Genomic DNA, 271368 nt, shown 5'->3' on the forward strand with positions numbered 1-271368 from the left:
CACTGAACTTAAAAGCTAGTGCCATCTACCTCTGGGCCCGGTGATTGGCTGCCAATTAGTGTTATGATGACACAGATCTCCCACAGCGGCAGGACAGGAAGAGTTATCATAGGGATGCAGTCAACATAAGTTTCTTAATCGAAAAGTTTAGTAGTTTGTTGTTTTTTTAAAATCATGTTTAAATATGCAAAAGCAGGGAGGGGAAAAAAATATTTCTTTGGAAGCAAAAAAAATTACGGTAAATTATTTTTCAAATTCCAATCTTTTGACAAACTTTTTTTTTTCAATGTTAGGAAGAGAGAATTAAAAATCTGTCTAGAGCGCAGATTTACTGTCAAATATTAGTCTTCCTGCAGGTCTTAATGAAATTGATTTTTCTGCTACTGGGCTAGTAAATCTATATATAAAGACTGCATATATATTATATTTATAACTAAATTGTTTCGTATCAAAGTGAGTTTTTTTGGAGGATTTAACAAGAGTAGCTAAATGTTTTCAGCGACTAGAAACTTCACCAACAGCTCAAAGCCGATGAAAAAACTCATTGAAATAATTTTTAAGAATTTCAGACTGCAATCAACAAAAGTTTTTCATGATACATAATATATAAATCAGTTATTATTATTATTATTATTTTTGTGCATTTTTTCTCCTCTTCTAATAATGTGGATAGAATCAAAGGTGTTGCCCACTTTCAGGAACAATTACTTAAACGCCTGAATTTTTATTTTATTGTTTTATTTAAACGCCTGAATTTTTATTTTTTTATTTTTTATTTAAACGCCTGAATTTTTTTTCTTTAATGCCAGCATTTTTTATTTATTTCATTGTTTGTTTTACTTACACTCCTGAGTTTTTATATATATATATATATATATATATATATATATATATATATATATATATATATATATTTTGTAATGAAACCGAATTGCGAAAATGATTTTTTTTGCCCTAATACATGGATTTAAGTAAAAAAAAATAGCCTCAGAGGTGGAGAACCACTTTAAGCTCCACCCAAGTGAGCAAAAATAAATTACACCTTCTTCCAACAAAAGGAATAACTCTTCTGTGAGACTGTGCCCCATATCATTGGAGTATATGAGGATGAAAAATCCCATGGACTTTGGGAGGTATAAATAAAAAAAATGCTATTATTGGTCTGCATATTCTAATTTTCAAAAAAAAAAATTTGTTACTTTTCAATTCATAGAAAGTAAAATATATAAGAAAATTAATATAAATGCTACAAAATCATTATTACATGCTATATTAATATATTATGAGATGGAGGATTTTTTTTTCTTATCGTTCATATTGCTGTATTTAGTCATCTAAAAATATTGTATTATTATCATTTGGGGAAGAATTATTTTATGTTCAATGTGTAGGTTCAATTTTTATTATTAAAAAAAAAATATTGCACCTTCTTAGAATATAAAAAAGTTACAATTCTAATTTGCCCAAATTAAGCCCCCGATTTATATAGAGATATATTTAATCATTATGATATATACGTACGGTCCTGATTTTACAATAAACAATGTCCGTTTGCCAAAAAAAAGAAGAAAACTGATTAAAAAAAATAGGATTTTTTTTTTTCCGGAAAGAAAAAGATCATTTCAAATCAAATCATCGGTCTAATTTTTTTTTCTGTTTAATAGGAAGCTGCATCATTAGTACACAGAGAAGCGTAGTTGTCTACACAGAGCCGACGTTCTATTTTGTGACCATAAGAATAAAGGCTCTTTCACACGAACACATTTCAGGTCCTTGTTTCCATCCATTATTTTTTTTCAGAATTTTTTTATTTTTTTTAAACTCTTTTTTTGTTTCCTATCTTTCTCCATTCACAGAGAAAACAAAACATAAATCTATATCAGGAAATTCAGACCTAAAACGCGTTGGTGTGAACAAGGCTAAATCTGTGCCTGATGAATGTCAGAACGGCCTCAAACGTTTTTACCTTGACGTACCTCATGGATGCGACGATTTATTCGAGAGTTCGGGCTGAATCCTCGTCAACATTGATTGGTTTGGTAAAAAAAAAAAATAACAAAACTTCTCTGATTTGCGCCTCTGAAAACGTCACTGTAATGCGCATTTTTTGGAATGAGAGGATTTCATTTTTATGCATTTTTTTTTTCTTGGACTATCCGTTCTAATGGAAGGAAAAACAAACAAACAAACAAACAAACAAAAGCACAATCTTGTTACTTACCTTCTGCTTCAATCTGCCTGGTGCAGGATGTTTGATTTCTCAAAGTTGGTGTGTCTTACCTCCAAAGGAGGTGCTAGCATACGAGAATGGACTCACATACACACCGCTCAGCATCGCGCACACACATTGAAGCAAATCTATTTCTGTGAATAATAGACAAACAGGGTGATCTGTAATGGTACTGTACATAGTTTATGTTACTGGTTAAGATCTTGTTATATTATAATAAATATATTTATAGATCTAGACTGACGTCCCATTGTTTCCTTCATTTCCAGGCTGATCCTGGTCTGAGTGCCGTGTTTGCTGTTGCATTTTTTTTTTCCTCCTGAAACAGTGCCCTCCTTGTCTACAGGTTGTGTTTGGTATTGCAGCTCAGCTTCATTCCTCCTTCCTTCTTATTGGCCCTTAGAGGAGTAATCCCACCAATAAATGTATGATGAGTAGGGATCCAACCTCCAATAATCATGAGAACAATGGTAAATTACCGGCAGCCTGTGAATGCATTGAAGGGGCGATGACAGAGTGAAGTACGGATTCTCCACCATTTGTATAACCAATAAGATGCCGCTATAGCTATTGACTGCAGCATTTGTGGGAGTTAATTAGTTGGGATTGTTGATAAAATACACAGCTTGGCTTCATTTTTATACTAGCCATGTTCAAGAAGCAGTAGGGTGCATGCATGAGCTCCTCTCCATTCAATGACTGGGGGAGTAGTAGGGCGCATGCGTGACTGCCACTCCATTCAATGACCAGGAGAGCAGTAGGGTGCATGCATGAGCTCCTCTCCATTCAATGACCGGGGGAGTAGTAGGGCGCATGCATGACCGCCACTCCAATCAATGACCAGGAGAGCAGTAGGGCACATGCATGACCGCCACTCCATTCAATGACCAGGAGAGCAGTAGGGCACATGCATGACCGCCACTCCATTCAATGACCAGGAGAGCAGTAGGGCACATGCATGACCGCCACTCCATTCAATGACCGGGGGAGTAGTAGGGCGCATGCATGGCCGCCACTCCATTCAATGACTGGGGGAGTAGTAGGGCGCATGCATGACCGCCACTCCATTCAATGACCGGGGGAGTAGTAAGGCGCATGCATGACCGCCACTCCATTCAATGACCAGGAGAGCAGTAGGGCGCATGCATGACCGCCACTCCATTCAATGACCAGGAGAGCAGTAGGGTGCATGCATGACCGCCACTCCATTCAATGGGGAGTAGTAGTGCGCATGCATGACCGCCACTCCATTCAATGACCTGGGGAGAAGTAGTGCGCATGCGTGACTGCCACTCCATTGAATAATCGGGGGAGTAGTAGGGCGCATGCATGACCGCCACTCCATTCAATGACAGGAGTAGTAGGATGCATGCATGAGCTCCTCTCCATTCAATGACCAGGAGAGCAGTAGGGTGCATGCATGACCGCCACTCCATTCAATGAGCAGGGGAGTAGTAGGGCGCATGCATGACCGCGACTCCATTCAATGACCGGGAGAGTAGTAGGATGCATGCATGAACTCCTCTCCATTCAATGACCAGGAGAGCAGTAGGGTGCATGCATGACCGCCACTCCATTCAATGACCAGGGGAGTAGTAGGGCACATGCATGACCGCCACTCTATTCAATGACCGGGGGAGTAGTAGGGCGCATGCGTGACTGCCACTCCATTCAATGGCTGGGGGAGTAGTAGGGCGCATGCGTGACCGCCACTACATTCAATGACCGGGGGAGTAGTAGGACGCATGCATGACCGCCACTATATTCAATGACCGGGGGAGTAGTAGGGCGCATGCATGACTGCCACTCCATTCAATGACACGGGGAGAAGTAGGGCTCATGCATGACCGCCACTCCATTCAATGACCAGGAGAACAGTAGGGCGCATGCATTTCCGCCACTCCATTCAATTATCAGGGGGACAGAACAGTAGGATGCATGCATGATTGCCACTATTCAATGACCAGGGGAACAGTAGGACGCATGCATGACCATCACTCCTATAGATAATGAATGGCGTGGTGGTCTCCATCAATATGGGGGACATCATCACAGGGTGCTGGTGGGTTGTCATTGCTGAATTGACTGGTGAAATTCTTGGTTGTCTACTGAAGTCCAGACACAGGTAGGGCTTAATAGAAGATCATCATTTTCATTATACACCGTCATGCTGTAATATAGCAATATATAAAACAAACGATCTAAGGTTCAAGACCCCAAATAATAATAATAATCTTTTATTTTTATATAGCGCTAACATATTCCGCAGCGCTTTACAGTTTTGCACACATTATCATCACTGTCCCCGATGGGGCTCACAATCTAAATTCCCTATCAGTATGTCTTTTTGAATTCAAGTTAAAAAAATTTACACTGCTCAACGTTGAAATTGCAACAGCAAGGAGGAAAACAAAACCAAAGAAATGAGCCGGAACAAATGTTGGTATAAGTGCAACGTGTTAGGTGCAAATTCACACTGTGGCCATTTAACAAGCAGAAACTGAAATAAAACCAAAATGGGCAAATACCCTGCAGTAAGTAAATGGTCATAGATATTAATAACCTAGAGTAATGAGTTGACTCTAATTTGATCAAAAGGAGCATAGAAGCCCTCACACCGCGACAAGGTGTACCCGTCGGGACAGTCCCTAAATCTTTGGCTTTGTTTAAGGTTGAGTGGAGAACAGAAAGAATTGAAGGGAAACTTCTGATTATAAAACGGAATAGGATTATAGACCTGACATATGTGAGAGGTTCTTCCTGGAGATTCTCAAGCTTCAATATTTCATCCATAACCATCCAATAATACAGAATATTTGACTAATAATAGAATTAGGCCCAAATGCCTCCCGATTTACTGGATGTTAATGTTTATCTATGCACGACAATTACAATGAATACTCTACGAGCCGATTCGGGGCTCCTTTCCTCTCATTGGAGGCCCAACAGAGACTTATCTTGTTCAGGCATCAACCGGCATCATCATTTTTTAAATTGTGATATTTTTGGGGCCATCTCCTATATTTTGTTATCAACACTACAGGGTAAGAATCCTGATAAAGTAATTTACAAACATGGCATAAAAATTCACAGTACAATAAAAGTGATGGTGAGTGTTCACCTCCCCGCCTTTCTGAGACCTCATAATAATAATAATAATAATTTTATTTATATATCGCCAACATATTCCACAGCGCTTTACAAATTATAGAGGGGACTTGTACAGACAATAGACATTACAGCATAACAGAAATCACAGTTCAAAACAGATACCAGGAGGAGTGAGGGCCCTGCTCACAAGCTTACAAACTATGAGGAAAAGGGGAGACACGAGAGGTGGATGGTAACAATTGCTTTAGTTATTCGGACCGGCCATAGTGTAAGGCTCAGGTGTTCATGTAAAGCTGCATGAACCAGTTAACTGCCTAAGTATGTAGCAGTACAGACACAGATGGCTATTAACTGCATGAAGTGTAGGAGAACATGATGCAAGGAACCTGATTTTTTTTTTTTTTTAATGGGCCACACAGGGATAGTTAGGTTAATGCGTTGAGGCGGTAGGCCAATGACAATAACCTCATGACACTACATGTAATAATTTGGTTTTCCTGCAGCCACCACTAGGGGGAGCTCAGTGCAGTAGAATGTATACAGAACCCATTAAGCTCAATGACATTTAATACATTCTCTATTGGGTGAAGCTCCTCTTGTAGCCATTGTGGAGGAATAAATGTGTCACCAGATAATGTCCAATTACTTAAATCAGGCTTTATGTTATATTTATGTAAAAAAAAAAGTCGAAAAAGTTTTTTCCACACATGGATGGTCTCAGGAGGCTTTTTTCTTGGCAGAAACAGGACTTGTGGCAGTGCTCACCATTTCTTTTCTGGACAATCATTCTTCTAGATGTCCCAAAATAGTGTAAAGGGGGCTTCATCAGAGAAAATAACATTCAGGAAGTGCAGAGATTGGACTGCGGAGGACGGGGTAAAGTTACTGTCTCTGATGAAGCCTCCTTCAGACTGTTTGGGACATCTAGAAGAATCATTTTACGGAGAAGAAAAGTTGAGGGCTACCATGAGTCCTGTGTCTGCCAACAGTAAACCATCCTGTGACCACTCATTTGTGGGGACTTCTCATTCATGGAGGAGACTCACTCATAATTTTGCCTAAGAACATGGCCATGAATAAAGATTGGGATCTAAACATCCTCCAAGAGCAACTTCTCCCATCATCCAGGAGCAATTTGGAGATTATGCTTTTTCCAGCATGACGGCAACAGTGTCACAAGGCAGAGGTGATAACTATGTGGCTCAGGAAACTAAAGCTAGAAACTTTGGGTCCACGTCCAGGAAACTCCCCAGATCACAATGAAAAAAAGGAAAAGCCAGCTCACCAATCTTCAGAAGGTGCACGAAACTCCGTCCTGATGAGACGTAACCACTAGAAAAATGAAAAACAAATGTTTCAGCTCCTCTTGATAAAAAAAACTTGATTTTTATTCCATAATGATTAAAATGCAAATACAGACAGCTCCTGGGACTACACTGGATCGCACACGAGGACATGGTTTCTGTAGAACATTACAGCACACATTTTGGTACAGCACATGATGTCTGTGTGGATACAGTCGCTCTCGGCCTTTCCTGCCCCTATTGTGATGTGATCGGTATTTGTCAGCCTCATTACCTGGTGATGTGACCCCCTATCACCTTACAGTCATGTCCTTTGCATACTATGAGATGGAGAAAGGGGATTCTCCCAGGAGGAGTTTGAGGAGATGATGGCAACACAAGACACTGGATGGTGGCAAACTCCAAATGGCAATAGATTACAGAGAGGAATGGACTGCGGTAAATGAGATCATGTGTGCAAACATGGAGACAAGTCACTCGCTAGACAACCCTGATAAGCCTATTGTTTCACTTTCAACTATGTATCTGACATTGGCTGCTAGGAGCTCTGTGAGAGGTAGGATTACGGTGGCTAATGCTCTTGGATTTGACAAGAGTAGGTATTTGACAATGCTCTCGGATTTGAGACAGTTTTAGTAGGAGGGGGTTGTAAAAGAATATTTATATGTTATAGTACTATCTCCTGGTGCCAACCATTCCTCAAGGTGCTGCCCTAGGCACTAGACTTTCATCCTGGGTCCACCCTCCAGAATTTTAATTACATAGGAAAGATCACCAATAAAATCTAGTAGGTTGTTAGTGAATCATGTTTAAGAAGTAAACCCAAGTGTTAAGTGATGACTTCCAACATCAGTGCAGTCTCAGCTCTACTAAAATCATCATGACAGTGTTGGAACCTACCTGTCTTGACTCCAGCTGCTGAGGGTACTACTTACGAGTTAGCGCTTGTGTGTTTCACATTTATACATCATCTCCAAATAGGTTTTCTTCTGCTGAGTCTTTAGGGTATGATGTTGTCTTGGATCTCTGCGTCTATCAGAAAGTGCCGTTGTACATTAGTGCTCCAGCAAGGTCAACCCTTGGTTGCAGATCTCTTTGATGTGTGGTCCCTAGAAATGATCTGGGATTGCACCAACATAATATATTTTCTTCTTTTGACTTTGAGGTTCCAGGCGACAATTATTGGGAGACATTGAAGTTTAACATTTTTTTCCACCGCAGACAAAGATAAAAGTTTACTGGTTCATATGTGAAGACTGAATTTAAGATGAAAGCGACAGCAGAAAAATACCTGAGTGGCTCAGACATCACATCGGGAGACAAGTTCAAGTCTTTAAACTTTGATCAGCACCAGCGTAGTTATAGAGTTCATCCCGCAATGACCGGGACTTTTATCACACGGCTGGTACATTGTCTACTGCATCATTTCAGCCCGGTTTCAGCTCTTTGAGTAAATTACACGACATCAAGGACAGTGAAATTCAGTTGACCAGAGCTGATCTCAAGTTTTTACTTTAGTTCCATCTAAGAGATAAAGTCATTAAAGAAATAAAAAAAATGTGATGTCCCTGAAAACTATATGTCGTGTTTATCTATGACTACTGAGGGAACTTGGAAAAGTTCTTAAAAGGAATGTTTGAGATTTAACTTTTAGTTACGGTAACTTAAAAAGAATTTTTTTAAATATTTTTAAATGGTAATATTTTTTGCTTTCTTAGAGCAGCCATAAGGGAGGCTCTCACTTTGTCTCGGTAAAGACAAAAGAGCGGGGCATGGGCAGAGACATAGCCCATAAGAAGGGGTTGCATCTAGACCATGAAGCCAGGTGAGCGCACAAGTCCCTCACCATACTGCTTATTTTTTGGAATAACTGGAGGATTAATCTGAAGGACATTATTTTTGAAGTACAATATTTTGGGACTCTGGTCGTGTGGTAGATATTGCAAGCAGCTAGATTGGAAATTTGTGTAAAGATGGAGGAGATGTACTCGAAAAGAGCAAAGCCAAAGGTATCTTGTGGTAAGAAGTGAGCATGATGGTTTGGGCAGGATGGAGAAGAAAAGTGAATAGGAAAACTCCAATCAGAGATGTCACTAAACTTCATTGTGGTAATATTCAGCTCGATGACATATACAGCTCTGGCAAAAATGAAGAGACCACTGCAAAAAAAAAAGTATATACCACAGCCACGTAGTATATAGCACAGCCCACGCAGTATATAAGATTGCCCACATAGTATATAACACAGCCCACGCAGTATATAAGACAGCCCACGCAGTAATAACACAGCCCACGTAGTATAAAGCACAGCCCACGTAGTATATAGCACCGCCAATGTAGTATATAACACAGCCCACGTAGTATATAGAACAGCCACGTGGTATATTGCACAGCCACGTAGTATATTGCACAGCCACGTAGTATATAGCACAGCCACATAGTATATAGCACAGCCCACATAGTATATTGCACAGTGACATAGTATATAGCACAGCCACGTAGTATATAGCACAGCCCACATAATATATTGCACAGCCACGTAGAATATTGCACAGCCACATAGTATATAGCACAGCCACGTAGTATATTGCACAGCCACGTAGTATATAGCACAGCCCCCGTACTATATAGCACAGCGACGTAGTATATAACACAACCCACGTAGTATATAGCACAGCGATGTAGTATATAACACAGCCCATGCAGTATATAACACAGCCCATGCAGTATATAGCAATGTGGGCACCATATCCCTGTTAAAAAAAAAACAAAATAAAAAAGTTATATACTCACCTTCCTGTTATGATCTGGTGGCCTAGGAGCAGCATGAGACGGACTCTGGAGAAGGTGGTCCCTGTACTGACGGCAAACCCTGAACCTAGCAGCGCAACTAGAAGTAGCCGTGGGGGTTACCTAACACTCCCTAGACCCCTCGGCACAGCCTAAGATCTAACTACCCCTAAAGACAGAAACAGGAAACCTATCTTGCCTCAGAGAAAATCCCCAAAGGATAGACAGCCCCCCACAAATATTGACTGTGAGAGGAGAGGGAAATAACATACGCAGATATGAAATCAGATTTTAGCATAGGAGGCCATACTAGCTAAAAAGAAAGAATAGAACAGAGTAGGTCAGTATAAAAACACTAGAAAATATCCACCGCAGAAAATACGGATCACCACATCTGACTAAAGACATGGGGGGTATTCTGCATCTCCAGAGAAATAGCTAGGCTGCAAAAAATCCTTCACAGACTAAGCTGGACAAGACAAAAACATGAAAAAGCACAGAACTATAAGGTCCACTGCAGGTGGACAGCAAAAACAAAGCCAGGACTTATCATTGTAGAAAAGCACAGCAAACTGGAGAGACCAGCAGGGAAGTGAATCCTTCCAGAACAATGGACAACTGGCACTGACTAAAGGATCATGCAAAGCTATATACCCCAGTCAGTTTTGCAATTAGTAGATACACCTGTCCACTCCTGCAGTCCAGGCACAACTGCATTACCCTCTACAACCACCGGAGGGAGCCCAAAAGCTGAATTCACAACAGTACCCCCCCCCCTTGAGGAGGGGTCACCGAACCCTCACCAGAGCCCCCAGGCCGATCAGGATGAGCTCGATGAAAGGCACGAACCAAATCAACGGCATGGACATCAGAGGCAGAAACCCAAGAATTATCCTCCTGGCCATAACCCTTCCACTTGACAAGGTACTGAAGCTTCCGCCTCGAAAAACGGGAATCCAAAATCTTCTCAACAACATATTCCAACTCCCCATCGACCAATACAGGGGCGGAGGATCAACAGAGGAAACAACGGGCTCCACATATTTCCGCAAGATCTATGGAAGACATTATGAATAGCAAAAGAGGCCGGAAGCGCCAGGCGAAAGGACACCGGATTAATAATCTCAGAAATCCTATAAGGACCAATAAATCGAGGCTTAAACTTAGGGGAAGAAACCTTCATAGGAACATGACGGGAAGATAACCAAACCAGATCCCCAACCCAAAGCCGGGAACCAACACACCGACGACGGTTAGCAAAACGTTGAGCCTCCTCCTGAGACAGCACCAAATTGTCCACCACATAAGCCCAAATCTGCTGCAACCTGTCGACCACAGAATCCACACCAGGAAGGTCAGAAGGCTCAACCTGCCCAGAAGAAAAACGAGGATGAAAACCAAAATTACAAAAAAAAAGGCGAAACCAAAGTAGCCGAACTAGCCTGATTATTAAGGGCAAACTCGGCCAATGGCAAAAAAGCCACCCAATCATCCTGATCAGCAGACACAAAGCATCTCAAATAGGTCTCCAAGGTCTGATTAGTTCGCTCAGTCTGGCCATTTGTCTGAGGATGAAATGCAGAGGAAAAAGACAAATCAATGCCCAGCTTGGCACAAAAGGCCTGCCAAAACCTAGAAACAAACTTGGAACCTCTGTCGGACACAATATTCTCCGGAATACCATGCAAACGCACCACATGTTGGAAAAACAACGGAACCAAATCAGAAGAAGGCAATTTAGGCAAAGGCACCAAATGAACCATCTTAGAAAATCGGTCACAGACAACCCAGATAACCGACATTCTTTGTGAAACAGGAAGATCGGAAATAAAATCCATAGAAATATGCGTCCAAAGTCTCTCAGGGACCGGCAATGGCAAAAGCAACCCACTAGCGCGGGAACAGTAAGGCTTAGCCCGCGCACAAATCCCACAGGACTGCACAAAAGAACGCACATCCCGTGACAAAGAAGGCCACTAAAAGGACCTACTAACCAAATCTCTGGTACCAAAAATCCCAGGATGGCCAGCCAACACAGAAAAATGAACCTCAGAAATCACTTTACTAGTCCATCTATCAGGAACAATCAGTTTCCCCACAGGACAGCGGTCAGGCTTATCAGCCTGAAATTCCTGAAGAACCCGTCGCAAATCAGGGGAGATGGCAGAAAGAATCACCCCTTCCTTCAAAATGCCGACCGGCTCAAGAACCCCAGGGGAATCAGGAAAAAAACTCCTAGAGAGGGCATCAGCCTTAACATTCTTAGTACCAGGAATGTACGAGACCACAAAATCAAAAAGGGGAGAAAAACAGGGACCATCGAGCCTGTCTAGGATTCAGCCGTTTGGCAGACTCGAGGTAAATCAGATTCTTATGATCGGTCAGGACCACAATATGGTGCTTGGCCCCCTCAAGCCAATGTCGCCACTCCTCAAATGCCCACTTCATAGCCAACAAATCCCGATTGCCGACAACATAATTGCATTCCGCAAGCAAAAACTTCTGAGAAAAGAAGGCACACGGATTCATCAAGGAACCATCAGAATTCCTCTGAGACAAAAAGGCCCCTGCCCCAATCTCAGACGCGTCAACCTCAACCTGAAATGGAAGAGAAACATCTGGCTGATGCAACACAGGGGCAGAAGTAAATCGGCGTTTAAGCTCCTGAAAGGCAGAAACAGCCGCGGAGGACCAATTCGTCACATCAGCGCCTTTCTTGGTCAAATCGGTTAGAGGTTTAACCACACTGGAGAAGTTGGCAATGAAACGACGATAAAAATTAGCAAAGCCCAAGAATTTCTGAAGGCTCTTCACAGATGTGGGCTGAATACAATCATGAATGGCCTGAACCTTAACCGGATCCATTTCTATAGATGAGGGAGAAAAAATTAAACCCCAAAAAGAGACCTTCTGCACTCCAAAGAGGCACTTTGACCCCTTCACAAATAAAGCATTATTATGGAGGATCTGAAATACCATCCTGACCTGTTTCACATGAGACTCCCAATCATTGGAAAAAATCAAAATATCATCCAAATATACAACCATGAATTTATCAAGATAACTCCGAAAGATATCATGCATGAAGGATTGGAACACAGATGGGGCATTAGAGAGTCCGAATGGCATCACAAGGTATTCAAAATGGCCTTCGGGCGTATTAAATGCAGTTTTCCATTCGTCACCCTGCTTGATACGAATAAGATTATAAGCCCCTCGAAGGTCAATCTTAGTAAACCAGCTAGACCCCTTAATCCTAGCAAACAAATCAGTAAGCAAAGGCAAAGGGTATTTAACCGTGATCTTATTCAAGAGGCGATAATCAATACAGGGTCTCAAGGAGCCATCCTTCTTGGCAACAAAAAAAACCCCGCTCCCAATGGTGAAGAAGATGGCCGAATATGCCCTTTCTCCAAAGACTCCTTAATATAGCTCCTGATGGCGGTATGTTCAGGCACAGACAGGTTGAAAAGTCGGCCGTTAGGGAACTTACAACCTGGAATCAAGTCAATAGCACAATCACAGTCCGGTGGAAGGGAACTGGATTTGGGCTCATCGAATACATCCTGAAAGTCAGACAAAAACTCAGGAACTTCAGAAGAGGGGGAAGAGGAAATTGACATCTAAGGAACCTGATCATGAACCCCCTGACAACCCCAACTAGTCACAGACATGGATTTCCAATCTAACACCGGATTATGTAGCTGCTATAAGGCTATAAAATGGTAAATATGCCAGCGCCAATGGCGCTCCACACAATTGGGGTCATTTTATAGCCTTATAGCTCTTTTTATGTACTCTGGCAATGTAGCCCTGTTGCACTAGCACTAGACACTTTATTATTTCTTTTTACCCATAGTATTGTGTCTCTATGTACTTACATCAGTATTATATTTACTAGAATTATTTATTATCTATTTTGATCTTGTATCCTTGGGTCACCTTTTTTGATTGCTTTTGAGTTTTTTACTCTGCTATATTTGGATACGAGCCCTTGGATACTGCACCTAAAGATATAAAAAAAACACTTTTTTCATATATGTGGTTATTTATTATTTTTTTCTGTACCCCTTGGCACATTATTTATACCGGATTGGCCGTTTGTTATCTGTGCATTGTGCCCCCACATTTTTTCCCTTCTTTACCTTTTTTGTATATTATTTGTGAATTTTACATTTTAAACTGATCATAATAAAATATCTAGTATTTTATGGCAATAGCTTTGTTCTCGTTTTTTGATGTACTAATTGTTTAAAGCTGCCTTGCCTAGGCATGTTATACATTTTTGAAGTCTATTATGGTAAACGGCATCACGCTCTCTCCCTCACCTGAAATCCGCTGCTCGGAGTAACTCTCGATTGTGCCCTGTCCTTCATACCACACTTCCAAAACTCTTGCCACCTCCTGTCGCCTCCAACTCAAAGATATTTCCAGAATCCGTCCCTTCCTCAGCCCTCAATCTACTAAAACTCTTGTGCATGCCCTTATCATCTCCCGCCTTGATTACTGCAACACCCTCCTCTGTGGCCTCCACGTTAACTCTCTTGCACCACTCCAGTCTGTCCTCAACTCTGCTGTCAGTCTAGTCCACCTCTCTCCTTGCTACTCCCCTGTTTCTCCCCTCTGCAAATCCCTCCGCTGGCTCCCAATTCCCCAATGAATTCAGTTAAAACTACTAACTTTGATCTACAAAGCCATCCACAACCTGTCCCCTCCCTATATCTCTGAACTAATCTCCCAATATCTTTCCTCACGCAACTTTCGATCCTCACGAGACCTCCCACTCTCATACACACTTATTCGTTCCTCACACATTCGCCTCCAAGATTTCTCCCGAATATCCCCCATCCCCTGGAATTCCACGCCTCAACACGTCCGATTAACCACCACCCTCGGATCCTTTAGACGGAACCTGAAAACCCATCTCTTCAGGAAAGCTTAAAGCCTGCAATAACCATTCTGCCGCTTCATCACCACCCGAGCTGTCGCCTCACCACCACCCGAGCTGCCACCTCACCACCACCAGTGCTGCTACACCCCCGACCTTCTGTCTCTTCCCCATTATCCCGTAGAATGTAAGTCCACAAGGACAGGGTCCTCTCCCCTCTGTACCAGTCTATCATCTAACTAAACCACAAAAAGAAACAGTGCAATAGTCCAAATATAAAGAAAACATGAAAAAAGTTTATTAAATATAAATATTTAGACAAAGAACATGGACATAGTAATGGGTTAAAGGTAACGAGAAAGAGCATTGAAAAATAGGAGCAGGACAACGATCCCCATCGATCCCCATAGTATCAAGCAAGTGCATTGTACTAAATAGCTCAAGTAAATCTAATCCATGGAACGTTCCACATCAGTGGCAGTGTGAAGGTTTAGCATATCAAGCCAGGAACACATGGCAGAATTACCCAAACATAAAAACATGAAAGCCTCAGTGGACAACATACCAATGATGTAACAGGGGAAAGCGTACAATAAAGATTTTAAAACACCATGTGTATTTATTTCAGTAAAAAACTTTTTTCATAATGTGTTTGTGTATTTTTAACCCTTTACTACTATTGGATTAATAATGGATAGGTGTCTTATTGACATCTCTCCATTATTAATCTGGCTTAATGTCACATTACAATAGCAAGGTGACATTAACCCTTCATTACCCCATATCCCACCACTACTTGGGAGTGGGAAGAGAGAGGCCAAGTGCCAGAATAGGCGCATCTTCCAGATGTGCCTTTTCTGGGGTGGCTGGGGGCAGATGTTTTTAGCAGGGGGGGGGGGGCTATAATCATGGACCCTCTCCAGGCTATTAATATCTGCCCTCAGTCACTGGCTTTCCCACTCTGGCGGAGAAAATTGCGCGGGAGCCCACGCCTGTTTTTTCCATGATTTAACCCTTTATTTTAACACCTAGAGCCCCCAAATTTTGCACACAGACAATTCTAACATTAGTAGTGTGGAATATGTAAAAAAATAAGGGATATGACATGGTTTCCTGTATGTAAACCATGTCTCATGTCCTGTCGGGTTTGATAAGGAGATAGCAAAAGCCGGCAATTCAATTGCCGGCTTTTCTGCTATCTAGCTCTGCATTATATATATATATATATATATATATATATATATATATATATGTGTGTGTGTGTCTGACTGACATATTTATATATGTGTATATACAGACTGTATATATGTTTTCACGAATAGTTGGGCCCATGGATCCATTCTATGTCCATTTTGCAAGCCGATGAGAAAATCTTGCCGTACGGATGCCATACAGATGCCACATGGATAATTTTTACAGAAAAAATTGCATCCTCGCGTTGAATATGGATCACCGTTCAGGAACTTTTCTACATGTTATGCCTGTAAATAACGGACCGAATTTCCCTACGCTAAGTGTGACGCCGGCCTAATAGTTTGCAAGATCCCAGAGGAGCACAAGGTAACTTCTAAAGGCCTATCTTACCATGTTAATGTTCATGAATCCACTAAGTATATAGTATAAGTGAGTGAACAATCGTAGTTTCCAGTTCCCTAACGGAATAGAAATTACAGTAAAAAGAAAAAAATGTTATAAAAATTTGAAATCACTAACTTTTGTTTTTGCCCAATAAAAATAAAGTAAAAAGTTAAGATTTATTTGTATCATCCTATCCAAAAAAAAAGTACAATCTTTAAAAATCTAAAACTATACGATAAATGCCTAAAAAAAGAATCACAAAAAGTTAAAATTTCTGCGCTTCGGATTCTGCACAAAAAAATGCAAAAAGCAATGCTTTTTCAGGACGAGTTGTAGTTTTGAACGACACCATTGATTTTACCATATCGTGTACTGGAAAGTGGGCAAAAAATCTAAGTGTGGTGAAAATGCAAAAAAAAGTGCAATTCCACGATTGTTTATTATTATTTTTTTTACCATGTTCACTGAATGCTAAAACTGACCTGGCATTACGATTCTCTGGGTCATTATGAGTTCACAGATAGCAAACATGTCTAGGTTGTTTTTTATGTAAATGGTTGGTGAAAAAAATTTAGTTTGAAAAAAAAAAAAAGAGCCTTTTCCGAGACACAGAATTTTAATTTTTCAGGATCTGGGGCTGGGTGAGGGCTTATTTTTAGCACACCAAGCTGATGTTTTTATTGATACCATTTTGGGGTAGATATGATCTTTTGATCTCCCGTTATTGCATTTTATTGCAATGTTATGGCAACAAAAAAATGTGATTCTGGCGTTTTGATTTTTCTTCTCATGATGTCGTTTACTGATCAGAGAAATTATTTTTATATTTTGATAGATCGGACGATTACGAACACGTCGATACCAAATGTGTATTTTTGTTTGCTTTATTTTGAATGGGACAAAAAGGAGTTGATTTGAACTTGTATACACTGCTCAAAAAACATGAAGGCATTGAAGCTATGGACCGGCTCGCCTGTTCCCCAGACCTGAATCCGATTGAGCACATCTGGGACATCATGTATCGCACCATTCACCAAAGTCACGTTGCACAACAGACTGTCCAGGAGTTGGCGGATGCTTTAGTCCATGTCTGGGAGGAGATCCCTCAGGAGACCATCTGCCGCCTCATCAGGAGCATGCCCAGGCATTGTAGGGAGATCACACAGGCAGGTGGAGGCCACACACAATACTGAGCATCCTTTCCTTGTCATGAGGCATTTCCACTGAAGTTGGATCAGCCTGTAATTTGATTTTCCACTTTGATTTTGAGTATCATTCCAAATCCAGACCTCCGGGGGATATTCATTTTGATTTACATTGATAATTGTTATATTTTATTGTTCTGAACACATTCTACTATGCAATGAATAAAAAATTGCAACTGGAATATTTAATTCAGAGATATCTAGGATGTGGGATTTTAGTGTTTCCTTTATTGTTTTTGAACAGTGTATTTTAAAAAACTTTTTTTTCTACTTTTTACCCGCTTCAATTGTCCCCTTAGGAAACTTCAAGCTGCGATCTTCTGATGGCTGGTGCAGTACATAGCAGAGCTATGAGCAGCAGAAATGATCATCTGCTATGAACACTGGCCACGGGCCAGCGTTCATAGAATATCTGCAATGACAGTCACGGGAATCTTCTGCAGACCCCTAATTATCACGCCAACCCATCAGCGTCCCACAATCTTGTGACAAGGGCGCCGATGGATGGGGTTTGTGAAACACATCCAGTGAAATGCTGCTGTTAGAGATTGACAGCAACATTTAACATGTTAACAGCTGCGGGTGGATCGTGATTTCACCCACGGCTGTTAGTGGCGCATGCCGGTTGATAAAATTAATTGTCATGTGAGGAGAAAGATGTGAGCTCAGCGCCGGAGGGAGGGACACAGCCTATGACGTACCTATACGTCATAAGTCATGAAGAGGTTAAATGCAATTCATTTCTAAAAGGTTTGCAATCTGTAATCCTTTTAAAAAGAAATGTCCCTTTAAAGTACATGTGGTGCTTGGTAACTGCAGCTCTTCAATCTTGCATGCCACAATGTAGCACTTGAGAGACAGTCCAGTCACAGCAATAATCGAGCATTGTAGAAGCAGAAGGCAGACAGCTTTTGCTGAGGGCGATGGACGAGTCAGGGGAAAAGTGACATCTAATATTTGTCCTGCAGTGATTTACAATCTTCACTTTTATTCTATTAGCATAAAACCTCGGAGGATATTGGCTCTTCTGCTGTGTTGGGTAGAAATTAGTTGGAGTGTGAATAGATTGAATTGCTCCGTACAGGTGCTATAAATCGCCTCTCCTGACTAGTTAGGCTGCCGTCACACTAGCAGTATTTGGTCAGTATTTTACATCAGTATTTGTAGCCAAAACCAGGAGTGGAACTATTAGAGGAAAAGTATAATAGAAACATATGCACCACTTCTGCATTTATCACCCACTCCTGGTTTTGGCTTACAAATACTGACGTAAAATACTGACCAAATACTGATAGTGGACGGCAGCCTTATACAATGATTATAATCTGCACAGGGAAAATAATGAAATATCGGGAAAAGGAATCCTTAAGTCAAAAGGCACACAAAAATTAAAATGTTTTGAGAAATGTAAGAAGTGTACGTACAGTACAGACCAAAAGTTTGGACACACCATCTCATTTAAAGAGTTTTCTGTATTTTCATGACTATGATAATTGTAAATTCACACTGAAAGCATCAAAACAATGAATTAACACATGTGGAATTATATACTAATTATATATTTACTAACAAAAAAGTGTGAAAGAACTGAAATTATGTCTTATATTCTAGGTTCTTCAAAGTAGCCACCTTTTGCTTTGACGACTGCTTTGCACACTCTTGGCATTCTCTTGATGAGCTTCAAGAGGTAGTCACCGGGAATGGTCTTCCAAAAATCTTGAAGGAGTTCCCAGAGATGCTTAGCACTTGTTGGCCTTTTTCCCTTCACTCTGCGGTCCAGCTCACCCCAAACCATCTCGATTGGGTTCAGGCTTGGTGACTGTGGAGGCCAGGTCATCTGGCATAGCACCCCATCACTCTCCTTCTTGGTCAAATAGCCCTTACACAGCCTGGAGGTATGTTTGGGGTCATTGTCCTGTTGAAAAATAAATGATGGTCCAACTAAACGCAAACCAGATGGAATAGCATGCCGCTACAAGATGCTGTGGTAGCCATGCTGGTATGCCTTCAATTTTGAATAAATCCCCAACAGTGTCACCAGCAAAGCACCCCCACACCATCACACCTCCTCCTCCATGCTTCACGGTGGGAACCAGGCATGTAGAGTCCATCCGTTCACCTTTTCTGCGTCGCACAAAGACACGGTGGTTGGAACCAAAGATCTTAAATTTGGACTCATCAGACCAAAGCACAGATTTCCACTGGTCTAATGTCCATTCCTTGTGTTCTTTAGCCCAAACAAGTCTCTTCTGGTTGTTGCCTGTCCTTAGCAGTGGTTTCCTAGCAGCTATTTTACCATGAAGGCCTGCGGCACAAAGTCTCCTCTTAACAGTTGTTGTAGAGATGTGTCTGCTGCTAGAGCTTTGTGTGGCATTGACCTGGTCTCTAATCTGAGCTGATGTTAACCTGCGATTTCTGAGGTGACTCAGATAAACTTATCCTCAGAAGCAGAGGTGACTCTTGGTCTTCCTTTCCTGGGGCAGTCCTCATGTGAGACAGTTTCTTTGTAGTGGTTGATGGTTTTTGCAACTGCACTTGGGGACACTTTCAAAGTTTGCCCAATTTTTTGGACTGACATTCATTTCTAAAAGTAATGATGGCCACTCGTTTTTCTTTACTTAGCTTTTTCCTTACCATCATACAAATTCTAACAGTCTATTCAGTAGGACTGTTATGATCTGGTGGTTAGGACAAATAGTGGACTTGGTAGTTAGAGCACCAGAAAAGACCTGATAGCACATTAATACAGGACAAGCTCTGAGAAGTGGAACCTCTGCTGACCGCAATCCCTAATCCTATCACGCACACTAGAAATAGCCGTGGAGCGCTCCTATCATGACCTAGGCGCCTCGTCACAGCCTCAGAACTAGCTAGCCCTAGAGATAGGAAAAATAAGCCTATCTTGCCTCAGAGAAAATTCCCCAAAGGAAAAGGCAGCCCCCCACATATATTGACTGTGAGTAAGATGAAATCACAAACACAGAGATGAAATAGATTTAGCAAAGAGAGGCCCGACTTACTAAACAGACAGAAGATAGGAAAGGTCACTTTGCAGTCAGCAAAAAACCCTACAAAAGCCACACAGAGAGTGCAGGGAAAAATACCTTCCGCACCGACTAACGGAGCGGAGGCGCCCCTCTGCGTACCCAGAGCTTCCAGCAAGCAAGGCAAAATTCACATAAGCATGCTGGACAGAAAAAATAGCAAACAAGAAAGCAAAGCAAAACTTAGCTTCTGCTGGAGGAAACAGGTAACCAGGAAGATCCAGGAGCGAACTAGACCAATGCTACAACATTGACAGCTGGCATCGGACAAGGATCCAAGTGGAGTTAAATAGAGCAGCCCACTAACGAATTAGCCTCGTAACGTGTAGAAGGAAACTCAGAAACACCCACAGGCATCAGAGAAATTCCATAGACAGAACCAGCCGAAGTACCATTCACGACCACAGGAGGGAGCCCGAAAACAGAACTCACAACAGTACCCCCTACTTGAGGAGGTGTCACCGAACCCTCACGAGAGCCCCCAGGCCGACCAGGATGAGCCAAATGAAAGGCACGAACCAGATCGGCCGCATGAACATCAGAGGCAAAAACCCAGGAATTATCCTCCTGAGCATAACCCTTCCACTTGACCAAGTACTGGAGTTTCCGTCTCGAAATACGAGAATCCAAAATCTTCTCCACCACATACTCCAACTCCCCCTCAACCAACACCGGAGCAGGAGGGTCAACGGATGGTACCACAGGCGCCACATATCTCCGCAACAACGACCTATGGAACACATTATGGATGGCAAAAGAATCTGGAAGGGCCAAACGAAATGACACAGGATTGATAACCTCAGAAATTTTATACGGACCAATGAAACGAGGCTTAAACTTAGGAGAGGAAACCTTCATAGGAACATAACGAGACGACAACCAAACTAAATCCCCAACACGAAGTCGGGGACCCACACAGCGCCGGCAGTTAGCGAAACGTTGAGCCTTCTCCTGGGACAATGTCAAATTGTCCACTACATGAGTCCAAATCTGCTGCAACCTATTCACCACAGTATCTACACCAGGACAGTCAGAAGAGTCAACCTGCCCTGAAGAGAAACGAGGATGGAAACCAGAATTGCAGAAAAACGGCGAAACCAAAGTAGCCGAGCTGGCCCGATTATTAAGGGCAAACTCAGCCAACGGCAAAAAGGACACCCAATCATCCTGATCAGCAGAAACAAAGCATCTCAGATATGTTTCCAACGTCTGATTAGTTCGTTCGGTTTGGCCATTTGTCTGAGGATGGAAAGCCGAGGAAAAAGACAGATCAATGCCCATCCTAGCACAAAAGGATCGCCAAAACCTTGAAACAAACTGAGGACCTCTGTCTGAAACGATGTTCTCCGGAATGCCATGTAAACGAACCACATGCTGGAAAAACAATGGCACCAAATCAGAGGATGAAGGCAATTTAGAAAAGGGTACCAAATGGACCATCTTAGAAAAGCGATCACAAACCACCCAAATGACCGACATCTTTTGAGAGACGGGGAGATCCGAAATAAAATCCATAGAAATATGCGTCCAGGGCCTCTTCGGGACCGGCAAGGGCAAAAGCAACCCACTAGAACGAGAACAGCAGGGCTTAGCCCGAGCACAAGTCCCACAGGACTGCACAAAAGAACGCACATCCCGTGACAAAGAAGGCCACCAAAAGGATCTAGCCACCAAATCTCTGGTACCAAAGATTCCAGGATGCCTGTTATGGCTGGCAATCAGGCAACACAGCGTGCAGTAATCAGCGCACATACAGAGATCTGGCAATAACCAAAAACAATAGGACGAGCTCTGAGACGTGGAATCTCTGTAGACTGCAGTACCTGATCTATCCTCACACAACTATAAGCAGCAGTGGATTGCGCCTATCACTACCTATGCAACTCGGCACTGCCTGAGGAGCTGACTAGCCTGAAGATAGAAATACAAGCCTGACTTACCTCAGAGAAATACCCCAAAGGAATAGGCAGCCCCCCACATATAATGACTGTTAGCAAGATGAAAAGACAAACGTAGGAATGAAATAGATTCAGCAAAGTGAGGCCCGATATTCTAGACAGAGCGAGGATAGCAAAGAGAACTATGCAGTCTACAAAAAACCCTAAAACGAAAACCACGCAAAGGGGCAAAAAGACCCACCGTGCCGAACTAACAGCACGGCGGTGCACCCCTTTGCTTCTCAGAGCTTCCAGCAAAAGTTAATAGCAAGCTGGACAGAAAAAACAGAAAACAAACTAGAAGCACTTATCTAGCAGAGCAGCAGGCCCAAGGAAAGATGCAGTAGCTCAGATCCAACACTGGAACATTGACAAGGAGCAAGGAAGACAGACTCAGGTGGAGCTAAATAGCAAGGCAGCCAACGAGCTCACCAAAACACCTGAGGGAGGAAACCCAGAGACTGCAATACCACTTGTGACCACAGAAGTGAACTCAGCCACAGAATTCACAACAGATGCCCAGCCAACACCGAACAATGAAGCTCAGAGATAACTCTGCTAGTCCATTTATCAGGGACAAACAGTTTCTCTGCAGGGCAACGGTCAGGTCTATCAGCCTGAAATTTTTGCAGCACCCGCCGCAAATCAGGGGAGATGGCAGACAAAATTATCCCCTCTCTGAGAATACCTGCCAGCTCAGAAACACCCGGAGAGTCAGGCACAAAACTCCTTGACAGGGCATCAGCCTTCACATTCTTAGAGCCCGGAAGGTACGAAACCACAAAATCAAAACGGGAGAAAAATAACGCCCATCGAGCCTGTCTCGGATTCAACCGTTTGGCAGACTCAAGATAAGTCAAATTTTTGTGATCTGTCAAGACCACCACGCGATGCTTGGCTCCTTCCAGCCAATGACGCCACTCCTCGAATGCCCACTTCATGGCCAACAATTCACGATTACCAACATCATAATTGCGCTCAGCAGGCGAAAACTTTCTAGAAAAGAAAGCACATGGCTTCATTCCCGAGCCATCAGAACTTCTTTGCGACAAAACAGCCCCTGCTCCAATCTCAGAGGCATCAACCTCAACCTGAAACGGGAGCGAAACATCTGGCTGGCACAACACAGGGTCAGAAGAAAAACGACGCTTCAATTCCTGAAAAGCATCCACGGCCGCAGAAGACCAATTGACCACATCAGCACCCTTCTTGGTCAAATCAGTCAATGGTTTAGCAACACTAGAAAAATTAGTGATGAAGCGACGATAAACATTAGCAAAGCCCAGGAACTTTTGCAGGCTCTTCACAGATGTTGGATGAGTCCAATCATGAATGGCCTGGACTTTAACAGGGTCCATCTCGACAGTGGAAGGGGAAAAAATGAACCCCAAAAATGAAACCTTCTGAACTCCAAAGAGACACTTTCACCCCTTCACAAACAAGGAATTAGCACGAAGGACCTGGAACACCATTCTGACCTGCTTCACATGAGACTCCCAATCATCCGAAAAGACCACAAGATCATCCAAATACACAATCAGGAATTTATCCAGGTACTCTCGGAAGATGTCATGCATAAAGGACTGAAATACTGATGGAGCATTGGAAAGCCCGAATGCCATTACCAGGTACTCAAAATGGCCCTCGGGCGTATTAAATGCTGTTTTCCATTCATCGCCCCGTTTAATACGCACAAGATTATACGCCCCTCGAAGGTCTATCTTGGTAAACCAACTAGCCCCTTTAATACGAGCAAACAAGTCAGACAGCAACGGCAAAGGATACTGAAATTTGACAGTAATTTTATTAAGAAGGCAGTAATCAATACAAGGTCTCAAAGAACCATCCTTCTTGGCCACAAAAAAGAACCCTGCTCCCAACGGTGATGACGATGGGCGAATATGGCCTTTCTCCAATTATGGCTTTGGGCTCATCAAATACATCCTGATAATCCGACAAAAACTCCGGAACCTCAGAAGGAGTAGAAGACGAAATTGACAAAAATGGAACATCACCATGTACCCCCTGGCAACCCCAGCTGGACACAGACATAGATTTCCAGTCCAATACTGGATTATGGACCTGTAGCCATGGTAACCCTAAAACGACCACATCATGCAGATTATGTAACACCAAAAAACGGATATCCTCCTGATGTGCAGGAGAATTGCACATGGTCAATTGGGTCCAGTACTGAGGCTTATTGTTGGCCAAAGGCGTAGCATCAATACCTCTCAATGGAATAGGATGCTGCAAGGGCTCCAAGAAAAAACCACAGCGCCTAGCATACTCCAAGTCCATCAAATTCAGGGCAGCGCCTGAATCCACAAATGCCATAACAGAGTAGGAAGACAAAGAACAAATCAGAGTAACGGACAATAGAAATTTTGACTGTACCGTACCAATGGTGGCAGACCTAGCGAACCGCTTAGTGCGCTTAGGACAATCGGAGATAGCATGAGTGGAATCACCACAGTAAAAACACAGCCCATTCCGACGTCTGTGTTCCTGCCGTTCAGCTCTGGTCAAAGTCCTATCACACTGCATAGGCTCAGGCCCATGCTCAGATAGTACCGCCAAATGGTGCAGTTTTACGCTCACGCAAGCGTCGATCGATCTGAATGGCCAAAGACAGACTCATTCAGACCAGCAGGCATAGGAAATCCCACCATGACATCTTTAAGGGCTTCAGAGAGACCCTTTCTGAAGATTGCTGCCAGGGCACATTCATTCCACTGAGTGAGCACAGACCACTTTCTAAACTTCTGACAATATATCTCTGCTTCATCCTGACCCTGACACAGAGCCAGCAAGATTTTCTCTGCCTGATCCACTGAATTAGGTTAGTCATAAAGCAATCTGAGCGCCAGGAAAAACGCATCCACATCACGCAATGCCGGATCTCCTGGCGCAAGGGAAAATGCCCAGTCTTGAGGGTCACTACGTGACAAAGAAATAATGATCCTTACTTGTTGAGCAGGATCACCTGAGGAGCGAGGTTTCAAAGCTAGAAACAATTTACAATTATTTTTGAAATTCAAAAACTTAGATCTATCACCAAAAAACAAATCAGGAATTGGAATCTTAGGCTCTGACATCGGATTCTGAACCACAAAATCTTGGATGTTTTGTACCCTTGTAGTGAGATTATCCATCCAAGAGGACAGACCTTGAATGTCCATGTCCACACCTGTGTTCTGAACCACCCAGAGGTAAAGGGGAAAAATGAGACAGAACACGCTGCAAAGAAAAAAAAATGGTCTCAGAGGTTCACTTATCTCTCTATTGAGATGCATCAATACTTTTGGCCAGCTGTACTGTTATGATCTGGTGGTTAGGACAAATAGTGGACTTGGTAGTTAGAGCACCAGAAAAGACCTGATAGCACATTAATACAGGACAAGCTCTGGGAAGTGGAACCTCTGCTGACCGCAATCCCTAATCCTATCACGCACACTAGAAATAGCCGTGGAGCGCTCCTATCATGACCTAGGCGCCTCGTCACAGCCTCAGAACTAGCTAGCCCTAGAGATAGGAAAAATAAGCCTATCTTGCCTCAGAGAAAATTCCCCAAAGGAAAAGGCAGCCCCCCACATATATTGACTGTGAGTAAGATGAAATCACAAACACAGAGATGAAATAGATTTAGCAAAGAGAGGCCCGACTTACTAAACAGACAGAAGATAGGAAAGGTCACTTTGCAGTCAGCAAAAAACCCTACAAAAGCCACACAGAGAGTGCAGGGAAAAATACCTTCCGCACCGACTAACGGAGCGGAGGCGCCCCTCTGCGTACCCAGAGCTTCCAGCAAGCAAGGCAAAATTCACATAAGCATGCTGGACAGAAAAAATAGCAAACAAGAAAGCAAAGCAAAACTTAGCTTCTGCTGGAGGAAACAGGTAACCAGGAAGATCCAGGAGCGAACTAGACCAATGCTACAACATTGACAGCTGGCATCGGACAAGGATCCAAGTGGAGTTAAATAGTTAAATAGAGCAGCCCACTAACGAATTAGCCTCGTGACCTGTAGAAGGAAACTCAGAAACACCCACAGGCATCAGAGAAAGTCCATAGACAGAACCAGCCGAAGTACCATTCACGACCACAGGAGGGAGCCCGAAAACAGAGCTCACAACATAGGACTATCAGCTGTGTATCCACCAGACTTCTGCTCAACACACCTGATGGTCCCAACTCCATTTTTAAGGCAAGAAATCCCACTTATTAAACCTGACAGGGCACACCTGTGAAGTGAAAATCATTCCTGGTGACTACTTCTTGAAGCTCATCAAGAGAATGCCAAGAGTGTGGAAAGCAGTCATCAAAGCGAAAGGTGGCTACTTTGAAGAACCTACAATATAAGGCATAATTTCAGTTGTTTCACACTTTTTTGTTAAGTATATAATTCCACATGTGTTAATTCATAGTTTTGATACCTTCAGTGTGAATTTACAATAATCATAGTTATGAAAATACAGAAAAATCTTTAAAAGAGAAGGTGTGTCCAAACTTTTGGTCTGTACTGTATATGTCCGGATCCAACCTGTAAAGTATGCTTGATTTGGGATAGTTCAGATCTTTAAGCTCCAAATCGAAAAAGCTGGTAGGATACATAATTAAATAAGAAGCAATGCAAGATGGATTCCTGTGTACAATAAGGGTATGTGCACACGCTGCGGATTTTGCTGCGAATCCGCAGCGGTTTCCCATGAGTTTACAGTACCATGTTAACCTATGGGAAACTAAATCCGCAGTGCACATGTTGCGGAAAAAAACGTGCAGAAACGCAGCGGTTTACATTCCGCAGCATGTCAATTCTTTGTGCGGATTCCGCTGCGGTTTTACACCTGCTCCAATAGAAAACTGCAGGTGTAAAGCCGCAGCGGAATCTGCAGTAGAAACATCCACAGTCCTCCAGAATACCTGTGCACATACCCTAAAGCAGTGCAGCAGGAAAAAGGTAGAATCTGCAACAATAGTAAACAAGGATAGTGTCCTTTTAGTTCTGCTACTATCTGTGTGTGTATGTAACAAAAGATTAACCTTTCACAAGCAGTGGTTTCTTTCTCTTGTAGATTAATCCTTTAGAAGCAGCTTTGTCCTCCTCCTCCTGCAGACTAACCCTTTAGAACCAGTCTTGTCCTTAATGCACCATACTTATACAGGTGCTTCGAACAAAATTAGAATATCCTCAAAAAGATAATCATCAACATTAACAGAAATAAACACTTGAAGTGGATCACTCTGTTTGTGCAGACTCTGTGAGTTTCACTTTTTGTATTGAAGAAATAACATTACAGTAACTTTTTCATGATATTCTAATTTAGTGAGAAGCACCTGTACTTGCTAAATTGATTCTTATAGCTGTTCACCCTGAATCCTGACCAGATTGGAGCACATACACCATGCAGACTTTTAAAAAATGCTATGAAAAGCAAAAATCTTTTAAAATGTTATGGTTTTGAACATTTTTATTTAACAACTAGCTGAAGAGCCCGGCGTTGCCTGGGCATTGTAAATATCTGTGGTTAGTTATAGCACCTCACTTCTCTTATTTTCCCCCTCACTCCTCATTCCCCCCTAACACTTGTCATTTCAACCTCACATCTGTCATTTTCTGATCACTCCACTATTTTCCCTCTCCTCTCCTTTTGCACTCACACCTTTTCATTTTCACCTCACACCTCTGATTTTCTCCTCAGTATATACATATTTGTCATCTCCCTTATATATAGTAGACACCTGTATGTCATCTCCTGTATATAGTGTATACCTGTATGTCATCTCCCATGTATAGTATACACCTGTATGTCATCTCCCCTGTAAATAGTATATACCTGCTGTATGTCATCTCCTCCTGTATATTGTATATACCTGTGTCATCTCCTGTGTATAGTATGTACCTGTATGTCATCTCCTCCTATAGTATATACCTGTATGTCATCTCTTCTGTATATAGTATATACCTTAGAGAATAGGAGTATAGAAAAATGTAATATTTTATTAAATCACATATAATTTCATATAATTTACATATAAGTTTAGAGAAACAGGTTGTGGATCCCATCCGGTGTGCCCCGTCTTAGTGCCTCGCAGTGACCCTCCTTTGGTAAGAGCCCCTTCTATTTACCTGTCACCTTACGCCACTCTTGGCATTACACATGGAAAGTGTGACAGGCAGTCGTCAGCAGTAGGTCTCTTTCACCCTTTTGTATGCATGTTGGCTCTTATGACGGTGTACACCGGGGGATGCCCACTCACGTTTTTACCATCCTTTAGCTTTGTATTCTATTATATGTTTTGTATATTACCTGTTTATCTAAACTTATATGTAAATTATATGAAATTATATGTGATTTAATAAAATATTACATTTTTCTAATTACCTATATGCTCCTAGTGTACTCCTATTCTCTATGGTTTGTATGGAGTTGGGTTTCCTTTCGGGTGAGGGGTAGTGTGGCACTATTTAGTGCTCTATCCTCTCCGTGGTATTTAGTATGCTGCCTGGTTTTAGTATTATAGTATATACCTGTATGTCATCTCCCCTGTATATAGTATATACAGTTAGGGCCAGAAATATTTGGACAGTGACACAATTTTCGCGAGTTGGGCTCTGCATGCCACCACATTGGATTTGAAATGAAACCTCTACAACAGAATTCAAGTGCAGATTGTAACGTTTAATTTGAAGGGTTGAACAAAAATATCTGATAGAAAATGTAGGAATTGTACACATTTCTTTACAAACACTCCACATTTTAGGAGGTCAAAAGTAATTGGACAAATAAACATAACCCAAACAAAATATTTTTATTTTCAATATTTTGTTGCAAATCCTTTGGAGGCAATCACTGCCTTAAGTCTGGAACCCATGGACATCACCAAACGCTGGGTTTCCTCCTTCTTAATGCTTTGCCAGGCCTTTACAGCCGCAGCCTTCAGGTCTTGCTTGTTTGTGGGTCTTTCCGTCTTAAGTCTGGATTTGAGCAAGTGAAATGCATGCTCAATTGGGTTTAGATCTGGAGATTGACTTGGCCATTGCAGAATGTTCCACTTTTTGGCACTCATGAACTCCTGGGTAGCTTTGGCTGTATGCTTGGGGTCATTGTCCATCTGTACTATGAAGCGCCGTCCAATCAACTTTGCAGCATTTGGCTGAATCTGGGCTGAAAGTATATCCCGGTACACTTCAGAATTCATCCGGCTACTCTTGTCTGCTCTTATGTCATCAATAAACACAAGTGACCCAGTGCCATTGAAAGCCATGCATGCCCATGCCATCACGTTGCCTCCACCATGTTTTACAGAGGATGTGGTGTGCCTTGGATCATGTGCCGTTCCCTTTCTTCTCCAAACTTTTTTCTTCCCATCATTCTGGTACAGGTTGATCTTTGTCTCATCTGTCCATAGAATACTTTTCCAGAACTGAGCTGGCTTCTTGAGGTGTTTTTCTGCAAATTTAACTCTGGCCTGTCTATTTTTGGTATTGATGAATGGTTTGCATCTAGATGTGAACCCTTTGTATTTACTGTCATGGAGTCTTCTCTTTACTGTTGACTTAGAGACAGATACACCTACTTCACTGAGAGTGGTCTGGACTTCAGTTGATGTTGTGAACGGGTTCTTCTTCACCAAATTAAGTATGCGGCGATCATCCACCACTGTTGTCATCCGTGGACGCCCAGGCCTTTTTGAGTTCCCAAGCTCACCAGTCAATTCCTTTTTTCTCAGAATGTACCCAACTGTTGATTTTGCTACTCCAAGCATGTCTGCTATCTCTCTGATGGATTTTTTCTTTTTTTTCAGCCTCAGGATGTTCTGCTTCACCTCAATTGAGAGTTCCTTTGACCGCATGTTGTCTGCTCACAGCAACAGCTTCCAAATGCAAAACCACACATCTGGAATCCACCCCTGACCTTTTAACTACTTCATTGATTACAGGTTAACGAGGGAGACGCCTTCAGAGTTAATTGCAGCCCTTAGAGTCCATTGTCCAATTACTTTTGGTCCCTTGAAAAAGAGGACGCTATGCATTACAGAGCTATGATTCCTAAACCCTTTCTCCGATTTGGATGTGGAAACTATCATATTGCAGCTGGGAGGGTGCACTTTCAGCCCATATTATATACAGTGGGGCAAAAAAGTATTTAGTCAGTCAGCAATTGTGCAAGTTCCACCACTTAAAAAGATGAGAGGTGTCTGTAATTTACATCATAGGTAGACCTCAACTATGGGAGACAAACTGAGAAAAAAAATCCAGAAAATCACATTGTCTGTTTTTTTAACAATTTATTTGCATATTATGGTGGAAAATAAGTATTTGGTCAGAAACAAACAATCAAGATTTCTGGCTCTCACAGACCTGTAACTTCTTCTTTAAGAGTCTTCTCTTTCCTCCACTCATTACCTGTAGTAATGGCACCTGTTTAAACTTGTTATAAGTATAAAAAGACACCTGTGCACACCCTCAAACAGTCTGACTCCAAATTCCACTATGGTGAAGACCAAAGAGCTGTCAAAGGACACCAGAAACAAAATTGTAGCCCTGCACCAGGCTGGAAAGACTGAATCTGCAATGGCCAACCAGCTTGGAGTGAAGAAATCAACAGTGGGAGCAATAATTAGAAAATGGAAGACATACAAGACCACTGATAATCTCCCTCGATCTGGGGCTCCACGCAAAATCCCACCCCGTGGGGTCAGAATGATCACAAGAACGGTGAGCAAAAATCCCAGAACCACGCGGGGGGACCTAGTGAATGAACTGCAGAGAGCTGGGACCAATGTAACAAGGCCTACCATAAGTAACACACTACGCCACCATGGACTCAGATCCTGCAGTGCCAGACGTGTCCCACTGCTTAAGCCAGTACATGTCCGGGCCCGTCTGAAGTTTGCTAGAGAGCATTTGGATGATCCAGAGGAGTTTTGGGAGAATGTCCTATGGTCTGATGAAACCAAACTGGAACTGTTTGGTAGAAACACAACTTGTCATGTTTGGAGGAAAAAGAATACTGAGTTGCATCCATCAAACACCATACCCACTGTAAAGCATGGTGGTGGAAACATCATGCTTTGGGGCTGTTTCTCTGCAAAGGGGCCAGGACGACTGATCCGGGTACATGAAAGAATGAATGGGGCCATGTATCGTGAGATTTTGAGTTCAAACCTCCTTCCATCAGCAAGGGCATTGAAGATGAAACGTGGCTGGGTCTTTCAACATGACAATGATCCAAAGCACACCGCCAGGGCAACGAAGGAGTGGCTTCGTAAGAAGCATTTCAAGGTCCTGGAGTGGCCTAGCCAGTCTCCAGATCTCAACCCTATAGAAAACCTTTGGAGGGAGTTGAAAGTCCGTGTTGCCAAGCGAAAAGCCAAAAACATCACTGCTCTAGAGGAGATCTGCATGGAGGAATGGGCCATCATACCAACAACAGTGTGTGGCAACCTTGTGAAGACTTACAGAAAACGTTTGACCTCTGTCATTGCCAACAAAGGATATATTACAAAGTATTGAGATGAAATTTTGTTTCTGACCAAATACTTATTTTCCACCATAATATGCAAATAAAATGTTAAAAAAACAGACAATGTGATTTTCTGGATTTTTTTTTCTCAGTTTGTCTCCCATAGTTGAGGTCTACCTATGATGTAAATTACAGACGCCTCTCATCTTTTTAAGTGGTGGAACTTGCACTATTGCTGACTGACTAAATACTTTTTTGCCCCACTGTATATAATTGTATTTCTGAACATGTTTTTGTAAACAGCTAAAATAACAAAACATGTGTCACTGTCCAAATATTTCTGGCCCTAACTGTACCTGCTGTATGTCATCTCCTCTTTTATATAGTATATACCTGTGTGTCATCTCCTCCTGTATATAGTATATACCTGCTGTATGTCAGATCTTTTAAATAGTATATACCTGTATGTCATCTCCTCCTGTATATAGTATGTACCTGTGTCATCTCCTCCTGTATATAGTATATACCTGTATCATCTCTCCTGTATATAGTATATATCTGTGTGTCCTCTCCCCTGTATATAGTATATATCGGTATGTCATCTCCTCCTGTATTAGACTGCGTTCGCACAGTATTTTTACCTCAGTATTTGTAAGCTAAATTGGCAGCCTGATAAATCTCCAGCCAACAGGAAGCCCTCCCACCTGGCAGTATATATTAGCTCACACATACACATAATAGGTCATGTGACTGACAGCTGCCGTATTTCCTATATGGTACATTTGTTGCTCTTGTAGTTTGTCTGCTTATTAATCAGATTTTTATTTTTGAAAGATACCAGACTTGTGTTTTAGGGCGAGTTGCGTGTGGCGACATGCGTGTAGCAACTTTTTGTGTGTCGAGTTGCATGTGACAGGTTAGTGTAGCAAGTTGTGTGCGAGTTTTGCACGTGGCGAGTTTTATGTGTGGTGCGTTTTGAGTATGTGCAAGTTTTGTGTGAGGCAACTTTTGCATGTGTTGCAACTTTTGTGCATGTGCAATTTTTCTGCGTGTGCAAGTTTTGCGTGTGGCGAATTTTCCATGAGGTGAGTATTGCACGTGTGGCGAGTTTTGCGTGAGCCTAGTTTTGCATGTGGTGAGTTTTGCGTGGCGAGGTTGATGTATGTGTGGTGAAATGTGTGCTGAGAGTGGTATGTGTTCAAGCACGTGGTAGTGTGTGGCGCATTTTGTGTGTATGTTCATAATCCCCGTGTGTGGTGAGTATCCCATGTCGGGGCCCCACCTTAGCAACTGTGCTGTATATACTCTTTGGTGCCATCGCTCTCACTCTTTAAGTCCCCCTTGTTCACATCTGGCAGCTGTCAATTTGCCTCCCTCAAACACTTTTCCTTTCATTTTTTCCCCATTATGTAGATAGGGGCAAAATTGTTTGAATTGGAACACGCGGGGTTAAAATTTTGCCTCACAACATAGCTTGTGACGCTTTCGGGGTCCAGATGTGACTGTGCAAAATTTTGTGGCTGTAGCTGCGATGGTGCAGATGACAATCCCGGACATACATACATACATACACACACTCAGCTTTATATACTGTATTAGATTGATGAATTCAGTGGTGCAGTGTGTGCTGCCCAAGGGTCAAAAGGTATGATCACACACAAAGGTGAAGCATGAATGCATTTTATCTCAACGCGCTTCAAGGTTTTCAAACCTCTTTATTAGAACCAAACCACAATGATAAGATACAATTCAAAGTGCGGGAATATATACACAAGATATAAACACTGCTCAAAAAAAAAATGAAGGGAACACAAATTCCACATCCTAGATATCATTGATTGAAATATTCCAGTTGTAAATCTTTATTCATTACCGTACATAGTGGAATGCGTTGAGAGCAGTAAAACTTAAAAATTATCAACGTAAATCACAACTAATATCCCACGGAGATCTGGAGTTGGAACGATGCTCAAAATCAAAGCGGAAAATGAAGTTACAGGCTGATCCAACTTCAGTGAAAATGCCTCAAGACAAGGAAATGATGTTCAGTAGTGTGTGTGGCCTCCACGTGACTGTATGATCTCCCTACAAAGCCTGGGCATGCTCCTGATGAGGTGGCGGATGGTCTCCTGAGGGATCTCCTCCCAGACCTGGACTAAAGCATCCGCCAACTCCTGGACAGTCTGTGGTGCAATGTGATGTTGGTGGATGGTGCAAGACATGAGGTCCCAGATGTGTTCAATCGGATCGGATTCAGGTCTGGGGAACGGGCGGGCCAGTCCATAGCTTCAATGCCTTCATCTTGCAGGAACTGCTTACACACTCCAGCCACACAAGGTCTGGCATTGTCCTGCATTAGGAGGAACCCAGGGCCAACCACACCAGAATATGGTCTCACAAGGAGTCTGAGGATCTCATCTCGGTACCTAATGGCAGTCAGGCTACCTCTGGCAAGCACATGGAGGGCTGTGCGGCCCTCCAAAGAAATGCCACCCCACACCATTACTGACCCACTGCTAAACCGGTCATGCTGAAGGATGTTGCAGGCAGCACATCGCTCTCCACGGCGCCTCCAGACTGTCAGATGTTCTGAGTGTGAACCTACATTTATCTGTGAAGAGCACAAGGCGACAGTGGTGAATTTGCCAATCCTGGTGTTCTGTGGCAAATGCCAAGCGTCTTGCACGGTGTTGGGCTGTGAGCACAACCCCCATCTGTGGACCTCGGGCACTCAGACCATCCTCAAGGAGTCTGTTTCTCACCGTTTGTGCAGACACATGCACATTTGTGGCCTGCTGGAGGTCATTTTGCAGGGCTCTGGCAGTGCTCCTCCTGTTCCTCCTTGCACAAAGGATGAAGTAGCGGTCCTGCTGCTCGGTTGTTGCCCTCCTACGGCCCCCTCCACGTCTCCTGGTAGCACCTCCAGCCTCTGGACACTACACTGACAATGAAAACCTTCTTGCCACAGCTCACATTGATGTGCCATCCTGGATGAGCTGCACTACCTGAGCCACTTGTGTGGGTTGTAGAGTCCATCTCATGCTACCACGATGGTGAAAGCACAACCAACATTCAAAAGTGACCAAAACATCAGCAAGAAAGCATTGGTACTGAGATGTGGTCTGTGGTCCCCGCCTGCAGAACCACTCCTTTTATTTATGGTGTCTTGATAATTGCCAATAATTTCCATGTGTTGTCTATTCCATTTGCACAACAGCATGTGAAATTGATTGTCAGTGTTGCTTCCTAAGTGGACAGTTTGATTTCACAGAAGTTTGATTCACTTGGGAGTTATATTCTATTTAAGTGTTCCCTTTATTTTTGTGATCAGTGTATATAAAAAAAAAAAAAAAAAAAAGCACACAGTAATAAACCTTGGTGGTCATATACCACGTCATTTTAGCAGATACAAGGACTGAAAACGGAATGAAATAATAAATCATTTAATCGTATCTCATTGGTGGTCCTGCAGCAACCTGTACATGCTCTATGTGATTTGTCCGAAGGCAGAATGAAGCCAGGGCTGATTGTGATGTACGCAATTCCTACAGCCAATTTCACGTGATCTTTGGGAGATCCAGTGCCGATACTCCTGGAACGGCACCGGAGGTGAATATAGGGGTTATTTTACAACATAGCGATTGAGAAGGGGTTGATATACATGAGCGAAAGTGCTCGAATAAGGCGTAATCTGTTGTGAATTCTGTGGCTGAATTCACTCCTGTGGTCACAAGTGGTACTGCAGCTTCTGAGCTTCCTCCCTCAGGTGTTCTGGTGAGCTCGTTAACTGCTTCATTACTTAACTCCGCCTGATGCTGCTATCCTTGCTCCTTGTCAATGTTTCAGTGTTGGATCTGAGCTTCTCCTGATTGTTCCTGTGACCTGCTTCTCTATATAGCTAAGTGCCTTTTGCTTTTTTGTTGCTTTTTTTCTGTCCAGCTTGTCTTTTGTTTTGCTGGAAGCTCCGAGACGCAAAGGGTGTACCGCCGTGCCGTTAGTTTGGCACGGTGGTTTTTTTTTGCCCCCTTTGCGTGGTTTTGCTTTAGGGTTTTTTGTAGACTGCAAAGTTCGCTTTACTGTCCTCGCTCTGTCCTAGAATATCGGGCCCCACTTTGCTGAATCTATTTCATCCCTACGTTTTGTCTTTTCATCTTACTCACAGTCATTATATGTGGGGGGCTGCCTTTTCCTTTGGGGAATTTCTCTGGGGCAAGTCAGGCCTATTTTTCTATCTTCAGGCTAGCTAGTTTCTTAGGCTGTGCCGAGTTGCCTAGGTAGTTGTTAGGCGCAATCCACAGCCGCTTTTAGTTGTGTTTAGGATAGGATCAGGTGTGCAGTCTACAGAGTTTCCACGTCTCAGAGCTCGTTCTTGTATTTTTGGGTATTTGTCAGATCACTGTGTGCGCTCTGATCGCTTAGCACACTGTGTTTCTGGATTGCCTTCATAACACCTGTCATTAGCAAACATAACAGTACAAGGAGCCTGAACTAATTATTCTCAATAGAGGGAAAGAAAAAGTTCTGACATCATTTTTTTCTTTTTTTTTCTGCTCTGTGTTCACTTTTTTTTTTTTTCCCCTAGACATTTGGGTGATTCTGGACACAGGTGTGGACATGGATATTCAGGGTCTGTGCTCTTCAATGGATAATCTCGTTATAAATGTACAAAAAATTCAAGATACTATTGATCAGAAATCTATGTTAGAACCAAGAATTCCTATTCCTGATTTGTTTTTTGGAGATAGAACTAAGTTTCTAAGTTTCAAAAATAATTGTAAGCTATTTCTGGCCTTGAAACCTCATTCTTCTGGTAATCCTATTCAACAGGTTTTGATTATTATTTCTTTTTTGCGCGGCGACCCTCAAGACTGGGCATTTTCTCTTGCGCCAGGAGACCCTGCATTGAGTAGTGTCGATGCGTTTTTCCTGGCGCTCGGATTGCTGTACGATGAGCCTAATTCAGTGGATCAGGCTGAGAAAAATTTGCTGGCTTTGTGCCAGGGTCAGGATGATATAGAAGTATATTGTCAGAAATTTAGGAAATGGTCAGTACTCACTCAGTGGAATGAATCTGCGCTGGCAGCTTTGTTCAGAAGGGGTCTCTCCGAGGCTCTTAAGGATGTCTGTTATGCTGTGCTATCAGGCAACACAGTGTGCAGTAATCAGCGCACATACAGTGATATGGCAATAACCCAAAAACAATAGAGCAAGCTCTGAGACGTGGAATCTCTGTAGACTGCAATACCTGAACCTATCCTCACACAACTAAAAGCAGCAGTGGATTGCGCCTAACACTACCTATGCAACTCGGCACTGCCTGAGGAGCTGACTAGCCTGAAGATAGAAATACAAGCCTGACTTGCCTCAGAGAAATACCCCAAAGGAATAGGCAGCCCCCCACATATAATGACTGTTAGCAAGATAAAAAGACAAAACGTAGGAATGAAATAGATTCAGCAAAGTGAGGCCCGATATTCTAGACAGAGCGAGGATAGCAAAGAGAACTATGCAGTCTACAAAAACCCTAAAGCAAAACCACGCAAAGGGAGGCAAAAAGACCCACCGTGCCGAACTAACGGCACGGCGGTGCACCCTTTGCGTCTCAGAGCTTCCAGCAAAAGAGAATAGCACAGCTGGACAGAAAAAACGGAAACAAAAACAAAGTAACACTTATCTAGCAGAGCAGCAGGCCACAGGAAAGATGCAGTAGCTCAGATCCAACACTGGAACATTGACAAGGAGCAAGGAAGACAGACTCAAGTGGAGTTAAATAGCAAGGCAGCCAACGAGCTCACCAAAACACCTGAGGGAGGAAGCCCAGAGGCTGCAATACCACTTGTGACCACAGGAGTGAATTCAGCCACAGAATTCACAACAGTACCCCCCCCCTTGAGGAGGGGTCACCGAACCCTCACCAGAACCCCCAGGCCGACCAGGATGAGCCACATGAAAGGCACGAACAAGATCTGGGGCATGGACATCAGAGGCAAAAACCCAGGAATTATCCTCCTGAGCATAACCCTTCCATTTGACCAGATACTGGAGTTTCCGTCTAGAGACACGAGAATCCAAAATTTTCTCCACAATATACTCCAATTCCCCCTCCACCAAAACAGGGGCAGGAGGCTCCACAGATGGAACCATAGGTGCCACGTATCTCCTCAACAACGACCTATGGAATACATTATGTATGGAAAAGGAGTCTGGGAGGGTCAGACGAAAAGACACCGGATTGAGAATCTCAGAAATCCTATACGGACCAATAAAACGAGGTTTAAATTTAGGAGAGGAAACCTTCATAGGAATATGACGAGAAGACAACCAAACCAGATCCCCAACACGAAGTCGGGGACCCACACGGCGTCTACGATTAGCGAAAAGCTGAGCCTTCTCCTGGGACAAGGTCAAATTGTCCACTACCTGAGTCCAGATCTGCTGCAACCTGTCCACCACAGAATCCACACCAGGACAGTCCGAAGACTCAACCTGTCCTGAAGAGAAACGAGGATGGAACCCAGAATTGCAGAAAAATGGAGAGACCAAGGTAGCCGAGCTGGCCCGATTATTAAGGGCGAACTCAGCCAACGGCAAAAATGACACCCAATCATCCTGGTCAGCAGAAACAAAACATCTCAGATATGTTTCCAAGGTCTGATTGGTTCGTTCGGTCTGGCCATTAGTCTGAGGATGGAAGGCCGAGGAAAAAGATAGGTCAATGCCCATCCTACCACAAAAGGCTCGCCAGAACCTCGAGACAAACTGGGAACCTCTGTCAGAAACAATATTCTCAGGAATGCCATGCAAACGAACCACATGCTGGAAGAACAAATGCACCAAATCAGAGGAGGAAGGCAATTTAACCAAGGGCACCAGATGGACCATTTTAGAAAAGCGATCACAGATCACCCAAATGACCGACATCTTTTGAGAAACGGGAAGGTCAGAAATGAAATCCATCGAAATATGTGTCCAAGGCCTCTTCGGGACCGGCAAGGGCAAAAGCAACCCACTGGCACGTGAACAGCAGGGCTTAGCCCTAGCACAAATCCCACAGGACTGCACAAAAGCACGCACATCCCGTGACAGAGATGGCCACCAGAAGGATCTAGCCACTAACTCTCTGGTACCAAAGATTCCTGGATGACCAGCCAGCACCGAACAATGAAGTTCAGAGATAACTTTACTAGTCCACCTATCAGGGACGAACAGTTTCTCGGCCGGACAACGATCAGGTTTATTAGCCTGAAATTTCTGCAACACTCTCCGCAAATCAGGAGAGATGGCAGACACAATGACTCCTTCCTTGAGGATACTCGCCGGCTCAGATAACCCCGGAGAGTCGGGCACAAAACTCCTAGACAGAGCATCCGCCTTCACATTTTTAGAGCCCGGAAGGTACGAAATCACAAAATCAAAACGAGCAAAAAATAACGACCAACGGGCCTGTCTAGGATTCAAGCGCTTGGCAGACTCGAGATAAGTAAGATTCTTATGATCAGTCAATACCACCACGCGATGCTTAGCTCCCTCAAGCCAATGACGCCACTCCTCGAATGCCCACTTCATGGCCAGCAACTCTCGGTTGCCCACATCATAATTACGCTCAGCAGCAGAAAATTTCCTGGAAAAGAAAGCACATGGTTTCAACACTGAGCAACCAGAACCTCTCTGTGACAAAACCGCCCCTGCTCCAATCTCAGAAGCATCAACCTCGACCTGGAACGGAAGAGAAACATCTGGTTGACAACACAGGGGCACAGCAAAAACGACGCTTCAACTCCTGAAAAGCTTCCACGGCAGCAGAAGACCAATTAACCAAATCAGCACCCTTCTTGGTCAAATCGGTCAATGGTCTGGCAATGCTAGAAAAATTACAGATGAAGCGACGATAAAAATTAGCAAAGCCCAGGAATTTCTGCAGACTTTTCAGAGATGTCGGCTGAGTCCAATCCTGGATGGCCTGGACCTTAACTGGATCCATCTCGATAGTAGAAGGGGAAAAGATGAACCCCAAAAATGAAACTTTCTGCACACCGAAGAGACACTTTGATCCCTTCACGAACAAGGAATTAGCACGCAGTACCTGGAAAACCATTCTGACTTGCTTCACATGAGACTCCCAATCATCAGAGAAGATCAAAATGTCATCCAAGTAAACAATCAGGAATTTATCCAGATACTCACGGAAAATGTCATGCATAAAAGACTGAAAAACAGATGGAGCATTGGCAAGTCCGAACGGCATCACCAGATACTCAAAATGACCCTCGGGCGTATTAAATGCCGTTTTCCATTCATCTCCCTGCCTGATTCTCACCAGATTATACGCACCACAAAGATCAATCTTAGTAAACCAACTAGCCCCCTTAATCCGAGCAAACAAGTCAGATATCAATGGCAAGGGATACTGAAACTTAACAGTGATCTTATTAAGAAGGCGGTAATCAATACACGGTCTTAGCGAACCATCCTTTTTGGCCACAAAAAAGAACCCTGCTCCCAATGGTGATGACGATGGGCGAATATGTCCCTTCTCCAGGGATTCTTTCACATAACTGCGCATAGCGGTGTGTTCAGGCACGGACAAATTAAATAAACGACCCTTAGGGAATTTACTACCAGGAATCAAATTGATAGCACAATCACAATTCCTATGCGGAGGTAGGGCATCAGACTTGGGCTCTTCAAATACATCCTGAAAGTCAGACAAGAACTCTGGGATGTCAGAAGGAATGGATGACGAAATAGACAAAAATGGAACATCACCATGTACTCCCTGACAACCCCAGCTGGTTACCGACATAGAGTTCCAATCTAATACTGGATTATGGGTTTGTAGCCATGGCAACCCCAACACGACCACATCATGCAGATTATGCAGTACCAGAAAGCGAATAACTTCCTGATGTGCAGGAGCCATGCACATGGTCAGCTGGGCCCAGTACTGAGGCTTATTCTTGGCCAAAGGTGTAGCATCAATTCCTCTCAACGGAATAGGACACCGCAAAGGCTCCAAGAAAAATCCACAACGTTTAGCATAATCCAAATCCATCAGATTCAGGGCAGCGCCTGAATCCACAAACGCCATGACAGAATACGATGACAAAGAGCATATCAAGGTAATGGACAGAAGGAATTTGGACTGTACAGTACCAATGACGGCAGAGCTATCGAACCGCCTAGTGCGCTTAGGACAATTAGAAATAGCATGAGTGGAATCACCACAGTAGAAACACAGCCTGTTCAGACGTCTGTGTTCTTGCCGTTCAACTTTAGTCATAGTCCTGTCGCACTGCATAGGCTCAGGTTTACTCTCAGACAATACCGCCAGATGGTGCACAGATTTACGCTCGCGCAAGCGACGACCGATCTGAATGGCCAAGGACATAGACTCATTCAAACCAGCAGGCATAGGAAATCCCACCATTACATCCTTAAGAGCTTCAGAGAGACCCTTTCTGAACCAAGCCGCCAGTGCAGATTCATTCCACAGAGTGAGTACTGACCACTTCCTAAATTTCTGACAATATACTTCTACATCATCCTGACCCTGGCATAAAGCCAGCAAATTTTTCTCAGCCTGATCCACTGAATTAGGCTCATCGTAAAGCAATCCAAGCGCCTGGAAAAACGCATCAACATTACTCAATGCAGGGTCTCCTGGCGCAAGAGAAAACGCCCAGTCCTGTGGGTCGCCGCGCAAAAAAGAAATAATAACCAAAACCTGTTGAATAGGATTACCAGAAGAATGAGGTTTCAAGGCCAGAAATAGCTTACAATTATTTTTGAAGCTCAGGAACTTAGTTCTGTCACCAAAAAACAAATCAGGAATAGGAATTCTTGGTTCTAGCATAGATTTCTGATCAATTGTATCTTGAATCTTTTGTACATTTATAACGAGATTATCCATTGAAGAGCACAGACCCTGAATATCCATGTCCACACCTGTGTCCTGAAGCACTCTAATGTCTAGGGGAAAAAAAACAACTGAAGACAGAGCTGAGGAAAAAAAAAAAAAAATGATGTCAGGACTTCTTTTTTCCCTCTATTGAGAATCATTGGTATGGCTCCTTGTACTGTTATGCTGTGCTATCAGGCAACACAGTGTGCAGTAATCAGCGCACATACAGTGATATGGCAATAACCCAAAAACAATAGAACAAGCTCTGAGACGTGGAATCTCTGTAGACTGCAATACCTGAACCTATCCTCACACAACTAAAAGCAGCAGTGGATTGCGCCTAACACTACCTATGCAACTCGGCACTGCCTGAGGAGCTGACTAGCCTGAAGATAGAAATACAAGCCTGACTTGCCTCAGAGAAATACCCCAAAGGAATAGGCAGCCCCCCACATATAATGACTGTTAGCAAGATGAAAAGACAAAACGTAGGAATGAAATAGATTCAGCAAAGTGAGGCCCGATATTCTAGACAGAGCGAGGATAGCAAAGAGAACTATGCAGTCTACAAAAACCCTAAAGCAAAACCACGCAAAGGGAGGCAAAAAGACCCACCGTGCCGAACTAACGGCACGGCGGTGCACCCTTTGCGTCTCAGAGCTTCCAGCAAAAGAGAATAGCACAGCTGGACAGAAAAAACGGAAACAAAAACAAAGTAACACTTATCTAGCAGAGCAGCAGGCCACAGGAAAGATGCAGTAGCTCAGATCCAACACTGGAACATTGACAAGGAGCAAGGAAGACAGACTCAGGTGGAGTTAAATAGCAAGGCAGCCAACGAGCTCACCAAAACACCTGAGGGAGGAAGCCCAGAGGCTGCAATACCACTTGTGACCACAGGAGTGAATTCAGCCACAGAATTCACAACAGATGTCATGGTGGGATTTCCTATGCCTGCTGGTTTGAATGAGTCTTTGTCTTTGGCCATTCAGATCGGTCGACGCTTGCGCGAGCGAAAATCTGTGCACCATTTGGCGGTACTGCCTGGGGTTAAACCTGAGCCTATGCAGTGCGATAGGACTATAACTAGAGTTGAACGGCAGGAATACAGACGTCTGAATGGTCTGTGTTTCTACTGTGGTGATTCCACTCATGCTATTTCTGATTGTCCTAAGCGCACTAAGCGGTCCGCTAGGTCTGCCGTCATTGGTACTGTACAGTCCAAATTCCTTCTGTCCATTACCTTGATATGCTCTTTGTCGTTGTTTTCTGTCATGGCGTTTGTGGATTCGGGCGCTGCCCTGAATCTGATGGATTTGGATTATGCTAAACGTTGTGGGTTTTTCTTGGAGCCTTTGCGGTGTCCTATTCCATTGAGAGGAATTGATGCTACACCTTTGGCCAAGAATAAACCTCAATACTGGGCCCAGCTGACCATGTGCATGGCTCCTGCACATCAGGAAGTTATTCGCTTTCTGGTGTTGCATAATCTGCATGATGTGGTCGTGTTGGGGTTGCCATGGCTACAAACCCATAATCCAGTATTGGATTGGAATTCCATGTCGGTATCCAGCTGGGGTTGTCAGGGGGTACATGGTGATGTTCCATTTTTGTCGATTTCGTCATCCACCCCTTCTGAGGTCCCAGAGTTCTTGTCTGATTATCAGGATGTATTTGAAGAGCCCAAGTCCGATGCTCTACCTCCGCATAGGGATTGTGATTGTGCTATCAATTTGATTCCTGGTAGTAAATTCCCTAAAGGTCGATTATTTAATTTATCCATGCCCGAACACGCCGCTATGCGCAATTATGTGAAGGAATCCCTGGAGAAGGGACATATTCGCCCATCGTCATCACCACTGGGAGCAGGGTTCTTCTTTGTAGCCAAGAAGGATGGTTCGCTGAGACCGTGTATTGATTACCGCCTTCTTAATAAGATCACTGTTAAATTTCAGTATCCCTTGCCATTGTTATCTGACTTGTTTGCTCGGATTAAGGGGGCTAGTTGGTACACTAAGATAGATCTTCGTGGTGCGTATAATCTGGTGAGAATCAGGCAAGGAGATGAATGGAAAACTGCATTCAATACGCCCGAGGGTCATTTTGAGTATCTAGTGATGCCGTTCGGACTTGCCAATGCTCCATCTGTGTTTCAGTCTTTTATGCATGACATCTTCCGTGAGTATCTGGATAAATTCCTGATTGTTTACTTGGATGACATTTTGATCTTCTCAGATGATTGGGAGTCTCATGTGAAGCAGGTCAGAATGGTTTTTCAGGTCCTGCGTGCTAACTCTTTGTTTGTGAAGGGATCAAAGTGTCTCTTCGGTGTGCAGAAAGTTTCATTTTTAGGGTTCATCTTTACCCTTTCTACTATCGAGATGGATCCAGTTAAGGTCCAAGCCATCCAGGATTGGATTCAGCCGACATCTCTGAAAAGTCTGCAAAAGTTCCTGGGCTTTGCTAATTTTTATCGTCGCTTCATCTGTAATTTTTCTAGCATTGCCAAACCATTGACCGATTTGACCAAGAAGGGTGCTGATTTGGTTAATTGGTCTTCTGCTGCTGTGGAAGCTTTTCAGGAGTTGAAGCGTCGTTTTTGTTCTGCCCCTGTGTTGCGTCAGCCAGATGTTTCTCTTCCGTTCCAGGTCGAGGTTGATGCTTCTGAGATTGGAGCAGGGGCGGTTTTGTCACAGAGAGGTTCTGATTGCTCAGTGATGAAACCATGTGCTTTCTTTTCCAGGAAGTTTTCGCCCGCTGAGCGTAATTATGATGTGGGCAATCGAGAGTTGCTGGCCATGAAGTGGGCATTCGAGGAGTGGCGTCATTGGCTTGAAGGAGCTAAGCATCGCGTGGTGGTATTGACTGATCATAAGAACTTAACTTATCTCGAGTCTGCCAAGCGCTTGAATCCTAGACAGGCCCGTTGGTCGTTATTTTTTGCCCGCTTCGACTTTGTGATTTCGTACCTTCCGGGCTCTAAAAATGTGAAGGCGGATGCTCTGTCTAGGAGTTTTGTGCCCGACTCTCCGGGTTTATCTGAGCCAGCGGGTATCCTCAAGGAAGGAGTCATTGTGTCTGCCATCTCCCCTGATTTGCGGCGGGTGCTGCAAAAATTTCAGGCGAATAAACCTGATCGTTGTCCAGCAGAGAAACTGTTCGTCCCTGATAGGTGGACTAATAAACTTATCTCTGAACTTCATTGTTCGGTGTTGGCTGGTCATCCTGGAATCTTTGGTACCAGAGAGTTAGTGGCTAGATCCTTCTGGTGGCCATCTCTGTCACGGGATGTACGTACTTTTGTGCAGTCCTGTGGGATTTGTGCTAGGGCTAGCCCTGCTGTTCTCGTGCCAGTGGGTTGCTTTTGCCCTTGCCAGTCCCAAAGAGGCCTTGGACACATATTTCGATGGATTTCATTTCTGACCTTCCCGTTTCTCAAAAGATGTCAGTCATTTGGGTGGTCTGTGATCGCTTTTCTAAAATGGTCCATCTGGTGCCCTTGGCTAAATTGCCTTCCTCCTCTGATTTGGTACCTTTGTTCTTTCAGCATGTGGTTCGGTTGCATGGCATTCCTGAGAATATTGTTTCTGACAGAGGTTCCCAGTTTGTTTCAAGGTTTTGGCGAGCCTTTTGTGGTAGGATGGGCATTGACCTATCCTTTTCCTCGGCTTTCCATCCTCAGACTAATGGCCAGACCGAACGAACCAATCAGACCTTGGAAACATATCTGAGATGTTTTGTTTCTGCAGACCAGGATGATTGGGTGTCCTTTTTGCCGTTGGCTGAGTTCGCCCTTAATAATCGGGCCAGCTCGGCTACCTTGGTTTCTCCATTTTTTTGTAATTCTGGGTTCCATCCTCGTTTCTCTTCAGGACAGGTTGAGTCTTCGGACTGTCCTGGTGTGGATTCTGTGGTGGATAGGTTGCAGCAGATCTGGACTCAGGTAGTGGACAATTTGATCTTGTCCCAGGAGAAAGCTCAACTTTTCGCTAATCGCAGACGCCGTGTGGGTCCCCGACTTCGTGTTGGGGATCTGGTTTGGTTATCTTCTCGTCATATTCCTATGAAGGTTTCCTCTCCTAAATTTAAACCTCGTTTTATTGGTCCGTATAGGATTTCTGAGGTTCTCAATCCTGTGTCTTTTCGTTTGACCCTCCCAGACTCCTTTTCCATACATAATGTATTCCATAGGTCGTTGTTGCGGAGATACGTGGCACCTATGGTTCCATCTGTTGAGCCTCCTGCCCCGGTTTTGGTGGAGGGGGAATTGGAGTATATTGTGGAGATTTTGGATTCTCGTGTTTCTAGACGGAAACTCCAGTATCTGGTTAAATGGAAGGGTTATGCTCAGGAAGATAATTCCTGGGTTTTTGCCTCTGATGTTCATGCTTCCGATCTTGTTCGTGCCTTTCATGCGGCTCATCCTGGTCGGCCTGGGGGCTCTGGTGAGGGTTCGGTGACCCCTCCTCAAGGGGGGGTACTGTTGTGAATTCTGTGGCTGAATTCACTCCTGTGGTCACAAGTGGTACTGCAGCTTCTGAGCTTCCTCCCTCAGGTGTTCTGGTGAGCTCGTTAACTGCTTCATTACTTAACTCCGCCTGATGCTGCTATCCTTGCTCCTTGTCAATGTTTCAGTGTTGGATCTGAGCTTCTCCTGATTGTTCCTGTGACCTGCTGCTCTGTATAGCTAAGTGCCTTTTGCTTTTTTGTTGCTTTTTTTCTGTCCAGCTTGTCTTTTGTTTTGCTGGAAGCTCTGAGACGCAAAGGGTGTACCGCCGTGCCGTTAGTTCGGCACGGTGGTTTTTTTTTTGCCCCCTTTGCGTGGTTTTGCTTTAGGGTTTTTTGTAGACTGCAAAGTTCGCTTTACTGTCCTCGCTCTGTCCTAGAATATCGGGCCCCACTTTGCTGAATCTATTTCATCCCTACGTTTTGTCTTTTCATCTTACTCACAGTCATCATATGTGGGGGGCTGCCTTTTCCTTTGGGGAATTTCTCTGGGGCAAGTCAGGCCTATTTTTCTATCTTCAGGCTAGCTAGTTTCTTAGGCTGTGCCGAGTTGCCTAGGTAGTTGTTAGGCGCAATCCACAGCCGCTTTTAGTTGTGTTTAGGATAGGATCAGGTGTGCAGTCTACAGAGTTTCCACGTCTCAGAGCTCGTTCTTGTATTTTTGGGTATTTGTCAGATCACTGTGTGCGCTCTGATCGCTTAGCACACTGTGTTTCTGGATTGCCTTCATAACACCTGTCATTAGCAAACATAACAGTAATCTGAGCATGCCCGTGTGCAGAGTGACTTCGAAGTGCTCAAAAAATATGTTTGAGTCCCCTCAGCTGCACATCTCGCAGCTGTTTGACAACCGTAACACATGGAGGGATTGACTAACAGCCGCGAGGCATGCAGCTGTGGGGACTCAAACATATTTTTCAAGAACGCCGAAAACATTCGATTAGCACCTGAGCATGTTCGCTCATAACTAGCAGTAACATAGTTAGTAAGGCCGAAAAAAGACATTTGTCCATCCAGTTCAGCCTATATTCCATCATAATAAATCCCCAGATCTACGTCCTTCTACAGAACCTAATTGTATGATACAATATTGTTCTGCTCCAGGAAGACATCCAGGCCTCTCTTGAACCCCTCGACTGAGTTCGCCATCACCACCTCCTCAGGCAAGCAATTCCAGATTCTCACTGCCCTAACAGTAAAGAATCCTCTTCTATGTTGGTGGAAAAACCTTCTCTCCTCCAGACGCAAAGAATGCCCCCTTGTGCCCGTCACCTTCCTTGGTATAAACAGATCCTCAGCGAGATATTTGTATTGTCCCCTTATATACTTATACATGGTTATTAGATCGCCCCTCAGTCGTCAACCCCTATTTCAGGAATATCTTATTAGGAGCTTGGTTATCTTGCAGAGATGAGAAAAATAATTGAATGACTCTGGTCCATGGTGTACACTTTGGTCAACTGGGGAAAGTGGATCAGTACAATGCAAAATTCCTAAACCGGCATCCTGGACTGCCACTTCCCATGACGCTATGTGAAGCCTAGGCACTACTAGACCTAACCAGGGCTGTGGAGTTGATTAGCCAAACCTCCGACTCCGCAATTTCCATCACACCGACTCCACCAACATGGGCTACAACTTCACAGCCCTGGACCTAATGTCGTTATGTATAACAGGGTCTTGAAATTGGAAAAGGAACTTTATTTGTTATGTGTTTTGTCCTTGGTCGAAACAAGTCATAAAATTGTAGAAGATTCATCTTATACATTTGGTTTATGATGAAAGCTACAAAAGCAGTAAAATAACACCAAGTTCCCCATCTCATCTTTATTCAAGTATGTCACAGCACTTATATTACAAATTACAGTAATTTCTTCCCAAAAAATCCAAGTTCAAAAAATTTTTATTTTATTTTTTTAAATAACTTACTTCAAAAACTAAATAGAAAATAAAAGGAAAAACAAAAAAATAAGTCAGCAAATGAAAATACAAAATTTTTTTTTTTTATAAAAACCCTACAGAATCCAGAAAATATGGGTTAATGGGAACTATATGCACATAACAGAATTAAAGATAACAAAAAAACAACAATGCAAGAAAAAAAAAATGTACAGGGAAATCCCCAACAAATTCAAGCTTATGTTGTGATCACAATAAAAAATTGAATGTTCAGCTCCTGAGCCAAGCTTCCAAGATTCCAACAGACAAGCTATTGCAAACATAGTACAAAAAAAAACAAAATACAAAGACAGAAAAGTAACACAATAGTAACCTAGAAAACACATTGGCAATAAAAGGGGAAAAAAATTAATATCAAGTAACCAGAGGGTTTTAAGTTGGTGTTCAAGCATGAAAGGACACAACCATATATACATCGTGGTATGTTGTAAGTAGACAGCAAAGTCATCTAAAAATGACACTGGGTAATATAGTAAAAAAAAAAAAAAGTTGTAGACAGAAGAAAAAGAAAAGTAATGCAACCATCACACAGCGCCATCCCATTCCCAATTCTCGTAAGACTTTGACCAGTGACCATTTCTCCATCCATTTTTGTGAATGGTTAGAGATCCGTGTGTAGGTCGGTTCCCATTATCCATAGTCAAGGGGGATTGGACAATCCTAAGCTGGACTCCATAGCAGCCGCCTTTGAGGTTACTTCTGTGATATATATGGCCCTTGATGTAGTAGGTTTCTTGAGGCTCAAGACAGCTGTGCACCATAAATCTTGGGCTAAACAGACAGTTTTGTTTACACAGTAAAATACAATTAGTAGGGTCTTGGGTATGTGATAGCACCAAGTAAGAGAAAGTGATAACCGTGACATTTGGATCTCACCATAGGGTCAAGCGAATTACAAAATTGTATATTGTATGGCATAAATCCACTTGACATCAAAGAATAGACAGACTTGACCATTTTGGAACAATTTACGGAAACTTGGCCAAAACAGATACCACTTGTTATGCATAGTGTAGGGCTTATGGGGGACAGAGGCTGGGGATGGTTTGGACCCCTCATCTGCTGACAGTGTATTAATTTTCCCCAAAGTGCTCCTTTACCAAGAACAGGATCCCTGAGCACCAACGTTCAGTCAACGAGAAGCTCCACTATTCGTGATGAGTGAACATGCTTGGATAAGGTGTTATCGGAGCACGCTTGGGTGCTAACCGAGGTTCTTCAGCGTGCTTGAAAAGCATGCGGCTGTTCAACAGCGGCAACAGATGCAGCGATCGCCCGTTTTTTATGCAATCCCTGCATGTGTTGGGGCTGTTTAACATGCGCGAGGACTCGAACATATTTTTCAAGCACGCCGAAGAACCTCGGTTAGCACCCGAGCATGTTCTGGTAACAACTTATCCCAGTACATTTGCTCATCATGAGGGCGATGTAGACTCGTATGGTCAAACCTTTGGCATAACCAATAATTTCATGCACCAAGCGAGTGCTGCTTTTGTATCACAAACATGCAGGACTATGCCAAGACGTAATAGGAAATCACAGGTGCTTCCGTTCAGTTTTATAGCCTGCGGTCCTGCTTTATTATACAGTAAAATACCCTAGGCAGCGCTGCAGAGATAATGGTCCTCTCTCGTGAGATCCCATTCTACTGAGAGCTGAAATGAAAGCTGGCAGACAGTCCAATATTGATGTTGGCCACCTGCTTTGTCAACGCTGAGCTCCTCTTCTGAAAATCATTTTTTTCTTTTTTAACTGTATAAATCTACATATAATATTCAATAAGTTTGCAAGTACTTTGCTTTACTTCTAAAAAGTGCTCTTACCCAGTCACGGTCAAAAAGACATTCGATATCCTGCAGGTTGCCACTTGGCGGTCTGGCAGCAGAGAGCACTCATGTGCCAAAATGAATTCTGCAAGATCCTGTGTTTACTTAAAGGGAGATAGTTTACAAAAAATATAAATTTGCTAGATCAGTATGGGTAAGACCGCAGAGACCAATTGCCAGAATGAGGAACTTGCTTCCGGTTTCAACCTGATTAAAAGACCGTAGTCGGGAGGAGATGAATGAATCGGATGGTTGATCATGAACCCCACAACTCCATTCATTTTCCTAGGAGTGATGACGAAAGTTGACCACATCGCTTGGCTAGCTTAGTCATTGTCAAAGACTTGGAACAAACTGGCTGTTCATTCACCTCTCCTGACCATTGTGTTGTGACCAGGGTGGAAGGAACACAAGTCACCCAATATGATCACTGGTGACCCAAGAGGTGGGTAAGCAGGGCTAACAATTACTGTCCAGTGGTGAAGTGGTATAGACTGTACACTGCAATACTCCTTTACAGAACAGGCGCACCCTTGTAATGCATAACTCTACAACCGCATGGCAAACACTGTGCACACACAGCAGGAGATGCTAGGAAATGGAGGCGAAAGTAACAATACAAGGGGATGCCAAGTACGTGCAACACAATACAAGGAGATGCCAAGTATGTGCAACAATACAAGGAGATGCCAAGTACGTGCAACACAATACAAGGGGATGCCAAGTACGTGCAACACAATACAAGGGGATGCCAAGTACGTGCAACACAATACCAGGAGATGCCAAGTACGTGCAACACAATACAAGGAGATGCCAAGTACGTGCAACACAATACAAGGAGATGCCAAGTACGTGCAACACAATACAAGGAGATGCCAAGTACGTGCAACACAATACAAGGGGATGCCAAGTACGTGCAACACAATACAAGGGGATGCCAAGTACGTGCAACACAATACAAGGAGATGCCAAGTATGTGCAACAATACAAGGAGATGCCAAGTACGTGCAACACAATACAAGGAGATGCCAAGTACGTGCAACACAATACAAGGGGATGCCAAGTAAATGCAACACAATATAAGGAGATGCCAAGTACGTGCAACACAATACAAGGAGATGCCAAGTATGTGCAACACAACTGGTTTAACAGTGAACCACGTATGACAACATAATATAACATACTGCAAAAATAAAAGGAGCAGGTAAAGCAAAGTATTTGTAAAATTACAACCCATAGTATAGACTAATCACTGCCATATAGTAATGTAAACATTTTTTAACATGTGAAAAATTCACTTTCACACTACATAAAACAAACAAGAAGTTCAGTATGCTAAAAGGTTGAAAAAAAAATTTATTTTCATTCAGAACATTTCTACTGGCTTTTCAGAAATAAGTTGGGAAAAAAAACAAAAATCTGGTCTGACTACCATCTTACTCTCAATTCCCATGGTGCTTTGTAAGGGATGAGGTCATTGATTCAATAATCTTGCCAGTTGCACAGAGTGGCGGTGCTCCCGCAGTAGGGGGTGACAGAGCGCTTGTAAAATAACTAATCGCTATGGATTTTAGTCTCTTGGAAAAGTTACGGTTGACTGAGCGCTTCTGCTGAGAACGAGATGCTTGGAGCCGTTCATTTCTTTCCAGCATTGGGAACCTACTAGCCCTGCTACCTAGGATGGCGAATTTCTGAGAAAAACACAGTATGAATCATTTCACAGCCAACTTTCTTATATAAGTAAGTAAACGCTACTTTCTTGTAAATTCTAACTTTTCTGGCGCCTCGAAAATAACACAAAGAAAGGAAGAGAAAACACAATAAAAAGGAAACTACGATACAAAATAAACCTCTTATATACATAGAAATTTGCTCACTGTGACCTGTGTACAAATAGAAAGGAAAAGTGAAAAGCCTTAATACCCTACAGGTCAACAAGAAAAAAAATCCCACAAAAATATCACACCGATCTGCAGCTATAAAAATTATGTACAATATAGGGAGGTTAGTACACGGATGTATATTATGATATATAAACCCATTTTGGAGTTAATTATGTCTTCGTGACCGGTGACAAACATTGTACAAATGTGCCATTTATTTTTTTCAAAAAATTGGGGGGAGTAATGTAACCAAACCTACCCAATAATACAAATAGCAGCAAACCAATTTTTTTTGTTTTTCATTTTTTATTATTTTAATTAAGCCAACTTGGTTTTAATGAAAAGGTTGATGAGTCAGCTTGAATAAAAAAAAATGGTATTAATACACAAAAGTTTGTACCTGTTCATCTGAGATACTTTCGCAAGTCTACAACAATTTAAAGAAAAAACAAAAATCCTACAAACTACATGTTAAAAATGAAAACCATAATACCATATGAGGCAAACTAATTATGGCAGAAGAGTTCTTTTTATTTTTTGCTTGGTACAAAAATTGGTCACATTTAATAGTTAAATTTGTTTTGGAAAAAAAATAAAAATGGGTGAACATTAACAACAGGGTGTCACCAACTGAGACTGTGTCCTCATACTGTCCAATCTCTGCTGACCGTGGCAATTTACATACAGATACAATTCTTTCAAAATCAGAATGTAAACTCCCCGTTGTCACAATTTATTAAAAGAAAATATTCGGGAGTAATAACAGGGACAGCGCAAGATACAAAAGTGACAAAAGATTTTTTTGTGTGTCCCTTTAACTAACTGCAGATAGGTGGGGTCCGGGCCCTGAGACGGGAGCGCATACACTGAGCAGGGTCTATGCTTTCTATTGAATTCATACTCCGCTCAGACAGGAGCTTTGTGCTCCTGTCTGATGCGTGCAAGTCTCAAGGGTTTTTTGAGCGTTTGGTGGGGAGTCCCATGGCCCGGACTCACATTGATCTGCAAGTAAATGAAAGACAAAAAAAAAAAAAGATTAAAAGTAGAAATGTTTTTGCAAATGTTTGAGAGCGAAAAGATGCTCCAAAATTGTTATTTCATGGGGAATACATAGCGATCCTAAATCATTAGGAGTGTTTATAAAAAGAAAAAAAAAAAGTTAATGACATTTCAATTTCATGAATTTACAAACAATAGTATGTTGAAAATTTTAATATAAAAGGTTAAAAAACTTTTTTTTTTTTAAATATCAAATTAAGGAAATTAACTTGGTGGCCTCAAAGCTCTTCTTCAGGTATGAAATGACGTGCAATAAGACAAAGTCAAGGCTCTCTGTCCAAACCGGACATTATAAAATCTGATTACGGTAATATGACTATTAGTCAAGCCTCCACTGTCCATAGTCCACCCTCGGCTTAGCACCAGCTTGGCCACGAGTTGCGCCATCCTGAAGATCCAGATGGCAGCGGGGTATAGCTGACAAATAGCCCCCTTCTAAAATTAATCTCTATTCACAAATTTTGTGTGCAATTTCTGAACATATTTTACTGCAATTAGAAAACAAAGATGTTAAGTGATATGGAGAAATACAGAAGACAGACCAATCCTCTGTACCCGGAGATAATCTGATCCATAGCCCACTTGTTTGGTGCACTATACCAAACGTTTGAAATGATAAAAAGTGTCAGGGCATTTAAAGGACCTAAATGTACAAAGTTGAATTAAGTTATTTAGCCGGTTTCACATTTCGAGTATGGACTGGCCATGGGTCTGCCGAACAGCCTGTTTGCCTATGGTGAGACCTGTGGTTTTTGGAACATCGCGGTCATGAATATGTGAAACTGGCCCTAGTCTGAAAAAAAGATCTTGAGCTTATGTCTCCAGATAACAGATCTTATATTTGCTAAGGATTTATAGACAAAAGTTGATCTGAGTTCTTCAAAAAAAAAAAAAAAAAAAAAAGTTTTTTTTTCTGTAAACCAGGATCTCATTTCTAACTTTGACAAAAAAAAAAAAAAAGATTTTAAGCACAATTTCAATGGTGACGCAGGTAGGGACAGCTACCAAGTTGGTAAAAGTGAAGGAGTAAAATGATAAATTGCATTCACAGGTCCTGTTTAGAATGTAACACTGCTACAAGCAAACACAACAAGAACAAAGTAAAGAAACAAAAAAAAGAAAACTATGGTAACTTTTCACCAATTTAATACTGAACTGAAAATATATATATGTATATGTAGAAAAAAAATGAACAGTCCAGGAAAAATGGTATCCATAGTCATGGGTCTAGAGGAGTGGTATATTAAAGTCATGTAACACCCCTTTATGGGACTGCATTAAACACTGCACTTTAGGTTTTCCTGAAGTGTCCCTTTAAGTAATGGCTAGGACAATCATTAAAGGACTCAAATTTAGCTCAAAATTGTGAAGAAAATCAGACAAATTCTAGTGCCATTCAACCATCTGTGGGGAAAAGCCAACGGGCGAGTCTGACAAATAAGCAGACACCTGTCTGTCAAGATATTTACAAGACGCGATCTAAACAACTGGCAATCGAAGGAGTAGCACCATGCGTTGGCTTGACATTTCTTCGGGTTTGGCCATACTGAAAAAAAAAAAAAGTTCCGCCTTGAGGCAAAAATAAACCCAAGTTATCACACCCAACACTAAAGTGCCAAATAGCGCTGACCATCTCGAAAGTCGAAAAGCTCACAACTAACAAACAAGACAACAAACCAGAGATGGTAGATGAAGGATATTTTTGGGCAATAGTTACGATGTCCGGTGCCCACCCATGCTCTATAAAACAAGTCTACGGAAATGCCAATTAACTCCAGCACCAGGTATCGTGGAGGGAAAACCGGACAGAGGAATTAAAACATGTCCGGGCCTAAACATTTTGTTTACCCTTGGCAGAAACCACTGAGGAAAGGTGTCGCATCTTCGTAGACATTGATTGCCCCAAAGACATCGAGTCTGATCGCTCGATCTGATGCAGATGGCCAACATGGCACGGAGAAGGGTATTCACATTAAGAAACTGATTGACAAATGTAATAATGCATAGAAGCTCGGACGACATACTTGTGTTTGTAACATTTATCCCAACCGTAAAACAAAAAACCTCCAACCAGAAAAAGTATTGGTAATTATGGAGAGGTATCCAAGAGCATTGACGTTGGGGATGGGTGCGAGTGAGGCTTTAATACTTTGCAGTATTTATAAAAAAAACACGTCTTGCAGCTCATAAAAATCTTAATAATCACAATGTGGAGGCAGAATATTTCCGTTACTTGAAAAGTGAATGAACAAACCTAACGGGTTTTGTTTTCTTCCAATCATTATAAGAAATGCACCAAATTAATTAGAATACCCCAAATATAGTGTTAAAACAAGGCACAGAGAGGGGCAAGCTTCGTGTTTACCAATGAGCTGCCGCTAACCGGGTTCCCACACTGCTTCCGAGAATCACGAGAGACTGGAGAAAAGACAACGTCATCGACGGTTTTTAGAGAAAAGTGAGAACACAAAAACACAAGACGAAAAAGAGAAGAATAAATAAATACAAGTTCCTGGCTTCTGTATGATCCAGTTTTCGGTTTACTTTTTTTTTTTTTTTTTTTTAGTCCAAGCGAATGGATTTGATTCCCCTCCATCTTCTAAGACGAAAGGAAGGTAGTTGGTGCAAATGGCTTTCTAGCATCAGAAAGAGTGTAGACAAAAGGTGGACTTGTCATCCATCTGCCATTAGCACCTCAAATCTTCAAGCTGTGGTGTATTTTTTTTTTTTCTTTTGTTTTATTTTTTTTTATTTATCTACTTTCTTTTTTTCTATTAGTCCACTTGCGACGAAGTTCTGTTTGGTTCTAGTAGGCTGGTTGGCATCAGGTACCTGAGACAATAGCACCAATCTCATTGAACAGCAGATGGTAAGAGGTTGAATACTAGAGAGCGAGGCTCAGAGCAGAACTTGGTGCCACTAGGAATAAATAAAATCGCTCGGAGGACTGCGCTCTCTCGGGAGGAGTCACAGAATTGATGTTGCCGTTTTTGGCAACAACTTTCACAGGAATGTGTAAAACCTATCAACTGTCCTTTCCATTGCCTGCAAGAAGAAGAAAATAATGGATTATTAAAAAACAAAGAAAACCTCAAGTCAGACTAATAAACATTTAGGAAGAAAATCAGAGCTGGAGTCTGCTATCAAAATCACCAAATCCCACCAAAATGTCCAATATTTATCTTTCGCAGTGCACTCACCAAGAGATCAAATCAACCAAGTTGCAAAACCCAAAATGATCCTTTTCTGTCCTAATTGTTGTGATAGTATTTGAAGAAAAACAGAACTGAAAGGTCCATATTACATTGTCTGCACTCGGTCAGCAAAACCCGGCCCGACCACAGGACTACTGACCTACAGTAACAGCCTGATAAAGCCCGTGCTCGGGTCGGGAGTTGTGGCCTGAGCATAAACTTCAGACTACAGTCACCCACTCATGTAAGTTTTACCATACAAAACAAACAGACCAATTTTTTTCTCATGTGTCTACCTAGTTGCATCCATTTTTTTCCTCATCACTAAAGCAGGTAGGCTGTCTGAACTTTTTTTATCCATTGACTCTTAAGTAAAATGTCCATTAAAAATGTAAGAAACATGGATAGAAAGTTGAAGTTTAACGCTGTCTTTCGTGTTTCATCCGTTTTATATGGGTCCCCATAGACTCCGCAAAACTGATGAGTAGGGTTGAGCGAAACGGGTCGTTCATTTTCAAAAGTCGCCGACTTTTGGCAAAGTCGGGTTTCATGAAACCCGATCCGACCCCTATGCGGGGTCGGCCATGCGGTACGCGACTTTCGCGCCAAAGTCGCGTTTCAATGACGCGAAAAGCGCCATTTCTCAGCCAATGAAGGTAAACGCAGAGTGTGGGCAGCGTGATGACATAGGTCCTGGTCCCCACCATCTTAGAGAAGGGCATTGCAGTGATTGGCTTGCTGTCTGCGGCGTCACAGGGGCTATAAAGGGGAGTTCCCGCCGACCGCCATGTTACTGCTGCTGATCTGAGCTTAGGGAGAGGTTGCTGCCGCTTCGTCAGAAGCCGGGATAGCGTTAGGCAGGGTCCATTAACCACCAAACCGCTTGTGCTGTAGCGATTTCCACTGCCCAACACCACCTTCGGTGTGCAGGGACAGTGGAAGCTACATTTTTTTTTTTTTTTCCCCCCCTCAGCGCTGTAGCTCATTGGGCTGCCCTAGAAGGCTCCCTGATAGCTGCATTGCTGTGTGTACGCCGCTGTGCAAACCAACTGCTTTTTTCAAAGCACAAATCCTCTTGTTCCTTCCTTTCTGCACAGCTATCTTTTTGGTTTGTACACACTTTATTTAATTTGTGCATCAGTCCACTCCTTATTGCTGCCTGCCATACCTGGCTGAGATTACTGCAGGGAGATAGTAATTGAAGGACACTCCCTGTTTTGTTTTGTTTTTTTGTGGGAGATTAAGATTGACATTTCTGCTAGAGTGGCATCCCTGTCTGTGTCATCTCTCACTCAGTGGGCCATAGAAAGCCTATTTATTTTTTTGCTTGATTTGGGTTATAAAATCTACCTGAAAAAATCACTACATCAATCAGTGGGAGAAAAATATTGGCCTCAGGGCTTGTGTGCCACTCTTGACTCCTGTGTGCATCATCACTCACTCAGTGGGCCATAGAAAGCCTATTTATTTTTTTGCTTGATTTTGGTTCAAAAATCTACCTGAAAAAATCACTACATCAATCAGTGGGAGAAAAATATTGGCCTCAGGGCTTGTGTGCCACTCCTGACTCCTGTGTGCATCATCACTCACTCAGTGGGCCATAGAAAGCCCTTTTTTTTTTTGCTTTATTTGGGTTCTAAACTCTACCTGAAAAAATCAATAAATCAATCAGTGGGAGATTAATATTGGCCTTTGGGCTTGTGTGCCAGTCCTAAGCGTGCCATCTCTCTCTCTCAGATAGTGGGCCATAGAAAGCCTATTTATTTTTTTTTTATTGGGTTTATAAATTTTCCCTGGAAAAAAAAAAAAAAAAAGTGGGAGATTAATATTGGCCTCTGGGCTTGTGTGCCAGTCCTGAGCGTGCCATCTCTCTCACAAATAGTGGGCCATAGAAAGCCTATTTATTTTTTTTTTTTTGGTTTTATAAATTCTCCCTTAAAAAAAAAAGGGAGATTAATATTGGCCTTTGGGCTTGTGTGCCAGTCCTAAGCGTGCCATCTCTCTCTGTCTCTCAGATAGTGGGCCATAGAAAGCCTATTTATTATTTTTTTATTGGGTTTATAAATTTTCCCTGGAACAAAAAAAAAAAAGTGGGAGATAAATATTGGCCTCTGGGCTTGTGTGCCACTCCTGACTCCTGTGTGCGTCATCTCTCACTCAGTGGGCCATAGAAAGCCTTTTTTTGTTTTATTTGTTTTCTAAATTCTCCCTGAAAAAATCATTTTATTTTATTTGGTTTCTAAATTCTTCCTGAAAAAATCATTTTATTCTATTTTTTTTTTCCTAAAGTCTCCCTGAAAAAAAAAAAAAAAAAAAACAAATCAGTGGGAGATTAATATTGCCCTTTCTGCTTGTGTGCCAGTCTTGACTCCTGGGTGTGCCATCTCTCTCTCTCTCTCTCTCTCTCCAATTGTGGGCCATAGAAAGCCTATTATTTTTTTTAGCTTGATTTGGGTTCCAAAATCTACCTGAAAAAATCACTACATCAATCAGTGGGAGATAAATATTGGCCTCTGGGCTTGTGTGCCACTCCTGACTCCTGTGTGCGTCATCTCTCACTCAGTGGGCCATAGAAAGCCTTTTTTTGTTTTATTTGTTTTCTAAATTCTCCCTGAAAAAATCATTTTATGTTCTTTGGTTTCTAAATTCTTCCTGAAAAAATCATTTTATTCTATTTTTTTTTTTTCCTAAAGTCTCCCTGAAAAAAAAAAAAAAAATCAAATCAGTGGGAGATTAATATTTACATTTGTGCTTCAGTGACAGTCCTGCGTGTGTGGCATCTCTCTCATTTGTTGCCACCAACAACAGAGTGTGTAACATTGTGCCTGATTTTCGTTGTGGTCTCACTCACCTGTAAAGGGGTAGCTAAATCATACTGAAGTTATAGCTCACCGTGTAATTTGTGTGACAGCAACAAATACCGTTAGTTTGTTTACGTTTTTAAAACAATGAGGAAGTATGGTGGAAGAGGTCGTGGCCGGGGGCGTTCATTGTCAGCTGGTAATGAGGGTAGTGGTAGTGGTGGAGCATCAGCTGGTCGTGGGAAAAAAAATATTGCACCTAAGTCTGGAGCTGTGGAGCCAGGTTCGTCGTCTGGCTACACAAGGCCTCGAACGCTCCCTTTTCTGGGAGTAGGAAAACCGCTTTTAAAGCCGGAGCAGCAAGAGCAAGTTTTGGCTTACCTTGCTGACTCAGCCTCTAGCTCTTTTGCCTCCTCTCGTGAAACTGGTAAATGTCAAAGCAGCGCGTCGTTAGTGGATGTTCACGGTCAGGGACAAGTCGCTTCCTTGTCCTCTTCAGCAAAAACAACAACAGAGAAGAATGCAGCAGGCGACACAACGGGTTACTCCATGGAGCTCTTTACACATACCGTCCCTGGCTTAGAAAGTGAAGCAGTTAACAGTCCATGCCCATTACAAGTTGAATCTGACATGGAGTGCACTGATGCACAGCCACAGCCAGACTACTATGCTGGTCCTTTGACTCAGACCACAACATTGCCCTCGCAGGGTGCTGATCAAGAATCAGACCCTGATGAGACTATGTTGCCCCATCACGAACGCTATACCACCGACCGACACGGTGACACAGACGAAGTTGCACACGAGCTACAAGAAGAGGTAATAGATGACCCAGTTCTTGACCCCGATTGGCAGCCATTGGGGGAACAGGGTGCAGGCGGCAGCAGTTCTGAAGCGGAGGAGGAGGGGCCGCAGCAGGCATCAACATCGCAACAGGTTCCATCTGCCGGGCCCGTATCTTGCCCAAAACGCGTGGCAAAGCTAAAACCTGTTGGAGGACAGCGTGGCCATCCGGTTAAAGCTCAGTCTGCAATGCCTGAAAAGGTATCCGATGCTAGAAAGAGTGCAGTCTGGCATTTTTTTAAACAACATCCAATTGATCAGCGCAAAGTCATCTGTCAAAAATGTTCAACTACCTTAAGCAGAGGACAGAATCTGAAAAGTCTCAATACAAGTTGCATGCATAGACATTTAACCACCATGCATTTGCAAGCCTGGACTAACTACCAAACGTCCCTTAAGGTTGTAGCACCCTCGGCCAATGAAGCTAGTCAGCAACGCAACATCCCTTCCGGCAGTGTAGGGCCACCATTTTCCGCACCACCTGCAGTATCTGTGCAGGTTTCTTTGCCAGGCCAAAGCCGTCAGGGTCAGGGAATCACCAGTTTCGTAGTAGGAAACACTGCATCTAGGGCACCGGTGGCAACAATACCATCTCCCACCGTCTCTCAGTCTGCCATGTCCACCGGCACCCCCGCTAGTTCCACGATCTCCAGCTCTCCAGTCCAGCTCACCCTACATGAGACTATGGTTAGAAAAAGGAAGTACTTAGCCTCGCATCCGCGTACACAGGGTTTGAACGCACACATAGCTAGACTAATCTCGTTAGAGATGATGCCCTACCGGTTAGTTGAAAGCGAAGCTTTCAAAGCCCTGATGGACTACGCTGTACCACGCTACAAGCTACCCAGTCGACACTTTTTTTCCAGAAAAGCCATCCCAGCCCTCCACCAGCATGTTAAAGAGCGCATCGTCCATGCACTCAGGCAATCTGTGAGCACAAAGGTGCACCTGACAACAGATGCATGGACCAGTAGGCATGGCCAGGGACGTTACGTGTCCATCACGGCACACTGGGTAAATGTGGTGGATGCAGGGTCCACAGGGGACAGCAAGTTTGGGACAGTTCTGCCTAGCCCACGGTCTAGGAAACAATTGGCTGTAGCCGTTCGCACCCCCTCCTCCTCCTCTTCGTCCTCCTGCAGAAGCGAGAGCTCGTCCACAGACCGCAGTCGCACAACCACTCCATCCGCAGCTGCCACTGTTGCACACCAGGTCTCCCATTATGGGGCAGCTACTGGCAAACGTCAGCAGGCTGTATTGGCTATGAAGTGTTTGGGCGACAACAGACACACCGCGGAAGTTCTGTCCGAGTTCTTGCAGAAAGAAACGCAGTCGTGGCTGGGCACTGTAGATCTTGAGGCAGGCAAGGTAGTGAGTGATAACGGAAGGAATTTCATGGCTGCCATCTCCCTTTCCCAACTGAAACACATAACTTGCCTGGCTCACACCTTAAACCTGGTGGTGCAGTGCTTCCTGAAAAGTTATCCGGGGTTATCCGACCTGCTCCTCAAAGTGCGTGGACTTTGCTCACATATCCGCCGTTCGCCCGTACACTCCAGCCGTATGCAGACCTATCAGCGTTCTTTGAACCTTCCCCAGCATCGCCTAATCAGACGTTGCAACAAGGTGGAACTCAACATTGCACATGCTTCAGAGACTGTGCCAACAGAGGCGGGCTGTTATGTTTTTGTGGGAGGATACACATACACGGGCAGGCAGTAGGATGGCAGACATGGAGTTGTCAGGTGTGCAGTGGTCGAAGATTCAAGACATGTGTCAAGTCCTTCAGTGTTTTGAGAAATGCACACGGCTGGTTAGTGCAGACAACGCCATAATAAGCATGAGCATCCCCCTAATGCGTCTGCTGATGCAAAGTTTGACGCACATAAAGGATCAGGCGTCTGCAGCTGAGGAAGAGGAAAGCCTTGATGACAGTCAGCCATTGTCTGGCCAGGGCAGTGTACAGGACGAGGTAGCGGGCGAAGAGAAGGAGGAGGACGAGGAGGATGATGGGGATGATTATATTTTTAATGAGGAAGCTTTTCCGGGGCCACTGGAAATTGTTGGCGCGGCAAGGCCGGGTTCTGGTTTTTTGAGGGACACAAGTGACGTGGATTTGCCTGAAACTGCCCCTCAACCAAGCACAACCGCAGATTTGAGAACTGGAACTTTGGCCCACATGGCGGATTATGCCTTACGTATCCTCAAAAGGGACACACGCATAACTAAAATGATGAATGATGACGATTACTGGTTGGCCTGCCTCCTTGATCCTCGCTATAAAGGCAAATTGCAAAATATAATGCCACATGAGAACTTGGAACTAATATTAGCAACCAAACAATCAACTCTTGTTGACCGTTTGCTTCTGGCATTCCCTGCACACAGCGCCCGTGATCGTTCTCACACGAGCTGCAGGGGCCAGCAGACCAGAGGAGTTAGAGGGGCAGAAATCAGAAGTGGCGTTGGCCAGAGGGGTTTTCTGACCAGGTTGTGGAGTGATTTTGCTATGACCGCAGACAGGACAGGTACTGCAGCATCAATTCAAAGTGACAGGAGACAACATTTGTCCAGTATGGTTACAAACTATTTTTCATCCCTTATCGATGTTCTCCCTCAACCGTCATTCCCATTTGATTACTGGGCATCAAAATTAGACACCTGGCCAGAATTGGCAGAATATGCATTGCAGGAGCTTGCTTGCCCGGCAGCTAGTGTCCTATCAGAAAGAGTATTCAGTGCTGCAGGTTCAATACTAACAGAAAAAAGGACTCGTCTGGCTACCCAAAATGTAGATGATCTAACCTTCATTAAAATGAACCACAACTGGATTTCGAAATCTTTTGCCCCACCTTGCCCGGCTGACACCTAGCTTTCCTATAAAAAGGTCTTGCCTGTGGACTATTCTGAATGCCTTTTCCAATCTTGTAATTTTCTGCACCTGATTGTCCAGCATACGACATGTTTACACCTCACTAAATGGCCAAACTCCCCACACGGGGCCGTGGTATCGACACTTGGCGACAGCACCCGTGAGAGTGCAGTTTGTCTGAAGAGGTGGGTGAGCCCGCTTTTGGTCGACGGCACTGCCACTGGGTCCCTCCTAGTACAATAAAGTGTCTCTGGCGGTGGTGGTGCGCACCCAACGTCAGACACACCGTTGTAATATGAGGGGCCCTGGGCCTGTACCGCCGGCCACAAGACAGTTTCCCCCCACCCCAGCTCAAACAGTGCTCTACCACTTGCAAAATTATCTCACAGCTCCACCAATGTTTAGTCTATGCGCTGACATCCTTCAATGCCTGCCACTGACAATACCATTGTATTGACATTTTTGTTATTTTAGGCCTTCGATGCCTGTCTGCGGTGACTCCTTCCACTAGGCCTCCACTGACCACACCACTGCTGCCCGTGTACCCCTGGAACCAATTTAAAATTGCCTACAGCCATGTGTTATTATTTTAGGCCTTCGATGCCTGTCTGCGGTGACTCCTTCCACTAGGCCTCCACTGACCACACCACTGCTGCCCGTGTACCCCTGTAACCAATTTAAAATTGCCTACAGCCATGTGTTATTATTTTAGGCCTTCGATGCCTGTCTGCGGTCACTCCTTCCAGTAGGCCTCCACTGACCACACCACTGCTGCCCGTGTACCCCTGTAACCAATTTAAAATTGCCTACAGCCATGTGTTATTATTTTAGGCCTTCGATGCCTGTCTGCGGTGACTCCTTCCACTAGGCCTCCACTGACCACACCACTGCTGCCCGTGTACCCCTGGAACCAATTTAAAATTGCCTACAGCCATGTGTTATTATTTTAGGCCTTCGATGCCTGTCTGCGGTCACTCATTCCACTAGGCCTCCACTGACCACACCACTGCTGCCCGTGTACCCCTGGAACCAATTTAAAATTGCCTACAGCCATGTGTTATTATTTTAGGCCTTCGATGCCTGTCTACGGTCACTCCTTCCACTAGGCCTCCACTGACCACACCACTGCTGCCCGTGTACCCCTGGAACCAATTTAAAATTGCCTACAGCCATGTGTTATTATTTTAGGCCTTCGATGCCTGTCTGCGGTGACTCCTTCCACTAGGCCTCCACTGACCACACCACTGCTGCCCGTGTACCCCTGGAACCAATTTAAAATTGCCTACAGCCATGTGTTATTATTTTAGGCCTTCGATGCCTGTCTGCGGTCACTCCTTCCACTAGGCCTCCACTGACCACACCACTGCTGCCCGTGTACCCCTGGAACCAATTTAAAATTGCCTACAGCCATGTGTTATTATTTTAGGCCTTCGATGCCTGTCTGCGGTCACTCCTTCCACTAGGCCTCCACTGACCACACCACTGCTGCCCGTGTACCCCTGGAACCAACATCAGAAAATATAAAAATAAGTATTTTGCTTATAAAAAAGAAAATACTGGAGAGATATCAAATGCAGACATTTTAACATTAAAAACAAACACATACAACAAAAATCTGGTACAGTACTAAAAATGGCCACCAGCTACAATAACTTTCTCCTGCAAGTAGTTAACTGAAAGGTTTTTTCAATTTTAAACACAGATATGGCATCCACCGAGTGTTGTCCTGTCGCGTCTTCTTTATATTATTGCCAAGAAGATGCAAAACAATGAAAATAATAAAATCATTATTTACCAAAAAAATAGAGTAAGTCAAAACCACATTGCAAATAAACATTCATTACAAATAAAGAAGCAGGGCGCGTCCGAGGGTGAGTATATACCTAATAAGAATATAATCACCCTCGGACGCGCCCTGCTTCTTTCCGACAGCCTTCCTTCCTAAGAATCAGCCCTTCCGTGGTGTAGAGAGAGGGTTTGTTACACTCCAAGGTGTTCCCCAGGTTGCCTTTCCTGAGCTTCGATCTTCCGGCTCTCGTTTAGTAGTTGTTGGAAACTACGCTGCATTGGGCCTACAAATTGGGTATGGGGTGTAGAGAGATGGTGTGTTACACTCCAAGGTGTTCCCCAGGTTTCCTCTCCATTGCTTCGATATTCCGGCTCTCGTTTAGTAGTTGTTGGAAACTACGCTGCATTGGGCCTACAAATTGGGTATGGGGTGTAGAGAGATGGTGTGTTCCACTCCAAGGTGTTCTCCAGGTTGCCTTTCCTGAGCTTCGATCTTCCGGCTCTCGTTTAGTAGTTGTTGGAAACTACGCTGCATTAGGCCTACAAATTGGGTATGGGGTGTAGAGAGATGGTGTGTTACACTCCAAGGTGTTCCCCAGGTTTCCTCTCCATTGCTTCGATCTTCCGGCTCTCGTTTAGTAGTTGTTGGAAACTACGCTGCATTAGGCCTACAAATTGGGTATGGGGTGTAGAGAGATGGTGTGTTCCACTGTAGAGAGATGGTGTGTTCCACTCCAAGGTGTTCCCCAGGTTTCCTCGCCAATGCTTCGATCATCATGCTCTCGTTTAGTAGTTGTTGGAAACTACGCTGCATTAGGCCTACAAATTGGGTATGGGGTGTAGAGAGATGGTGTGTTCCACTCCAAGGTGTTCTCCAGGTTGCCTTTCCTGAACTTCTATCTTCAGGCTCTCATTAAATTGTGGTTAAACGGAACAACTGCATTTGGCGTACTAGTTGGTGTGGGGCCTACTATCGGTGTCTGCCGCTCCTTGCTGTTCTCCTGGTTTCCTGTCCTGAAATTCCGTTTTCAGGCGCTCGTTAAGTAGTTGTTAATGTTAGACTGCATTTGGCCTACTAGTTGGGTTGGGGCCTACTATCGGTGTCTGCCACTCCTTGCTGTTCTCCTCCACTGAACAAAGCTGTGCCGCCTGTTTACTACTGTTGCCAATTTTGAACTGCATTTCGACTACTTACTGATTTGGGCCTACTATCTGTGTCAGCCTCTCATTCCAGTTGTCCTCCACTGCAATGCCCCCTGATTAGTCCTGTGTTACCAATTTTGAACTGCATTTAGCCCACTTTATTCTTTGGGCCTATATCTGTGTTTCCTCCTCATCCTGCCCATTGCCCAGCCAGTGATAGATGAGTCTGCTGGTACATTGACCCATAACGCAACATTCCCCGTGCACACTACACTGCAAGATTGTGACCCTGCTGAAAGTCAGGTCCCCCTTCCCGCATACCATACCACCTTACACGGGGACAAACAGGAAGGTGCAGATGAAAGTGCAGGTTCCTTCATCAGGTGGGGGGAGGAATACTAGTTGGCGACGTCACTGGCACAGGGCCTCTCATGGTACGCAAAAGTGTTGCTGCCGGTGGGAGGCGCCCCCGCCGTGCAAACACACCGCTGTACTTTGAGGGGCCCTGTGCCAGTGCCAATGCCAACGAGTGGGCCCCCCCTGCTTGCTCAGGTTCACAGCACTTGCAAAGTTGAAATACTTACCTCTCCCTGCTCCACTGCCGTGACGTGGTCCAGATTTCCTGGGCCCACTAATTACTTGAACCAGCCCTACCCACCACAACTTTAGCCAAATGACCCCCAATTTCAAATGCCTTCCAATTATAAGGTAAATTACGCTTGACAAGCTTCATTAAGAAGAATGGATGGTTTTGACATTAAAATGGGCACTCTAGGTGTTTTCCTGGCCCCCACTCACTGCCGACTATGCTGCCCCATTGACTTGCATTGGGTTTCGTGTTTCGGTCGATCCCGACTTTACGTCATAATCGAGCGATTTCACTCGACCCGACTTTTGAGATAGTCGGGTTTCGCGAAACCCGGCTCGACTCTAAAAAGGTCAAGGTCGCTCAACTCTACTGATGAGAATAGGAAACGCGCCAAGTCTCCTGGACTAAACATACAGATCAGTTTTTAAAGCGGATGTATGTATGGGTCAATTAAACTCTACAGTCAAGTGTGCTATCTGACAAAAAAATGGGCAGCACTAGGAAGTGTGAATGTAGCCTTCGACTCGACTCGTGGATAGCTAGACTTGGTTTGTCTACACTAAGAGCTAGTAAACGTGGAAAATAGATGTAAAAGTCTACACACCCCTGTTAAAATGCCAAATTTTTGGTCACTAAGAAAAATAAAATCATGCCAAGAATCATTTCAGAACCTATTTCCACCTTTAATGTCACCCATAATCTGTACAGATTCATTGAGAAACAAATACATAATTTTGAAAGGGAAAATAATTTCAAAATTAAAATAAGATGTCTGCATAAGTGTAAACACCTTTTTATAATTGAGGATGTGGTAGTTTTCAGAATTAGGCAATTGCATTTACCCTCATGTAACATAGTATTCAGTACAAAACTGCCGTCATTTACGGCGATTTTTATTTACCCCATGTAAAGTTTAGCTGTTCTAAAAGGATTTTTTTAGTTACATTTTACTTCAAAAGTCATGGTCCATAAACAGCTTACAACACAGCAAATGGATCTCATTGTTATCAGTCAGGAGATAGATAGAAAAAAAAAATTCAAGTAATTAGATATACCATGGGACACTGTGAAGAAATGGCTTAACAACAGTGATATTACCTAGAACTTTAAGTTCCTCAAACACTAAAGACAAGAAGATTGGTCCAGGAGGCTGCCAAGTGGCCTACAGAAACATTAAAGGAGTTGCAGGATTTGTGACAAGTATTGGTTGTGTATTGCATGTGACAACAATGTCACGTATTCTTCGTATGTCTAACCTATAGGGCAAGGTGGCAAGACAAAGGCCTTATCAAACAAAAACATGTTTTTCCCACGTTTTTGGCATAAAGACCAAGGTTGAACTTTCTGACAATAGTTCCAAAAGGTATGTTTGGCACAAAGTCAAAACCAGAAGAACAGCATACCCAAAGTGAAGCATGGTGGAGACAGTTGGAACTGGGACTTTAGTCAAAATGAATGGAATTATGAACATTTCCAAATATTTGTCAATTTTGTACCAAAACCTTCAGACCTTTGCTAAAAAGGTAAAGACAAAAGGAATTTTACCTTTCAGCACAATAATCCTAAACGAATTCCAAATCTACAGAAGAACAACATGGAGGAAGGAGCTGTCAACCAAGCTACTTGGGTGGAGAATCAGCAGCAAGGAGGAACACCGAAGAGCTGTCAATCTAGCTAGGTGGGTGGAGATTCAGCTGCAGCAGCGAGGAGGAACGCTGAGGAGCTGTCAACCAAGCTAGGTGGGTAGCGATTCGGCTTCAGCAATGAAGGATAAGGAAGAGCTAGCAATCAAGGTAGGTGGACGGGGATGACGTTTAAACTCTGAAAATGTGTATATACCCATTCTGACATTGGATTTTCACAGTAAGTACACCAGTCTCAGATCAATTTTAAACCCAAATGAAAGGCATTATGGACGGCTCCCTCACGTACCTCCATTAGACTTGTTTTATCATAGTCCGTCCGGTGTATGTAGATGCACTGGCTCAGAACAGAGTACCACCGTTCTAGTTCGTCTACCGTTAAATTGTTGCTCTTTTTGACCACATTGTCAAGAAATCTCTACAAAAAAGGAAAAAAACAAACAAAAAAAACCCAGTATGAGTTATCAAAGAAAAAGCCCTGCGATTTATGCAAAACTAAACTATTATACAGTATCCAAGTTATGGACGACGCATTTCTGCCTTCCTCAAACCGTAATAAACCCAAGATCTATGCCGTCATATAGTGCCAGCTCGGTAGCAGCTGGTTAATGGACCGTACATGTTCATTACGTCATAGCATGTCAAAGCACTCTGCCCGTCATAAACGGAGATGTAGAACAGATGCCGAGCGGAGAAGACGTGTACTTACCTCGAGTCTCTTGTGATCAACAAGTAGTGGTGGCTCCGGGTCCAGCACTTCCTCCAGAGGCTGATCATTCAGTGGTATTGTGTCCTCTGCGTCTGCTGTAATAGTGCCTAACAGAGTTTAAAAAAAAAAAGGAAAGGAGATGACTTGAAAGTTTCCCTTATTTACCTGCAACACTTCTTCACAAGCTTGGGTTCACATCTGCTCCAAGATGGCAGTGATGAAGGGGGGACCTTCAGCGAAACACCGAAAAACTTGGCAACTTATTGGATCATGTTGGGAGGGGGCCAGTGGTCTCCTGAACAGGAGCAGCGATATTTAAGTGGATAAACAGCAGTGATCGGAGTCAGCTCTGATCACTGGCTTTAGAGACAGGAGCCGGCTGTCGAGACACCTGCCCGTTAACGGTGGGTTCAAAGCCTTAATCCACGCCGTACTCACACCATGATGTAAGATATCTTGAGGAGGGAAGGTGATAAGATTCATTAATGGCGTGATTGACCAGAAAACTCTTTGCCCCAGTGATTATTCCAATATGGTCAGAGACCACTACACGCGACAGACGTTATCGGCTCGTCTCTCTTGTGGACTACAGACTTAGTGCTCCTTGAGAAGACACAGACTATCGCATATTTCTTGGAGCAGAGAACTCCTGGTCCAGAGGCCCCATCTATACAAACACATGCAGTCTCACGCTCTTCCCACGCAGCAGCATGTGCCATCTATAAATATGAACTCCTTTCCATACGACAACAATAATTATGGTGTCGCCCGGCAGCCGGCTCCTGATATTTGATATTTTAAGATGATGTTTGACTAAGGATCCAGAAGTGGGTGCGCTTTTGATTAAGCAGCTGCTCAACATTTAGAAACCGGCCGGATTCCTCGGGCGTAACCTTTCCAGGCGGCACCGAGCTTCCTCAGTCTTTCAGGATGTTTGATCAGCTATTTCCGATGAGACCGGCTTCTAAAGCTTTCCTCAATTGGGGGCATCCTAAAAGCGGAGCTTCGCGCATTTACTAAACAGACGCTTTGTGCTCGGGAGAGGTTTACTGGCTGAATCCCAACACATCACAGACTGGAAGAATATTACCACCATAATGGGGGAAATAAAATATATAAATAAAAAGAAAGGAAGGGAGGCATGCAGACATAATAGAAAAGAAAAATAAACACAAATAAAAGTAATTTTGTTTTTTTTTAGATATTAAAACTTACCCGTCATAACTTTTCGGAATTACCAATCCTATATGTGTACATAAGTAGGAACACCATCTCTGACTGCTGTGCGACTTGTTTCCTACACTGTTCCCCTCTATCAGTTCTCTCTGCTGGTGGGGGAAGGCTCGGTCAGACACCGCACACAGACATGAGGGATTCCTGCTGCCCAGAAGCAGCAGCATGCAGGACACTACACTCCATGTTATGTAAATAAAAGCTTATAACCTGACGTTAAATTCCACCATTGGTTGTATAAATTATTCTTTTGAAAGCTGAAACCCCCCGAAATGAGGTTTAATAATAATCAATAATTTATACAACCAATGGATGAATTTAACGTCAGGTTATAAGCTTTTATTTACAAAACAAGGATAAGCGACATAACTTCTGTCAGGGAGTGTATACAGCAGGACTGAGCAGCGCAACTGTGAATCCAGCATGTGGGTGGGATATAACACTTGCTAGAATGCTATAGTTGTGAATCCAGCACTGGGGTGAAAATCATTTACTAGCAAACTGCAGCATGATCTAAATGTGTCTCCTTCTGCCTTTTTTTTTTTTTTTTTTTACTTCTCTCACTCTGCTCTTCCCTTCTCCTCAGACTTTACTGTTCCGCTGTAATGTGATACCTCAGTGAGATTCCAGCACACCAACACAATCTGTTTGGTTAAATTTTAAGTTTTTCTAGAGTGAATGATAAAGTTGAGGGGATGGGGTGTGAAATGGCTCATAAGTGGAGAAAAATAAATAAAAAAAAGCAGATTTCTCCAAATAGAAAGTTTCGTCTATTTCACTTGTATTATTGATTTATGCAAAGTCACAGGGACCATTAACACCCCGATTCTTGTGATCTGTAAGGGTCCTCAGCAATCCTATATTACTTATTTTAACTAACGTACAGACTGGGCTTTATAATGTGTATGTCTCTCCTCTTTCAGGCACCTGAATCTTGTACACCATTCTCTTCCTTGAAATTATAAAGACGTTCTGACACGTCAGCTGAAAGCGAGCTGAACCTGTCGATTTTGGTGCGAACGGCCAAACATCTGTGGTGTATTGTGGTCCCTCAAAAGTGTTCCCAAACAATTGAAATTTCAACGTCTCTGATCTTTTGTTATTAGAGGAGATAAGCCTCCTTTCTCCCATATGAAAGCGCTTGGACACTCAGCCGAGAAGAGCACGCATATGTATATGTGGAAGAAGGCAGATCCAGCTGTCTGCCGACAGAGAACTCATGTGTAAGGCAAGCTCAAAGACCCATTCAGACATCGTTTTACATATTCAATGCTTTTAACACTCACGTTAATGCTTATGGGCAAGTTCATAGGGTTTTTTTTTTGTTTTATTTTTGGGGTGAACCGATTTTGCTGGCAAAATAAAAAAAAAAAATGGAAGTCTGTTTTTTTTTCCTAACCGATTTGCGGATCAAACTCGCCCATTCAAATGAAAGAGTCCATAACAAGAAAAAATAGCCCTCAGATGCCATTACTGATATATGACCGAGTGTTCTCTTTTTCTCACTTTAATGGCTAAGAGAAACTTTTTTTTTTTTTTTATAATATGAGAAGGAAAAAAACAAAAACCCCTGAACGTGTATGCAGACAGCAAAAAATAAAAAAGTCTGTGTTTCTAATGCAGAAACTCCTATAAAGTAGCAGAAAGGCTAGAAGTTAAAAACAGACAAAAAAAGAAAATAAAACCCTTCAACTCACAACATTAAAAGGGTTTAGACCGCACTCACCTTCTTGTACATCCAATACTTCCACACTGTCAGTGTCTTTGTGCAGATTGTCGGCCTCTGCCGTTTGCTGCGACGCGGCATCATCTCCTGCACTACAGCAATACACTAGTTTGTTGTGAGGGGCTCTAGATTCAGAGTCTTTGTCTGTGGTTTCGAGGTTATCGGATTTCACATTTCCGTTCTGGATATCTGATATTGGTGTGCTTTCTATACTGTCCATTGAAGCACAGCCATTTACATAGCCGGCGGTAAGCGGAGGATCCTTGCAAAGGACCGTTCTCTCCGTCGGCGCTACGTTATTATTGACCAACATGGATTCGTTGGAGCTGTCCTCCTCCGTGGACACAAAGCTGCTGCCCTTCTCGAGGGTCCCATTCTGGTGCTCCACCTCTCCGTCCATGATATCGCAGGAGGACTCGTCGTTGGTCACAGAGTGGTCTCCGGTCTCATCCCCGTTCTCGTCAAGGCAATCTCCGTTTTCCAAGGCCTCCTCATTCTCGTCGTCATCGTCTTGGAACTTGGATTCGTCGTCGTCCTTTTTTAAGTAGGTAGGCTTTTTCTTCCTAATTATCCCTCTGCCCCACTGCGAGCTTCGGCGGTGCCTTTTCCTAATGGGAACTGTTATTAAAAAAGCAAACGAAAACAAACGTCAATTATCAGATTTATGTGGAATGATCAAAACAAACAAAAATGATGTGATAGACGCCAACAGATGAGGCGCCTTCATTTCCCCGCAGCTGGGACAGGAGCCCAGGCGTAGTCCTCAAGAGCTGACAGACAAGCTGAGCTTTAGGCAGACGGGCGCCCTTAATAATCCCAGGGACGATGCATATGGCGGAAATTAGCTGCAGGCTTTTTTTTTTAAGCCCATCAGTAGATTGTGCAGAAGCAGCAGACATTGCACCGGAGAGCTGCAGACTCTTCGAGAAATTACAGGATTGTCCCTGAAAGAGGAGACATTTTATATGTAATCATATCGGCAGGAAGCGGTGTAATGTCCCATTATCTATAGGACCATCAGACATGGGTCACTTTGCTCGGCCGCGGTCCCACAGACCAGGAATGGAGCGATGCAGCTCACACGCAGTCATCGCTCCATCCGACGGAGCAGGTGGGAGCCCCGTTTTGGGTTCGGTGAGAATCTCAGCCACTTGCAAACCAATTCCACTAACCCCCCCCCCCCCAACAATAAAAGATGGTGGTCCGCCATGATACAGTCGGCGCGTGGTGGGTTACGGTTTCTACAAGCCTGCAATACATGTGCCACTCCGATCCTCACACTGCAGACACTGCATTACTGCTTATTATAAGCGCGCAGATGCTGCTGTGAGCGCAGGATCTCATAAATTACATCAATTGATTGATTATTATCATTGATCAATTCGCAGATAATCGGACAAAACAGCTTCTTTATTTCTGCCTTCACATAAAACGTATTCTCCAATCACATCCAGAGCTGCAGTCACTATTCTGCCATTAGATCATATTTATACTCCAGTCACATCCAGAGCTTCAGTCATCATGTCTTATTCTCTAGTCCAAAGGTGAGCAATTCATTTTGCTGAGAGAGGCTACAAGAGAAACTTGTGGAGGACGAGTCAATAAGTTGAAATTAATTCTGTTCAATATTAACATTATAATTATTTTATATTAATTGCATCACTTAATATTGAGCAGATTTAAAAATGCCGACATCCCACTATATATCGTATGAGCACACACAGGCCCCCTACATACAGCATGAGCCCCACATAGCCTCCTATATACAGTGTGAGCCCCCTCTAAACGGTGTGAGTCCCATATACAGTATGGGCCCCCACAACCTCCTTTATACAGCATGAGCCCCCATATATACAGGATGAATCCCCACATAGCCTCCTATATACAGTGTGAACCCCTATAAACGGTGTGAGTCCCATATACAACATGGGCCCCCCCACAACCTCCTTTATACAGCATGAGCCCCTTTATAGCCTCATATATACAGGATGAGTCCCCACATAGCGTCCTATATACAGTATGAGCCCCCACACAGCCCCATATACAGTAGGATCCCCAAATTGCTTCCTATATACAGTATAAGCCCCACAGCCTCCCATAAACATAAGCCTCACATAGCTTTTTATAAACAGCTTGAGCCTCCTATATATACACAGTATGAGCCCCCACATAGCCTCCTATACATAGCATGAGCCCCACATAGCCTCATATATACAGTATGAGCCCCCACATAGCCTCCTATACATAGCATGAGCCCCACATAGCCTCATATATACAGTATGAGCCCCCACATAGCCTCCTATACATAGCATGAGCCCCACATAACCTCCTATATACAGTATGAGCCCCCACATAGCCTCCTATATATAGCATGAGCCCCACACAGCCTCCTCTATACAGTATGAACCCCACATAGCCTCCTATACATAGCATGAGCCCCACATAGCCTCATATATACAGTATGAACTCCCACATAGCCTCCTATACATAGCATGAACCCCACATAGCCTCCTATAAACAGTATGATCCCCCACATAGCCTCCTATATACAGTGTGAGCCCCCATAGCCTCCTATACATAGCATGAGCCCCACACAGCCTCCTATATACAGTATGAGCCCCCATATAGCATCCTATACATAGCATGAGCCCCACATAGCCTTCTATATACAATAAGAGCCCCACATAGCCTCCTATAGACAGTATGAGCCCCCGCATAGCCTCCTATAAACAGTATGAGCCCCCACATAGCCTCCTACACATAGCATGAGCCCCACACAGCCTCCTAGATACAGTATGAGCCCCCATATAGCATCCTATACATAGCATGAGCCCCACATAGCCTCCTATATACAGTATGATCCCCCACATAGCCTCCTATATACAGTATGAGCCCCCACATAGCCTCCTACACATAGCATGAGCCCCACACAGCCTCCTATATACAGTATGAGCCCCCACATAGCCTCCTATATACAGTATGATCCCCCACATAGCCTCCTAGATACAGTATGATCCCCCACATAGCCTCCTATACATAGCATGAGCCCCACATAGCCTCCTATATACAGTATGAGCCCCCACATAGCCTCCTATATACAGTATGATCCCCCACATAGCCTCCTAGATACAGTATGATCCCCCACATAGCCTCCTATACATAGCATGAGCCCCACATAGCCTCCTATATACAGTATGAGCCCCCACATAGCCTCCTATATACAGTATGAGCCCCCACATAGCCTCCTATATACAGTATGATCCCCCACATAGCCTCCTATATACAGTATGAGCCCCCACATAGCCTCCTACACATAGCATGAGCCCCACATAGCCTCCAATATACAGTATAAAAACCCACAAAGCCTCCTATATACATACAAACCCCCTCATACAAATGAAAACAACACGTACTCCCATTTCCCTGGCGCTCTGCCCATTTCTGCCTCTGTCTCCGATGCACTGACTCTGCAGTGCACAGCTGAAGAGCTGAAATGACGCCATCACAACTGCTTTCTCACACGCTAATTGGTGGAAAATGGAGCCGGCGGCCCTGTCCTTTACCAATGTATTCATCTCTGTCTGCAGTGAAGAGCGATGATGGCGGGTGGTGGCAGACAGATGGCGGGCAAGGGCATGGTGCAGCCCGTGGGCTACTTTTTCAACCCTTTGGTTTTCTCGGTCCGTGGGATGGACTGAAAACAGCCAGAGGGCTGGATGTGGCCTGTGGGATGCAGTTTTGCCCAGCTCTGCACAAGTCACTTCCTGAGCTGCAATCGCTATTCATGTCTCATCCTCTAGTCACATCCAGAGCTGCAGAGATGTCTATACAACTTAGCAGTACACCACTAACCTTTTAACTCTATTTGTTGTGCTACTCTTGAGCATCATTTGCTGACAAAAATGTAATGATGTCAGTGATCCCCCCCCCCCAAAAAAAAAAGTGTTAAAAGTCATCTGGCAATGCTGCTTCCGATAAATAGAATAAATGGATGCCAGAGCGGAGTACGTTTATTTGCATCTCTATCCAAACTTCTCTCCATGATTCTCCAAATAAGTGGTGCCCCCAACCAGCACCGGGCTCCGCTCTGCAGGGGCCCGTCATGTTGTTATACCCATTGTTGTACATGAATCCATATTTACTAGATTAGAGGCGACACTTATAAAGCCAAAACCATGGTCTTCCTGCATCATATCGGTCCTAATACGTTACAGGGCAGCGCTAATAATGTTATTGCGCGTCAGGGCAGGCTGACACTCTCCAGTGTGCTGTACAAAGAGGACAACAAAGACTTCATCGATCCAAGAAAACGTGATCAGCTGATATCACACTGACATGACCGTGTCCATTTACTGCCCGCCCGCCGGCTCCGCTAACAAGCTCGATTGCTGGGTTAATGCGCAATTCTCTCCTTCTGAGCCGTCATCATTAGTACATGGTGCTAACATTTATTTATTTTTTTATTTACGGACTGCAGAGAGTAAACAATTTATCAGGAGATATCTACAAGATGATACAGCTTCAATAATTACTTCTTCGTCTGCGCCCCGACAAGGGGTTCATTCACGGAGCCGCAGCTGATTAGAAAGGGAAAAAATAAATAAAGTACGAGCGACACAGAAGTAAATGAGCGGGAGTTCAGGAAAATGGGCAAATCGGAATATCGTGGGCACCACCTGCTGTACACGGGGGGAAACGCAAGAACATAAAGTTATCTTGGATCATACGAATCGGCTCCATCTGTGCACTTTTTATTTTTACCATGACTGACACTTACTAAAATGAGTTAAAGCTATTCTGTTAAAAGTTAAAAATCTGGGATGAGTTTGTCACGGATCCCTACTCCGTGGTGTAACTAATTTGTCACGTGCCTGCTCTCAGCACGTGACTTGGGTTGTGCCTGCAAGGTTAAATCTATCTCCCCACTCTCCAGCATTCAACCTCTGTCCTATGCTATAATGGGAGCATAAATCACACACCGACCCAGGCCACACACCCGCTCATACACGCTGCCACCTCTCACCGAATACACGGGCGATGAGTCCCGGAAATATTAATACTAATAATGCCTACCACTCATAAGGCTCACACACCTTAGGCTATAGATTTGTTACAACACTCAAGGTTCAACTTGTTAAAGTTTTATACTTTAATACAGGGATCCAAGAAGTATTGTTTCTCCTTGCGGAGAGTGACATGATAAGCATGTCGAAGTGAGGAGACTTATTGCCGCAATGCTCCTCTGAGAAATATGCAAATTGTCTCTTCAGAGAGGAAGAGGACTAGAACTCTAGTGCCACCTATTGGAAGTAGCAATCCTAACAGTAAATGTCGACTCTTTAACGAGCCTCGTCACATGACTTAGGATAATAGCCAAACCAAAATCTCAATTTGCAGACACTGTTTCGGGGTACTGCCCCTCGTCAGTGCAAAGTGGAGATCTGGTTTGGCTGATTGAGAGGTGTCTGACCGGGATCCAAGAAGTATAGTTTCTCCTTGTGGAGAGTGACATGATAAGCATGTCGAGGTGAGGAGACTTAAAGCCGCAATGCTCCTCTGGGAAATATGCAAACCAGATCGCCACTTTGCACTGACGAGGGGCAGTACCCCGAAACACAGTGTCTGCAAATTGAGATTTTGGTTTGGCTATTAGCCTAAGTCATGTGACAAGGCTCGTTAAAGAGTCGACACTGACTGTTAGGATTGCTACTTCCAATAGGGGGCACTAGAGTTCTAGTCCTCTTCCTCTCTGAAAAGACAATTTGCATACTTTAATACAAAAAGTTCAATGCTTACAGTAAGAAAAAGGTATAAAAATATGATAAAAAGACATACATCTTGTGCAAAACAGTATAAAACAACAGGAGAAAACTTACAGAAATCGTCTAACTGGTATTTGCTTTCTGCTCCCTGAGGAGGAGGGGGGTGAATGGAATTGGTGGAACACATCGTCTCAGGCTGCCCTCACATCTGAACACGTGTCTCTGTATACAGGTCTAATTTATAGCTTTAGCCTGGAGGTCAGGTTTCCAGAACAGCCCCTCAGGTTAATATCAGAACTGCTTGTTTTTTTAATTGGACCACAGCCACGCCCCCCAATGAATATATTATTTTTCTCTTGAGATCCTTTGTGTAAACATTCCTACAGAGATACTATCAGGTCATAATTAACATCTCTCTTCCAAGAGCTAGGAGGTGTCAAATGTTAAGGTACCGTCACACTAGACGATATCGCTAGCGATCCGTGACGTTGCAGCGTCCTCGCTAGCGATATCGTCCAGTGTGACAGGCAGCAGCGATCAGGCCCCTGCTGTGCTGTCGCTGGTCGGGGAAGAAAGTCCAGAACATTGTTTCGTCGCTGGACTCCCCGCAGACATCGCTGAATCGGCGTGTGTGACACCGATTCAGCGATGTCTTCGCTGGTAACCAGGCTAAACATCGGGTAACTAAGCGCAGGGCCGCGCTTAGTAACCCGATGTTCACCCTGGTTACCGGCATCGTTGGTCGCTGGAGAGTGGTCTGTGTGACAGCTCTCCAGCGACCAAACAGCGACGCTGCAGCGATCCGGATCGTTGTCGGTATCGCTGCAGCGTCGCTAAGTGTGACGGTACCTTTACCTTTCTTCTTGGCTTCCCCCAGGACTCCCTGGTGAGATTGTGGACAGAGTCTACTTGTCCCAGGAAAATACATATTAACACCTGGGTGCAACATGCAGCTTTTCTATTGATTCCACCATTTAGGAACACATATAATGCATAGCAAGGTTTATATTCTTTAACACATGTTTTTTATGGATTTCTTTGGATATTCTTGAACGTTATATTTAAAGGGGTATTCTCAAGTTTAGAAGTTATGCCCTATCTATGGGATAAAGGATATAAAGTCCAGATCGTTGGGGACCCAACCGATCTCGAGAACCCTGGCTCTGAAGAACCCTGAATGAAAGGCGTTGTTGTCGATCACGCTCACTACTACCCGACTGATTCTTATCGGAGAGCCACCGAACACTGCACTCAGCCCCATAAAAATGAATCCACCGCTGCTCCACATGGGGTTTTCAGTGGGGGTCCCAGCAGTCAGGATGTTCTCAGCTATCCCAATGGATGGGGCGTACAAACTTTAACTGGACGGCAATGAAATACAAAAGTGTAAGATCCTCCAAAGTCTCAGTTTGGATGATAGAGGGAGGATCGCAAAGACGATCCTAATCTTTGCTGAATCTACCGCAATGTAGGTAGATCAGGGAAGCATAAAAGGAGGATTTACAACAAAAGACAGCAATAAATCTGAGCGCATTTCTTCACCCCAGATCTTATCCGAATGGTTAAGGCTACGTTCACATTAGCGTTTTGCGTGTTTGCGTCGGGCGACGCATGCGTCATGCGCCCCTATATTTAACATGGGGGACGCATGGACATGCGTCGTGCTGCGTTGTGCGACGCAAGCGTTTTTTTTGCCGCAAGCGTCGGGCGCAGAAAATGCAACAAGTTGCATTTTTCTTGTGTCCAAATTTCGGCAAAAAAGGACGCATGCATTGCAAAACGAAGCGTTTTTGCGTGCGTTTTTATTTGCGTTGTGTCGCCGACGCAGCGGCGCACAACGCAAGTGTGAACGTAGCCTAAAATGTCCACTTTTCCCTTGCACTAGTTTTGATATATTTCCACAATTTTTATTTTTTTTATTTTTTCCAGCAGATGTATCCACGAGACCAAGATGTTGGACAATACAGTAGGAAAGCAGAACCGCCTGTGGGATCTCTCTTCTCCTGTGTGGCATGAGTTGGTGTGACGCAGAGATTCATCGCAGCTCTGTGCTAGCTATGCACGGCCACTCGGATCCATTTTCACCAGGTCGATGCACAGGACTTATAGCAAGATTTAGAAGTCCTATCTGACAGACCGAACATTCACTGTCTCCCTCCCCCACACCACCTCCTCACTTCGCCCCCTGTCTGTCGCCTGTTCCCCAAGGCTCAGTTCTAGGACCCCTACTCTTCTCCATCTACACCTTCGGCTTGGGACAGCTCAAAGAATCCCACGGTATGCAGTACCATCTCTATACCGATGACACGCAGATCTACCTATCCGAACCTGACCTCACCTCCTTACTTACCAAAATCCCGCACTGTCTGCTATCTCAGCCTTCTTTTCTGCTCGCTTTCTAAAACTGAACATGGACAAAACCGAATTCTTCATCTTTCCCCCATCTCACTCTGTCCCTCCACCAGACCTATCCATCAATGTCAAGGGCTGCTCACTTTACCAAATCCCACACGCCCGCTGCCTCGGGGTGATCCTCGACTCTGCCCTCTCTTTCAAGCCACATATCCAAGCCCTTTCCCTCCTCCTGCTGTCTCAAACTCAAATTTTTTTCCCGGATCCGCGCATTCCTTGACCATGAAACCACAAAAACACTAGTGCATGCCCTCATCATCTCCCACCTTGACTACTGCAACCTCCTACTCTCTGGTCTCCCCTCTAGCACCACTCCAAACCTTCCTACACTCTGCTGCCCGACTAATCCACCTGTTTACCCGCTATTCCCCAGCCTCTCCCCTATGCAAAGCCCTTCACTGGCTTCCTATCGCCCAGAGACTCCAGTACAAAAAACCCTTACCACGATATAAAAAGCCATCCACAACCTGTCTCCTCCATACATCTGTGACATGGTCTCCTGGTACTTACCCACACGCAACCTTCGATCGTCTCATGATCTCCTTCTCTACTCCCCTCTCATCTCTACTCCCCACAACCGCATCCAAAACTTGTCCCGTGCTTCCCCTATACTCTGGAACTCTCTACCCCAACACATCGGACTCTCGCCTACCATAGAAACCTTCAAAAAGAACCTAAAGACCCACCTATTCTGACAAGCCTACAGCCTGCAGTAATCCTCAGTCTACCAAACCGCCGCACAACCTGCCCTACCCTCTCCTAGTGTATCCTCACCCATCCCCTGCAGACTGTGAGCCCTCGTGGGCAGGGTCCTCCCTCCTTATGTACCTGTGTGCCTTGTTTTTTGCTCATGTTTATTGTATTTGTCTTTATTTGCCCCCTTTTCACATGTAAAGCACCATGGAATAAATGGCTCTATAAAAATGTATAATAATGAGACTTCACGTGGTGTGTGCGGTGTCACTTTACACATTCTGCAGGTCTGTGGTCATATAGACGCCCTGGTAAGTAATGCTGGAGGCACCGGCTGTCAGAATGAGACTGATCCACTGCGCCCGACACGCGATTGCAACCTACCATGAGGTCTCAATGGTGATCATTGACTAATTACATATATCTGGCCGGGTACAGGCGCGTCACTTACCTTGGAAAAAAAGATGGCATCGGGACGGACTAAGGGAAGAAGAGAAGCTGGTGGAGAGTATGACAGGGCAATGCCTGCTGGATACCTTGGCTCCTGGCATCATGTGGGTGTGACAGGTACCACCTATCTAACGTTGTACTGACCAAGTGCCCCCTATTATGGCAGCGTTATCCCCACTTTCAGTAGGATAACAACCACCCAACAAAATATGTAGAGTAACATGAAGATCAATGGGATGGTTTGTCTCAATTCAATCAGCTGTAAATTCTGCTGGGGTTAAAAAAAAAACAAACAAAAAAAACATCCATGGAGGTGGCACCGAGCAAAACACAGGGAACCCACTACTATGTATTCCATAAACCAACTACACCCAACACCTTCCAATCGTCTTAATCATAATTCCTGCAACCCCTACATAAAAGCAGAGATGCCCTGAGGACACAGAAAAATGCCCTTAAGGCTATGTTCACACGTTCCTGATTTCCCTCCTTATTTTTCAGGACTAAAAACCGCAGCTCTTGGCAGAAAACGCAGGTCCTTTTTTTGGTGCTTTTTTGGTGCGTTTTTTGATGCAGTTTTCTATGCAGAGTCTGTGTGTTTTCTAGGAAGTTTTTTAGGGTTAAAATGGCTGAAAATACCCTAACCCTACCCCTACCCTAACCTTAGTGGGAAAAAAAAAAAAAGATTCTTAATTTTTTTATTGTCCCTACCTATGGGGGTGACAAAGGGGGGGGGGGGGGGTCATTTACTATTTTTTTTATTTTGATCACTGCGATATAACCTCTCTCAGTGATCAAAATGCAGTTTGTAATGAATCTGCCGGCCGGCAGATTCGGCGGGCACACTGCGCATGCGCCCGCCATTTTGCAAGATGGCGGCGCCCAGGGAGAAGACGGCCGGACGGACACCAGGAGGCCGGGTAAGTATAAGGGGGGGAGATGGGGAGATGAGGGCACGGGGGGGTGGCATCGGAGCATGGGGGGGTGGGATTGGGGCACGGGGGAGGAGCCACACTGCAGCGGTTCTGCACCACAAACCGCAGAAAACCCGCAGATATTTTTTTCATCTGCGGGTTTTACTGCGGGTTTGACCTCACAATGGAGGTCTATGGGTGCAGAACCGCTGCAGTTCCGCAAAAAGAAGTGACATGGTACTTCTTTTTTACCGCGGCTATTCAGTGCGGCTTTTTTCGCGATTTTCCGCAATGTGGGCACAGCAGTTCCTGTTTTCCATAGGGTACATTGTAATGTACCCTGCATGGAAAACAGCTGCGGACCCGCAGCGGGAAAATCGCGGCGATTCCGCATGAAAAAAATGATGGTGTGAACATGGCCTTAAACTTGTCCTAAAATAGTTAGCTGCCCGATTGGCGTCTCCTCTGTCCCCAATCGCCACCTCCTGTGGTAACCCGGTGAGAGGTTCCCAGCTAACGCTTTCAGGTCAGATCGCACAGGACACCATTGTTTTGGCAATAATATGCAATATTACACAGGTAGTACGGCTACTTGATGTATGTAGGCGATATATATCTCATACTTTTGGCTGCAGCAGTGACATCACGTCCACAGCGAGCATCACCGCTGCAGCTAATCACTGAGCCAATGAAGAGGTGAGGGGAGCAGGAGAATCCCATTAATGACCGACGTAAAATGCTTCAATATACAGAATACCGGGAACCATGTTTCCCCTAAATTACAAGAAACAGACTTCACAGTGTAGCTGGTCCACATTTTATACAACCAAGGACGGCAAATCTGACCGGTCATGGCGTAACTGGATATAAACGACAATGAAGAAAGCTGAAGATTTGCCACCTTGGTCTTAACCCATCTTTCCCAAACTGAAATTACCGAGATAAATTAAATGGATGGGTTAAAATCTTTGTTTTGTTTTTTTTAGACATTGTTGCGCAAAAGATTTCTTTATTAAAGGAGTTGGTAGTTTTGGTTAGCATCATTCATTTTCCCAAATAGTGGAAATCAGAAAAAAAGTTCCATGTGTGGCAAAATGGCAAAAATAAAAAGGGACCTGCGATCATCTGCTTGCTTCATTTACAGTAATACATTATGTAACTAAAATACATGGTCGCCCGAAACGGCGTGCACCTGGAACCGCACCTTACGTCACTTTCACATGGAGGGGGTTCAGGGGTTAAGAGCACTTATCAAAACTGACCCCAGCTCGCTGCACAGCTGTGATGCGGGCTGAAGTCCTGAGCCGGCTCCATACACCTTCACCCGCTGCATGACGTAATGGTACAACGTACAGTGTGAAGACGTTACGGACTTATTACAGGTGATCGGCTTCCTACCTGTAAGAAAATACCTACATCTACATTTGATTGCAGAATGATTCCCCATGGCCAGTGCGATCCTGTGCTTATTCCGGCACACGTCCTCCGCTCCGGACTCTGCTTTCCGTGCCAATGAACTCTGAGGATTTATTTGCTCTGTGGTCACCGACAAACCTGCACATACAAGATAACGGGGAAATTTTAATTTAATCCTGGACGACACCAGAAAATATTTTTGGCTGTATTTTCAACTCATCCCTGAGCTTTCCTTCAGGTAAGCAGAAATTTTGCAGGTTGAAATCAATTAAGATATCCCAGATCTGACCACTCAGTCCAACGTTGCCTCATAGCACGGCACAGGGATTTATTTTTATTATAAATTCACTAATATACAACCAGAGGAAACAGCCTATATTAACTGTGTACATCCCGGAAATCTGTGTGGTGTAATATATAGAGGATCTGTCCTGTGGGGTGTATCATATAGAGGATGTGTCAGCTCTCCTGTGTGGTGTAGTATATAGAGGATCTGTCAGTTCTCCTGTGTGGTGTAGTATATAGAGGATGTGTCAGCTCTCCTGTGTGGTGTAGTATATAGAGGATCTGTCAGTTCTCCTGTGTGGTGTAGTATATAGAGGATCTGTCGGCTCTCCTGTGTGGTGTAGTATATAGAGGATGTGTCAGCTCTCCTGTGTGGTGTAGTATATAGAGGATCTGTCAGTTCTCCTGTGTGGTGTAGTATATAGAGGATCTGTCAGTTCTCCTGTGTGGTGTAGTATATAGAGGATCTGTCAGCTCTCCTGTGTGGTGTATTATATAGAGGATCTGTCAGCTCTCCCGTGTGGTGTAGTATATAGAGGATCTGTCAGCTCTCCTGTGAGGTGTAGTATATAGAGGATCTGTCAGTTCTCCTGTGTGGTGTAGTATATAGAGGATCTGTCAGCTCTCCTGTGTGGTGTATTATATAGAGCAGGGGTCCCCAACTCCAGTCCTCAAGGCCCACCAACAGGTCATGTTTTCAGGATTTCCTTTGCATTGCACAGGTGATGCAATTATTACCTGGGCAAGACTAAGGAAATCCTGAAAACATGACATGTTGGTGGGCCTTGAGGACTGGAGTTGGGGACCCCTGATATAGAGCATCTGTCAGCTCTCCTGTGTGGTGTATTATATAGAGCATCTGTCAGCTCTCCTGTGAGTTGTAGTATATAGAGGATCTGTCAGCTCTCCTGTGTGGTGTAGTATATAGAGGATCTGTCAGCTCTCCTGTGTGGTGTAGTATATAGAGGATGTGTCAGCTCTCCTGTGTGGTGTAGTATATAGAGGATCTGTCAGTTCTCCTGTGTGGTGTAGTATATAGAGGATGTGTCAGCTCTCCTGTGTGGTGTAGTATATAGAGGATCTGTCAGTTCTCCTGTGTGGTGTAGTATATAGAGGATCTGTCGGCTCTCCTGTGTGGTGTAGTATATAGAGGATGTGTCAGCTCTCCTGTGTGGTGTAGTATATAGAGGATCTGTCAGTTCTCCTGTGTGGTGTAGTATATAGAGGATCTGTCAGTTCTCCTGTGTGGTGTAGTATATAGAGGATCTGTCAGCTCTCCCGTGTGGTGTAGTATATAGAGGATCTGTCAGCTCTCCTGTGAGGTGTAGTATATAGAGGATCTGTCAGTTCTCCTGTGTGGTGTAGTATATAGAGGATCTGTCAGCTCTCCTGTGTGGTGTATTATATAGAGCAGGGGTCCCCAACTCCAGTCCTCAAGGCCCACCAACAGGTCATGTTTTCAGGATTTCCTTTGCATTGCACAGGTGATGCAATTATTACCTGGGCAAGACTAAGGAAATCCTGAAAACATGACATGTTGGTGGGCCTTGAGGACTGGAGTTGGGGACCCCTGATATAGAGCATCTGTCAGCTCTCCTGTGTGGTGTATTATATAGAGCATCTGTCAGCTCTCCTGTGAGTTGTAGTATATAGAGGATCTGTCAGCTCTCCTGTGTGGTGTAGTATATAGAGGATCTGTCAGCTCTCCTGTGTGGTGTAGTATATAGAGGATCTGTCAGCTCTCCTGTGTGGTGCAGTATATAGAGGATCTGTCAGCTCTCCTGTGTGGTGTAGTATATAGAGGATCTGTCAGCTCTCCTGTGTGGTGTATTATATAGAGCATCTGTCAGCTCTCCTGTGTGGTGTAGGATATAGAGGATCTGTCAGCTCTCCTGTGTGGTGTAGGATATAGAGGATCTGTCAGCTCTCCTGTGTGGTGTAGTATATAGAGGATCTGTCAGCTCTCCTGTGTGGTGTAATATATAGAGGATCTGTCAGCTCTCCTGTGTGGTGTAGTATATAGAGGATCTGTCAGCTCTCCTGTGTGGTGTAGTATATAGAGGATCTGTAAGCTCTGTGTGGTGTAGTATATAGAGGATCTGTCAGCTCTCCTTTGTGGTGTAGTATATAGAGAGGATCTGTCAGCTCTCCTGTGTGGTGTAGTATATAGAGGATCTGTCAGCTCTCCTGTGTGGTGTAGTATATAGAGGATCTGTCAGCTCTGCTGTGTGGTGTAGTATATAGAGGATCTGTCAGCTCTCCTGTGTGGTGTAGTATATAGAGGATCTGTCCTGTGTGGTGTAGTATATAGAGGATCTGTCAGCTCTCCTGTGTGGTGTAGTATATAGAGGATCTGTCCTGTGTGGTGTAGTATATAGAGGATCTGTCAGCTCTCCTGTGTGGTGTAGTATATAGAGGATCTGTCAGCTCTCCTGTGTGGTGTAGTATATAGAGGATCTGTCAGCTCTCCTGTGTGGTGTAGTATATAGAGGATCTGTCAGCTCTCCTGTGTGGTGTAGTATATAGAGGATCTGTCAGCTCTCCTGTGTGGTGTAGTATATGGAGGATCTGTCAGCTCTCCTGTGTGGTGTAGTATATAGAGGATCCGTCAGCTCTCCTGTGTGGTGTAGTATATAGAGGATCTGTCAGTTCTCCTGTGTGGTGTAGTACATAGAGGATCTGTCCTGTGTGGTGTAGTATATAGAGGATCCGTCAGCTCTCCTGTGTGGTGTAGTATATAGAGGATCTGTCCTGTGTGGTGTAGTATATAGAGGATCCGTCAGCTCTCCTGTGTGGTGTAGTATATAGAGGATCCGTCAGCTCTCCTGTGTGGTGTAGTATATAGAGGATCTGTCAGTTCTCCTGTGTGGTGTAGTACATAGAGGATCTGTCCTGTGTGGTGTAGTATATAGAGGATCCGTCAGCTCTCCTGTGTGGTGTAGTATATAGAGGATCTGTCCTGTGTGGTGTAGTATATAGAGGATCCGTCAGCTCTCCTGTGTGGTGTAGTATATAGAGGATCTGTCCGGTGTGGTGTAGTATATAGAGGATCTGTCCGGTGTGGTGTAGTATATAGAGGATCTGTCCGGTGTGGTGTAGTATATAGAGAGGATCTGTCAGCTCTTCTGTGTGTGCTCGCTCACCGCCCTTAGTGAATGGAGGTTAGGAGAGTGGATTACAACGTACCTCGCTTGGTTCGTGCTTCTTTAATCTCCTCGCACAATTTGTTGAACTCCGGATCCAGTTCGGCGGCGATGATGGCGTGCGCAGTGTCTTTCAGAGTGCAGGCGCGGTGTCTGATAATTTTATCTGTACGGGAGACAGCGGCAGAAGGACATTTCTCTGTGAGTCACATGGGGTCGAACCAAAAGCCTCTCGTGCATCGTACGTCTGAAGGACGGAAGACTCAGCGCCATTTCTATTACCTAAGGCCCCATGCACATTATACGAATATCGGCCAAAGGCGCAGATATCGCCAGTCTAATGTGTATGGCGGGATAGCTGATCATCGGGGAGAGATATTGATTGGACATGTTTGATTTTGGAACTGCCCGATCACTTTGTTCTCACGGAGATAAACCACTGACGAAGATGTTTGATGCTTTCTCTGAGAAAATGAACATGTGTGAGCTTGGGGCAAGTGAGTGCTGCAGTGTATAGGAGAGGTAACTGCATGCTGAAAGATTGGGGGGCAAGCGATTGCCGCAGAGTATGGCAGTGATGGGTGCGGGCCGAACAATTGGGGGAAAGTGAGTGCTGGGGTGTATAAGAGAGATAACCGCAGGCTGAAAGATTGGGGGCAAATGAGTGCTGCAGTGTGTAGGAGAGATAACCGCAGGCGAAAGATTGGGGGCAAGTGAATACTGCGGTGTATGGGAAAGATGGGCACGAGCCAAACAATCCGGGCAAATGAGTGCTGCAGTGTATAGGAGAGAACCAAGGGCTGAAAGATTGGGAGCAAGTGAGTGCGGCGGCGTATTGGAGAGATAACTGCAGGGGAAAGATGGGGAAGCAGGCGAGTGCTGCTGTGTTTAGGAGAGATAACCGGGGGCTGAACGATCGTCCGACAGCCATTTAATGTGAATAGGGGGTCTTTACACCATGGATTCATTAAAACACGGTGCACATTGGTAGAAGAGATGCTGATGCTGCAATTTCCCGTTTCATAGGACGTCATAAATCTGCATTTTGGACGTTTCATTGTAACATAGCTGGCAAGTATTTTGGACTCTGTGATAAAGGAGGCCGCACACTTCACAAGTAGCAGGCACCAAGTAAAATAACGAGGGGCCGAACTACAGGGAAATGCATTAAATACGTCCTGTACCAGGGCACAAAGGATTTGTGCCGCTCTTCTCAATTACGCTGCACATCGCAGTTCAGAAAACAGCGGAGGAGAACATAAGTTTATGGATCCCAAGGCAGCATTTTATCTCACACACGCGGCATCTCAGAATCAATAACATATAAAAAAAATATTAAAAAATATTACTGAGTCAATAGCATAAAAAAGGCAGTCTTTTTTTATCTAACTATTTTTCTCCAATGGCAAACATGGCACCCATCCTCTCTCTCTATTTTCCCGGTGACGGGCAGCGAAAGGAGTGATTATGAGCTGCTATTCGACACATCGCCCCTCTGGCAGAAAGAGGCTTAAAATCAATATAGCCTGGAGAGGGAGAAAAATAATAATTGCGAGAGCACTTTTCTGCCTGAGCGTCATTACCTCCCGGCTCTTTATCAGGATTGTACTCCAAGGCGTTGCTGCAGATCAGGTCCACGTCCGTCAGGAAGTCCCGCACGGTCATGTAGCGGTGCTTGTCGATTTTGGTCATTATGGTGGAGAGGTCCATGGGTTCTCTAATGACTTCAAGGTAATCGGAAACCTGCAAAATAACAAAAGCGGCGGCTGTCAGACAAATCTCTAAATGCTGGCGGTGGGGTGGGGGGCATTAAACCTTTCCAAAAGTCGCCATGCAAAAGAAAAACCTCATGGACACAAGATTACGAGCAGATAATATGAGAGCGTCATAAAACAGCATGCTGCAAGGATTAAACGGAAATTATGACAAGCGGATGAACTAATGGATATCCAAAGAGCAGATATTTTATTTATTTCTTTTTTTAAACACAGGCATCAAGACAACACAAACCGTGCACAGGACCCTCAGACTGACTCCAAGGTATTGAAAGCCTTCAAAGATCACGGGGGACTGCAGAGAAGTCAGGACTGTAGATGGAGGCAGATTACGTCTATGGACATAGTATGGATAACAAAAACACAGGACCCTGGGGGGCTTCCACAATCGGTAAAAAGCCCCAGATAAATAAAGTAACCCTGCAAAAGGAAAACAACTGCACTGTAGAAATGTTATGGGGGCTACAGATTTGGATGTGATAGTTAAGCTACACCCCCACTGGCTGCAGCATAGAGCGTCTGTTCTTCTAGAGGACCACACAGGTCAATGGGAGCAATGCAATGCTCTGTAGAAGGGATAAACATTGCCCTGGTGATCGCACATGATCGTGGGGGGCTGCCTAAACGTCCGACAATATCCCCCCCCCACCCAGCCATATAAGACGAAACGTCTCATAATTAGGCATGAACTGTTTCGCAGGTCAGTGATTCGTCGCCGTCGTACGGGAGCCGCATCCTCGCAACTCACAACAGTCACATATAGTAACTATGCCATTACATTCCGATCACTGGGGTCCTGCTGGGACCTCTCGAGAATAAAGGGGGCTATTGCACTGATTTAGGACCGTAGCCTCTTCGCTGTAGATAGACAGGTGTCTCTGGGCAATTAGCTGCATTAAAGGGAACCTGTCACCCCGTTTTTTCAAGAAGAGCTAAAAATAGCGTTAAATAGGGGCAGAGCGGGCTTTACATTAGTGTATTTTGGAGCCTTTATTCCCCACCTATGCTGCCGAAATACCTTTGTAAAGTCGCCGTTTTGGGCTGTCACTCACGCTGGTCAGGTCATATGGGTGTGGTGACAGCGCTGTTTCTCCCCCAGATCTCCGTTGGTGGTGTAGTGGTGTGCGCATGTCCAAGTGGCGAATCCACTGCGCAGCTTCAAGGAAAATAGCGCGATCTGCGCTATTCAGCCGTTTATCGGTGGGCTTGGCCATCTTTGTGAGGTCACGCGTGCGCAGATGGTTCTTCTCGGCTTCCCGGGGCTTCAGGAAAATGGCCGCGGGATGCCGCGCATGCGCAGATGGCGATCGCGGCGGCAATTTTCCTGCAGCCAATATGCAAACTCGGCTTCAGGAAAATGGCCGTCGAGATCGCCATATGCGCACGCGCGGCATCCCGCGGCCATTTTCCTGAAGCCCCGGGAAGCCGAGAAAAACCATCTGCGCACGCGCGGCCTCACAAAGATGGCCGCGCCCACCGATAAACGGCTGAATAGCGCAGATTGCGCTATTTTCCTTGAAGCTGCGCAGTGGATTCGCCACTTGGACATGCGCACACCACTACGCCACCAACGGAGATCTGGGGGAGAAACAGCGCTGTCACCACGCCCATATGACCTAACCAGGGTGAGTGACAGCCCAAAACAGCAACTTTACAAAGGTATTTCGGCAGCATAGGTGGGGAATAAAGGCTCCAAAATACACTAATGTAAAGCCCAGCTCTGCCCCTATTTAACGCTATTTTTAGCTCTTCTTGAAAAAAACGGGGTGACAGGTTCCCTTCAAGTGAAAGCGACCGTTCTGCAGTTTCGAGAACAGTTGGGCAGTAGAGAGCGCCGCTGTTCAGGCAAAACCAAGGTAATGTTCACACAGAGGTTTTTGGAGAAGACTAAATCCAACTTTTTTTTTTTTTTTTTTTTAAACTAGCCTTAGGACACTATGCAGCCCCTTCATTCGGGGGGAGCCCAAACATGCCCATGTCAATCAAGTATATTTAGGTATTAAGTAGCAAAAAGAGGTCGTGAAGGGGAGACCGGTGGCACCGGAGATTGAGCAGAGGACAGAGCGTCTCGTCTTGTTATGCATACTCGTGCTGCCTAATGACCTCCCCCGCCCCCCCGGGTAATGTCCAATGCAAAAACAGATGATTAACACATTACACCCCAATGTGTTGGTGACAAGATACCTATAATGGTCATTCACCGTACAGAAAAGTGGCTGACAATACCTTCCCCTTGCCGGCCTAGGAGTCAGCCGGGGATCCCAGGTTGCACGGACATGCACAGAAGCGGACTTTTATAGTCGATAAATATTTTCTTCTCCAATTTCACTGCTTTGATCGTATGAAAACTGTCAATTTTGTCTAAAAATAATTTGGAATTTTGCTGAGAAACTGTTTTACACGTGTAAAGCCTTAACTCACTTGTCTCATCTCTGGTCGTATGTAATAAAAACACAAAAGTGGCAGCGCCCTTTACTTAAAATGCTGCAGACATAATCCACCTCTGGTTCACTCTCAGCCATCAAATGTATATTGGAAAGTTGCCTTTGATAACGCTACATTCCTACCTGCGTCACATGATGGAAATGTAGCTTTATCCTGCCGCCATTGGGGTTTCCAGGGGGACAGCAGAGTCAGGCCGGATTTAGAGGTCCCAATGCAGACCCTTCTGGAGCCCAGGTTAGGAAACATGCGGCCGGTGTGGACTTTAAGAGGTCCGTGAATGTCAGAGATGTGAAACCAGACCCTATTTCCCCTGCAGGATCTCAGTGTGTGGATTATGACTTTTTTTTTTTTTTTTTTTTATCTAAAATTTGTGTTTTCATTATTGCAAGAAAAACAAAACCCAAAAACCAGAGAATTTGACCAAATACGTAACAAAGCTCAGATTAATAGGAGATTGTCCGGTCACTTTCTCTCGACTGTGACCGCATCCAACGAGTTAAGACTAATGATACAATCCGCTTCATTGTTTGTGCATTACTGAAACAAGACCTCTTCAATATCCACCGGTTTGCTGAAGATGTTAAACCGCTTATCGGTGGCCAGTCGCTTGGTGACGTCCCTGAGGAAGAGTCTTAATTCCCTCAAAGTATTTTCCTCATTGTCTTCCATCTTTTGCTTCTCCACCTCGGAAAGCTGGCGTGGCGGCGGTGATGGAGCGCGGGGTAAAACCTCCAAAGACTGAATTACTGGGGAAAAAAAGGAAGCCATGTTGGACATTAATGCTGGATTGAAATGTAGCATGGATTGGTAGCACCTGTCAGTATATTAGGCAGTGCCCCAAGGTGCAGAGTAAAGGTCCGTGTTCTTATTGGTGCATTTAAGGGATCATAATCTCAATGCTACTGTTCAAAATGATATCTACTTCCTGCAGAAGCGATGAGATCCCAAGCCGCTAGGCCTGAGCCAGGCATGGTTTGGGTGAGATACGTGAGGCCTGAGCCACCCATGGTTTGGGAGAGACACGTTAAGTTTGAGGTTGCGTAGCACACAAAGCTTGAGACTGGGAGAATGGGACAAGCATGCCAAGTTTGAGCTGGGGAGGGTGTAAAAAAAAAAATCACGCTAAGCTTGAGCATAGGGTCACAGAGCAGGGTAAGATTGAGCCAAGAAGTATGGGAAAACAGGATTTTTTGGTTGCTTACCGTAAAATCTGTTTCTTGGAGCCTCCATTGGGGGACACAGGAACCATGGGTGTATGCTGTTGCCACTAGGAGGCTGCCACTATACACACAAAAAAGTTAGCTCCTCCTCTGCGGTGTACACCCCACCGACTGGCATCATGAACTTCAGTAAGTGAGAAAGCAGGAGGAGAAAAACAATAAGGTTGAAACCTAACCATAAACATGAGAACTGTAAACGTGAGAACAGTCATAGAACAACAGAATATGAATAACATGGGAGGGTGCTGTGTCCTCCAATGAAGGCTCCGAGAAACAGATTTTACGGTAAGCAACCAAAAAATCCTGTTTTCTCTATCGCCTCATTGGGGGACACAGGAACCATGGGACGTCCCAAAGCAGTCCCTGGGGTGGGAAAACAGACTTCCATCAGGACAGAGGACTCACCACTGCCGCCTGCAAGATACTTCTGCCTAGGCTGGCATCAGCCGAAGCGTAGCTATGGACCTTGTAAAATTTGGCGAATGTGTGGTTGGAAAACCAGGTTGCCGCTTTGCAAAGCTGTAGGGCGGAAGCCCTGTGGTGCACTGCCCAGGAGGCCCCAACTGCCCGGTTAGAGTGAGCCTTAATCTCGGGAAGGGACACTCTGTTCTTGACCTGGTAAGCCTCCAAAATTGCCGTTCTGGTCCAGCGAGCAATAGTCACCTTGGAAGCCGGCAGGCCTCTACGCGTGCCATCAGGAATGACGAAAAGAGAATCAGTCTTTTAGAAAGAGGCCGTTCTAGCCAGGTAGAACCTCACCGCCCTGACGAGGTCCAGCTTGTTCAACGATTGTTCTAGAGGATGAGTCGGAGCTGGACAAAAGGAAGGCAGAACAATGTCCTCGTTGAGGTGAAAGATGGAAACCACCTTAGGACGGAAGGAAGGTGGAGCCCTCAGGACCACCTTGTCCTGGTGAATAACCAGGAAAGGAGGTCGGCAAGAAAAGGCCGCCAACTCGGAAACGCGCCGGATAGAGGTGATGGCCACAAGAAAAGCCACCTTCCAAGATAGAACGGACAGGGAGACCTCCCTGAGAGGCCCCAAGGGGGAACCCCTCAGAACCTCCAGCACAAGATTAAGATCCCATGAAGCCACAGGAGCCTTGTACGGAGAAACAGCATGGGCTACTCCCTGAAGGAAGGTCTTGACCTGTGGCCGAGAAGATAACGTCTTCTGAAAGAGGATAGATAGCGCAAAAACCTGGCCCTTTAGGGAACTAAGGGCAAGGCACGCATCCAGGCCTGCCTGAAGGAAGGCCAAAATGGAAGGAAGGGAAAAGGACATAGGTGAAACGTGGCTGGACTTGCACCAACAGAAGTAAGCCTTCCAGGTACGATAGTAGATTTTGGAAGACGAATGCTTCCTAGCATGGATCATAGTGTGAATCACCCGATCCGAAAGGCCGGACGCTCTTAGAACTGCGGTTTCAACAGCCACGCCGTTAAACTTAGCGACTGAGAATTAGGGTGGCAGATCAGACCCTGAGATCGGGTCTGTCTGGAAGCCGCCAGGGGCGTCCGCGAGAAGATTGACCATCTCTACGAACCAAGATCTCCGGGGCGATCAGAATGACCGGCACCCCTTCCGCCTTGATCTTTTTCAACAGCTTGGGAAGCAGGGTAAGGGGTGGAAATAGATAGGGGAGCACGAATTGCGACCAAGGAATGGCCAGAGCATCGACGCCCACTGCGAGAGGATCGCGGGACCTGGAGACGAACCAAGGGACCTTCCTGTTGATTCGGGACGCCGTGAGGTTCACATCCGGAGTCCCCCATTGAAGACAAATCTGATGGAAGACCTGATGCAAGGACCATTCCCCTGCCGCGAGGCCCTCACGGCTGAGGAAGTCGGCGGCCCAATTGTCCACGCCGGGGATATGCACCACGGATATCACCGGGACCGTTGCCTCTGCCCAAATGAGGATCTTGGATACCACGGCCGAGGCCAGAGAGCTCCGAGTCCCCCCCTGGTCGTTGACATATGCCACTGCTGTGGCATTGTACGTCTGGATTCGAATTGGCAGACCCTTGAGAATCCTTTCCCAGTGAAGAAGAGACAGAAAGATGGCCCGAATCTCGAGGACACTGATCGGCAGAGATGACTCCTGCGCCGACCAGCGACCCTGAACAGTCAGGTGACGAAAAAATACACCCCAGCCGAGCAGGCTGGCGTCAGTCGTCACCACCTGCCAGTGAACTGGAAGGAAGGACCTGCCCTGGGAGATGAAAGGTGACGTCAGCCACCAGTTGAGGGACAGTTTGACCCGGGGAGAAAGCTGAATCGGATGATCCAGGGAGAAGACAGACATGTCCCACTGTGATAGAATAGCCTGCTGAAGAGGTCTTGAGTGAAATTGGGCGAAGGGAATCGCTTCCAATGGTCGATCGGAAGGAGGGAAGCCAAGGACCCTGGAGCAAGCGAACCTCCCGAAGAAGGATGGATCTCTTGTCTGCGGGAAGGAAGACTCTGGTCAGAAAGAAGAAATCGAGCGGGCACCACTACAAATACATGACCTACATTAAAGGGAGGGTGCAACTAATGCGCCGAAAAACATGCAAGAAGGAGAAAAAGAAGCGCAAATAAAGTGCGCACACAACCCATATAGAGTGAACAAAGCTTTTATGGAGACCAAAAAAGTGCTAACAAGACATAAAAACATTTAAAAACGCATGTAAAAAACATACCCACACAACAATAACATCCCCTGTATATGAGGATGTATATCAAGCAGACTCAAGGAAATAATCCCAAAGAAGATGTCAAATGAGTAGTGAAAGTACATCAATAAGAATAAATAAAGGTAAAATACACACTCACCATATGCTCAATTGAAGAAACCCCCACAAACCTGATGGATAACAATATTATAGTTGGCAATGTCGCCACAAAGTGGCTATAGAAAAATTGATATGCTTATAAAAAACAATGTTCTGTATGAAAAACTGTGGTAATAAACCACTAATAAATACGTAAATAAGTAATAATGCATAATCCATAATGTGAAAAAGGGTACATCGCATTGAGCACATGGTAGAACATGCAGAATACATTAACAAATAGTCATACTCACTGCTCACTAGAGGGAGCCTGCTTGCTCCCAACGCGTATCGCTACTCCAGGTAGCTTCGTCAGGGGAAGTGAGGAGGTGTTAGTAACGTCAGATATATAGTTGTAAGTGCACTTACTGATAGGCTAATGATTGTCAGCACATGTGCCCAGCAACCATTAAGCAGTGGAGCAGCTCCAGTTTGTAAGGGTCATAGTGTCGGTAGAGAGGGGTGGACAATAAAGATTTGACAAAGTCCACCCCTCTCTACCGACACTATGACCCTGACAGACTGGAGCTGCTCCACTGCTTAATGGTTGCCGGGCACTTGTGCTGACAATCATTAGCCTATCAGTAAGTGCACTTACAACTATATATCTGACGTTACTAACACCTCCTCACTTCCCCTGACGAAGCTACCTGGAGTAGCGATACGCGTTGGGAGCAAGCAGGCTCCCTCTAGTGAGCAGTGAGTATGACTATTTGTTTATTTATGTATTCTGCATGTTCTACCATGTGCTCAATGCGATGTACCCTTTTTCACGTTACGGATAATGTATTATTACTTATTTACGTATTTATTAGTGGTTTATTACCACAGTTTTTCATACAGAACATTGTTTTTTATAGGCATATCAATTTTTCTATAGCCACTTTGTGGCGACATTGCCAACTATAATATTGTTATCCATCAGGTTTGTGGGGGTTTCTTCAATTGAGCATATGGTGGGTGTGTATTTTACCTTTATTTATTCTTATTGATATACTTTCACTACTCATTTGACATCTTCTTTGGGATTATTATTTCCTTGAGTCTGCTTGATATACATCCTCATATACAGGGAATGTTATTGTTGTGTGGGTATGTTTTTTACATGCGTTTTTAAATGTTTTTATGTCTTGTTAGCAATTTTTTGGTCTCAATAAAAGCTGTGTTCACTCTATATGGGTTGTGTGTGCACTTTATTTGCGCTTTTTTTTCTCCTTTCTTAAAGGAAGACTCTGGTCAGACGAGTGTCAAAGAGCATGCCCAGAAAAACAAGGTGCTGAGAAGGAACAAGATAGGATTTCTTCCTGTTGACAAGCCACTCGAAAAGGGCTATAGTGTCGAGGACGATGGACAGACTATTGCAAGCCTGAGAAAAGCACGGGGCCTTGATGAGGATGTCGTTGAGGTACGGAAAAAAAACCAAGCCCCTGACCCTCAAGATGGCCATCAGCGCTGCCATGATCTTCGTGAAAACCCTGGGAGCAGTTGCGAGACCGAACAGCAGGGCGACGAACTGAAAATGCTCCTGAAGTACTGCAAAACGCAGGAATCGGTGATGTCCCGGGAATATCGGTACATGGAGGTAGGCGTCCTGGATGTCTATGGAGCACAGAAATTCCTGAGCCTCCATGGAAGCAATTACCGAACGAAGGGATTCCATCCTGAAATGTCTCAGACGAACCCTCTTGTTCAGCAATTTCAGTTCCAGAATGGGATGAACTTTGCTGTGTTTTATCGTTACCACAAAAAGATTTGAATAGAAATCTGTGAACCGTTCTTTTTCTGAGATGGGAACGATTACCACGGATTTGAGGAGAGAAGCGATGGCTGCGAAGAAACCCGGAACTAGAGCAGGATCTCTTGGAGGTCGGGACTCAAAGAAACAATCCCGGGGCCGTGAAACAAACCCTATTTTGTATCCTGAGGATACAACTTCCCTGACCCAAGCGTCCTCTACTGAGGAGATCCAGACGTCTCTGAAGAAGAGAAGACGGCCGCCCCCAGCCTGGGAAGTGGGCTGGGGTCTTGCCGTGAGTCATGCCGAGGTGGATCGTCCAGTGCTAGACCTCGAGGATCTACCTTGGGGGTAGCCAGAATGCCCCAATGGAGTTGATTGGCCCATTTGGATACAGACTTCGAAATCCAGGTGGAAGCAAAGGCCAGGCATAGGGAAGACGCGTCCGCTTCGAAAGTCAACTTCGCAAAGGATAATCCTGTTGTTGGAATCTTTTAGAGATGCCCCTCCGGACAGCGGAAGGACTGTGTTGGTGGAAAGTCTAGAGACTGGAGGATCTACATAGGGCGAAGAAGATCAGTTGGTGAAGACGTTCAGTTGGCGATGAGATCCAGAGGAAAGGGATATAAGACGCCAAGGCACTTTCCTCTTTGAAAACGTCTGTCGGATTCTCCCCTTCTCTGGCCAGAAGCTCATCAAATTCAGGATGAGGAGCAAAAACCTTGGGAGGTTGTTTGGACCGTCTAAACGAAACCGCCTGATCCGTGGGTTCCGTAGAGGAATCTTTGATGCCACAGGTCTGATTGATGGCTCCAATGAGACTCTGAACTGTATCCCTCATGCTAGCGATCAGGTTCGAGTCCAGCTCCAAATTATCCTCCGAAGGAGCATCAGAGAACGCCTCGCCAGACTCAGGGGAGGAGGACCGGGGAGAAGCCGATCGCAGAGAAGGACCGTGAGGCAAGATGGAACGGGAAGAGGACTCAGACCGGCGTTCCTGTCTGGATCTTTTGTGGCCTATAGTGGAAGGCTCAGACGGGGCTTCCTGCGACCTGCTGGCTACTGCGGGAGCCTGTAGGGGTAACCTATCAAGCAAGGACACAAGGGCCTGTGACACCCGTGTTAGGTCCGCTACCGATTGTGACAGAGAAGAAGCCCAAACTGGAGTGGGGGCTTCACTCAAGAAGAGCAGCCGGGGTATCCTGGACGGTGGGCATAGTGGGGTTGCTGCAGGCCTGACAGAGGGGAGAAGACTGACCCGAGGGAAGTTTGCAGTTACAAGACGAACAGACAAAGTGTTTGACTAAGGCAGAGGAAGTAGTGGAAGAAGTAGGAGGGAGTGAGTTCCCTTAGAATTAGACATGACGAACGGGTTCCTGACGAATGCCAGAAGGTTAGGGGACAGGAGGGCAGAGGAGAGGGTGAGTCTGCAGTGCAGAGCTACTCACGGCAGACGATTTGGTGTCCACTGCACGGCTGGAAGATGTTCCTCAAGGAAATCAGTCAGAGAAGGCTTCAGGGTCTGGTGCTTGGTGCGGGCAACAGCAGGGAGATGGCGACCGCAAAGGAGATGAGGACGCCAGGAATCGCGCTCTTGGAGGGCGCCGAAATGCTTCCTACAGAGGCACAGGAATGGTGGGCGGAGCTAAACCACCTGTACAGGAGTACCAAGATGGTGCCGGTGGGCGGGCTATGACAGTCGGGCAGGAGAAAAGCCCGCCCGAGAGAAAAGGAAGTAAGCGGAGTTGCGGCGCTGGAAGTAGGCCCGGGCAGAAGACAGTCTAAATTAGAGGCTGGCGGCCGCCGGAGAATGCCGCGGCGCCAGAACAGTGCGGACGCCGGGAACAGAAGACCGTGCAGCTGCTGTGAAAAGGAGCAGCAGCAGCCAGCCGCACTGATCAGAAGGCAGTGCAGCCGCCGGGAAAAGTGGGAGACACGGCTGCCTGCAAAGGACGCCGCGCGGATGAGAGGAACTGTGCCTGCAAAGGCTGCCTGCAGCGAAGATCCCTGCCCCCTGCCACCGCCGATGGCCACAAGAAGCGACAACCAGGCCAAGGTAGCCTAGGAAAAACCCTGCACTTTTTAGTAAAATAAAAAAAACCTGGGGGACCCCTTATTAACGTCTGGCCCCCTTTGCATAATCTGGGACTGGCGGGGGAAATACTCACCTAAAACATCCCATGTCGTCTGTTGCTGACCTTAATCCGAGGAAGGTATGAGACGTCCTCGTCTCCGCAACCGACAGGCTCTGGTGGGAAAGTGGGTGGGGGACGGAGCTCGGACCGGTTTTCTGAGCACGCTGGTGTGCTAGGGGTCTTGGTCCTGCTGTCGGATCTATGAAGATACGAAGTGGCAGTACACGCCGTACTCATAGTCCGTAATTTGGGATTACAGTTGTGACTGTTCACACTGTATCCCTCCAGAAACCTGAAAAAAAGACGCACATTGAGGTAGATAAGGATTGGAGTCCACCTCCTACTGACACTAAGCTAAACAGAAGTTCATGATGCCAGTCAGTGGGGTGTACACTGCAGAGGAGGAGCTAACTTTTTTTGTGCCTCCTAATGGCAGCAGCATACACCCATGGTTCCCGTTTCCCCCAATGAGGCGATAGAGAAAAGCAAGCTAAGCTTGATCCAGAGTGGTGAGCATGCTAAGCAGGAGCCGGAGGGCAGGGTGAACGCCAAGCAGGAGCCGGAGGGCAGGGTAAACGCCAAGCAGGAGCCGGAGGGCAGGGTAAACGCCAAGCAGGAGCCGGAGGGCAGGGTAAACACCAAGCAGGAGTCGGAGGGCAGGGTAAACGCCAAGCAGGAGTCGGAGGGCAGGGTAAACACCAAGCAGGAGACGGAGGGCAGGGTAAACACCAAGCAGGAGTCGGAGGGCAGGGTAAACGCCAAGCAGGAGCCGGAGGGGGCACGCTAAGCAGGAGCCGGAGGGGGGCACGCTAAGCAGGAGCCGGAGGGGGGCACGCTAAGCAGGAGCCGGAGGGGGGCACGCTAAGCAGGAGCCGGAGGGGGGGCACGCTAAGCAGGAGCCGGAGGGGGGGCACGCTAAGCAGGAGCCGGAGGGGGGGCACGCTAAGCAGGAGCCGGAGCGGGGCACGCTAAGCAGGAGCGGGGCACGCTAAGCAGGAGCCTGTAGGGAAGGTAGGCAACAAGTTAAGCAGGTTGCAATGGTGTGTGGGGTGTGGTAGGGAGTAGGAGCCGGGAAGAATGGGAGAGGTTAAACACACTAAACTCATACTGGGAAGGATGGAGGGTGGTAGAGAATCACGTTAAGGTTGAGACGGGTAGTGATGGGTACATACTAAGCTTGAGCTGGGGAAGAGCATGCTAGATTTGATCTAGTAAGGAGCGCCATAAAGTTTGAGCCAGAGGAATAAGTCTGCTTGTCTTGAGCCAAGTAAGGCCAGGTTTAGGTGACCATGTAAGTATTTTTCGTTAGGGATAGGCAAGGTATCTAGACTAGGGAACGGTGTTTCAGCATGCCCAATCCTTCCATTCCCTGACACCATCTATCAGGGAAGAGTCAGAAGCCGTCCTTCACACTACAGCAGCTAGGGAAGTTGGCTAGTACCGCCCAAATTATTGACTGGTTTGTCCATCCCCCAACACACTGGAAGACTTCAGGGCCATATTATGTTAGACTCCTGACTAAGAAACATGGGACTAGTGTCGGATATACTGCAGTAAAAAATTTGGAAAAACCTTTCCTTTGACACTTACCAGTCTTTTTCCTTTTTGGAGGGGGCATAGCAGCCTGATTAAGAATTAAATCTTGGAAAAATTTCCACCGATCGTCTTCACTTGGTCTGGAAATGTTAAAAACCTCTTCATACTGAGCCCTGAATATACACTTCACCTGCAGGAAAAGAAAAAAAAATAATGGCAAAAAGAACCACGCTGACACAAGATTAATTTTACTGACAGTTCTGGACTTGTGTTACTTTGTGGAGTAGAGACAATAAAGTCACGGAGTCGGGAGGAATATTGTGTATGATGGTGAGAAACCATAAACATCGGTAAACGAGGAGAACGACGGAACAACTTGATTCACTTAAGTGCTTTACCGGGGCACAAAAGATAAATAAAAAGTAATTATGAGCTCATTGTGCTTGGCTTCAGAACTACATTTTAGCAGCAAAAACAAAATCAAAAGATCAGAAAACACAACTTGTTCCAAAGTAGCGGAGAATGTGCGCCACGATCCTGGAAGAACAAACTGCTGGCTTTAAATGAAAAATGATTGTATTAAAAAAAAAAAAAAAAAAAAAAATTAACAAAAAATGCAAAACACTAATTCTAAAGAGTGTTGTACGTGGCTGCGATACAATAATTACCGAGTGTACAGTGAGCCCTACGTAAATAATCCCTTAATGGATAAAGATGTGTGATTTGGCTTTATAAGGCTGTAGCCTAGGATTGCGTTATGCAGCCGCTGCATTGCAGTATCATGTAAGTGGGGCTGTATCGTGACTCAAAATTACCACGACTGCAACAAGCAAGAAAGGGGAAATAAATATATATATATATATATATATATATATATATATATATATATATATATATATATATATATATATAACATAGTGCTGCAAGAGTTTATAGGGTGTGTCAAGGGGGTAGGGTTTACGAGTAGTCAGAGAGATGGGTGGGATTGGTTGCTCAGATATATGAGGTGTGGTACGGCAGCTATAAGGAAGTCCAGCTGGATTGTTGTGGCTCTGTGTGCATACCTCCAGTGTGGTCAGTCTCCTGCCAGCTACATAGAGCTGGACACATTATTCTGTTCGGGTGAGTACGGCCTGTCATGTAGGTGCCTATTTGCACAGACTATTTTGTCTTCCTTATGCCAAGAGGCTGCTTAACCCCTTAGTGACGGAGCCAAATTTTTGAAATCTGACCATTGCCACTTTATGTGGTAATAACTCTGCAATGCTTCAACATATCCCAGTGATTTTGAGATTGTTTTTTCGTGACACATTATACTTTATGATAATGGTAAATTTAGGTCAATATGTTTTGTGTTTATTTATAGAAAATATCAAAAATTTGAGAAAGATGTTAAAAAATTAGCAATTTTCAAAGTTTGAATGATTATTCCTTTAATACAGATGGTCAGACCACAGCAAACCATTAATAAATAATATTTCCCACATGTCTGCTTTACATCAGCACCATTTGTAAAATGTTCTTTTATTTTCTTAGCATTTTAAGAGGTTTAATAATGTAGCAGTAATTTTTCATTTTTTCAAGGAAATTTACAACATTTATTTTTTTAGGGAACTATCCATGTTTGAATTGACTTTAGGGGTCTCATATATTGGGAAACCCCCAAACGTGATACCATTTTAAAAACAGCACCCCCTGACATATTGAAAACTGCAGTCAGGTAGTTTATTAACCCTTCAGGTGCTCTACAGGAATTAATGCAAAGTGGTATGACAAATGAAAATGTGCATTTTTACCACCTAAATGCCGGTAACTTCTGAACAGGTTACAACAGCCGACAGACTCTAAGGCCGCTATTTGGTCATGAATTGCCATGGCAAACATCAGGACCACACAATCATGATCTGAGGGCACCAATTGGGATAAAGAGGAAGAAGCCCCCACACTCTGTTAACCATTTATAATGATGTAGTCACTATTGACAGCAGCATGTAAGTGGTTAAACAGATATGTACAGTGCAAACACTGATCGTGGCTGATGCAGCAAGTTGTCAGCTATAGTGTACAGCCGACAGCTGCTGGATTGTCTCCTGTATGGGGAGGCTATTCTCTTATATCTCAGGTCAGTTAAAAGACGTATTGGCGGTCATTAAGGGGTTAATAAACCTTCCTGCAGAATAAGAACTTGCTACTGGTGGATACATGAAGTGATCTGAGTGGAATCTTAACCCCTCTGTGACCTTGGACGTACTATCCCGTCGAGGTGCCCTGGGCCTATCTGACCCTTGACGGGATAGTACGTCCTGCCCTTTAATGCGATACCGCGACTTAAGTCGCGGTGATCGCATTAAAATTCCGACGCCATCTCACCTGGGGGGAGATAGCCTCGGCATCCAGGGCATTGTCGCCGCCCACCCGCCCTCTCGATCGCTGTGATTGGCTGTTCAATTCCGAACAGCCAATCACAGCCATTCTCATTGTTTCAGCCAATCGGAGCGGCTGAAACAATGAGGTCACAGGCTAGGATCGAGTACCGATGTACTCGATCCTAGGTCCGGTGCCTGGCATCGATCGCGCCAATCGCAGGGCACCGCGCGGTATTACCGCGCTGTGCCCTGCCGGAACCTGCGTGGATCGGTGCTCTAATAGCACCGATCCTAGGATAGGACACAGTGCAGGCCCAACAGGGCCTGCAGGAGCCGATTGGCGCGATCGATGTCATCGTCGATCGCGCCAATCACAGGGCGCAGCGGCGATCACGCTGTGACCGCTCTGTGCCCTGCAGGTGACCTGGCTGTGACCTGCCTAGGATGGCGCGAACAGATCCGATCCTAGGCAGGTCACAGCCAGGTCACCAGGAAAGCTCTGATTGGTGGGATCGATGTTATGGTCGATCCCACCAATGACAGGTCACAGCAGCAGCATGACCGCTCTGTGACCTGTCTGTCACCTGCCTGACCTGTGTATGACCGCTCTGCAGGGTCCTCATTCTAGCTGAGGATTCCTACAGAGCGGTCATACTGCTGGATCTCCCTGCTGGATTTTGTGCCTGGATCTCCCTGCCGTGCTGGGTATTGTGGTGCCACAGCAGCCTGTAGCACCACAATCCCTGCTAAAGAAAGAAGACAACTAAACGTAAGTTTTATCCCTGATCCCTGCCCAATCCCCGTTCATCCACCCCAATCCCCGTTCATCCACCCCAATCCCCGTTCATCCACCCCAATCCCTGTTCATCCACCCCAATCCCCCCTTCCCCCTCTTTTTACCCCCTCCACCCCCATTTGTGCCGCCTCCGTGCGCACATTTAGTAGCCGCCGAGCGTTGATTGGTGACGCAGTTCACCGATCAACGCTCGCGCTCGCTTTTTTTCCCTCGCCCCCATTGCGCCAACTCAGTACACACATTCCGCAGCCGCCAAAGTTTGATAAGTGACGCAGTTCACCGATCAACGCTCGCGCTCGCTTTTTTTCCCTCACCCCCGTTGCGCCAACTCCGTACAGACATTCCGCAGCCGCCAAAGTTTGATAAGTGACGCAGTTCACTTATCAGAGTTTGTGCCTGCCGTTTTCCTTTTTTTTTTTTTTTTTCACCCCCCTTTTGCGCCACCTGACTACAACCGTACGTTTTGATCACTGATCCCTGCCCAATCCCCACTTCCACCCCCATCTCCCTTCCCCCTCTTTTTACCCCCCTTTGCACCTCCTTCCGTGCGCCCATTTAACAGCCGCCGAACGTTGATTGGTGACGCAGTTCACCGATCAACGCTCGCTTTTTTTCCCTCACCCCCGTTGCGCCAACTCCGTACACACATTCCGCAGCCGCCAAAGTTTGATAAGTGACGCAGTTCACTTATCAGAGTTTGTGCCTGCCGTTTTCCTTTTTTTTTTTTTTTTTTTCACCCCCCTTTTGCGCCACCTGACTACAACCGTACGTTTTGATCACTGATCCCTGCCCAATCCCCACTTCCACCCCCATCTCCCTTCCCCCTCTTTTTACCCCCCTTTGCACCTCCTTCCGTGCGCCCATTTAACAGCCGCCGAACGTTGATTGGTGACGCAGCTCACCGATCAACGCTCGCTTTTTTTCCCTCACCCCCGTTGCGCCAACTCCGTACACACATTCCGCAGCCGCCAAAGTTTGATAAGTGACGCAGTTCACCGATCAACTCTCGCGCTCGCTTTTTTCCCTTCAGCCTTTTCGCGCAACCTCCGTACACACATCCCGCAGCCGCCAAACTTTGATAAGTGACGCAGTTCTCTTATCAGAATTTGTGCCTGCCTTTTTTTTTTTTACAGGTTTTTCTTCTCCTTTTAGCATTTTCTTTTCAGATAAGTTTGCACAAATCACTATCCCCCCACACATACACATACAGTTATCAATAAAGTACACCCAATCACCATATTCACACAAAAATGTCCCGCTCGTCCCGTTCGTCCCAACAGCGCTATTCATTGGAGGAGGCATATGCTTTCCTTGCCTCCGACACTGATAGCGAGGGAGAGGATCCCACTTTTCTTCACTTTTCTGATTCTTCATCCTCTTCCTCCTCATCTTCCTCCTCGGGTCCTGCGGAACCACCACGCAGACGCCCCAGGACAGAAGATGAGGCAGCCCCCACCACTCCTGAACCAGCGCTCCCCACTGCGGAACCCACATGGACCTCGCCCCCCGAAAATTACGAGCCACTGATTCCTGATTTTGTGGCAGAATCAGGAATCAAGTTTGACACCACGGGCCTCACAGAAACAGACTTTTTTAAAGTCTTTTTCTCTGAGGATATTATTAACCTCATGGTGGAGCAAACTAATTTGTATGCTCGTCAATTTTTGGAGCAAAACCCCGGTACATCATTTTCCAACTAGTCTCCTGTAGACGCAGTTGAAATGATGCAGTTTTGGGGCCTGGTCCTCCACATGGGGATCGTGAAGAAGCCAGAAATGCGGCAATATTGGAGTGTAGATGTTTTATATAACACTCCAGTATTCCGAATGGCCATGGTTCGGAGACGTTTTGAGGCCATCCATAAATTCCTGCATTATTCCGATAATGCACAGTGTCCCGCACGAGATGACCCCAACTTTGACCGTCTGTTCAAAGTTCGGCCGGTCATCGAACACTTCAACAAAAAGTTTTCTGAAGTGTACATGCCCAAAAGGGACATCTGCGTGGATGAGTCCTTGGTCCATTTTAAGGGGCGGCTCGGATTCCGTCAATACCTGCCCAACAAAAGGGCCAGGTACGGAATCAAACTCTACAAGCTGTGTGAGAGTGCCTCAGGGTACATCCACAGGTTTAGAGTGTATGAAGGGAAGGACAGCAGGATTGAACCCCCTGAGTGTCCTCCTGTCCTGGGAGTGAGTGGGAAGATCGTGTGGGATTTGGTGCACCCACTGCTGGATAAAGGTTATCACCTCTATACTGATAACTTTTATACCAGCATCCCACTCTACAAATCCCTCTCTGCGCGAGGTACCGCAGCCTGCGGTACTGTGCGCAAAAATCAGAGAGGCCTCCCAAAGACGCTACTTCGGCAGATGCTCAGAAAAGGTGAGAGCAAGGCCCAATGTAGCGACCACCTGCTGGTGGTCAAGTACAAGGACAAGAGGGATGTCCTTCTCTTGACCACCATACATGGTGATGGCAGAGCCCTCAGCACTGTACGGGGTACCTCTACACAGGTCTGCAAACCGGACTGTGTACTGGGCTACAACAAAAGCATGGGGGGGGGTTGATCTCTCTGATCAACTCCTCCAACCATACAGTGCTTTGAGAAAGGCCAAGGTGTGGTACAAAAAGTTGGCCGTCCACATCGTACAAATGGCAATGCTCAACGCTTTCCTGCTGTTACGATGTGCACGCCACACCGATACGTCGTACCTTCAGTTCCAGGAGGTAGTGGTTAAGGCCCTGATATTTGGTACTCCGGAAGGAGAGGGCCCCAGTACTTCCGGAACTGAAGGTGCTCGTATCGTACCAGGCCAGCATTTTCCGGGGGTGGTCCCGCCAACCGGCAGAAAAGGTAAGCCGCAAAAAAGGTGCCGAGTGTGTTACAAAAGGGGAATACGCAAGGACACCATTTATCAATGCGACACCTGCCCCGAAAAACCTGGCCTGTGTATGAAGGATTGCTTCAGATTGTACCACACCTCCATGCACTACTAATTTACTTTACAAGAAAGCGTACATTAGTTCCAAAAAGGGGGCACATCTAGATAAGTTCCTTGGGGGGGTCTAGGTTCCAAAATGATGTCACTTGTGTTTTTTTTTTACTGTTTAGGCACATCAGGGGCTCTGCAAACGGAACATGGCGACCGCAGACAATTTCTGCATTCCAAAACGTCACAACTTCCCTTTCGAGCCCCAACGTGTGCCTAAACAGTTTTTTCCCACATATGGCGTACCAGCGTAATCAGGACAATTTGGACAACAACTTTTGATGTCCAATTTCTCCTTGTTACCTTTGGGAAAATTAAAAATTGGGGACTAAAATATCATTTTTGTGGGAAAAAATAGGATTTTTTATTTTCACGCCTGGGCATTATAAACTTTAGTGAAGCACGTGGGGGTTCAAATTTCTCACCAAACGCCTAGATAAGTTCCTTAGGGGGTACAGTTTCCAAAATGGGGTCACTTGTGGGGGGTTTCTACTGTTTAATCACATCAGGGGCTCTGCAAATGGAACATGATGCCAGCAGAACATTCCATCAAAGTCTGCATTCCAAAACGTCACTACTTCCCTTTCGAGCCCCAACGTGTGCCCAAACAGTAGTTCCTCCCCACATATGGGGTATCAGCGTACTCAGGACAAATTGGACAACAACTTTTGGGGTCCAATTTCTCCTGGTACCCTTGGGAAAATTAAAAATTGGGGACTAAAATATCATTTTTGTGGGAAAAAATAATATTTTTTATTTTCACACCTGGGCATTATAAACTTTAGTGAAGCACGTGGGGGTTCAAAATTCTCACCACACAACTAGATAAGTTCCTTAGGGGGTACAGTTTCCAAAATGGGGTCACTTGTGGGGGGTTTCTACTGTTTAGTCACATCAGGGGCTCTGCAAATGGAACATGATGCCAGCAGAACATTCCATCAAAGTCTGCATTCCAAAACGTCACTACTTCCCTTTCGAGCCCCAACGTGTGCCCAAACAGTAGTTCCTCCCCACATATGGGGTATCAGCGTACTCAGGACAAATTGGACAACAACTTTTGGGGTCCAATTTCTCCTGGTACCCTTGGGAAAATTAAAAATTGGGGACTAAAATATCATTTTTGTAGGAAAAACTAGGATTTTTTATTTTCACGCCTGGGCATTATATACTTTAGTGAAGCACGTGGGGGTTCAAAATTCTCACCACACAACTAGATAAGTTCCTTAGAGGGTCTAGTTTCCAAAATGGGGTCACGTGTGGGGGGTTTCCACTGTTTAGGCACATCATGGGCTCTCCAAACGCGACATGGCGTCCGATCTCAATTCCAGCCAAAGTTAGCTTGAAAAAGTCAAACGGCGCTCCTTTCCTTCTGAGCCCTGCCATGCGCCCAAAAAGTGGTTCCCCCTCACATGTGGGGTATCAGCGTACTCAGGATAAATTGGACAACAACTTTTGAGGTCCATTTTCGCTTTTTACCCTTGGGAAATTAAAACGATTATTGCTGAAAGATCATTTTTGTGACTAAAAAGTAAAATGTTAATTTTTGTCCTTCCATGTTGCTTCTGCTGCTGTGAATCACCTGAAGGGTTAATAAACTTCTTGAATGTGGTTTTGAGCACCTTGAGGGGTGCAGTTTTTAGAATGGTGTCGCTTTTGGGTATTTTCTGCCATATAGACCCTTCAAAATGACTTCAAATGTGAGGTGGTCCCTAAAAAAATGGTTTTGTAAATTTGGTTGTAAAAATGAGAAATTGCTGGTCAAATTTTAACCCTTATAACTTCCATGAAAAAAAAAAGTTTGTTTCAAAAATTGTGCTGATGTAAAGTAGACATGTGGGAAATGTTATTTATTAACTATATTGTGTCACATAACTCTCTGGTTTAACAGAATAAAAATTCAAAGTTGGAAAATTGTGAAATTATCAAAATTTTCGCCAAATTTACGTTTTTTTCACAAATAAACGCAAGTTATATCGAAGAAATTTTAGCACTATCATGAAGTACAATGTTACAAGAAAATCTCAGAATCGCTAAGATCCGTTGAAGCGTTTCGGAGTTATAACCTCATAAAGGGACAGTGGTCAGAATTGTAAAAATTGGCCTGGTCATTGACGTGCAAACCACCCTTGGGGGTAAAGGGGTTAATATATTGAACACATCCCCAATTTTCTAAGTAAATCTTTTTCTAAAGGCGCTATTGACGTGAAATTCTCCCCAGATGTCAGTAACAACCAATTCAATCCAAACAGGCAAATCAATCAAACCATAGATGTCCATAAATTGTGTAATAATTAGTGATGAGCGAGTGTACTCGTTGCTTGGGTTTTGCCAAGCATGCTCGGGCGATCTCCGAGTATTTGTTAGTGTTCAAAGATTTAGTTTTCATCGCCCAGGCTAAGTACATGTGGGGGTTGCCTGGTTGTTAGGGAATCCCCACATGTAATCAAGCTGTCTAGTAGCTGTAAATCATTCAGCTGCTGCGATGAAAACTAAATCTCCGAGCACTAACAAATACTCGGACACCACCCGAGCGTGCTCGGAAAAACCCGAGCAACGAGTACACTCGCTTATCACTAGTATTAAGGAGAAATGACACTTATTGAAAGATAATTATTACTTTGCACAAAAGCCTTGTTTGTTTGTTTTTTAATTTGTTTATTAACCAAAACAGTGACAACATACATATTTGTGCATCCAAGCCAGCATAAGTACACTTGTCAAGGTAATTCCGAATGGACAACAAATTTGTGCATTATTATTCATATACTTTCAGTATTCCAAGTCCATATATTGCTATATATACCGTATATACTCGAGTATAAGCCGAGATTTTCAGCCCACTTTTTTGGGCTGAAAGTCCCTCTCTTGGCTTACACTCGAGTCATACCCAGGGGTCGGCAGGGGAGGGGGAGCGGAGGCTGTCTAATTATACTTACCTGCTCCTGGCGCGGTCCCTGGACGTCCCTGGCTTCCCCGGCACCATCAGCTTCTTCCTGTACTGAGCGGTCACATGGTGCCACTCATTACAGTACTGAATATGCGGCTCCACCTCCCATAGAGGTGGAGCCGCATATTCATTACTGTAATGAGCGGTAACGGTGACCGCTCAGTACAGGGAGAAGCTGCGGCGTTGGGGAAGCAGGGACTGCACCGCGCCAGGAGCAGGTGAGTATATCGGGGAGGGGAGCGCTGCACTGCGCGATAGTCACCTTTCCTCGTTCCGGCGCCGCTCTGTCTTCAGCAGTGACGCTCAGGTCAGAGGGCGCGGTGACGTAGTCAGTGCGTGCCCTCTGCTGAACGTCAGTGCTGAACATGGAGTGGCGCTGGAACGAGGAGCAGGTGACTATTGAAGGTGCCGGGGGCGTGAGCGACGGAGAGGTGAGTGTGTGATTTAGTTTTTTTTTATCGCAGCAACAGCAAATGGGGCAATTGTCTGTATGGAGCATCTATGGGGCCATAATGTTTGCATGGAGCATCTATGGGACCATAACGTTTGCATGGAGCATCTATGGGGCCATAACGTTTGTGCAGCACTATATGGGGCCATAACGTTTCTGCAGCACTATATGGGGCCATAACGTTTGTGCAGCACTATATGGGGCCATAACGTTTGTACAGCACTATATGGGGCCATAACGTTTCTGCAGCACTATATGGGGCCATAACGTTTGTACAGCACTATATGGGGCCATAACGTTTCTGCAGCACTATATGGGGCCATAACGTTTGTACAGCACTATATGGGGCCATAACGTTTCTGCAGCACTATATGGGGCCATAACGTTTGTGCAGCACTATATGGGGCCATAACATTTGTGCAGCACTATAAGGGGCAAGCGTCTGTATGGGGCTATAATTAACGTTTGTGGAGCATTACGGTATATGGGGCAAGTGTCTGTATGTCTGAATGTCTTATGGGGCCATAATCAAGGTTTGTACAGCACTATATGGGGCAAATATCTTTATGGAGCATCTTATGGGGCCATAATCAGCATTTGTGCAGCATTATATGGGGCAAATGTGTCTATGGAGCATCTTATGGGGCCTTTATTAAAGGGAACCTGTCACCCCGAAAATCGCGGGTGAGGTAATCCCACCGGCATCAGGGGCTTATCTGCAGCATTCTGTAATGCTGTAAATAAGCCCCCGATGTTACCTGAAAGAGGAGAAAAAGACGTTAGATTATACTCACCCAGGGGCGGTCCCGCTGCTAGTCAGGTCGGATGGGCGTCTCCGGTCCGCTCCGGCGCCTCCTATCTTCTTTCCATGATGTCCTCTTCTGATCTTCAGCTCCGGCGCAGGCGTACTTTGCTCTGCCCTCTTGAGGGCAGAGGATAGTACTGCAGTGCGCAGGCACCGGAAAGGTCAGAGGCCTGGCGCCTGCGCACTGCAGTACTTTGTCTGCCCTCAAGAGGGCAGAGCAAAGTACGCCTGCGCTGGAGCCGTGGCTGAAGATCAGAAGAGGACGTCATGGAAAGAAGATAGGAGGCGCCAGAGCGGACCGGAGACGCCCATCCGACCTGACCAGCAGCGGGACCGCCCCTGGGTGAGTATAATCTAACGTCTTTTTCTCCTTTTTCAGGCAACATCGGGGGCTTATCTACAGCATTACAGAATGCTGCAGATAAGCCCCTGATGCCGGTGGGATTACCTCAACCGCGATTTTCGGGGTGACAGGTTCCCTTTAACCTTTATGCAGGATTATATGGGGCATATTTTAATATGGAGCATCTTATGGGGCCCATCATAAACTTTATGGAGCATTATATGGGGGGCTCCTGATGCAATATGGATATTCAAAAACACAACCTACTGAGGTCTCAATTAATTTTATTTTTATTGGTATCTATTTTTACTTTTGACATTTAGCGGTAGCTGCTGCATTTCCCACCCTAGGCTTATACTCGAGTCATTAAGTTTTCCCAGTTTTTTGTGGCAAATTAGGGGGGGGGGTCGGCTTATACTCGGGTCGGCTTATACTCAAGTATATACGGTATATATAATAAACCACTGGTCAAGTGAACAGAAAACATTACATAACTTCATGTCGGCCTGGTAGCATGTATCCAAGAAAAAGGGGGAAAAAAGGGGAAGTATTCTTCCTCTCCCCTTCATTGTACAGCCAATTAAGTCATAACTATCTTATCCTAATCTGCGGCCCAATATCTATATATATTATAATAAGTATCTGATGCCGTAGAGTATGTATTAATGCGTTTCAACCATGACACTCATGGTGGTGCCAGGCCACCATGTCCTGATACAGTAAGACAAGAAGAGTTCCACCTGTCCCAAATCTTATCAAACTTCTTTAAGCAGCCCCTGTTTTGATATAATGTCCGCTCATATGGTATGATCGAGTTTACCAATTCTATCCACGTCCGGAGAGAAGGGTGTACACTACCCATCCAACAGAATGCCAACACATTCCTAGCCAGAAAGAGTGTCTCACGTAGAAAAATCTTAACACAGTGTCCCCAGGCTTCATCATCTAGCATCCCAAATAAGCAAACTAAGGGATTGAGAGGAACAGGGGATTGTACTAGAGAAGTCAACAGCGACGTTACCTGGCTCCAGTAAGGCTGAATAATGGGGCAACTCCATACCATGTGTACCATAAAGTTTACTTCCAGCGAGTGACATCTCAAACATTCCGATGTTTGAAACCGACCCATCTTAAAGAGCCGCAATGGAGTTAAATATGACTGATGTATGATATACTGTAGAATTATGTCATTCTATTATTGACTGATGGGGACACTCCAATCGGAGATTCAAGAATTTCCCCACAATCCTCGTCTTCAGCATCAGGAATGAGAGCTTCCCACCTTCCCTTAATTGACACAATAGCAGAATTGGCTCCCACCGATAACACGTATGTATGTAAAGCTGAGATGAGAACAAAAGACTTTATTGGTGACGAAGCTTTAAGACGCCTTCAGTATGGAGAAAATAGTTGCAGGCATTGCACAGGTGTGATTTTACCCATCATGAGATGTTTCTTGTGTGGGAACCTTGATAATGAGACACCTTTTTATAGACCATCAGACGAACCAGCCGATATTTGTCACTAAGGACAGGATTGCTTTCTAATTATTGATAGATTTTAGCTGGTGTAAGGACTCTCCATGTCTTTTTGCACCTCTCCATGTGCTCAATACTTTTTCCTGTGTCATTTCTCATTATTACACATAACCTAATTTATGGATAGCTATTGTTTGATTTATTTGCCTTTGTTGATTGGCTGAGTTGTTACCGACATCTGGTGAGAATTTCACGTCATTACCATCTTTAAAAATAGATTCTTAGAAAACTGATGATGTGTTCAATACTTATTTCACCCACTGTATATATATACGCACACATACACTTTTTTTGTAAAAAACAAAAAACAAAAACAAAAAAACAAAACAACATACTTTTACTTGTTTTTGCAAAATGCTTGTCACCGTAACTTGTGGGTCACAATACAGCATTATTTATATCATGAGATCTTTCTCCGTTTACCTACAGGTTATGCATTGGTTTCTTCCACATCGGGACAGGAGCGTTACTAATGACACTGCATAAACAAGATCCGCAAGTGGCATGAATCCTATTCTAACACAGAACAGTTGCACAATACCTACTCAGCACCCAGGCGTCCTAGAAGACTGCCCAGCACCCAGGCGTCCTAGAAGACTGCCCAGCACCCAGGCGTCCTAGAAGACTGCCTACCAACTAAAGGACAGTAGATGAGATTAACAAATTTCGATACAGAAATTGACCAGCAGTGATATGCATATACATTTTTTGGGGGGGGCACAGTATCACTGTTGCATAAAATCTACAAGTCTCATGTGTGTGGCTGTTTCTCTATAAATATTGTGACTATCCGTTCAGCCTGCACCTCTCGCTCTTGGATACAGAGTGCACCACATTTTTTCGGACTGCTTAGAAGACTGCCCAGCACCCAGGCGTCCTAGAAGACTGCCCAGCACCCAGGAGTCCTAGAAGACTGCCCAGCACCCAGGAGTCCTAGAAGACTGCCCAGCACCCAGGAGTCTTAGAAGACTGCCCAGCACCCAGGAGTCCTAGAAGACTGCCCAGCACCCAGGCGTCCTAGAAGACTGCCCATCACCCAGGCGTCCTAGAAGACCGCCCATCACCCAGGCGTCCTAGAAGACCGCCCATCACCCAGGCGTCCTAGAAGACTGCCCAACACCCAGGAGTCCTAGAAGACTGCCCAACACCCAGGAGTCCTAGAAGACTGCCCAGCACCCAGGAGTCCTAGAAGACTGCCCAGCACCCAGGCGTCCTAGAAGACTGCCCAGCACCCAGGCGTCCTAGAAGACTGCCCAGCACCCAGGCGTCCTAGAAGACTGCCCAGCACCCAGGCGTCCTAGAAGACTGCCCAGCACCCAGGCGTCCTAGAAGACTGCCCAGCAGCCAGGCGTCCTAGAAGACTGCCCAGCAGCCAGGCGTCCTAGAAGACTGCCCAGCAGCCAGGAGTCCTAGAAGACTGCCCAGCAGCCAGGAGTCCTAGAAGACTGCCCAGCAGCCAGGAGTCCTAGAAGACTGCCCAGCAGCCAGGAGTCCTAGAAGACTGCCCAGCAGCCAGGAGTCCTAGAAGACTGCCCAGCAGCCAGGAGTCCTAGAAGACTGCCCAGCAGCCAGGAGTCCTAGAAGACCACCTACCAACAAAAGGACAGTAGATGAGTAACAAATTTCGATACAGAAATTGACCAGCAGTGATATACAAAAAATTTTTTGGGGGGCACAGTATCACTGAAAATCAATCTTACAAACAAAATTTTGCATGAGCTTACATTTTCCAAAAAGTCCGCCATGGTCACCATTGCAGCTTCCATAGGGCGAGTCAATATGCTTAGTTTAGCCAGTGAACCAACTCATTTTTTCCACATTTTGCTTGACAAAAAAAAAACGGATAGAAGTCCGTTCTAATTTTATGTTTATTAGCTTTACATAAAAAAAAAATCTATAAAAACACACAGATACATAAATGCATACACACTTACATCTGAGGAGCAGCTCCTTACCTCATCCGGCAGCTCCCCGTACACTAGTTCAGAGGTAGACAGTAGTAATATAGGAGAGAACGAGGGGATATCTTGCAGGAGCGTCAGGAAGGTAGCCCTCACAGTTTCATTGACAGCCTCCCACCAGTCGCCAATATGTGGCATGTAAACAACACTGGGTACTGTCCGCCGAGCTTCCCGAAACACCTGGAGAACAAGATCATTAAATGGAAAGTTTCATCAGAAAATCCTTTTATATAAGCCGTATCTGACATTTCATCATAATATGAAATAAATGCACTTGTTTGTAGCTCAGGGGCTTCTCATTATATCCAGACTAGTTCTGGAGCACATGCCAGGGATATTCTCATGTAGAGAGCCCATAAACTGCTGCAGAGATACCAGGCATCCACTATATTTGAAGGAAATCTCTCAGAAGGTTTTTGCTATGTAATCGAAGAGCAGCATGATGTAGGGGAAGAGAGCCTGATTTGAGCGATTTATCACTTAAGGTACCGTCACACTGAAACAATGCTGCAGCGATACGACAACGATGTCGATCGCTGCAGCGTCGCTGTGTGGTCGCTGGAGAGCTGTCACAAAGACAGCTCTCCAGCGACCAACGATGCCGAAGTCCCCTGGTAACCAGGGTAAACATCGGGTTACTAAGCGCAGGGCCGCGCTTAGTAACCCGATGTTTACCCTGGTTACCAGCGTAAGCGTAAAAAAAACAAACACTACATACTTACATTCCGTGTCTGTCCTCCGGCACTGTGCTTTCCTCTGCACTGTCAGCTCTGCTTTCCGGCTGGCCGGCGCTCACAGCCAGTGCAGAGAAGCACAGCGCCGGAGGACAGACACGGAAGGTAAGTATGTAGTGTTTGTTTTTTTTACGTTTACGCTGGTAACCAAGGTAAACATCGGGTTACTAAGCGCGGCCCTGCACTTAGTAACCCGATGTTTACCCTGGTTACCAGTGAAGACATCGCTGAATCGGCGTCACACACGCCGATTCAGCGATGTCAGCGGGAGATCCAGCGACGAAAGAAAGTTTCAAACGATCTGCTACGACGTACGATTCTCAGCGGGGTCCCTGATCGCAGTAGCGTGTCAGACACAGCGAGATCGTAAGGATATCGCTGGAACGTGACGGATCGTGCCGTCCTAGCGATCAAAGTGCCACTGTGTGACGGTACCCTTACTGGGCTGTTTTGTTGTTTCAATACAACCATTCTTTTATCACAAGGAGATCATCACTACAGGACTAGGTGCCTCATATGCTTTGTAGTCAGTCCAGCCATGCCCCCAGCACGGATTGGAAGCTGTCAATATATATTGTACACAGAAAGCTGCCAGTGTTGGGGAGGAGTGGGACTACAAGACACAAAACACTATGTACTGTAGTGATAAACTTGTGCTGTTAAAACATTGATTGTATTGACACAGCAAGTACACTGGAATCAGGGTCTATGTCCCTACATTAGATTAAATAGCAAAAACCTGCTGACAGATCCCTTTGAGAGGCTACCTATCCTAAACAGTCTCCCAAGAGCATTCTGTTACATTGCAGTGAGCAATGAGGTGATTGGTCTAAATAGAAACCTCTCCTCTATATATTCTTGGGCGAGAGCCAGAGAGGGATTCAAGGCAACAGATGCGGGGCGAGAACCAGAGAGGAGGTCGAGGCGACAGATGCGGGGCGAGAGCCAGAGAGGAGGTCGAGGCGACAGATGCGGGGCGAGAGCCAGAGAGGAGGTCGAGGCGACAGATGCGGGGCGAGAGCCAGAGAGGAGGTCGAGGCGACAGATGCGGGGCGAGAGCCAGAGAGGAGGTCGAGGCGACAGATGCGGGGCGAGAGCCAGAGAGGAGGTCGAGGCGACAGATGCGGGGCGAGAGCCATAGAGGAGGTCGAGGCGACAGATGCGGGGCGAGAGCCATAGAGGAGGTCGAGGCGACAGATGCGGGGCGAGAGCCAGAGAGGAGGTCGAGGCGACAGATGCGGGGCGAGAGCCAGGGAGGTCGAGGTGACAGATGCGGGGCAAGAGCCAGAGACGAGGTCGAGGCGACAGATGCAGGGGGAGAGCCAGGGAGGAGGTCTAGGCGACAGATGCGGGGCGAGAGCCATAGAGGAGGTCGAGGCGACAGATGCGGGGCGAGAGCCAGGGAGGAGGTTGAGGCGACAGATGTGGGGGGAGAGCCAGAGAGGAGGTTGAGGCGACAGATGCGGGGCGAGTGCCAGAGAGGAGGTCGAGGCGACAGATGCGGGGCGAGAGCCAGAGAGGAGGTAGAGGCGACAGTGGGGCGAGGGGATAGATGCGAGGCGATATCCACAGAGGAGGTTGAGGCGACAGCGGCACAACGAGAGCCAGAGAGGAGGTAGAGGCGACAGCAGGGCGAGGGGACAGATGTGAGGCGAGATCCACAGAGGAGGTTGAGGCAACAGCGGGGCGAGGGGGCAGATGCAAGGCGAGATCCACAGAGGAGGTTGAGGCGACAGCGGGGCGAAGGGACAGATGTGAGGCGAGCTCCACAGAGGAGGTTGAGGCGACAGCGGGGCAAGGGGGCAGATGCAAGGCGAGATCCACAGAGGTTGAGGCGACAGCCAGAGAGGTCGTCGAGGCAACAGTGGCCCGACGCGAGCCAGAGAGGTCGTCGAGGCAACAGCGGCCCGGAGAGAGCCAGAGAGGTCGTCGAGGCAACAACGGCCCGGCGACAGCCAGAAAGGTCGTCGAGGCAACAGCAGCCCGGCGACAGCCAGAAAGGTCGTCGAGGCAACAGCAGCCCGGCGACAGCCAGAGAGGTCGTCGAGGCAACAGCAGCCCGGCGACAGCCAGAGAGGTTGGCTAAGTGTCAAATGCCCGGCGAGAGTCGGAGAGGTCGTCGAGGTGACAGCGACATCTGTAATTAGGGACGGATTTTACCTAACAGGCAGCAGACTACTAACTACAGGGGAGGGAGACACCTAGCGGCTGGCTCATTAAGGCATTTTACAGAGATAAGACTACTTTTTCTGTAAATGAGGCGATGCACAACTTTGCAAATTAGTATGCTGGCTACCAAATGGAGCGAAGTTTCCGGATATGACAGTGACCATTTTAACCCGTATGATATATATATTTTTTATTTTACATCACTATTTAAAATTAAAAATCTTACAATTTTCACAATAAAAAATAAACCCAGCATACAGCAGAAATGTCTTCTATATTAGTCAAATGCACACTCCTTATTACTGTGTATAAGGATAAAGTTTACAATCAGTGGTGAGAAAGGGAAAGACGAGAGCTCCTGCATTTCATGAATACACCAGAGTCTTCCTTTGCTGAGAGAAGCAATCACATGGAGTCACTGCAAGCTTTTGTCCCAAGACTTTAAATCAAAGTTCCTCAAGGACAGAATAACCGTGGTGACCAACTCCCTCCAACTCAACGAGTCTGTATACATCCATGCACACTCGGCTCCCTCTAGTGGCGGCATTTAGTCAAGCTCCAAGAACCTAAAGACTAGATAACTCTAGAACATTGTGTAGACCAGGTATTTATGTTATGAAACTTTTAAAACTGGCACCGGGCTGAGTACAACCAGCCCAAGTACACCAAAGATTTAGCCAAGAATTTCCAGATTACACTTACATTCCGAGAACATGAAGCAGAGAACATTGGGAATGGATATAACACCCTCATTTTCTTTGCACACAGTCATAACATCAAATTTAACATCTGGAACCATTTAACAGCTCACTAAGAGAGACAGGATTTTCTGCCAGCTGACAAATGCAGATGCGGAGTGTAGATCCACTTAATTTGGGGTTTATCTGCAAATATGCCAGTTATCCCCTGGGTACTGCAGACAAGAACGGCACTGGTCAGAGATGGGTTCCAGGAGGTGAGCAGACCATCTGTGCTCCTTTATACATAAGGATAAAGGGTCAGAATGTCTAAAAAAAAGAAAGGTTAGGGGAGGTCAAAAAAAAGAAAGGTCAAGGGAGGTCAAAAAAAAATAGGTGTCAAAAAAGGGGAAAGAGGTCAAAAAAGGGAAAAGCGGCCAAAAAAAGCAGGGAAAGAGGGCAAAAAAGGGGAAAGAGGCCAAAAAAGCAGGGAAAGAGGGCAAAAAAGCAGGGAAAGAAGGCAAAAAAGCAGGGAAAGAAGGCAAAAAAGCAGGGAAAGAAGGCAAAAAAGCAGGGAAAGAAGGCAAAAAAGCAGGGAAAGAAGGCAAAAAAGCAGGGAAAGAAGGCAAAAAAGCAGGGAAAGAAGGCAAAAAAGCAGGGAAAGAAGGCAAAAAAGGGGAAAGAAGGCAAAAAAGGGGAAAGAAGGCAAAAAAGGGGAAAGAGGGCAAAAAAAGGGGAAAGAGGGCAAAAAAGGGGAAAGAGGGCAAAAAAGCAGGGTCAAAAAATTAATGTGCATTAGAAGGTATTAACGCACATGACTCATGAGGAAAGTCACACTCTAGAAGGACTGTAGAGAGACTTCCATTACGGTCTAGAATTGAGGAGACAAAAGTGCCTGCGACAAAGTTTAGATAACAATGGGGCAAGACCGGGTGTCAAAACTGACTACCTGGAGGAAGTCTTCATCTTAGACTTGAGAAACCAGAGAGCTCTGAACTAGAATTTATAAGGTCTAAACAACCCTAAAAAGAACCTACAGGTCAAACAGAAGGAAGGAGAGAAAACTGGTTGGATTTGCTGCATTTCAAAAAGGAGAGGGGTTTCCATACGCGATCTATGCGAGATCACGAGAGCTCCCTGGCATTGGACACAATCAGCGAGTCCAGTGGGTTTGACAATAGCAGCTCAACAACTATGATGTAAAACACAGTGACTGTAAATTTGGGTGGAAGAGGGCACTCTGAGAAAAGGATATCTTGAAGACTTGGAGAATAGAAGTGCCATGACCAACCAGGAATGGAGAGCAACAAGGAATCTCTGAGGAGGGTGATGGAGATGTGGTGCTGCGTCTTTCGTATCCACAGGAACTTCCAAGACCCCATTGAAATTATGAAGGAGCACAGAACTTCTACCCATAAATTGATAAAGCTGGACACAGTTGTTGATATCATTCAAAACCAGTATAAGATGAAACACGACATTTCTTGGTAACCAAAAGTCAATTTTAATATAAACATGGGAATCCACTCAAGAAGGAATTGGGTAAATTACCCCTCACTGAGGAAAGAAAAGATGGAGAATTCTGTCTTGTATTCAAATAAGACAAGCTCTCCGACTGTGACTTGCTAGCAGCCATCATAAAAAGGAGATTACCTCCCACGTGAAGGTGCCTCATGATTTGGACAACTGGCTACTCCAGAGTTTGGAAGCAGTCTGCCCAGGTTGATTGCGGTGGTGCCAGGAAGGAGAAGGCTTGAGGAAGGTTTCCTCACATCTTGAGGAGTAGAAGCCTGACTGGAAAGCCTGGAACTTGATTGCGAGAGGGTGGAACATTTACCTAGGGCTGTCTCAGAGATGATTTCGGATGATGTGGCACCAAACAGACGAAATTCTAGAGAATGGTAAACCACCCAGAGATTTGTGTAGCAGCTGCTTCCGCATCCCAGGCCTTCAGTCAAGGGCCATGTGGAGTGCGACAACGTCTCCGGTAGACTGAGAAAAATACCTCCTAGATTCTAAAGAGGCTGAGTAAAGCCATGTGCCGGAGTGAACAATCAGCCTACATCACAAATTTCCAGGGTACTGGAAAGAATTCCATGGCGTAATTGAGTGAATGAGGTAAAGACCAACTAATAGGCTGAGCTCGCCGCCACAAATGCAGACTCTGCTTGGGGCACATTGTGTCTGTCAGTGGGATCTGAAATAGCCACTGCATCCACGTGGGAAGAGGGATTGAGGATCTACCTCTAAAAATGAGGTGTGAGGTGTCTGGAAATGTGGTCATCCGGAAGCGTTCCACCAGGTGTTTCCATCCTCTTAGTAGTCTTCAACTTCTTCCTCACTCGTTGCTATGTGTCTTGCTCTGGAAGGAGAGCAGGCAAGAGTATGTGGCACGGACCAACTACCTAGACCTAGAGGCATTGAAGGCACCTGCCTGGAATCAGGGAGAGAGGTGAGACAGTGTGAATGGTTCAGCACTGTTCTTTCTTCCCGAAGAAAAACTCTAATTTTGCCAATTTAAAAGAAAAGAAAATAATACCTAACAAAAAAAATTTGGAGAACCCAGATCTGTGTCTACCACTTACGCCATGACACAAAGCTAAGGTGGCTCCGCTCTGTTTCGATGAAGGGTGTCGCCTTCTGAGGAGAACTGACTTTTTGTGAAGGCATCAGCCAACAACCCGTGGTACCTGCTGAGGACAGCTGACTTTTTCTGAAGGCATCAGCCAACACCTGAGGTTCCAGTGTTCCCCCTAATGAAGTGAGCGAGAAAGAGAACACTTCCCGAGATGCAAGCTACTAAGACTGTGCAGAGAAGTTACTCAGAGTCTCTCCGGCCCCAGACTATAACGAATGCCGATCAGCCCATGAAGCATTTCCCCCAAGGCTCCGCAGACTCCTACTAACCTGTGCACAGGACTCCTCAGGAGTTTTAGCGCTGACTGAGTAAAGTGCTGGCAGGTCCAGTCGATGCACCGAGAACTTTTCAAGAATGTGCAACACAGCTGGAGCAAGGTGCGAAGTCTGCCCTGAGCCCGGCTCCCCACACAGGAGAAACCTGGGCCGGTAAGAGGTTGGCTGGTGACAAGCTGATCTGCAAAAAAAAAGAAATATACGATATGTTACATAATGCAATATATATATATTTTTGCAGAGATCATTACTGGCACACATATTTAGGGCACCAACGCGGAGAAAATAAATAGGCATAGGCCCTATTACCAACCCGTACATGACGGCCCTCGCGTACCCTCCCTTTCCCGGCCACTCACGTTGTAAAGTGGAGGAAGGGCTTGTGGGGAGCAGCTGGTTGTTTCTTTGGTGATCCAGAGACAGAACTCACATCAAATATGGACAACGAGCTCTCATCCTCGCTGTCATCCAGGAGGAGACTGGGATCGTCTGCAGATGGGAGAACGCGGGCGTTAGGACTAATCTTGGTACACGAGATGTTAAAGATCAGCTGGTCATTGCCTATATCTCTGGGTGAGTTTTTTTTTTACCCCACAGAGGACATCTATCAATTTTCTAATTATTGCGGCCCCCCCTCATCGGCTCTGAAATGGATGAAGGAGTGGAGGGGAGGCTCCTGCTGCAGCCAGTTGTCTTACAGCCAGTCACAAGACAATGATGAGGAGAAGGACATTGCTGATGTCTGGGTCACACACTTTATACAGATAAAATAGCATCAAAGGGAAAGCAGGGGATTGTAATTTATTTGTGAGGACTATCATTACCGTCTTTCTTGTGGTCTCTGCTAAACTCAGCATGAGGAAACACTTTGTGCAGCGCGTGGATTAGGTCCGTGAACGTCCTCTGGAGCAGGGGCCTTATGACGAGCGTGAGCGCGTGCCCGGGAGACATCACAGCACGTTGAGAAGCAGGCACAATGTTTGTCATTGCATGGTAGAAATCGTGGGCACCGAGAACGACTGAAGAGACGTCCAGCTGTAGCTTCTGACTGCTGGCATAGATCTGGGGGTAGCGCCGGCGAAGGGCGATCAAGGCAGCCTCAGTGCAAAGTGCTTTAATGTCAGCGCCGCAGTAGCCTGAAACGCGTCACATAAGGGAGAGAAGGAGAAACGTATCAGCGAGCACCATCCATGATGCCACAACAACAAAGGCAACGGCATCCAGAAAGATATACATACTCGTGTTCCTGGGCACTTTAAAAGATGTAAAACGTCTATTTTTCAGAAATAAATGTTTTACTAGCAATATAATCATGTACAACTTTGCCTCCGGCTAATCAGAACCATTCGGCAAATAGTTCTACATTTTGGACACTGGTTCGGTACAGCAAATCCCTTATTAATGTAACAATCAAAACACTATAAAAGTGAAGCGGTGGGTGGCCACCTCAGATATTAAAATGGCTAACATACAAAACAAACCCGTAAACCTCCCTCCTGCGCCTGCTAAGAAAAAGCAAGGCGGTGCCAAAGGCTTACGGGTCTAACTCTACTTTTCTATATGTTTCTTATGTATTGCTGCCGTATTAAGTCTCCATACCCTGACACGACTGATCTGCAGAGCTTTTATGGGGCTGCAACGTATAAATGTATGTACGCATGACACGACTGATCTGCAGAGCTTTTATGGGGCTGCAACGTATAAATGTATGTATGCATGACACGACTGATCTGCAGAGCTTTTATGGGGCCACAATGTATAAATGTATGTACGCATGCATGACACGACTGATCTGCAGAGCTTTTATGGGGCTGCAATGTATAAATGTATGTACGCATGCATGACACGACTGATCTGCAGAGCTTTTATGGGGCCACAATGTATAAATGTATGTACGCATGCATGACACGACTGATCTGCAGAGCTTTTATGGGGCCACAATGTATAAATGTACGCATGCATGACACGACTGATCTGCAGAGCTTTTATGGGGCTGCAACGTATAAATGTATGTATGCATGACACGACTGATCTGCAGAGCTTTTATGGGGCCACAATGTATAAATGTATGTACGCATGCATGACACGACTGATCTGCAGAGCTTTTATGGGGCTGCAACGTATAAATGTATGTATGCATGACACGACTGATCTGCAGAGCTTTTATGGGGCCACAATGTATAAATGTATGTACGCATGCATGACACGACTGATCTGCAGAGCTTTTATGGGGCTGCAACGTATAAATGTATGTATGCATGACACGACTGATCTGCAGAGCTTTTATGGGGCCACAATGTATAAATGTATGTACGCATGCATGACACGACTGATCTGCAGAGCTTTTATGGGGCTGCAATGTATAAATGTATGTACGCATGCATGACACGACTGATCTGCAGAGCTTTTATGGGGCCACAATGTATAAATGTACGCATGCATGACACGACTGATCTGCAGAGCTTTTATGGGGCTGCAATGTATAAATGTATGTACGCATGCATGACACGACTGATCTGCAGAGCTTTTATGGGGCTGCAATGTATAAATGTATGTACGCATGCATGACACGACTGATCTGCAGAGCTTTTATGGGGCTGCAATGTATAAATGTATGTACGCATGCATGACACGACTGATCTGCAGAGCTTTTATGGGGCCACAATGTATAAATGTACGCATGCATGACACGACTGATCTGCAGAGCTTTTATGGGGCTGCAATGTATAAATGTATGTACGCATGCATGACACGACTGATCTGCAGAGCTTTTATGGGGCTGCAATGTATAAATGTATGTACGCATGCATGACACGACTGATCTGCAGAGCTTTTATGGGGCTGCAATGTATAAATGTATGTACGCATGCATGACACGACTGATCTGCAGAGCTTTTATGGGGCTGCAATGTATAAATGTATGCATGCATGACACGACTGATCTGCAGAGCTTTTATGGGGCCACAATGTATAAATGTATGTACGCATGCATGACACGACTGATCTGCAGAGCTTTTATGGGGCTGCAATGTATAAATGTATGTACGCATGCATGACACGACTGATCTGCAGAGCTTTTATGGGGCCACAATGTATAAATGTATGCATGCATGACACGACTGATCTGCAGAGCTTTTATGGGGCCACAATGTATAAATGTATGTACGCATGCATGACACGACTGATCTGCAGAGCTTTTATGGGGCCACAATGTATAAATGTATGCATGCATGACACGACTGATCTGCAGAGCTTTTATGGGGCCACAATGTATAAATGTACGCATGTATGACACGACTGATCTGCAGAGCTTTTATGGGGCTGCAATGTATAAATGTACGCATGCATGACACGACTGATCTGCAGAGCTTTTATGGGGCCACAATGTATAAATGTATGTACGCATGCATGACACGACTGATCTGCAGAGCTTTTATGGGGCCACAATGTATAAATGTATGTACGCATGACACGACTGATCTGCAGAGCTTTTATGGGGCTGCAATGTATAAATGTATGTACGCATGCATGACACGACTGATCTGCAGAGCTTTTATGGGGCCACAATGTATAAATGTATGTACGCATGACACGACTGATCTGCAGAGCTTTTATGGGGCCACAATGTATAAGTGTATGTACGCATGTATGACACGACTGATCTGCAGAGCTTTTATGGGGCCACAATGTATAAGTGTATGTACGCATGACACGACTGATCTGCAGAGCTTTTATGGGGCCACAATGTATAAGTGTATGTACGCATGTATGACACGACTGATCTGCAGAGCTTTTATGGGGCCACAATGTATAAGTGTATGTACGCATGTATGACACGACTGATCTGCAGAGCCTTTATGGGGCCGCATTGTATAAATGTATGTACGCATGCCACGACTGATCTGCAGAGCTTTTATGGGGCCGCAATGTATAAGTGTATGTATGCGTGTATGTATGCATGCATGCATGACACGACTCATCTGCAGAGCTATGGGACTCACCAACGCATTTTTCTGCCAGTTCGTCTAGAAACGCGTCGGACAGCTTGGGATTCCAGTCCCTGGTGTGTATCTGTAAAATGTGCTTTCTTGCCTGGGAAATAAACACAACAATTCACTTTCCGTTTGCAGTGGAAAACACCAGCGAGTAGGACACTAAAGTGTTAAGGTACCTTCACACATAACGATATTGTTAACGATATTGTTGCTTTTTGTGACGTAGCAACGATATCGTTAATAAAATCGTTATGTGTGACAGCGACCAACGATCAGGCCCCTGCTGGGAGATCGTTGGTCGCTGAACAAAGTCCAGAACTTTATTTCGTCGCTGGACTCCCTGTAGACATCGCTGGATCGGCGTGTGTGACACCGATCCAGCGATGTCTTCGCTGGTAACCAGGGTAAACATCGGGTAACTAAGCGTAGGGCCGCGCTTAGTAACCCGATGTTTACCCTGGTTACCATCGTTAAAGTAAAAAAAACAAACACTACATACTTACCTACAGCTGTCTGTCCTCGGCGCTGTGCTCTGCTCTCCTCCTGTACTGGCTGTGAGCGTCGGTCAGCCGGAAAGCAGAGCGGTGACGTCGTACAGGAGGAGAGCAGAGCACAGCGCTGGAGGACAGACAGCGGTAGGTAAGTATGTAGTGTTTGTTTTTTTTACTTTTAGGAAGGTAACCAGGGTAAACATCGGGTTACTAAGCGCGGCCCTGCGCTTAGTTACCCGATGTTTACCCTGGTTACCGGCATCGTTGGTCGCTGGAGAGCGGTCTGTGTGACAGCTCTCCAGCGACCAAACAGCGACACTGCAGCGATCCGGATCGGTGTCGGTATCGCTGCAGCGTCGCTAAATGTGAAGGGGCCTTTAGTACAGGTAGAAGAGAACCGCTCACGTGACAGACAGCGGACACACAATCAAGGGGTTGTGTAGGATCAGTAAAACATGGCTGCCATGTCCGCCCACACCGTAGGTTCTGCTATACTACACACCCCCTACGGACAGACACGGTGCAGTTTATGGAACAAAATTTGTCAGTTTTATAATTCTTGATATACTTTTTCATCCAGTCCGCAGCTCTGAAGAAAATCTGAGAACAACGACGGCACAGAGCTCTTATCTTATTCTTAGGCTTGCTACGTGATGACCCCATAATCACACCAGGTGCTCATATACCAGTATATGAAAACAGGGGCATTAATTAAATTAACGGGGAAGGACCAGACATCATCTGCCTACCTAACCTGCCCAAATATTATTATACCTGACAGCAGACAGAGCGACCCTCCGCTCTCCTCGCAGCCTCCTCCACCGCCCCTCAAGCTCCAACCCTCTTCCATTCATAGATGGCAGCACAGTGGCTAAACCATGCCTGCCCCTGCCTATCATGACACCCACTGATGATGTTCTGCATTTGTGTTGTGCCATACTCCTTCCGTTTTTGTTATAACCCATTTATGCACAGGTTCTGATCACCCATACCCTTCCTGAAGAAGCCTTATGGCGAAACGCACATTAAAGGGATCCATTGTTAACTTAGTTTTAGATTTATATATCCTTAACCCCTTAGTGACAGAGCCAATTTGGTACTTAATGACCAGGCCAATTTTTGCAATTCTGACCACTGTCACTTTATGAGGTTATAACTCTGGAACGCTTCAACGGATCCCGCTGATTCTGAGATTGTTTTTTCGTGACATATTGTACTTCATGATAGTGGTAACATTTCTTCGATATTACTTGCGATAATTTATGAAAAAAAACGGAACTATGGCGAAAATTTTTAAAATTTTGCAATTTTCAAACTTTGTATTTTTATGCCCTTAAATCAGAGAGATATGTCACGAAAAATAGTTAATAAATAACATTTCCCACATGTCTACTTTACATCAGCACAATTTTGGAAACAAAATTTTTTTTTGTTAGGGAGTTATAAGGGTTAAAAGTTGACCAGCAATTTCTCATTTTTACAACACCATTTTTTTTTTAGGGACCACATCACATTTGAAGTCATTTTGAGGGGTCTATATGATAGAAAATAATGAAGTGTGACACCATTCTAAAAACTGCACCCCTCAAGGTTCTCAAAACCACATTCAAGAAGTTTATTAACCCCTTACGTGCTTTACAGGAACTGAAACAATGTGGAAGGAAAAAATGAACATTTAACTTTTTTTGCAAACATCTTACTTCAGAACCATTTTTTTTATTTTCACAAGTGTAAAAACAGAAATGTAACCATAAATTTTGTTATGCAATTTCTCCTGAATACGCCAATACCCCATATGTGGGGGTAAACCACTTTTTGGGCGCACCGCAGAACTTAGAAGTGAAGGAGCGCCGTTTGACTTTTTCAATGTAGAATTGGCAGGAATTGAGATTGGACGCCATGTCACGTTTGGAGAGCCCCTGATGTACCTAAACAGTGGAAACTCCCCACAAGTGACACCATTTTGGAAACTAGACCCCTTAAGGAACTTATCTAGATGTCTGGTGAGCACTTTGAACCCCCAAGTGCTTCACAGAAGTTTATAACGTAGAGCCGTGAAGAAAAAAAAAAAATCGCTTTTGTTTACACAAAAATGATCTTTTCGCCCACAAATTTTTATTTTCACAAGGGTAACAGGAGAAATTAGACCACTAAAGTTGTTGTGCAATTTCTCCTGAGTACGTCGATACCCAATATGTGAGGGTAAACCACTGTTTGGGCGCACCGCAGAGCTTGGAAGTGAAGGAGCGCCGTTTTACTTTTTCAATGTAGAATTGGCTGGAATTGAGATCGGACGCCATGTCGCGTTTGGAGAGCCCCTGATGTGCCTAAACAGTAGAAATCCCCCACAAGTGACACCATTTTGGAAACTAGACCCCCCATGGAACTTATCTAGATGTGTGGTGAGAACCTTGAATGCCCAAGTGCTTCACAGAAGTTTATAATGCAGAGTCGTGAAAATAAAAAATATTTTTTTTTTTCCACAAAAAAGATTTTTTAGCCCCCAAGTTTTTATTTTCACAAGGGTAACGAGAAATTGGACCCCAAAAGTTGTTGTCCAATTTGTCCTAAGTATGCTGGTACCCCATGTGTGGGGGTAAACCACTGTTTGGGCGCACGGCAGAGCTCAGAAGGAAGGAGCGCCGTTTTGGAATGCAGACTTTGATAGAATGGTCTGTGGGCATTATGTTGCGTTTGCAGAGCCCCTGATGTACCTAACCAGTAGAAACCCTCCACAAGTGACCCCATTTTGGAAACTAGACCCCCCAAGGAACTTATCTAGATGTGTGGTGAGAACTTTGAATGCCCAAGTGCTTCACAGAAGTTTAGAATGCAGTCGTGAAAATAAAAAAAAATTTTTTTTTCACAAAAAAGATATTGTAGCCCCCAAGTTTTTATTTTCACAAGGGTAACAAGAGAAATTGGACCCCAGAAGTTGTTGTCCAATTTATCCCGAGTACGCTGATGCCCCATATGTGGGGGTAACCCACTGTTTTGGCGCACGGCAGAGCACAGAAGGGAGGGAGCACCATTTGACTTTTTGAGCGCAAAATTGGCTGTCGTGTTTGGAGACCCCCTGATGTACCTAAACAGTGGAAACCCCCCAATTCTAGCTCCAACCCTAATCCCAACACACCCCTAACCCTAATCCCAACCTGATCCATAATCCTAATCACTAACCCTAACCATAATCACAACCCTTACCCCAAAACAACCCTAATGTCAACCCTAACCATAACCCTAATCAAAACTTTAAATCCAACACTCCCCTAATCCTAATCTCAACCCTAATCCCAAACCTAACCCTAATCCCAAGCGTAACCCTAATGCCAACCCTAACCTTAACCCTAATCCCAAACCTAACCCTAATACCAACCCTAATCCAAACCCTAACCCTAATCCCAACTCTAACCCTAACTTTAGCCCCAACCCTAGCCCTAACTTTAGCCCCAACCCTAAGGCTACTGTCACACTTGCGTCGTTTGGCATTCCGTCGCAATCCGTCGTTTTGGACAAGAAACGGATCCTGCAAATGTGCCCGCAGGATGCGTTTTTTGCCCATAGACTTGTATTGCCGACGGATCGTGACGGATGGCCACACGTCGCGTCCGTCGTGCACTGGATCAGTTGTGTTTTGGCGGACTGTCGGCACAAAAAAACGTTCAATGAAACTTTTTTTGTACGTCGCATCCACCATTTCTGACCGCGCATGCGTGGCCGTAACTCCGCCCCCTCCTCCCCAGGACATAGATTGGGCAGCGGATGCGTTGAAAAACTACAGCTGCTGCCCACGTTGTGCACAATTTTCACAACGTGCGTCGGTATGTCGGGCCGACGCATTGCGACGGCCCCGTACCGACGTAAGTGTGAAAGAAGCCTAACCCTAAATTTAGCCCCATCCCTAACCCTAAATTTAGCCCCAACCCTAACCCTAAATTTAGCCCCAACCCTACCCCTACTTTTAGCCCCAACTGCTGTTCTCCTGCCGGCCGGCAGATGGAGACAGATGGCGGGCGCACTGCGCATGCGCCGACCATTTTCTTCTGCCGGCGGCCAGGAGGAGCAGCAAGAGGATCCAGGGACACAGGTGAGTATGATAGGGTCCCCGAATCCCCCTATTTCTCTGTCTTCTGATGTGCGATCACATCAGAGGACAGAGAATTACACTTTACTTTTTTTTTTTTTTGCGGTCGCCGGTAAACAGTTAATTACCGGCGATCGCAAAACAGGGGTCGCTAAAACCGACCCCCGATCATGCTCTTTGGGGTCTCGGCTACCCCCGGCAGCTGAGACCCCAAAGATTCTCGCGGGGCCGGCCGGCGGGCGCACTGCGCATGCGCCCGCCATTTTGAAGATGGCGGCGCCCACCGGGAGACACGAGGAGCACCGGGGGAGCTAGGTAAGTATTGGGGGGCCACCTGGGACCCCTTTTCTCTGTCCTCCGATGTGCGATCACATCGGAGGACAGAGAAATTAAAAAGAGATCGCGTTTTTTTTTTTTTGCGATCGCCGGTAAACGGTTAATTACCGGCGATCGCAAATGCGGGGTGGGTAAAAAAAAACCCCGAATCATGTTCTCTGGGGTCTCGGCTACCCCCGGCAGCCGAGACCCCGGAGAAAATCCGACTCTGGGGGGCGCTATTCACTTTTTCCACAGCGCCGTTAATTAACGGCGCTGTGGTTTAAGTACCCTTAGCGGCCGCCGTTAAAAGGCGTATCGGCGGTCACTAAGGGGTTAAACTGTCTTTCGCCTCCTTTTCTGCTATATAACATTAGTGAACTTTTATACTTCACATTGTTTGATATTTGTGCTTACATTTAAACCTTCCAATATTCTCATCAACACAACCAGACCTTGACCCTAGGCTTACAGGTACTAGTCTTTGGCTATAGACTGACTTCTGTGTATGTGGATTACCTGGAAATTAATTCCTTATTATTTTACTATGCACTGTTTATAGCACTTGATTGGTTTACATGTAATTTTTGCCCCATCCTCTAGGTGGCGCTATTATTCTAGATATCTGTAAAATGATGTATTTGATTACATTAATACTAGTGTTGAGCATTCCGATACTGCAAGTATCGGGTATCGGCCGATATTTGCTGTATCGGAATTCCGATACCGAGTTCCGATATTTTTGCGATATCGGAATCGGCGTGGGCGGTGTGTATGGTTCCCAGGGTCTGGAGGAGAAGAAACTCTCCTTCAGGCCCTGGGATCCATATTCATGTAAAAAATAAAGAATAAAAAAAAATATGGATATACTCACCCCTCCGACGGACCCTGGCTGTCACCGCTGCAAGCGTCTGCCTCCGTTCCTAAGAATGCAGAGGGTGAAGGACCTTCGATGACGTCACGGTCACACATCGAAGGTCCTTCACTCACTGCATTTTTAGGGACGGAGGCAGACGCTAGCAGCGGTGACAGCCAGGGTCCTTCGGAGGGGTGAGTATAGCCATATTTTTTATTCTTTATTTTTTACATGAATATGGATCCCAGGGCCTGAAGGAGTTTCCTCTCCTTCAGACCCTGGGAACCATCCAGGATACCTTCCGATATTTGTGCCCCATTGACTTGCATTGGTATCGGCGATATCCGATATTTTTGGGATATCGGCCGATACCATCCGATACCGATACCTTTGAATATCGGAAGGTATTGCTCAACACTAATTAATACCTAATTATATTACATTATTCTAAAAATTTCACAAATTCTTGCTACTTCTTGTTCATATTATCACATAAAATCCCAATAAAAAAAATTTAAGTTTGTGGGCGTAACATGGAAAAAGTTCACAGGGTATGAATACTTTTTCAAGGCGCTTTAAGTAAGGTCTACATACACAGCATTTTCATTTTTGGCATTTTGGGGACATAGTGGCGTCATTAACCCCTTCCCGACCTTTGACGCATACGCTGCGTCATGAAAGTCGGTGCCATTCCGACCCATGACGCAGCATATGCGTCATGGAAAGATCGCGTCCCTGCAGGCCGGGTGAAAGGGTTAACTCCCATTTCACCCGATCTGCAGGGACAGGGGGAGTGGTAGTTTAGCCCAGGGGGGGTGGCTTCACCCCCTCGTGGCTACGATCGCTCTGATTGGCTGTTGAAAGTGAAACTGCCAATCAGAGCGATTTGTAATATTTCACCTAAAAAACTGGTGAAATATTACAATCCAGCCATGGCTGATGCTGCAATATCATCGGCCATGGCTGGAAACACTTATGTGCACCCACCCCACCCCTCCGATCGTCCCCCCAGCCCCCCGATCTGTGGTCCGCTCCCCTCCGTCCTGTGCTCCGCTCCCCCGTCCTCCTGTCCGCTTCCCCGTGCACCAATCACACCCCCTGTGCTGCAATCAAACCCCCCCGCACTCCGATCCCCCCCCCCGCACACAGCGACCCCCCCCCCCCGTGCTCCGATCCACCCCCCCCGCACAGCGATCCCTCACCCCGTGCTCCAATCCTTCCCCGTGCTCCAATCCTCCCTCCCGTGTTCCGATCCACCCCCCCATGATCCGATCCACCCCCCCGTGCTCCGACGCCCCCCCCCGTGCCCTGATCTCCCCCCCCTTATACTTACCTGGCCGCCCGAGGTCCGTCCGTCTTCTTTCCTGGGCGCCGCCATCTTCCAAAATGGCGGGCGCATGTGCAGTGCGCCCGCCGAATCTGCCGGCCGGCAGATTCGTTCCAGAGTGAATTTTGATCACTGAGATATATCCTATCTCAGTGATCAAAATAAAAAAAATAGTAAATGACCCCCCCCTTTGTCACCCCCATAGATAGGGACAATAAAAAAAATAAAGAATTTTTTTTTTTTTCACTAAGGTTGGGGTAAGAACTAGGGTTAGGGGTAGGGTTAGGGTTAGGGGTAGGGTTAGGGTTAGGGGTAGGGTTAGGGCTAGGGTTAGGGGTAGGGTTAGGGCTAGGGTTAGGGTTTCGGTATGTGCACACGTATTCTGGTCCTATGCGGATTTTTCCGCAGCGGATTTGAAAAATCCACAGTGCTAAACCGCTGCCGATTTATCGTGGATTTACCGCGGTTTTTCTGCGCATTTCACTGCGGTTTTACAACTGCGATTTTCTATTGGAGCAGTTCTAAAACCGCTGTGGAATCCGCAGAAAGAAGTGACATGCTGCGGAATGTAAACCGCTGCGTTTCCGTGCAGTTTTTCCGCAGCATGTGTACAGCGATTTTTGGTTCCCATAGGTTCACATTGAACTGTAAACTCATGGGAAACTGCTGCGGATCCGCAGCGTTTTCCGCAGCGTGTGCACATACCTTTAGAATTAGGCTATGTGCACACGGTGCGGATTGGCCGCTGCGGATCCGCAGCAGTGTTCCATCGGGTTTACAGTACCATGTAAACATATGGAAAACCAAATCCGCTGTGCCCATGGTGCAGAAAATACCGCGCGGGAACGCTGCGTTGTATTTTCCACAGCATGCCAATTCTTTGTGCGGATTCCGCAGCGTTTTACACCTGTTCCTCAATAGGAATCCACAGGTGAAATCCGCACAAAAAACACTGGAAATCCACGGTAAATCCACAGGTAAAACGCAGTGCCTTTTACCCGCGGATTTTTCAAAAATGATGCTGAAAAATCTCATACGAATCCGCAACGTTGGCACATAGCCTTAGAGTTGGGTTGGAATTAGGGTTGTGGTTAGGGTTAGGGGTGTTTTGGGGTTAGGGTTGTGGTTAGGGGTGTGTTGGGGTTAGGGTTGTGATTAGGGTTACGGCTACAGTTGGGATAAGGGTTAGGGGTGTGTTGGAGGTAGAATTGAGGGGTTTCCACTGTTTAGGCACTTCAGGGGGTCTCCAAACGCAACATGGCGCCACCATTGATTCCAGCCAATCTTGTATTCAAAAATTCAAATGGTGCTCCCTCACTTCCGAACCCCGACGTGTGCCCAAACAGTGGTTTACCCCCACATATGGGGTATCAGTGTACTCAGGACAAACTGTGCAACAATTACTGGGGTCCAATTTCTCCTGTTACCCTTGAGAAAATAAAAAATTGCTTGCTAAAACATCATTTTTGAGGAAAGAAAAATGATTTTTTATTTTCACGGCTCTGCGTTGTAAACGTCTGTGAAGCACTTGGGGGTTCAAAGTGCTCACCACATATCTAGATAAGTTCCTTTGGGGGTCTAGTTTCCAAAATGGGGTCACTTGTGGGGGGTTTCTACTGTTTAGGCACACCAGGGGCTCTGCAAACGCAATGTGACGCCCGCAGACCATTCCATCAAAGTCTGCATTTCAAAAGTCACTACTTCCCTTCTGAGCCCCCACGTGTGCCCAAACAGTGGTTTACCCCCACACATGGGGTATCAGCGTACTCAGGAGAAACTGGACAACAACTTTTGTGGTCCAATTTCTCCTGTAACCCTTGGGAAAATAAAAAATTCTGGGCTAAAAAATTATTTTTGAGGAAAGAAAACGTATTTATTATTTTCACGGCTCTGCGTTATAAACTTCTGTAAAGCACTTGGGGGTTGAAAGTGCTCACCACACATCTAGATAAGTTCCTTTGGGGGTCTAGTTTCCAAAATGGGGTCACTTGTGGGGGGTTTCTACTGTTTAGGCACACCAGGGGCTCTGCAAACGCAATGTGACGCCCGCAGACCATTCCATCAAAGTCTGCATTTCAAAAGTCACTACTTCCCTTCTGAGCCCCCACGTCTGCCCAAACAGTGGTTTACCCCCACACATGGGGTATCAGCGTACTCAGGAGAAACTGGACAACAACTTTTGTGGTCCAATTTCTCCTGTAACCCTTGGGAAAATAAAAAATTCTGGGCTAAAAAATTATTTTTGAGGAAAGAAAACGTATTTATTATTTTCACTGCTCTGTGTTATGAACTTCTGTGAAGCACTTGGGGGTTCAAAGTGCTCACCTCACATCTAGATAAGTTCCTTTCGGGGTCTAGTTTCCAAAATGGGGTCACTTGTGGGGGGTTTCTACTGTTTAGCCACATCAGGGGCTCTGCAAACGCAACGTGACGCCCGCAGAGCATTCCATCAAAGTCTGCATTTCAAAACGTCACTACTTCACTTCCGAGCCCCAGCATGTGCCTAAACAGTGGTTTACCCCCACATATGGGGTATCAGCGTACTCAGGAGAAACTGGACAACAACTTTTGGGGTCAAATTTCTCCTGTTACCCTTGGGAAAATAAAAAATTGCGGGCTAAAATTCATTTTTGAGAAAATAATTTTTTTTTTTTTATTTTCATGGCTCTGCGTTATAAACTTCTGTGAAGCACTTGAGGGTTCAAAGTGCTCACTACACATCTAGATTAGTTCCTTTGGGGGTCTAGTTTCCAAAATGGGGTAATTTGTGGGGGATCTCCAATGTTTAGGCACACAGGGGCTCTCCAAACGCGACATGGTGTCCGCTAATGATTGGAGATAATTTTCCATTTAAAAAGCCAAATGGCGTGCCTTCCCTTCTGAGCCCTGCCGTGCGCCCAAACAGTGGTTTACCCCCACATATGGGGTATCTGCATACTCAGGACAAACTGGACAACAACATTTGTGGTCCAATTTCTCCTATTACCATTGGCAAAATAGGAAATTCCAGGCTAAAAAATCATTTTTGAGAAAAGAAAAATTATTTTTTATTTTCATGGCTCTGCATTATAAACTTCTGTGAAGCACCTGGGGGTTTAAAGTGCTCACTAGGCATCTAGATAAGTTCCTTGGGGGGTCCAGTTTCCAAAATGGGGTCACTTGTGGGGGAGCTCCAATGTTTAAGCACACAGGGTCTCTCCAAATGCGACATGGTGTCCGCTATCGATGGAGATAATTTTTCATTCAAAAAGTCAAATGGCGCTCCTTCCCTTCCGAGCCTTACCATGTGCCCAAACAGTGGTTTACCCCCACATGTGAAGTATCGGTGTACTCAGGAGAAATTGCCAAACAAATTTTAGGATCCATTTTATCCTGTTGTCCATGTGAAAATGAAAAAATTGAGGCTAAAAGAATTTTTTTGTGAAAAAAAAGTACTTTTTCATTTTTACGGATCAATTTGTGAAGCACCTGGGGGTTTAAAGGGCTCACTATGCATCTAGATAAGTTCCTTGGGGCGTCTAGTTTCCAAAATGGGGTCACTTGTGGGGAAGCTCCAATTTTTAGGCACACGGGGGCTCTCCAAATGTGACATGGTGTCCGCTAAAGAGTGCAGCCAATTTTTCATTCAAAAAGTCAAATGGCGCTCCTTCCCTTCCAAGCCCTGCCGTGCGCCCAAACAGTGGTTTACCCCCACATATGAGGTATCAGCGTACTCAGGACAAATTGGACAACAACGTACATGGTTCAGTTTCTCCTTTTACCATTGGGAAAATAAAAAAATTGTTGCTGAAAAATCATTTTTGTGACTAAAAAGTTAAATGTTCATTTTTTCCTTCCATGTTGCTTCTGCTGCTGTGAAGCACCTGAAGGGTTAATAAACTTCTTGAATGTGGTTTTGTGCACCTTGAGGGGTGCAGTTTTTAGAATGGTGTCACTTTTGGGTATTTTCAGCCATATAGACCCCTCAAACTGACTTCAAATGTGAGGTGGTCCCTAAAAAAAATGGTTTTGTAAATTTCGTTGTAAAAATGAGAAATCGCTGGTCAAATTTTAACCCTTATAACTTCCTAGCAAAAAAAAATTTTGTTTCCAAAATTGTGCTGATGTAAAGTAGACGTGTGGGAAATGTTATTTATTAACTATTTTGTGTCACATAACTCTCTGGTTTAACAGAATAAAAATTCAAAATGTGAAAATTGCGAAATTTTCAAAATTTTCGCCAAATTTCCGTTTTTATCACAAATAAACACAGAATTTATTGACCTAAATTTACCACTAACATGAAGCCCAATATGTCACGAAAAAACAATCTCAGAACCGCTAGGATCCATTGAAGCGTTCCTGAGTTATTACCTCATGAAGGGACACTGGTCAGAATTGCAAAAAACGGCAAGGTCTTTAAGGTCAAAATAGGCTGGGTCATGAAGGGGTTAAATATTATGCTTTTTCTCCCCCCTGATTCATTACATAATGGCAGTAAAAAATAAAATTATATTTTTAAACAAAGTATTCTCAAAGTCAAAAAAATCCACGTGTTATGAATTTAGTATAAATGAACACCCCATCTCCCCCTCTCTTAAAGGGTTATGGGGCTGCAGTGTACCGACTGTACATCCGGCTGCCTTGTGATCTGGGGGTCCGCATGCCCACCGATCTGATATTGATGAGCTATGATGACCCCAAACCATCAGTACCAAGGTCCTGAGGATTACATGTGCCTGTATATATCCCCCCCCCCCCAATGTGTGTACTCCTTCATGGAGGCGTCCTCACCTTCTGATCAGGTAAACTGAAAAGAAATTCCCTGTCGAATCGACCAGGTCTCCTGAGTGCGGGATCTATAGAATCAAGTCTGTTTGTAGCACCAATAACTATTATCTCGCCGCGATTGTCCAACCCGTCCATGAGTGCCAGCAGGGTCGACACGATGGAACTGGAACACAGGAGAAGAGAGACATGGATTAGTAATAAATAGTAACAATATCGACCCTTTAACGAGGCTGAGATTGTTTATAAGCAGCCAGACACTTTATTTGCAGACACGTGTTTCAGGGTGTTTGCTTCTCATCAATGCAAAGCAAAGTGTCCAATTTGGCTGGCTGGGTGAGAGGCCTCTGAAAGTAGGTTTGAGGGAGAAAGTTTCTCCTTGTGGACACTGCCAAGTTGACTTAAAGTAAGTGGTGACAAACGCGTTTTTCTGGTTTGCACTGATGAGGGGTAAAACCCCAGAAACATGTGTTTGCAAATACTGAGTGTCTGCTTTGGCTTCTTATCCCAAGTCATGTGAAAAAGCTTGTTAAAAAGTAAATATTGACTTACAGAATTGCTACTTTTAATAGGAGGCGCCCAAAAATTCAAGCTACATACTTATTTTCCAAGGAGACCATTACATGGCCTGTAAAGCCAACTTGGAACTCTTCACAAGGAGAAAATGTGGAGAAAATGTACCCCCAAGACATACTGCACAACAAAATGTACAGAGCCCCTTTAAGGTGGGAGAACAGCAGTACATTGAGCCCCAGGAAACTCTTGAGCCATGGGTCAAATTCTGATCTTCCAATTACCTGCATTATTACTTAAAGGGTTGTCCGGCCACTAAAAATAAAACATTTCAGATTACCAAAAGCGTTAGGACGTCCCTTACTGCTTCCTCGTTTCTCCCATATCGACGAGTCCCCTGACCGTTTCCGCTCCATGTGGATGGACTTGTGACCTGTGCTTCCGATCACCGGCTGCAGCAGTGATGAATGGATCACTGCTGCATCCAGCAATTGGCTGCAGCGGTCACATGCTTATCCATAAGGAGCAGAAAATACACTGACTGGGAACTTTAAAAGCACTGGAATGAGAGCAGTGTAAGGAAAGTTATAGTGCAGTGGCCGGGGAAAGCCCTTTAATAATTTTATCCTTGCGCCATGTAGTCCTACTCTCAATACCAAGTTCATAGGTCAATGTCCTTACCATCCATGCTCCAGTCCTCAAATGCTCTGTGCTGCTGGGGACTCAAAACCTTCCTCCACAGGAACTCTACCTGTAACATGCCCCTTGCTAAAATTCTCGTCTACAGCACTGATGTCACATGCTTGGCGCCTGCTAGCGTAGCTGCAGACAATCGCAGAACACAGTGACTCAGTCACCTGCCCACCGCCATCATGGTAGTGATGACCTGACAGCGCTGCATGCAAACTGATGGCGTGAACCGCGGAGACTCCGCTCTGAACTTGGGAAGGGTAAGGAAAGAACAGTATTTTAATTTTATTATTAGAACAAATTGCAGCCTGGGAGGTTTATTCTGAAACTGGAAAATCTCTACAATCAGATAAATAGAAGGGGCCCAAAATATCAGGTCATGATGACCAAGATGGCTGTATACAGAGGGCCCCCTATCCTCACAGCAGAAGACGTGACCACAAGAAGTCAGGACATACATGATCATCTATGGTGCAAGCAGAAACGTACCTGTGTATCTGATCCTGTCTGCTGGACCGTACCGGAGCCAGACCATCGATCTCATCAAAAAAGATGATGGATGGCCTCATCACGTATGCCTGCGAATGAAACCAGCGGTCAGGAGGAATAATAAATAATAATCTTTATTTATATAGCGCCAACATATTCCACAGCGCTTTACATTTACATTACAAAGATCATGGTGAATAAGCAGTGTACAGATGTACAGACCGCCTTACCCTCTCCCCCAGCAACCCAGACCGCCTTACCCTCTCCCCCGGCAACCCAGACCGCCTTACCCTCTCCCCCGGCAACCCAGACCGCCTTACCCTCTCCCCCGGCAACCCAGACCGCCTTACCCTCTCCCCCAGCAGCCCAGACCGCCTTACCCTCTCCCCCAGCAGCCCAGACCGCCTTACCCTCTCCCCCAGCAACGCAGACCGCATTACCCTCTCCCCCGGCAGACCAGACCGCCTTACCCTCTACCCCCAGCAACCCAGACCGCCTTACCCTCTCTCCCGGCAGACCAGACCACCTTACCCTCTCACCCGGCAGCCCAGATCGCCTTACCCTCTCCCCCGGCAGCCCAGACTGCCTTACCCTCTCCCCCGGCAGCCCAGACCGCCTTACCGTCTCTCCCGGCAGACCAGACCGCCTTACCCTCTCCCCCGGCAGCCCAGATCACCTTACCCTCTCTCCCGGCAGACCAGACCACCTTACCCTCTCCCCCGGCAGCCCAGACCGCATTACCCTCCCCCCCGGCAACCCAGACCGCCTTTATCCTCTTCCCCAGCAGCCCAGACCACTTTACCCTCTCCCCCAGCAGCCTAGACCGCCTTACCCTCTCCCCCAGCAGCCCAGACCACCTTACATTCTCCCCCGGCAACCCAGACCGCCTTACCCTCTCCCCCGGCAGCCCAGACCGCCTTACCCTCTCCCCCGGCAGCCCAGACCGCCTTACCCTCTCCCCCGGCAACCCAGACCGCCTTTATCCTCTCCCCCAGCAGCCCAAGACCACCTTACCCTTTCCCCCAGCAGCCTAGACCACCTTAACCTCTCCCCCGGCAGCCTAGACCGCCTTACCCTCTCCCCCAGCAGCCTAGACCGCCTTACCCTCTCCCCCGGCAGCCCAGACCGCCTTACCTTACTCCCCACGGCAACCCAGACAGCCTAACAGTCTTCCCCACGGCAGCCCAGACCGCCTTACCCTCTTCCCCATGGCAACCCAGACCGCCTTACCCTCTTCCCCACGGCAGCCCACACCGCCTTACCCTCTCCCCACGGCAGCCCAGACTGCCCTACTCTCCTCCCCACGGCAGCCCAGACCGCCTTACCCGCTTTCCCACAGCAACCCAGACCCTCTCCGGCAGCAGAGACCGCCTTCCTGGTGACCGCCTTCACCCTTCCTGGCAGCACAGACCGCTTTTCCACCTTCCCTCTCCCCGGCAGCACAGACCGCCTTCCCCTTTCCCGGCAGCACAGACCGCCTTCCCCTTTCCCGGCAGCACAGACCGCCTTCCCCTTTCCCGGCAGCACAGAACGCTTTTCCACCTTCCAGGCAACACAGACCGAAGGGTCTAGAAGCAGGGGTGCAAGTCTTGTTACTGATATTCTGTGACCCCCTGTGACGACCAGTTTTCCCTGGGAAGTTCCTTTAACCTCCTTCTGAGTGTTATCTCGGGCAGGTTTGATTTCTTATGTAAATCATGAGAAACAAACATCAATATGCAGCAGGAGCGACGCAATTACACTTGGCAAAATGGAAGAGGTGGCACAAATTGCTTGTAATATACTAAATGGCTTCTTACAGACGAGAACGCACTTAAGGAACAGCATTACTTCCAATTATTATAAATATGCTAAATGTTTTTCTGAATATAACATTTTTACATCTACTTTGCAAAATTACTTCTGTGAACAACAAAGTAAACTACACGCTGTGCACGGCTATAATTGTCAGCAAAACTTCCAGAGTGGGAGGAAAACAAAAAAAAGGTACTGCAAAAGGGGTGTGCTAACTTTTTTTTTGCATAGTGTCAGCCTCCTAATCGCAGCAGTATGCACCCCCATGGTTTCCAGTGTCCCTCAATGAGGCGATAGAGCAATATCCATTAAATACCTTCAAATAGTATATGGCAGGCGATGAGACGGATAACCATTTATCAAGAGATGTATATATACATACAGAGAATACAAAAAGTCTTCAGACCTTTGTTAAAATGGAAGGTTTTTGCTACATGAAAAAAAAATCATCAAGAAGCATCATTTCAGAACTTTTTCCTCCAAAATCTTTGTTTGTTTGTTTTTTTGTGGTAGCATAAGTGTGCACACCCTTAACCCCCAAGGGTGGTTTGCACGTTAATGACCGGGTCAATTTTTACAATTCTGAGCACTGTCCAATAAGAGGTTATAACTCTGGAACGCTTCAACGGATCCCGGTGATTCTGACATTGTTTTCTCGTGACATATTGTACTTCATGATAGTGGTAAAATTTATTTGATATTACCTGCGTTTATTTGTGAAAAACACAAATTTGGCAATTTTTTTTTTAACTTTTGTTATTTTCCAACTCTGAATTTTCATGCCCTTAAATCACAGAGAGGTCACAGAAAATACTTAATAAAGTAACATTTCCCACACGTCTACTTTACATCAGCACAATTTTGGAACCAAATTTTTTTTTGTTAGGGAGTTATAAGGGTTAAAAGTTGACCAGAAATTTCTCATTTTTACAATACAATTTTTTTTTTTTTTTTTTTTTAAGAACCACATCACATTTGAAGTCGCTTTGAGGGGTCTATATGATAGAAAATACCAAAAAGTGACACCATTCTAAAAACCACCCCTCAAGGTGCTCAAAATCACATTTAAGAAGTTTATTAACCCTTCAGGTGCTTCCCAGGAATTTTTGGAATGTTTAAAAAAAATTAAAAAAAATGAACATTTAACTTTTTTTCACAAAAAAATTACTTCAGATCCAATTTGTTTTATTTTCCCAAGGGTAACAGGAGAAAATGGACCCCAAAAGTTAATGTCCAATTTGTCCTGAATACGCCGATACCCCCAAAATGAGGGGGGAACCACTGTTTGGGAGCATGACAGAGCTCGGAAGGGAAGGAGCGCCATTTGGAATGCAGACTTACGGTAGATGGAATGGTCTGCGGGCGTCACATTGCGTTTGCAGAGCCCCTAATGTACCTAAACAGTAGAAACCACCCACAAGTGACACCATATTGGAAACTAGACCTCCCAAGTAACTTATCTAGATGTGTTGTGAGAACTTTGAACCCCCAAGTGTTTCACTACAGTTTATAACGCAGAGCCGTGAAAATAAAAAATCATTTTTTTTTTCTCCACAAAAAAAATATTTAGCCCCCAAATTTTTATTTTGCCAAGGGTAACAGGACAAATTGGACCCCAAAAGTTGTTGTCCTATTTGTCCTGAGTACGCTGATACCCCATATATGGGGGTAAACCCCTGTTTGGGCGCATGGCAGAGCTCTCGGAAGGGAAGAAGCACTGTTTTACTTTTTCAACACAGAATTGGCTGGAATTGAGATCGGATGCCATGTCGCGTTTGGAGAGCCCCTGATGTGCCTAAACAGTGGAAACCCCCCAATTATAACTGAAACCCTAATCCAAACACACCCCTAACCCCAATTCCAACCCTAACCATAACCCTAACCCAACCGTAATCCAAACCCTAACCTCAACTTTAGCTCCAGCCCTAATGGGAAAATGGAATTTTTTTTAATTCTATTATTTTTCCCTAACTAAGGCGGTGATAAAGGGGGGGTTTGATTTACGATTTATATCGGCTTTTTATGTTTGGCAGCAAAAAATAGTTTTTGCATCACCACATTTTGACAGCTATAATTTTTCCATATTTTGGTTCACAGCCATGTGAGGTCTTGTTTTTTGTGACCATCTTTGGGCACATGACATTTTTTGATCGCTTTTTATTCCGATTTTTGTCAGGCTGAATTAACAAAAACCGGCAATTCATGAATTTCTTTTTTTTTTTTGGGGGGGGGGGGGTTATACCGTTCCGCGTGTGGTAACATTGATAAAGAATTCTATTCTTCGGGTCAGTACGATTACAGCGATACCTCATTTATATTTTTTTATGTTTTGGCGCTTTTATACAATAAAAACTATTTTGTATAAAAAAAATAATTATTTTTGCATCGCTGTATTCTGAGGGCTATAAGTTTTATTTTTTCACTGATGACACTGTGTGGCAACTCGTTTTTTGCAGGACAAGATGATGTTTTCAACAGTCACATGTTTATTTATATCCGTCTTTTTGATCACGTGTTATTCCACTTTTTATTCAGCGGCATGATAAAGCATTAGGGGTTAACTAGTGGGACAGTTGTATAGGTCGGGTCGTTCCGGACGCAGCGATACTAAATATGTGTGCTCTCATTTTTTTTTATTATTATTATTTACATGCATGAAGAAATGTATTTATTGGAACACTATATTGTTTTCTTTATTTAGGGTTAATTTTCTTTTCTTAACTTTTTTACATTGTCCCAGGGTGGGTCATCACTATATTGTCAGATCGCTGATCTGACACTTTGCACAGCGATCTGACAGGCACTGCAGGAGGCTTGCCGGCACCTGCTCTAAGCAGGCACTGACAGCCACCTCCCTGCAGGACCCGGAAGGGAGGAGACAGGAGGAGACCCTCGGAACAACGCGGTCACATCGCGCTGTTCTGAGGGTCTCAGGGAAGCACGCAGGGAGCCCCCTTCCCTGTGTGATGCTTCCCTGTGCCACCGGAACGCTGCGATCTTGTTTGATCGCAATGTTCCAGGGTTAATGTGTCGGGAGCGGTCACATAGTGCCGGATGTCAGCTGTGATAATCAGCTGACACCCGGCCGCGCTCCTCCTGTGAGCACGGCTGATCGCATATGACATACTATCCCGTCGATGGTCATATGGGCCAAGGTCACCTCGATGGGATAGTACGTCTGATGTCAGAAAGGGGTTAAAATAATACTTTGTTGAAGCAGCCCTTAAATTGATGACAGCATTCAGCCTTTTTTGGACAGAAGTCTATCAGAATGACGCATCTAGAATTGGCAAACTTTGCCCACTCTTCCCATCTCCTGTGTACAGCTTCAGGTCACCCATAGATTTTATTATTTTTTCTTTATTGGACTCAGATCTGGGCTCTGGTTGGCCCATTCCAAAACTGATCTCCTGGTGATGCCCTTTTGCTTATTTGGAAGTCGCTTAAGGCCATTGACAGGCTGAAAGGTGAAATTCCTCTTTAGCTTTTTAGCAGAGGCCTGAAGATTTTGTTTCAAAATTGACTTATATGTGGAACTGTTTATAATTCCCCCCACCTTGATTAAAGCCCCAGCTGCAACTGATGAAAAACAGTCCCCAAGCGAATAATGTTGCCTCCACCATGCTTCACTGTGGGTATGGTGTTCATTTGGTGATGCTTGGAATTAAAGCCAAAAAAGTTCAACCTTGGCCTTGAAGGTTTTGACAAAACATAGCCGGCTCTGGATGTTTTTCTTTGTAATAAAAGGCTTTAATTTTGCCACTTTATCACACAGAAATGACACATGAAGGATCTGGGAAGTGTACATACTGGAGCAACGCGGGATTGTTAAGGTGACTAACACTACTTTTATCACTATTTTTTTTTTTTTTAAACATGGCTTAATGTCTTAAAGGGATATTCCCATATGATACCTTTATGGTCTATCCACAGCAAAAGCCATAAAATGTATAGTAATGCGGATCCAACCAGCGGTGACGGTCTCCATCAAGAACTGAGAACGTACGTACATACATATCAATATCACTACCCTAGGAAATCGGTGAGGATTGCCCTTACCTGGTCAAACAGGAGTCGCAACTGGCGCTCTGACTCGCCCACCCACTTACTGAGGCAGTCGGCACCTTTGCGCATGAAGAAAGAGACCTTCCTGTCACCTTGGCTGCATTCATTGGCGAGTGCTCGGGCAACCAAGGTTTTTCCTGTCCCCGGGGGGCCATAAAATAAACATCCCCTGTAAAGAAAAAAAAAAAGATGGTTGCCACTATACATTAATGTAGCCTAATATCTAGCAGTAATAATTTCCCATACAGATACATGTGGCCGCCTTTCTCCTTCACAACACTAGAGGGAGTGCATACTGCTGTATCATAGGGTTCAATGCATGAAGTGTATGTAGTGAGCTCCCCCTAGTGGAGGCTGCAGAAGTCAGAAGTGTAATTTATCTCTAGGTTTAAGCTGTAAGATGCAGTTTTCTGTATCAGATTATTCACTTTTATGCTGAAATCCTTCCTTACAGCAATGTATTTCCTTACAGATGTTTTTCATACATTTTTTGACAAGTTACAATCTTCTCTCCCCCCAGATAACTGCAAGGTGCCACCAAGGTCTGACATGAAGGAAGGGGGAAGGGAGCCACTACTGATGAGAAATGAGACATCCGCCCCCCCCCCCCCCCCCCCCCCGCCGCCTGGAAGTTATCAGATGATGTCAGAACACAGCAATTCTGTCAAAACTATAGTGGCCACGGACAGGAACGGCAGATCCACCCGCTATTCATTACCCAGCAGCGGTCTCTGTAGAAACCACAGAGCTGCTGTGTTCTTGGAAGTGAGGGTAAAGAAAGCTGTAGTACCTACAGTACTGGTAGAATGCTTATAAGGGGAACAGCATGAAAATTGGAACAGATCCTTGGTATTTACACTATTAACTTGCTCTGGGAGATGAGGCTCTAAAATAGAATTACACATGATAATGTTTGCTCCTTCTTGCATTAAGAAATAGGGATTTTTGTGTACTCACTGTAAAATCTTTTTCTCCGAGCCACTCATTGGGGGACACAGGACCGTGGGTGTATGCTGCTGTCACTAGGAGGCTGACACTAAGTAAATACAAAAAAGGGTTAGCTCCTCCTCTGCAGTATACACCGCCCACTGGCTCCGGATAATACCAGTTTGTAGCAAAGCAGTAGGGGATTAACAAAAAAACTCTTTAACCATAGAAACAACATGTCAGAGACTAGAACACTTATTATAGGCAACAAGCCAAACAAGAGTGGGTGCTGTGTCCCCCAATGAGTGGCTCAGAGAAAAGGATTTTACGGTGAGTACACAAAAATCCCTATTTCTCCATCGCCACATTGGGTGACACAGGACCGTGGGACGTCCAAACACAGTCCCTGGGTGGGGAACAACAACCCAACAGTGTAAACTTATGGCACCTGCTGACTACAGGTGCGTTACCGCTGCCTGCAGAATACGCCTACCCAGGCTTGCATCTGAAGATGCCCGAGTATGGACATTGTAATGCTTTGAAAAGGTGTGCAGGCTAGACCAGGTCGCAGCTTTGCAAACCTGCTCTGCAGACGCTTGATTCCGAATGGCCCAGGAAGCACCCACCGACCGAGAGGAGTGTGCCCTGAGGCTCGCAGGGATAGGCTTGCCTCTGACGCGGTAAGCCTTCTGAATAGTCAACCGAATCCATCTGGCGATTGTCGACTTAGAGGCGGCCAGTCCCTTCTGGTGTAACGCTGGGAACACAAACAGAGCATCCGTCTGTCGAAAAGACGCCGTCCTGGACACATACTTCCTGAGGGCTCTGACAAGATCCAAGGAGTGAAGAGCCTTCTCCACGCAGTGCGTTGGAGCAGGTCAAAGAGACGGAAGGACGATATCCTCATTGAGGTGGAAGGAAGACACCACCTTCGGGAGGAAACTAGGGGACGGTCGGAGAACTACCTTGTCGCAGTGGAACGTAAGGAACGGCGTCCTACAGGAAAGAGCCGCCAACTCCGAGACTCGTCTGATCGAGGTAATAGCGACGAGAAAAAACACTTTCCATTAAAGGAGATGCAGAGAGATGTCCTGTAACGGCTCGAAGGGAGATTCCTGTAGGACACCTAGTACCAGATTAAGGTCCCAAGCCTCTAGCGGCGCATTGTAGGGAGGCACCACGTGATAGACTCCCTGAAAGAACGTTCTGACCTGAGGTTTGGAAGCAATTTTTTTGTTTAAAAAGGACTGACAAGGCAGAGACTTGCCCTTTAAGGGAACTCGGCGAAAGCCCCAAGTACAGACCAGATTGGAGGAAATCCAGGATGGTAGGGATGTTGAAAACCATCAGAGGGCAACCTTTGCTTCTGCACCAATCAAAAAAGATCTTCCAGGTCCGATGGTAGATGCGCGATGACACCGGCTTTCGGGCACTGATCAAGGTGGAAACTACCTCGCGGGAAAAACCCGCTTGATTCAGAACCCAGGATTCAACGGCCAAGCCGTCAAACACAGGGCCCCTGAGTTCTGGTGGTAGATCAGGCCTTGAGAAAGTAGATCCGGGCGATCTGGTAGGCGCCAAGAAACGTCTGCGATGAGCTGGACCAGATCTGCATACCACGCCTGGCGAGGCCAATCCGGGGCGATGAGAATTACCAGGACACCCTCTGCCCTGATCTTCCTGATGACTCTGGGGAGCAGGGGCAGAGGGGGAAGAGGTAAGGGAGGTGAAACTGACTCCAGGGAAGGACTAGCGCATCCGCTCCGATAGCTCTGGGATCCCGGGACCGGGCCACAAACTGAGGTACCTTGGCATTGAACCAGGAAGCCATCAAGTCTACGTCCGGAGTACCCCAACGAAGACAGATTTGTTGGAATACGTCCTGATGGAGAGACCACTCTCCTGAGGCAAAACCTTGCCGGCTGAGGAAGTCCGCAGCCCAATACTCCACTCCTGGAATGTGAACGGCCGATACGACCAAGTGGTTGTGTTCGGCCCAGCGAAGGATGTGTTCTACCTCGCGCATTGCAGCTCTGCTGCGAGTGCCCCCCTGATGATTTATATAAGCCACTGCCGTGGCATTGTCCAACTGGATACGGATGGGGCAACCTGCAAGGAGATGATAGACCCGCTTTAGGGGCAACCTGATTGCCCTATCTCCAGGATGTTGATTGGAAGACGAGACTCGTGACAAGTCCAGGTTCCCTGCGCAGTGTGATGGCGAAAAACCGCTCCCCAGCCTAGTAGGCTGGCATCGGTGGTGATTACCAGCCAATGGACTGGGAGGAAGGACCTCCCTTGGAGAAGAGAGGATTGGAGCATCCACCACTGGAGTGTCTGCCTGACCCGAGGGGAGAGGGGACACAGTTGGTCGAGGGAAAACGGACTCCCGTCCCATGCATCCAGAAGAGCGTGCTGGAGGGGGCGGAGGTGTAGTTGCGCAAACGGAATCGCTTCCATTGCGGCCACCATCCTCATGCCGAAACGGATGGAGCAGGGGGACAGCCGAAAAAGCTTCCAGACCCCCTGTTGAAGAGCCAGGACCTTGTCCCGAGGAAGAAGCACCAACCCTAGGGACGTGTCCAGGGTCATGCCCAGGAAGGAAATCCGTTGAGCTGGAAGAAGGGATGACTTCTTCAAATTGATCAACCAGCCCAGCCGAGAAAGAGTATCCAAGGAAATGTGGATGCACTCCTCGCAGGCTAGGAAAGATGGGCCTTTGACCAGTAAGTCGTCTAGATAGGGGAGAATGACTAAGCCCCGAGAATACAGAATGGCCATGACAGCCACCATGACCTTTGTGAAAACTCTGGGGGCGGTGGCAAGGCCGAAAGGCAAGGCCCTGAACTGAAAGTGTTCCTCTCCGACGGCGAAGCGGAGAAACCTTTGATGAGGCGGGAAGATTGGAATGTGGAGGTATGCATCCCGGATGTCGATGGATGCTAAGAATTCGCCGTGTTCCATCGAGGCAATGACGGAACGGAGGGATTCCATCCAGAAATGACGGACTTTAACAAATCGTTCAAGAGCTTTAGGTCCAGGATGGGCCTTACTGTTCCATCCTTTTTGGGAACCATAAACAGGTTTGAATAAAAACCGCGGAATCTTTCGTCCACTGGGACAGGGACAATGACTCCGTCTTGTCGGAGCAACTAGATGGCCTGGGAAAAAGCTCGGGCACGCCTTCCCGCTTCGGGAGGGCGAGAAGCAAAAACCGGGTTGAGGGGGAGAATCCATTTTGTAACCAGAGGACACCAGATCCCTGACCCACTCATCGTGAACGACGGCGAGCCAGGCATGATGGAACAAGAGAACGCGTCCGCCAACTTTGCTGGTGTCGTCCGGACGGGATTGCGAGTCATTTGGAAGAAGATGATTGGGGTCTGGATCCCCTGGACCTAGATTGTGTGGAGCAGCCCCTCCAGGAATGGTTGGGCCTGTATGAAGCCTGAGGGCTCTCGTCTCTGGCGGCACGGTGCCCCGAACCAGGGGAACTGGCCGATGAATGCCATGAGTAGGTTCCACGAAGGGGCCGAAACTGGGCCTGTGGCTGTCGTCGGAACGTTTGTCTGAATCTCTGCTGGTGAAGGGAAGTACTTTCACCTCCCGTAGCATCGGAAATCAGTTTGTCCACTGAGATATGGCAGAGATGTGAGCGACTTTTTAGATACGGAGTCCGCTCGCCAGTTCCTCAGGCATAGCGCTCTCCTAATCGGAGGGGAAGAGTGCAGAGCCTGAAGCCTCAGACTGAATGGGCGAAACTGTCAAATAGGCGGTCCGTGGGATCTTTGATAGAAGATCCGTCCGGCACAGATAGGATAGTTTTAGAGGACAAACGCGAGACAGGAGGATTCACAGGAGGGGATTCTGTCCATTGTTTTCGGAGATCAGGAGAAAAGGGATATTTGGACTCAAGAGATCTCTGGCCCTGAAAACGTTTGTCTGGACGCTCCCTATGTCGCTGGACTATGGCCTGGAACTCCGGGTGATTGGCAAACACCCTGTGAGTACGTTTAGTCCTTTTGAAGGACACCAAATTATCCATACTGGAAGTCGCCAGTTCCTCGTCGACCTGAAGGGACTGGTTGACGGCCTCAATGAGACTATCTATAGTTCTCTGATAATCTGGCGACTCCAGATCTAGAGGCCCATCGGACTCAGGATCAGAGTCCTGGTCGGAAGAGGTGCCTGGGGAGCGAGAGCGGGAAGCGGAGCTACCAGACGCCGAGGCACCTGAGGGCCTGGGGGACGAGCTACGGACACGCTTCCTAGATGGCCGCTTGTGCTTAGAATGAGAGCGGCCCCTGCAGGCTGAAGATTCCGCAGCCTTAGGGGGATGCTCCTGAATAGGCGGATCAGTGGTCCTGCTCCTGGTTGGATCCTGGAGGGACTCAATAGCCTTAGTCAAAGAAGCCATAGACTGCGAAAGTGACAATGCCCACTCAGGGGGACTGGTCACCGCAGGCTCGTTAGCAGCGGGGGGCTCCTGAGCGCTTTTAGGGTCACAAGCATTACAGAGCGGGGCAGTATGCCCGCTTGGTAGCGCAGCCTGACAGGAGGTGCAAGAAGTAAAGAACACTGTATGCGTTTTTGCAGACTTTTTGTGTTTAGGCAAAGACATGTTGTCTGCTAATCTCCGTGCAGACTGTGGAGCCAGTAAAAACGGAGCACTGTGCAGCCAGTAAAAATGGAGCACTTTGTAGAGCGGAGCCTGCTGAAGGATGGGAGCAGTCAGCGTGCAGCGCACGTACCCAGATCCTGTGTCCAGATGCCGCACTGGTGAGGAGAAGTGGCGTTGAGGTCCCGCTGTTGTGGCAAGATGGCCGCCGAGAGCTTGGAGGGTGCTTCTCGAAGTGTGCGAGAAGCGCTGAAGCGGTGGGCGGGGCCTCACGCGTGACATGCGCTGTGGGCGTACCGCGGCCTTGCAGAATCAGAAGCCGGGGACTAAATTAGCGGTGCTCGGCCGCAAGATGCGGCCGAGCCAGCGGTGCGCTCGGGAGCCCCCCTCCTTCCTTACCCCAGAAGACTCAGCGCTTGGGATCCTCTTCAGGCGAGGTATGAGGGGCGATGCAGTCCACCTCGATCCAGCGCCCTCTTGATGAGGAGCTGGAGAGGGACTGGGAAGCTCCTTGCAGCACCGCTATTCTTTTAGTGGTGGAGCAGAGGGAGGGCGGCCAGACAGTACTCCGGGAAGATGGCCTCTGTGCAGGGGCGGATTATCAGAGGGTCAATATGGGCGGTAGCCCAGGGCCCAGTGGTCTGGGGGGGCCCTGGGCTGCCGCACAGATTGAATGCCCACCGCCGGGCCGGCATGTATGTGCCCCGGGATCCGGTGGGCAGAGAGAGGGGGCCCGCATTGGGCCCCTTCTCTGCTCACCGGGCCCCTTCCGGCGCTGCGGCGGTTTCCTATTGATGTGCGGGCGCGCGCCCGCACATCAATAGTTAACAACAACAACAGCCGCCAGCCAATTGGAGGCTGGCAGCTGATGTCGGCCGCAGCGCACACGTCGCCGGCGTCTGACGTCATTGTCAGTCGCCGGCGAGTGTGCGCTGCTGGAAGGAGCTCGCAGCCTGGAGCGCGGACAGGTGAGGAGACTTTTTTTTTTTTGTTTGTTTTTTTGATAAGCTAACGGTTACGGTGGACACACTGGGGGGCAATGCTGGAGGACACACTGGGGCAATGCTGGAGGACACACTGGGGCAATGCTGGAGGACACACTGGGGGCAATATTGGAGACACTGGGGCAGATTGCTGGAGGACACACTGGGGGCAATACTGGAGACACTGGGGCAGATTTGCTGGAGGACACACTGGGGGCAATACTGGAGACACTGGGGCAGATTGCTGGAGGACACACTGGGGGCAATACTGGAGACACTGGGGCAGATTGCTGGAGGACACACTGGGGGCAATACTGGAGACACTGGGGCAGATTGCTGGAGGACACACTGGGGGCAATACTGGAGACACTGGGGCAGATTGCTGGAGACACTTTCTGGGGGCAATGCTGGACACACTGGGGCAATATGCTGGACACACTGGGGCAGATTGCTGGACACACTGGGGGCAGGACTGGAGGCATGGGCAGAATGTAGACACGTGGCATGATTGGAGACACGGGGCAGGATTGGATCATGGGGCAGGATGGATACGATGGAGACAGATGGGGCAGGATGGGGAGATCATATGGTGTAGAATGGATAGTCATGAGTGCAGGATGGGAGAACATATGGCTGGAGCCAGGAATGAGACACACGGGGCCAGGGTGGGGAATATTATTACCATAGGGGCTAATTAAGGGATATTATTACTGCAGTGATGTATTTATTTTATTTTTTTGAGTATACTGTTTTAAATGGGGGGGCGGTCCTGCTACTGTGCAGAGTGACACTGTCGCCTTTTTTTCTTCGTGTTGTAATGTAGAAGTTGTGAAAAATTAAGTAATGTGTTCTGCAAGCGGAGCTCGAGATAACTGTTATTTCCTGCAGAAACGAGTCCTGGCTAGAAAAAATGATGGCGGTCTTTGCTGGATGAAAGATGAAGGACTTCACCTAGAGACGTCACTGGTGAGTCAGTGTTACCTATACACTGACACTATACACTGTATACTATATACAGAGCTCCTGTGTACAATGTCACCAGTGATCACTGTATTCCATATACATTATATACAGAGCTCCTGTGTATAATACCACCAGTGATCTCTGTATTACCTCTACACAGACACTGCATACTAAGTACAGATCTCCTGTGAATACTGGCACTTATAGTGTTATAGTATTGTGTTTGTTTGTTTTTTGTTTTCTTTTTTATTACTGATCAGTATTGTAGTAGTCAGTCACTATGTGGTGGTAATATGTGGTCTGGAAATGGTGTTGTGGTATTTGTCTTTTGTATGTGCTATTTGGTCACCAAATGGTAATATGTGGTCTTGACATGGTGCGGTGGTATTTGTTCCTTGTATGTGATATTATTCGATCACTGTGGTTGTAATTTGTTGTCTGGTCATGGTGCGGTGGTATTTGTTCCTTGTATGTGATATTATTGGTCAAAATATACCTAAATTGTATTGCAGATTTTAACAAATATTTAATAGGTTACAGTAGAGTAGGGCCCGGCCATTTTTCTGGAATAATCTGGCTCGGGTATGACACATGACCCCCGTCACATGACCCCCGTCACCCGTCACATGACCCGGGGGGCCCACAGTGTCTGAACAGCCCGGGGCCCTGGCTACCCTTAATCCACCCCTGCGTCTGTGTATCCTAAGGGTTCGCTGCCCTAGGATTTCACAGGGCATGTCCACGGCCGAGCATCCCACGTCGCAGGACAGGGTACGGGGAGTAAACTCGCCGTGCTCGCCTGTTGGTGTTTCGGTGGAGATCGGACCCCTTAAAAGGGTCCGTCGCCCCTTTAATCCTCTTGCACAAATTGTCAAAAAAATAAAAATAAAAACGTCTGGAAAGAAACAGAGGCAGTGTGCCTCCTACGGACACTAAGCAAGAACTGGTATTATCCGGAGCCAGTGGGAGGTGTATACTGAAGAGGAGGAGCTAACCTTTTTTGTATTTACTTAGTGTCAGCCTCCTAGTGACAGCAGCATACACTCACGGTCCTGTGTCCCCCAATGTGGCGATGGAGAAAGGATGACTTTAAACATTCCATATTAAGAGCTGTTTAAAGGCATATTCCTACTATTGAAAAAGTCTTCTGACTAGAACACTGGTAGGCGATTAGTAAAGGAGCTTAGACCCCAACTGATCGGGAAAAGTTGCAGATAGTACATAGGACATGCAATGCCAGGGTGAACACTGCAGGGGGCGCAGCTTTACAAGTAAAGTTTTAAAGCCCTTTTACTGTACTGATCAACAGGTTTCCTAAGGTTGGACCTCCACCGAAGGCAGACGTCCACTCCATGAGGACAGGCTCTGAATGGTATAGACTCAGAGAACCACTAACATCACCCGTACACTGGATGATGAGGTCCATGTGGGAGCTTCTCTAGTGCCGCCTGATGGCAGATATCTGGGGTAAAGAAGCACTTTCATGATTTCGAGGGTCGTTATAGAAGGAAAGACATCTTTATTACTGACGTCCAGGAACACACTGGCTGACGCCCGTGAACGAATGCAGCGGAGGGTGGACACAAGGCGGCGGCGGGATGGATGCAAGGCGGCGGCGGGAAGGACGCAAGGCTGGGGCAGGGAGTGGGCATGGCGGGGAGGATGCAAGACGGGGGTGTGGAAGACGCAAGGTGGGGGGTGTGGCGGACGCAAGGCGGGGGTGTGGAGGACGCAAGGCGGCGGGAAGGACGCAAAGCGGCGGGAAGGACGCAAGGCGGCGGGAAGGACGCAAAGCGGCGGGAAGGACGCAAGGCGGCGGGAAGGACGCAAGGCGGCGGCGGGGTGGATGCAAGGCGGCGGCGGGAAGGACGCATTCTGGGGCAGGGAGAAGGCAAGGAGGGGAGGACGCAAGGCTGGGGCAGGGAGGAGGCAAGGCGGTGGCGGGAAGGACAAAAGGCGGCGGGGAGGACTGTTATGCTGTGCTATCAGGCAACACAGTGTGCAGTAATCAGCGCACATACAGTGATATGGCAATAACCCAAAAACAATAGAACAAGCTCTGAGACGTGGAATCTCTGCAGACTGCAATACCTGAACCTATCCTCACACAACTAAAAGCAGCAGTGGATTGCGCCTAACACTACCTATGCAACTCGGCACTGCCTGAGGAGCTGACTAGCCTGAAGATAGAAATACAAGCCTGACTTGCCTCAGAGAAATACCCCAAAGGAATAGGCAGCCCCCCACATATAATGACTGTTAGCAAGATGAAAAGACAAAACGTAGGAATGAAATAGATTCAGCAAAGTGAGGCCCGATATTCTAGACAGAGCGAGGATAGCAAAGAGAACTATGCAGTCTACAAAAAACCCTAAAGCAGAACCACGCAAAGGGGGGCAAAAAGACCCACCGTGCCGAACTAACGGCACGGCAGTGCACCCTTTGCGTCTCAGAGCTTCCAGCAAAAGAGAATAGCACAGCTGGACAGAAAAAACGGAAACAAAAACAAAGTAACACTTATCTAGCAGAGCAGCAGGCCACAGGAAAGATGCAGTAGCTCAGATCCAACACTGGAACATTGACAAGGAGCAAGGAAGACAGACTCAGGTGGAGTTAAATAGCAAGGCAGCCAACGAGCTCACCAAAACACCTGAGGGAGGAAGCCCAGAGGCTGCAATACCACTTGTGACCACAGGAGTGAATTTAGCCACAGAATTCACAACAGAGGACGCAAGGCGGGGGTGTGGAGGACACAAGGCGGCGGGAAGGATGCAAGGCGGCTGCGGAGTGTGGATATATATCCTGGACTACAAGCGAGGCCTGCAATCTAATGATATATAATATACTCAGCCATCTGCTGTACAAGCAGTGAATCTATGCGACAGAGAAATGGCGGAGCCGTCATATGGGCGCTCACCCCGCTGATCATAGTGACAGCAGCTGCTGCCAGCTTCACCGTCTCTCCCCTTAGGGACATTATACATACCGGAATTAACCTCCAATTATCTGTGTGACACCGCAATAAGCCGGTATTTATCCCCGTCATACTGATCCCACCGCCCCGCTGCCCGGTACAAGCGCCAACTAGTGCCGAGCACGACAGCAGCAGAACGTGCAATAGAACCAGTGTCACAGAGGGATATTCATCGCCTTACTCCCCCACCGCACTAATACGAGGGTCCTGAGCGCCCCCGAGTGTATGCAGCTTTATAATAAAAGGCCCGCACTTACCGGGGAGGTTGAATCTTGAACTTCTCGAAAATCTCCGGATATAAAAGGGGGAAAACCACCATTTCTTTCAATGCATAAATGTGCTGGCTTAGACCTCCCACACTGTCGAAGCGGACCTGAGCGGGGAAAGCAGAACACAACAATTCACAATGTGCGAGTGTATTCATAGGAACACAGAAGGTAAAGAGATCTGCGCTGTATTATGTCTGAGAGGACCGAAGCGGAAAACACCGCTCACAAGTCACGTATCGTCCCATCAGTCATTACATTACAGACCTGGGCAAACTACGGCCCTTTGACTTTTAATATACAGCACAGGGACAATGGACAGTAAAAGGGCGAGAAGCACTGACCCGCAGGCCGCCCTCCACACCTCCGTCCTAAGATTCAATTTTACCCTTATCTTCGGGATACAGATACTGGCTAACACAATGGTGGAGGAGGGAACAGTCAGCTCCGTCTTCCATCATTAGATGGCACCTGCTGTGGAGCCACGATGTGCGGAGCATAAGGCGGAGCAGCACACAGGGGAATGGGGGCAAGGGGAGAAGTATTTGTTTTTTTAATCACATGTAGGAGGAATATATGGAGGGTCATACAGTGTTAGGAGACCATGGAGGCCATCACACTATGTGGCAGTAAAATTAATATAAATCAAAATAATCAATTAACCCCTTTACGACCTGTGACTTATAGATACTCCATAGGTCACCTCCACTTGTCTGGTGCGGGCTGTGGTGCGGAGACGGCATGTTTTCAGGCACATAGGTGCATATGACGAGAGATGATCTGATCAGCTAAGAGTCGCGGGTGGAATCGCAATCCATCCGCGGCTGTTAACATGTTAAATGCCGCTGTCAAACTCTGACAACTGTATTTAACATCATGTCGGAAGAGCGTCACTAATACCGCCCATTAGTGCCCGTGTCACATGAACCTGGTGCGCCGACCTCTGTGGTTGTCATTGCTGATCTTCTAGGAACGTTGCCCTGTGGGCGGCATTCATAGAATATGAGCATTTCTGCTACTCAAATCAGTGCAGAAGCAGCTTCAAGTCTTAGACTATGAGCACACATTGCAGATTTGCCCATGGATCTGCAGCGTTTTTGACACTGCGGATTCGCAGCAATTTTCCATCTGGTTTACAGTACCATGTAAACCTATGGAAAACCAAATCCGCTGTGCCCATGGTGCGGAAAATACCGCGCGGAAACACTGCGTTGCATTTTCCACAGCATGTCAATTCTTCGTGTGGATTTTGCAGCGTTTTACACCTGTTCCTTTACAGGAACCCGCAGGTGTAAAAACGCAAAAAAAAACTCTGTAAACCAATTAATAAATTAAAAAAAAATAAATAAAGTTTATATCCCCCCCTGTTTTGCCCCATACAAAATAAAACAAAAAAAACATTTGGTATCGCCGCGTTCAGAAAAGTTCAATCTTTGAAAATATAAAAAGAATTAATGCAATCGGTAAATGGCGTGAAGAGAAAAAAAAATTACAACGCCAGGATTAATTTTTTTTTGCTCATTGCACATCGCAATAAAATGCAATAACCGGCGATCAAAACATTGTAATCTACCCCAAAATTGTATCAATAAAAAAAGTCATCTTGGGGCACAAAAAATAAGCCCTCACCCAGCCCCACATCACAAAAAATGGAGACGGATTTATTTTTTTTTTTACATTATTTAAATAAAGAACTTGGACAACAAATTTGGAATCTGTGAACTCGTAATGACCTGGAGAATCACAATGACGGGTCACTTTTAGCATTTAGTGAATGTGGTGTAAAAAAAAGAAATGAAATAAAATTGTGGAATTGCCCTTTTTGTTTTGGAATTTCAACAAACTTGGATTTTTTTTCCAATTTTCCTGTACACTATAAGGTAAAATTAAATGGCGTCATTCAAAAGTACAACTCGTTCCACAAAAAAAAAATCCCTCACACCGCCATATTGACTGAAAAATAAAAAAAAGTTATAGCTCTGGGAAGAAGGGGAGCGAAAAAACAAACGCAAAAAAAGAGAAATCTCAAGGTCGTAAAAGGGATTAATGTGAAATATTGAACAGAATCAATTTAAACATATAATTTCGACCTGCCACAAAAATTACTACTATTCGCGTGTACCAATTTATTTTGCTTCCTTGGGCGACAAAACAGACATTTGTGGCACAAGGAAACTTTAGTGAGTATATACGACTTCACTGCACCACAAGCAGATGCGGTGACGGTATAACGTCTCTCTCCTTTTCCCCCAATGTCTTTGTATTGGGTGTGGCCTGGATGAGCACTGGATTATGCTCTCCATTACTTGTATGCCTGCCTTGTTTGCAGGATGCCTAAACTATAACTTTGTTGCCCACCATGTTACATCATGAAACTAAAAAAATAAAAAATTGGACATTCCACCGAGCTATTAACACTCACCGATCGATCTAGGCTCATTGGGTCCACATCCGCCAAACTAGCACCAACTTTTACCCGTTCTCGTAAGATGCCGCTGGCTAGATCCTCGGGTCGGAGGTTCATGGGTAAACACCTGTCATAAAAAGAAAATAATATTATAATATATATTACTAGCTGAAGAGCCCGGCGTTGCCTGGGCATAGTAAATATCTGTGGTTAGTTACAGCACCTCACTTCTCTTATTTTCCCATCACTCCTCTCATTCCCCCCCTAACACTTGTCATTTCGACCTCACATCTGTCATTTTCTGATCACTCCACTATTTTCCCTCACTCCTCTCATTTTGCACTCACATCTTTTCATTTTCACCTCACACCCCTCATTTTCACCTCACACCTCTTATTTTCCCCTCAGTATATACATGTTTGTCATTTCCCTTATATATAGTATACACCTGTATGTAGTATATACCTGTATGTCATCTCCCCTGTAAATAGTATATACCTGTATGTCATCTCCCCTGTAAATAGTATATACATGCTGTATGTCATCTCCTCCTGTATATTGTATATACCTATGTGTCATCTCCTCCTGTATATAGTATATACTTGTATGTCATCTCTTCTGTATATACTATATACTTTAATGTCATGTCATCTCCTATATATAGTATATACCTGTATGTCATCTCCCCTGTATATAGTATATACCTGTATGTCATCTACCCTGTGTATATTATATATATGTGTGTCATCTCTCCTGTATATAGTATATACCTGTGTGTCATCTCCTCCTGTATATAGTATATACCTGTATGTCATCTCCCCCTGTATATAGTATATACCTGTATGTCATCTCCCCTGTATATAGTATATACCTGTGTGTCATCTCCTCCTGTATATAGTATGTACCTGTATGTCATCTCCCCCTGTATATAGTATATACCTGTAGGTCATCTCCCCTGTGTATATTATATATATGTGTGTCATCTCTCCTGTATATAGTATATATCTGTGTGTCATTTCCCCTGTATATAAGTATATACCTGTGTGTCATCTCCTCCTGTATATAGTATATATCTGTATGTCATCTCCTCCTGTATTAGAACTCGTTCACACGTTATTTGGTCAGTATTTTTACCTCAGTATTTGTAAGTTAAATTGGCAGCCTGATAAATCCCCAGCCAACAGGAAGCCCTCCCCCCTGGCAGTATATATTAGCTCACACATGCACATAATAGACAGGTCATTTGACTGACAGATGCCGTATTTCATACATGGTACATTTGTTGCTCTTGTAGTTTGTCTGCTTATTAATCAGATTTTTATTTTTGAAGGATAATACCAGACTTGTGTGTGTTTTAGGACGAGTTTCATGTGTCAAGTTGTGCGTGTTGAGTTGCATGTGGCGACATGCATGTAGCGACTTTTGTGAGATGAGTTTTGTATGGCGACATGCGTGTAGCAAATTTTTGTGTGTCGAGTTGCATGTGACAGGTTAGTGTAGCAAGTTGTGTGCAGCAAGTTTTGCGCGTGGCGAGTTTTGCGCGTGGCGAGTTTTGTGTGGTGCGTTTTGAGTATGTGCAAGGTTTGTGTGAGGCAAATTTTTAATGTGTTGCAACTTTTGTGCATGTGGCAATTTTTCCACGTGTGCAAGTTTTGCGTGTGGCGAGTTTTCCATGAGGTGAGTGTTGCACGTGTGGCGCGTTTTGCGTGAGCCTAGTTTTGCATGTGGCGAGTTTTGCGCGTGGCGAGTTTTGAGCGGCGACTTTTGTGTTTCGACTTTTATGTGGCGAGGTTGGTGTATGTGTGGTGAAATGTGTAGTGTGTGGCGCATTTTGTGTGTGTGTGTTCATATCCCCGTGTGTGGTGAGTATCCCATGTCGGGACCCCACCTTAGCAACTGTATGGTATATACTCTTTGGCACCATCGCTCTCATTCTTTAAGTCCCCCTTGTTCACATCTGGCAGCAGTCAATTTGCCTCCAACACTTTTCCCTTCACTTTTTCCACATTATGTAGATAGGGGCAAAATTGTTTGGTGAATTGGAACACGCAGGGTTAAAATTTCGCCTCACAACGTAGGCTATGACGCTCTCGGGGTCCAGACGTGTGATTGTGCAAAATTTTGTGGCTGTAGCTGCGACGGTGCAGATGCCAATCCCGGACATAAACAAACACACACATTCAGCTTTATATATTACCGTATATACTCGAGTATAAGCCGACCCCCCCTACTTTGCCACAAAAAACTGGGAAAACTTATTGACTCGAGTATAAGCCTAGGGTAGGAAATGCAGCAGCTACCGGTGAATTTCAAAAATAAAAATAGATGCTCCATACCGTTCATTATTGCCCCATAGATGCTCTGTATAAAGCTGTGCCACATATAATGCTCCATATTGTTCATTATTGCCCCATAGAAGCTCCATATAAAGCTGTGCCACATATATGCTCTGCACCGTTTATTATTGCCCCATAGATGTGCCATATAAAGCTGTACCATATAGTGCTCTGCACCGTTCATTATTGCCCCATAGCTGTGCCATATAGTGCTCTGCACCGTTCATTATTGCCCCATAGCTGTGCCATATAGTGCTCTGCACCGTTCATTTGTGCCCCATATATGCTCCTTATAAAGCTCTGCCATATAGTGCTCTGCACCATTCATTTGTGCCCCATAGATGCTCCTTATAAAGCTGTGCTACCAGTATATATAATGCTGCCTGCTGCAATAAAAAAAAAAAATGCCATACTCACCTCTCTTGCTTGCAGCTCCTCGGCGTCCCGTCCCGGCGTCTCTCCGCTCTGACTGATCAGGCAGAGGGCGCCGCGCACACTATATGCGTCATCGCGCCCTCTGACCTGCACAGTCAGTGCGGAGAGACGCCGGGAAGATGGAGCGACGCCCGGCGTGTGGAACGGGGATAGGTGAATATGCGGTACTTACCTTCTCCCGGCGTCCCACTCCTTCCCCCGGACAGCTGGTCTCCGGGTGCCGCAGCCTCTTCCTCTATCAGCGGTCACCGTTACCGCTGATTAGAGAAATGAATATACGGCTCCACTCCTATGGGAGTGGAGTCCATATTAATTTCTCTAATGAGCGGTCCCACGTGACCGCTGAACAGGGGAAGAACTGCAGCACCCGAAGACCGTGGGACGGGCAGGGGGAGTGCCAGGATCGCCGGGACTAGGCGAGTATGCCTCAGCGCCCTCTCCCCCTCACCCGCCGCCCCTGCCGCCCACCGTGACTCGAGTATAAGCCGACAGGGGGACTTTCAGCCCAAAAATTTGGGCTGAAAATCTCGGCTCATACTCGAGTATATAAGGTAGATTACAAAAATACAGCAGGGGTCTCCATTCTCTGGAAAGGCGCAGAGATACATTAGGTATCAGAATAATGGAGATTTCTAATATTTTGCAACATTTAGCCCCCAACTTACGGTAAAAGTTATGCACCTCTTTGCACTAAGCTTTTTTCTAACATAACTTTGCAATTAGGAAGCAATGCAAGTCCATTAACTATCTGAATGATCTTAAGGTTCCTAATTAATGGTAATGTTAAATGTGGCTTATATTATTGGCCGAGAGATTAGATAGTATATTGGTCTAATGATGGAAGTGCTAAGCAAGGTGAGCTGCTTTGTTGGGTGGGGTTGGGGGGTGGTGGGATTGAAGGGGAATGTTTGAAGGGGGGGGGGGAAAGCTTTGTATTGAAAATGAGAATGTAACATGTCATTTATCTTGTTATTCTTAATAAAAATATATTTGAATAAAAAAAAAAAACTATCTGAATGATCTGCAAAAATGTTACAAAATGGTCAGGAACCCTGCTCCACTTTCTGAAGGATTCCCTGTTTCCCCTTCTCTTAGTGTTTCAGATAGGAGACGGGAGTGAATTGTACACATCTTATGTGTAGAGAGGAGATTCAGCATGTTCAGTCACAGGGAGGGCATAGAAATCAGGCAACAGAGAAGGAGGAAAGCACAAGAAGAGGAAATTAGTGCAGGATAGAAGCTGTGCTGAAATGTGAGCTAATGAAGACGAACACCCAGCAAACAGACCTCCCATCCGGCCCATCTGACTGGGAGAGACAGCCACACCTCCCATCCGGCCCATCTGACTGGGAGAGACAGCCACACCTCCCATCCGGCCCATCTGACTGGGAGAGACAGCCACACCTCCCATCCAGCCCATCTGACTGGGAGAGAAAGCCAGACCTCCCCATCCAGCCCATGTGACTGGGAGAGACTGCCAGACCTCCCATCCGATCCATCTGACTGGGAGAGACAGCCACACCTCCTATCCGGCCCATCTGACTGGGGAGACAGCCACATCTCTCATCCGATCCATCTGACTGGGAGAGACAGCCACATCTCCCATCCGATCCATCTGACTGGGAGAGACCGCCAGAACTCCCATCCGGCCCATCTGACTGGGAGAGACTGCCAGACCTCCCATCCGATCCATCTGACTGGGAGAGACTGCCAGACCTCCCCATCCAGCCCATGTGACTGGGAGAGACTGCCAGACCTCCCATCCAGCCCATCTGACTGGGAGAAAGCCAGACCTCTCATTCAGACTGACTGGGAGAGACCGCCAGACCCCCCATCCAGCCCATCTGACCGGGAGAAACAGCCAGACCTCCCATCCAGCCCATCTAACTGGGAGACCGCCAGACCTTCCATCCAGCCCATCTGACAGACACCCAGACCTCCCATCCAGCCTATATTACATGAAAAGACAGAACTCACATCCATCCTAGATTAGAGGAAGAGACACCTTTAAAAACGAATAAAATTGCATTAACATGTTTAAAAATAACTTTTTCATGTCAAAAGGTGTCCAGAGTCTCTACGAAGAAGGTGAAAGCCATTATTTATTCCTCTGTCTAAACCACATTTGTACAGAACGCAGCTGAAGCATGAATATAAGCAGAGTACCTATTCCTCGCTTTGGCCATACTCTTGGACTTTCTCCTTTCAAACCGTTCTTCGTCTGAGGAGGAGGTGGTATCACTGCTGTGAATCGCATGCTTCTTTCGACTACAGAACAAATCCAGGGGGAAAAGTGGCTTTAATAATAAAATGAATAATGTATAAAGAAGTAAATTCAAGAAGTTCAAATAAGATAAATGGGGTAAAAGATAGAAATTGAAGGTAGCAAATTCTCTTCCAACCCCCACTTATTTTTTAAGGGAAATATACATTTTGTTTTTAATGTAGGTATATCAAAATGTGTCAATTTTCAACAATTCCCTCAAACCCCCAAACCCCCCCCCCCCCCCCCGGTTTTCTTTTTATTGTGAAGCAAACAACAAATAGGACAAAATACTTGAAAACTTCACCCCTCTACAGTCAGTACTTTGTAGAGCCTCTTTTTGCAGCAATTACAACCGCAAGTCACTTAAAGGGACACTGTCACCTGAATTTGGAGGGAACAATCTTCAGCCATGGAGGCGGGGTTTTGGGGTTTTTGATTCACCCTTTCCTTACCCGCTGGCTGCATGCTGGCTGCAATATTGGATTGAAGTTCATTCTCTGTCCTCCGCAGTACATGCCTGCACAAGGTGCAATCTTGCCTTGCGCAGGCGTGTACTATGGAGGACAGAGAATGAACTTCAATCCAATATTGCAGCCAGCATGCAGCCAGCGGGTAAGGAAAGGGTGAATCAAAAACCCCAAAACCCCGCCTCCATGGCTGAAGATTGTTCCCTCCAAATTCAGGTGACAGTGTCCCTTTAAGATAAGTCTCTGAGTTTTCCACTGGGATTTTTGCCCATTCCTCAAGGCAAAACTGCTCCAGCACCTTCAGGTTAGATGGTTTACTCTGGTGAACAGTAATCTTTAAATCTGACCACAGACTCTCAATTGGATTAAGTTCTGGGCTTTGACTAGGCCACTCCAAAACATTTACATGTTTCCCCTTAAACCACTTGAGTGTTGCTTTACCAGTATGCCTAGGTCATTGCCTTGTTGGAAGGAGAACCTCTGTCCCAGTCTCAAATCACTGATAGATTGAAAGAGGTTTTGCTCAAGAATATCCCTGTATTTTGCACCATCCATTTTCCCTGTTCCTGCTGCAGAAAAACATCTCTAGAGCATGATGCTGCCACCACATTTCACTGTGGGGATGGTGTTCTTGGGTTGATGAGCTGAGTTTGTTTACCTTGGTGGTCATAAAGTTAAATGCTGGTCTCATCTGACCACAGCACCTTTCTCCATAGATTTGGAGAACCTTCCATATGTCTTTTGGCAAACTCAAAATGAGCCTTACAATTTGTGTGTGTAAGAAAGGCTTTTTTTCTGCCCACTCTTCCATAAAGGCCACCTCTATGGAGTGTACGGCTTATTTTGGTCATATAGACGGATACTTCGGTCTCTGCTTGGGAACTCTGCAGCTCCTTCAGGGTTACCTTTGGTCTCCGTGCTGCCTCTCTGATTAATGCCCTCCTTGCCCGGGCTGAGAGTTTTGGTGTGCTGCCCTCCCTTGGCAGGTTTGTTGCTGTACCATGTTCTTTCCAGTTGATGATCATGGATTTGATGGTGCTCCGGGAGATCATCAGAGATTGGGAGATTTTTCTATAACCCAACCCCGACTTGTTCTTCTCAACAACTTTGTCCCTGACTTGTTTGGAGATCTCCTTGGTCTCTTTCTTAATGGTGTTGCAGCCTCAGTGGCCTTTCAGAAAAGTAAAGTCTATATACTGACAGCTGTGTGACACTTGGATTGCACACAGTGGACGTCCTGTCACTAAGTATCTGACTTATGAAGGTAATTTCTTGCACTATAAATTTTTAGGGGCTTCATAGCAAAAGGGATGAAAACATATGCACATGCCAATTTTTAGCTATTTGATCCCATAAATGTTATTTATGTCTATATTTTTCTCACTTCCCTTCCCCAATTTAGACTATTTAGCTCTGATGCATCGCGCACAAATCGGATCACAAAAATAATTAAACACAGGTTGAAATGCAACAAAATAGGTAAACTGCCTGGGGGGGGGGGGATTGAATACTTGTACATGTCTAATGGCACAGGGTCACTAGTGTTTATTGATGATGTGACTGAAGACAGAAGCAGCCGAATCAATACTCAAGTGTACGGGGTGAGACTTTCTGCTCAAATTCAACCACATGCAGCAAGGTTGATTGGATGAAGCTTCACAGTACTGATGAACAATGACCCAAAATATATTGCAAACGCAAAGAATTGGAATATTCTGCCATGACCGAGTTATCCCCAGATCTCAGCCCCATCGAGCAGCATTTCACAAGCTTAAGACAAAACTTAAGGCAGAAAGACTCAGACAAGAAACTACTGAAGTCGGCTGCAGTAAAGGCGGCAAAGCATCATAAAGGATGAAACCCAGCGTTTGGCGACATCCATGGCTTCCAGATTTCAGGCCATCATTGCCTGCAAAAGATGCTCTACAAAGTATTAAAAATGAACTTTTCATTTAAAGGTAAAGTTCATTTGTCCAATTACTTTTGATCCCCTGAAATGAGGAAGCTTTGTAGAAAAATGGCTGCAATACCTAAACGTTTCACTGGATATTTTTGTTTCAACCCCTTTAATAAAACCTAAAAGTCTCCACTTCAATTGCATCTCAGTTGTTTCATTTTAAGTCAAATAATGGCCTGCAGAGCTGAAATCACAAAGACTCTGTCATAGTCCACGTATTTCTGGACAATGTGTGTGCACCACTCTCCATTTCAGTACCTACCGGATATGGCTTCTTCTTGCAGGAGATCTGTGTGTATCAAACAAAGTGCTTTGTCGCTTTTTTTGATGTGCTGGCTCTAAAAGGAAAAAACGGGGAAGATCTTTACAAGTGGATGCAGTTCATAGCCACATGAGACTAGACCATAAATACAGTCATTTTTCCAGTATCACCTACCAGGACACCTCGGCTCTCCTGATACCGGAAAACAATGTGTAAGCTCCGTAAAACAATTCAGGATCACAATTTTGGACTATTGTCTGTTGTCATCCATTAATCCTCTTAGAAATGGAAAAAAAGCCAATTCACTCTCCCTGGGTCCAGCACAGAGGCTTTGCAGCTGCTCCTGGTTTTTTTTTTTTTTTTTTTTTTAAATTGTCTGCAGTGCTGATGTTATCAACAACGCTGCAGCCCATCACTGAGCTTGGTGGCTCTAACACAGACCTCTCAGAGCTGCTGAGCTCACAGAGTGGCTTATAAGCGCTGCATACAACACAACGGGAGCAGCGGTGGATATTTAGTGCTGGACCTGAGAAGGGTGAGTAATCTACTTTTCTTTTTCCAAGACGTAGGATCGATGTTTTCCAACATTGGAAACCCTTTAAATCACAATGACTCCCCGTGTGAATGGATCAACGACGCGCATCCATGCACTGCCACTGCTCCATCCCCAATCTACGGGGGAGTTTCGGTCACATGTGTGCCCCACCACAGCCCTATAGAAGTGACAGATCTAAACTACAGTTCCTCTCCAAAATGGATCCAAAACATCCTATGGAAAGATCATGACTGCCGGCCATGGAGTAACCCCTATAAGTCAGGTTTGGCTCTTATGCAATGTGCAATCTGAAATGTACAAGGATCCGTTACCAGGACGGAGGCCACACGACTGCCCGTTTGGCCTCCGATATACGACAGGGTTTTCAGTTTTTCGCTGTATGGCATCACAGAGTACAAATCCATACAGAGACAAGGGGAACGGCCAAGCCTATGGTTTTTACTGGAGGACCTAACCATGTGAAAGGAGCCTTACCGTGGACATAACAGTGCTCGAGGCTACAGATAAACTCAAAATGATCAAATGTTAGTACAGACAGAACCTGTCACCTACCGATAGGAGGCGCTTGGTACCGTTCCACAGTTTTTCTTTGCCGTAAGTTATAGGGCCGATCGTTTTCTTCTCCTTCTACCTCGGCTTCTTCATCCCCGTCTTCCCCTTCCTCTTGGGATTCTGCAGATGAAAAACATTATGTAACTGATATTTCTACAATGCGACCGTGCCTAACAAACAATACGTTGGTTAATTTCTATTCTATATGCCACGGTATCTGACAGGTCGGGATCTCTCCGCGTTCAGGTGGCCGTGCGTGGACACAGGTCTCATCGTCCAAGCCCACGAGACCCTACAGGAATATCGGCAAGCAGCAGCCTGCAGTTGGTTGGATGCCTGCAGTTGGTTGGATGCCCGCGGCGCACAACCCCAGCAATGCCAGTATGTAAAGGCGTCCTGAAGACTACTACATGACATAACTGTGGCGCTGATCGCTGCAGAGCAGGCAGCTTCTGGCCGACGTCCTCCGACGGCTCCTCCGGTGCCCGATGTCCATGTGTGGGGAAAGTAGGCGACAAACTCCACACACCGTTAGGTTTTTCCTCCATTAGTGTCAGTTGGCAGCTGTGCATGCATCGCCATGTGCCATCTAAGCAGTTGGCAGAGATGTCACACAATGCGAGGGGGTGGGATACTTTATGGTTACAAAATATTTATAAAAAAAAGGGAAATATTAAAATGTAAAATTAAACTTCCCACTGAGATAAGATTTCTTTGCAGCATCCATCATGCATGGGATCACCAGAGTCCGGGGATCACTACAGCAGTCCAATATGGCCTTGGGATATATCCTTTATATTAATGGACACACGTAACTTACTAACGAATCCTTTTTCGTTATCGTTTTATTTCCCCTGGTTCTGCAAGCTGCTCCAGTCCATAAGATGACGGATACGCATGCAACAAGACTTCATTTCACTGCCTCTATTAAAACACGCAGCCCCTACACGGGTTCTGGACGTCCAGGGATAAAGGGGCTGCAATTGAGATGACTGAATGGGAAGTTTCGTCACATGCGCTTCCATCTTACGCACAGGAACGGACTGTGTAAGGGACAGAACGCGGAGGGCGAAAGGCAGGGGAGCGAAGGGCGAAAGGCAGGGGAGCGGAGGGCGAAAGGCAGGGGAGCGGAGGGCGAAAGGCAGGGGAGCGGAGGGCGAAAGGCAGGGGAGCGGAGGGCGAAAGGCAGGGGAGCGGAGGGCGAAAGGCAGGGGAGCGGAGGGCGAAAGGCAGGGGAGCGGAGGGCGAAAGGCAGGGGAGCGGAGGGCGAAAGGCAGGGGAGCGGAGGGCGAAAGGCAGGGGAGCGGAGGGCGAAAGGCAGGGGAGCGGAGGGCGAAAGGCAGAGAGCAGAGTGAGAAAGGCAGGGAGTAGTAGTAGGCAGTAGTTTGCAGGAAAACCACAACCATCTGATGAGGCCGCTTCCACTCTTATTGATTTATAATGGGGTGACGTGGGGGGTGTCACTAAATCTGATTGAAAACTATAATGTTGTTTCTCCACGTGTACGTCCCCCTAGATCACTGGTGCAATTTTAATACTTTTTCCACATGAGGACTAAAGAGCGAACACAAACACAAGTAGGGGACAAGAAAAAAAATAAAATGGCAAATATAACCATAACCAAATTATGCAAGAGACCTTCAGAAACCTCTTCCTCCTCCTCCTCCTCTTCTCCCTCCGAGGACTCTTCGTGCCGAGTCTTGATGGGATAGCTGCTTCGCCTCAGACTTTTCCTCCTTCCCTTGACACGGGAGTACATGTCCATGTTCTCCTATAATACAGGCGGATGATACACTAAATTCTACTGCTCGGATATATAATACCGCATGTGGCCTGTAAGAACGGAGGAGGTCACTACAGACGTGTCAGCATCTCCGGGACAGGATAGAGGGGTGCTGCATATTAGCCTGGGGGGCGATTACCTGAGATCTGGAACCTTCAGAAAGCTTTGTGCCAGGTTATTTTTTTTTTTAAAAATCATTCGTTAATTTGCTTTGTGCACACTTTTTGCTGAGTTTTTAGAGCAGAAATGTCACGTTTTGAGAAGGAAAATTTAGAAAAAGACACATAAAAAACCCTGTGAATTTGATAGACAGAACGAGCTCACTGATGGCTTCTCAGTTAACCCCTTTTGCAGCCAGCAACAGACAGTGCAACAAAGGTCTATAGAGGGCAATCGGTGCTACATTTTAATGAAACCCAATTGCAAAAATGATATTTAGCCTGAAATACATGCATTTAAATAAACATTTCCCAAAAGGTGGACAACCCCAATATCTTTAATAGAAGGGCTGTCTAAAGGTGTAGCTCTAGTACATGAAAGACTCACCAGTTCTGTGTCTGTCCACATGCGCAGCCGCTCCACCTCTCGGGATTTACTACCTCTCCGGATGTTGATATTGTCCATTTCCTGCAGTACGGCCTCGGCAGTGCTACAAAAAAACAAAAAATAAATAAAACAATTCATGACAATTTAGCACTTTTTTACTAAGCACCTTTATACTAGTGTCATTAGAGATCTCTAAGCAATAGATTGGCACTAGAAATGAGCAAAAAGATTTGCAGGACCCTGATCCGGCAGCCAAGTCGACAGTCTGTGGCCACTGGACCAAATCCGGTGGTCATGGCCGCCTGACATGGCTGCAAATCTTTTTCTACACTCCAGGTACGCCCATGATTGCCCCCATAATCAGTACTAATCCGGGATATACAGAAGTGATGCGACGCTGAGAATCACATACGAACATGATAAAATAACGCCCCGGTACATGACGGGAATATTCCCTTTCATGTCCTCATTTGTTCGCTTATTGTTAATCAAAGCTCTGATGAAGCGAGAACAGAGCTGAATCGATGGCAGTAATCCCAGGGGTCTCCGTATGTTCAGAGAGCCGCGCGGTGGGGAGTGAGCAGCACCGGCTCAGAAAATCCAGCCAGGTCGTTTGAAGCGTTTGCTCTACCTAGGACATCCGGAAACCCCGGAAATCTGCGAGCTCTGAAGTTAAGATTCAAGCCAATGGTTCACAAATCACTATGGCTGGCCAGGCACAAGGCGCCCCAAGACGTCCCGACGGCACTAGACGAACGGCCTTCCCGATGGTGCAAGAAGTCCCGATGGCACAAGACGAACAGCATTCCCCGATGGTGCAAGACATCCCGACGGCACAAGGCGAACGGCATTTCCCGACGGCGCAAGACGAAAGGCCTTCCCGACGGCACAAGACGAACGGCCTTCCCGATGGCGCAAGACGTCCCAATGGCACAAGACGTCCCGATGGCACAAGACGTCCCGACGGCACAAGACGCCCTGACGGCACAAGATGGACAGCCTTCCCGATGGAGCAAGACGAGCGTTCTCTGCCAGCATATGCCAGAGTTACGAACAGGAAAAAAACAAACAAAAAAAAAACACACTCGCTCGTTCGTTGGGTGCGATGAATTTTGAGCTGGATCTAAAATGATCGTTCTCGGCAGCACATTATGCTGTATAAATAGGTGATGTGCTAGCGATATGATGTTTGATGAGCACAGAACGATTGTGCCAACGATCGTTCTGTGTGTATACAAGTATGGTCGGCATGTCTAAACTCAGCATTAGACCTGGTTCAGACATTTGGGAATCGCACACGTGCTCCATCAGTGATTTTCACAGATAGAACATGTGCCCATTATGATTTATGGAGCTGTTCACATGTCCAGAATTTTTTTTTTTTTGCTTGCGGATCGTGAGTCCGTAAAATAATCACTGAGGCATGTCCGTTTTTTTTATTCTTAATAATAACTTGAAATTGCCCTTACAACTGTATGGATCAGTGGCAAAAACAAAATTAAAAAATTACCAACACTGAGCATTATTTTGGGTACCTGAACAATCACAGACGTCTGAATGAGGCTTTAAGGTGCAATTACTGCAAATAAGTAGAGGACCGCTCATCTCAGGATGACCGTGCAGTGTGAACAGGCTGCTGGTCATCTGATTAACAGGCAAAACACTCGTTCATCCAGTGAAAAGATCTTTTGGTTTGTCGGCAGCACGTCATCCTGTGTAAAGCAGACCTGTGCTGCCGAGAACAATGGCAGCCCAATTTGCAGTGAACTGTCCTTTGCAGACCATTCAGTGCTTATCTGAAGCTGGGTCAGCATGTTTAACTAGCCTATAAAACTCCCACCGGCAGGCAAACATGCTGCCGATCAGTAGATGTCTCAGGGCTCGCTCACACGAGCGTATAACATGGCGGAGTGCTACACGATGTGTTATCAGATAGCACTCGGCCCAATACTATATTATGGGGCAGCGCAGATCTGCGATTGTTTTTTCATACCAATTGGGAATGAGAAAACTATTGAAGCATTGCGAGTGCATTGGATGGAAATTGGACCTTAATGGGGTTCGCAAAGAACGTGGTAAAAAAGGCTGATGCACATTCTACTTGGCAACCTATTCTAGGAACATGCGTCTCAACTGTCAGAGGAGTAGAATGGTGCCCTGATCTACTCTCTCAGCTGAGAAGCCAGGGCTGTAGCAAGTGAGGTAAAAATAAAAACACAGATTGTTCATGGCCAAGTGAGAAGAACTAGATTTATTGGTACAGAAAACTACACTAATGGTTTCTTGTGTCCCACAATGAAGGCTATGGTTAGTACCAAAAATCCTCTCTCTCTCTCTTCAGCTGCAGCCCTGCTCCGTTCTCAGTCAGCCTTCATGCCCTGCGGTGCGCCTGTCAGGCTGACTGAGCACGGAGCAAGGCTGATGCTGGGGAAAAATAGCTGCTTTTGTTCACTAAGCTGAGGACAAGTTTTTTTTTTCTCTCCCACTACATCGCTACTCCAAGGCTGAGTAATCATATCAGGCTAGTTTGTACATGATGCTGCTTCCTCTGATAGTTGAGACATGTCCTGAGCATTTTTTTCTTCAGGTGGCAACTTGTCCCAACGTGTGACTAAGATGGGTTGCAGTTTGAAATATGTGCAGGGGCCATTTTTATCACTTTCTTGAAGAACCCCTTCAAGTGTTAACCCTGGATCTCATTCTTATTTGTCTTATTTGGATTTGTCTCACTATAGTCAAGGAGTAGGATATCCTCAGAATCTAAGAAGCTCTTTTCCTTAGAATATGTTCTCTCCTGATCCCCCCCACACACACACCATGCACAGGGGCTGTACATGTGGCTATAACACAGCCGGTGGCCAAAGGAGAAATTGGATAGGGCGTCCTCTGAAGGTAAAGGGGTTTCATAATATTCCAGTATATCGCAAACTATATGCCAATCATAAAAGAATGGGATTACCCCTTAATTACAGCGGCAGTTTAATTATAATGCTTGTACTTGTTATAATACGAGTGCACCACTAGAGGGCAGCGACTGCCCACTGCTCAGAAGTGATGGCCGCCAGCGATCGCTCCGCTCACCTGTTCACCAGCTGATCAAACAGCAGACTCTGGTTCAGGGTTTCGAATCGATTACTCTTGGATCTGCAGCTTCTCCTGACCTCACGGTTCCCATTAATGCAGGTATGGTCAACGTTAACCTCCTTCTCCACGCGGCGGCTTTTAAGAGCTACAGGAAAACCATAACGGAAATTATTCCACTGGGTCTAGAGAATTAACAAATGGGTTGTCATCCCTTATTTCAAGGGAACTACAACTCCTAGCATGCTATGACCACTATGATAAGAAGGGAGTTTCAGTTTCTTCCAAAAACTGGAGATTCCCCATTTCCTGCCCCACGCCAAAATTACTGCCATCTGTATATGTTCTGCTTCTCTTCGTCCATTAATATTTTACGTCAATTTAATCCAAGCTGGATTTTAACATAGGGGGGCACAAAGATGAGCTGGACCCCAAAGATTTGCAAGCAGATTTTTCTGCCCACATGGGACGAGTTGTAGCTTTGAATGAAACCATTCATATTTACATATAATGGACAAGAAAAAGGGGGAAAAGTTAAAAAAAAAAAAAAAAAAGTGGTGAAAAAAAAAATCTGCCATAGTTTTTGGGGTTTCACTTTGAGTCCATTGTGCAGTACCAACGAGTAGGTAACGTAATTCTACAGGTAAATAGGATTAAGGCGAGACTTGCAAAGATAGATAGATAATTTATTTTTTTGTGGCTTAAAAAAATTTAAAAAAAAAAAAAAAAACAAGAAAAACTGTTTCTGTCTCCACTTCTGAGACCCATATTTATTTATTTTGCTAACACTGGGTGAGGGCTTTTTTTTTTTTTTTTTTTTTTAGCGGCAAGAGTCCGTGTTTTTCCGTGACATTACTTTCACATTTTTTTAATTTTTACCTTGAAACTCGAACTTTTGTGTGCTCATTTTATTTTTATTTTTTTTTTAAACTTTTTTCATTTTTTGGAGTCCCGTAAGGAACTTTTGATTTCTTTTACTGTATTGAAATACTGCAGTATTGCTGGATGAAGTAATAGACAGTGGCATACTAGGCATTAAATGGAGCCAGGAAGCATTTAGAGGCAGACGACAGCTGTACAGCACAGCCGGTATCTGCCCTATGTGCTCTCCTAAGCCCGCTCCGTGTATATATCCATCATCAAAGGCTATAGGAATTAAGAATTAAAGGGAGAAAACAAAAAAAGAATCAACTTTGCAATTAGCTTTGATTAGTAAGCTTTTATCGTTCTCTGTATACAGCTCCACTGCAGACCTATGTTTGTCCAAGGTTACAGACTATATCTTATGTACATGTAGACTAATCTTACATTTAGGAGTTACTCTGTTTGGCCAAAAAAAAGGGCAAAGAAAGTGTTTTAATACTGCACAGACTTTTTGTAACCATAGAGATGCATCATTCCACGTAGGAGCTGCAGTTACAAAATGGTAAAGATTATTTGCAAACCTGATATTTTTTTTTTTACCACTAAATGTGCCAGAGGGATAAAACATGATATATACATATATTTGCAACAGCTAGGTCAGAAGAAATACTCACATAGACTGCTGTGGCTGTTTGGTAAAGAAGCACCAGACTGGGATAATAACCTAGGACAGAAACACAACAGAGCACGGATTAATCAGGTGACCGTCAAAAAAAAAAAAAAAAAACTTATACAAGTAATAAAATAAAACTCTCAGAGGTGAAGAAAAAAAAAGTATCTGGACCCGGCATTCTCCTTACTTCCTGGTTTACGGGAGGGCGGGTTCTCCTCCTTCCTGAGTGACAGCTCAGGTGAGTAGCAGAACTGTAGTATTAGTAGAGCTATAAAGCTCAGCACGAGTTCTGCTGTAACACATTGAGCCATTAGTGGTTTGTTCTGAGCCTACACTGTTACCTCTATATTTGCACATAGAAATAACAGGGCTTTTGAAAAAGCACACTTCTCCGTACAGTGAGTGAACTGATTAGCAGACCTCCTCTGGCAGCTTGTTACTTTATAATTACATCTCTTCAGAAGATAAAAGGGAGAGCAAGTGTGCGAGCAGATACCTGCTGTATATAAATCATAGAGCTGGGGAGCAATGGCTGGGATGTTAAGAGTTGAACCCTTTCCTGGAATGTACCTACTCCACTATCGGCCAGGCTCCATGATGACCAGCTGTACACGATGAAAGATAAAAGCTCTCATTGCAGGAAAATGACAGCAGACAGAAAATCAAGGCAATCGCAAACTTGCTTGCCTAATTAAAGCAACTGTTTAATAAAAAAAATATACTACTTTGCGATTTACTTTCTAAAAACCCTCTCAGTTATCAAGAACAGAGGGATTTTTAATTTAATAGTTTACTGCTCGTTGCGTAGGGCATCGGCCGCTGCTGCAGTCTATCAGAGGTTGCCGGTCTCTTAAGCAAGGAGCACTGCTCTGAAGTTGGCCTTGCTGCTAGCTCTGGATAGCATCAGTGCCCTGCACTCCGTCCATGCTGCCCTTGATCCCTGCATGAAAAAGGGGACTGGTCACATCAGCAGCGCAGCATGCACAAGACTGAAAACTGTAAATCATCAGGAGCACCACTCCATGGGAAGCAGGAAGCCAGGAGGCAGGTGAAGGGTGCGCTCCTGAATATGAGAAACCCTCTAATAAATATATCAATTACCAGAACATTGTCAGCTTTCTTAATACCTCCTGCACTGACAAGATTTGTGACTGGGCTGACAGTGTGACTCGGCAGCCGGTGGCCTTTACCTGGATCTCCTGGTTGACATACTCCATCCCTCCCGTTGTTTGGCGGCGGCACGGGGTTTAGGGCTCTCCTTCCGGACAGGCTCAGCATGGTTACAAGCTCGCTTGGCAGGAGGGGGTAACTGGCTGTCACTCAAGCTGGCGTCACTGCAGGCATCCTTCTGTAAAGACAAAAATAAAAATGGCTCCATGGTAACTAGCTGTACACTATGAAAGATAAAAGCTCACATCGACAGCACTGCAGCCAAGCAGTGAGTTCAGCAATGTCAACTCGGGCAGAGATTGGCAATTAATAGTAGACAATGGGAGAAGAAGTGGAGACTGAGCTGGACCGGGGGGGAGGGGCGAGAGTTTTTTTTTTTTTTTTTTTTTTCAAACTATACTGCAGCCTAGGAAATTTTGACACTTCAAATCCCCTTTAACAAATTCCCTTAGTAGGGTCAGCAAAATTTGGACATAGCAAAAACAGGATTTTTGATTGCTTACCGTAAAATTTGTTTCTCGGAGCCTTCATTGGGGGACACAGGAACCATGGTGTATGCTGCTGCCACTAAGAGGCTGACACTATGCAAATAAAAAAGTTAGCTCCTCCTCTGCAGTATACACCCTACCGACAGGAAGTAGGATATTCAGTTAGTGAGAAAGCAGTTGGAGAAGCAACATGTAAAAGATAGAAAACTCAAACTAACAATATAACAATAAAAACAGAGCTGTTCAACTTGGGAGGGTGCTGTGTCCCCCAATGAAGGCTCCGAGAAACAGATTTTACGGTAAGCAAACAAAAATCCTGTTTTCTCTATCGCCTCATTGGGGGACACAGGAACCATGGGATGTCCCAAAGCAGTCCCTGGGGTGGGAACAGCAGAAAAACTCCATTCAGATCGGAGGACTCACCACTGCCGCCTGCAAGATCCTTCCGCCTAGGTTGGCAACTGACGAACCGTAGGTATGGAGCGTATAACATTTGGCAAATGAGTGAACGGAACACCAGGTTGCTGCCTAGCAAAGTTGTAGGGCGCATGCACCATGGTGTACCGCCCAGGAGGCGCCCACTGCCCGGGGCAGAGTGAGTCTTAATCCCAGGAGGAGTCACTCTGTTCTTGACACGGTAAAGGTACAGTCACACTAGACGATATTGCTAGCGATCCGTGACGTTGCAGCGTCCTCGCTAGCGATATCGTCCAGTGTGACAGGCAGCAGCGATCAGGCCCCTGCTGTGCTGTCGCTGGTCGGGGAAGAAAGTCCAGAACTTTATTTGGTCGCTGGACTCCCCGCAGACATCGCTGAATCGGCGTGTGTGACACCGATTCAGCGATGTCTTCACTGGTAACCAGGGTAAACATCGGGTAACTAAGCGCAGGGCCGCGCTTAGTAACCCGATGTTTACCCTGGTTACCATCCTAAAAGTAAAAAAAAAAAAAAACACTACATACTTACCTACCGCTGTCTGTCCTCCAGCGCTGTGCTCTGCACTCCTCCTGTACTGGCTGTGAGCGTCGGTCAGCCGGAAAGCAGAGCGGTGACGTCACCGCTCTGCTTTCCGGCCGCTGTGCTCACAGTCAGTACAGGAGGAGTGCAGAGCACAGCGCTGGAGGACAGACAGCGATAGGCAAGTATGTAGTGTTTGTTTTTTTTTACTTTTAGGATGGTAACCAGGGTAAACATCGGGTTACTAAGCGCGGCCCTGCGCTTAGTTACCCAATGTTTACCCTGGTTACCGGCATCGTTGGTCGCTGGAGAGCTGTCTGTGTGACAGCTCTCCAGCGACCAAACAGCGACGCTGCAGCGATCCGGATCGTTGTCGGTATCGCTGCAGCGTCGCTAAATGTGACGGTACCTTTAGAGGACGAGATGCTGACTCTGAACAAGACAAGGCTTTGTTCTGTTGGCAAGCCACCAGAAACGGGACAGGGAGTTGAGGACAATGGTCAGACTCTCCTGGGCCTGAAAGGGGCAGAGCCTTGATGAGGATGACTTCAAGATATGGAATGAGCACTAGGCCCCTGATCCTCAAAATGGCCATAAATGTATCCATGATCTTTATGAAGACACTGGGAGCGGTCGCAAGACCGAGCGGCAGGGCGACAAACTGGAAATGACTCTTCTGCGCCGCGAAACGCAGGAAACTCAGGTGTGCTGGGGAAAATCAGAACATGGAGTTAGGCATCTTGGATACCCATGGAGCACAGGAATTCCTGTGGAAGTCAGAACTAAACAGAGGAACTTCATCCTGAAATGCTGGAGGCGGAACCTTCTGTTCACTAACTTCAGAGCCATAATGGGTCGAACTGCGCCGCTCTTGTTCGGCACTACAAGCAGGTTGGAATAGAAACCTGTGAAGCGTTCCTGCTGTGGGACAGAAACGATAACCTCCGAACAAAGAAGGAAGGTAATGGACGCAAAGAATCCTGGGATCAGAGGAGGCTTTTTTAAAGGGCGGGATTCGAAGAAGTGATTCCGGGGCCGCGAAGCAAACCCTATCTTGTATCCAGAGGATACCACCTCCCTGATCTAAGCATCCTCCACCGAGGCCAGCCAAACATCCCTGAAAAAAAACAAGAGACGCCCGCCCAAACTGGAAAAGACGCTGGGCCCTTAGCACGAGTTACGCCGAGGAACATCTGCCAGGTCTAGGCCTGGTGGACCAACCATGGGAGTTGCGGGAACGCCGGGAAGGGGTAGGCTTGAAGGAAGCCTTTTCTCTAGCCAGACGAGACCGTGGTCTGTGTTAGCTAAAGGAATCTTCCGACGTCTCGAAAAAGTGAAAGGACAAAAGGAAACTCGTGCCTTCCGTGGCGTCCTTAATAATTTGTTCCAGCATGTAGCCAAACGACGGGCCCCGTGGAAGGGGAGGCTGGTAAGGGACTTCTTGAAGACAAGTCCGCCTGCCGTGTGTAGAGCCGAATATTCCGCCGGATGGCCACCATATTGCTGGACGCGTGAGCTGCACAAGCCGCGCATCTAGAGAGGCAGATACCAAATATTTCCCTGCATAGGAAATCAGCTAGGACCGAACTTCTAAGCACGCTTGTGTGCCAGGATCATGGTCCTGCTGTCGGATCTATGAGGATACGGGGTGGCAGTACACGCCGTACTCAGTCCATAATGTGGGATTACAGGTGTGACTGTTCACCCTGTATCCCTCCGGAAATTATGAAAATTGAAGTAGATAAGGATCTAATGAAAGACCCGTGTCCACCTCCTACTCACACTAAGCTAAACTGAATATCCTACTTTCTGTCGGTAGGGTGTACACTGCAGAGGAGGAGCTAACTTTTTTATTTGCATAGTGTCAGCCTCCTAGTGGCAGCAGCATGCACCCATGGTTTCCGGTGTCCCCCAATGAGGCGATAGAGAAAAAACAAAATGTCAGTTCTGCAGATCATTGGCCCATGTAAAAACTGTAATTGTTCGATGTTCCATTTAATTTCCCGTGCCCCTCTCCTCCACAAAGGGTCACCGGCCACCTGAAGTTTTGGGACAGGACAGCAATTCTTTGTGGAAAGTAGCATAGGCTGAACAAAAGGAATAAGCAAGCAGCTCCTGAACCGTGGGCATACATTTGCGCAGTGTATGTTTCGACACGTAATAACGGATTGACAGATTACAGCAGATCGCTGGAGCCCCGGGACACTGATCAGCAACGGAGATCTGCTGTAAGACTCCATGCAAGTCCGAGCTCGGGCACTGCTGTATCATCATCAAGTGCACGATCCACGTGTGTGTTTGTGTGTAGTGACCTAGGTATAGGTACTGTGTGACTAGTAACATCTGTCCTGAAGCCTGCATGTCTCACCCAGGTGTTAAAACGCGATAAAACCGCATTAGAAACTGCAGACATATGCATCCTATCATTTAGAATGCATTCTGCACATGATGCGTTTTTTTCCGTGAAAAAAATGCATCGCGGTAAAAAAAAAAAAAAGCAGCATGTTCATTAATTTTGCGGATTTTCTGCGTTTTTCCCACTATTCTATGCATTTGTGAAAAAACTAGAAAATCCTGACGTGTGCACATACCCTAAATATGTATTTTCCTAAGACAAGCAGACTTCTGTCTCCAAATCTCACCAGGGGGTCTTGCTGGAAGCCAAGAAGAAAGGTAAAATTTGACATCTCTTAGCTCTTGGAAGAGAGATGTCAATTACGGCCTGATAGTATCTCTCTGAGAACGTTTACACAAAAGGATCTCAAGAGAAAATAATATATTCATTGGTAGCGTGGCAGTGGTCCAATCAAAAACAAGCAATTATGATATTACCCTGAGAGGCTGGTCTAGAAACCGGACCTCCAGACCAAAGCTATAAATTAGACCTGTATACCTAGAACCGTGTTCACATAATGGGGGCAGCTGAGCTGGTGTGATCCAATCTACATTCATCCTACCCTCAGGGAGCAGAAAGCAAACTACAAAGTTAGATGATTTCTTTAAGTTTTCTCCTGTTTATATTATACTGTTTTGCATAAGTTGTATGTCTTTATTATCATATTTTAATACCTTTTTCTTACTCTAAGCACTGAACCTTTTTGTATTAAAGTATAAACTTTAACAAGTTGAACCTTGAATGTTCTAACAAATCCAAAGCCCAAGGTGTGTGAGTGGTAGACAATATTATTACTAAAATTTCCGGGACTCATCGCCCGTGAGTTCGATGAGTGGTGTCAGCGTATATGAGCGGGTGTGTGGCCTGGGTCGGTGTGATTTATGCTCCCATTACAGACAAGGACAGAGGTTGAATGCTGGAGAGTGGGGAGATAGAGGCACAACCCCAGGTCACGTGCTGAGAGCGGGTACGTTACGAATTAGTGACACCACGGAGTGGGGATCTGTGACACATATTCCACACTTGATAATTATCACAATTTTCATAAAAGGATGTAACACGGTGATAAACATAAATGAAGGTGAGGTTGTAGAAGATAGTTTTGGGTCACAAGTCATGCACCATGGCAAGAGCGAGAACAGCAACAAGACAAGGTAGTTATCAGCGAGGTCTCTCCCAGCAGACAAGGTAGTTATAATGTATCAGCGAGGTCTCTCCCAGCACACAAGGTAGTTATAATGCATCAGCGAGGTCTCTCCCAGCACACAAGGTAGTTATAATGCATCAGCGAGGTCTCTCCCAGCACACAAGGTAGTTACAATGCACCAGCGAGGTCTCTCCCAGGCAAAGATTTCACAGCAGACTGTGGTTTAGAGTGTGATGTTTAAGCTCTTTTGAAAAAGCGTCAACTAATGGGCAACGTTGAGGACTGTAGATGCAGTGGTCTGAAACTGAGCTCAGCAAATGTCAGAAACCTCATGATTACTTCCCTTCAAATTGGAAGATTTTCAGCAGTGATATCAGATAATTGGCAACAACCAGTGGGATCAAGATATACCCATATACTGTTAGAAGAAGTCAGTCCAGAAGTGGTCTTCATGTAAGAACCATACCATCCAGATGAAAACAAGGCCAAGTGACTAAACTACATACAAAAACAGAACTGGGATGCAGAAAAATGGCAGCAGGTGCTCTCAATCACATGGTGCCTGCAGACTGGACTGCATTTTCATGGTGGCAGATCCTTTTTAATGGGGTCTTCCACACTGAGAAACACCGGCAGATAGTTATCCATTGTACAGTACCATCAGGGAGGAATCAGATTTGCTCCAAAGTAATTCTGTAGTAGGACAACGACCCCAAACATCTAAGCAGTCATTAAGATCCATCTTAAGGGTAAAGAAGAACAAGGAGAGATGACATGGACCTCACACAGATCCCAGATCTCACATTGTCCAGTCTGGGAATACAAAAGGATTCGCACAAGCCACAAACACAAGAAGATCTGAGGTCAGTTCTCCAAGATGTTTGGAACAACCTCCTGCCAAGTTCCTTCAAAAACTGAGCGCAAGTACCTGGAAGAAGTGATGAAGGCAAAGGGCGGTCACCAAATAGCAGTGCGATTTTTTCCTATGTTTATTTTTTTTAATCAATTAACAAAATGCAAACTGAATAATCTATTAACACTTCCATTTTAGAAACCTTACTGATATTGCAGCATTTTTTCCACTCTTGCTTATAAACTTTAAGGATGTGTGCACACAGTATCTTTTTCAGACGGAATCCACCTACCGTATATACTCGAGTATAAGCCGAGATTTTCAGCCCAAATTTTTGGGCTGAAAGTGCCCCCCTCGGCTTATACTCGAGTCACGGTAGCGGTGGGGTCGGCGGGTGAGGGGGTGAGGGCGCTGAGGTATACTTACCTAGTCCCAGCGATCCTCGCGCTGTCCCTGCCGTCCCACGGGCTTCGGCGCTGCAGTTTCTTCCTCTCTTCAGCGGTCACGTGGGACCGCTCATTACAGAAATGAATAAGCGGCTCCACCTCCCATAGGGGCGGAGCCGCTTATTCATTTCTCTAATCAGCGGTGCCGGTGACCGCTGATAGAGAAAGAAGCTGCGGCACCGAAGACAGGAGGGGACAGCGCGAGGATCGCCAGGACTAGGTGAGTATAGCATATTCACCTGTCCTCGTTCCAGCCGCCGGGCGCCGATCCATCTTCCCGGCCGGCGCCTCCATCTTCCCGGCGTCTGCGCTCTCTGACTGTTCAGGCAGGGGGCGCGATGACGCATATAGTGTGCGCGGCGCCCTCTGCCTGATCAGTCAGAGCAGAGACGCCGGGAAGATGGAGGCGCCGGAACGAGACGCCGGGAGCTGCAATCAAGGGAGGTGAGTATGTGGTTTTTTTTCTTTATTGCGGCAGCGGCGGCACAAATTTATGTGGAGCATCTATGGGGCACAGTGAACGGTGCAGAGCACCGTATATGGCACAGCACAGCTATGGGGCACAGTGAACGGTGCAGAGCACCGTATATGGCACAGCACAGCTATGGGGCACAGTGAACGGTGCAGAGCACCGTATATGGCACAGCACAGCTATGGGGTACAGTGAACGGTGCAGAGCACCGTATATGGCACAGCACAGCTATGGGGCACAATGAACGGTGCAGAGCACCGTATATGGCACAGCACAGCTATGGGGCACAGTGAACGGTGCAGAGCACCGTATATGGCACAGCACAGCTATGGGGCACAGTGAACGGTGCAGAGCACCGTATATGGCACAGCACAGCTATGGGGTACAGTGAACGGTGCAGAGCACCGTATATGGCACAGCACAGCTATGGGGCACAGTGAACGGTGCAGAGCACCGTATATGGCACAGCACAGCTATGGGGCACAGTGAACGGTGCAGAGCACCGTATATGGCACAGCACAGCTATGGGGCACAGTGAACGGTGCAGAGCACCGTATATGGCACAGCTATGGGGCACAATGAACGGTGCAGAGCACCGTATATGGCACAGCACAGCTATGTATGGGGCACAGTGAACGGTGCAGAGCACCGTATATGGCACAGCACAGCTATGGGGCACAGTGAACGGTGCAGAGCACCGTATATGGCACAGCTATGGGGCACAGTGAACGGTGCAGAGCACCGTATATGGCACAGCACAGCTATGGGGCACAGTGAACGGTGCAGAGCACCGTATATGGCACATCTATGGGGCACAATGAACGGTGCAGAGCACCGTATATGGCACAGCACAGCTATGTATGGGGCACAATGAACGGTGCAGAGCACTGTATATGGCACAGCACAGCTATGTATGGGGCACAATGAACGGTGCAGAGCACGGTATATGGCACAGCACAGCTATGTATGGGGCACAGTGAACGGTGCAGAGCACCGTATATGGCACAGCACAGCTATGGGGCACAGTGAACGGTGCAGAGCACCGTATATGGCACAGCTATGGGGCACAGTGAACGGTGCAGAGCACCGTATATGGCACAGCACAGCTATGGGGCACAGTGAACGGTGCAGAGCACCGTATATGGCACATCTATGGGGCACAATGAACGGTGCAGAGCACCGTATATGGCACATCTATGGGGCACAGTGAACGGTGCAGAGCACTATATGGTTCACACCTATGGGGAAATATGAACGGTGCAGAACACTATATGGCACAGCTATGGGGAAATAATGATCTATTTTTATTTTTGAAATTCACCGGTAAATGCTGCATTTCCACCCTAGGCTTATACTCGAGTCAATAAGTTTTCCCAGTTTTTTGTGGCAAAATTAGGGGGGTCGGCTTATACTCGGGTCGGCTTATACTCGAGTATATACGGTAATTAAAAAAAACACTCCATAAAATGGACATATGTAATATCAACACCGCTGTGCTCATATTCCATCTTCTGTCATTTCTTTTTACAGCTTCAAGGTTCGGAAACCGTGACAAGGTTAAAAGTGGCGACTTGCTACAATGACCCACATCTGGTACTGGTGGTCATGTCCATTCCTAAGAGCCTTCTGGGAGGGAGTTCTTAAGGTTATTATTGAGGTAACAGAGGTGGCAATCCCGACTTCTCCAGTGGCGCTGCCATCATACATGTTCCCTACATCCAAATCCGCCTATTAATCCCTTTGTGACCGGGCCAATTTTTACAATTCTGACCACTGTCCCTTTATGAGGTTATAGCTCTGGAACGCTTTAACGGATCCCACAGATTCTGAGAATGATTATTCGTGACATATTGTGCTTCATGTTAGTGGCAACATTTCTTCGATAAGACTTGCGTTTATTTATGAAAAAAATTGAAATTTGGCAAAAATGTAGAAAATTTTGCAATTTTCAAACTTTTTATTTTCTTTACCCTTAAATCAGAGAGTCATATCGCACAAAATAGTTAATAAATAACATTTCCCACATGTCTACTTTACATCAGCACAATTTTGGAAACAATTTTTCTTTCGTTAGGACATTATAAGGGTTAAAAGTTAACCAGCGATCTCTCATTTTTCCAATAAAACCCCAACACCACAACCCTAACCCCAACACCAACACCACAACAATAACCCCAACACCAACACCACAACCCTAACCCCAACACCACAACCCTAACCCCAACACCACAACCCTAACCCCAACACCAAAACCCTAACCCCAACACTAATACCCTAACCCCAACACCACAAACCTAACCCCAACACCAAAACCCTAACCCCAACACCAAAACCCTAACCCCAACACCACAAACCTAACCCCAACACCACAACCCTAACCCCAACACCAACACCCAAACCCCAACACCACAAACCTAACCCCAACACCAAAACCCTAACCCCAACACCAAAACCCTAACCCCAACACCCAAACCCCAACCCTTATCCTAGCTCTAACAACAACCCTAACCCTAGCCCCAACTATAATGGAAGAAAAAAAAAAAAAAAAAAAAAAAACTTTATAATGTTATTATTTTTACCTAACTAAGGGGGTGATAAAAAAAAATAGTAAATCAAACCTCCCCTTTATCTTGATCACTGTGATAGACTATCACAGTGATCAAAATGAACCAATAGGAAAAACCTCCTATTGTTGCCGGGTGCTGGCCGGCAGATCTCAGCGGGCGCACTGCCCATGAGGCCACCATTTTCTTCCCAGAAGACGACGCCAAGGGCTGGGGGACAGAGCCAGAGGGACCGGGGGAGGGGCTCAGGGGACCCAATTTCTCTCCCCTCCGGTTTGTTAGGTCATGGAGGAGAGAGAAATAAATGGGAAATCAGACTTTTTTATTTTGTTTTGTGATCGCAAGACTGGGGACAGTAAAAATTGACCCGAATCATGTTCTCCGGGGTCTCAGCTACCACCAGTAGCCGAGACCCCGGAGATTTTCCAATGCTGGGGGGCGCTATACCATTATTTCTCAGGGCCATTAAAAAGCAGCGTTGAGGAATAAGTACCATTAACTGCCGCCGTTAAAAGGTGTATCAGCGGTCGTTAAGGGGTTAAAAAAAAATCCCTGTTACAACAGGTCACCAAACAATGATCCCATGTCACTGGAGGTCAACATACCTCCAGTTGTTTGCTGAAATAGTTACAACCCACCTATAGAATCTATGACTGCACAAACTGATAAGAAAAGACCACCACAGCTAAAGGTACCTTCACACTAAACGACGCTGCAGCGATCCAGACAACGATCCGGATCGCTGCAGCGTCGCTGTTTGGTCGCTGGAGAGCTGTCACACAGACCGCTCTCCAGCGACCAACGATGCCGGTAACCAGGGTAAACATCGGGTTACTAGGTGCAGGGCCGCGCTTAGTAACCCGATGTTTACCCTGGTTACCATCCTAAAAGTAAAAAAAAACAAACGCTTCATACTTACCTTCCGCTGTCTGTCCCCGGCGCTCTGCTTCTCTGTACTGGCTGTGACGTCACCGCTCTGCTTTCCGGCCGCTGTGCTCACAGTGAGTGCAGGAAAGCACAGCGCCGGGGACAGACAGCGGTAGGTAAGTATGTAGTGTTTGTTTTTTTTACTTATAGGATGGTAACCAGAGTAAACATCGGGTTACTAAGCGCGGCCCTGCGCTTAGTAACCCGATGTTTACCCTGGTTACCAGCGAAGACATAGCTGAATCGGTGTCACACACGCCGATTCAGCGATGTCAGCGGGAGAGCCAGCGACCAAATAAAGTTCTGGCCTTCTAGCCCCGACCAACGACATCACAGCAGGTTTCTGATCGCTGCTGCGTCACACTGAACGATATCGCTATCCAGGACGCTGCAACGTCACGGATCGCTAGCGATATCGTTTAGTGTGAAGGTACCTTTAGAATGTCTTCCTCCGCCCCCCCGGCGCTTTCCTTCTGTCCGCCAGCAATTCCTCAATACTTGTCCCACTTACAATTATAGAAAATTTTGGTCCCCACAACTCAGCCTTTCCAACGTATGATGTATCCCAAAAGTGAGAACACCCCTCATATTTTTGTAAATATTTTATTCTTATCTTTTCATGGTACAGCACAGAAGCTTTTACATTTTGATACAATGTGTCATATCTTTCACACATTGGTCAGGCATCCTTCAATTTCACACACTGGTCAGGGCCATTGAGTTGGTCAGACATCCTTCAATTTCATACATTGGTCAGGGACATTGTGCTGGTCAGGCATCCTTCAATTTCATACATTGGTCAGGGACATTGTGCTGGTCAGGCATCCTTCAATTTCATACATTGGTCAGGGCCATTGTGCTGGTCAGGCATCCTTCGATTTTATACATTGGTCAGGGCCATTGAGTTGGTCAGACATCCTTCAATTTCTTACATTGGTCAGGGCCATTGAGTTGGTCAGACATCCCTCAATTTCACACACTGGTCAGGGCCATTGAGTTGGTCAGGCATCCTTCAATTTCACACATTGGTCAGGCAATTTTTACTGTACATTGGTTGGCCATTGAATTGCTCAGGCATTTTTACTTTAACCCATACACTATCACTAATATAAACTGTATAAATACTACAGCCATTCTCATGTGAGAACACCAAGACATGAAGGTTTAAACATGAGAAAAATTGCAAAAATAAATATGTTTCACACCCTACTGTATCTGCTTTTTATTACTAAAAATGCAGGATAAAACTAAAGGCAATTTTTTTTGCACTTCCTCATTGCTTTCAATGGATGAAAAAAAAACACTGCAAAAATGCTGAAAAGTGACATGCTGAAGTTTTCCTATTCAGTCAGGAAAAAAACACTGGTATGTGCATGAGATTTCTAAAATGTCAACTTTTTCTGGTACTGTAACTTTAAATTGGTTAAAAAAAATGCATTGTCTGAACATAGACTTATCCTCAGAAAAATTCAATAAAATTTTAATTGTATAGATCACTGTATATTACATCTGGCTTTTTACATTGATGCATTTTTAGGTCTCAATGTTGTAGAATATCACCAGGGATCATGGTCTGAGAGGACGGAAATGTTAGGAAGTATTCTGTTAACTAACGTGCATCACTAACAATATATTATGTTCAAGAAAATACAAATGCCAGGGATGAGCGGCGGCACCTCATGTGCCAGGCATACATATAGTGGGTATGGAAAGTATTCAGACCCCTTTACATTTTTCACTCTGTTTCATTGCAGCCATTTGGTAAATTCAAAAAAGTTCATTTTTTTCTCATTAATGTTCACTCTGCACCCCCATTTCTTGACAGAAATAAAACAGCCATGTAGAAGTTTTTCCAAATTTAATAAAAAAAAAAACATCACATGGTCATAAGTATTCAGACCCTTTGCTCAGACTCATATTTAAGTCACATGCTGTCCATTTCCTTGTGATCCTCCTTGAGATGGTTCTACTCCTTCAGTGGAGTCCAACTGTGTTTAATTAAACTGATAGGACTTGATTTTGGAGGCGCACACCTGTCTATATAAGACCTCACAGCTCACAGTGCATGTCAGACCAAATGAGAATCATGAGGTCAAAGGAACTGGCCAAGGAGCTCAGAGACAGAATTGTGGGAAGGCACAGATCTGGCCAAGGTTACAACAGAATGTCTGCAGTACTCAAGGTGTGGCCTCTGTGATCCTTAAATGGAAGAAGTTTGGGACCACCAGAAGTCTTCCTAGACCTGGCCATCCAGCCAAACTGAGCAAACGTGGGAAAAGAGCCTTGGTGAGAGAGGTAAAGAAGAACCCCAAGATCACTGTGGCTGAGCTCCAGAGATGCAGTAGGGAGATGCGAGAAAGTTTCACAAAATCAACTATCACTACAGCCCTCCACCAGTCGGGCATTTATGGCAGAGTGGTCCGACGGAAGCCTCTCCTCAGTGTAAGACGTATGAAAGCGTGCATAGAGTTTGCTAAAAAAAAAACACATGAAGGACTCCCAGACTATGAGAAATAAGATTCTCTGGTCTGATGAGATGAAGATAGACCTTTTTGGTAATAATTCTAAGCGGTATATGTGGAGAAAACCAGGCTCTGCTCATCACCTGCCCAATACAATCCCAACAGTGAAGCATGGTGGTGGCAGCATCATGCTATGGAGATGTTTTCAGCTGCAGGGACAGGACGACTGGTTGTCATTGAAGGAAACATGAAGGTGGCCAAGTACAGAGATATCCTGGATGAAATCCTCTTCCAGAGTGCTCTGGACCTCAGACTTGGCTGAAGGATCACCTTCCAACAAGACAATGACCCTAAGCACACAGCTAAAATAACAAAGGACTGGCTTCAGAACAACTCTGTGACCATTCTTGACTGGCACAGCCAGAGCCCTGACCTAAACCCAATTGAGCATCTCTGGAGAGACCTGAAAATGGCGTCCACCAACGTTCCCCATCCAACCTGATGGAACTGGAGAGGATCTGCAAGGAAGAATGGCCGAGGATCCCCAAATCCAGGGGTGAAAAACTTGTTGCAACATTCCCAAGAAGACTCATGGCTGTACTAGCTCAAAAGGTGCTTCTACTCAATACTGAGCAACTGAATACTTATGACCATGTGATATTTCAGTTATTCTATTTTAATAAATTTGCAAAAATTTCTACTTCTCTGTTTCTTTTTTCAGTCAAGATGGAGTGCAGAGTGAACATTAATGAGAAAAAAATGAACTTTTTTGAATTTACCAAATGGCTGCAATGCAACAGAGTGAAAAATGTAAAGGGGTCTGAATACTTCCCGTAGCCCCTGTATGTGCAGGCAGCTGACATGACTGCAGGCCGCTCTGCGCACCAGCTGCTTCTTTGTTTACATGGGGGAGGCAGCAGAGATATGTGCGGCCCCAGATGAACCTGTACTGGGAGAGCTGGGAATGTAAGCAGACGGCTGCCAGATACACACACAGCTCTGCTGAGCCTTCCCCGGAGCATGGCAACCAATGCTATACAGAGACCACACTGCAAATATACAACTTCTGGTGCAAAGTCCTCCCCAATTACGAGCATCCGACACATTTACTAATAATGATCCTGGAGTAGATTTATTCAGAAGCTTACTTTACTTTCACCCCTCTGTTCTTCCTCCTGGAAACACAGGACTAAATCCATTACTAGGGGTGATTATTCCTCATCAATGGGGCAAAACCATAGATACTCCGCTCTGACACCAGAAGCACGTTGACAAAAGGTATAAGAACCCCGCGGGTCATAAATGGAGGCATTTCCAGGAGGAATAACACCGCTATGTTGATGAATATAGTTACTCTGAACTCTACACCATGCCGCCCCTCTGTCCTTCCTCCTGGAAATGCATGAATAAAGTAATAACTGGGTGTTAAAGAGGACAGCGATTGGCTGCAGCGGTCAGATGACTGGAACATCAGAGGCACATAAGGTCAGCGACCAGTACCAGGACCCAAAACCAAGATGTCCTAGTGACCGCCAACGGGGCGGGCTGCTAAACCTGGAGGGTCTTCCCGAGGAGCCGTACTGTCTGCACTGTATGTTCCCATCAGCCCGGCTAATGCAAAACTACAACTCTCAGCATGCTCAGATGACAACTCCCAGCACTGGTGTCACCATTTAGAAAATAAACAGATGGTAGAAATCAGATGTATCTGCAGGGAAAGTGAAAGTCTGCCCCCCGGATTCCTGCACCGCGGGGTCCGCACACGGATCAGCCGCATTCCCTGAGACATAATACAAGGTGAAAAGCAAAAACAAAAGAGAAAAAAAGAAAACTGTGTCTGTCCGTCCTGCAGAGAGCACAGTAACTGCAGGGAGGCTCCAGGAGCTGCAGCTGCATGTTACACCAGCTGTGACAGCCCTGACATGTGAGGAGTCATCCACCAGAGGGCGCTCCGCTCCAAGGAAACTTGTGTTCTTTTATACACTGTAGACAAGCGCCTGCTGTGCCCACACTACACCCACAGCACAATGGGCACAAAGCCTGCGGAGCCCAGACACAGCACACAAGCACAGAAGTAACGGAGACGATAAGGCCAGAAGACAGATCAGCGGCTGCGGCACCCAACACCAACCGGGGAAAGCCGCAGCAACTGGTCAGAGCGGTCAGCGAGTCATAAAGGAAAGTGTAGGGGCAGATGTAGCAGAGTAAAGTCTGTCACTCCCATGCGCATGATGAAGAAAGTGCAAAACATTGCACTATGCCATAGGACAAGCTCAGCTCTACCTGGTGCAGCAGAGCTGAAAGTGTCCTCCATGGGCTACAGAAAAGGTTTAGTTTTTACCTGTTATCCTGTATAAAAGCACAGGACAAAAAAAAAAAAACATTCAACTGTGCCACCTGGTTCAACAGGTCCCCCTGGCGCTCAGCAACAGCCCCCCACCGCCGCGCCCAGCAACAGCTTCCCTCCGTGCCACCTCTGCACCCGACGCTCAACGACATGTCCCCTCCGTGCCACCTCTGCACCCGACAAGTCCCCTCCGTGCCACCTCTGCACCCGGCAGTCAGCGACAAGTCCCCTCCGTGCCACCTCTGCACCCGGCAGTCAGCGACAAGTCCCCTCCGTGCCACCTCTGCACCCGGCAGTCAGCGACAAGTCCCCTCCGTGCCACCTCTGCACCCGGCAGTCAGCGACAAGTCCCCTCCATGCCACCTCTGTACCCGGCAGTAATCGACAAGTCCCCTCCGTGGGAACTCTGCACCCGGCAGTCAGCGACAAGTCCCCTCCGTGCCACCTCTGCACCCGGCAGTCAGCGACAAGTCCCCTCCATGCCACCTCTGCACCCGGCAGTAATCGACAAGTCCCCTCCGTGGGACCTCTGCACCCGGCAGTCAGCGACATGTCCCCTCCGTGCCACCTCTGCACCCAAGTCCCCTCCACGCCACCTCTGCACCCGGCGCTCAGCGACAAGTCCCCTCCGTGCCACCTCTGCACCCAAGTCCCCTCCACGCCACCTCTGCACCCGGCGCTCAGCGACAAGTCCCCTCTACACCACCTCTGCACCCGGCACTCAGCGACATGTCGCCTCCGTGCCACCTCTTCACCCGGCACTCAGCGACATGTCCCCTCCGTGCCACCTCTGCACCCGGCGCTCAGCGACAAGTCCCGTCCACACAACCTCTGCACCCGGCACTCAGCGACATGTCCCCTCCGTGCCACCTCTGCACCCGGCGCTCAGCGACAAGTCCCGTCCACACAACCTCTGCACCCGGCACTCAGCGACATGTCCCCTCCGTGCCACCTCTGCACCCGGCACTCAGCGACACGTCATCTTTGGAGTGATCTTAAAACTGATGTTGGGAGAAGGCGCCTTGAAATATCCGAGACCTGGAGCAGTTTACAAAAGAAGAGTGGTGCAAAATACCAGGAAAGAGATGCAAGAAGCTTGTTGATGGTTATAGGAAGCGATTGATTAAAGTTATTTATTCCAAAGGGTGCAACCAAATATTAAGTTGAGGGTGCCAAAAATTTTGTCCGGCCCATTTTGGGGCTTTTGTGTGGAATTCTTTGCCTTTTTCTCTTTTTTTGTTCCAATACACAAAGTGTACAACAAAATGTATAATTGTAGTAATTTTCTGGGACAATTTAAAGGGTGCCAACACTTTCGGCCATGACTATACACGGTGTTCCAAATTATTATGCAAACTGGATTTACCGTATTTTTCCGACCATAAGACGCACTTTTTTTCCTCCAAATTTGGGAGGAAAGTGTGGGTGCGTCTTATGGTACGGATGTAGCATGTGGGGAGGGGGGCAGCAGTGAGTGGGATCACACTGTTAAGCCACTTCAGGACTTCCCTGCTGCCCAGAATCAGTGCTGGGGAAACCATGTGATCCCGATGATTAAGTGCAGTGAATATTCATTAGCGGCTCCCTGCCCACCTATCAGCTGAGCAGTGAGCCCAGAGCAGCAAATGAATACTGCACTTAAGCAGGGACACACATGGTTTCTCCAGCGCTGATTACTGCAGCAACTGGGGAGGTCTGTGTGTCCAGGGGAGGAGGAGGCAGCAGCAGCAGGGGCCAGAGGAGAGAGGAGATCGCTGCATACCTGCCTGCCATGCCTGGGCTGGACACCGAGTGCTGTGCACAAACAGGACCTGTGATGATGTCAGGAGTGGGCGGGCTGGAGCATCACATGGCAGCTCAGAGCCCTCCCTCTTCTTGACATCATCACAGGTCCTTCAGGCTCCCCAATAGAATCTGCAGCTTCCTCATAACCTGTGCTGTGTAAAGGAAACAAGAGGGAGGGCTCTGTGTGCAGTCATGGGATGCTTTTACCTCACCACAGTGGCTGGCTGCCACAATTAAGAGGTTAGTCTTTCCAAAACACAATAAAGCACTCTGCCACTCCTTTGGTGAACTATAACTCCCAGCATGTCATAGGATCTGCAGGACATGCTGGGAGTTATAGTTCTCCCATGGGATTTTAAAGCAGCACTCCAGTGTTATTTTGCAGTGCTGGAGTGGTGCTTTCAATATAAGCCCTGTGCCCCCATTCTTATACTCACCCTCCGGCATCTTCATATAGTACTGTACAGGTACCACACTGGTCCCGCAGCTTCCAACATAATAACATACTATTATATATAATAACACTACATATAATAGTATGTTATTTATGTTATTAAATATTTTACCACATTTTTTTGCTTCAAATATTTTTTTTCCCCATTTTCCACCTCTACAACCTGGGTGCGCCTTATAGTCCGGTGCGTCTTATAGTCCGAAAAATACGGTAAGTGTCAAAGATTTAATTGTTTTGTTTTTCAAATAAACTCGTGGATGGTATTGTGTCTCAGGGCTCAATGGATCACTGAAACCATGTGATTTTAACACATGTGATAATTAGTTTCCCAGGTGATTCTAATTAAAGGAAAACTACCGTATATACTCGAGTATAAGCCGACCCCCCTAATTTTTCCACAAAAAAGCTGGGAAAACTTAATGATTCGAGTATAAGCCTAGGGTGGAAAATGCAGCAGCTACCGGTAAATTTCAAAAATAAAAATAGATACCAATAAAAGTAAAATTAATTGAGACATCAGTAGGTTAAGTGTTTTTGAATATCCATATTGAATCAGGAGCCCCATATAATGCTCTATACAGTTCATGATGGGCCCATAAGATGCTCCATATTAAAATATGCCCCATATAATCCTCCATATACAAATATGCCACAAATAATGCTCCATGCAGTTCATTATGGCCCATAAGGGTATGTGCACATAATGCAGATTTAATGCAGTTCTGCAGCGAGTGCAGATTTAGTGCAGTTCTGCGGCTTTTTTTCTGCTGCAGAAACGCTGCAGATCTGCACTGTGATTTACAGTACAATGTAAATCAATGTGAAAAAAAAAGCTGTGCACATGGTGCAAAAAAATCTGCGCAGAAACGCTGCAGTTTTCAAAGAAGTGCATGTCACTTCTTTTGCGCGTTTCTGCAGCGTTTCTGCACCCCTCCATTAATAGAAATCTGCAGTGGTAATATCTGCACAAAAACTGCACAAAATCCGCATCAATTCCGCACAAAAATGCACCTGCGGATTCTGCCAGGAGATGCAGATTTAGTGGAGAAAATTCTGCACCACATTTCCTACGTGTGCACATAGCCTAAGATGCTCCATATACAAATATGCCCCATATAATGCTCCATACAGTTCATTATGGCCCCATAGATGTTCCATATACAAATAAGCCCCATATAATGCTCCATACAGTTCATTATGGCCCCATAAGATGCTCCATATACAAATATGCCCCATATAATGCTCCATACAGTTCATTATGGCCCCATAAGATGTTCCATATACAAATAAGCCCCATATAATGCTCCATACAGTTCATTATGGCCCCATAAGATGCTCCATATACAAATATGCCCCATATAATGCTCCATACAGTTCATTATGGCCCCATAAGATGCTCCATATACAAATATGCCCCATATAATGCTCCATACAGTTCATTATGGCCCCATAAGATGTTCCATATACAAATATGCCCCATATAATGCTCCATACAGTTCATTATAGCCCCATAAGATATTCCATATACAAATAAGCCCCATATAATGCTCCATACAGTGCATTATGGCCCCAGAAGATGTTCTATATACAAATATGCCCCATATAATGCTCCATACAGATCATTATGGCCCCATAGATGTTCTATATACAAATATGCCCCATATAATGCTCCATACAGTTCATTATGGCCCCATAGATGTTCTATATACAAATATGCCCCATATAATGCTCCATACAGATCATTATGGCCCCATAGATGTTCTATATACAAATATGCCCCATATAATGCTCCATACAGTTCATTATGGCCCCATAGATGTTCTATATACAAATATGCCCCATATAATGCTCCATACAGTTTATTATGGCCCCATAGATGTTCTATATACAAATATGCCCCATATAATGCTCCATGCAGTTCAGTATGGCCCCATAAGATGCTCCATATAACAATGTGCCCAATATAATGCTCCATACAGTTCAATATAGCCCCATAAGATGTTCCATATACAAATATGCCCCATATAATGCTCCATGCAGTTCATTATGGCCCCATAAGATGCTCCATATACAAATATGCCCCAAATAGATAAACCATTATTTCTTATTTTTAGTGACTCTATAGCGACAGGGTCTGTTCCGCAGGACTGGCGCATAGCAAATGTGGTGCCAATATTCAAAAAGGGCTCTAAAAGTGAACCTGGAAATTATAGGCCAGTAAGTCTAACCTCTATTGTTGGTAAAATATTTGAAGGGTTTCTGAGGGATGTTATTCTGGATTATCTCAATGAGAATAACTGTTTAACTCCATATCAGCATGGGTTTATGAGAAATCGCTCCTGTCAAACCAATCTAATCAGTTTTTATGAAGAGGTAAGCTATAGGCTGGACCACGGTGAGTCATTGGACGTGGTATATCTCGATTTTTCCAAAGCGTTTGATACCGTGCCGCACAAGAGGTTGGTACACAAAATGAGAATGCTTGGTCTGGGGGAAAATGTGTGTAAATGGGTTAGTAACTGGCTTAGTGATAGAAAGCAGAGGGTGGTTATAAATGGTATAGTCTCTAACTGGGTCGCTGTGACCAGTGGGGTACCGCAGGGGTCAGTATTGGGACCTGTTCTCTTCAACATATTCATTAATGATCTGGTAGAAGGTTTACACAGTAAAATATCGATATTTGCAGATGATACAAAACTATGTAAAGCAGTTAATACAAGAGAAGATAGTATTCTGCTACAGATGGATCTGGATAAGTTGGAAACTTGGGCTGAAAGGTGGCAGATGAGGTTTAACAATGATAAATGTAAGGTTATACACATGGGAAGAGGGAATCAATATCACCATTACACACTGAACGGGAAACCACTGGGTAAATCTGACAGGGAGAAGGACTTGGGGATCCTAGTTAATGATAAACTTACCTGGAGCAGCCAGTGCCAGGCAGCAGCTGCCAAGGCAAACAGGATCATGGGGTGCATTAAAAGAGGTCTGGATACACATGATGAGAGCATTATACTGCCTCTGTACAAATCCCTAGTTAGACCGCACATGGAGTACTGTGTCCAGTTTTGGGCACCGGTGCTCAGGAAGGATATAATGGAACTAGAGAGAGTACAAAGGAGGGCAACAAAATTAATAAAGGGGATGGGAGAACTACTATCTGGGTATTGATTAGCGAAATTAGGATTATTTAGTCTAGAAAAAAAGACGACTGAGGGGCGATCTAATAACCATGTATAAGTATATAAGGGGACAATACAAATATCTCGCTGAGGATCTGTTTATACCAAGGAAGGTGACGGGCACAAGGGGGCATTCTTTGCGTCTGGAGGAGAGAAGGTTTTTCCACCAACATAGAAGAGGATTCTTTACTGTTAGGGCAGTGAGAATCTGGAATTGCTTGCCTGAGGAGGTGGTGATGGCGAACTCAGTCGAGGGGTTCAAGAGAGGCCTGGATGTCTTCCTGGAGCAGAACAATATTGTATCATACAATTATTAGGTTCTGTAGAAGGACGTAGATCTGGGTATTTATTATAATGGAATATAGGCTGAACTGGATGGACAAATGTCTTTTTTCGGCCTTACTAACTATGTTACTATAATGCTCCATGCAGTTCAGTATGGCCCCATAGACGCTCCATATAACATTGTGCCACATATAATGCTGCAATAAAAATAAATAAATCACATACTCCCCTCTAGTCGCTGCTCCTCATCGTCCCGTCTCTCCACACTGACTGTTCAGGCAGAGGGCGGCGCGCACACTAATACGTCATCGCGCCCTCTGACCTGAATAGTCAGTGCAGAGGACGTGGAAGACGGCGCGTCGGTGGAATGAGGGAAGAAATATGAAATACTCACCTGCTCCGGCGCAGTCCCTGGCAGCTTCTCCCAGACACGGTGTCCGGCGCCCGCAGCTTCTTCCTCTGTTCAGCGGTCACGTGGTACCGCTCATTACAGTAATGAATATGCGGCTCCACCCCTATGGGAGTGGAGTCCATATTCATTACTTTAATGAGCGGTACCACGTGACCGCTGAACAGAGGAAGGTGCCGGAGACCATGGGACATGCAGGGACTGCGCAAGGAGCAGGTGAGTATGTGACAGACGTCGCTCCCCCTCACCCACTTACACCCCCGCCGACCATGACTCGAGTATAAACCGAGAGGGGCACTTTCAGCCCATTTTTTGGGCTGAAAATCTTGGCTAATACTCGAGTATATACGGTACTTAAAAATGATGTTCCACATTATGAAGCAGGCCACAGGTTTCAAGCAATATGGGAAACAAAAAGGATCTCTCTGCTGCTGAAAAGCGTTAAATAGTGCAATGCCTTGGACAAGGTATGAAAACATTAGATATTTCATGAAAACTTAAGAGTGATCATCATACTCTGAAGAGATTTGTGACGGATACAGAGCACAGACAGAGTTCATGCAGATAAAGGCATAATGAGGAAGATTTCTGCCAGACAAATTCATTAAACAAAGGCACCACACATTGGTACTATAAAAGATCACTTTATTAATAGAAAAAAGACCACAGCCTGATCTATATTAAAAAAGCCATAACAGGCATACTGGTAAGACATAAACACAGAACGGGTAGACACAACCTGGTAGATAACAACAAATCATTATATATATGCACTAAGTGTGACAATAAAGACTCTCATTACATAACATACATGCTATATATAGCAATAGGGCAATTATGGAGTCACTTTATTAACTCCAGGACAGTGCTATAGTCACTGTCCACCAAGTACAGGTGTACATATCTAATGGTGCTGGAGTAAACAAAGTGAGTCCACATATATTACATCTGACTCATTGGAACAAATCAACATACGTTGTAACGTGAGATTAGCTAGGCCAAAGACACCTAATATGCACAATATCAGAAAAATACCAGAACATATGCCCTGCTACAAAGTATATACATAGAACATGTGTTACCCGTGTACAGGAGAGAGAGGAACCAGGAGTCTACCACACCCGACGAAGCATTTCACTGCGAAACGCGCGTCGGGTGTGGTAGACTCCTGGTTCCTCTCTCTCCTGTACACGGGTAACACATGTTCTATGTATATACTTTGTAGCAGGGCATATGTTCTGGTATTTTTCTGATATTGTGCATATTAGGTGTCTTTGGCCTAGCTAATCTCACGTTACAACGTATGTTGATTTGTTCCAATGAGTCAGATGTAATATATGTGGACTCACTTTGTTTACTCCAGCACCATTAGATATGTACACCTGTACTTGGTGGACAGTGACTATAGCACTGTCCTGGAGTTAATAAAGTGACTCCATAATTGCCCTATTGCTATATATAGCATGTATGTTATGTAATGAGAGTCTTTATTGTCACACTTAGTGCATATATATAATGATTTGTTGTTATCTACCAGGTTGTGTCTACCCGTTCTGTGTTTGTTATGTCTTACCAGTATGCCTGTTATGGCTTTTTTAATATAGATCAGGCTGTGGTCTTTTTTCTATTAATAAAGTGATCTTTTATAGTACCAATGTGTGGTGCCTTTGTTTATAGGTGTTTATTTGTAGTTTGGTAATCCACATAAGGATATATTATAGGTGTTATAGACAAATTCATTAGATTAAGACAGCAGCTGCTAAAATACCATTACAAAACAGCAAACAGTTATTTGAAGCTGCTAGTGCCTCTGGATTGCCCAGAACCTTAAGGTGTAGGATCCTACAAAGGCTTGCTGTGGTGCAGAAACCTACCATTTGGCCACCCCTAAAACAGTGTTCACAAGCAGAAACGGTTGCAGTGGGCCCAGACATACATGAAGACTAATTTTCAAACAGTCTTGTTTACTGATGAGTGTCGAGCAACCCTGGATGGTCCAGATGGATGGTGTAGTGGATGGTTGGTGGATAGCCACCATGTTGCAAGGAGGTGGAGAAATGATGTTTTGGGCCGGAATCATGGGGAAAAAGTTGGTGGGGCCCTTTAAGGTTCCTGAAGATGTGAAAATGACCTCTGTAAAGTAAATAGCGTTTGACTGACAACTTTCTTCCATGGTCTAAAAGCAGAAACGTGCCTTCAGGAGCAAAATCATCTTCATGCTGACAATGCACCATCTCATGCTGCAAAGAATCCCTCTGAGTCATTGGCTGCTATGGGCATAAAAGGAGATAAACTCATGGTGTGGCCACCATCTTCACCTGACCTCAACCCTATAGAAAACCTTTGGAGAATCATCAAGCAAAAGATCTATGAGGGTGGGAGGCAGTTCACATCAAAACAGCAGCTCTAGGAGGCGATTCTGACTTCATGCTAACAAATACAAGCAGAAACTCTCCAAAAACTCACAAGTTCAATGGATGCAAGAATTGTGAAGATGATATCACAGAAGGGTTCCTATGTTAACATGTAACTTGGCCTGTTAGGAGGTTTTGGAGTTAAATAGCTTTTTTGTTCAGTGATTGTGACCTCCTAATGCTGCAAATTCCACAAATGAGCATTTTCACTTCTTTAATACATATCAAATGTATAGAAATTCTACTGTGCATAATAATTTGGAACAGTGCATTGTGAGTTTTTATTCATTTTGGAGATAATACTGTTACCATTGGGAGGTTTCTTCAATAAAATTCCATGTATAATCTAACGGGTGATGACTTTTATTAGACTGACTGTCATTTGCACCGACCATTTAGGAAAATCCGAGAAAAATATAATTTGCATAATAATTTGGAACATAGTGTATATATAGTAGTATGTGGTGTAATATACAGTACACACCAAAAGTTTGGACACACCTCATTTAAAAAATTTTCTGTATTTTCATAACTGAAAATTGTACATTCACACTGAAGGCATCAAAACTATGAATTAACACATGTGGAATTATATATTAATTATATATTTATTAACAAAAAAAGTGTGAAACTGAAATTATGTCTTATATTCTAGGTTCTTCAAAGTAGCCACCTTTTGCTTTGATGACTGCTTTACACACTCTTGGCATTCTCTTGATGAGCTTCAAGAGGTAGTCACCGGGAATAGTTTTCACTTCACAGGTGTGCCCTGTCAGGTTTAATAAAGCAGCTAAGAAAAATGGGTGGCCATCATTACTTTAAGAAATGAAGGTCAGTCAGTCTGAAAAATTGTGCAAACTTTGAAAGTGTCCCCAAGTCAAGTGGCAAAAACCATCAAGTGCAAGGATAAGTTTATCCGAGTCACCAGCCTCAGAAATCGCAGGCTAACAGCAGCTCAGATTAGAGACCAGGTCAATGCCACACAGAGTTCTAGCAGCAGACACATCTCTACAACAACTGTTAAGAGGAGACTTTGTGCAGCAGGCCTTCATGGTAAAATAGCTGCTAGGAAACCACTGCTAAGGACAGGCAACAAGCAGAAGAGACTTGTTTGGGCTAAAGAACACAAGGAATGGACATTAGACCAGTGGAAATCTGGCTTTGGTCTGATGAGTCTAAATTTGAGATCTTTGGTTCCAACCACCGTGCCTTTGTGCTACACAGAAAAGGTGAACGGATGGACTCTACATGCCTGGTTCCCACCGTGAGGAGGAGGTGTGATGGTGTGGGGGGCTTTGCTGATGACACTGTTGGGGATTTATTCAAAATTGAAGGCATACTGAACCAGCATGGCTACCACAGCATCTTGCAGCGGCATGCTATTCCATCCGGTTTGCGTTTAGTTGGACCATCATTTATTTTTTCAACAGGACAATGACCCCAAACACACCTCCAGGCTGTGTAAGGGCTATTTGACCAAGAAGGAGAGTGATGGGGTGCTACGCCAGATGACCTGACCTCCACAGTCACCAGACCTGAACCCAATCGAGATGATTTGGGGTGAGCTGGACCGCAGAGTGAAGGCAAAAGGGACAACAAGTGCTAAGCATCTCTGGGAACTCCTTCAAGATTGTTGGAAGACCATTCCCGGTGACTACTTCTTGAAGCTCATCAAGAGAATGCCAAGAGTGTGCAAAGCAGTCAAAGCAAAAGGTGGCTACTTTGAAGAACCTAGAACATAAGACATAATTTCAGTTGTTTCACACTCTTTTGTTAAGTATATAATTCCACATGTGTTAATTCATAGTTTTGATGCCTTTAGTGTGAATGTACAATTTTCGTAGTCATGAAAATACAGAAAAATCTTTAAATGAGAAGGTGTGTCCAAACTTTTGGTCTGTACTGTACATAGATAGCGGCCAGAGTGTGATATATTGTGGTCTGTGGTGTAATATACACTGCTGAAAAAATAAAGGGAACACTTAAACAACAGAATAACTCCAAGTAAATCAAACATCTGTGAATTCACACTGTCCACTTAGGAAGCAACACTGATTGACAATCAATTTCACATGCTGTTGTGCAAATGGAATAGACAACACATGGAAATTATTGGCAATTATCAAGACCCCCTCAATAAAGGAGTGGTTCTGCAGGTGGGGACCACAGACCACATCTCAGTACCAATGCTTTCTGGCTGATGCTTTGGTCACTTTTGAATGTTGGTTGTGCTTTCACACACATGGTAGCATGAGACGGACTCTACAACACACACAAGTGGCTCAAGTAGTGCAGCTCATCCAGGATGGCACATCAATGCGAGCTGTGACAAGAAGGTTTGCTGTGTCTGTCAGTGTAGTGTCCAGAGGCTGGAGGCGCTACCAGGAGATAGGCCAGTACACCAGGAGACATGGAGGGGGCCGTATGAGGGCAACAACCCAGCAGCAGGACCGCTACCTCAGCCTTTGTGCAAGGAGGAACAGGAGGAGCACTGCCAGAGCCCTGCAAAATGACCTCCAGCAGGCCACAAATGTACATGTGTTTCCACAAACTGTTAGAAACTGACTCCATGAGGAAAGTCTGAGTGCCCGACGTCCACAGATGGGGGTTGTGCTCACAGTCCAACACCATGCAGGACGCTTGGCATTTGCCACAGAACACCAGGATTGGCAAATTTGCCTCTGGCACCCTGTGCTCTTCATAGATGAAAGTAGGTTCACACTGAGCACATGTGACAGACGTGACAGAGTCTGGAGATGCCGTGGAGAGTGTTCTGCTGCCTGCAACATCCTTCAGCAAGACCGGTTTAGCAATGGGTCAGTAATGGTGAGGGGTGGCATTTCTTTGGAGGGCCGCACAGCCCTCCATGTGCTCGCCAGAGGTAGCCTGACTGCCATTAGCTACCGAGATGAGATCCTCAGACCCCTTGTGAGACCATATGCTGGTGCAGTTGGCCCTGGGTTCCTCCTAATGCAGGACAATGCCGAACCTCATGTGGCTGGAGTGTCAGCAGTTCCTGCAAGATGAAGGCATTGAAGCTATGGACTGGCCCGCCCGTTCCCCAGACCTGCGGTGTTATATATATATACTGGTCCGTGGTGTAATATATACACTGCCCTGAGGTATACTATATATAATATATTCATATATCTCCGGCAGTCACAGTGTGATATATATATATATATACACTGCCCTGTGGTATACTATATACATACAGTTAGGGCCAGAAATATTTGGACAGTGACACAAGTTTTGTTATTTTAGCTGTTTACAAAAACATGTTCAGAAATACAATTATATATATAATATGGGCTGAAAGTGCACACTCCCAGCTGCAATATGATAGTTTCCACATCCAAATCGGAGAAAGGGTTTAGGAATCATAGCTCTGTAATGCATAGCGTCCTCTTTTTCAAGGGACCAAAAGTAATTGGACAATGGACTCTAAGGGCTGCAATTAACTCTGAAGGCGTCTCCCTCGTTAACCTGTAATCAATGAAGTAGTTAAAAGGTCAGGGGTGGATTCCAGGTGTGTGGTTTTGCATTTAGAAGCTGTTGCTGTGAGCAGACAACATGCGGTCAAAGGAACTCTCAATTGAGGTGAAGCAGAACATCCTGAGGCTGAAAAAAAAAAAAAAATCCATCAGAGAGATAGCAGACATGCTTGGAGTAGCAAAATCAACAGTTGGGTACATTCTGAGAAAAAAGGAATTGACTGGTGAGCTTGGGAACTCAAAAAGGCCTGGGCGTCCACGGATGACAACAGTGGTGGATGATCGCCGCATACTTAATTTGGTGAAGAAGAACCCGTTCACAACATCAACTGAAGTCCAGAACACTCTCAGTGAAGTAGGTGTATCTGTCTCTAAGTCAACAGTAAAGAGAAGACTCCATGACAGTAAATACAAAGGGTTCACATCTAGATGCAAACCATTCATCAATACCAAAAATAGACAGGCCAGAGTTAAATTTGCAGAAAAACACCTCAAGAAGCCAGCTCAGTTCTGGAAAAGTATTCTATGGACAGATGAGACAAAGATCAACCTGTACCAGAATGATGGGAAGAAAAAAGTTTGGAGAAGAAAGGGAACGGCACATGATCCAAGGCACACCACATCCTCTGTAAAACATGGTGGAGGCAACGTGATGGCATGGGCATGCATGGCTTTCAATGGCACTGGGTCACTTGTGTTTATTGATGACATAAGAGCAGACAAGAGTAGCCGGATGAATTCTGAAGTGTACCGGGATATACTTTCAGCCCAGATTCAGCCAAATGCTGCAAAGTTGATTGGACGGCGCTTCATAGTACAGATGGACAATGACCCCAAGCATACAGCCAAAGCTACCCAGGAGTTCATGAGTGCCAAAAAGTGGAACATTCTGCAATGGCCAAGTCAATCTCCAGATCTAAACCCAATTGAGCATGCATTTCACTTGCTCAAATCCAGACTTAAGACGGAAAGACCCACAAACAAGCAAGACCTGAAGGCTGCGGCTGTAAAGGCCTGGCAAAGCATTAAGAAGGAGGAAACCCAGCGTTTGGTGATGTCCATGGGTTCCAGACTTAAGGCAGTGATTGCCTCCAAAGGATATGCAACAAAATATTGAAAATAAAAATATTTTGTTTGGGTTATGTTTATTTGTCCAATTACTTTTGACCTCCTAAAATGTGGAGTGTTTGTAAAGAAATGTGTACAATTCCTACATTTTCTATCAGATATTTTTGTTCAACCGTTCAAATTAAACGTTACAATCTGCACTTGAATTCTGTTGTAGAGGTTTCATTTCAAATCCAATGTGGTGGCATGCAGAGCCCAACTCGCGAAAATTGTGTCACTGTCCAAATATTTCTGGCCCTAACTGTATATCTCCGGCAGTATGTGTATCTGGCCCTAACTGTATATCTCCAGCAGTATGTGTATGTGTGTATATATGTGTATATATATATATATATATATATATATATATATATATATATATATATATATATATATATATATATATATATATATATATATATATATATATATATATACACACATCTATATCACACTGTGACTGCCGGAGATATATGTATATATTATACCACATGCCAGTATATATATCACACTGTCTGCTGCCGAGAGAGCACGGCACTGAGATTATCAACTGGAGATATATGTATACTAGCTATTGAACCCGTTCTACGCCCGGGTGGCGAGCATTTATATTGGTATATTGTCTCCATCATGGTATGTGCTGCTCCATCCTGCGTCCCCATTCTGACATGTGCTGCTCCATCCTGCGTCCCCATCCTGTCATGTGCTGCTCCATCCTGCGTCCCCATCCTGTCATGTGCTGCTCCATCCTGCGTCCCCATCCTGTCATGCGCTGCTCCATCCTGCGTTCCCTTTCCTGTCATGCGCTGCTCCCATCCTGCGTCCCCATCCTGTCATGCGCTGCTCCCATCCTGTGATGCGCTGCTCCATCCTGCGTCCCCATCCTGTCATGCGCTGCTCCATCATGCGTCCCCATCCTGTCATGCGCTGCTGCATCCTGTGTCCCCATCCTTATGTGCTGCTGCATCCTGCGTCCCCATCCTTATGTGCTGCTGCATCCTGCGTCCCCATCCTTATGTGCTGCTCCATCCTGCGTCCCCATCCTTATGTGCTGCTCCATCCTGCGTCCCCATCCTTATGTGCTGCTCCATCCTGCGTCCCCATCCTTATGTGCTGCTCCATCCTGCGTCCACATCCTTATGTGCTGCTCCATCCTGCGTCCCCATCCTTATGTGCTGCTCCATCCTGCGTCCCCATCCTTATGTGCTGCTCCATCCTGCGTCCCCATCCTTATGTGCTGCTCCATCCTGCGTCCCCATCCTTATGTGCTGCTCCATCCTGCGTCCCCATCCTTATGTGCTGCTCCATCCTGCGTCCCCATCCTTATGTGCTGCTCCATCCTGCGTCCCCATCCTTATGTGCTGCTCCATCCTGCGTCCCCATCCTTATGTGCTGCTCCATCCTGCGTCCCCATCCTTATGTGCTGCTCCATCCTGCGTCCCCATCCTTATGTGCTGCTCCATCCTGCGTCCCCATCCTTATGTGCTGCTCCATCCTGCGTCCCCATCCTTATGTGCTGCTCCATCCTGCGTCCCCATCCTTATGTGCTGCTCCATCCTGCGTCCCCATCCTTATGTGCTGCTCCATCCTGCGTCCCCATCCTTATGTGCTGCTCCATCCTGCGTCCCCATCCTTATGTGCTGCTCCATCCTGCGTCCCCATCCTTATGTCCTGCTCCATCCTGCGTCCCCATCCTTATGTCCTGCTCCATCCTGCGTCCCCATACTGTTATGTGCTGCTCCATCCTGCGTCCCCATCCTTGTGCTGCTCCATCCTGCGTCCCCATCCTTATGTGCTGCTCCATCCTGCGTCCCCATCCTTATGTCCTGCTCCATCCTGCGTCCCCATCCTTATGTCCTGCTCCATCCTGCGTCCCCATCCTTATGTCCTGCTCCATCCTGCGTCCCCATCCTTATGTCCTGCTCCATCCTGCGTCCCCATCCTTATGTCCTGCTCCATCCTGCGTCCCCATCCTTATGTCCTGCTCCATCCTGCGTCCCCATCCTTATGTGCTGCTGCATCCTGCGTCCCCATCCTTATGTCCTGCTCCATCCTGCGTCCCCATCCTTATGTGCTGCTCCATCCTGCGTCCCCATCCTTATGTCCTGCTCCATCCTGCGTCCCCATCCTTATGTGCTGCTCCATCCTGCGTCCCCATCCTTATGTCCTGCTCCATCCTGCGTCCCCATCCTTATGTCCTGCTCCATCCTGCGTCCCCATACTGTTATGTGCTGCTCCATCCTGCGTCCCCATCCTTATGTGCTGCTCCATCCTGCGTCCCCATCCTTATGTGCTGCTCCATCCTGCGTCCCCATCCTTATGTGCTGCTCCATCCTGCGTCCCCATCCTTATGTCCTGCTCCATCCTGCGTCCCCATCCTTATGTGCTGCTGCATCCTGCGTCCCCATACTGCCTCTGACCCGCTCGGCGCCGAGTGCTGGGGGGCCTGAGCAGGCGGGGACACCGGCGCGCTGTGGGGGTCAGGTGCCGGTATCGCCGCCAGCTCAGGCCCCCCCAGCACTTACTATACTCATCTGTCCGGCGTTCCATCGCTGAGCGCCGCCATCTTCCCGGTCTCCTGGCTGTGACTGTTCAGTCAGAGGGCGGCGCCGGCGCGCATTAAGCGCGTCATCGCGCCCTCTGAACTGAAGGCCACAGACCGAAGACCGGGAAGATGGCGCCGCTCAGCGATGGAACGGGGACAGGTGAATATAGGCCGATACTCACCCTCCTGGCGGTCCCTGCTTCTGCGGTGGAGATCGCGGTGTGTGTTCAGTGTGAACGCACACCGCGATCTCCCGGGAGCGTCGCTCTGTGAGGCCCAGACTGCGCCGGCGCTTGCGCAGTCTATAGAGGCTTCGGACAGAGTGACGCTCCCAGCGTTATATTATAGATAGTATACCACAGGGCAGTATATATATATATCACACTGCTGCCGAGAGAGCACGGCACTGAGATTATCAACTGGAGATATATGTATATAGTATACCACGGGGCAGTATATATATATATATATATATATATATCACACTGCTGCCGAGAGAGCACGGCACTGAGATTAGCAACTGGAGATATATGTATATAAAAACAGGAACACATGGGCTACTTGCACAGTGAACAAGTCTGTATGATCATGTTCACACACCACCAAGAAACCTGAAGACACAAAAGAGAATAGTAAAACCAAAAACTCTCAGTTTGAAAAAATGTTGCAGTAATCCGCAAGTGCTAGTAAAAGATGTAAATAACAGGGTATTTGGTTGATACGTTTTTTGCAAAAAATGTATACTAAGCTGCTCTACCAATCTTCACGGTATACCCTTATCAGAGCAGTCCTAACTAATGTATGCAATCCCTATCTGATGTATTTAAAAACCTGATCATCTGTATATAACCTGTGTGAACAGGGTTCAGAGAGGAAAAATCCATGTGTGCATACAGGGTAGAACAGCTTTTGTGCAGATAGCCCAAGAGGAGTGGTGGAACTCCCCAGTCTTGTAGACACAAGAGAACAATTGTTCTATATATATATATATATATATACACTGCCCCGTGGTATACGATATACATATATCTCCAGTTGAAAATCTCAGTGCCGTGCTCTCTCGGCAGCAGTGTGATTTATATATATATATATATATATATATATATATATATATATATATATATACTGGCCTGTGGTATAATATATACATATATCTCCAGCAGTCACAGTGTGATATAGATATATATATATATATATATATATATATATATATATATATATATATACGGTATATATAGATATACACTGCCCCGTGGTATACTATATACATATATCTCCAGTTGCTAATCTCAGTGCAGTGCTCTCTCGGCAGCAGTGTGATATATATATATGTATATATATATAGATATATATATATATATATACTGGCCTGTGGTATATACTGTATACATATATCTCCAGTTGATAATCTCAGTGCCGTGCTCTCTCGGCAGCAGTGTGATATATATATAGATATATATATATCCTGGCCTGTGGTATATACTGTATACATATATCTCCAGTTGATAATCTCAGTGCAGTGCTCTCTCGGCAGCAGTGTGATATATATATAGATATATATATATCCTGGCCTGTGGTATATACTGTATACATATATCTCCAGTTGATAATCTCAGTGCCGTGCTCTCTCGGCAGCAGTGTGATATATATATAGATATATATATATCCTGGCCTGTGGTATATACTGTATACATATATCTCCAGTTGATAATCTCAGTGCAGTGCTCTCTCGGCAGCAGTGTGATATATATATATATATATCCTGGCCTGTGGTATATACTGTATACATATATCTCCAGTTGATAATCTCAGTGCAGTGCTCTCTTGGCAGCAGTGTGATATATATATAGATATATATATATATATATATCCTGGCCTGTGGTATATACTGTATACATATATCTCCAGTTGATAATCTCAGTGCAGTGCTCTCTCGGCAGCAGTGTGATATATATATATATATCCTGGCCTGTGGTATATACTGTATACATATATCTCCAGTTGATAATCTCAGTGCAGTGCTCTCTCGGCAGCAGTGTGATATATATATATATATCCTGGCCTGTGGTATATACTGTATACATATATCTCCAGTTGATAATCTCAGTGCAGTGCTCTCTCGGCAGCAGTGATTATATATATATATATATATATATATATATATATATATATATATATATATATATATATATATATATATCCTGGCCTGTGGTATATACTGTATACATATATCTCCAGTTGATAATCTCAGTGCAGTGCTCTCTCGGCAGCAGTGTGATATATATATATATATATATCCTGGCCTGTGGTATATACTGTATACATATATCTCCAGTTGATAATCTCAGTGCAGTGCTCTCTCGGCAGCAGTGATTATATATATATATATATATATATATATCCTGGCCTGTGGTATATACTGTATACATATATCTCCAGTTGATAATCTCAGTGCAGTGCTCTCTCGGCAGCAGTGTGATATATATATATATATCCTGGCCTGTGGTATATACTGTATACATATATCTCCAGTTGATAATCTCAGTGCAGTGCTCTCTCGGCAGCAGTGTGATATATATATATATATCCTGGCCTGTGGTATATACTGTATACATATATCTCCAGTTGATAATCTCAGTGCAGTGCTCTCTCGGCAGCAGTGTGATATATATATATATATATCCTGGCCTGTGGTATATACTGTATACATATATCTCCAGTTGATAATCTCAGTGCAGTGCTCTCTCGGCAGCAGTGTGATATATATATATATATCCTGGCCTGTGGTATATACTATATACATATATCTCCAGTTGATAATCTCAGTGCAGTGCTCTCTCGGCAGCAGTGATTATATATATATATATATATATATATATCCTGGCCTGTGGTATATACTGTATACATATATCTCCAGTTGATAATCTCAGTGCAGTGCTCTCTCGGCAGCAGTGTGATATATATATATATATATATATATATATATATATATATATATATATATATATATCCTGGCCTGTGGTATATACTGTATACATATATCTCCAGTTGATAATCTCAGTGCAGTGCTCTCTCGGCAGCAGTGTGATATATATATATATATATATCCTGGCCTGTGGTATATACTGTATACATATACCTCCAGTTGATAATCTCAGTGCCGTGCTCTCTCGGCAGCAGTGTGATATATATATATATATATATATATATATATATATATATATATATATATATATCCTGGCCTGTGGTATATACTGTATACATATATCTCCAGTTGATAATCTCAGTGCAGTGCTCTCTCGGCAGCAGTGATTATATATATATATATATATATATATATATATATATATCCTGGCCTGTGGTATATACTGTATACATATATCTCCAGTTGATAATCTGAGTGCAGTGCTCTCTCGGCAGCACACAGCCTCAGACACAATGGCCGCCGTCTGCCTCCTCCTCCGCCGCCTCCCTCCTCTTTACCTCGGCCGGCTGTGTCCTGCCGGTGAGCCGGCGCTGCCCGGAGCGGGTCCGGGATGAGATGAACTTCCCGTCCGGGCCCTGCCGGGAGCTGAGCCGGGTCTTCACCATGTTGTTAGCGGCGGCGGGCGGCCGGTGAGGGCTGTCAGGCTCCGGCTGTGGCTGCCGCCCCTGTCCCTGCTCCTGTCCGCGGCTCGTCCTCCGGCTGCACCGCCCGGCAGCTCCGCACACTCGTCCCCCCTTATCAGGCTAAGCCGCCGCCGCCGGCCGCCATTTCCCTTTCTCTGCTCAGTCAGACTCACAGCCGCTGCAGCTGATTCCACCAGTCAGCAGGGGGCGCCAAACTCGGTGTTAACTCTATCATCTCTGGGGTTCTCAGGTCATGTGACAGCAGAGGTCGCCATTTTTGTTTCGGGCAAATAGTGTACAAAATGTTTGTATTTATTTTAGATAATTGCCCAATGTATGTATAGGGTGTTGGTGACCACTGGGGCAGGTGGTTTTTACTAAACAAAAATATATATATTGATTTGCTGGAAAAAAAAATCACACATATTTTTACACTTGAGATATATTAAAGGGAACCTGTCACCCCGTTTTTTCAGATTGAGATATAAATACTGTTAAATAGGGCCTGTGCTGTGCGTTACTATGGTGTATGTAGTGTACCCTGATTCCCCATGTATGCTGAGAAATTACCAAAGTCGCCGTTTTCGCCTGTCAATCAGGCTGGTCTGGTCAGGTGGGCGTGTTCACAGCGCTCTTTTCTTCTCCAGCTTTCCGTTGGTGGCGTAGTGGTGTGCGCATGTCCAAGGTCCGAATTCCCTGCGCCCACGTGAAGACACAGCGCGCGATCTGCGCTGTAATCCCTTGCATCGGTGTGGGCGGCCATCTTCCTGGGGCCGCGCGTGCGCAGATGGAGTGCTCTGCTGCACGGGGCTTCAGGAAAATGGCCGCGGGATGCCGCGCGTGCACAGAAGAGATCGCGGCGGCCATTTTCCCAAAGCCGAGTTTGCATCTCGGCTTTGGGAAAATGGCCGCCGCGATCTCTAATGCGCACACGCGGCATCCCGCGGCCATTTTCCTGAAGCCCCGTGCAGCAGAGCACTCCATCTGCGCACGCGCGGCCCCAGGAAGATGGCCGCCCCCACCGATGCAAGGGATTACAGCGCAGATTGCGCGCTGTGTCTTCACGTGGGCGCAGGGAATTCGGACCTTGGACATGCGCACACCACTACGCCACCAACGGAAAGCTGGAGAAGAAAAGAGCGATGTCACCACGCCCACCTGACCAGACCAGCCTGATTGACAGGCGAAAACGGCGACTTTGGTAATGTATTTCTCAGCATACATGGGGAATCAGGGTACACTACATACACTATTGTAACGCACAGCGCAGGCCCTATTTAACAGTATTTATAGCTCAATCTGAAAAAACGGGGTGACAGGTTCCCTTTAACACGTTTGCTCCTTTTCAGCTGTTACAGGCTCCTCCATGCCCCACACGTCCAAGATTGATGTCATCTGTGGTCAGAAATCAGCAAAGAGAAGCTACACACAAAGAAAGAAGCGGTAGAAATTCTGAAGCCTCAGACTCCGCTCGCTGATGCAGTCTCAGTTACTCTGTGTTCACATTTGCGTTGTTAGGTGCAGCGTCGTCGACGGATACCGACGCATGCGTCATGCGCCCCTATCTTTAACATGGGGGGCGTATGGACATGCGCCGGTATGCGTTGTAATGCGTTTTACGACGCATGCGGCACTTTGACGCACCAGACAGGGCACAGACGACGCTACTTGTAGCTTTTTCCCTGCGCCAAATTTCCTGTACTTTACTATTTTATTACAACGCATGCGTCACATAACGCTGTGTTGTGTATATGCGTTGTGGGTTGCGTCGACGACGCTGCGCCCAACAACGCAAATGTGAACGTAGCATTACCTCTTTCTGCAGCACAGCGGTTATAGGAGGCGAACGGTGCAACATTTTTTATGAAAATTATTATTTTTAGTGCCAAATCCATGCCCTTAACTAAGAAAAAAAAATGTCCCTAGTGCCGGATCACCCCTTTAATTTTCAATGGACCCAGTCTCCTTGAGAGAAGTGGCAAAGAAGGTTGTGAGATTGGAGAGAAGCGGCCATACAACAAAGCCAAGATTACAAGGCCGGTAACTGCTAGACGACACATGTGCTGGAGAGAGGGTGAGGGGTGACCATGGCCGCCACCTCGTCACATGAAGGTCTGACACTACCGGAGCGGTCCAGGACGGATTTATCCTTGGCTACCCTCCTGCAGTGGAGATGTATACTGGTTACCAAAGCATTAAAGGGGTTGTTCACCCCCCCCCTCATAGAAATTTTTTTTAAAACACCTTCTACTCGCCTCCTGCCCCAGAGCTGCTCGTCATGTCGGTACAGGGTCTGCCAGCACTCCTGTGATAGTGTTATGTCACCTGACCGCTGCAGCTAATCAGTGGCTCCTGACTGGCTGGAGTAAGGACATGTGAGTGCTACAACCACTGGTTGGCTGCAGCGCTCAACAATTTGTAAGGACTAATCAAAGTATTACTGCTTCTCCTGCAGAAGGTGGAGGGGTCCAGGTACTTCTTTGTGGACCCTAGGGTCAGCGCCTGTGTCCTCCTGCAGCAGTGCATCTCCAGGAGCTGAGGCCGTCACTGCCAGCAGCTGTACTCCGAGTGTCGGTGCACACAACGTATTTGCAAAGCTTCCTAACTTTCCATGATGGGCAAAATTGCTGTTCTAGTCTACCTGGGAGAAGAGTTCCCTGCTCTGCCGACCGGTGGCAGTCCCGGTAGCCGGACCCCACTGATTAGTAAGTTCTCACTGGACAATCCATTTGACATGTTAATGTCTCACCTGCTTACACTCAATAAGTGTTTCTCACAGCTGAGGGTTTGCTACCATTGTATTCAATAAGGCCACATTCACACTAGCAGGATTTGGTCAGTATTTTACGTCAGTATTTGTAAGCCAAAACCAGGAGTGGGTGATAAATACGGAAGTGGTGACGTGTTTCTATTACACTTTTCCTCTATTTGTTCCATTCCTGGTTTTGGTTTACAAATACTGATGTAAAATACTGACCAAATACTGCTAGTGTGACGGCAGCCTTTAGCTTACAAATCCTGAGGTAAAATACTGACCGTGTTAATATGACCCAACCAAAACCTTTCTGCACAGAGCCTAAAGGTACCTTCACACTGAGCGACTTTAGAACGATATCGCTAGCGATCCGTGACGTTGCAGCGTCCTGGATAGCGATATCGTTGTGTTTGAGAGGCAGCAGCGATCAGGATCCTGCTGTGCCATCGTTGGTCGGAGCTAGAAGGCCAGAACTTTATTTCGTCACTGGATCACCCGCTGACATCGCTGAATTGGCGTGTGTGACGCCGATCCAGCGATGTCTTCACTGGTAACCAGGGTAAACATCGGGTTACTAAGCGCAGGGCCGCGCTTAGTAACCCGATGTTTACCCTGGTTACCAGTGTAAGTGTAAAAAAAAAAAAAAAACACTACATACTTACATTCCGGTGTCTGTCGCGTCCCCCGGCGTTCTGCTTCCCTGCACTGTGTCAGCGCCGGCTGGCCGTAAAGCAGAGCACAGCGGTGACGTCACCGCTCTCCTTTACGGCCGACGCTTACACAGTGCAGGGTAGCAGAACGCCGGGGGACGCGACAGACACCGAAATGTAAGTATGTAGTGTTTGGGTTTTTTTACATTTACAATGGTAACCAGGATAAACATCGGATTACTAAGCGCGGCCCTGCGCTTAGTAATCCGATGTTTACCCTGGTTAATGGGGGACTTCGGCATCGTTAGTCGCTGGAAAGCTGTCTGTGTGACAGCTCCCCAGCGACCACACAACGACGAAACAGCGACGCCGCAGCGATCGGCATCGTTATCTATATCGCTGCAGCGTCGCTTAATGTGACGGTACCTTTAGGCCTCATTCAGACGGCCCATTTTTGCGTCTGAGTGCTGTATTTGTTTTTCATAGAGATCATTCGTACTTGTGATGGTCTCTGGGGCCGTTCACATGCCTGTGATTTTTCACAGACCGAGACCTAAACGGAAAATCACAGAGACGTGTTCGATTTTGATCCAAGAGTGGAGCCAACATAGACAACGCAAGTCTATGGGTCTGTAAAAAAAAAAAAAAATCACGCTTCTCTCGACTGGTATGCAAGTGCCGTCTGACTGCAGACTTCTGAATTCCCCCAGCATTGTGCGCTGCGAGGATTCGCTGGTTTCTGACCCGGTACCAGAAGGTATGTATGAGTTATACATACTCCCGGCCACTAGGCGCAGCCTCGCTTCATACACTTGTACTGAGCGAGGTCGCGCCCTGTAGTCGGCCACTCCCACTAGAAGGGCTCTGGCCGGGAGTATGTATAATTCATACATACCCTCCGGTTCTGGCTCAGAAACCGGCGAATCCCCGGCCGTCTGCAGCAGGTCTGGACTGGCAATCTGCCAAGGCGGGTATCTGCCCCGTGGGCTTGCGATTATGAACTGCAAAGTGGGCTGCTGGTACTTTAAAACTTTTGAATAAATCCCCTGTGTGCGCTCGCTTTCTCGTCATCCCGCGGCAGCCCTTGTCAGAAAGTGCAGTCATGGCGCCCAAGCGAAACACCTGGCGAACATAAGAATTTATTCAAAGGTTCTTTTTCTGCTTACCGGTACCAGGGAATCGGGATCCACTCCTCTCCATGTCCGATGCTGCAGCTCCTCAGCCATTCCTGCCCCCCATCGCAGGGATCTGGGCGAGTCCCAACACAGAATCATTTCTGCATACGCAGCAGTCACAGTTTTACCTGTACAATGTATATACAATATAAAGGTGATACTGCTGAATATATGTAGGTGAAACTGGTAAAGCACAGCAGTAGCACCTATATAATGTATATACAGCAGTATCATCTATATAATGTATATACAGCAGTATCACCTATATAATGTATATACAGCAGTATCATCTGTATATTACATGTACAGCAGTCTGTATACATTATATAGGTGATTCTGCAATTATACACAGCAGTTGCTGTAATATACGGTATGTGTGTGTATGAAAATAAGCAGCACTCGATTACAACCCCTGGCAAAAATTATGGAATCACCGGCCTTGGAGGATGTTCATTCAGTTGTTTAATTTTGTTTAAAAAAAAGCAGATCATAGACAAGGCACAAACCTACAGTCATTTCAAATGGCAACTTTCTGGCTTTAAGAAACACTAAAAGAAATCAAGAACAAAAAATGTGGTAGTCAGTAATGGTTACATTTTTAACCAGGGTAAAAATGATGGAGTCATTCAATTATGGGGGAAAAAATTATGGAATCACCCTGTAAATTTTCATACCCAAAAATAACACCTGCATCAAATTAGATCTGCTCGTTAGTCTGCATCTAAAAAGGAGTGATCACACCTTGGAAAGCTGTTTGACCAAGTGGACTGACATTGATCATGGCTCCAACAGGAGAGATGTCAATTGAAACAAAGGAGAGGATTATCAAACTCTTAAAAGAGGGTAAATCATCATCACGCAATGTTGCAAAAGATGTTGGTTGTTCACAGTCAGCTGTGTCTAAAATCTGGACTAAATACAAACAACATGGGAAGGTTGTTAAAGGCAAACATACTGGTAGACCAAGGAAAACATCAAAGTGTCAAGACCGGAAACTTAAAGCAATATGTCTCCAAAACAGAAAATGCACAACAAAACAAATGAGGAACGAATGGATGGAAACTGGAGTCATCGTCTGTGACCGAACTGTAAGAAACTGCCTAAAGGAAATGGGATTTACATACAGAAAAGCTAAACAAAATCCATCATTAACACCTAAACAGAAAAAAACAAGGTTACAATGGGCTAAGGAAAAGCAATCGTGGACTGTGGATGACTGGATGAAAGTCATATTATTATTATTATTATTTATTTATATAGCACCATTATTTCAATGGTGCTGTACATGTGAAAAGGGGTTACGTACAGGGTTATAGATATCGTTAACAGTAAACAAATTTACAGTGACAGACTGGTACAGAGGGGAGAGGACCCTGTCCTTGCCGACTTATATTCTTCAGGATAATGGGGAAGAGACAGGAGGTTGGTGTGCTGCAGCACTGGTGGTGGTGAGGCGGCAGCTCGGGTGGTCGTGGCGGCAGTTCGGGTGGTCGGTGACGTGGCAGCAGTTCGGGTGGTTGGTGACGTGGCGGCAGCTTGGGTGGTCGGCGACGTGGCGGCAGCATGGTTATTGCAGGCTGTAGGCTTTCCTGAAGAGATGGGTTTTCAGGTTCCGTCTGAAGAATCCGAGGGTGGTGGATAATCGGACGTGTTGAGGCGTGGAATTCCAGAGGATGGGAGATATTCGGAAGAAATATTGGAGGTGGTTGTGTGAGGAACGAATAAGTGTGGAGGAGAGTAGAAGGTCTTGGGAGGATCGAAGATTTACGTGAGGGAAGATATTGGGAGATTAGTTCAGAGATATAGGGAGGGGACAGGTTGTGAATGGCTTTGTAGATCAGTGTTAGTAGTTTGAACTGGATTCGTTGGGGAATTGGGAGCCAGTGGAGGTATTTGCAGTGGGGAGAGACAGGGGAGTAGTGAGGAGAGAGGTGGATTAGCCGAGCAGCAGAGTTGAGGACAGACTGGAGTGGTGCAAGGGAGTTAAGGTACCTTCACACTAAACGATATCGCTAGCGATCCGTGACGTTGCAGCGTCCTGGCTAGCGATATCGTTCAGTGTGACACGCAGCAGCGATCAGAATCCTGCTGTGATATCGTTGGTCGGGGCTAGAAGGCCAGAACTTTATTTGGTCGCTGGCTCTCCCGCTGACATCGCTGAATCGGCGTGTGTGACGCCGATTCAGCGATGTCTTCGCTGGAAACCAGGGTAAACATCGGGTTACTAAGCGCAGGGCCGCGCTTAGTAACCCGATGTTTACCCTGGTTACCATCATAAAAGTTAAAAAAACAAACACTACATACTTACCTTCCACTGTCTGTCCCCGGCGCTGTGCTTCTCTGCTCTGGCTGTGAGCGCCGGGCAGCCGGAAAGCAGAGCGGTGACGTCACCGCTCTGCTTTCCGGCCGCTGTGCTCACAGCCAGAGCAGAGAAGCACAGCACCGGGGACAGACAGCGGTAGGTAAGTATGTAGTGTTTGTTTTTTTAACTTTTACGATGGTAACCAGGGTAAACATCGGGTTACTAAGTGCGGCCCTGCGCTTAGTAACCCGATGTTTACCCTGGTTACCGGCATTGTTGGTCGCTGGAGAGCTGTCTGTGTGACAGCTCTCCAGCGACCAAACAGCGACGCTGCAGCGATCGACATCGTTGTCGGTATCGCTGCAGCGTCGCTGTGTGTGAAGGTACCTTTAGCGGGGAGGCCACAGAGGAGGGTATTGCAGTAATCGAGGCGGGAGATGATGAGGGCATGCACAAGAGTTTTAGTAGATTGTGGGCTGAGGAAGGGACGGATTCTGGCAATATTTTTGAGTTGGAGGCGACAGGAGGTGGCAAGAGTTTGGACGTGCAGTTTGAAGGACAGGGCAGAATCGGGAGTTACCCTGAGTCAGCAGATTTCAGGTGCGGGAGAGAGCTTGATGCCATTTACTATAATAGATAGATCAGGTAGAGGGGATACGTGAGATGGGGGAAAGATGATGAGTTCGGTTTTGTCTACATTGAGTTTTAGGAAGTGAGAGTTGAAGAAGGAGGATATGGCTGACAGACACTCCAGGATTCTGGACAGAAGAGAGGCGACATCTGTGCCAGAGAGGTAGATCTGAGTGTCGTCCGTATATAGGTGGTACTGGAAGCCATGGGGCTTTATGAGTTGTCCTAGGTCAAGGGTAAAAGTAGAGGCCCTAGGACAGAGCCTTGAGGGACTCCAACAGAGAGGGGGCGGGGTGAGGAGGTAGTGTGGGAGTGGGAAACGCTAAATGTGCGGTCGGAAAGGTATGAGGCAATCCAGGATAGGGCAAGGCCTTTGATGCCGAGGGAAGAAAGAATCTGTAGTAGTAGGCAGTGGTCGACTGTGTCAAAAGCAGAGGACAGGTCAAGAAGGAGGAGGATGGAGAAATGTCTGTTAGCTTTGGCTGTGAGTAAGTCATTAGTAATTTTGGTCAGAGCAGTTTTGGTGGAGTGGTGGGGGCGGAAGCCAGATTGGAGGTTGTCAAGAAGAGAGTTAGATGAGAGGTGGGAGGAAAGTTGACCATGGACATACTGCTCAAGGAGTTTGGAAGCAAATGGGAGCAGTGATATGGGGCGATAGCTGGGCATAGCGGTTGGGTCAAGGTTAGCTTTTATGAGGATGGGTGTGATGGTGGCATGTTTGAAGGCAGAGGGGAAAGTACCTGAAGATAGCGATAGGGTGAAGAGATGGGTTAGGGCTGGAATGAGCGTGTTAGTGAGGTTGGGGAGCAAGTGGGAAGGGATGGGGTCAAGTGCACAGGTGGTGAGGTGTGATTTGGAAAGGAGGCGAGTAAGTTCTCCTTCAGTGATGTTGGAGAGTGAAGTTATTGGGGAAGGGCAGAGGTCTGGTGTATGGAGTGGTTGGGGTGGTGGAAAAGTAAAGGTTTGCCTTGTTTGGTCGATCATGTTTTTGAAGTAGGTGGCAAAGTCCTCAGAAGAGATTAGGGGAGTTGGAGGTGGCAGTGGTGGGCGGAGGAGAGAGTTAAATGTGCTGAAGAGTTGTTTTGGGTTGTAGGATAGTGAAGATACAAGGTTAGTGAAATAGGTCTGTTTAGCAGAAGTGAGGGCTAGTTTGAAGGCAAGTGTAGCTTGTTTGAAAGTGGTGAAGTTGTCTGGCAGGCGTGTTTTTTTTTTTTTTTTAACGCCGCTCAGCGACTCTGGATGCTTGTCGGAGTTTTTTGGTGATGTTGTTATGCCAGGGTTGCCTATTGATTTGTCGCACTTTGCCATGCATGAGAGGGGCGACTGAGTCTATGGCTGATGTGAGGGTGGAGTTATAGAAAGCGTTGGCACTATCCGTGTCGTGGAGTGAAGATATGGAGGACAGGGGTAGAAGAGAGTCTGTGAATGTCTAGGTGTGCAAGGTTTCTGCGAGGATGTGATACTGGCTGGACATGGGGGGCAGGTGAGAAGGACAAGGAAGAGAAGGTGAGTAGATGGTGGTCAGATAAGCGGAAGTGTTGTGAATTCTGTTGTTGAGCTCCCTCCTGTGGTCAGGAATGGTACTTCGGCTGGTTCTGTCCATGGACTTTCTCTGGTGGCTGTGGGTGTTGCTGAGTTTCCTTCCACAGGTGACGAGCTTAATTCGTTAGCTGGCTACTCTATTTAACTCCTCTTGGATCATTGCTAGATGCCAGCTGTCAATGTTGTACTATGGCTCTAGTTTGCTCCTGGATCGTACTGGTTACCTGTTACTCCAGCAGAAGCTAAGTTCCTCTTTGCTATTTTGCTTGTTTGCTATTTTTTCTGTCCAGCTTGCTATTGTTAAATATTGCCTTGCTTGCTGGAAGCTCTGGGACGCAGAGGGGCGCCCCCCGCACCGTGAGTCGGTGCGGAAGGGGTTTTTTTTCCCTGCATTCTCTGCGTGGCTTTTGTAGGTTTTTGTGCTGACCGCAAAGTGGCCTTTCCTGTCTTCTGTCTGTTCAGTAAGTCGGGCCTCTCTTTGCTAAATCTATTTAATCTCTGTGTTTGTGATTTCATCTTGCTCACAGTCAATATATGTGGGGGCTGCCTTTTCCTTTGGGGAATTTCTCTGAGGCAAGGTAGGCTGATTTTTCCTCTTAAGGGCTAGCTAGTTTCTGAGGCTGTGTCGAGTTGCATAGGGAGCGTTAGGAGCAATCCACGGCTATTTTTAGTGTGTGTGATAGGCTTAGGGATTGCGGTCAGCAGAGTTCCCACTTCCCAGAGCTTGTTCTGTGTTTTTGTGGCTATCAGGTCTTTCCGGGTGCTCTTAACCATCAGGTCCATTGTTGTCCTTACCACCAGGTCATAACAGGGAAGGGAGAGGTTGTGTCATAAGATAAGGAACAGAGGCGGGTGAAGATGAGGTCTAGTGTATGTCCGTCTGTGTGGGTGGCTGTGGAGGACCACTGAGTGAGTCCAAAGGATGAAGTAAGGGCCAGGAGCTTGGAGGCTGCTGGCTGGCGGGTGTCAGTAGGGATATTAAAGTCACCCATGATGATGGTGGGGATGTCAGCAGAGAGAAAGTGAAGGAGCCAGGTGGAGAATTGGATCGATGAAGGCATTGGCTGAGCACGGTGGTCGGTATATGACAGCCATTTGGAGATTAGAGGGAGAGTAGATACGGACAGAGTGAACCTCAAAAGAAGGGAGGTTAAGGGAGGGTGGGGGTTGGATAGGGTTGAAGTAGCAGTTTTTAGAAAAAAAAGGAAACCCACTCTCCCACCATGTCTGTTGCCAGGGTGAGGAGTGTGGGTAAAGTGGAGGCCTCCGTAAATCAGTGCAGCAGGGGGAGGCAGTGTCAGGGTGCGTCAGCCAGGTCTCAGTGAGGGCCAGGAAGGAAAGGTTGCCGGAAGTAAAGAGATCGTGGATCATGTGGAGCTTGTTGCAAATAGAGCGGGCATTCCAAAGTGCCCCAGAGAGAGGAAGCAGGGGGGTGTGAGTCAGTTGCACAGGTTTTAAGTGTGAGGGATTGCGATAGTTTCTCATAGTGTGAGAAGGATAGGGGTGAGGATTAGTGGAGTGAAAATAGTGAGGGCAAATGTGAGTATGGTTAAATAGCAGGGGAAGAAAAGAGATGCAAGTAAAATTAGAATACAGTGATTAGTCTTACCCTCTGGCCAATTCCTGGACTATTTCTGGCATATTTCTGACGATACACTTAAAGAGGTCACTTGAAATGATCTGACTATATATAGTTACATAGTTACATAGTTATTAAGGTTGAAGGAAGACTTTAAGTCCATCTAGTTCAACCCATAGCCTAACCTAACATGCCCTAACATGTTGATCCAGAGGAAGGCAAAAAAAACCAATGTGGCAAAGAGTAAGCTCCACCTTGGGGAAAAAAATTCCTTCCCGACTCCACATACGGCAATCAGACTAGTTCCCTAGATCAACGCCCTATCAAGGAATCTAGTGTATATACCCTGTAACATTATACTTTTCCAGAAATGTATCCAGTCCCCTCTTAAATTTAAGTAATGAATCACTCATTACAACATCATACGGCAGAGAGTTCCATAGTCTCACTGCTCTTACAGTAAAGAACCCGCGTCTGTTATTATGCTTAAACCTTTTTTCCTCCAAACGCAGAGGATGCCCCCTTGTCCCTGTTTCAGGTCTATGATTAAAAAGATCATCAGAAAGGTCTTTTTACTGTCCCCTCATATATTTATACATTAAAATAAGATCACCCCTTAGTCTTCGTTTTTCCAAACTAAATAGCCCCAAGTGTAATAACCTATCTTGGTATTGCAAACCCCCCAGTCCTCTAATAACCTTGGTCGCTCTTTTCTGCACCCGCTCCAGTTCAGCTATGTCTTTCTTATACACCGGAGACCAGAACTGTGCACAGTATTCTAAGTGTGGTCGAACTAGTGACTTGTATAGAGGTAAAATTATGTTCTCCTCATGAACATCTATGCCTCTTTTAATGCATCCCATTATTTTATTTGCCTTTGTAGCAGCTGCCTGACACTGGCCACTGAATATGAGTTTGTCATCCACCCATACACCCAGGTCTTTTTCATTGATGGTTTTGCCCAGAGTTTTAGAATTAAGCACATAATTATACATCTTATTACTTCTACCCAAGTGCATGACTTTACATTTATCCCCATTAAAGCTCATTTGCCATTTATTAGCCCAAGCTTCTAGTTTACATAAATCATCCTGTAATATAAAATTGTCCTCCTCTGTATTGATTACCCTGCAGAGTTTAGTGTCATCTGCAAATATTGAAATTCTACTCTGAATGCCCCCTACAAGTTCATTAATAAATATGTTAAAAAGAAGAGGGCCCAATACTGACCCCTGAGGTACCCCACTGCTAACCGCTACCCAGTCCGAGTGTGCTCCATTAATAACCACCCTTTGTTTCCTATCCCTGAGCCAGCTCTCAACCCACTTGCACATATTTTCCCCTATCCCCATTATTCTTATTTTATGTATCAACCTTTTGTGTGGCACCGTATCAAAAGCTTTTGAAAAGTCCATATACACTACATCTACTGGGTTCCTTTGGTCCAGTCCGGAACTTACCTCTTCATAGAAACTGATCAAATTAGTCTGACATGAACGGTCCCTAGTAAACCCGTGCTGATACTGGGTCATGAGGTTATTCCTCTTCAGATACTCCAGTTTAGCATCCCTTAGAATGCCCTCCAGGATTTTACCCACAGTAGAGGTTAAGCTTACTGGCCTATAATTTCCGAGTTCAGTTTTTGTCCCCTTTTTGAAAATTGGCACCACATTTGCTATACGCCAGTCCTGAGGTTCAGACCCTGTTATTATGGAGTCTTTAAAGATTAAAAATAATGGTCTATCAATGACTGTACTTAATTCCTGCAGTACTCGAGGGTGTATCCCATCCGGGCCCGGAGATTTGTCAATTTTAGTGATTTTTAGATGCCGCCGCACTTCCTGCTGGGTTAAGCAGGTGACATTTAATGGGGAATTTTTATCACTAGTCATTTTGTCTGCCATGGGATTTTCTTGTGTAAATACTGATGAAAAAAAGTCATTTAGCATATTGGCTTTTTCCTCATCCTCATCCACCATTTCACCCAGACTATTTTTAAGGGGGCCAACACTATCATTTTTTAGTTTCTTACTATTTATGTAGTTAAAGATTATTTTGGGATTATTTTTACTCTCTCTGGCAATGAGTCTCTCTGTCTCAATCTTTGCTGCCTTGATTTGCTTTTTACAGAATTTATTTAATTTTTTGTATTTATTTAATGCCTCCTCACTACCTACTTCCTTTAATTCTCTAAATGCTTTCTTTTTGTCACTTATTGCGCCCCTTACAGCTCTATTTAGCCATATTGGTTTCCTCCTATTCCTAGTATGTTTATTCCCATACGGTATATACTGTGCACAGGTCCTATCCAGGATGTTAATAAACGTCTCCCATTGTCTTTGTGTATTTTTGTGTCTCAGGATATCGTCCCATTTAATTGCACCAAGATCCTCTCTCATCCGTTGGAAATTTGCCCTCCTGAAGTTTAGTGTCCTTGTAACCCCTCTATTACACATCTTTTTAAAGGATACATAAAAACTTATTATTTTGTGATCGCTATTTCCCAAGTAACCCCCAACCCTTATATTTGATATACGGTCTGGCCTGTTGGTTAATATTAGGTCTAGCAGTGCCCCCCTTCTTGTTGGGTCCTGAACCAGTTGTGAAAGGTAATTGTCTCTCATAGTTGTCAAAAACCGATTACCTTTGCTGGAACTGCAGGTTTCTGTTCCCCAATCTATTTCAGGGTAGTTGAAGTCCCCCATAATAATGACTTCTCCTTGAGTCACAGCTTCATCTATTTGCTTTACGAGGATATTCTCCATTGCTTCCATTATTTTTGGAGATTTATAACAAACCCCTATCAGTAATTTATTATTTTTTCCCCCTCCCCTTATCTCCCCCCACAGGGATTCTACATTTTCGTTAAATTCACCTATATTATCACGCAGGATGGGTTTTAAGGACGATTTTACATATAGACACACCCCACCCCCTCGCTTATCTGTACGGTCATTTCTGAACAGGCTATAGCCCTGCAAGTTAACAGCCCAGTCATGGCTCTCATCCAGCCACGTTTCAGATATCCCCACCATGTCATAATTATGCTCCAACAACATTAGTTCTAATTCGTCCATTTTGTTGGCGAGGCTTCTGGCATTAGTATACATGCACTTGATGTTCCTCTCTGTACCTCTATTCTTTCTTAAATTATTAACTATTCTAACCCCACCCCCCATGCCACAACCACCCCCAACTTCCTTATTTGTGCCCAGGTCACTATCTGCACTATCTTCCCCTCCTATAAAATGAATACCCACCCCCCCAATCCCTAGTTTAAACACTCCTCCAACCTTCTAGCCATTTTCTCCCCCAGCACAGCTGCACCTTCCCCATTGAGGTGCAGCCCATCCCTAGCGTAGAGCCTGTAGCCAACTGAGAAGTCGGCCCAGTTCTACAGGAACCCAAACCCCTCCTTCCTACACCAATTCTTGAGCCACTTATTAACCTCCCTAATCTCCCGTTGCCTCTCTGGCGTGGCACGTGGTACAGGCAGTATTTCGGAGAATACCACGTTGGAGGTCCTTGCTTTCAGCTTGCAGCCTAATTCCCTGAAATCATCTTTAACCCCTTAATGACAGCCAATACGTCTTTTAACTGACCTGAGATATAAGAGAATAGCATCACCATACAGGTGACAATCCAGCAGCTGTCGGCTGTCCACTATAGCTGACAACTTGCTGCATCAGCCACGATCAGTGTTTGCACCGTCCAAATCTGTTTAACCCCTTAGATGCTGCTGTCAATAGTGACTACATCATATAAATGGTTAACAGAGTGTGGGGGCTTCCTCTTTATCCCAATTGGTGCCCTCAGATCATGATTGTGTGGTCCTGATGTTTGTGATGGCTATTCACGGCCAAATAGCGGCCTTACAATCTGCTGGCTGTTGTAACCTGTTCAGAAGTTAGCGGCATTTAGGTGGTAAAAATACACTTTTTCATTTCTGTCATGCCACTTTGCATTAATTCCTGAAAATCACCTGAAGGGTTAATAAACTACCAGACTGCAATTTTCTATATTTCAGGGGGTGCTGTTTTTAAAATGGTATAACTTTTGGGGGTTTCCCAATATATGAGACCCCTAAAGGCACTTCAAACCTGGATAGGTCCCTAAAAAAATAAATTTTGTAAATTTCCTAGAAAAAATTAAAAATTACTGCTACATTTTTAAACCTCCTAAAATGCTAACAAAATAAAAGAACATTTTACAAATAGTGCTGATGTAAAGCAGACATGAGGGAAATGTTATTTATTAATGTTTTGCTGTGTTATGACTATCTAGCTTAAAGGGATAATCATTCAAAATTTGAAAATTGTTAATTTTTTAACACTTTTCTCAAATTTGGATATTTTTTATAAATGAGCACAAAACATATCGACCTAAACTTACTATTATCATAAAGTATAATGTGTTACGAAAAAACAATCTCAAAATCACTGGGATTTGTTGAAGCGTTCCAGAGTTATTACCACATAAAGTGACACTGGTCAAATTTTTAAAATTTGGCTCCGTCACTAAGGTGTTAAGGACCTTCCACCTACCTCTAACTTTGTCATTTGTGCCAATGTGCACCATGACCGCTGGGTCCTCACCAGCCCCTCCCAGCAATCTGTCCACCCGATCAGCGATGTGTCGGACTCGAGCGCCAGGTAGGCAGCACACCGTTCGACGATCCCTGTCTTTGTGACAGATTGCCCTATCTGTTCCCCTAATAATTGAGTCCCCCACTACCACCACCTGTCTGGCCTGCGCTGCTCTCCTATTTCCCTCCTTACTGGAGCAGTCACTCCTCCGGCTTTCAGAGGACATGCCTGGCTGCAGCAGTGCTACCCCTGTACTGGCACCCCCCTCATCTGCCAACTTAGCAAACTTATTGGGGTGTTCCAGATCAGGACTAGCCTCCCTGGCACTCTTCCCTCTACCCCGCTTCCTAACTGTCACCCAGCTTGCTACTTCACCGTCCTGCAGCTCCATCCTACTATTCCCCGCCTCATCTATCCCATTGAGCGTCTGCTCAGTGAGCAGAAGACTCCTCTCCATATTGTCTATGCATCTCAGTGTTGCCAGCTGCACATTTAGAGTCAGAATCTGGGTTTCCAAATGCACAACGTGCTCACATCTCGCCCAGCAGTATGCACCCTCGACCGGCTGATCAAGGACTGCATACATGTGGCAAGATGTGCACTGGATGGCATTAACAAGAGTGGAGCACATTTCCTAATGGGGATTGCACCAGACAGAAAAGTTAAATATTAAAAAAATAAAAAAATAAATAAATACAAAGTATTAATACAAAACAGACAGCAATTCAGTAATTCCTCCCCTGGAAACTCCCTGACTCCAAAGTCACTGAATCACAAGTCACACTTACCGCCGTCCACACTTACGCTCTGGTCACACTCAGCTCGCTCACACTCGCTATGCTGAAGATTTATAGATTTTTTTTTCTCTAGTTCCCCTCAACAGCAATCCACCTTGCTGTTCAAATGCACTTCCAAAAAAAAAGTCAGTGATGAATCGCGAATCTGCATTGGGCAAGGTGATGATGCTGGAACTTTTGTTTGGTGCCATTCCTATGAGATTTATAAAGATGACTGTCTGAAGAGAACATGCAAATTTCCACAGTCATTGATGATATGGGGCTGCATGTCAGGTAAAGGCACTGGGGAGATGGCTGTCATTACATCTTCAATAAATGCACAAGTTTATGTTGATATTTTGGACACTTTTCTTATCCCATCAATTGAAAGGATGTTTGGGGATGATGAAATAATTTTTCAAGATGATAATGCATCCTACCATAGAGCAAAAACTGTGCAAACATTTCTTGAAAATAAACACTGAACAATAAAATACACTGGCGCTAAAACTATATGTGTAGGCTCCACAAGTACCGCTGGTATCCCTATCGGATAATGTGCCCAATCCGACAGAAAGAACCAAAAAGAACCAATATACAACAATGGGAATACCGCGCTACAAGTGGCTAAAGCTGATGAACGTGCAGGATACTGTTATATCATATAGGAACTGCTAAAGTTCCTGCGCGGCAGTTGCTATTAACTAAACAGGTGACTACTTAGGCTCTATACTTGTATGCATTAGATCGCACCCATTAATAGCAACTGCTAAAAGATCAATACCTTACTTGGTGTAGCTGTGTAGATGTCGATGCACTGGTGAGCTGTTGGCTTCAGACCCAGATGCCGAACCTGCGCTCCTAAAAGTCCGCTGCACCGGAGAGAAGTCACGTTCTTGTAGAAGGTGGATGCGCAGGTGTCAGCAGCAGCCGTTGGTGGTGGCTGCGGGTATAGCAGGCGAGGACTGCTTGGGTAGCGTGTAGAGCCAGAGACGTCACCCCTCTGGCTCTTCATCATATCCTGATGAAGAAGTGCGTGACACTTCGAAACGCGTAGGTTAGGATTGACCCTACTGAGCCCCCGTAGGCCAAGTGACGTCACTCACTGCTCGGCGGTGTCGGCCATCTTCCGCGTGTATCCAGGGACGCCTCCGGCCGGGACGTCTCTGGCTCTACACGCTACCCAAGCAGTCCTCGCCTGCTATACCCGCAGCCACCACCAACGGCTGCTGCTGACACCTGCGCATCCACCTTCTACAAGAACGTGACTTCTCTCCGGTGCAGCGGACTTTTAGGAGCGCAGGTTCGGCATCTGGGTCTGAAGCCAACAGCTCACCAGTGCATCGACATCTACACAGCTACACCAAGTAAGGTATTGATCATTAGCAGTTGCTATTAATGGGTGCGATCTAATACATACAAGTATAGAGCCTAAGTAGTCACCTGTTTAGTTAATAGCAACTGCCGCGCAGGAACTTTAGCAGTTCCTATATGATATAACAGTATCCTGCACGTTCATCAGCTTTAGCCACTTGTAGCGCGGTATTCCCATTGTTGTATATTTCTTGAAAATAGACACATAAGATCAATGTCATGGCTTGCAAATAGTCCGGATATCAATCCAATTGAAAATCTTTGGAGGAAGTTGAAGAATATGGCCCATGACAAGGCTCCAACCTGCAAAGCTGATCTGGCAACAGCAAGCAGAGAAAGTTGGAGCCAGATTGATGAAGAGTCCAGTGTGACACTCATTAAGTCCAGGCCTCAGAGACTGCAAGCTGTAATAAAGCCAGAGGAGGTGCAACAAAATACTAGTGATGTGTTGGGGTGTTTTTTTTTTTGTTTTTTTTCATGATTCCATAATTTTTTCCTCAGAATTGAGTGATTCCATAATGTTGCCCCTATGCTTGGATAAAAAAAAAAAGTAACTATTACTGACTACCACATTTTTTGTTCTTGATTTCTTTTAGTGTTTCTTAAAGCCAGAAAGTTTCCAATTGAAATTACTTTAGTTTTGTGCCATGTCTGTGATCTCCTTTTTTTCTACAAAATTAAACAACTGAATGAACATCCTCCAAGGCGGTGATTCCATAATTTTTGCCAGGGGTTTTAGATGTGGACTCTATTAGCCCACATGGCAACATTTTGGATCCATAACAGAACATATCCCTGCTATGGAACTGAAATGTTACCACATGGGCTAATAAGGAGTCCTCCACTTTTCTCTTATTTAATCGATGTGCTGCTTATTTTCTTGTTATATATCCCTTTGATTTAACGGCACGTGTCCTAAAAACATTTCACCCATTGCTTAATATTTCGTGATGCTCATTTATGACACATATCAGGGCCGACATCACCACCCAGCGCACCCGGGCAAATGCTGGGGCCCTGGACAAATGGGGGGTCCAGTAGCTGTCATGGGACACATCACGCTATGGGGCTCGTTAGTTGTGGGGGCCTGGTGCCAGCACCGATGCAGTTTAAACAATGATGGGTAAGGGAGCTGTCCACTGATGCTCCCTCTTCCATCATTCCCCCTCTGCGTCTAAGCTCTGTGACGTCTACACTACAGTGCTCCCTCTGTGCCAAGCAGTGCAAAGGGACAGAAGATGCTGAAGATACCAGAAATGGGGAAAGGTGAGTATTTTATTATTTATTTTTTTTATGTAAGAAGCATTATGTGGGCCCATTATACTATATGGAGGACTATGCGGTGCCCCTAATACTGTATGGAAGACTATGTGGTGCCCCTAATACTGTGAGATCTTTTGGAACACCTGGAGTGGACCCGCAGATCCACGACAACTAACCTCCCAAGGGTCAGCTGACCAGGTAGACCACCCCCTATACAGGGAGCGTTAGGGGCAGACCCAAGGGAGACTATTGCCGCAGAAGCTGGAACCCGGAGACAGGTAGTAAGAGGTACAAAATAGAGAAGCTAGGCATAGGACGGACAGAGCGGGGTAAGATGAAGTACAGTTTGGTAAGAGCTGAATACAGGCGAGACCAAAGGAGCACTGGGAAGGGGAAGACACAAAGAGAGCAGGACAGAGACACCTGACTAACAGAGTACGGAGAGGACACTGGGAGGACTGGACTGGATGAGGAGACAAGGAAGCCTGGGAAAGGCAGAGAAGTTGAACTAGCTGGACAGAGCGCAGACTCAGAACAGGTAGAGCAAAGACAAAAGGTGGACCTGAGTCACAGAAGCACAAATGACAGACCGGCAAGGAGCAGAAGAACGAATTGCCTTAAATACATGGAGTGCTGAAGGACTTCCGGGTCACGGTCCTCCAGGATCACAGAGAGGAGATACAGAGCGCCTGTAAATCAGAAAGAGGAAGTGCTGGAGTGAGCTGTGCGCACGCGCACCCGACGAGAACCAGGGAGCAGAGAAGAATGAAGGAGAGGACGCGCGCCTGCAGGAGGAGCGCGCAGCAGCGGGTAAGTATGAGTGGAGGGAGCGGCGGTGGTCCGGGCAACAGACACGGCCGCAGAAGGACTGGCTGTGACAAATACTGTATGGCGGAGTATGCGGTGCCCCTAATGTATGGAGGAGTATGCGGTGCCCCTAATACTGTATGGAAGACTATGCGGTGCCCCTAATACTGTATGAAGGAGTATGCGGTGCCCCTAATACTGTATGGAGGACTATACAATGCCCCTAATACTGTATGGAGGACTATGCAAGGCCCCAAATACTATATGGAAGACTATGCAAGGCCCCTAATACTATATGGAGGAGTATGCGGTACCCCTAATACTGTATGGAGGACTATGCGGTGCCCCTAATACTGTATGGAGGCGTAATGCTAGTCACTTCTCACGGCTAAGCCGTGAGGCAGAGTGGTCAGGAGTCCAAGGTCAGAAGCCAGGAGGGTATGTCATAAACAGAAGGAAGAGACAAAAGCGTAGTCAGTTAACGTTCCGAGGTCAGAGTACCGGGAAGATAACGGATCAGAGCTGAAGGGGTTAAACAGGCGGATGGTCAGAATGAAGTCCAAGGTCAGGCAACAGATCAAACGTATAGAATTCAAGGCACAGGACAGCACCAAGTACAAACCTCACAAGAAGAATATACATCTGGCAGTGGTCTGGGAGAAGCTGCTCAGTGAAGTAGGCATGGCAATTACCCAGGACAGTGAACACCTGAGACAGCTGACACCTATCAGTCTCAGATTGGCTAGTCGAGCTGTCAATAAAGACACTGATAGCTTCAGCACGCCCCTGTACCAGATTGGACGGCCGAGCTGTCGGTAAATGCATCCTAGACACCTTGAGGGGTGGAACCGTGACAGTACCCCCTCTTCTAGGGGGCCACTGGACCCCCAGGAAATATTTAGATGGAAGGCCCTGACTAACCGACTGGCCTTCACATCTCAAGCAGGGACCCAGGATCTCTCCTCTGGTCTATATCCCCTCTACTGAAATCGGAGGCGGGGATGAGGGGACATACTCCTTTAATAGGGATTTATGAAATACATTAGGGATGCAAAGGGATGGAGGAAGCTTTAGCCTAAATGCCACAGGATTGACCACCTCTAGGATCTCATACGGACCAATAACTTTGGACCCAACTTTGCCGATGGCACTTTAAGTTTAATGTTTCTAGACGCAGGGCCGTATTTGCCACTAGGCACTTGAGGGCACGTGCCTAGGGTGGCAGGATGCGGGGGGGGGGCGCACTTGAGCAAGTTTTTCTTCTTTCCTTTTTTTTTGTATAAAGTGTGAGGTCAAATCATGTGGAGATTTTCTGCAAAAGAGCGGAGAAGATGGAAGTCTGCAGAGACGGCTGTGGATGAGAAAACTCATCATGGGATCTGGACAAGATGAAGAAAAGAAGAACAGCTCCAGAGGCGACGTCATCTATAAGGTACCTGGATGTAAATGTTATTTGTGATACTAACTAACTCATGTTTTTATTTATGTTAGGAGCATTAAAGGGGATGTCCAGGTTTGTGATGAGTCTGCAATTATTCTTTGTGACTGCAGACTTCTGAATTCTCACAGTGCGCACTGCATGCTGTCAGGATTCTCGTGCTGGCAATTTACATACGTGCAGTCACGTGCTGACTAGACGTGTGCAGGGCTGCCACTAGAAATTTCGGGGCCCCATACTGGCAAAATTTTTTGGGCCCCCTTGAGACTCCGCCCAGGCTCCACCCCAGCCCCGCCTCCACGCTCCACCCCTCGAACTGTCCACAGTTCCACCGCTCTCTCTTGGAAAAACTCCACTTCTCACCTATCGCACATTAACAGTTCCCATCACCAGATCACATATAGCCGGCAGCCTTTGTTTTGGCCAAAAGATTTTTTAAGCCGCCACCATAACAAGGTAGACACTTTTGGCCGGGTCCTACTCTACTGTAACCTATTAAATATATGTTAAAATATGCAATACAATTTAGGTATATTTTTATTTATTTTTCAATTTTTAAAATGACCAATAATATCACATACAGGGGACAAATACCGCTACACCATGACCAGATAACATATTACCACCACAGTGATCGAAAAATATCACATACAAAGAACAAATACCGCTACACCATGACCAGACCGCATATTACCACCACAGTGATCGAATAATATCACATACAAGGAACAAATACCGCAACACCATGTCCAGACCACATATTACCACCACATAGTGACTGAATACTACAATTCTAATCAGTAATTTAAAAAAAAAAGCACCATACTATCACCATAAGTGCCATTATACACAGGAGATCTGTACATAGTATGCAGTGTCTGTGTACAGATAATACAGTGATCACTAGTGAAATTATACACAGGAGCTCTGTATACAGTATACAGTGTATAGTGTCAGTGTATAGGTAACACTGACTCACCAGTGACGTCTCTAGGTGAAGTCCTTCATCTTTTATCCAGCACAGACCGCCATCATTTCATCCAGCCAGGACTTCTCTCTGCAGGAAATAACACAGTTATCTCGAGCTCTGCTTGTAGAATACATTACTTAATTTTTCCCAACTTCTACATTACACCACATGAAGAAAAAGAGGCGACATAGTGTCACTCTACAAAGTATCAGGACCGCCCCCCCCCCCCATTTAAAACCGTGTCCTCAAAAATAAAATAAATACATCACTGCAGTAATAATATCCCTAAATTAGCCCCTATGGTAATAATATTCCCCATCCTGGCGTCAGCCATATGTTTTCCCATCCTGCCCTCATGAGTATCCATTCTGCCCCATATGATCTCCCCATCCTGCCCCATATGATCGCCCCATGTGATCTCTCCATCCTGCCCCATCTGTCTCCATCGTATCCATCCTGCCCCATGATCCTGCACGATCTGTCTCCAATTCTGCCCCCAGTGTCTCCAATCATGCCCCATGTCTCCATTCTGCCCCCTATGTCTCCAACCATGCCCCCATATCTGCAATCCTGCCACTTGTCTCCAATCATGCCCCCTGTGTCTCCATTCTGCCCCATCTGTCTCCAGTCATGCCCCCATGTCTTTCATCCTGCTCCGTATCTCCATTCTGCCCCAATGTCCAGCATTCTGCCCCGATGTCTAGCATTCTGCCAAAATGTCCAGCATTCTGCCCCAATGTCCAGCATTCTGCCCCACTGTGTCCAGCATTCTGCCCCACTGTGTCCTGCATTCTGCTCCACTGTGTCCAGCATTCTGCCCCACTGTGTCCAGCATTCTGCCCCACTGTGTCCAGCATTCTGCCCCACTGTGTCCAGCATTCTGCCCCCCGGGCCCCCCTGGATCGCCGCTCTCAAAGAAAAAAAAACAAAACACAAGTTCTTACCTGGCCGTGCTCCTGCGACGGGCGAAGCTCCCTCCAGGCTCCACACAGACGCACTCGCCAGGCCCGGCGGCTGAGAATGACGTCAGACGCCGGCGAGTGCGCACTGCGGCCCTATTCAGCTGCCAGCCTCAGACTGGCTGGCGGCTGTTAACTATTGACGTGCCGCAGCACCTGCAGGGGGGGGGCTGTTATGACCTGGTGGTCAGGACAATAATGGACCTGGTGGTTAAGAGCACACGGAATGACCTGATAGTTACTGATAATAAGGACGAGCTCTGGGACGTGGGAACTCTGCTGACCGCAATCCCTAATCCTATCACACACACTAGAAATAGCCGTGGATTGCTCCTAACGCTCCCTATGCAACTCGGCACAGCCTAAGGAACTAGCTAGCCCTAAAGATAGAAAAATAAAGCCTACCTTGCCTCAGAGAAATTCCCCAAAGGAAAAGGCAGCCCCCCACATATAATTACTGTGAGTAAGATGAAAATACAAACACAGAGATGAAATAGATTTAGCAAAGTGAGGCCCGACTTACTGAACAGACTGAGGATAGGAAAGGTTGCTTTGCGGTCAGCACAAAAACCTACAAAAAGACCACGTAGAGGGCGCAAAAAGACCCTCCACACCGACTAACGGTGCGGAGGCGCTCCCTCTGCATCCCAGAGCTTCCAGCAAGCAAGACAACAATAAAAATAGCAAGCTGCGCAGAAAAATAGCAAACCAAAGAAAAACAAGCAGGAACTTAACTTCTGCTGGGAAGACAGGTCACAAGAACGATCCAGGAGTGAACTAGACCAATACTGGAACATTGACAGGTGGCATGGAGCAAAGATCCAAGTGAAGCTAAATAGAGCAGCCAGCTAACGAATTAACCTCGTCACCTGTGGAAGGAAACTCAGAAACACCCACAAGAGGAAGTCCATGGACAGAACCAGCCGAAGTACCATTCATGACCAAAGGAGGGAGCCCGACAAAAGAATTCACAACAGTACCCCCCCCTTGAGGAGGGGTCACCGAACCCTCACCAGAGCCCCCAGGCCGACCAGGATGAGCCAAATGAAAGGCACGAACCAGATCGGCAGCATGAACATCAGAGGAAAAAACTCAGGAATTTTCTTCCTGACCATAACCCTTCCACTTGACCAGGTACTGGAGTTTCCGTCTCGAAATACGAGAATCCAAAATCTTCTCCACCACATACTCCAATTCCCCCTCAACCAACACCGGGGCAGGAGGATCAATGGATGGAACCACAGGCGTCACGTATCTCCGCAACAACGACCTATGGAACACATTATGGATGGCAAAAGAAGCAGGAAGGGCCAAACGAAATGACACAGGATTGATAACCTCAGAAATCTTATACGGACCAATGAAACGAGGCTTAAACTTAGGAGAGGAAACCTTCATACGAACATAACGAGACGACAACCAAACCAAATCCCCAACACGAAGTCGGGGACCCACACAGCGCTGGCGGTTAGCGAAACGTTGAGCCTTCTCCTGGGACAATGTCAAATTGTCCACCACATGAGTCCAAATCTGCTGCAACCTATCCACCACAGTATCTACACCAGGACAGTCCGAAGACTCAACCTGCCCTGAAGAGAAACAAGGATGGAAACCAGAATTGCAGAAAAACGGTGAAACAAAAGTAGCCGAGCTGGCCCGATTATTAAGGGCGAACTCAGCCAACGGCAAAAAGGACACCCAATCATCCTGATCAGCAGAAACAAAGCATCTCAGATATGTTTCCAAAGTTTGATTAGTTCGTTCGGTTTGGCCATTTGTCTGAGGATGGAAAGCCGAGGAAAAAGACAAATCAATGCCCATCCTAGCACAAAAGGCTCGCCAAAACCTCGAAACAAACTGGGAACCTCTGTCAGAAACGATATTCTCTGGAATGCCATGCAAACGAACCACATGCTGGAAGAACAATGGCACCAAATCAGAGGAGGAAGGCAATTTAGACAAGGGTACCAAATGGACCATCTTAGAGAAGTGATCACAGACCACCCAAATGACTGACATCTTTTGAGAGACGGGAAGATCTGAAATAAAATCCATAGAGATATGTGTCCAAGGCCTCTTCGGGATCGGCAAGGGCAAAAGCAACCCACTGGCACGAGAACAGCAGGGCTTAGCCCGAGCACAAATCCCACAGGACTGCACAAAAGTACGCACATCCCGCGACAGAGATGGCCACCAAAAGGATCTAGCCACTAACTCTCTGGTACCAAAGATTCCAGGATGACCAGCCAACACCGAACAATGAACCTCAGAGATAACTTTATTCGTCCACCTATCAGGGACAAACAGTTTCTCCGCTGGGCAACGATCAGGTTTATTAGCCTGAAATTTTTGCAGCACCCGCCGCAAATCAGGGGAGATGGCAGACACAATTACTCCCTCTTTGAGGATACCCGCCGGCTCAGATAAACCCGGAGAGTCGGGCACAAAACTCCTAGACAGAGCGTCCGCCTTCACATTTTTAGAGCCCGGAAGGTACGAAATCACAAAGTCAAAACGGGCAAAAAACAGCGACCAACGAGCCTGTCTTGGATTCAACCGCTTGGCAGACTCGAGATAAGTCAAGTTCTTATGATCAGTCAAGACCACCACGCGATGCTTAGCTCCTTCAAGCCAATGACGCCACTCCTCGAATGCCCACTTCATGGCCAGCAACTCTCGATTGCCCACATCATAATTTCGCTCAGCAGGCGAAAACTTCCTGGAAAAGAAGGCGCATGGTTTCATCACCGAGCAATCAGAACTTCTCTGCAACAAAACAGCCCCTGCTCCAATCTCAGAAGCATCAACCTCGACCTGGAACGGAAGCGAAACATCTGGTTGACACAACACAGGGGCAGAAGAAAAACGACGCTTCAACTCTTGAAAAGCTTCCACAGCAGCAGAAGACCAATTGACCACATCAGCACCCTTCTTGGTCAAATCGGTCAATGGTTTAGCAATACTAGAAAAATTGCAGATGAAGCGACGATAAAAATTAGCAAAGCCCAGGAACTTTTGCAGACTTTTCAGAGATGTCGGCTGAGTCCAATCATGGATGGCTTGGACCTTAACAGGGTCCATCTCGATAGTAGAAGGGGAAAAGATGAACCCCAAAAATGAAACCTTCTGAACACCAAAGAGACACTTTGATCCCTTCACAAACAAAGAATTAGCACGCAGGACCTGAAACACCGTTCTGACCTGCTTCACATGAGACTCCCAATCATCCGAGAAGATCAAAATGTCATCCAAGTACACAATCAGGAATTTATCCAGGTACTCTCGGAAGATGTCATGCATAAAGGACTGAAACACTGATGGAGCATTGGCAAATCCGAATGGCATTACTAGATACTCAAAATGGCCCTCGGGCGTATTAAATGCAGTTTTCCATTCATCGCCTCGCTTAATACGCACATGATTATACGCACCACGAAGATCTATCTTGGTGAACCAACTAGCCCCCTTAATCCGAGCAAACAAATCAGATAACAACGGCAAAGGGTACTGAAATGTAACCGTGATCTTATTTAGAAGGTGGTAATCTATACAAGGTCTCAGTGAACCATCCTTCTTGGCCACAAAAAAGAACCCTGCTCCTAATGGCGACGATGACGGGCGAATATGCCCCTTCTCCAAGGACTCCTTCACATAACTCCGCATAGCGGCGTGCTCAGGCACAGATAAATTAAACAGTCGACCTTTTGGGAATTTACTACCAGGAATCAAATCGATAGCACGATCACAATCCCTATGCGGAGGTAGGGTATCGGACTTGAGCTCATCAAATACATCCCGGTAATCAGACAAGAACTCAGGAACCTCAGAAGGGGTGGATGACGAAATAGTCAGAAATGGGACATCACCATGTAACCCCTGACAACCCCAGCTGGACACAGACATGGATTTCCAATCTAATACTGGATTATGGACTTGTAGCCATGGCAACCCCAACATGACCACATCATGCAGATTATGCAACACCAGAAAGCGAATAACCTCCTGATGTGCAGGAGCCATGCACATGGTCAGCTGGGTCCAATACTGAGGCTTATTCTTGGCCAAAGGCGTAGCATCAATTCCTCTCAATGGAATAGGACACTGCAAGGGCTCCAAGAAAAACCCACAACGCCTAGCATACTCCAAGTCCATCAAATTCAGGGCAGCGCCTGAATCCACAAATGCCATGACAGAATACGATGACAAAGAGCAGATCAAGGTAACGGACAGAAGAAATTTTGACTGTACCATACCAATGGTGGCAGACCTAGCGAACCGCTTAGTGCGCTTAGGACAATCAGAGATAGCATGAGTGGAATCACCACAGTAGAAACACAGCCCATTCAGACGTCTGTGTTCTTGCCGATCAACTCTGGTCAAAGTCCTATCGCACTGCATAGGCTCAGATTTAAGCTCAGGTAATACCGCCAAATGGTGCACAGATTTACGCTCACGCAAGCGTCGACCGATCTGAATGGCCAAAGACATAGACTCATTCAGACCAGCAGGCATAGGAAATCCCACCATGACATCCTTAAGGGCTTCAGAGAGACCTTTTCTGAAAATAGCTGCGATCGCACCTTCATTCCATTGAGTGAGTACGGACCACTTTCTAAATTTCTGACAATATACCTCTATCTCATCCTGACCCTGACACAGAGCCAGCAAATTTTTCTCTGCCTGATCCACTGAATTAGGTTCATCGTAAAGCAATCCGAGCGCCAGGAAAAACGCATTGATATTACTTAATGCAAGATCTCCTGACGCAAGAGAAAATGCCCAGTCCTGAGGGTCGCCACGTAAAAAAGAAATAATGATCCTAACTTGTTGAACTGGGTCACCAGAGGAGCGAGGTTTCAAAGCCAGAAATAGTTTACAATTATTTTTGAAACTCAGAAATTTAGTTCTATCTCCAAAAAACAAATCAGGAATAGGAATTCTCGGTTCTAACATAGAATTCTGAACCACAAAGTCTTGAATATTTTGGACTCTTGCCGTGAGCTGATCCACACATGAAGACAGACCCTTAATGTCCATCGCTACACCTGTGTCTTGAAACACCCAAATGTCTAGGGGAAAAAAAAGGCAAACCACAGTGCAGAGAAAAAAAAATGGTCTCAGAACTTCTTTTTTCCCTCTATTGAGACTCATAGTACTTTAGGCCTCCAGTACTGTCATGATAAGGTAATTCAGTACCACAATGGACATTGAGGTCAGAGCACATACCGTGACCTGAGAATAACCCAAAAACATAGAACGAGCTCTGAGACGTGGAAACTCTGCTGACCGCAATCCCTAATCCTCTCCAACACACTAAAGGCAGCCGTGGATTGCGCCTAACGCTCCCTATGCAACTCGGCACAGCCTGAGAAACTAGCTAGCCTGAAGATAGAAAATAAGCCTACCTTGCCTCAGAGAAATACCCCAAAGGAAAAGGCAGCCCCCACATATAATGACTGTGAGTAAAGATGAAAAGACAAACGTAGAGATGAAATAGATTTAGCAAAGTGAGGCCCGACTTTCTGAACAGAGCGAGGATAGGAAAGGTAACTTTGCGGTCAACACGAAACCCTACAAAAACCACGCAAAGGGGGCAAAAAGACCCTCCGTACCGAACTAACGGCACGGAGGTACACCCTCTGCGTCCCAGAGCTCCCAGCAAGCAGGAAAAAAACAAATAGACAAGCTGGACAGAAAAAAACAGCAAACAAAATAGCAAAGCAGAACTTAGCTATGCAGAGCAGCAGGCCACAGGAACGATCCAGGAGGAAACAGGTCCAATACTAGAAGATTGACTGGAGGCCAGGATCAAAGCACAAGGTGGAGTTAAATAGAGCAGCACCTAACGACTTCACCACATCACCTGAGGAAGGAAACTCAGAAGCCGCAGTACCACTTTCCTCCACCAACGGAAGCTCACAGAGAGAATCAGCCGAAGTACCACTTGTGACCACAGGAGGGAGCTCTGCCACAGAATTCACAACACCCTATGAGGAGGTAGGGCACTGGCTTTGGGCTCATCAAATACTTCCCGGTAATCCGACAAAAACTCTGGAACTTCAGAAGGAGTGGAAGACGAAATAGACAAAAATGGAACATCACCATGTACCCCCTGGCAACCCCAGCTGGACACAGACATAGATTTCCAGTCCAATACTGGATTATGAACCTGTAGCCATGGCAACCCCAAAACGACCACATCATGCAGATTATGCAACACCAGAAAGCGGATATCCTCCTGATGTGCAGGAGCCATGCACATGGTCAATTGGGTCCAGTACTGAGGCTTATTCTTGGCCAAAGGCGTAGCATCAATTCCTCTCAATGGAATAGGATACTGCAAAGGCTCCAAGAAAAAACCACAGCGCCTAGCATACTCCAAGTCCATCAAATTCAGGGCAGCGCCTGAATCCACAAATGCCATAACAGAATAGGATGACAAAGAGCAAATCAGAGTAACGGACAATAGAAATTTAGACTGTACCGTACCAATGGTGGCAGACCTAGCGAACCGCTTAGTGCGCTTAGGACAATCGGAGATAGCATGAGTGGAATCACCACAGTAAAAACATAGCCCATTCCAACGTCTGTGTTCTTGCCGTTCAGCTCTGGTCAAAGTCCTATCACATTGCATAGGCTTAGGCCCATGCTCAGATAGTACCGCCAAATGGTGCACAGTTTTACGCTCACGCAACATAGTAACATAGTAACATAGTTAGTAAGGCCGAAAAAAGACATTTGTCCATCCAGTTCAGCCTATATTCCATTATAATAAATACTCAGATCTACGTCCTTCTACAGAACCTAATAATTGTATGATACAATATTGTTCTGCTCCAGGAAGACATCCAGGCCTCTCTTGAACCCCTCGACTGAGTTCGCCATCACCACCTCCTCAGGCAAGCAATTCCAGATTCTCACTGCCCTAACAGTAAAGAATCCTCTTCTATGTTGGTGGAAAAACCTTCTCTCCTCCAGACGCAAAGAATGCCCCCTTGTGCCCGTCACCTTCCTTGGTATAAACAGATCCTCAGCGAGATATTTGTATTGTCCCCTTATATACTTATACATGGTTATTAAATCGCCCCTCAGTCGTCTTTTTTCTAGACTAAATAATCCTAATTTCGCTAATCTATCTGGGTATTGTAGTTCTCCCATCCCCTTTATTAATTTTGTTGCCCTCCTTTGTACTCTCTCTAGTTCCATTATATCCTTCCTGAGCACCGGTGCCCAAAACTGGACACAGTACTCCATGTGCGGTCTAACTAGGGATTTGTACAGAGGCAGTATAATGCTCTCATCATGTGTATCCAGACCTCTTTTAATGCACCCCATGATCCTGTTTGCCTTGGCAGCTGCTGCCTGGCACTGGCTGCTCCAGGTAAGTTTATCATTAACTAGGATCCCCAAGTCCTTCTCCCTGTCAGATTTACCCAGTGGTTTCCCGTTCAGTGTGTAATGGTGATATTGATTCCCTCTTCCCATGTGTATAACCTTACATTTATCATTGTTAAACCTCATCTGCCACCTTTCAGCCCAAGTTTCCAACTTATCCAGATCCATCTGTAGCAGAATACTATCTTCTCTTGTATTAACTGCTTTACATAGTTTTGTATCATCTGCAAATATCGATATTTTACTGTGTAAACCTTCTACCAGATCATTAATGAATATGTTGAAGAGAACAGGTCCCAATACCGACCCCTGCGGTACCCCACTGGTCACAGCGACCCAGTTAGAGACTATACCATTTATAACCACCCTCTGCTTTCTATCACTAAGCCAGTTACTAACCCATTTACACACATTTTCCCCCAGACCAAGCATTCTCATTTTGTGTACCAACCTCTTGTGCGGCACGGTATCAAACGCTTTGGAAAAATCGAGATATACCACGTCCAATGACTCACCGTGGTCCAGCCTATAGCTTACCTCTTCATAAAAACTGATTAGATTGGTTTGACAGGAGCGATTTCTCATAAACCCATGCTGATATGGAGTTAAACAGTTATTCTCATTGAGATAATCCAGAATAACATCCCTCAGAAACCCTTCAAATATTTTACCAACAATAGAGGTTAGACTTACTGGCCTATAATTTCCAGGTTCACTTTTAGAGCCCTTTTTGAATATTGGCACCACATTTGCTATGCGCCAGTCCTGCGGAACAGACCCTGTCGCTATAGAGTCCCTAAAAATAAGAAATAATGGTTTATCTATTACATTACTTAGTTCTCTTAGTACTCGTGGGTGTATGCCATCCGGACCCGGAGATTTATCTATTTTAATCTTATTTAGCCGGTTTCGCACCTCTTCTTGGGTTAGATTGGTGACCCTTAATATAGGGTTTTCATTGTTTCTTGGGATTTCACCTAGCATTTCATTTTCCACCGTGAATACCGTGGAGAAGAAGGTGTTTAATATGTTAGCTTTTTCCTCGTCATCTACAACCATTCTTTCCTCACTATTTTTTAAGGGGCCTACATTTTCAGTTTTTATTCTTTTACTATTGATATAGTTGAAGAACAGTTTGGGATTAGTTTTACTCTCCTTAGCAATGTGCTTCTCTGTTTCCTTTTTGGCAGCTTTAATTAGTTTTTTAGATAAAGTATTTTTCTCCCTATAGTTTTTTAGAGCTTCAATGGTGCCATCCTGCTTTAGTAGTGCAAATGCTTTCTTTTTACTGTTAATTGCCTGTCTTACTTCTTTGTTTAGCCACATTGGGTTTTTCCTATTTCTAGTCCTTTTATTCCCACAAGGTATAAACCGCTTACACTGCCTATTTAGGATGTTCTTAAACATTTCCCATTTATTATCTGTATTCTCATTTCTGAGGATATTGTCCCAGTCTACCAGATTAAGGGCATCTCTAAGCTGTTCAAACTTTGCCTTCCTAAAGTTCAATGTTTTTGTGACTCCCTGACAAGTCCCCCTAGTGAAAGACAGGTGAAACTGCACAATATTGTGGTCGCAAGCGTCGATCGATCTGAATGGCCAAAGACATAGACTCATTCAGACCAGCAGGTATGGGAAATCCCACCATGACATCCTTAAGGGCTTCAGAGAGACCCTTTCTGAAGATTGCTGCCAGGGCACATTCATTCCACTGAGTGAGCACAGACCACTTTCTAAACTTCTGACAATATATCTCCGCTTCATCCTGACCCTGACACAGAGCCAGCAAGATTTTCTCTGCCTGATCCACTGAATTAGGTTCGTCATAAAGCAATCCAAGCGCCAGGAAAAACGCATCAACATCACGCAATGCCGGATCTCCTGGCGCACGGGAAAATGCCCAGTCTTGAGGGTCACTACGTAACAAAGAAATAATGATCCTTACTTGTTGAACAGGGTCACCTGAGGAGCGAGGTTTCAAGGCAAGAAACAATTTACAATTATTTTTGAAATTCAAGAACTTAGATCTATCACCAAAAAACAAATCAGGAATTGGAATCCTAGGCTCTGACATCGGATTCTGAACCACAAAATCTTGAATGTTTTGTACCCTTGTAGTGAGATTATCCATCCAAGAGGACAGACCTTGAATGTCCATGTTTACACCTGTGTCCTGAACCACCCAGAGGTAAAGGGGAAAAGAGAGACAAAACACACTGCAAAGAAAAAAAATGGTCTCAGAACTTCTCTTATCCCTCTATTGAGATGCATTAGTACTTTTGGCCACCTGTACTGTTATGACCTGGTGGTTAGGACAATAATGGACCTGGTGGTTAAGAGCACACGGAATGACCTGATAGTTACTCATAATAAGGACGAGCTCTGGGACGTGGGAACTCTGCTGACCGCAATCCCTAATCCTATCACACACACTAGAAATAGCCGTGGATTGCTCCTAACGCTCCCTATGCAACTCGGCACAGCCTAAGGAACTAGCTAGCCCTAAAGATAGAAAAATAAAGCCTACCTTGCCTCAGAGAAATTCCCCAAAGGAAAAGGCAGCCCCCCACATATAATTACTGTGAGTAAGATGAAAATACAAACACAGAGATGAAATAGATTTAGCAAAGTGAGGCCCGACTTACTGAACAGACTGAGGATAGGAAAGGTTGCTTTGCGGTCAGCACAAAAACCTACAAAAAGACCACGCAGAGGCGCTCCCTCTGCGTCCCAGAGCTTCCAGCAAGCAAGACAACAATAAAAATAGCAAGCTGGAAAGAAAAATAGCAAACCAAAGAAAAACAAGCAGGAACTTAACTTCTGCTGGGAAGACAGGTCACAAGAACGATCCAGGAGTGAACTAGACCAATACTGGAACATTGACAGGTGGCATGGAGCAAAGATCCAAGTGGAGCTAAATAGAGCAGCCAGCTAACGAATTAACCTTGTCACCTGTGGAAGGAAACTCAGAAACACCCACCAGAGGAAGTCCATGGACAGAACCAGCCGAAGTACCATTCATGACCACAGGAGGGAGCCCGACAACAGAATTCACAACAGGGGGCGCGGGGGGCAGATGAGACGGGGCCCGATGCGGGCCCCCTCTGCTCACCGGGCCCCATACGCCAGTTACGGCTGTAATGCCCTGATGGCGGCCCTGCATATGTGGCCTCACTCTATGAAAACGAACTGAGTGAGGCCGGGCACGTCTAGTCAGAATGTGGCCAGAAGTATACAAATCACATGCTTGTGCTGACATGACTGTCCACCGGCAAGGGAGAATCCTAAAAGTGTGCAGTGCATGAGTTGTGAGAATTCAGTAGCTGCGATGTCAGGATTCAGCTCTGCAGGTTCCAGTAGTCGTCACATGGACACTTCACTCATATGTGATTTTCATACTTGTGGTCCTGTGACAACGAGCTTCTCTGTTTTTCATTGATGATTGAGAGCATTAGGGAGAGGAGTTCATGGGTACATGACTAAGTGTGCAAATCGCATATGTCCTGTGGGGTTGAGGGCACCAAAATGAATTCTTGCCCTGGTGCCAGAAACCTTAGATACACCTGTGCCGGTATGCCACTGCGAGCGGTGATTACCAGGTCCGGTGGAGGGATGTCTGTGCACAGGCAGTGAGGCAGGGACTGAGGGTGTGCACGGAAAGAATGGAGACCCGGGGACTGCCCGTCCCAGTCTACGCCATAGCCTGGAGCCTCTAAACACTAAACGGACTGCCCTAACGCAATGTGACCCTAGCCTAAAGCTTTATAGTGTAGTTTTAGGTCAGAGTGGGATGGTTAGGGATGAACTAGGAAGGTGTAGGGACTGAGGGTGTGAACCTGGAAAGTGAACCTGGAAATTATAGGCCAAGTAAGTCTATTGTTGGTAAAATATTTGAAGGGTTTCTGAGGGATGTTATTCTGGATTATCTCAATGAGAATAACTGTTTAACTCCATATCAGCATGGGTTTATGAGAAATCGCTCCTGTCAAACCAATCTAATCAGTTTTTATGAAGAGGTAAGCTATAGGCTGGACCACGGTGAGTCATTGGACGTGGTATATCTCGATTTTTCCAAAGCGTTTGATAGTGAGCCGCACAAGAGGTTGGTACACAAAATGAGGGTGCTTGGTCTGGGGGAAAATGTGTGTAAATGGGTTAGTAACTGGCTTAGTGATAGAAAGCAGAGGGTGGTTATAAATGGTATAGTCTCTAACTGGGTCGCTGTGACCAGTGGGGTACCGCAGGGGTCGGTATTGGGACCTGTTCTCTTCAACATATTCATTAATGATCTGGTAGAAGGTTTACACAGTAAAATATCGATATTTGCAGATGATACAAAACTATGTAAAGCAGTTAATACAAGAGAAGATAGTATTCTGCTACAGATGGATCTGGATAAGTTGGAAACTTGGGCTGAAAGGTGGCAGATGAGGTTTAACAATGATAAATGTAAGGTTATACACATGGGAAGAAGGAATCAATATCACCATTACACACTGAACGGGAAACCACTGGGTAAATCTGACAGGGAGAAGGACTTGGGGATCCTAGTTAATGATAAACTTACCTGGAGCAGCCAGTGCCAGGCAGCAGCTGCCACGGCAAACAGGATCATGGGGTGCATTAAAAGAGGTCTGGATACACATGATGAGAGCATTATACTGCCTCTGTACAAATCCCTAGTTAGACCGCACATGGAGTACTGTGTCCAGTTTTGGGCACCGGTGCTCAGGAACGATATAATGGAACTAGAGAGAGAACAAAGGAGGGCAACAAAATAAATAAAGGGGATGGGAGAACTACAATACCCAGATAGATTAGCGAAATTAGGATTATTTAGTCTAGAAAAAAGACGACTGAGGGGCGATCTAATAACCATTGTGGGAATATAGCTCATCAGGGATCTCTGCTTTGGCCCAAGCAGGTGGCTATGGAGTCACAACGAACAATAGCAGGCTAGCGAGTTCCACACAGGTATGTGTCAGGTGTATTTATTGTACACATTGCCGTACAATGTTACACGTGCCAAACATGAAATAAAATGTCTAAGGCCGTCTGGCCACTAACTAACAACAAGATACTAACTGCAAAATAAACCTATACAACAAGAAAGAAGTTTGTGCAACCTTACTGTGTCAGCTCCCAGACCAGCAGATGAGAGACTGAGATCCCAGCAGTTCCTTGATTATATCAGCTGAAGCAAAAGCTGGATCGTATGTGTGGAAGGGAAGCACCAGAGCTTTCAGACTGATCACTAAAGAAACCAGGACCGGATTACAGAGAAATAAACAGCTTCACAATCAATACCGTGATACATATGAAATGAAACGGGGAGAAACATATCTGTTTTCTAGTACTTCTCCCCTTGGCACCTCACATACCCCCTTCCTTTGTTCGAGCCTGTAGGGTCGGACACGATGAGTCACTAAGCAGTGTGTTCTGGATAACGCATCTGCATTCCCGTGCGCTGCGCCTGCCCTATGCTCAACGGAAAAGTTAAAAGGTTGTAATGCCAAGAACCAGCGTGTCACCCTCGCATTGCCCTCTTTTGCGCGGGACATCCATGTTAGGGGTGAATGGTCCGTTACTAGCCTAAATTGGCGACCTAGTAAATAATAGCGTAAGGTGAATAGGGCCCATTTCACAGCCAGGGCTTCGCGCTCAACCACGCTATAATTCTTTTCTGCCCTAGTAAGCTTCCTACTCAGATAGCTTACTGGGTGTTCCTCGCCATTCACTTCCTGTGACAACACTGCACCGAGGCCGACACCAGAGGCGTCCGTTTGGACAATAAACTCCCGTTTAAAGTCAGGGGCAACCAACACTGGTTGGTCACAGAGGACCGTTTTCAAATACTGAAAGGCCTTCTCTGCTTCTGCGTTCCACTTTATTGTGATAGATTTTGAGCCCTTGGTAAGCTCTGTGAGAGGGGCCGTGATGGTGGCAAAATTTTTAATGAAGCGCCTATAATAGCCAACGATCCCTAAAAAGGCTCCGACCTGTTTTTTGTTGACCGGTCGTGGCCAATTCTGAATAGCGTCCACTTTATTGGTCTGTGGCTTTACGACTCCTCGCCCTATGCTATATCCCAGATAGCGAGCCTTTTCTAATCCCAAGGTACATTTCTTAGGATTGGCAGTTAACCCAGCAGTTTTTATCGAGTCTAAGACGGCTTGTACTTTTGACAAATGTGTGTCCCAGTCATCACTAAAGACAATGATATCGTCCAAGTATGCGGACGCATACCGGACGTGGGGTTTAAGCACAATATCTATTAGACGTTGGAAGGTGGCTGCAGCACCATGCAACCCAAATGGCATATCACGGTACTGGAACAGTCCCTGGGGCGTTACAAAGGCCGTTTTCTCTTTGGCTGAATCCGTGAGGGGAATCTGCCAATAACCTTTTGTTAAGTCGATAGTAGATATGTACCTGGCCGAACCCAGTCTCTCTATAAGTTCATCAACTCTCGGCATCGGGTAGGCATCGAATTTTGATACCTCATTTAATTTCCGAAAATCATTACAAAACCTAATAGTCCCATCGGGTTTGGGCACTAGCACGATTGGGCTAGCCCAATCACTCCGGGACTCTTCAATGACTCCAAGTTCTAACATTTTCTCGACTTCCTGGGCAATGGCTTGTCTCCGAGCCTCCGGAATTCGATATGGTTTTAGTCGTACACGGACCTGTGGATCAGTAACAATGTCGTGTTTAATTAAGTGAGTACGACCAGAAAGCTCTGAAAAAACCTCTGCGTTTTTCTGTATAAATTGCTTAGTCTCTCGTTTCTGACTTTCGGATAGTGTCTCTGCAATACCCACCTCTGGCAATGCTACCTGGGGGTCATTTACCACAGATGGGGGTGCCCTACGAGGTCCATCATTAAGGGTGGCTTCTGTCATTAGACTCTCCCTATCCCGCCAGGTCTTAAGCAAGTTTATGTGGTAGATTTGTTCGGTTTTCCTCTTGTCTGGTTGATATATCTTATAGTTCACTTCACCTACTCTCTCCAACACCTCGTATGGGCCCTGCCACTTCGCAAGAAATTTATTTTCTACAGTGGGTACTAATACTAACACCCTGTCTCCGGGTTGAAAGACTTGTGTTTTAGCCGCTCGGTTATATACCGTGCTTTGGGCCTGTTGCGCACGTTCTAAACATTCTTTAACTATTGGCATGACCGCCTCAATTCTATCTTGCATAAGCATTACGTGTTCAATTACACTGCGATAAGGAGTCACCTCTTGTTCCCAAGTCTCTTTAGCAATATCTAACAGGCCTCTAGGACATCGCCCGTAAACTAACTCGAAAGGCGAAAAGCCTGTGGAGGATTGGGGTACTTCCCGTATAGCGAACAGGAGATATGGTAGGAGAGCATCCCAATCCCTCCCGTCCTTATCTACCACCCTTTTCAACATTCCCTTCAGGGTTTTATTAAATCGCTCCACCAACCCGTCAGTCTGAGGGTGATATACTGAAGTACGCAAGTGGGAGATTTTTAGTAGCTTACACAAGTCCTTAAGTATTCGAGACATAAAGGGGGCTCCCTGATCTGTTAGTATTTCTTTCGGAATGCCGGTGCGAGAAAACATATTAACAAGCTCCTTTGAAATTGCTTTCGCATTGGCATTCCGCAGAGGCACTGCTTCAGGGTAACGAGTGGCATAATCTAGTACTACCAAAATGTACTGATGTCCCCTGGCAGATTTAACTAATGGACCCACTATATCCATTGCTATCCTCTCGAAGGGCACCTCTATTATTGGTAAGGGCACAAGGGGGCTTCTAAAATGTGACATAGGTGTGGTCAATTGACACGTAGGACAGGACTGACAATACCGGGTCACGTCCCCCCCTAGACCCGGCCAAAAGAAACGCTGCAGAATACGGTGTTTTGTTTTTTCTCCGGCCAGGTGTCCGCCCAAGGGATGTTTATGTGCCAGTTCCAAAACTACCTGGCGAAAGGACTTGGGCACCACTAGTTGCTCTACCGCCACCCCCCGCACTTTGTCTATATGATACAGCATACCCTGTTGCACAGCTAGGTGTGGGAACTCATTTTGAGCCCCTGGGTACAATGGTCTTCCCTCAGAGACCTTTACATTTTCCCATGCCCTTGCCAGAGTAGGGTCCTGGTGTTGAGCGGTCCCGAACTTACCACGGGCCACCTCAAGACCTGGCATTTCTATAGCCTCCTCTAGTTCACTTGCGTCGCCTGCATATACAGCCAGAGGTGAGTCTACAGATTCTGGAGTTACCTCTGAGATGGACTCCCCCCCCTCTTGCTGCAATAGCTCAGGGGTTAGCCCCACGGCACCCTCCTCAACTAGAGTGCTCATGCCATTTTTAAGGTTCCACAAGTCCCAAAATAAGGGAAAGTCTCTCCCCAATATTACATCATGTCCCATAGACTTTAGGACTGCCGCTTGATGTCTTTTGGTTCCTACTGGCGTGGCAAGGGTGACCCAGGCAGTGGGGTAGTTTTTTATATCGCCATGGATGCAACTAATGCCCAGGGTTGAGTTCGTTAGGGCTCTAGGGTCCACCAAACTGGCATGTACCAGAGTTACTTGACTGCCGGAATCCAAGACGGCATTCACACTATGGCCGTCGACCTCGAGGCAACACACGTGTCGTTCATTTCCTGTGAGGACCTCTGCAACACAGACTGACTGTACATATAACGAAAGACGTCTCATAGCGTTACAGTCCATTGGCTCTGTAGTCATTGGGCAGTTAGCTGCTACATGGCCAAGCCCGCGACATCGCCAACATTGTATAGGTCCTTGCTTCCTCGCCGGAGACGCCTGATAGGGTCTGCTGAATTGCTGTGAGACTGTACCGCCTCCATAGTTCTTTGTGGGTCTGCTACCCTTTATTGCAACGTTCTCTTCTTTTGAAGATGAAGTAGGTCTCGCAGTATTTTCTGGCGATTTCTTGGGAGCCCAGCGAGGTGATAACGTCCCTTGGAGTAGGCTTTCGGAAGCATTGTAGCGTTCGACCATATTCACCAACTGGTCGGCTGTATATGGGTCACCTTGTCCAACCCATCTCTGTAACTTAGGGGGCAAGGACCGCAGGTACTTGTCTAGAACAACACGTTCCACCATCTCTGCAGATGTCAAAATCTCTGGTTGTAGCCATTTTTTTACTAGATGGATAAGATCATGCATTTGTGAGCGGGCTGGCTGATCTTCCACAAAAGTCCATAAATGTACCCTCTGTGCTCGTACATATGTGTTTACTCCCAGCCTTGCCAGGATTTCGCTTTTTAATTTGGTATAGTCCATAGCATCCACTCCACTTAAATCGTAATAGGCCTTTTGTGGATCTCCACTCAGAAATGGCGCAACCACTTCAGCCCACGTGTCCACCGGTAAATGCTCACGTTCTGCAATACGTTCAAATACGGTGAGATACGCTTCTACATCATCGTCAGCAGTCATTTTAAGCAGGGTTTTTTGTACGGCTTTCCGTGCACCAGCAACACTTTGTGCATGATCCCTCTCATCTCGGGGCTGCCGAATCAAAGCCTGCTTTATTGCATTCAACTGCTCTTGCTGAATCTGGTTTTGCTGGTCCAGGGCTTGCTGGAAGTAAGTATTGGTCTGCTGTTGTTGCACATTTGCCTGCAATAACTGTTTCACTAGTTCCTCCATATTACTGGACTCTTGGCTCTTCAAAAGCACATGAGCTTTAAGCCAGGACATACACAGAGCACTTTATCTGCAGTCACAGTCCAACAGCCACTATGCCCGCATTCTCCACCATTTGTGGGAATATAGCTCATCAGGGATCTCTGCTTTGGCCCAAGCAGGTGGCTATGGAGTCACAACGAACAATAGCAGGCTAGCGAGTTCCACACAGGTATGTGTCAGGTGTATTTATTGTACACATTTGCCGTACAATGTTACACGTGCCAAACATGAAATAAAATGTCTAAGGCCGTCTGGCCACTAACTAACAACAAGATACTAACTACAAAATAAACCTATACAACAAGAAAGAAGTTTGTGCAACCTTACTGTGTCAGCTCCCAGACCAGCAGATGAGAGACTGAGATCCCAGCAGTTCCTTGATTATATCAGCTGAAGCAAAAGCTGGATCGTATGTGTGGAAGGGAAGCACCAGAGCTTTCAGGCTGATCACTAAAGAAACCAGGACCGGATTACAGAGAAATAAACAGCTTCACAATCAATACCGTGATACATATGAAATGAAACGGGGAGAAACATATCTGTTTTCTAGTACTTCTCCCCTTGGCACCTCACACCATGTATAAGTATATAAGGGGACAATACAAATATCTCGCTGAGGATCTGTTTATACCAAGGAAGGTGATGGGCACAAGGGGGCATTCTTTGTGTCTGGAGGAGAGAAGGTTTTTCCACCAACATAGAAGAGGATTCTTTACTGTTAGGGCAGTGAGAATCTGGAATTGCTTGCCTGAGGAGGTGGTGATGGCGAACTCAGTCGAGGGGTTCAAGAGAGGCCTGGATGTGTTCCTGGAGCAGAACAATATTGTATCATACAATTATTAGGTTCTGTAGAAGGACGTAGATCTGGGGATTTATTATGATGGAATATAGGCTGAACTGGATGGGCAAATGTCTTTTTTCGGCCTTACTAACTATGTTACTATGTTACTATGGTAGTGATGGCTACTTGTGGACATGTGCGGCACTTGCGGTTTTACACTTGCAATGATACAAAAAACACTGCTAGCAGTGTTTTTTTCCATTGCTGCAAGTACCGCATTTGCCGGATCGCGGCAAAACCGCAAGTGCCGCACATGTCCGCAATGTTGTGAATTTTGTGGCAGAGCTCCCTCCTGTGGTCACAAGTGGTACTTCGGCTGATTCTCTCTGTGAGCTTCCGTTGGTGGAGGAAAGTGGTACTGCGGCTTCTGAGTTTCCTTCCTCAGGTGATGTGGTGAAGTCGTTAGGTGCTGCTCTATTTAACTCCACCTTGTGCTTTGATCCTGACCTTCAGTCAATCTTCTAGTATTGGACCTGTTTCCTCCTGGATCGTTCCTGTGGCCTGCTGCTCTGCATAGCTAAGTTCTGCTTTGCTATTTTGTTTGCTGTTTTTTTCTGTCCAGCTTGTCTATTTGTTTTTTTCCTGCTTGCTGGGAGCTCTGGGACGCAGAGGGTGTACCTCCGTGCCGTTAGTTCGGTACGGAGGGTCATTTTGCCCCCTTTGCGTGGTTTTTGTAGGGTTTTGTGTTGACCGCAAAGTTACCTTTCCTATCCTCGCTCTGTTCAGAAAGTCGGGCCTCACTTTGCTAAATCTATTTCATCTCTACGTTTGTCTTTTCATCTTTACTCACAGTCATTATATGTGGGGGCTGCCTTTTCCTTTGGGGTATTTCTCTGAGGCAAGGTAGGCTTATTTTCTATCTTCAGGCTAGCTAGTTTCTCAGGCTGTGCCGAGTTGCATAGGGAGCGTTAGGCGCAATCCACGGCTGCCTTTAGTGTGTTGGTGAGGATTAGGGATTGCGGTCAGCAGAGTTTCCACGTCTGAGTTCGTTCTATGTTTTTGGGTTATTGTCAGGTCACTGTATGTGCTCTGACCTCAATGTCCATTGTGGTACTGAATTACCTTATCATGACACCGCAAGTCCCATAGGGAATGAATTATGCCGAACGCAGTGTTGCCGTAAGTGATCCGTTACACGGCAAGTGCGGTAAAACTGCCGGATCTGCTGAAAAAGGCTACTTTCACATCAGCGATTTATGGCAAAGTCACTGCGATAGTGTCATACTCACTAAAGGGAGAGGCAGCACTAAAAGTGCCTAGGGCAGCAGAAATTCTAAATACGGCCCTGCCTAGATGACAACCAAACCTTATCCCCAATCTTAAGAGCAGGACCCACCGACAGTCCTCTATCGGCCATACATTTTTGGAGAATCTGGGCAGTCTCAATATTCTCATCCCCAAGTCTCTGCATGGCGACCTCCACCCCAGAGCATTCAGAATTAATGATAGAAAATTTGCTAAAATGGAGATTAAAACCATAATTACAGAAGAACGGTGAGGTGCCGGTAGATTCGACTTTTGAAAGCAAACTCACCGAGAGGTAAAAAAACGAAAACCAGTCCTCATGTTTTGCTGCCACAAAGCACCTTAAAATTTGTTCCAAAGACTGATTTGTCCTCTCAGTCTGACCATTGGTTTCAGGGTGATAAGCAGATGAAAATGACAAGTCAATCCCTAGTTTCTTGCAAACAGCTCTCCAAAATTTAGAGACAAATTGTACTCAGCTATCAGACACAATGTTCAGAGGGATCCCATGTAACCTTACAATATGAGAAATAAACAACCTGAAGAGTGTCTCTGCATTAAGGTACCTTCACACTGACCAACTTCACAACGATATCGCTAGCGATCCGTAACGTTGCAGCATCCTGGATAGCGATATCGTTGTGTTTGACACGCAGCAGCGATCTGGATCCTGCTGTGACATCGTTGGTCGGAGCTAGAAGGCCAGAACTTTATTTCGTCGCTGGATCTCCCGCTGACATCGCTGAATCGGCGTGTGTGACGCCGATTCAGCGATGTCTTCACTGGTAACCAGGGTAAACATCGGGTTACTAAGCGCAGGGCCGCGCTTAGTAACCCGATGTTTACGTGGTTACCACCAGTGTAAATGTAAAAAAAGCAAACACTACATACTTACATTCCGGTGTCTGTCCTCCGGCGTTCTGCTTCCCTGCACTATCAGCGCCGGCCAGCCGGAAAGCAGAGCACAGCGGTGACGTCACCGCTCTGCTTTACGGCCAGCCGGCGCTCACAGTCAGTGCAGGAAAGCACAGCGCCGGGAGACAGACACCGGAATGTAAGTATGTAGTGTTTTTTTTTTTTTTACCTTTACACTGGTAACCAGGGTAAACATCGGGTTACTAAGCGCGGCCTTGCGCTTAGTAACCCGATGTTTACCCTGGTTACCAGGGGACCGGCATCGTTGGTCGCTGGAGAGCTGTCTGTGTGACAGCTCTCCAGTGACCACACAGCGACGCTGCAGCGATCGGCATCGTTGTCTAGATCGCTGCAACGTCGCTAAATGTGACGGTACCTTTAGGTTATCCTGACAAAGGAACAAAATGAGCTTGTTTGCGGAATCGATCTACTACCACCCAGATAGAAGTCTTCCCATCAGCCAGAGGCAAATCAGTAATGAAATCCATGGACAAATGAGTTCATGGTCTTTTTGGAATAGGCAATGGAGCCAAATCCCCAGCCGGCCGGCTATGACTGACTTTGGCATGTGCACAGACTTCACAAGCAGATACAAAATCTTTAATATCCTTATGCATGGATAGCCACCAAAAAAGTCTAGCTATGGCTTTCCTTGTGACAGTAACCCCAGGATGGCCACTTAAAACGGAATCAAGAAATTCCTGTAACACCCACAACCTTAGGTAAACAGGCACAAATAATTTGGACCCTGGGGAAGTAGAAGGAGCCAATGCCTGGGCTTTACGAATCTACTCTTCCAGCTTCGAGGTTACCATAGACACCACAATACCCTGAGGAATAATGGAGGATGAGGTTCTGGAGGAGAAACGGAATTTTGGCTATGAGATAAAGCATCACCTTTCACATTCTTAGACCCTGGCCTGAATGTAATATAAAAATTAAATTGAGAGAAAAACAAGGACCATCTGGCCTGTCTAGGAGTTAACCTTTTAGCCGATTCAATGTAAGCTAAATTCTTGTGATCGTGATCACCATAACTGGATGAACCGCCCCCTTCACAAAATGCCTCCATTCCTCAAAGGCCAATTTGACAGCAAGTAACTCCCAATTCCCAACATAGTAATTTGTTTGCCGTTGAAAATTTTTTAGAAAGAAAAGCACATGGACGCAGGTTGAACCCAATCAATTATGGCCTGCACCTTTCTAGGATCCATCTTAAACCCTTCTGCTGACAAGATAACCCCAAGAAATATCTCCAAAACAGAAAAAACACATTCTCTAATTTAGTTCTTCCTCAGTCTCTGTAACACTACACGGACATGTTCCTGGTGAGTGTCCAAGTATGGCGAGAAAATTAGAATGTCATCGAGGTATATTGCAACACATCTTCCAATGCAATCAGAGAAAATATCAGTCATAAAATTCTGAAACACAGCAGGTGCATTAGATAATCCGAAAGGCATGACAAGGTTTTCAAACAGACCATCAGATGTTAAAAATGCCGTTGTCCACTCATCACCCTTCCGGATGCGTATCAAATTGTAAGCCCCTCTAAGATAAAGTTTAGAAAACACCCTGGCCCCCAGAAGAGGATTATATAGGTCGGGGATGTGTGGAAGTGGGTAAGTATTTTTAACCGTAATCTTGTTTAGTTCTCGGAAATCAAGGCAAGGATGGAGACCCCCATCTTTCTTTTTAACAAATAAAAATCCAGCAGCTACAGGGGAGGAGGAAGGACAGATGACCCTTCCGTAAACTTTCATTAACATTCTTTAATGGCGGTCCGGTCAGGCCCCGACAAATTGTAAAGGCGAGCTTTTGGCAATTTGGTGCTAGGAATAAGGTCAATAACACAATCATAGGGACGATGGGGAAGTAGTATCTCCGCCTCTTTTTCCGAGAACACATCTCCAAAGTCCTTCAGGTACCCTGGAAGACCCTCCAGACTAGTGGAGCATATTTGTACATTTTGTAGACGTTTCTTAGAACAATTGGGGCTCCATTTCACAATCTCCTTCAGACACCAATCAATAACTGGATTGAGAGTCTGTAACCATGGAAATCCCAGAACCAATCCAGCAGGTAAATTATCCAAAACACAACAGGAGATGGATTCAGAGTGCTCCCACTTGGAGAGTGAATTCCACCGTTGCTCTATTGACCAAATTGTGAGCTAACAGTGTCTTGCCAAGGGTGATGATTTGAATGGGTCTTTCTAAACTGTCCCTAACTCTAACTTCAGAACCAGTCCCAAGTCAATCAAGTTAGCAACAGACCCACAGTAAATAAATGCCAATGTTGATAACACTTGGTTCTCGAAGGAAATTATCGTATGTATCAGTACTTTGTCAGAGGAAGAAAAAGTCACCTGGGAGTCTGGGATGGTGGCTTGAGGACGAGTTGGGCAATCCTTAAGAAAATGACCAGAGAGACCACAGTATAGACATAGTCAAAGATCTTGTCTCCGTATTCGCTCCGCAACATGATGACTGGCAACTCTAACCTCAGGTAAATGGACCTGCTCCAGGAAAGTATAACATGCAGCCTGCCGTTATTATTTATTATTATAGCGACATTTATTCCATGGCGCTTTACATGTGAGGAGGGGTATACATAATAAAAAACAAGTACAATAATCTTAATCAATACAAGTCGCGACTGGTACTTGAAGAGAGGACTCTGCCCACGAGGACTCACAATCTACAAGGGATGGGTGAGAATACAGTAGGCGAGGGTAGAGCTGGCTGTGCAGTGGTTTGGTCGATCGGTGGTTACTGCAGGTTGTAGGATTGTCAGAAGAGGTAGGTCTTCGGGTTCCTTTTGAAGGTTTCCACAATAGGCAAGAGTTCCTTTTAAAGGTTTCCACAATAGGCAAGAGTCTGATATGTTGTGGTAGAGAGTTCCAGAGTAGGGGGGATGCCCGAAAGAAATCTTGTATGCGTTTGTGGGAAGAGGAGATAAGAGGGGAATATAGAAGAAGATGGCGTGCAGGAAAGTACCAGGAGACGAAGTCACAGATATATGGAGGACACAGGCTGTGGATGGCTTTGTATGCCATGGTTAGGGTTTTGAACTGGAGTCTTTGGGTAATGGGGAGCCAGTGCAGGGATTGACAGAGGGGAAAGGCCAGGGAATAGCGGGAGGACAAGTGGATTAGTCGGGCAGCAGAGTTTAGAATAGATTGGAGGGGTGTGAGAGTGTTAGAGGGGAGGCCACAGAGCAGGAGGTTGCAGTAGCCAAGGCGGGAGATGATGAGGGCATGGACTAGGGTTTTTGCAGATTCTTGGTTGAAGAATGTGCGGATCCGGGAAATATATTTGAGTTGAAGTCGGCAGGAAGTGGAAAGGGCTTGGATATGTGGTTTGAAGGAGAGATCAGTGTCAAGGATTACACCAAAGCAGTGAGCTTGTGGGACTGGGGAGAGTGGGCAGCCATTTACATTAATGTATAGGTCTGTTGGGGGAGTCAAGTGAGATGGGGGAAAGATGATGAATTCTGTTTTGTCCATATTAAGTTTTAGAAATCTAGCGGAGAAGAACGATGAAATAGCGGACAGATATTGTGGGATTCTTGCTAGTAGGGTGGTGATATCTGGTCCAGAGATATAGATCTGTGTGTCGTCGGCATAGAGATGATACTGAAAGCCGTGAGATTCTATGAGCTGTGCCAGGCCGAAGGTGTAAATGGAGAAGAGCAGGGGCCCTAGGACTGAACCTTGCGGGACTCTGACAGATAGGGTACGAGGTGAGAAGGTGGCGTGTGAGAGGGAGACTTATGATCAGGTGACCTTGGAGCAGCATGAAAACCTTCACTGGAGTAGGTGGTAACTATACTGACCGCAAACCCTGATCTTATCAGCGCAACTAGAAGTAGCCGTGGGGTGTGCCTAACAAAACCTAGACACCTCGACACAGCCGGAGGACTAAATACCCCTAAAGATGGAAATAGGAATACTATCTTGCCTCAGAGCAGAGCCCCAAAGGATAGGCAGCCCCCCACAAATAATGACTGTGAGTAGTAGAGGAAAAGACACACGCAGGCAGAAAACAGGATTTAGCAAAAGAGGCCACACTAGCTAAAATAGGAAAGGATAGGACAGGATACTAAGCGGTCAGTATTAAAATCCTTCCAAAAATATCCACAGCAGAAAATACAAAAACTCCACCACCTAACTAAAGATTTGGAGCGTATATTTGCAACTCCAGAGAATCCAACCAGACTGAGAAAACACTGACACAGTCTAAGCTGGACAATAGAAAACAAATGAATAGCACAGAATATAAGCACACAGCATGTGTGCCACAGAAAAAGAAACAGACACTTATCTTTGCTGAATAGGCAGCTAAGCAGGAGAGGCCAGGCAGAGATCCAACACTTCCCAAGAAACATTGACAACTGGCAAGGACTAATGAGTCCTGCAAACCTGTTATGACCTGGTGGTTAGGAGCACCCGACACGACCTGATAGTTAAACTCACACAGGACAAGCTCTGGGATGTGGGAGCTCTGCTGACCGCAGGCCCTAATCCTATCACAACAACTAGAAATAGCCGTGGAGCGTTCCTGACTCTCCCTAGACGCCTCTTCACAGCCTAAGAGCTAGCTAGCCCTAGAGAGAGAAAATAAAGCCTACCTTGCCTCAGAGAAATTCCCCAAAGGAAAAGGCAGCCCCCCCACATATATTGACTGTGAGTAAAGATGAAAGTCACAAACGCAGAAATGAAACAGGTTTCAGCAAAGGGAGGCCAGACTTACTAAACAGAGAGAGGATAGGAAAGGAATCTTTGCGGTCAGCACAAAAAACTACAAAAGACCACGCAGAGTGTGCAAAAAGACCTCCGCACCGACTAACGGTGCGGAGATGCCACTCTGCATCCCAGAGCCTCCAGCTAGCAAGACAAAATCATGATAACCAGCTGGACAAGGAAACAATGAACAAATAATAACTATCAGGAACTTAGCTTCTGCTGGAGAAGACAGGTCACCAGAAAGATCCAAGAGCGAACTGAACCAATGCAGGAACATTGACAGCTGGCATGGAGTAACGATCTGAGTGGAGTTAAATAGAGCAGCCAACCAAAGGATAAACCACGTCACCTGTGTAAGGAACCTCAGAAGCAGCAGCTTCACTCACAGCCACCAGAGGGAGTCCATGGACAGAACTCGCCGAAGTACCATTCACGACCACAGGAGGGAGTTCGACAACAGAATTCACAACACAAACCTAAATACCCCAGTCAGAATTGCAATCAGCAGATACACCTGTCCAAAACTGCAGCCCAGGGACAACTGCATTACCACCTACAACCACCGGAGGGAGCCCAAAAGCAGAATTCACAACAGGAGACGCTGAATGTCCGGTCTGTTAGGTATGACAAGATCCAGGATAGGGCCAAGTCTGTGATGCCAAGGGATGAGCAGTTAGGAGAAAGGGCTCTGGGAGTTGTTGACCAAAACTGTCTCTGATGTTACCAATCTTCTGCTTGAAAAATGAGGCAAAGTCTTCAGCTGAGATGAGTGGGGAGGGAGGAGGTGCTGGGGGACGGAGGAGAGAATTGAAGGGGTTGATTAACTGTTTAGGGTTGTGATATAGAGAGGATATGAGAGATGAGAAGTAGGTTTGTTTTGCTGTGGCGAGTGTGGTCTTGAAAGTAGTGAGGGACTGTTTGAATGTGATGCAGTGCTCATTGGAATAGGATCTTTTCCATCTCCGCTCAGCAACCCTGGTAGCCCATCTCAGTTCTTTGGTCAGGCTGGTGTGCCAGGGCTGTCTGTTGATTTTGCGAGCTTTGGTATGTGTGAGAGGGGCAACTGATTCCAGAGCTACAGCTATTGTGGTGTTATATAGAGCGGCAGCGTCATTTACATTGTGTAGTGAACTTATGGAGGGAGAAGGGATTCAGACAGTGAGTGTAGATTGAGGTGTTTAAGATTTCTGCAAGGGTGTGCAAGTATCTGGGGTGGAGTTTGTGTACAAGGAGTGGAGAGGGAAGAGAATGTGAGTAGGTTACGGTCCGAAAGAGGGAGAAGCAAGTTAGGGAGGTTAGATAGGGAGCAGAAGCGGGTGAAGATGAGGTCCAGTGTGTGGCCATCTTTGCGAGTGGCTGCAGAAGACCATTGAGTGAGGCCAAAGGAGGAAGTGAGAGATAGAAGCTTAGTGGCAGCTGAGAGGGAAGTGTTAATAGGGATGTTGAAGTCACCCATGATGATAGTGGGGATGTCCGCGGAAAGGAAATTAAGTAGCCAGGTGGTAAAGTGATCAAAGAAGGCGGTGGCTTGCCCTGGGGGGTGGTAAATAACAGCCGGTTGGAGGGGGAATAGATGTGCACAGAGTGCACCTCAAAGGAAGGGAGGGCAACAGAGGGTGGCAGTGGGATTGGGGTGAAGGAGCAGTTATCTGACAGAAGAAAACCAACTCCTCCACCATGCTTACTGCTGGGGTGGGGGGGTGTGGGAAAGGTGGAAGCCACTATAAGAGCAGCAGGAGAGGTTGTGTCAGAAGGGGTGAGCCAGGTTTCAGTGATGGCAAGGAAGGAAAGTTTTTGAGCAATGAAAAGATCATGGATGTAGGAAAGTTTGTTGCAGACAGAGCGAATGTTCCATAGTGCTCCTGTTAGTGGGACTGGGGAAGCGGGGGATGGGCAAATGGGTATAAGGTTAACAAGAGGTTACAAAAAGTTGTGATAAAGCGTGGATGGGAGGTAGAACTGTTGTGAATTCTGTGGCTGAATTCACTCCTGTGGTCACAAGTGGTACTGCAGCTTCTGAGCTTCCTCCCTCAGGTGTTCTGGTGAGCTCGTTAACTGCTTCATTACTTAACTCCGCCTGATGCTGCTATCCTTGCTCCTTGTCAATGTTTCAGTGTTGGATCTGAGCTTCTCCTGATTGTTCCTGTGACCTGCTGCTCTGTATAGCTAAGTGCTTTTTGCTTTTTTGTTGCTTTTTTTCTGTCCAGCTTGTCTTTTGTTTTGCTGGAAGCTCTGAGACGCAAAGGGTGTACCGCCGTGCCGTTAGTTCGGCACGGTGGGTTTTTTTTGCCCCCTTTGCGTGGTTTTGCTTTAGGGTTTTTTGTAGACTGCAAAGTTCACTTTACTGTCCTCGCTCTGTCCTAGAATATCGGGCCCCACTTTGCTGAATCTATTTCATCCCTACGTTTTGTCTTTTCATCTTACTCACAGTCATTATATGTGGGGGGCTGCCTTTTCCTTTGGGGAATTTCTCTGGGGCAAGTCAGGCCTATTTTTCTATCTTCAGGCTAGCTAGTTTCTTAGGCTGTGCCGAGTTGCCTAGGTAGTTGTTAGGCGCAATCCACAGCCGCTTTTAGTTGTGTTTAGGATAGGATCAGGTGTGCAGTCTACAGAGTTTCCACGTCTCAGAGCTCGTTCTTGTATTTTTGGGTATTTGTCAGATCACTGTGTGCGCTCTGATCGCTAAGCACACTGTGTTTCTGGATTGCCTTCATAACACCTGTCATTAGCAAACATAACAGTACAAGGAGCCAAACTAATGATTCTCAATAGAGGGAAAGAAAAAGTTCTGACATCATTTTTTTTTTTCTCTGCTCTGTGTTCACTTTTTTTTTTTCCCCTAGACATTTGGGTGATTCTGGACACAGGTGTGGACATGGATATTCAGGGTCTGTGCTCTTCAATGGATAATCTCGTTATAAATGTACAAAAAATTCAAGATACTATTGATCAGAAATCTATGTTAGAACCAAGAATTCCTATTCCTGATTTGTTTTTTGGAGATAGAACTAAGTTTCTAAGTTTAAAAAATAATTGTAAGCTATTTCTGGCCTTGAAGGTTTTGATTATTATTTCTTTTTTGCGCGGCGACCCTCAAGACTGGGCATTTTCTCTTGCGCCAGGAGACCCTGCATTGAGTAGTGTCGATGCGTTTTTCCTGGCGCTCGGATTGCTGTACGATGAGCCTAATTCAGTGGATCAGGCTGAGAAAAATTTGCTGGCTTTGTGCCAGGGTCAGGATGATATAGAAGTATATTGTCAGAAATTTTGGAAATGGTCAGTACTCACTCAGTGGAATTGTGGCACCCCCTAGGGGTATTTGCCACAAAAATAGTTACTGACAGTAAGTACAAATACTAAAATAGCAAGACTGCACTACCACCTCCGGCCAGAAGGGGGAGCTCCAGAGACTCCCCTTGATCCATTCTGGTCTGAGAGAAGAAATGGCAGTTGGGCTAAGGAGCTGAAAGTGAGAGGTCATACAGTTGAATCTCTAACAGCCCTGTGACTGTTACCAGGCCTAAATCACCGGCCTGAGGAGAAGAGGGATAGAGAAAAAGGACATTGTGAGAACCGGGTAGCATTAATCACTACCCAGAACAGGCGCAAAGACGGATACCGGATCCGTGGCTGTATTCATTATATATAATACAGCAACCGGAAAAACGTGAGGTGATATCAGCTTCACTAGGGCCGGACGCAGCAACAGACACAGAGTTCAGCGGTACTCCTGGAGGGGGTAAGCCGATAAAAGGACTCGGGTTGCCCGTCGAACCAGGACCCGGAGGGGACAGATTGGGCCGGCAGCCAGTTCACATACAGCAGCAGGGCCACACAGAAATTGCGTACAATAAGAGGCGAAGACCCCGGCAGGGTCAAAGTAACTCAGAGTTCCCATACAGACTCCGGTGACAGGACTGGTTGTAAATCCTTTTATGTTAAAGTAAACTGGTTAAACGTTTCAGTGCCTCAGTCTTTCATTTGGACAATAGCCATCTATCCAGGATCGGGATTATCGCCGCTGGGAGAACCTGCTGCTGATCAAGTAAGTGCCTGTCCCCTCACGATACCCCTTACACTGTGCATTGCCTGAGGCCACAGCACCGGGTCAAGCCACCCGTGACATCCCCCTCAGGAGACAGACTCCATTGGTCCGGTGCTGGGTATCCCGGTCTCCTGGGCGTCACAATTGGCGTCACGAACAGGATCTAGCCAGCCCGTATACCGGGTATTGTGTGCCGTGATTGGAGCCCAAAACTGTGAAAACTGGGATGAAAAATCTTGAAAATTGACTTTATTAAAGAAAAATCCATTCCCCATTGAAAACTATTGAAAGTGACTTTTCCCCATTGGTTATAATGGAGTAAAGATGGCCGCCATCCCCTGAGGTAATCACTTCATAACCGTTAGGCACGAGACTGTTAATTGAGCTACGCCATCACCTGAGCCCCAGTCTAACTGAAAAACTTCAGAATCCGCCATTACAGAGCGCGGTGGGTGGGAGCAGCAGGGGGCGTGTCATTGTGGGCGGCACCAAGCTGAGCGCTCTGACATCAGAGCAAGGGGAAAATCGATCCTGCTGCACAGCGGAACGAATCTACACTATCCTGACGGAAGCGGAGGACCGGAAGGGTCCGGATTAACTAAGGGGGCACAGTATGTCGCAGCACGGAGACGCCGCAGCACCCGGCAACGCTAATGCAGCTGAAAGACAGAGTGTCAATAGAGAGTCCGGCAGCGCAGCGGTGCAAGGAGTGGCGCCCATCATGCCGGTGCTGATGCCATATACCCCGGGTGGCCCATGGCTTCCAATGTATGAAGGTGAGCCTAATACCCTTGACGATTTCAGAGAAAAGATGCTGGCCCATTTTGACATGTTCCCTGTGGGTGAAGTTCAGTGTGTTAGTCTCCTGATGATGCAGTTAAGTGGCCATGCTAAGCGAGAAGTCACAGCATGGGCAGCTGATCTAAAAGGCACTGTTGAACGCATATTTGCTGGATTAAAAGCTACATTTGAAACCACGGCCAGCAGCAAAGCTAAAATACGATTCTTTAATTGCAAACAAAAAGCTAATGAGGGCGTGAGAGACTTTGCCTTAAACCTGCAGGAAGCCCTTAAATCACTTACACTGGCTGAACCCATTTTTAACACCGGAGCGGATAAACTGCTAAGAGATCAATTTATTGAGGGACTCTACACCCCTTCTCACCGGGGGCATGTGAGCATGCTTGTTTTTAAGAACCCTGAATTGACATTTGCCCAATTAAAGGAGAGCGCTATACGTCTCCAGCTGGCAGAGGCACCTCGGGATCAGGATCCTGCGCAACCCATGGCAGAGGCACCTCAACAACAGGGAGTGCCAGTGACATCAGCTATGTCTGGGGCCATTGCTAAGCCCCTGGGGCCCAGTACTAATGAGGCTCTTCAACAAAAGCTTGACTCTTTAGCTGATGTTGTTGCTTCAATGGCTAAAACCATGCAGGACATGAGAGGACACAAGATGGAGTTGGCAAACTGTAGAGAGGATGTTCCATGGATGAGACCCCGGAGATACCCGACATGGAGAGGACGACCCCGCGACCGCTACCAACCGGATGGACAGCCCATTTGCCGCCGTTGCCAGCAGCCGGGCCACTTTGCACGAGATTGTGATTTAAACGGGAATCCCCTGGGAATGCGGGCCGCTTCGCAGGAATGAACTTTCAAGGCCCAACACCCTGGCACGACAGGTACATCGGAGGACGACCCATTATCCCTATCGTGCTGGACGGAATTCCCCTCAACGCTTTGCTGGACACAGGTTCCCAGATTTCATCTATACCGTATATCCTTTATAAGAGGTACTGGGCTGATGCAGATATTGATAAAGGGCCCTCTGATGTTGAACTAGATATATGGGCCAGTAATGGTAAGTTGGTACCGAAACTAGGATTCAGGGAGATGACCATAAAGATTGGTAAAGTAGAACTGAAGAAACAGGGTATAATTGTTGTTGATGTTGACCGGCGGAACTGTGAACCAACTGTATTGATAGGAATGAATGTGTTAGAGAACTGCTTTTCCGAAGTCATTTCTGTCTTACAGCAAATTGCTGAAACTGCCCAATCCTGCCAGCAGAGAGTTCTCCGGAGGGAAATAAAAGTATTGATGTTAAGGCAACAGGTAGAAGTTGCAGGTGGAGAAATCGGCAGTGTGAGGGTAAGTGATCCAACGTCTATTGTAATCCCACCAAAACCAGAAATGCTGGTATGGTGTAGAGCAGCCATTGGTACTAAGGGACGAGATTATCAAGCCTTAATAGAACCAGTGTACACCGACAGCAGGCCCACTATACTCACAGCACGAGGGATAGTCGAGGTACACCGGGGACGAGTGCCGGTACGACTTTTGAACTGTGGAGAGGAAGAGGTCACTTTGCCAAGGTATGCTACAATGGCAAAGCTATATACTGTTGACAACAATGCCATCACAACCATTGAGCCCTTAGAACCAAACTGTCAGGTGGAAGGCAATGGCTCAGATGGAGAAATTGAGGATTGGTGCCAACAGCTACACGTGGGCATAAATTCAACACCTACCCATCAAAAACAAGGGGTGTATAGGCTAGTGACGGAATATGAACAAGTCTTCAGTAAACACCCATTGGACTTCGGACGGATAGAAGGGGTAGAACACACAATCCCCACAGGTGACCATCCCCCAATAAAAGAAAGATATAGACCCATACCGCCCGCTCACTATCAATGTGCAAAAGATATGCTGAGGGAAATGAAACAGGCCGGGGTAATAAGAGACAGCTGTAGCCCCTGGGCGGCCCCTCTAGTGATTGTCAAAAAAAAGGACGGAACCATGAGAATGTGCGTAGACTACCGGAAGATTAATAACATCACCCATAAAGACGCCTACCCCTTGCCTAGGATAGAAGAGTCCTTAACTGCTTTGAAATCTGCTAATTATTTTTCCACCTTAGACTTAACAAGCGGGTATTGGCAAGTCCCTGTGGCTGAGAGAGATAAGGAAAAGACGGCATTCACCACACCAATGGGTCTATGTGAATTTAATCGCATGCCGTTCGGACTCTGCAACGCATCCGGTACCTTCCAGCGGCTGATGGAATGCTGCCTCGGACACAAGAACTTCGAGACCGTCCTCCTGTACCTAGATGATGTGATCGTCTACTCAAAGACTTACGAACAACACTTAATAGACCTGGCAGAAGTGTTCGAAGCCTTATCCAGGTATGGCATGAAAGTCAAGCCATCCAAATGTCACCTTCTCAAGCCAAAGGTACAGTACCTGGGACACATCGTGAGTTCGGAGGGAGTAGCACCAGATCCCGAGAAAATAAGCGCCATAAGGGATTGGCCAAGACCTACCAGCGCAAAAGAAGTGAGACAATTCCTGGGATTGGTGGGTTACTATCGCAGATTTATAAAAGGATTTACCAAGTTGGCAGCACCCTTGCAAGACACCTTGGTAGGGCAGACGAAGAAACCTTCAAACCGAAACCCTCCTTTTCAGTGGAACGACAAAAGGGAAGACTCCTTTGAACAACTAAAGAAGGCACTAACCGGAGAAGAGGTTCTGGCATACCCAGATTACCATAAACCTTTCATCCTCTACACCGATGCCAGTAATGTGGGACTAGGAGCGGTGCTGTCACAAAAGCAAGAAGGTCGGGAGAAAGTCATCGCCTTTGCAAGTAGAAAGCTCCGGCCTACTGAAAGAAATTCAGAAAATTACAGCTCCTTCAAATTGGAATTATTGGCAGTAGTTTGGGCTGTGACGGAGCGTTTCAAACACTATCTGGCCGCTGCAGAATTTATTGTCTATACTGACAACAATCCGTTGACCCACCTGGACACAGCCAAATTAGGTGCGTTAGAACAGCGATGGATAGCCCGGTTATCTAATTACAACTTCATAATCAAGTATCGAGCAGGTCGCAAGAATGGAAATGCCGATGCCCTATCCCGGATGCCACACTTGAGAGATGTAGAAGAGGAAACGGGGGAGCTTGAAGAAATTGAACTACCAGCCTTCCATCGTCCCAAGGCAAAACATCATCAGTCAAGTACCTATCAGAAACAACAAGAGGTGAATTTTAATCCGTTAGCACACCATAGATGGGCTGACACCCAAGACAGCAATCCGGCTGTGAAGTTGGTGAAGGAACTGTTGACTGAGCAAAGTGCATATCCCTATGAGGATGCCCCAGAAGAGACCCATCAACTCTGGAAAGAGAGAGGCAAAATGTTCCTGTATCAAGGGAAGCTCTGTAGAAGATACACCAATCCGAAAACACATGAATTGGTTTGGCAGATTATTGTGCCTAAACAAGATGTGAAGATGGTCCTCGAAGCTTACCATAATGGTGCTAGTCACTTCGGTTGGAAAAAGTTAGAAGTACTTCTAAGAGAAAGATTTTATTGGGTCGGGATGAGAAAATCAATCGAACAGTGGTGCAGAAATTGTGGCCCGTGCAACCTCAGAAGAAACGATCAAAAGAACCAAAGAGCACCACTGCAGCCCATAATCACCAAACAACCACTTGAACTTGTAGCCATGGACCACGTGAAGTTGACACCAAGCCGGTCCGGCTATGTCTATGCCTTGACCATCGTGGACCATTATTCACGTTTCTTGGTAGTAGTACCCGTAAAAGATCTGACAGCAAAAACAGCAGCCAAAGCGTTCCAAACGTACTTTTGTAGACCCCATGGATATCCGGAACAGGTTCTCACCGACCAAGGTACAGCCTTTGAATCAGAGATCTTCAGAGAATTCTGTAATATGTATGGTTGCAAAAAGATCCGGACGACGGCCTATCATCCACAAACAAACGGCTTATGCGAGAAGATGAACCATATTGTAATAGACCTACTAAAGACTTTACCTGAGACAGAAAGGAATCAATGGCCAGAGAAATTGCCTGACTTGGTGGATCTGTATAATCATGTCCCGGTGAGCTCCACCAACTGCACCCGAGCTTACCTTATGCGTGCAAGACCCGGCCAATTACCAATCGATCTAGAAATGGGAATTCTGAAACCAGACGCAGAAGTTCAAGACTCCAATTGGGATATCATACGGCAAAAGCAGTATCGCCAAGTGCAAGAGAGTGTGGAAAGAAGCCTTCAGCAAACTAGAGAAAGACAAGAGCGAACTTTCAACCAGAATGCTCTAGCGACCCCATTAAGACCGGGTGACCAAGTGCTCAAGAGAAATCGTCGAACCAATAAACTGGACAATCAGTGGGAAGCCGTACCCTACACAGTTTTACCAACAAGAGTGGATAATCCGAAAATGTGTCTCATTAGCAAAAACGGAGGCTTAACATCTGTACTAGTGTCAAGAGACAATCTTAAATTATGTCCGGAAGCATTGAAAGAGCCAGACGTTGTCCAGCCAGAACCAGAAGTTATTCAACCCATACAGGTTCAACCAGTAAAGGAAAAAGAAGAGGAAGTGTATCATACCTGTATAGGAGACTTTCCCAAAACCCTACTAACATACCATGGTGCAGTAGTGGTTCCCATGGTGGCCTTTTACCCAACACCGAACCCAATACCAGAAGTCCCAAGACAGGAAGAGGCTGACCCCGTACTACAGGAGGTTCCAGGCCAGGAAGAACAGATTCCTGGTCAGAGTAATCCCATTCACGGTGGACTTGCCAACTCCATAGTCGTGGAATTATCTTTAGCAGAGCGGGCAGATACTACATCCGCAGTAGACAGTAGTACACCACATGAAGATACACCGCTATTACGTAGATCACAGCGTCGTACCCAGGGTCAATTACCGGCCAGGTATGCAGATTACCAACTATAAAGCTCATAATGTGAATTGTATATATGTTATGCCGTATATAGTTAAACAGAAAATGTAGTATAGTCATTGTTATCAGTCTGCAACGTTTAAGCCCAGTACCTACAGAGACTTGTCTGTATGAACTTCTTGCATATTCTTGAACTTTTTATCAGCCCGGAGGCACTAAATCAAAGCTCCGGAAAGACTGCTTTTTGAACTTTGCTTTTTGCTCTTTTTGAACTTTCTTTAGACTTTATATTGATAACTCCGTTGGAAAAATGGAACTAAATTCCTGGACACTAAGTACAGTGCCTTTCCTAATACCTTCAAGGATAGAACTGTATTAATGGACGCTATTTGAAGTGACTTTTTACAGAACTCTATTTTTGTTTCCTTGAGTGGTTTTTGTAACTTTTCATTTTTAAGACTCTGTACATATTAATTGTTATTTCAAAATGTTATTGTCCCACAGTCCCGGAGTACTGTTCTTAACTAAGGGGGAATGTGGCACCCCTAGGGGTATTTGCCACAAAAATAGTTACTGACAGTAAGTACAAATACTAAAATAGCAAGACTGCACTACCACCTCCGGCCAGAAGGGGGAGCTCCAGAGACTCCCCTTGATCCATTCTGGTCTGAGAGAAGAAATGGCAGTTGGGCTAAGGAGCTGAAAGTGAGAGGTCATACAGTTGAATCTCTAACAGCCCTGTGACTGTTACCAGGCCTAAATCACCGGCCTGAGGAGAAGAGGGATAGAGAAAAAGGACATTGTGAGAACCGGGTAGCATTAATCACTACCCAGAACAGGCGCAAAGACGGATACCGGATCCGTGGCTGTATTCATTATATATAATACAGCAACCGGAAAAACGTGAGGTGATATCAGCTTCACTAGGGCCGGACGCAGCAACAGACACAGAGTTCAGCGGTACTCCTGGAGGGGGTAAGCCGATAAAAGGACTCGGGTTGCCCGTCGAACCAGGACCCGGAGGGGACAGATTGGGCCGGCAGCCAGTTCACATACAGCAGCAGGGCCACACAGAAATTGCGTACAATAAGAGGCGAAGACCCCGGCAGGGTCAAAGTAACTCAGAGTTCCCATACAGACTCCGGTGACAGGACTGGTTGTAAATCCTTTTATGTTAAAGTAAACTGGTTAAACGTTTCAGTGCCTCAGTCTTTCATTTGGACAATAGCCATCTATCCAGGATCGGGATTATCGCCGCTGGGAGAACCTGCTGCTGATCAAGTAAGTGCCTGTCCCCTCACGATACCCCTTACACTGTGCATTGCCTGAGGCCACAGCACTGGGTCAAGCCACCCGTGACATCCCCCTCAAGAGACAGACTCCATTGGTCCGGTGCTGGGTATCCCGGTCTCCTGGGCGTCACAGAATGAATCTGCGCTGGCAGCTTTGTTCAGAAAGGGTCTCTCTGAGGCTCTTAAGGATGTCATGGTGGGATTTCCTATGCCTGCTGGTTTGAATGAGTCTTTGTCTTTGGCCATTCAGATCGGTCGATGCTTGCGCGAGCGTAAATCTGTGCACCATTTGGCGGTACTGCCTGAGGTTAAACCTGAGCCTATGCAGTGCGATAGGACTATGACTAGAGTTGAACGGCAGGAATACAGACGTCTGAATGGTCTGTGTTTCTACTGTGGTGATTCCACTCATGCTATTTCTGATTGTCCTAAGCGCACTAAGCGGTCCGCTAGGTCTGCCGTCATTGGTACTGTACAGTCCAAATTCCTTCTGTCCATTACCTTGATATGCTCTTTGTCGTCGTTTTCTGTCATGGCGTTTGTGGATTCGGGCGCTGCCCTGAATCTGATGGATTTGGATTATGCTAAACGTTGTGGGTTTTTCTTGGAGCCTTTGCGGTGTCCTATTCCATTGAGAGGAATTGATGCTACACCTTTGGCCAAGAATAAACCTCAATACTGGGCCCAGCTGACCATGTGCATGGCTCCTGCACATCAGGAAGTTATTCGCTTTCTGGTGTTGCATAATCTGCATGATGTGGTCGTGTTGGGGTTGCCATGGCTACAAACCCATAATCCAGTATTGGATTGGAATTCCATGTCGGTATCCAGCTGGGGTTGTCAGGGGGTACATGGTGATGTTCCATTTTTGTCGATTTCGTCATCCACCCCTTCTGAGGTCCCAGAGTTCTTGTCTGATTATCAGGATGTATTTGAAGAGCCCAAGTCCGATGCTCTACCTCCGCATAGGGATTGTGATTGTGCTATCAATTTGATTCCTGGTAGTAAATTCCCTAAAGGTCGATTATTTAATTTATCCGTGCCCGAACACGCCGCTATGCGCAGTTATGTGAAGGAATCCCTGGAGAAGGGACATATTCGCCCATCGTCATCACCACTGGGAGCAGGGTTCTTCTTTGTAGCCAAGAAGGATGGTTCGCTGAGACCGTGTATTGATTACCGCCTTCTTAATAAGATCAATGTTAAATTTCAGTATCCCTTGCCATTGTTATCTGACTTGTTTGCTCGGATTAAGGGGGCTAGTTGGTTCACTAAGATAGATCTTCGTGGTGCGTATAATCTGGTGAGAATCAGGCAAGGAGATGAATGGAAAACTGCATTCAATACGCCCGAGGGTCATTTTGAGTATCTAGTGATGCCGTTCGGACTTGCCAATGCTCCATCTGTGTTTCAGTCTTTTATGCATGACATCTTCCGTGAGTATCTGGATAAATTCCTGATTGTTTACTTGGATGACATTTTGATCTTCTCAGATGATTGGGAGTCTCATGTGAAGCAGGTCAGAATGGTTTTTCAGGTCCTGCGTGCTAACTCTTTGTTTGTGAAGGGATCAAAGTGTCTCTTCGGTGTGCAGAAAGTTTCATTTTTGGGGTTCATCTTTACCCCTTCTACTATCGAGATGGATCCAGTTAAGGTCCAAGCCATCCAGGATTGGATTCAGCCGACATCTCTGAAAAGTCTGCAAAAGTTCCTGGGCTTTGCTAATTTTTATCGTCGCTTCATCTGTAATTTTTCTAGCATTGCCAAACCATTGACCGATTTGACCAAGAAGGGTGCTGATTTGGTTAATTGGTCTTCTGCTGCTGTGGAAGCTTTTCAGGAGTTGAAGCGTCGTTTTTGTTCTGCCCCTGTGTTGTGTCAGCCAGATGTTTCTCTTCCGTTCCAGGTCGAGGTTGATGCTTCTGAGATTGGAGCAGGGGCGGTTTTGTCACAGAGAGGTTCTGATTGCTCAGTGATGAAACCATGTGCTTTTTTTTCCAGGAAGTTTTCGCCCGCTGAGCGTAATTATGATGTGGGCAATCGAGAGTTGCTGGCCATGAAGTGGGCATTCGAGGAGTGGCGTCATTGGCTTGAAGGAGCTAAGCATCACGTGGTGGTATTGACTGATCATAAGAACTTGACTTATCTCGAGTCTGCCAAGCGCTTGAATCCTAGACAGGCCCGTCGGTCGTTATTTTTTGCCCGCTTCGACTTTGTGATTTCGTACCTTCCGGGCTCTAAAAATGTGAAGGCGGATGCTCTGTCTAGGAGTTTTGTGCCCGACTCTCCGAGTTTATCTGAGCCAGCGGGTATCCTCAAGGAAGGAGTCATTGTGTCTGCCATCTCCCCTGATTTGCGGCGGGTGCTGCAAAAATTTCAGGCGAATAAACCTGATCGTTGTCCAGCAGAGAAACTGTTCGTCCCTGATAGGTGGACTAATAAACTTATCTCTGAACTTCATTGTTCGGTGTTGGCTGGTCATCCTGGAATCTTTGGTACCAGAGAGTTAGCGGCTAGATCCTTCTGGTGGCCATCTCTGTCACGGGATGTACGTACTTTTGTGCAGTCCTGTGGGATTTGTGCTAGGGCTAAGCCCTGCTGTTCTCGTGCCAGTGGGTTGCTTTTGCCCTTGCCGGTCCCAAAGAGGCCTTGGACACATATTTCGATGGATTTCATTTCTGACCTTTCCGTTTCTCAAAAGATGTCAGTCATTTGGGTGGTCTGTGATTGCTTTTCTAAAATGGTCCATCTGGTGCCCTTGGCTAAATTGCCTTCCTCCTCTGATTTGGTACCTTTGTTCTTTCAGCATGTGGTTCGGTTGCATGGCATTCCTGAGAATATTGTTTCTGACAGAGGTTCCCAGTTTGTTTCAAGGTTTTGGCGAGCCTTTTGTGGTAGAATGGGCATTGACCTATCCTTTTCCTCGGCTTTCCATCCTCAGACTAATGGCCAGACCGAACGAACCAATCAGACCTTGGAAACATATCTGAGATGTTTTGTTTCTGCAGACCAGGATGATTGGGTGTCCTTTTTGCCGTTGGCTGAGTTCGCCCTTAATAATCGGGCCAGCTCGGCTACCTTGGTTTCTCCATTTTTTTGCAATTCTGGGTTCCATCCTCGTTTCTCTTCAGGACAGGTTGAGTCTTCGGACTGTCCTGGTGTGGATTCTGTGGTGGATAGGTTGCAGCAGATCTGGACTCAGGTAGTGGACAATTTGATCTTGTCCCAGGAGAAAGCTCAACTTTTCGCTAATCGCAGACGCCGTGTGGGTCCCCGACTTCGTGTTGGGGATCTGGTTTGGTTATCTTCTCGTCATATTCCTATGAAGGTTTCCTCTCCTAAATTTAAACCTCGTTTTATTGGTCCGTATAGGATTTCTGCGTTTCTCAATCCTGTGTCTTTTCGTTTGACCCTCCCAGACTCCTTTTCCATACATAATGTATTCCATAGGTCGTTGTTGCGGAGATACGTGGCACCTATGGTTCCATCTGTTGAGCCTCCTGCCCCGGTTTTGGTGGAGGGGGAATTGGAGTATATTGTGGAGAAGATTTTGGATTCTCGTGTTTCTAGACGGAAACTCCAGTATCTGGTTAAATGGAAGGGTTATGCTCAGGAAGATAATTCCTGGGTTTTTGCCTCTGATGTTCATGCTTCCGATCTTGTTCGTGCCTTTCATGCGGCTCATCCTGGTCGGCCTGGGGGCTCTGGTGAGGGTTCGGTGACCCCTCCTCAAGGGGGGGGTATTGTTGTGAATTCTGTGGCTGAATTCACTCCTGTGGTCACAAGTGGTACTGCAGCTTCTGAGCTTCCTCCCTCAGGTGTTCTGGTGAGCTCGTTAACTGCTTCATTACTTAACTCCGCCTGATGCTGCTATCCGTGCTCCTTGTCAATGTTTCAGTGTTGGATCTGAGCTTCTCCTGATTGTTCCTGTGACCTGCTGCTCTGTATAGCTAAGTGCTTTTTGCTTTTTTGTTGCTTTTTTTCTGTCCAGCTTGTCTTTTGTTTTGCTGGAAGCTCTGAGACGCAAAGGGTGTACCGCCGTGCCGTTAGTTCGGCACGGTGGGTTTTTTTTGCCCCCTTTGCGTGGTTTTGCTTTAGGGTTTTTTGTAGACTGCAAAGTTCACTTTACTGTCCTCGCTCTGTCCTAGAATATCGGGCCCCACTTTGC

At 45.8% G+C, this 271368-nt stretch overlaps 1 protein-coding gene across 2 annotated transcripts; it reads right to left on the reverse strand.

Moving 5' to 3' along the window:
• Window positions 1–55462: 55462 nt before the first annotated feature.
• Window positions 55463–208668, reverse strand: ATAD2B (ATPase family AAA domain containing 2B). 2 transcript variants are annotated; one of them, XM_069728154.1, is made up of 28 exons: window positions 208354–208668; window positions 174155–174312; window positions 172966–173015; window positions 171428–171575; window positions 168347–168449; window positions 167656–167788; window positions 166018–166137; window positions 164910–164985; window positions 162124–162225; window positions 157202–157313; window positions 154771–154886; window positions 144043–144217; window positions 138190–138278; window positions 136504–136663; window positions 124664–124754; window positions 121487–121798; window positions 121022–121151; window positions 120657–120843; window positions 114164–114349; window positions 100024–100159; window positions 91077–91273; window positions 87891–88050; window positions 86351–86473; window positions 82880–83017; window positions 71233–71850; window positions 68274–68380; window positions 67854–67982; window positions 55463–55736 (listed from the first exon to the last, which is right to left on the reverse strand). In XM_069728154.1, exons 1-28 carry the CDS (start codon window positions 208459–208461, stop codon window positions 55695–55697), a joined length of 4206 nt encoding a protein of 1401 aa, XP_069584255.1. In that variant the 5' UTR covers window positions 208462–208668; the 3' UTR covers window positions 55463–55694. The 2 variants fall into 2 exon arrangements, with proteins under 2 accessions (XP_069584255.1, XP_069584256.1); XM_069728155.1 differs by having other exon boundaries at window positions 91092–91273; window positions 208354–208650.
• Window positions 208669–271368: the final 62700 nt, after the last annotated feature.

Source organism: Ranitomeya imitator, chromosome 5 (genome assembly GCF_032444005.1).
Source record: "Ranitomeya imitator isolate aRanImi1 chromosome 5, aRanImi1.pri, whole genome shotgun sequence".
NCBI lineage: Eukaryota > Metazoa > Chordata > Amphibia > Anura > Dendrobatidae > Ranitomeya > Ranitomeya imitator.

Coding starts and splice junctions, on each gene's coding strand:
- ATAD2B (XM_069728154.1), bottom strand. CDS start 208,461: ATGGTGAAGACCCGGCTCAGCTCCCGGCAGGGCCCGGACGGGAAGTTC. Junction 144,218..154,770: donor TTCAAGATTCAACCTCCCCG/GTAAGTGCGGGC, acceptor TTTTCTTTACAG/GGGATGTTTATTTTATGGCC. Junction 68,381..71,232: donor AGTATTGGATGTACAAGAAG/GTGAGTGCGGTC, acceptor AAACTCTGTTAG/GCACTATTACAGCAGACGCA.